At 37.0% G+C, this 272,660-nt stretch overlaps 2 protein-coding genes and 2 long non-coding RNA genes across 6 annotated transcripts; 2 read left to right on the top strand and 2 right to left on the bottom strand.

Annotated features, from left to right (window-relative positions):
• Window positions 1–3,410: 3,410 nt before the first annotated feature.
• Window positions 3,411–242,417, bottom strand: LOC123308343 (cilia- and flagella-associated protein 36). Of its 3 annotated transcripts, XM_044890957.1 has the most exons (8): window positions 242,250–242,414; window positions 127,834–127,901; window positions 127,669–127,779; window positions 84,677–84,924; window positions 84,546–84,628; window positions 84,388–84,483; window positions 47,619–47,746; window positions 3,411–3,892 (listed from the first exon to the last, which is right to left on the bottom strand). In XM_044890957.1, exons 1-8 carry the CDS (start codon window positions 242,353–242,355, stop codon window positions 3,626–3,628), a joined length of 1,107 nt encoding a protein of 368 aa, XP_044746892.1. In that variant the 5' UTR covers window positions 242,356–242,414; the 3' UTR covers window positions 3,411–3,625. The 3 variants fall into 3 exon arrangements, with proteins under 3 accessions (XP_044746892.1, XP_044746893.1, XP_044746894.1); XM_044890958.1 differs by lacking the exon at window positions 242,250–242,414 and having other exon boundaries at window positions 127,669–127,775; window positions 127,834–127,898; XM_044890959.1 differs by lacking the exon at window positions 47,619–47,746 and having other exon boundaries at window positions 3,771–3,892; window positions 242,250–242,417.
• LOC123308344 lies at window positions 174,604–176,026 on the bottom strand. Its single transcript, XR_006537094.1, has 2 exons — window positions 174,797–176,026; window positions 174,604–174,740 (listed from the first exon to the last, which is right to left on the bottom strand). It is a non-coding gene; the product is annotated as an uncharacterized LOC123308344 (long non-coding RNA).
• On the top strand, window positions 187,796–189,203 carry LOC123308345. Its single transcript, XR_006537095.1, has 3 exons — window positions 187,796–187,866; window positions 187,924–188,066; window positions 189,064–189,203. It is a non-coding gene; the product is annotated as an uncharacterized LOC123308345 (long non-coding RNA).
• Window positions 242,418–265,109: 22,692 nt separating the features above from the next.
• Window positions 265,110–266,535, top strand: LOC123307012. The gene is made up of 4 exons (XM_044889214.1): window positions 265,110–265,173; window positions 265,361–265,484; window positions 265,609–265,890; window positions 266,003–266,535. The coding sequence occupies exons 1-4, from the start codon at window positions 265,110–265,112 to the stop codon at window positions 266,163–266,165; spliced, it is 633 nt and encodes a 210-aa protein (XP_044745149.1). The 3' UTR covers window positions 266,166–266,535.
• The last annotated feature ends 6,125 nt before the right edge of the window (window positions 266,536–272,660 follow it).

Consider the following 272,660-nt stretch of genomic DNA (forward strand, 5'->3'; position numbering starts at 1 on the left):
ACATGATCACAATTGAAGAAGTAAAATCAGCTATCAGAGGACTGCACAACTGGAAAGCACCTGGGCCTGATGGATTACAGAACTTCTGGATCAAGAAACTTTGGATCATGCATGACAAATTGACCTCCGCAATAAATGATGTCATTGAAAATCCTGAAAGAATGCCAGCATTCCTTACACATGGCACAACATACCTGTTACCTAAAGACCAAAGGAATACAGAAGACCCATCCAAGTACCGACCAATCACATGTCTTCCAACGATGTACAAATTAATCACATCGTGCATTTCGAACCGAATTCACAACCATTGCGAAAGGAATAACATCATCGCCATGCAACAGAAAGGATGCACCAAAGACAGCCGAGGGTGCAAAGAACAACTAATAATAGATTCAGTTATCTGCAATCAAGCGTTCTCCAAGCGAAGGAATCTTTACGCTGCGTACATAGACTACAAAAAAGCATTCGATTCTATACCTCACGAATGGCTCTTGACGATCTTGAAGATTTACAAGGTGGATCCCAATATTGTTAAGTTCCTTAAAAACGCCTTGTCAACCTGGCGTACTAGTCTTCAAATGAAAGCAGCAGATTGCTCCATTACAACAGGACCTATTCCAATAAGACGCGGAATTTTCCAAGGAGACTCGCTGAGCCCTCTGTGGTTCTGCATGGCCCTGAATCCCTTGTCTCATAGATTGAATTCTACGGAATACGGATTCTCCATCAAGAGCGGCAGTAGAACTATGATGAAACTGAATCATCTCCTTTACATGGATGATTTGAAACTCTTCGCATCTACCAAAAAACAAATGCAACTGATGCTGAAAATGGTGGAAGGATTCTCGGAAGACATCAAAATGAAGTTTGGACTAGAAAAATGTCGACTGCTAAACATAACGAGAGGAAAAATAGAAGATGGTACGTTCAAACTCAAGGAAGGTGCAGAAATTGAAGCATTGAAGGAAGGAGACACATACAAGTATCTAGGCATAAAACAGGCAAGAAAAATCAATCAGACCCAGATGAAGAAAGAATTAACGGAGGAGTTTACCCGAAGATTGAGAAGGATAATGAGAACTGGTCTTAACAGCAAGAACCTGATAAAAGCGATTAACACCTACGCTTGCTCGGCGCTGAGCTACTCATTTGGTATTATCTCTTGGACGACCACCGATTTAGCAGCTTTACAGAGAAAAATACGGACGATGCTGACTAAACACAATAAACATCACCCCAAAAGCTCAATAGAACGGACAGAGCTGCCACGACATCTTGGGGGTAGAGGAATTGTTGATTTGTCCAACCGTATGACCCAGGAAATTGAAGGACTTCGAAAATATTTCTTGAGCAGGGCAGCTTCGTCAGAACTCCATCGAGTAGTTTGTGTTGCTGATACTTCCACACCGTTAAAGCTACACCAGGATCACTTGGAAACCGTCGAACACTCTGCAGAAAGTAAAATGCAGAAACTGATTGGCAAACCTCTGCATGGGAGGCACCAGAATGAGGTCAACCATGATTACGTCGACATATCTGCGTCGAACTACTGGTTGACTTCCGGAAGGTTGTTTCCTGAGACAGAGAGCTTCATGCTCGCCATCCAGGATCAGGTGATTCCAACAAGAAATTACATGAAATACATCGCCAAGGATGCCTCAGTGGCGGACGATAGCTGTCGTTATGGCTGTGCGACACATGAAACTATCCAGCACATCACCGGGGGATGTCAGAAGTTCGCGGGCACGGAGTACAAAAATAGACATGATGCTGTTGCCAAGATTCTTCACCAAGAATTGGCACTAAATCACCAACTTCTAAGTTCGAAAAAGGTTCCTTATTACAATTACCATCCAGATGCTGTGCTGGAAAACGATCATCACAAGCTCTACTGGGATCGCACTGTTCTCACAGACCGGAAAATAACCCACAATAGACCAGACCTCATATTGCTCAATAAGGATGAGGACACAGCACTATTCATCGACGTGGCAATTCCAAATAATAACAATCTTCTAGATAGGCACACTGAGAAAATTTCAAAATACAGAGATCTCGAGGAACAGACCAGAAGACAGTGGAAGCTGAAAGATATCAAGACCATCCCTATTGTCATTTCATCTACAGGCCTGATACCGAAGAAACTACTAGAGAACTTGAGGAATCTTCAGTTGGACGAAAATATCTATAGAGTCATGCAGAAGGCGGTACTGCTCGGAACGGCGAGAACTGTACGCAAGTACATGGGGAATGCAGAGGAACACCGTCTGCTCCGACAGGAAGTGCGGGTGGAGCAGGAATCCAGCCTACAGCAGGGAGGCGAGGAGCGACCCGGACCCGACCACCACCACGAGCCCGAAAACCTGGAAAGGGCTCCAACAGAGCTTAATCCTTTTGATATCTGAGATATCTGGGATAAGTGAATTTTCCTCTGGAGAGGAGTGTGAAAGCCGCAAGGCTAAAGTCATAATAATATATCGCCAAGGAGGCCTCAGTGGCGGATGATAGCTGTCGTTATGGCTGTGCGACACATGAAACTATCCAGCACATCACCGGGGGATGTCAGAAGTTCGCGGGCACGGAGTACAAAAATAGACATGATTATGTTGCCAAGATTCTTCACCAAGAATTGGCACTAAAACACCAACTTCTAACTTCGAAAAAGGTTCCTCATTACAATTACCATCCGGATGCTGTGTTGGAAAATGAACATCAAGCTCTACTGGGATCGCACGGTTCTCACAGACCGGAAAATAACACACAATAGACCAGACCTCATATTGCTCAATAAGGATGAGGACACAGCACTATTCATCGACGTGGCAATTCCAAATAATAACAATTTTCCAGATAGGCACACTGAAAACATTTCAAAATACAGAGATCTCGAGGAACAAACCAGAAGACAGTGGAAGCTGAAAGATATCAAGACCATCCCTATTATCATTTCATCTACAGGCCTGATACCGAAGAAACTACTAGAGAACTTAAGGAAACTTCAGTTGGACGATAATATTTATAAAGTCATGCAGAAGGCGGTACTGCTCGGAACGGCGAGAACTGTACGCAAGTACATGGGGAATGCAGAGGAACAGCGTCTGCTCCGACAGGAAGTGCGGGTGGAGCATGAATCCAACCTACAGCAGGGAGCCGAGGAGCGACTCGGACCCGACCACCACCACGATCCCGAAAACGTGGAAAGGGCTCCAAAAGAGCTTAATCCTTTTGATATCTGAGATATCTGGGATAAGTGAATTTTCCTCTGGAGAGGAGTGTGAAAGCCGCAAGGCTAAAGTCATAATAATAATACCAATCAGCAAATTATGATATAGGTACTTAAATGTTGAATGATATAATACTCAGAATAGGGATTTTACTCTGGGAAAATAAAAGCACAAGGAAGTCAATCTATTAATGAAGTTAGGAATGAACATATGTGATTTTTATTCATAAAACAACAACGAACTTCAGGTTTAATAGTATCTAATGTATAATCTGATTCATTTCAATATTTCAAAGTGAATAAGCAATATAATTCAATTAAAGTTTGATGAAACTTGTTGAGTAATAAGTTACCTAATCGATATTTGTTTATTTTATGCGGAAAATAACTTCAATCAATTTATTTTCTGTTTTTATCAACAACTTCCAATTTGAGTCGTTCGGCTAGAGCTTTACGTAGCTGCAGCTCTTGTGAAGGAATGACAGATTGCTCTCCAGTTAACACTGCTTCCGCTGCCTTTGCCGACTTTGGCCTCGTTTTTTTCATAGCATGTTCATCATCTGTTCTGTCGAATTGCTTTCGCCGTTCTTCTTTTTTTAAAGCAACCAATTTATCACGCTGTTTCCGTAGATATTCTTGTCTTCTCTTCATCTCAAGATGATCAATCTGAAATTTAAAAAAAAATCTCAGTTTGCAGTTACATAACCTAATAATGAAACCAAAATGAGGATTATGCATCTGAATTAATTTCGTTTATTATTCACCTGCCTTACTTTCGAAAGAGCGATTCATTCAGCATTCAAAATAAGGAAGTTCATTTAGAAGCTTTTCATTTGACATGTGGCCATAGAAAATATAAGGCGCGGTTCTCACTGGAGCGATACGATAAACGATGCGACAGGTGATTCGATAAGCAACCCGACCCTGATTCGAAACCGATCTCTTATAACCGTGCAAACGTAATGGAAGCAACTAATTCAGTGCACACTGAAGCGATCGCGATACTACATCGATAAATATCGAAATCGCGTCGGCTTGAGGGATACAGATGCCGGGTCGCTTCAGCGACAGAAAGGTGATTGAGAATCAAATCGGAAAAAGTAGCATAGAATTTCGTAATTGATTGACAATTAAGCGCTTGATTTGGCTATCGTATCGCTTCAGTGTGCACTGGTGTGTTGCGAAGATAAAACTTGCATCGGGCGATAAAAGCTAACCGCGCCTAAGGCGCGGTTCTCACTGGAGCGATACGATAAGCGATGCAACATGAGCAATCTTTTATCGCCCGATGCAACTTTTATCTTCGCAACACCTCAGTGCACACTGAAGCGATACGATAGCCAAATCAAGCGCTAAATTGTCAATCAATTACGAAATTCTATAGTTACGTATAGATTTTGATTTACGGATAATTTTATCGAAAACAGTAACACAAATTAAATTGGCTGGGCTCGCGACTTAGCTCTGAGTGGAGAAGGGGGTGGGTTTCTTGAAAAATAGAGGGCGCCAGATAGTTTTAAAATTTACTTTCGAATAGGTTACTTTCACTTAAGATCAAAACTAACAAAATAGAAAAAGCTGTTCAATGAAAGTCTTTTTTTCTTCCTAAATTAGATCTTTGGTATTTATTCAAAAGTTTATGATTGAAATAATATTTATCAAGAAACGAATCTCATAATCAAGTTAAACCATTAGTTATTACTAGTCAACCTGACAACTTCAGCTGAGGAGATGAAGGCCGGCTTTCATTTACAGGTATTGAGTACAATGAATGAAAATAATCAGGTGAAATTATTTCAAGGTGATAATAATCCAATATTTGCTACTTGAATTGAAAATAATGAATTTGATAGATTTTACTAATAGGTGGTCCAGTTCTTAATATATCAATTATAAGTGTTCTTGAAATTTGGTAACTGTAATTTAAGAAAAATGTCTGGAGAGAATGAAAAGAAATTTGTACTCATCCAGTGTCAATTCTTGCCCTGAAGAGGCCTCAAGGTCAATTCCAAGGGGTGATCTCCCAAACGAAGGCAAGGGTTGTTCAAATTCTTGAAGTCACTGGATTTTCGAAGATGTTGAAAAATGGTTGTTGTTCGTGTCCTTGTTTTCCGTTAATTGTTCTCGTTGCATATACCAAACGCCCAAATGTTGAAGGTCTATATTAATAAAAGCCTAAAATCGAGTCAGTTGAACGATTTTGAATATAATCGATAACTTTCATAACGTTACCTAAGATGGTGGTCGGCTTTCTAGAATGTTCTTCAGTAAGTGAATATCTATCCCGTATGAAACGGAAATTCTGTTTGATTCCCAAAAAATCCAAATAAATCAACAGAATTCAATGAATTCAACAATTCAAAATATCCGAAAGAATCGTGTGATTATAATTTCACAAACTTGAATGTCAAATTTCAAACACTTGTTTCAGAAGAAGACGTGAATACAATTGAAAATTCTCGAACTCATATGGCGCACGGAAGTGAGGACTTGAGGACAACTTTTTTGTTAGATTGAAGATGTTTTATTAATTGCCTAGTTTCGAAGCCTACAGGGGCGTTCAATTACCACCTGGAATTCATGATATTTAACGTTACAAATCCCCCCCTTACTAGAAAAAAAAAAGTTGGCTGATCTTATGCAAGTGACCCTAACTCTGGAATATAAATTTCAATAATACAAGAAAAGTGAAAAAGCATTCGGTTACTGAAGGCCACTTCAATAAAAGCAGAAGTGGGGCGAGGATACCATCTCTTTGATAAATATCATCACCCAACCGAAGCCCAAGTCATGCCCAAAGACTCTAAATACAAAAAAAAAATCGTCTCAAAAAAAAAACTAACAAAGTAAACTAACATCTTGCATCCGAGACGATGATACAAGACGAGGGCATGGAGTCTTATAGTTCAAGTCGAAAGTCCCTAAATGACCCCATCATCCTATTCTCAAAATAGAACGATGTCCTATCCAATATAAAAGATATTTTACGCCTAATCCGTTCAGAAACCAAAACTAACAACGTCAAAGTGGACCAAAGCCGAGAAATGAAAGGAAACGTAACGTCACACATTACATAATCGACCTCATCGTTACCAATAGAAAATTAATAACAAATAGCAACGTAACTATCGTGGAGCGGAAAATGCAAAAGATGTTCAATGTATTTTCGACCACTGAATGGGGGTGGTGATCACCCTAGTCGATTTATGCACAAGGCAAGGGACAGCCATCCTCTGCCCCAAAATCCAAGGATTCGAACCCTTCATCAAATCCTTCTTTCAAGTCATTAACGTGCCATACTCCAACCGAATTTCCAAAATTATTCTCTAATTCATATGTACAGGTACCAGTTTTCTTCCTAACCCTGAAAGGTCCGACATATTTCGCACTTAACTTGTGAGAGAAAAATTTAGCCTTATTAGAAAGGGCATGATTCTTGTGCCACACTATATCACCAACAGTATAAGTAACTGGTCGTCGTCTGAGATTATACCTTTTGCTAGCTTTGGCGTAGGCATTTTCGAGTCTTTTTTTAACTGTTGTATAAACTTTATCAAGACCTACACTTCGCAATGGGTCAATAGGTGGTCGGTCAACGCTTATACTCTTTTCTTCCAATTCGAGTTCTCCATGTTGATCACCCGAGATAATAGGATCTCTACCAAACAATAAAAAATATGGAGTAAATCCCGTAACTTCATGTACTAAGGTACGAATAGCACAACTCACTGAAGGCAAGTAAAGGTCCCATTTTCGATGGTTATCTTGTACATAACATGACAACATAGTCTTCACAACACGGTTACATCGCTCCGTAGGATTGTTCTGAGGATGATATAGAGCGTTAAAAAAAATTTTTGTTCTATATTTCCTACACAAATCAGTAAATTTCTTACTCCTGAACTGAGGTCCGTTATCGGTGATTAAATATTGAGGCACTCCGAACAACAAGAATACTTCATTTTCCAAATACTCGCATATTTTAGGAACGGTAGCATTGCGTAAAGGAACTGAAAGAACGAATTTTGTAAAATAGTCGCAGACCATTAAAATGTATTTATATCCCTTCGTGGATTTGGGATGTGGACCCATAATATCGATACTTATCATCTGAAAAGGACGAGATAAACGAGGACGTTCACCCAAAAATCCAGCTGGAGGTTTCTGAACTGGTTTGTGTCCAATACAGACATTACATTTTTTGATGAAATTAGATATATCACATTTCATTTTTGGCCAATAAAATCTTTCACAAATCTTATGATAAGTTTTAAAAACTCCAGGATGACCGGACGTAGGCATAGAATGCATTTGCAGAATAAGTTTCGGACGGAATTCTTTCGGAACTAGTAATTTCCAATAATCATTTTCTTCTCGTAACATCTGGGGTATATTGCTTTTCACGTATTTATAGATATCACCGTTTTCAAGGCGCCATTTAGGATACTTCAAGGGTTTTTCCGCTATAGACGTTTTCAAGTTTAAGTAAAATTTATCGTTAGTTTTAGAAAAATCTTCCAAATCTAAATCTGCAAATACTTCAACCGAGTCACAATCAACTTTAGGAACTGAACGCGAAAGGTAATCAGGGACGACATGATTTTTCCCCTTTCGATGTATAATCGTAAAATCAAACTGTTGCAGCCTGACCGCCCATCTACTCAATCTACCATTAGGATATTTGAGGTTGTGTAACCATATTAAAGAATGATGATCAGTAATTACAGTGAAGTGTGATCCCTCAATATATGGTCTTAATTTTTCTAGTGCCCAGACTACACACAAAAGCTCTTTTTCTGTAGTCGAATATTTGCGTTCAGACTTGCTTAATGATCGACTGAGATAGCAGATTACTTTCTCACCCTCTGGAGTTTGTTGACTAAGCACAGCCCCTAAACCAAAATCACTGCTATCAGTTTGAACAGTAAATGGTAACGAGAAATCAGGGCAACTTAATAACGGCGCAGTAACTAAATATTCCTTTATAGTTTTAAAGGCATGATCGTATTCTGAACTCCAAACGAATTTCGCGTTCTTCCGTAAAAGTTGACTCAAAGGAAAAACAGTACTCGAAAAATTCGGTATAAAACGTCGGTACCACGAAGCCATCCCAAGAAATGATCTCATTTCTTTCACCGTTTTTGGTACAGAAATCTTCATAATAGCTGTAACCTTATCCGGATCAACTCGCAAACCGTGTTTGTCGACAATATAACCCAAATATCGTAATTCGGGTTTACAAAAATGACTCTTTTCTCGACTGATAGTCAACCCAGCATCACGAAGCCGTTGAAAAAGGATATTCAATATCTCTAAGTGTTTTTCGAAAGGTTTCGTTACTATAATTATATCGTCTAAGTAAACGAAAACGAAAGGTTCTAAATCAGCTCCAATCACTTTGTCCATAAGGCGTTGCCAAACTGCAGGTGCGTTTTTTAGACCGAATGGCATTCTAACGAAATGAAAAAGTCCACGATTCGGAACTGTGAATGCTGTATATTCCTTACTTGAATCTTTCATGGGTATTTGCCAATATGCGGAATTAATATCCATAGATGATAAGTATTTAGCTCCTTTTAGACGATCTAAAATTCTCGAAATGTAAGGTAATGGATAAGCATCGCTTTTCGTTACATTATTTAATTTACGATAGTCTACGCAAAACCTATAACTCCCGTCTTTCTTTTTCACTAATATGATCGGTGATGACCACGAACTATTCGATTTCTCGACAATTCCTAACTCGAGCATTTTATTTACCTCCTCGTCAATATGCCGTTGTACTACAGGAGATACCGGGTAATAACGCTGTTTTATGGGAGGTGAATCTGTGTGAATTTCGAACTCTACTTGTTTAGTACAGCCTACTCTGTCTCCCATCTCAAAAAAATATTTCTCAATGAACTCTTCCAAGATCTTTTGTTGTGAATCACTCAAATCTGTTCTACAATGTAATGCACCAGTTTCTGTTTGCTTTAGATCAACTTCCGAACAAGAAAAATTCCAAACATCCTCGTTAAGATTCGGTATTATTCCCATCGCTCTCCAAAAATCTAAACCCAAAATAAATTTATCCCTCAAGGAAGGAACAACCAATACGTCAATTACTTTCACCTTGCTCATGAGCTGAATAGGAATTTGAATCATCCCGAGAATTGAACAAGACACGCCGTCTGCAACAGTAACTTCCGTGGAATCACATTTATTCACAACAATATTGAAATTACGAAGTCTCTCGTAAACATCTTCTCCAATGATGGTTCGCGAAGCCCCAGAGTCCAAAAGACCGAAAAATTGGAGACCAAAAATATTTACTTTCAAGTAAGGCCTCTGATCTTTATCTAAATGTGAAATTATGTAATTTAAAACTATTTTCTGCTTTTCTACGTCAGCTTTATTTGTCTCGGTAGCACGGAGATGGGATTTCGATTTGCTACCCAAAATCGACTCCCTGTTTAGTTTCCTGAAACATTAGAACCTCTACAGTTTTGACAGGTATGAACAGTTACGTTTGGCTCTCCCCACTTAAAACAATGCTTTCTCGGTGGTTTTCTACAATATTTAGATTTATGACCGCTCTGCTGACAGTTCCAACATTTTACAACATTGATTGAAGCACATCTCTCATCTCGCGAACTACATGGAACACTCGAACTTACATTGACATAAGCCAAATCGGGTTCTGAATCACCTCTTTTACGCAAAGGTTTACTGAAATTTTCGATATTTTGCTTTTTTATCTCCAATTTCGTGCATAACTCTACAAGATGATCGATTGAATCAACGTCGACTAAACCGAGATGAAGTTGATAATATGGATTAAGATTTTTCATGATTATTTTCAACTGAGTTGATTCCGGAACAATACAAGTTAGTCTGGAGAAGAAATTTTTCATGTTAGCAACAAAAATTCCTATATTCTCGTCATCGCCCTGTGTACGTCTCTTAATTTCTTCAAATAAACGATCGTCATAATCTGGCGGCTGAAATTGTTTCTTCAGTCCGAGAGCCAATTCATCCCAACTATTAAATCGAGAGCAATTCGCGCTAAACCACTTTTCGGCGGTACCATTAAACAAATCGAAAGCCGACTGAAACAACTCATCTTTATCTACATGTCTAGCCTTTCGACTTTCTCCAAAAAAGAAGCAACTGAACATTTCCTATCATCCCCTGAAAATTTCAAGTTCCATTTATAAACTGGAACAGATTTAACAGATGTATTTGCGGTCTTAACCGGTAAAATAGATTTCTGTCTCGAAGTTCCGGGGGTAGCAGTAACATCGGCGCCACTCTCATCCGAATCATCGTCGGTCAGTTCCAAATTCAAAAGACTCGAATCCAAAACGCTGACTTCCCGATTTTGAATGATACGAAGACGATTCTTCAATTTAGGCATCAACGTCAAACTTTTGCTTAGAAGTTTACTACGGGTTTTACGTGTATTATCATCCTCATAGGGTATTCTATCAACACGCTTTACGATATGAGCAATCTTAGAAATAATTTTCCTATAAGGTCCACTATTAACATCATCAGAAAAATTATCTATCAAACTCTGTATCTCATCAATTTTAACTTCAACTATTTTAAATTCATCATCGGATTTCAAAGCATACACGAAGGATATGTAAGTTTTTGTCCCGATTTTTCTAGTTTTAAAACATTTCTTAAACAAGTTCGCATTTCCCCGACCGTACCGACATCCTCAAACCCCCTTATGCTCAATTCATATACAAGCTCGTCTTTGGCTAAACGATTACATTCGAAATTCAATTCCATATTGAAAGAAATGAATCTCTAAAAGTATGAAAATATGCTATATTATATTTAAGAACAATAACAATTCGAATGAAAAAGATCGAAATCGAAAAAAGAACTACAGCAATTTATTTCCGACTAAAGGTGAAATTCTCCGAAATAATTTAAAAATCTGTTGAATTCTACGAAGAATTATTCAGCAAAAGTATTCAATTATATCCAAGTTAAGTATGAAAACCGCAAGACAAACAACGAGATCAACATAAGAAACACCAACATATGCTAGTTTTTGTACGAGCCGACAAGGTAAATGAAAGAATTTCCAATACGCAATATTTCCTGAAAATTTAGAACTATGATCAATACAGAAATGATGACAATTTTAGTGGAAATAACATCGATCAAACAAAACATTCAAAATCAAGAGCAAATCAGAAAGTTGTGGCCAGAAAGGGAGGGCCCCACGCTGGGCGCCAATTATATATGTTACGTATAGATTTTGATTTACGGATAATTTTATCGAAAACAGTAACACAAATTAAATTGGCTGGGCTCGCGACTTAGCTCTGAGTGGAGAAGGGGGTGGGTTTCTTGAAAAATAGAGGGCGCCAGATAGTTTTAAAATTTACTTTCGAATTGGTTACTTTCACTTAAGATCAAAACTAACAAAATAGAAAAAGCTGTTCAATGAAAGTCTTTTTTTCTTCCTAAATTAGATCTTTGGTATTTATTCAAAAGTTTATGATTGAAATAATATTTATCAAGAAACGAATCTCATAATCAAGTTAAACCATTAGTTATTACTAGTCAACCTGACAACTTCAGCTGAGGAGATGAAGGCCGGCTTTCATTTACAGGTATTGAGTACAATGAATGAAAATAATCAGGTGAAATTATTTCAAGGTGATAATAATCCAATATTTGCTACTTGAATTGAAAATAATGAATTTGATAGATTTTACTAATAGGTGGTCCAGTTCTTAATATATCAATTATAAGTGTTCTTGAAATTTGGTAACTGTAATTTAAGAAAAATGTCTGGAGAGAATGAAAAGAAATTTGTACTCATCCAGTGTCAATTCTTGCCCTGAAGAGGCCTCAAGGTCAATTCCAAGGGGTGATCTCCCAAACGAAGGCAAGGGTTGTTCAAATTCTTGAAGTCACTGGATTTTCGAAGATGTTGAAAAATGGTTGTTGTTCGTGTCCTTGTTTTCCGTTAATTGTTCTCGTTGCATATACCAAACGCCCAAATGTTGAAGGTCTATATTAATAAAAGCCTAAAATCGAGTCAGTTGAACGATTTTGAATATAATCGATAACTTTCATAACGTTACCTAAGATGGTGGTCGGCTTTCTAGAATGTTCTTCAGTAAGTGAATATCTATCCCGTATGAAACGGAAATTCTGTTTGATTCCCAAAAAATCCAAATAAATCAACAGAATTCAATGAATTCAACAATTCAAAATATCCGAAAGAATCGTGTGATTATAATTTCACAAACTTGAATGTCAAATTTCAAACACTTGTTTCAGAAGAAGACGTGAATACAATTGAAAATTCTCGAACTCATATGGCGCACGGAAGTGAGGACTTGAGGACAACTTTTTTTGTTAGATTGAAGATGTTTTATTAATTGCCTAGTTTCGAAGCCTACAGGGGCGTTCAATTACCGCCTGGAATTCATGATATTTAACGTTACACTATGCTACTTTTTCCGATTTGATTCTCAATCACCTTTCTGTCGCTGAAGCGACCCGGCATCTGTATCCCTCAAGCCGACGCGATTTCGATATTTATCGGTGTAGTATCGCGATCGCTTCAGTGTGCACTGAATTTGTTGCTTCCATTAGGTTTGCACGGTTATAAGAGATCGGTGTCGAATCAGGGTCGGGTTGCTTATCGAATCACCTGTCGCATCGTTTATCGTATCGCTCCAGTGAGAACCGCGCCTAATGATAACAAATAACAACTCATAATCGTCATATTACAGATTTCCATTGAAATTGGTTATAAAGGGTTTTCCAATAAGAGGTGTTATTTTGAATAGACCGCTATTTCGGTAGCTATCACTTTTGAAGCTATTATTTTTTGATATTGGACAAGTAGAAACTTCGCCATTACTAAAAATGGAACGATACACACTTCAACAACGCATTGAAATTATTAAAATTCACTACAAAAATTGTGAAAAATTTGCAGTCACAGTTCGCAAAACTAGAGCATTTTTGGGACGTCGGCGTCGTGAAGCACCTTGTCGGACCGCAATACAGAAATTGGTGGAAAAATTCGAGCTGTTGGGAAAAGTTAGTGATGTGAAGAATAAAACCCGTGCACGTCGCTCAAGAACAACTGAGAATATTGTTGCTGTAACCCAAAGTGTTGAAGAAAACCCAGGTTTGTCCATTCCTCGTCGTTCTTTGGAATTGGGCATTCCACAAACGTCATTACACCGTATTTTGCATAAAGACTTGAGTCTTAAGGCTTATAAAGTTCAGTTAACACAAGAACTCATGCCGGCCGATCATCAACAACGTCGTATTTTTGCTGATTGGGTACTTGAAATGCATGAAAATGATCCGGAATTCCATCGAAAAATCATCTTGACTGATGAGGCCCATTTCCACCTCGGTGGCTACGTCAACAAGCAAAATTGTCGCATCTGGAGCTCGGAAAACCCAAGAGTTATTGTTGAGAAGCCTCTCCATTCTCGAAGTGAGGCTATGGAGGACATAGGGCAGCCACTTTGCGATTTGGTTATGGAAAATTTCATGAGAAGGATATGGTCCTGTAAGCGTAGTCGTGGTGGCCCTTTGGCTGATGTTGTTTTTCATTATTAACGGCATACTTTCCTCTTTATTATGAAATAAATATCCGATCATTTATCTCGAAAAATGGCATTTTTCTTTCAATATCAAAATAACACCTCTCATTGGGAAAACCTTTACATGGTGTTTCTTAATCGATGCGAAAGATTTCAAAGGGCGATTCTTTAAAAAAAATTTGTCTTTCAAATAACTTTTTGTTATACACCCTTCTCCTCCAATTAACAGCCATTGAACTGGACTGAACTTGACTTACTCAGACAAAAAATTCGTAATGATTTCACCGACTTACTACAACAGAAAACTTCTAAAGCTGTCACGAGCTGAGCTTCGGGTGATGGTGGGACTGCTGACAGAGTTTAAATGTTATTTGTACCGTATGGGTAAGTCAGCAGATGAGATTTGTAGGCTCTGTGGATCAGAAGCAGAAACAGGTGAACACATGGTATGTAAGTGTCCAGAGCGGGCGGATCTAAGAACCACTCATATGGGGAAACCGGTTCTGGTTATTCACAAGGTAACGGCCAAGGATATTGTCGGTTTTATTAACACCATTGACGACCTCCTTGGGTTCCTATGAATGAATATGGTAGAGAACAAAAGATCTACATGGTCGCAGTTTCCGAAAGGCTAATCGAGCCACAACGATCCCGGTTCAAATAATAATAATAATAATGCACAAGAAGTTATAATTCAGGCCATGACTTCAAGTATTTATGTCGATGGTAAAATTTATGGGCTTACGGTTAAGATGTTAGTCGACCCAGGCTCAACCAGGACTATAGTAAGGCCGGATAATGACGACGGAATTTAAAAAACCCTACCAACGATGCAACGGGAGGGGACGTACCAACACACGAAAATAACAGGATCGTCATGGACATCAGGTACATGTCTCTCGAATGTGAAGTGTTGGTGGCATAGAGGAAGTTTACGGTGATACACTCTTGTCCAATAAGAACACGGTCAGATTTCTTGGAGTTGAATTCGATGAACACGTCAACTGGGTATAGCCAAAGAGGAACAAGAGATTTCACTCGTCCAATTTAGTTCCTGAGTCTGTGTAAAAGGTGGGGAGACCTTCAAATCATTCTACACTCCAAACTAACGCTCATTGGTTTCAAGTTCGGGGTGCTCCAATCACATCGCAGATATATTGAATAGGCCAATCAGCTTGAAGAATGAAATCGGCTCTCGTTTTGACGTTAATGTCAAGTCGATTGTCAATCGTATTCTGTAATTTGTTTGATATTTTTGTGAAGTATACAAAAGCTTTTGATGAATTCAGTTTTTGTTAATTCTAATTATCCATTCGAATAAATGCTTGTTTGGAGCAACCGATATTCCATCTTCATGGTTAAATAACACGTAGTCATTCTGAAGTGAAGTGGTATGCCTTTTAAGGCCTGATTTTCCAATAATTGTATTTTATAAAGAGATGTCAAGAATGAAACTCCAAAATAAAAATGGGTTTTAGTTAAGGTAAAATGGTTGGACACTATTGAAAGAACTGCTTATATTGGATATATTTTTATTCCGATTATACTAATTATGTTCATTTATTTCGGCTAGTTATACTTTGATAATGTTCATATATTTGTACCGATTATATTTTAATACTGTTTCCTTTTCATAATAAAGCAAATACACCTTTTCAATGAAGCGTTGCATCTTTTCGAGAAAATTCAATACAAATTAAGTTACATTATATTATGTATTTAGATACTTATTCCATCCCCAAATTACCGCTGCATAGCCATCGGTCAGGAGCACTAGTCAGCCGAACAAATTCGGTATATCACCAATGCATTTCATAATATTGTAGCATATTATTAAAGGTTACTCATTATTTCTTTTCTTTCTCTACATATTGCACTCCAATTCAACCGTGCAGACCTTTTGTGAAATACCAGAATATTTTAAAGCGAATACACCACAGTGTAACCCAGATAAAAAGCCTGCTTTAAAGTATTGGTAGATTGATGAGCTCTTGAAGGTTTTCATTCGCTGATTCGTTTAAGAACTGGTTATTGAAACAAGAGCAACCACAATATCTCCATATTCCACAAGTGGAAACTTATCGGGACTGTAACTTATATCTCTTTCTTGAATTATGTAAGCATAAAAACCCCCAATCTTGTTTATCCTCTAGGCATCATTAATAAACTTGAATACCACTCTTCCGTAGCTGGTAACAACGAAAATATTCTTTGAAATATCACTTGTAACAACACGGAATGACGTTTGTTTGTACTTTTTGAGGTTATAAGGATCCATTTGCCTGTTCGTTTGAGAAAGAACCGTTTCAATCAATTCAGTATGTGAATATTTCTACAAGATAATTCGAAATACTTGTGACTTATTTTTAATAAAATAATCAAATATTGGTTAGGTGTACTAGGTTAGAAAAATTCAAATTTGATATTTGTTCTTTCTAACTCCGCCCATTTCGAGATGCGAGCTGCTCAAGGTCAACGAAACTCGCTTGGTCAAAATAGTGGAGTGGTACATCTTGTTAATCTTTGGTATAGCACTGTGGAGGTCTGGTTTCAGGGTTGCACTCTTGTTATTACATGTTCAAGAACTTGAAGGCGGTACTTGATGTTGGCCAGCTTATGAGTATCTATTATGCACAAGTAGAATCTCGTCTTCGACATGGAATCTGCTTATGGGGCATCTCAACCAGAGCAAAAGATGTATTTATTGCACAGAAGGCAATTTTGAGGTGCATTTTCAACATCCCTAAGAGAGAAACCTGCAGGCTGGCTTTTAGGTCCGGCAATATTTTAACGCTTGCCAGTTTATATATCTTTGAAATTGCATGTTATATTCATTCCAACATAACCTCTTTCAAATTTAACGAAGAAATTCATAACATGAATACACGCTGAAAATGCTTGATTCATACGCAGGTTGCAAAATACAAAATAGCACAAAATGCACCAACTATACAGGGTCTTTCACGAGGAACCTCACCCATATTTATACGGGAAACTACTGCATGTATTTTCATGAAATTCAGCACTTATAAGTATTTCACGATGCTGATAAAATCTAAAATATTTTCAAGGCATGAGCACCTCCGGTTTTTCCGGAAATGGCGTCAACTTTCGCTTTTCAAATTAGAACACCATTTGTTTATTGCAGAAATAGATTCCTTAGAAAATTTCAAGTTATTTTGATGTAACATTTTTCAGTTTCGGTTGGAAAATTCTCTCTGAGCGGGAAAATTCGAAAAAAAAATCGAAAATAGAGCTCCGCTGAAACAAGAATAACTTCGAGGTTTTTGGATGGAAAATTTTCATTTTTGGGATTTTTCAAGATGTAAGATTGATGTATCCACTTTAAAAATCGAAATCGCGATTCATGATACAGGGGGTGAAAAAATCGCTTTCAAAGTTAGGGATGACAAAATCGTGAAAAGTCAATTTTTTCAAATTAGAACCCCATTTTTTTATGGCAGATATTGAATCTACGTTAAAAAATAATGTGAGTGTATGCATCACACCCTTGCCCTAAAGTGGATATTTTCTGAGTTATTCACAAAAAACTGTTTTTCGTCTTGAATTTTCCGCTATTTCTTTTCCCTTCACGCCAAAAAGATGAAATTTTCAGGAACTGTTACTTAAACCATGTCTTAGATTTTACTACCCTAATATGCAAGAGAAAAAAGTTACAGGTTGTTCCTAAATAGATGGCGAATTTTGATTCGAATTTGTATCGGAAACCTCTTTATTTCAACTAATCGGCCATCGGTTTTCTCTTCAGTGATAAATAAATAATTCCTTATGAACCATATGCAAAAACTTACCATGTCTTACATTCTTTTTTTTAATGATAGATATCATTAATTACATCTGCCAAATTCCTCTTTATTCAGTAGCATTTTGTGTTTACTATTAATTTGGTGATAATTCGTATTAAGTTATAAAATCGATCACTATGCCTAATTTTACCAATGAAGAAATTAACGGTCAAAACTTTGAGCATCTTCTCTAGTTATATCTGCGAGAGTTTGCCATGGTTCTCCTAATAGTAACTTGAAGTCGGTTTCAAGAAGGGGTGAAAAATCTACAGCATGGTTCAAATAACAGTTCCTGCAAATTTCATCTTTTTGGCGTGAAGGGAAAAGAAATAGCTGAAAATTCATGACGAAAAACAGTTTTTTGTGAATCACTCAGAAAATATCCATTTTAGGGCAAGGGTGTGATGCATACACTCACATTATTTTTTAACGTAGATCCAATATCTGCCATAAAAAAATGGGGTTCTAATTTGAAAAAATTGATTTTTCACGATTTTGTCATCCCTAACTTTGAAAGCGATTTTTTCACCATCTGTATCATGAATCGCGATTTCGATTTTCAAAGTGGATACATCAATCTTACATCTTGAAAAATCCCAAAAATGAAAATTTTCCATCCAAAAACCTCGAAGTTATTCTTGTTTCAGCGGAGCTCTATTTTCGATTTTTTTTTCGAATTTTCCCGCTCAGAGGGAATTTTCCAACCAAAACTGAAAAATGTTACATCAAAATAACTTGAAATTTTCTAAGGAATCTATTTCTGCAATAAAAAAATGGTGTTCTAATTTGAAAAACGGAAGTTGACGTCATTTCCGGAAAAACCGGAGGTGCTCATGCCTTGAAAATATTTTAGGTTTCATCAGCATCGTGAAATACTTATAAGTGCTGAATTTCATGAAAATACGTTCAGTAGTTTCCCGTATAAATATGGGTGAGGTTCCTCGTGAAAGACCCTGTATAGGACCACGTATTTTTAATCACTTGTCTGAACATATTAGATCAAGTTTCACGCTCAAGATGTTCAACACGCGTCTTGAAACATTTTTGATGCAAAATAGTTTATATACTGTGCAAGATTTTTTTAACTATCCTGCAAAGTAGCTAATATAATTTTTTATGTTGTTTTTGGTTTTCTGTATTGAAGTTTGTCACATATTTTCTGTATTGAAGTCTGTTACATATTATATAAATATTTTAATAATTTTGACGTTTCCGATACAATGTAATTATTGTCTTATGGAAAATAAAGGTTGATTGATTGATCTTATCAAGGATAATGGTTTCCAGATGGATTTGAAAAACGACGTCTTTTGAGAATTTGAGGCGCGGTTCTCACTGGAGCGATACGATAAACGATGCGACAGGTGATTCGATAAGCAACCCGACCCTGATTCGACACCGATCTCTTATAACCGTGCAAACGTAATGGAAGCAACTAATTCAGTGCACACTGAAGCGATCGCGATACTTCACCGATAAATATCGAAATCGCGTCGGTTTGGGGGACACAGCTGCCAGGTCGCTTTAGCCACAGAAAGGTGATTGGGAATCAAATCTGAAAAAGTACCATAGAATTTCGTAATTGAGTGACGATTAAGCGCTTGATTTGGCTATCGTATCGCTTCAGTGTGCACTGGAGTGTTGCGAAGATAAAAGTTGCATCGGGCGATAAAAGATTGCTCATGTTGCATCACTTATCGTATCGCTCCAGTGAGAACCGCGCCTGAAGATGCCATGATTCCAGTCTTGCTCAACGAAAATGTTGATCTACTTAGGCAGGCAGAAACCATAGTGAATGGGCACTTAGACAGATATATTCGGGATGATTGTATGAGGCTCATCGAACCAGCTAGTGAGAATAACCTCGAGAAAGGACTGCTAAACAGAAAAAACTCAATGAGAGGCAGAAAAGAAGTCCCTGTAAGGATATTGAACACAAACATGTACCCATTTACGTTGAAGAAAGGCACGATTCTGGGTGAAAGCTGTTGCGTATTTTGTGTGACAGGAGGCATCCGGAATGAGAACAACTGTCTACCTAGGAGGGCGGAGTGTTCGAAAAAATTTCTCGAGATGTTAACTTCTTCCTGCACAGATCTTGAACCGTAACACAAAAACGAGGTGTCGGAATTGAATAAAATGAATACAGCGATGTTTTTGTTATGGGCGATTCTCAAATGGAAATTAATGTTGTGAAACATCAATACTGGAAATTGCGGCCTCATTTGCCAACATCCTCAAAGAAGTCCAATAGCAAGGGAAGAAGCAGAAAAGATTATTTCAGAAATGATGGAGCTATTTTCCAGATATTCAGCAAGTTGATCAGTCACTATTTTTCAGAGCAGTTTGGATGTAACCGATAGAAAACTGATAGATCGCAGATCTGACAGCTAATGAGGATTGTTGGTTTTGGGAATAGGTGTATTATTATGACTTTAGTCTTCGGCTTTCACACTCCTCTCCAGAGGAACATTCACTTATCCCAGATATCAAAAGGATTAAGCTCTGTTGGAGCCCTTTCCAGGTATTCGGGCTCGTGGTGGTGGTCGAGTTCGGGCCGCTCATCGGCTTCTTGCTGTCGGTTCGATCCACCTGCAGTTCCTTTCGAAGCAGACGGTGTTCCTCTGCATTCCCCATGTACTTGCGTACAGTTCTCGCCGTTTCCAGATGTACCGCCTTCTGCATGACTCTATAGATATTTTGTCCAACAGAAGTTTCCTCGAGTTCTCTGGTAGTTTCTTTGGTATCAGGCCTGTAGATGATATGATAATAGGGATGGTCTTTATATCTTTCAGCTTTCACTGTCTCCTGGTTTGTTCCTCTAGATCTCTGTATTTTGAAATATTTTCGGTGTGTCTTTCTAGAAGATTGTTATTATTTGGAATCGCCACGTCTATGAAAAGTACTGTGTCCTCATCCTTATTGCGCAATATGAGGTCTGGTCTATTGTGAGTTATTTTCTGGTCTGTGAGAGCCGTGCGATCCCAGTAGAGCTTGTGATGTTCATTTTCCAATACAGCATCCGGATGGTAATTGTAAAGGAACCTTTTTCGAACTTGTTGGTGTTTTAATGCCAATTCTTGGTAAAGAACCTTGGCAACAGCATCATGTCTACCCTTGTACTCCGTGCCCGCGAACTTCTGACATCCCCTGGTGATGTCCTGGATAGTTTCATGTGTCGCAAAGCCATAACGAAAGCTATCGTCCTTCACTGAGGGATCTTTGGCGATATATTTCATGTAGTTCCTTGTCGGGATCACCTGATCCTGGATGGCGAGGATGAAGCCCTCTATTTCGGGAAAAAACCTTACGGAAGTCAACCAGTAGTTCGACGCAGATATGTCGACGTTAACATGGTTGAGCTCGTTCTGGTGCCTTCCATGCAAAAGTTTGCCAATCAGTTTTTACATTTTACTTTCCGCGGAATGTCCTGTTGTAGCTTTAACGGTGTAGAACTATCAGCAATAAAAATTACTCGATGGAGTTCTGACGAATCAGCCTTGCTCAAATCTTCAATTCCCTGGGTTATCGGTTGAACAATTCCTCTACCACTGAGGTTTCGTGGCAGCTCTGTTCTATTGAGCTTTTGGGGTGATGTTTATTATGTTTAGTCAGCATCGTCCTATTTTTTCTCTGTAGGGCTGCTAAATCCGCGGTGGTCCAAGAGATGATACCAAATGAGTAGCTCACCGCCGAGCAAGCGTAAAGAACGCTTTTATCAGATTCTTGCTGTTAAGACCAGTTCTCATTATCTTCCTCAATCTTCAGGTGAACTCCTCCGTTAATTCTTTCTTCATCTGGCTCTGATTGATTTTTCTTGCCTGTTTGATGCCTATATACTTGTATGTGTCTCCTTCCTTTAATGCTTCAATTTCTGCACCTTCCTTGTTATGAACGTACAATCTTCTATTTTCCCTCTCGTTATGTTCAGCAGTCGAATTACACATTGATTGCCTAGTATGTGTGTTGAATTGTTGGGTTCATTTTATCCGAGTTTTCAGCGTTTTCTGAGTAGATAATTGATGAAAATTATATCAGGAAGTGTAAAAAAACCTGAATTTTGCAGTGAGACATTTATTGTGGACTATATTCCACCGGAAAGTAAATACTGGAAAACGAGTTATCAGTCCGGACATAAATTTAGTCGGTGAAATATCTGTGAACATCTGTGGAAATTCCCAAACAAAACTCATATCGGTGTAGATAATATCGAAGAGACGAAGTACTGTTGCTGTCGAATATTTTGAACTGTTGTTTTAGTTGTCGTGTTCGTTTGTATTATGCCACGTTCGGAACCAACATTGGATACTTTGTGTGAAGAATCAATTAGCCGAATTCCGAAGTGAGTTGAAGTACTTGTTCTCTGCGGCGGAAGCACGTCTTTCATTGAAGATCGAGGATCTGGATCACAGACTGCGGAATCTTGAGATAGAAAACAGGAAATTGAGTAAGAGGGTTGATTTTCTGGAAAGGAAGGAAAGAAAGAGAAACCTTGTCTTTTTGGATTACCGGATTAGGGACCGTTGGAGGTTGGCTTCATTTCTGGGGAGGTAAAGCGTTTGTTGGGTGTGGATCTTGAGAGGTCTGATATTGCTGATGTATATAAGTTGGGAAATGGAGCTAATGCACCAATCAAGGTAGAATTGAATTCATTTTTGCAGAGAAAAGAGTCGACCACACGAAAGCTGAAAGACCTCAATATTTGGGTGTCCCCGGATTATACACCTAGCCAACTAAGGGAACGTAAAGCTCTTATATCATATATAAAAGAGATGCGGAAGAAGGACAATGTGGCCTTTAGCCCACATAATGTTTATAGCATTCAGAGATGGGGTTTTTCCAAACCCCCTCAAAATTGCGATTGACACGACCAGTCTTCAAAAAAGGGAACAAAGACGATCTCGGAAACTACCGACCTATCAGTATACTCACTTCGTTCTCCAAACTGTTTGAAAAGATTCTGGTGAATAGGCTCCTCAGCTTTTTTCATAAATTTAACGTTTTCTCCAATTCTCAGCATGGATTTCTCAAGTCAAGGAACACTGAAACTGCGATATTTGAACTGACCAGATCGATTCTGCGGGCGCTGGAGGGCAATCTCATTCCTATGGGGCTCTTCCTTGACTTCTCCAAGGCTTTCGTGATCGGTTGAGTGAAAAACTATGGACCTACCGGATTAGGGATAACCAGCTTAATCTGGTGCGGAGCTATTTGAGAGGTCGAGTTCAAAGAGTTTCCGTTGAGATCGATGGTGTTGTCTACACTTCACTTGATGAAGTACTGAATGCAGGTGTCTCTCAGGGTGGCATTGCTGCACCCTTATTTTTTTTTGGCTTACGTTAATGACTTGCCTGACCATATTCTGTTCGAGGAGACTATGAATTGCGCTGATCTGATGCTGGCCGCGGGGCTCAATGATGAGACGAATGTGGACGTGGTAATGTACGCAGATGATACCAATATTTTAAATAAGGCTTCCAAAGTGTCTGTGGTGGTTGAGCTAGCTCGGAAAAAATTCTCAACAGTCTCTGAATGGTGTCAAATTAACCAAATTACCCCAAATTTGAATAAAACGGAATGTGTGAGGTTTGGAACCTCTCAAACCAAAACCATCACGCCTGATACAATTGACCTGCAGGGACACTGTTTAAAACTTAGTATATATATATAAAACTTAGTATATATTATTATATATATATATATATATATATATATATATATATATATATATATATATATATATATATATATATATATATATATATATATATATATATATATAGAACGGTTTAGAACGTCCTCCGACGTTGTCCGACACCTAATCGCCACTTCTCTCTGTCTCTACAATCTTGGTTGTTCAAGTGTCTTCCACTCATGGATTTATTCACCGTCTTCTGCCATTCTTGTTTGGGTCGCCCCTTTTCCTTCTTGTAGCGGGTTGCCATTCTAGAATTTGTCTAGGCAATCTTGTTTCAGGCATTCGTTGTATATATCCATACCATATAAGTTGTTTTGATTCTATTTCATCTGTTATGCTGCCCTCAAGACCCATCTGCTGCTTTATAATCTCGTTCCTTATATGATCTTTCCTTGAAATACATAAAGATCTCCTCACCGCATCCATTTCGACCGCTTCTATTCTCTCCCTATACCTTTTCGTGATTCGCCATGTTTCTGCTCCGTATAGCAAGGTACTCTTCACCATTGTGTCATATATTCTAAATTTCTGGTTTTTCCCTATTTCTTTGCTCCAAAATACCCCATTCAGACAACCAATGATCTTTTTTGCCTGAACAATACGTTTTTCGATCTCTTTCGTATCCGTTCCGGTCTCGTCAAATGTTACACCCAAATATACATATTCCTGACATTGGGATATCGTCTGTCCATCCTCAAGATCCAAGCTTGCACCTTCGCCTCCAACACAGAGGTATTGGGTTTTATTGATGTTGACTGTCAGTCCCCAATTGTTGTATTCTTCCACCAGTTTCCGCATCATGTACTCCATATCTTCTCTATCATTAGCTAAAACTACCTGGTCATCAGCAAATTGGAGCGTGTAAATATATCCATCCTTGAGTTCTATGCCCATCTTTTGAACTTTTCTTTTCCATCTATTCAAAGCTTTGGATATGTATATTTTGAAGAGGGTTGGTGAAATGCAACATCCCTGTCTTAAGCCTTTTGTTACTGGAAACGCCTTGGTATCTTGGAGAAGACCTTCTGGATTTTCCTTTTTGTTGGAGAAAGAATCAATTTTAGCAGTGCGAGATGCCCTTCAATATGGAATATTTCAGCTTATTTCGTGAACAATTACAATCCACTACACTCACGGGGAGAAAGGGTTTTTTTACTGAGGTTTTTCCCTAAGCTCTTGTATCATACACCAATTTGTATGGTACCCCGTTACGCTAACCTCTGCTAAAACTGTATCTCATACACATGCTATAATTATTGTTTGGTGTTCAAGATTGTAATGCTCTATATCAAAAGAATATATATAACATACCTGCCCAATTTTACTCTAGATTTTGAGTCTTTATAAAGTTCTTTTAATGCCCTTATACAGGCTGTCCCGTAAAGACCACGTCAAACGAAAACGGAAAGTAGATCAGAATGTGCTCTACCTGATGTGGAAAAATCGTTCATATGAAAGTCTCACAGTTTTCGAGATATTTGATGTTTTATGAAAATGTTGAATTTTTTCACTTGAACTGCTTTCTCTCTTGCGGAAGCTACAATTAAATACTTTTCGAATCAGTTTTTTTCCGTAAATTTTGTTGAATGATTACTCCAATTCATGCAATGAAAAATACCACAAAATATTTTACAGGGATTCTGAAAAAAAAATTGAAATTCATGTTCTGAAGGAAGTGTTTTTTTGTGCTGAATTCTATCTGACGTGGTATAAAAAAAAGACACTAGACCTTTTCTGCATATTACGTTTAAAAGTTGCCCATTTTGTGAGGATTCCGAAATGGTAAAACACAGGTGAAAAACTTCTTCACGAAAATAGATATTTGAATGTTTATCGAAAATAGAACATTTCTATGAAAAACTGATTTTTTCACCTTTTCCATAAATACTTTCATTTTGCACTTCCTGCTGAAAATAATTAATCAACAAATCAACAAAATGTTATTAAGATGCTAATTCACTGACTGAGTTTTTTTATTTCTTTTTCTTTACCTAAAGAACTCTCGAACATCGATATGATGTGATGCGATACAATGATTCACCAGACTCAAATCCTCTGGATTTTTTTACTGGGGTTTTTTAAAAAAGGGAAATTTATTCGAATCCTATAAGAGATGAAGCACACCGCATTCGTATTTCAGCAGCCAAAATAGCGGGGAGAAGTTTGTATGGTTTGAAAAAGGCATTTCTCAATAGATGATGGGCATGTATTAGCGAAGTGGGTGGTCATTTTGAGCGTTTGCTCTAATAAGAATCCTGAATTTATATTATTGATATTTTTATAAAGTTTCTTCACAATAGATTTGTTGATGTTGAAGGTTCTGTGCGTTATTACATTATATCATTGCAATTAAAGAAAAAAAAAGAATAATTTCATTTTATAAGTAATTTAAGGACTAACTGACATTTTTCAAGAGAATTATTCAATATGTTACAGCAGAATCTGCAAAATGAAAGAATTTGTGGAAAAGGTGACAAAATCAGTTTTTCACAGAAATGCTCCATTCTCGATAAACATTCAAATATCTTTTTTCGTGACGAAGGTTATCACCTGTATTTTACCTTTTCGGAATCCTCACAAAATGGGCAACTTTTCAACGTAATATGCAGAAAAGGTCTAGTGTCTTTTTTTATACCACGTCAGATAGAATTCAGCACAAAAAAACACTTCCTTCAGAACATGAATATTAATTTTTTTTTCAGAATCCCTGTATAATATTTTGTGGTATTTTTCACTGCATGAATTGAGGTAATCATTCAAAAAAATTTACGGAAAAAAAACTGATTCGAAAAGTATTTAATTGTAGCTTCCGCAAGAGAGAAAGCATTTTAAGTGAAAAAATTCAACATTTTCATAAAACATCAAATATCTCGAAAACTGTGAGACTTTCATATGAACGATTTTTTCACATCAGGTAGAGCACATTCTGATCTACTTTCCGTTTTCGTTTGACGTGGTCTTTACGGGACACCCTGTATATGTATGATTTATATTAGACTGTTCTAGCACTTCCCACAGTTTCGAAATTGGAATCGTATCATAAGCTTTTTGAAGGTCGACAAACGTTATATGAGTTTCCATGTTTCTTTCTTAGTCACAGTACTAATTTTTTGGGAGTTATGATGGATCAACACTTAAACTGGTTTGACCATGTTGACAGACTGCAGAAAAAACTGAATTCGGTTCTCTACACCATTCGGGTACTGTCACAGGTGGCCAATTACGAGTTGCTAAGAACTGTATACTTTGCGAGTTTTCAATCTACGATGGGATATGGTATATTGGCGTGGGGGAACAGTTCGGCTATTGGAAGATTATTTGTTGTTCAAAAAAGAACATTAAGGGCCATGCTTCACTTATCCTCCAAAACAACCTGTCGAGGATTATTTAGAAAGGAAGGTATTCTCACAATATCTGCATTATATATCCACAGATGCCTAGTATTCGTACATAAGAACCAGATCTACTTTGAGAAATACCGTAATGTGAACATGACTAGGCGCGTTCATTCATTTCACCTTCCGAAATGCTCTCTCACACTGTCTCAAAAAAATGTAGAATATATGTGCCTCTCACTCTTCAATAAGCTTCCAAAAGAACTCCAGATTCTAACAGATAGTAGTAAATTCAAGAGAGAAACTCGGAAACTCCTAATTGACTTGGAACCTTACAACATAGCAGACTATTTCGGATGCAATTCTTATCTGGGTGTATGAGATCCTATTGCAGTATTTTTATTTTGTCATTTCTTTTTTCTTATGTTTGACCTATTTTCTTTTCGTAATGTAATTCGATTATGAAAATAAATATTATTATTATGACTTTAGCCTTGCGGCTTTCACACTCCTCTCCAGAGGAGAATTCACTTATCCCAGATATCTCAGATATCAAAAGGATTAAGCTCTGTTGGAGCCCTTTCCAGGTTTTCGGGCTCGTGGTGGTGGTCGGGTCCGGGTCGCTCCTCGCCTCCCTGCTGTAGGTTGGATTCCTGCTCCACCCGCACTTCCTGTCGAAGCAGACGGTGTTCCTCTGCATTCCCCATGTACTTGCGTACAGTTCTCGCCGTTCCGAGCAGTACCGCCTTCTGCATGACTCTATAGATATTTTCGTCCAACTGAAGTTTCCTCAAGTTCTCTAGTAGTTTCTTCGGTATCAGGCCTGTAGATGAAATGACAATAGGGATGGTCTTGATATCTTTCAGCTTCCACTGTCTTCTGGTTTGTTCCTCGAGATCTCTGTATTTTGAAATTTTTTCAGTGTGCCTATCTAGAAGATTGGTATTATTTGGAATTGCCACGTCTATGAATAGTGCTCTGTCCTCATCCTTATTGAGCAATATGAGGTCTGGTCTATTGTGGGTTATTTTTCGGTCTGTGAGAACCGTGCGATCCCAGTAGAGCTTGTGATGTTCGTTTTCCAGCACAGCATCCGGATGGTAATTGTAATAAGGAACCTTTTTCGAAGTTAGAAGTTGGTGTTTTAGTGCCAATTCTTGGTGAAGAATCTTGGCAACAGCATCATGTCTATTTTTGTACTCCGTGCCCGCGAACTTCTGACATCCGCCGGTGATGTGCTGGATAGTTTCATGTGTCGCACAGCCATAACGACAGCTATCGTCCGCCACTGAGGCATCCTTGGCGATGTACTTCATGTAATTTCTTGTTGGAATCACCTGATCCTGGATGGCGAGCATGAAGCCCTCTGTCTCAGGAAACAACCTTCCGGAAGTCAACCAGTAGTTCGACGCAGATATGTCGACGTAATCATGGTTGACCTCGTTCTGGTGCCTCCCATGCAAAGGTTTGCCAATCAGTTTCTGCATTTTACTTTCTGCAGAGTGTTCGACGGTTTCCAAGTGATCCTGTTGTAGCTTTAATGGTGTAGAACTATCAGCAACACAAACTACTCGATGGAGTTCTGACGAAGCTGCCTTGCTCAAGAAATATTTTCGAAGTCCTTCAATTTCCTGGGACATACGGTTGGACAAATCAACAATTCCTCTACCCCCAAGATGTCGTGGCAGCTCTGTCCGTTCTATTGAGCTTTTGGGGTGATGTTTATTGTGTTTAGTCAGCATCGTCCTTATTTTTCTCTGTAAAGCTGCTAAATCGGTGGTCGTCCAAGAGATAATACCAAATGAATAGCTCAGCGCCGAGCAAGCGTAGGTGTTAATCGCTTTTATCAGATTCTTGCTGTTAAGACCAGTTCTCATTATCCTCCTCAATCTTCGGGTGAACTCCTCCGTTAATTCTTTCTTCATCTGGGTCTGATTGATTTTTCTTGCCTGTTTTATGCCTAGATACTTGTATGTGTCTCCTTCCTTTAATGCTTCAATTTCTGCACCTTCCTTGAGTTTGAACGTACCATCTTCTATTTTCCCTCTCGTTATGTTGAGCAGTCGACATTTTTCTAGTCCAAACTTCATTTTGATGTCTTCCGAGAATCCTTCCACCATTTTCAGCATCAGTTGCATTTGTTTTTTGGTAGATGCGAAGAGTTTCAAGTCGTCCATGTAAAGGAGATGATTCAGTTTCATCATAGTTCTACTGCCGCTCTTGATGGAAAATCCGTTGTCGGTAGAATTCAATCTATGAGACAAGGGATTCAGGGCCATGCAGAACCACAGAGGGCTCAGCGAGTCTCCTTGGAAAATTCCGCGTCTTATTGGAATAGCTCCTGTTGTAATGGAGCAATCTGCTGCTTTCATTTGAAGACTAGTACGCCAGGTTGACATGGCGTTTTTCAGGAACTTAACAATATTGGGATCCACCTTGTAAATCTTCAAGATCGTCAAGAGCCATTCGTGAGGTATAGAATCGAATGCTTTTTTGTAGTCTATGTACGCAGCGTAAAGATTCCTTCGCTTGGAGAACGCTTGATTGCAGATAACTGAATCTATTATTAGTTGTTCTTTGCACCCTCGGCTGTCTTTGGTGCATCCTTTCTGTTGCATGGCGATGATGTTATTCCTTTCGCAATGGTTGTGAATTCGGTTTGAAATGCACGATGTGATTAATTTGTACATCGTTGGAAGACATGTAATTGGTCGGTACTTGGATGGGTCTTCTGTATTCCTTTGGTCTTTAGGTAACAAGTATGTTGTGCCATGTGTAAGAAATACTGGCATTCTTTCAGGATTTTCAATGACATCATTTATTGCGGAGGTCAATTTGTCATGCATGATCCAAAATTTCTTGATCCAGAAGTTCTGTAATCCATCAGGCCCAGGTGCTTTCCAGTTGTGCAGTCCTCTGATAGCTGATTTCACTTCTTCAATTGTGATCATGTCATGCTGCATCGGCTCATATTTTATAGCTTCAGATTTTTCATCTTCAATCCATCCGGTATCTCCATTGAAGTGAGGTTTCGTTGATAATTGTTCGGTCCAGAATTGTTCAATGGCTTCCTTTGGTGGTAACTTTCCATTTTCTCCATCCGACGATGTGAGTGACCGGTAGAAAGATTCTTCCGACTTTTCGAATGAATTATTGTCTCTTTTCCGGCTATAATTGCTTTTATATCTCCTCAGGCGTTCTGCATACAGACTTAATTTTTGCTTCAGAGTGTCGAGGCAATGGTGAGCTGTAGCATTCTCCGTCTCTCGTTCTGTATGTGTCCTGTTTCTATCCATGATCTCTTTGGCAGCTTTCACAACCTTTCTTCCTCGATTCCCGTTCAAGTACTCCGTCAGTCGTCCAATGTCTCTTCTTAACCTTTCTGTTTTGTGTTGAAGACGTTTCTGCCATGCTGGAGCGTGTAATTTGTGTAATTTTGGACCATTGTTGTTCGTTCCGCGAATTTTTGCCCCTATGGTTTTGGCTGTCGTCAGCGCTGCACAGTAAAAAACTAGATGCAGATATTCCAATGAACTTCCGTTCTGTAGGTATTCAGGTAAAACGTCCTTATTCAAGATGTCGATTATAAGTGACAGCTTCTTGGATGTATTGAGTCGGGGAGGTGTTATTCGATGAAGAGGGTCTGTCCCTTCCAGTTCGGCGAAGTATCTCCTCATGTCAGAGATAACTTGTCGGTGGAGCTCTTCCCTATCGTCCTTGAGTTCAGGCTCACTTGGGTTGCAAGATGGACTTTCAGTATCAATGTCTTCTAGGTGTTGTTGCCCAGGCATGTGAATTTCATCAGAGGTGTTGGTGTTATTCTCTATTGCTAGCGGACGCTGAAGTTCCCGTTTAATTGCGTCGATTCGGGCCGTTAGTATTAGTTTATTTCTCAGAATTACGCGGTACTGGTCTGCCACTCGTTGTTCAGTGACATTGAGATTTGGGTAGGCGTTGCAGAATTCCTCATGGAGCCTTTTCCTATAGTTGTTCGTGTTCTGCCCTAGTCCCGTGATGGAGTTATATATGCGCACAATAGTTTCATTCATGGACGTTGTCCACTTCATGCGCTTTCTAACTAACCCCGCTTGGGTGAGCACTGGCTGAATATCCTGCGCAGCACCTTTAGCGGTTCGAGTCGGCAATTGAATTGGACTCTTTGGTTGCCGTTGTTGCTTTGGAGCTGTAGCTTCTTTTGCAGCAGGAGCCCGCTTCCTCAACATCCTGCCACCGACGTCCCGCATGCTGTCATGTCCAGCGCCGGCTCCAGACATGCCCTGACGATCCCCAGGCAGCGACTTGTTTCCGAGGCTTCTCGTAATCACCATTTCCATGGGTTTGTGCTCCCCTTTCTCGGTTTGGGTGAGGGGTAGAGAAATGGGAGCAGAAAGAGCACCCCCATAAAGGATGTGAAAGAGAGAGGAAAAAGGGATGGGACTGCGGACAGCAGGCGTGGCTGGCTGCACCGTCTACGTCGTTACGATGGCTACCCGGCAGGCCATCTACCAGATAGCTGCCAGGCAGGCCAGACATTATTATTATTATTATTATTATTATTAAAATATGTTTCAAGAGGATATAGATTGGTTGTGGAGGGCATCCCTTATTGGCTTTCCCAATTGGAGAGTCTGAATGCTCTTGACACATTGGAGAAGAGACGTAGTGAACCGTCCACACTTATTACTTCGAGGTTGATGGATTACCGGGGAGTTGCTGGGGAGCCCAGGGGATCGGGACGAGAATCGGAGAAGGCTGAAAGTACTGCTGGTAATGAGAACGATCAACTTCCACTTGTTACCGGAAAGGTAGAGCAGGATCCTTGAAACCCACCCAGGAGGGCGAAGCTTCGGTCTAACTGAATATAGATTATCTATTCTATTCGTGTTTATTGCGGACCCATTGTAGCATTTTCCAATTTTGTTCTGTTTGTTTACTTCGACGGATGTTATTGCCATTGAGATAATGGATCCATACATACGTGACTTCTCGGTGCAGCGTATTGAGTCATATACTTTGGAGGATAATGTCGTGAGGTGTTGAATGTAAACGGGAAAAACGGTTATTTCAAGGTTGTGCACGGTAATATACGCAGTATGAGAAGGAATATTGATGCAATGAGGATTTTTTTTGGATGATTTGGATTTGGGTGTCGACTGCATAGTTCTGTCGGAGACGTGGAGGATTGCGGATGAAAGACTATATGGCATGGAGGGGTACGCATCGGACTACAATGAGGGCGATTTCAATCGAAATGATGGAGTTGTTGCATGCGTCAGTAACAGGTATCAGTTCAATCATCAGATCTCAACGATAGGTGGTATGAAAATCTTAGAAATAAAAATTGAGCTTGAGCATGGGAGAAACGTGGTCCTGTTGGCATTCTATCGATCGCCTTCATAAGATATTACAGTTTTTAATAGGGAGCTTCAAAATTATTTGATAACTTGTGATGGAAAATGTGGCGAAAATACTTATATATTTGCAGGAGATATAAACATTGCAATCCTGGTTGATAATGAGTGCAGCCTTGAATACGTTAGTGTACTTAGCGACTCTGGGTTTGTTTCTGCCATAAATTGTCCGACTAGGGTGCAGCGGGAACATGAATCTTGCTTAGACCATACCTTCGTAAAGGCGAAAGAGGAAGTTATCGAGAACATGTTGCCTCTCGTTGTTCGTACTGACATAACAGATCACTACAGACCTGTTTTACAATTGAACAGGGGGTCGTCCTCATAAAATCTTAGAGCATAGATGCATGGAATAGAAAATAAACATTCCAAAGACTGGAGTGAGATAGTTGCTCAGTGTCGCCAATCACAATTGAGACATTTGTTTGGGAGATCAGTGTCACATCAATTTTCAGTAAGAATAGATAGGAAGTATATAAATTTTTCAATATAACGCCACTGCCTTAGTATCGCGCTAGACAGAGAAACATCGAATGTGTGTACTACGAAACATTCATTTGTAGCACTGAATGTCCATTCCATGTATCTATGTTCTAAACATCGAATGAAAACGCCCATTTCAGTTGTTTTAGTCACAGTCAACTTCGATCGATCTTGGAGGATGTTTCCTGGTTCTCTGTTTATTCTGAGTCGGAGCTTGATTTGGCCGTGGACAATTTCTTCAACGTACTATAGGTAGCAATAGGCAAAAGCACATTCTTCAGGAAGAAACTTCAAAGAAATACTAAAATTGCACTCTGGATAACCGATGGTCTTCTTAAGTCGATAAGGGATCCGAACAATCCTGATCTCAGGTCGCACTACAATAGGTACAGGAATAGACTCAATTCAATGATAAAGAAGATGAAATATATTTATTACTCTGAGAGAATCTAATCGAATTGTGCTAAGAATAGGAAATTGTGGGGAGTAGTCGAGGAGCTCACAGGCACCAAGAGAGTTAATTGAGGGGTCACTTCGTTGATGAATGAGGCAGGTGAAATTTTGGCCGAGAAAAATGATATAGCTGATGAGTTCGCAAAGAGGTTTACTAATTTGGGAAGAAATCTCGCTCAAAAAAATCGAGCAATCCTTGGAATATGAATCGGACCGTCCATCTGTTTCCAATACTTTTGTTCTGTTATCAACTGATGAGGTCGAGGTTGAGGGCCCTATAAGGGGCCTGAAGGAGAGGAAGTCGGTTGGCCCAGACGGGATTCCATCGGAGACACTAAAGTGTATGTCTGACTGTATAGCAAAGCCTCTGACTCACATTTTGAATTTGTGCTTGAGAAATGGTTTGTGGCCGACAGCCTTCAAGGATTCCATAATCATACCTTTGTACAAGGGGGGTGATTAAAATGATGTCGGCAACTATAGGCTAGGCTGACCAGATTATCCAATGTTCAATGACGGCCACACCTGATTTATATATACAGGACGAGTCTTTGAATCGGAAAAATATTTCAGCAGTAGATTTTTGAGATCCAAAGAAACACTTTTATCCTGTACCATTTTTTCCGATTCAGCCCTGATAAGAAGATATAGCCATTTTAAGTTTTCATAATGAGCTGTGCCACCCCTGAAAAAGCAAAATAACCTTCAGAATAACTAAATGAATCTGTGACATCTGTGGATCTTTCAAAAAGAGTTGCATTCGGTCGAAAGAACCCAATTTTTCGAATTTCACACATATCTTTTATTTTTGAGCGTCAAATTACTATATTCCGAAATTCACTTCATTCGATAAAACCGTTAGTGAGAACTAGAAATAACATTTTTTTATATTTTTCAACAACCTGTATCTTTTGAACCGAGCCGATTTGGAAAAAATGGTAAAGGAAAAAAGTGTTTCTTTTGACCTCAAGAATCTACTGTAAAATATTTGTAAGAGTCTGAGACTCACCCTGTATATGATTCCAGCTACTCAGTTTCCTACAACGTATGGCGATAAAAAAAATTTATTGAAAATGGAGAAATAATAAAAGTTTATCACAACACAAAAACGAAAATTTAATAATGTTAATATAATGGTTGTGCATTATACTGTGGAATGAGAGAAGGGCTTCAGGCGTTGCTAGAGAAGCTTCTTCATAACCCAAAATTTGAATGTCTCAAATATTTGGTCAGGGAGGAAGATGCTGCTGCATTAAACATTTTTTTTTATGTTCGTAACGTGAAACATGTCGTACAATATATCTTCTTCCTCCAAATGCAATATGAATTGACCCAAACACTTCGTACATTGGATTTCAGAAACAAGTTTTGTGTTTTAAAAAATGGAAATTCTTTCGAAAGATCTCCCATAAATTTGCACTTTCTTCTTTTAATATCCATCACAAATAATCTTGAGAAAAATACTGAATTAAATTTAAGATTTTGACGGACATTTTGACGGACGTTTTCCAGTGACGGACTTCTTGGACGATTGACGGACTGTCCGTCACAATGACGGACGTCTGGTCACCCTACTATAGGCCGATCTCACTGGTAACCAATTTGTCCAAGATCTTCGAGCAGCTTCTCAAACGTAGAATATCATCATATGTCACCAGTTACGGGATGCTATCTGACCAGCAATTTGGTTTCAGAGAGAAAACCTCAACTGAGGATGCAATATTGGCCCTAACAAAAAAGATTAACGAATGTCCTTGAACCTGTCGAAGGGCTTTGACACGATCAGTCATCGTTTGCTTCTACAGACATTGGAGGATATGGGCTTTAGAGAAGAACCACTTAAACTCCTGGAAAGCTATCTTTCGGGTAGTCATCAGAGTGTTAGGGTGAACGATGTGCTCAGTGAGTCTTAAGATATTGAGTATGGTGTACCTCAGGGCAGTGTTCTTGGTCTCCTATTATTTGTCATACACTTGAATGGATTGTTCTCACTGAGGGGTTGCGAAGATATTGTGGGTTTCGCTGATGACGTAGCCATATTTGTCGTGGATGAAAGCTGGACTTCTCTCGGTGAAAAAACACAAGAGTGCTTCTAAGTCGTAAAATGGTGGTTGAATGAGAGACTACTGACGGTGAACCTGGAGAAGACTAAATATGTTACTTTTACGGCTGATAGATCTCTCACCCCTCCCTTTCAAACCCTAGAAATTGTTGATGAGGACCAACCCTGTACTATTCAGCCAGTGGATGCAATGAAATATCTGGGCGTCTACATCGACCGTCATTTGAGATAGGAATTCCACAGTTTTTACATTGTCAAGAAGCTGCAAACACTTCTATACAGGTTCAGATGTATTAAGGAGGTACTTCCGTCTCATCTTCTGAGAACCTTGTACCTGGCTCTGGTGGAACCTCATCTACGATATGGTATCCTGGGATCATTGTCCATTGGTTTAGACACATCTTCACCCAGTGGAGGTAATGCAGAGGAAATTTTTAAGACTGATCTATTCGAGGGGCCATATTTACCCCTTCGACCTGTTGTATGCTGAAACCCGGATTCTTGACGTGAGACAGCTGTATTTTCTCAAGGTTCCTTTGAGGTTCTTTTCCTCTATATCCCAAGCTGAGTTGCCCCCATATAACTATAACACCCGTCAGGCTGGAAACTATGTTGCGCCCTTCAGGTCTAAGTCATTCGGACAGAGATCCTTCTGTTATGTTGCACCAATGGTAATGAATTCCATCCCTGCTTATATCAGGGATTTGAACAACTTCAACCGATCTACTCGTGTATATTCGAAATTCGCCTCGTAGAATGTGCCGAAAAATTACGGAGAGAGGTGCAGAGTTATAGTTGAAGGAACTTTTTATGAGAGCTGTTTTCCGGGATGCAGTGTTTTGTTTCATGTTTGTTTTCATTTTGAGTTAATTTCCTTTTTGTCTTCATTTTTTTGTTTTATTAATATTGTTGTTAACGTCATCTCGAAACAATTATTTCTTTACTTATCTTAGTATTTAATTATTCACTTGTATTAATAATGTTGTTTAGATTATGATTGTAGAAATAGTGAATAAATTATTATGACTTTCACACTCCTCTCCAGAGGAAAATTCACTTACCCCAGATATCTCAGATATCAAAAGGATTAAGCTCTGTTGGAGCCCTTTCCACGTTTTCGGGCTCGTGGTGGTGGTCGGGTCCGGGTCGCTCCTCGGCTCCCTGCTGTAGGTTGGATTCATGCTCCACCCGCACTTCCTGTCGGAGCAGACGCTGTTCCTCTGTATTCCCCATGTACTTGCGTACAGTTTCCGCCGTTCCGAGCAGTACCGCCTTCTGCATGACTTCATAAATAATTTCGTCCAACTGAAATTTCCTTAAGTTCTCTAGTAGTTTCTTCGGTACAGGCGGTACATGAAATGACAATAGGGATGGTCTTGATATCTTTCAGCTTCCACTGTCTTCTGGTTTGTTCCTCGAGATCTCTGTATTTTGAAATTTTTTCAGTGTGCCTATCTAAAAGATTTGTTATTATTTGGGATTGCCACGTCGATGAATAGTGCTGTGTCCTCATCCTTATTGAGCAAAATGAGGTCTGGTCTATTGTGGGTTATTTTCCAGTCTGTGAGAAACGTGCGATCCCAGTAGAGCTTGTGATGTTCATTTACCAACACAGCATCCGGATGGTCATAGTAATAAGGAACCTTTTTCGAAGTTAGAAGTTGGTGTTTTAGTGCCAATTCTTGGTGAAGAATCTTGGCAACAGCATCATGTCTTGTTTTTCACCACCTGTCCTAGCTGCAGTCAAAATACACAGCATGAACAACTAAGGACGTGATTTTCATTTCATTCATTCAAGACATAGTACACTTCACGAGATCTAGAGGACGATATTGGAGTATTGGAGAGACCACGTCGACAGAATGATGGAAGACCAATGGGCGAAATGGGCAAAAGATGGAAAACCAAATTCACGGAGACCTCCCGGCCGACCTTGCAAGAGACGGCACGAAAGCTGGACATCTACTTCCCAAGAGGCTGAATGGTAGAAAAAACAAGAGTAAGTCTTAAGAAAATAAGAAGAAGAATGCCGCATCTGTCTCCGATCTAACGAAAACAGCCCCATTTAACGTCCCAACAATCTTGAACCTATACCGATGAAATGAATCTCTAACAATTTTTCATCTGTCATACCTTAGGTCTTCCTTCATAACAACGTTCGATCCTTTGAAAAGATTCTACTGTAACATATTCTCATATTCTGAATCTGCGGAGACAACGATGAGATGCCGGTGTTATTTCTTATTAGTACACCTGATCTGTAAGCAGAGGTGATCTCGTCGGCAATCGGTATGTAAAGTTAATCGCGAAATAATTTCTTGACCTGAGTCAACACAATTTTCTCCCTTTTATTCCCTTATCCTGATAAGGCGAATGTTTTTATTTTTCCTCCTCTGCTACACTTTTTGTTCGAGTTTCTTACGTGTGTCACGTGTTAAGTTGTTCTCATCTTTATCAGTTTCAATAATTGAATTTAAGCTTTCAAAGTAGCCTTAGCCTCATGAACCTGGAATTTTTCAGCGTGTAGACGATGGCATTAGGAATCTCATTGATCCCTTTGTCAGACTTCGAAGCCACAATTAAGGATATTTTAAATTCATTCTTTGTGTAGTATCATTACTACTGTTGCTTCTATGTTTGAAACAACACTTGAGGCATATGTGGAGTTTGTTCCTTTTCTTCTATGAGATTTTTCGTTAAGTTCGCAGAGATGTCATCCATTGCTGTCTCGAGTTCGATGAGGTTTTCTTCAGAAATGTTTGGAAATGTTTCAGCTGTCCTTGCCATAAGTTCAATGGGATCGGCTTGCTGAATGTAGTTGTTGATTTCATCTTATCCATGAACTTTGCACGAAGAATTATATTTTGCGTTTTGAGAAGACAGTCTGATCCGATGTGAATTGTGCCAGTTCCATTGAATTTTAATTCTTCTCGTTTTCCTGCACATAGTTTCGATATAGTGGAGGGTTGGTTGGAGATGAACATCCACGTGTTTGGTTTGAGTAGTTCTTTTCATGATACGTCTTGGACTCGAATGCTGGAGAGATCACAGTCAAACTTCCCATTTTTCTGGTAAATGCTTTGGATAACGTAATTCGGATGCTGCTCCATGTTTTTGACCATTCCAGGATTATAAATATAAAGGCACTCTCGTAATTCGACAGCTTCCTTGATTTCCTGTTCATATTTTTCGAAATATTTTTGGCTGTTTTACTCCACTGCTAGTAGGTCATTGGATACTTTTGGTACTATAAATGTGTTTTCTGCGTTCTTTATCGGAACTGGAGTCACCTTGATTACGTCGTAACTCTGTCTTTGAATGATGAAGAAGAAGGTGACAATTCTTAGTTCATTCGCATCATAGAATACTTCCATTCTGCTCACAGGTTTGAGTAGTATGTGCATGTCTGATGGAATGGTTGTTTCAGCCTTCTGGATAAGTTTTGCTAGTTCACTTGGAGAAAGTAAATCCGAGATGTGGCCCTGACCATGACATATGTTTATGATCTTTGTGTATTTGTTGTTGACTTCTTTCAAATAGTTCGCAGCTAATTGATAATTCTGAATGATTTGAAGACTTATGGTGTTTTCGTATATTTATGTATGTATGTGCCACAAATGAATTTCATTGATGATCGCTATGCCCTTGTTATATTTTACACGAAAATGTTTTAACTTTTGGTTTATTTTTTGTTCAATCTGCTGCACATCGTTCATTGTGGATATCATTAGTTTTCTCTGGTGATTGGTGACGTCTTTGATGTGTTGCTGGTTTTGTTGAAGGTCATCTATATCGTGATAGACTCCGTCGTTAACGCCGAAGATGGATGTCATTAATTGTCCAATATTCCTCTTCTGGATCTGGAAGATAGGTGTTGGATGCTGTCGATAAGCAGGTTCGTTTCATATTTCATTACTGAGATGTGGTGTTGGAATTCGTGACAGTGATTTATCTGCGATAGTTTTGAAGCTGTTTTGCATAGTCCTTGAAATTCTTCAACCGTTCTGTTAAGATTGATCCGGTCTAATTTTAGTTGATCGAGATAAAAGGGTGTCGATAAATTGATAAACTCGCCTCCACTTATGTATGCCTTTCCCAAATGTTCTACGTAGAATCCAGGAGGTAGATTGTGAATTTGATGATGTGCTGTTACGTTTTCAACTTTGGCTAGGCCTATGCCTAGCATAATCATCATTTAGGATTGTATTATTACCTTTTTCCAAAAAGTTTCAAGTTTGATTGGTTGCTCGTTCGTTTTTTCGACAGGTAGTTTACAAATCTTGGTTATGGGTCGCCTGATTTCTTTCCCATCTTTACATCGTATCGTCACCACTCTTTCAAATCCGTCATTTCCTGGGTGACTTCGTGTCTCTAAGGGCCAACTGTTATGATTGATGTCTTGTTTGATTAGGAAAATGTCTCCCTTTTCGATATTTTCTTTTTTGTCTGTCTTGCAATCTGGACAGGTATTCTGAGGTCCATTTCGTCCAGAAATTTTGTTTCAGCTTTTGTATGAGCCTCCATCTATTTTGCAATGTGATATTGTCTCCATTGTTCTCTGGATCCGGTATTGATTTGAGAAAATTTCCAATGAGAAATGTCCTGGGGTCGGTACGTCCAATTCTTGTAGACATCAGTGAGTGGCGTGAGAGGACGAGAGTTGAGGCATGCTTCTATTTGACATAGTAATGTGCTCATTTCTTGGAAAGTCAGTTTGTGATCTCCAACTACCCTTCGTAGGTAAAACTTCATAGACTTCACCCCTGCTTCCCATAGTCCGCCAAAATGAGGACTGCCTCTGTACCACTTTACCGACTCTTAGCTAATGCCTTCTGTATTGAATTTTCATCAATGTATTGTTGAAATTCCCTGTCAAGGACTTGTTGAGCTCCGACGAAATTGGTTCCATTGTCACTGAATATTGCAGAGCATAATCCACGTCGTGATGTGAATCTTCTGAAGCCAGCTATGAATGCGTCCGTTGAAAGGTCATTTACTGCCTTTAGATGTATCGCCTTAGTTGCGATACAGATGAAGATGGAGATGTATCCTTTATAACATTTAGATCCTCTACCTCTTGATAATCTCATCTGTATCGGGCCAGCGTAATCTACTCCTACATTCGTGAATGGGTGGGATGGTATCACCCTTTCCCTTGGTAGATTTCCCATTTTCTGTGAGCATGTAGTTGAATGAAATCGTATGCAGACGACGCAGTGTCTCATAATAATAATATAATAATAATAAATACCTACCCTTTATTTTCACATTAATTATACAAAGAATTTTAACTTGAAGGGTGGTTACCGGTAGGGAAATGAATTTTCTGTTTCGGTTTCTAGACATGAGAATACATAAATTACAACAAAAAATTTTAATGCATTCACAACAATAGCACAATATTATTGCACCTCTTTAATCCCACACTCAGTGGGGGTTTGGCATCAAGCGCAGGCTGGTCTGTATAAACTTTTTCAGATGTTTCTTGAATCGATACAATGGGCGTATGTTTTTGATCTCTTCTGGTATTCCATTATAAAACTTTGGTGCCATATATCTACAACTTTTTGGGGTGATGGTCTTCTTCATCAGAGGGATAACCTGTAAACATTTTTGCCGTGTATCATATTCGTGCTTAGGTAGTGAAGCCCTGTTCGATGCTTTGTGGTATCTAATGCAGGACTGTAGGTTAAACAACTCCCGAATACTGAGTACCTGTGGCTCGGAATAAAGTGCCTCTATTGGATATCTGGAAGATTTTTTATAAATGATCCTAAGGAATCTCCTTTGGATCACCTGGAGGATGGAGATGCGATATCGATGCTGCTCCCCATGTCGTCACTGAGTGTCTTAGATGGCTTTCAACAAGAGCATGATACAAGGTTCTTAGATGTGGAAGGGGTAGAACATTTCTGAATACTCTAAATTTTTACAGGACCGATCTAAGCCTCTTGAAAAATGCTAAATATGGACGTCCCAACTCGAATGTGTGTCAATAATTACGCCCAAATAATGGACTTCCGTGCAGGGACGAAGGGAGATTTTTTCTTTTCCAGTATTCACGGTGATCTCGTCAAACGGTAGAGTACCAGCAGAATTACAGCTGAAGGGTAAATATAGAGTTTTTTCTATGTTTATACTCAGTATTTTTTTGTCAAACCACTTGACTATAGTTTTCAATTCTTCCTCAACTTTCTCCCTCAGTTATCTCCAGCTTTCGGCTCTATAAAAAATGCTGTATCGTCCGCAAAGGCAATGATTTTTCCTACACTCCCCAATGAGACTAAGCCTTCAAGATATATATTGAAGAGTGTCGGTCCCAGAACGGAACTCTGTGTTCTTATTATTTATTTATTTTAGTAAACCTTTCGTCATCCAAGGTGCTAGCTCGTGTTTTCTCCTCAGTTCTCGAGTCTCTGTAGATTCTCGAATAGTGTTCCTCAAAATACCCAGAAATTTATTCATCGCTTCATTTGGATCCTCTTCTGGGAAAACTGGTCCCAACCCACCTTTCGAAGCACAGAAATAACCTTGGATTCATTTATATATTCAATAGTCCTTCTGCTTTTGGCACCAGAAATGACCGAATCGAAAACAATTTGAAGTATCAGTGTATTGTGATCCGTTATCCGTGTCCGCAGAACAATTGGTATAATATTATTGGGAACATTATCATTTTATTATGAAAAATATTAAGAAAAATATGGTCATCGCACGTTTCGCTGTCTCCGAAAAGTCTCGTTGCCACATTATTTATGACAGGATAGTACCCATTCTCACTCAGAGTGTTCAAGTATTCAGCTCCTTTCTATCGACAGGCTCCAAGGTATCAATATTAATGTCACCAGTGAAGAAACGAATTTCCTCTGGTTCAGTTTGCAATCGACTCAGATATTGGTCCAATCCGGCGATGAAGTCCCACACATACGTACTTGGGGATCTATGTATAAAAGGCTGTAACATTCACAGTTTCATCGAAACTCAGATGAAGTTTTATTTGAAGACACTTTATCTAGCAAAATATTTCCTCCACATGGAATTCAAATCTTATGGAAGACTTGATGTATGCAACGACCCCATCATTCTTATTATAACGCCCCTCATTATAAATTAGGTCTTATCCTGCAACACTAAACAACCCCAAATCATCGATTTGATGAGTTTCAGTTAGTATTAGTCAGTCCAGGTCAGAATCCAGAGCGCGCAGCTAAACCACAAATTCATCTATGTTTTTACTTATACTTCATATGTAAAATTTTGAAGTTTTGACTACCCTGATGGACATGGAGTACCTCAGAACATTCCTTCACCGTATCCAGTCCAAACGGTTTCACGTGATTGATCTTGAAATCACGCAAGTATTGATTCATATCGAGCTACTGTGGGAAAAAAAGCACAAAAAACAAAGAAAACGAAAGAACGAGAAGAAAAAAGAGAGAAAAAAAAAACAAAAGCAGAAGTGACTCTAGTTGGCCCCACCTGTTTTGGCTGTTCTATGCCGGGTTGGTCTATCACGAGATTGAACCTGCGTTTGTCCTTGATGTGTCCCTTTTCGGGATGCCCGCGGTATTCAAGAATGTTTCCCGTTGATCCTTGTTTGTAGTCGGGTCTGTATCTATATGGTTCTTGCTCACTTGCACGAGTGGTGTCCTGATCTTTTCAGCGTGCTCAGTTACTGGAGTTCCAGGGGCGCTATTAGGTCCTACTGGGACGCAGGGGTCATTCGCGCCTTCCAGACTCTGAAGATCACTCGCAGCAAAGATTCCTTTGTTTAGATGCAGTCTATTGTTCTTAATAAATGCAACATTATCCTTGTCCTGTCTAGCGGCGAGAAGGTGTTTCCTCAGGAGTTTAGCTTCCTGAATCTGCTGCTTTGTTAGATCTTGTGCAATGCCTATCGAAGTCCCCTTAAGGTTCCTGGTGTGGTGTAAAACAGCTCTCTTCTTAATGTATGAGCTTTCACGGGGCTCTCGAGTGACCTTCCCATCGTGTAAATATCATCGATGTCGTTTCGGGTGACTTCAATTGTCAGTAGGTTTTTGAAAAAATCAATGATATAATCCACAGTTACGTATTCCACTTGACTATTTAGTCCGAAGATGACAATGCTGTTTTTTCTCTGTGAACTTTCGAGTGATTCAACTCTCCCTCTCCTCACACAATTTTCTTTTTCCACTTCAGTGGATGGTGGTTTTAACCTTGTTTTTCCCATGAGGTATCCAGAATTCCTGTCTGATGTGAGTCAATGTCATCTGTGTTCCTCTATGCAATTTTTCATGTAGTGCGTGCCTTATTATGATATCAGTCAGATGGCATTTTGTTGGCAGGAATATTGGATGCTACTGGTTGCAGCTCATAGATGAGTTTTTCAAGCGGCCTCTTACACGAAGGACTCCGAGTTCATCTACAGATGGATCTAAGTCCTTCAGTTGACTGGTTTTGCCAACAGTGAGGTTGTTATTTCTTCAAGGCCTTCCATATTTCTTGCATTATTAGTTTAGCTTTGATGACAACTGGTGCCATAAGGCCTAGTGGATCGAATATCTAAGCAATTTCAGACAGCACTTGTCTTTTGGTGTTCGTTTGTATTTCATTGAATATTGAAAGTTGTCACTTTGTGGTAGCCAGCCAATTCCTAGGATCTTGGTAATATCTGCATGACTTCCAATTTCTTGAAAGAACGTATCTTCAATCAATGACAGATTGCATTTCCACTTTCTAATGTTGAATCCTCCTTTACTTAAAAGTTTCTGAACCTCTTGTTTGATTCTTTGTGCATCCTCTTTGTTGTGGGCTCCGGACAGAAAATCGTCAACGTAGAAGTCTTCAAGGATTAGCTTTGCTGCTTCTGGGAATTCTTTACTTTCGTCTTTTGCTAACTGATGCTAGTCTTTATGGCTAGGTAAGCTGCTAGAGCAGTCCCGTATGTTACCGTGGTCAACTGATATTCTTGAATTGGATCATTTCTGTATGATCTCCATAAGATGGTATGGAATCGTTAGTCATCGTCTTGTAGTTTGACTTGTCTATACATTTTTCCACATCTGCAGTTATTCCAATTTTGTACTTCCTCCATCTCAATAATATGTCAATCAAATCTTGTTGAAGCTTGGGGCCTGCGTGAAGTATGTCATTTAAACTGATTCCGGTACTGGTTTTCTGGCTGGCATCGAAAACGACAAGTAGTTTGGTTGTTTCCCGATCTTCTTTGATTACGGCCTGATGAAGAATGTAGTATCTTGTTTTGTTTGTAATTCGATCCGATGATATCATATGGTTCAGTTGAATGTACTCCTCCATGAACTCTCTATACATTGTCTCCAATGTTTCGTCTTTCATGAACTTCTTCTCTATCTGCAGAAGACGAGCGAAGGCTGTTTTTTTTTGGATCTTCCTAAGGATTGTTCCTGAATGGTAGGCGTACCGTATATGTGCCATCTTGATTTCTTGTGTGAGATTTTGCAAAGAATTCATCGCAGATGTTATTTTGATTATTATTGTTCCTTTGAGCATCCGCTTCTTCTATCTCCCAGAACTTGGTAATTTGATTTTCTTGCTCCGCAGTAGTGATCATACTGGTAATCTGGAGTTGTGGTCCAGGACATGTGCTACCAGATAAGATCCATCCAAGATCTGTTTTGTGCGAGAAGACCAGTTTTGGAATCTTTTATTCCGTTCAATAAAATGTCCTTGTATAGGTCGATTCCTAAGAGGATGTCGACTTTTCCAGGCTTATAGTATGTAGGATCTGCTAGGATTTTACTGTCCCAGTGTTCATCAACTTCGTTGGGGGATGGGGGCATGGAGCCGGTCAACTTTGGTAAGACATATAACTCTGCCTGTGCTTTAAAGTTTAAAGTGCTTGAGAATCTTGGCTTCATTTGAGTGTATATTTTCCATAAAACGTTCAGGCATCACATGATTCTAATCCTGTGATAGTCGCTTGATGTTTCACTTTTGGAACTCCTAGAGTGTTTGCGGCTTCCTCAGTTATAAATGATACTTGAGAGCCTGGGTCAATCAGAACTCTCACAATTTCGTTATATCCCCTGTTGTTGGATACGTTGACGAACGCCGTGGCCAAGAGAGGAATGGATGATCGTTCATCATTGTTTGAAGTTTTTCCTAGGTGTGACTCGATTTCGTTTGCCTGTTTTGGTTGATTTCTTGTAATATTGTGTTTTGTTTCACTGTGTTCTTGCTGGTCAGTGTTTGTCTTCCTACTTTGATTGTAATCCCAATGTAAGGATGTATGGTGAGGTTTATTGCATTTGAAACAAAGACTTTTGCTCTGGCATTTTGTATTGCTCGAATGTCGCATACAATTCTTGCAGAGGTGGCTTTTCTTTATGAAGGCGTTGCGTTCTTTGACGGACATTTCCTTGAAATTTTGGCATCGGTAGATTTCATGATAACTGCCACATACTTTACAGGTTCGGACGTCGCTATAATAATTTTGTATCCTAGGTCTTTGTCCTGCTTGTTGGTGGTCCGACTTCTTGATCGTGCCTCGTAATGCTTCGAGTGATTGGAATCTGTATTCTAGAAATTCTGGAAGGTCTGGTAGTTCTTGAACGTCCTTGTGAGTTAAAGTGGCTTGTTCGTAGAGTTTTCGTTGTCCTACTTTTTCAGCAGCATGTGCACAATTATCTTGTTACCCAATTGCTCTGCTGTGATTCCCATATTTTCTATTGCTCTGAGATTTTCTTGCATGGTGTCATGAAGTCTCTTGATCGACCCAGCGGAATCTTGTTGCAGGCATGGTAGATTTAAGATGTTGTCAGCGTATTTGTTGAAAAGAAGTCTATTGTTATTGTATCTTCTCTTCATAAATTCCCATGCTATAGGGTAATTCCTTTCAGATATTTCAAGATGTTAGATAAGCCTTGCGGCCTCACCCCTGGCTTGGCTTTTCAGGTACTGCATTCTTTCAGTTCATGATTGTGGTGGTTGGTTTTTGTGGAAATGTCTCTGAATGTAATACAAGTTTCGAAGTCCCTGTTGAAGATTGGAATACTGATCCTTGGTAGATTTATCGACAGTGTTTTAGTTTGGGATGGATTATCCAATGGTGAAGTGGTGATTATATCTTCTATGATATCGTGGTATCACGTACTTTGTGACTTCTTCGTGATTGTCGGCTAAAAGTTGTTCGTGAAGTGTTTCTATGTCTCTCCATATTCTTAATAGATTTTCCTCAAGGAAACTGTATATTTTTGGATGCTGTTTGGTCTTGATTTTCTGCTTAGCTCGTTGCATTTCCTGATTGAACGAAGTTAGTTTTATAATAAGCTGCAGGAGGGCAGGGTGTTGAAAACTTTCTTCTTTGGATATGATGGTCGGAGTGGAAGGTGGGTGTCCATCAATGTAATCTGTGATTTCCTGGTAGCATCTGGAAATCTGCCCCGGTAAGTCCTTTTGGAAATATTCATGGTCGACAGAAAGTGTTTTATGTATTGCTTCGTGTATCTCTTTGAATTTGTCGAAGAGATCGGAGGCCGTTTTGGATTTCTTTCTGTAATACTTTTCGGTTTTTCTGGCTGAACCATCTTTTTAAAGAGATTATAGAATTCGTTTAACTTCTTGACCAATTGTTATTTGTTCTTCTACTTCTCTCTCCATGGCGATGGCTTGTAGCTCTAGAAGATTTCTTCTCTGGCGTTCGTTTTCCTAATAGATTCGTTCTGTTCCCTGGGATTCTGTAAATGTGGGGACGGAAGGCTTGTTCGCTGGCAAGGATTTGGCGCTTGATGGCTTGTTCACGTATTTTTTCGTTGGCTCTGGGGGGCTTCTGCTCGCGCTGGCGTTGGCTCTGGAAGGCTTCCCCACAGACGGCGGTGTGATCGAGATTAGGGTCGTGAATCTATTTTCTCGATCCGGCTCGAAGGACCTTAAAATGTTGCTTCTATGTTTGAAACAACACTTGAGGCAACTGAACGACCAGACTCAGAACGTTCAAGGAAAGTCTTAACTCCACAGTTGCCGGTGAGGTAAATTGATCAAACTATAAGTGAATGATGATATATTAATTAGAATCTATGCTTATATACTAAATCTAACCATAACAATAAAAATAACGTTTCCTTATTTGGTCACAAATGGATTCGCGAAGTCCCCGATTGTTGCATTGTGTTCCTTCCAGTCAGCAGATTTCGGTAGGTGACGTGATCCACTTCGATTGTTCATCGATTTGAATTCTAATGGAATTTTCCATCGGAAATGAATATCGGAATGAATAATTTGAAATAATGTTCGAATTTCGAACAACTACTCTCAATGAATTTGGGAAACGTGAATGAAAAAACAGGTGGTGTTCAAATAAGACTAAATATCACAAGACGCATCTCGAAAGAACAACTACACGCGGCAGCGTATCCGCTTTCAGCATACATAATGAACGACGAGACTACCGAGACTAGGGCCCAAGAGAGGAGACTTTATTAGTGACTACAATAAAGTCTCGCGTCGTTTGTCGCGTGGACATCACTAAATACCTGGTATCGAAACACGAAAGTACATTATTCGAAAGAAAATAAAAAAATTTAAGAAAAATTTACTCACTTGTTGTAGACGTGATGGTTGGATTTCTTTATTGGTCTTCTGAATACTTTTTGTAGCAAGTGGGGTTACACCCTTTTCTTCAGATTTAAAACCAAGTGCTTCTTTATTTGTTCTTTCAAGAAGTTCAACTACAAAAATAATAGAAATCAATATTGTTGTCGTAACATGAAGCAATTATTTTTGAGTTTGAATTTTTGGTATCTCAGTGCACTAGACATCTCCCAAGATCGATTGTTACAAGGCATGTCAGAAACATCTTGTACGCACAATGATTTTGCTTTCCTTGAAATCTGAATAAACGCTGTTATGCTGAAACTAGAACTCCATATGCTTTCAACTATGTTGAACGCCGCTATCAACGGGTCGATTATTATTTTGGAAAAAACTTTCCGAGTGTTTTTCCACCCAACCAAGGAAAAAAAAGATTTCGTCAGCTGGAGAATTTCCATTTAAACCAGAACTCCAATGTGCGTGGTAAAAGATCGCCCGCTGGTGACTTGTCTAGTGCATTTTCTATTCCTTATTATTTTTTTTCAATTTACAGTTCATTTTGATCATCTGGTCATTCGATGAAGCCGGATTTCGAATCGATTTCTTTGTAAGGAATTTGATTGTCATTTCCTTCTCAAGCTTTGCAGATTTTTTCAGAGGAACTTTTGAGAAACGAAATTATAGAATTCATAATTTCGCTACTCATTATACCAACACCATATGTTCTTATCATCGAAGTCTTTTTATTCGACCTGATAATTATTTCAAACATACGCTCATCTCTTTAAGCTGGCCATTCAGGAAGAAGCCGAACGCATCGCACCAAACCCAGCAAGCCAAGTTTCCACATGTCCAAAATAGAGTGTCATACACGATCAAGCCATCTACAGTGACAGTAGCGGCAACTTTTGCAGAAACATGGCAAATTTGGTCACATAACGTGATGTGACCTAATCCGCTTTCCGAATTTAGGCCAGGCGCAAATAGAAACGCAGGTTAGTGAGGTTACACAGCGCGAGTTTTTGTAAAACATAGAAAAGAACAAGACCGCGCAAATAAAGCGTGACAGTGACCTTTCGGATAGTACGTGCAGCGCAGGAAAAAGCTGCGTCAACTCACCTGCGTTTCTATTTGCTCCTGGCCTAAGGATAGCATTGTAATAGCATTGTAATATGTGCTTCTAAGCCGCCATATTCTTGCAAAATTTCCAATTGTCACCACTGTCTTGTTAGAGTCACTGTAAAGCCATCGATTCCGTCGAGCTCCATACTACATAATTTCACTCGTATATAAGTGCCGTGTAAATATTTATCTTCACCGTGATTTGATCTGGATCAACATTATGAATGAGGAACTTGCGAACTCAGCATCCATTGCAGTTTGTATTTATGTGAAGAAAATGAAGAAGTGGCAGAAAGAACGGTTCGTCAATCGAAATGAATTAACGCATCTTCGGTTAATTAAACACCTCAAGTTAGAACCTACCGACTGGCGTAACTACTACGTATAGATGAAGCAATATATTATATTTTACTAGGAATGTTGACACGTATCATGAAAAATGATTGTTGTTGGGGATCAAGAGTTCGAAATTAGATCGCCTTCCTCTTCTTCACTCTTGGTCCTAGTGGACTGTATATTTGTCTTGTATTGTTTGAAGAAAAAACTTGTTTCACTGCATATAATATTTCACTTGCTTATACAGCAAAAACTTGTATCTGAACGTAAGAATTGTACATTGACTATTTGGCTTGTGGCCATTTCGGCGTCTGTGGCGAGAATGAGAATGAAATGTGCGCGGCAAACATCTGCGCTTAGGTAATCGCCTGCCAGCGTTGCCATGTTATACTGAAATCCTTGAAAATAAGAAAATGTCTTTAACAATTGTAATAAAACCCACACCAAGAACTATGTTTTGGTCTTTTTCAAAGAATTTCCAAAGTAAAAACAAATTAATGATAAGCGGACTGAAAATGTGGCTTTCGGATTAGATATACCTTCCTACTCTCACAGCATCAATAAAATTAACCGATATCCACTTCCTCTACTTTCAAATCCATCCAAAGGTCAAATCCTTACAAGTACGGGGTGGGCAAAATTCGTTGTCTACTGAAGGGATCTCGAGAACTATAGCAGCTAGAAGAAAACGGATGACACATTCTCGAGCTCTTTCCTTACTATTCCAAATCTGAAAACAGATTCAGCCTAATGGTCACAGATTTTGAGTTATGAACGAATATTGAGAAATTGTCATTTTCAATGAAGCTGAATAACTCGCTCATTTGAACTCGTATTCGAAATCCGTTATTCTACAGGCACTTTTTTATGAGGATGCGCTTTTGCGCTCGAAAGATGTCTTATTATTATGATAAAATCGAATTCTCTATCTACAGGTAGCCCACAACAACTGATCATGTGATCCTTTCTCATCGGATCATCCACTCCAGTACAAGCTTGCCGCCTTCCGTTCCTTCTTCTATAGACTGTTGACAACTCCATTGTCCGCTGAAGATTACGAAACGGAAATCAACAATATACTACAGATAGCACACAACAATGGCTTCCCTATGGACTAAGTACAAAACACTTTTCGCAGGATTTCCCATAAGATCATGATTAGACATAACACCCATTTAACCCCTATATTAGATGAAAACATTATTTTCAGGAGCATCCCTTATGTTCCTGGGGTTTCTGAGAGAATCCAAAAATACCTAAAATAGTTCAACATTCGGATATCCTTCAAAGTTGAAAACTCCCTTAAATCGATCCTGTCCAGAGGTAAGGATAAAGTCGACCTGGTCGAGAGAATGGGAGTCTATCGGCTGGAATGTTCTTGTGGTAATTTCTACATAGGCCGATCCTTTAGAAGCATCAAAACAAGGATCGATGAACACTTCAGAGCCATTAGGACCAACAACCCCAACAAGTCTACTTTCGCGGAATACATCCTCCCGAACCTTTGTTGATTCCTGATAATGTGACATATTTGCTTTCATCTTTTCTTGACAGATAGTTTCGGTTATAATTCTAAACATATAAGTTATTTTTCCTCAAATTCTTTTCACAATTCGACTCTCAATATATGTTGATTTTTGTTTTGTTTTGTCTTTGTACTGTTGTTTTCTCTTTCCATGTATTTTTCTGTTGCTATCTTTTATTTTATTTCTCTTTTCGTACGTCTTTGTATTTGTCTGCAGATGCCTGAAGATGGCCCTAATTTTGTAAGGGTCGAAACATATGTGGCAATTTTCAATAAAGAATTTGGAGCAGACACGAAAATTTCTTGTTTTTCTTACTTAATCCTTTTGATATCTGAGATATCTGGGATAAGTGAATTTTCCTCTGGAGAGGAGTGTGAAAGCCGCAAGGCTAAAGTCATAATAGTGTCCATAGCTTGGTGGTTAGAAGCGTCGGCTCAGTATTCGCAACTGCAAGGTACTGAGTTCGATCCCGGACAAGAGAAGGAATTTTCTAGTTCATAGGGGTATGGGTTCAAATTAACAGTGCTGTGCCTCAGGTGGCGTAAGGACACAGTAACAAAGCCTACACAGAACACAACTGATTCTCCGAACTCGTACAAGCCACAGAGCTTCTGAAGGGTACTTCGGTACCTATGGAGAATCAGGATAATATGAATATGAATAATAAGAAACTAAGCAAGTAGGGTGTCGCACGAATATTCCTGTACAGAGTATTAGCCTTTTTGTCATAAGAGGGTTTTTGATTTTTTCTTGAACATTTTTGAGTTTAATCAGAAGGCAGATGATTAAAAACTTTAATACTCTTGTACGAAGGATTGTATTCATATCTGTAAGCTCTATGCTTCGAAAAGGAAAATGTCTCAGAGCCCCTTGTTTCATAGTTGTGATGATCTGACAACTTCAAACAACTAGATTCATTTTCCTTATTATAGAGCAAACATGTGAAAATAAATATACAAGGTAAGTTCAAGATTTTCCTCCCAACAAATACAGGCTTACAAGAAGTCGATGGGTGGAGATTGAGCATTGCACGTACGATTCGCTTCTGCGCTATGAATACTCAGGAGAAGTCAGAACAACTTCCCGACTCGACAGTGTCGAAGTGAAAGTGCCCACTAGCAAAGCTACGGAATTTTTGATTCCGTCTGTGAAGTTTGTGTAGGTTATATACGTGTATGTGTTATCGGAATTTTAATTCGTTAAAATTTTCAAAGTTGGTGTTCATCTGCCAGAGTCCAGGTCTAGATCGTTGGTTCTGCAGAAAGCATCAGGTGAGTTTATTTTTCGTATCTGTTATCTGATTTTTCTCATAGAGTAGAAAATTCGAGTCGTTTTGTTTTTATGCATGAGATATATTTTTCTTTTTTGTCTTGAAAAATTTCATTTCAAATTGCTTTGAGTAGTATAGTAATTATAAAGTAGATTTTGAAATGTCTGACCATTCGGACTGCGATTCCGTAATATAATATATAATAATAATAATAATAAGCCCTTATTTTCCAACAGGAACAATGTCCCAATTACAGGAAAATAAAATTCAAGTAGAGGAAACAAATTTACAACTCAAACATTCCAATTTCATAAAAAGACCTTAAAATTATTTTTCGAATATGGTCAATGGAAACAATAACTAAAGAAACAGTAATAATGATCAAACCCTGCCCATGACTTCCGAAAATGCTGACATTATACAGCGGGGAGAATCATGAAAAATATCGCATCTGTTAGCAATGGAGTTGAACAATTTGCACATATAGGTAATTGGCGATCTCAAACTGGCAATAGTTCTTCCCGCTCTACAGTAGAATACAATACCGCTCCTAGAACCGGAGCGCGGCACCAAAAAATACATTAGCAAGCAGTTCCGGACAGTCAACAATACCATTCACAATTTTATAAATAAATAAAATTGCAACCACTCGGATCCTATGATCTTTTGACTGAGCCTCAAACCGTCTAAGCAGCGCCACATTATCATAACCGGGCGGAGGATAGATGCCATCTTCCTTCCAAACTAGATATTTATAAAATCTTCTCTGCACCGACTCAATACGCTTTCTATGATAACTATAAATTGGTCTCCAAATTATACTACAATATTCTAACCTGCTACGAATGAAACTATTGAATATAGCAATTAATGTGGAAGTATTCTGAAATCGCCTTCCACTACGAATAATGAACCCATAAGTTTTACTGATGGAAGAAATAAGGCTATTCAGGTGTGGCACAAAGGAACACTGGCTGTCGCACAAAACACCCAAATCCCTGTACTCAGTCACACGAGACAACGTATGACCTTCCATGCAATAATCATACAAAACCATATTTTTTTTCCTTGAATATGACATCGCTAAGCATTTAGACACATTTAGAGGCAGTCCATTCAATCTACACCAAAATTCAAGTGCATTCTGCAATCTGACAGTCCAAAACTGAAAATATCCTGCAAAAAAGCTTAAGGTCATCAGCAAACATAAAAGTCGAAATGTATATCTCTATATCATCGGTGACATCATTTATAAATAGAAGGAACAATAAAGGTCCCAAGTTAGAATCCTGAGCACTGCCAGATGTAGCACAGAATTGAAAGTATCTTGAATGTTCAACCTCCACAAAGCATTTTCTCTCATCCAAATAAGATTCGATTAGAAGTGCCAACCTACTCCCAAATCCAAATTGAGATCTTAATTTATTCAACAAAATTCTATGATCGATCCTATAGAACGCCTTCTGGAAATCCGTATATACTACGTCTACCTGATCGGATGAATCCAATGAATCAATTACTTGTTGGAAAAAACATACAAGGTTGGTACATGTTGATTTTCCTGGCATGAAACCATGTTGAGTAGGCTTAATACTTTGTTTAACATAAGGAAATATTGAATTGAATATAATTATCTCAAATAACTTAGAGAAATTAGACAGAATAGCTATTGGTCGGTAGTTTTTTATATCGGATTTCTCACCCTTTTTGAAAACTGCGACATTCTTCGACAATTTCCACAGAGAAGGATATTCTCCCATGACAGTAGACATATTAAAAATATGTGCCAGGGGAGCAGCCAACACAGCAATACAGCCCCTGACCAAGAAACCAGGAACATCGGGTCCAGCTGTACGCTTATTAGAAAGCTTTTTGGAAGCTTTAACAACATCATCCTCGGTAATGTTTCCGATTTCGATGAAAGTGCCATCAATTACCTGACCCACAGCTGATGTTTCAATAGGACTCTCATACACACTGGAAAAATAGTCAGCAAACGCATCAACAATCTGCTGAGGTTTCGAAAAAGTCTTACCATCTAAAGTCATAACACCAGGTTGTATACGAGAAGACCCCCTATTCTCGCGTATTAATGACCAAAAAGCTGCAGGTTCGCTCCGTATTAATTCCTCGGAAGAGTTGATGAAACTTTTATGCGCCACACTGATCTTTGATTTAAGCAACTTACGCAGAGACCTATACTTCAGGATATTGGTACTACTTTTATATTTTCTACAATTTCTCAATGCCCTATGCTTGCAGCGGATCAACCAAATTATCTCGGAGGTGTACCAAGATGGAAAACGACGTTTTCTGCTGATCTTTACCGGAACAGTTTGATCAAATATATGTATCACCAAGGATGTTATAAAACTCAGAATATGCCACCTCAGGATCACAACTACTCATAACACTCGACCAGTCAACATTGAGAAAACGTTCATACATAACAAAATAATCAGCTTCTCGAAAATTATATGATGAAAGCACTGAAACACTCCTATCAATACCAAGATCGCAAACCCCCCTGGACTGCCTGGAACATAACAAAATCTCCATGGGTGGATGATGAGAGTCAGCCGGGACTAGTGGAAGGTCCGAACCAGCTACTCTACACCCCACATTGGAAAACACAAGATCCAACATTCTTCCACCAGAATTCACCAAGTTATTGAACTGATACAGCTTCAGTGATTGTTTGAACATATCGATTGAAATAGTGCGCCGCGCCGATCAGTCAATATATAGTGGAGAATTGAAATCCCCAATTATGACAACTTGACCATTCAATAAGCAATCCAGTGTGGACAGTGTTTCAAAAAATAATTCGTACAGTTCATCAGTAATATGAAGTGGAATATAGAGCACAATTACAATTATTGATCTGAAATTGCACATAATTCTAACAGCCACAGTATCAACAGAGGGCACCATATTCAATAAAATCGATAGATCGAGTTTAACCGCACAATATTCACTCTGGATCACAAACAGTACTCATCCGCCCTTAGAGGAATTAGTTCTCAATAGATCTCTGTCACACCGAAACACATCGTACTCCGGGGGAAACAACTCACTGTCAAGCAGCCAATCCTGTTTCCAAGTTTCAGACGAACACAAAAAATCAAAGTCACTACTCAGAACCAAATTTTTAAATTTTTGCGACTTAGTATTGAGTCCACGAACATTCTGATAGTATCCTACGGACTCTTTCACACTGTAATTGGGTTGGTTAAGTTTAAAGACCTGATAACTGGAAAACCTCGCTCGAATCTCAGCTCAACATTCTCACCTTGTTCCTTTCGTTGATTCAGTTCCGTCTTGATCCTATTGAAATGTTTCCTCTGTCTGGGAGTTCCATCTGATGAAATAAATACATAAAAGTTCCTCTTGGAAATCTTAGACTGCCTGAGCACCCTTCTAACATCACTCACATTGCCCATAATCACCTTGAGAGGTCGCGGTCTCCCATTGGCAGGAGGAAATCTGCCCAAGCGCTTAAATTTCGTCCTTTCAAGAGTTGGAAGATCGGATATGGTGGATTGGAGCATATTATTGACGAAGTCACAGTCCTTGGTCATTCGCTCACTTCCAGATAGATCTGCCTCACCCTCCGGGAGTCCATGAATTATAAGGTTGAATTTACGCTCATTGCGAGCTCTAGCTCATGTAGAAGTTCCTCAAAACATTAATCATTTATCGAGTTGTCCAATGAACGGGACGGAAGTCCCAAAGCAGAAGCTTTTAATTCATTAACTTCTTTTTGCAAGGAGACAATAACCGTTTTCAAAGCGGCGATATCATTTTCCATACGTTCACAAGAGGGGCAATTCCATGCAATGGATTTCCTCGAGTTGATGACACGTATTTCAGATTGGCTCATTCCAACACATGCATTACCGAAATCATGTTTACAAATAACGTATGTTATTATGAAATGACTCACGTACTGTTTATTACAACAATGACATGTGATTTTATTATTTGCCATATTGAGAAGTAGGCGACACGTGAAATTTATGAATATCAATGCAAATTCTACCAATTTCAATGAAAAGATTAACTAATGTAAAATTGCAGAATTTTTCACCATACAAATAAACAGCCTTCAATGGAAAGAAATGTTATCCTCCACGAATTGAAAGATGTACAGTCTGCGACCGCGAAACACACATGTAGACCATTCAACCGTTCATAATGGAATTGTGGTAATGTAAGAAAACGCGTTAGAAATTGCTTATGTCGTGTCCGAACACGATATTTTGAGAGAGGAGAATGCAAGTTTAAAAGCGAGGGTGAATGAGCTAGATAGATGCGTATCTAGCTTAGTGGCTAAGATTAAAAATCTCAGGGAGAGGCTCGAGTTGCAGGAGGGAAATAAGGAAAGTCCTTACTCCAAAGCACTCAAACAGAACATTTTGTTTCCAAAAATGTGCGGGAAGTGACCTTGCCGGTTGTTTAGTTTGTGACACCCTGTGCGCGGTTTGTACATTGCATGTGAACGCCTTTATATTATAAACATGTGTAATATGACTTCTGTGCGGAAGATAACGCATATTGAATTAATTGCGCTGTACGACATCGAATGTAACACATTAGATTAAGCCAAGAGATTGTAATTACGAATATACATTTTAAAACCAAGAAATTTTCAATTATCTGTATATCCAACGGCGCATACAGTTTTGGTGACCCCGACGTGATTTGAAATCAGTGGAAAAACATCGAAATTCAAGAATAACGACAGATTTTCTGGAGGATCCACCTTGGGAAATCGCGAGCCACATTGCTGCAATTCATCGTTTCCGAAGCAGAGGGAAGTGCATTGTTTATTCCTTTGTAATTTTTCCTTCACATGATTCAGTTTGCGTAATTCATTACATTCTATTTTTCAACTAACAACTAACTCAAATTATTGACCGATTTAATTCAAATACTATATCATTTCAGGTGAAGTTGACCTCTGAAAGCTGCATAACAGTTATTTGAAAATCCAGTAACGGTTAATCTCGATTAATAACCATTTGAAGTCGCTTCGTTGCTGCGGAACCGTTTTCGTTATCAGCCCAGCTGCGTTATCAGGAATAACCGTAACGTATTCATTGTTTTGATTATTTGATTCCGTTGTTTTTTTGTTCCATCATTATTTGAGTGAAACGTTTTCTGCGTCGACAAGATGAGTGATTTAAAGGACTTAATAAAACAAAGAGGCAGTTTAAGAGCACGTATAACACTTTTTGAAAAATATTTAACGCCTTTAATGAATCGCAAGGATTTATCAAATTTGATTTTAAATGAGGTCAATATCAGATTGAATAAAATGCGTGAATTGTCGTGTAGTTTTGAAGATATTCAATCAAAAATAGAACTGTTGGATGAAGATATATCTAAACAAATGGAAGAGCGTGAAATCACTGAGAATATTTGTTTTAAGTTAATGGCTCAAGCTCAATCACTATTAGATTCTTTTCAAAATAATGCTATCGATGAATCTTCATCTAACATAAGTAATAAGTCGAATAATTACAATAGTCTTAAATTACCACCTTTGAAAATTCCACCCTTTAATGGTGATCAAAACAAATGGATATCATTTAGAGATACATTTACGTCATTAATTCACGATAATAACAGTATTGACAATGTCAGTAAATTCCATTATCTCTTATCCTTCTTAGAAGGTTCAGCATCGTCTATACTCAGTTCTATTACAGTATCACATGATAATTATGCTGTTGCTTGGGATTTACTGAGCCAACGTTATAACAATAAACGTCTTCTTATTAATGAACACTTAAGGTGTCTCTTTGCTATTGAACCACTACAGCGAGAAACTGACAGTGGATTGCGGTATATTATGGATTCATTAAATAAAAATTTGAGTGCTTTAAAGTCTTTGGGAGAACCTACTGATCAGTGGGATACTATAATCATTTATTTTGCATCTTCAAGGTTAGACACCGTAACCTCGAGAAAATGGGAGGAGTTTAGGAGTGATATAGACTCAGTTACTTTAGAAGAATTTTATTCATTTCTTCGTCAGAGATCTGTTGTCTTAGAAACTATGAATGCTTGTAAATCTGTTAAGAACAATGAGAAACGTCATAGCTTACCAAAAATTAATAACAAATCCTTCATTGCGTCCTCACATGATCTTTCACCTTCTAAAGGGTGTCTTATATGTAAACTAGAACATAAAATTCATGAGTGCTCTAAATTTAAATCATTGCCTATAGAAGAGCGAATCGCTAAAATCTCTTCATTAAAACTGTGCACTAACTGTCTTCGAGGCGGCCACCAATCCTATCAATGTAAGTTGGGCGGTTGTAGAATATGCCATCGAAGACATATTACATTGTTACATAAGCAATTACCTTTACAACAATCAATACAACAAATAAAAAATGAACAATCTGCAGTTAATACTAATAACAATAGTTTAAATACAAGTGAAAATTCGAATTTTTCAAATCCTGCAGTCGAGTCCACGGTAGCAAGCTCATCTGGCACTTCTATTGCTATGTCTGCTGTCTCCACCAATCAAGCTCTTCTTTCCACGGCGTTGGTCAGGGTGACAAACAAGGACAAAACATTTATTCTCAGGGCTTTGCTGGACTGCGGCAGTCAATCATCTTTTATTAGCTATAAGGCTCAACAAAATTTAGGTATCTACAAAATAAAAAAATATCATCAATATATTTCTGGTTTGGGAAATATGCTACTAAATGTCAATGAACATTGCAACATAAATATACAATCGCTTCACAACAACTTTAATATGAACATAAATTGCTTTATTCTACCTAAAATTACTGATAATGTGCCCCATTGTACTTTGCGTATCGAGAATCTAGGAGTCCCTAGCTCTTTGCACCTAGCCGATCCAGGGTTTCATCAACCTTCAGTAATAGATTTACTGTTAGGTGCTGATATCTTTTGGGATCTGCTTAAGCCAAATAGGCTTATCCTGGGACATCAGGGTCCTATATTACAGGAAACCTACCTGGGTTGGATAGTAGCTGGCCCCATGAGGGGGAATACTCACGATAAAGACAAAAATACTAAAATATATTGCCACTTCTCAAAGGAAATAAGTAAACAATTAGCAAAATTTTGGGAACTGGAGGAAATTCCTAGAGATAATAAAAATCTCAAAAACAACTACTGCGAGAACTTATTCAGTCGAACTACTCATCGTGAACATGATGGTAGATTTTGTGTTCGAATACCACTAAAAGAGAGCTCATCAGTTCTAGGTGATTCATATAAAATTGCCGAAAAAAGGTTAATGCAATTGGAAGAAAAATTTAAGCGCAAACCTGTTTTCAAAGAGGAGTATCGTAAATTTATTAGAGAATATGAACAATTGGGACACATGACTGAAATTCCTAAACCTATATTTGGTTGCTACCTTCCACATCATGCAGTATTGAAGGAAACTAGTGAAACAACAAAACTACGAGTTGTTTTTGATGCTTCTGCAAAAACCTCTACGGGTATATCGTTGAACGATATACAATATATCGGACCAGTAGTACAAAACGACTTGTTCTCAATTTTACTGAGGTATAGACAGCACAAGTTTGTGGTGTCAGCTGATGTGGAAAAAATGTACCGTCAGATCCTCGTTGAGCCCGAGCAACGAATACTACAATTAATTTTGTGGCACGATGATCCGACCCAGACCATTAGGGTATTTCGTTTGAATACAGTAACGTATGGTACTGCATCAGCACCATTTTTGAGTACGAGATGTCTTCACCAACTTGGATTGGATTGTAGTGATGAAGTAGTCTCAAAATGTATAAAGGACGATTTTTACATCGATGATTTACTTTCTGGTACTGATGACCCAGCTGAGTTGATCCATATAATTCAATCAATCACTGAAATTTTAAGATCGGCTGGTCTTCCGTTACGAAGGTGGCGTACAAACTGCCCATCTATCTTTCAATTCCAGTCAAATATCTCTACACCTAAGGACTTAGATGTTTCTTCACCATCCAGTGTCTTGGGATTGAAATGGGATCCATTAAATGACATTCTGCAATTTTCAGTTGAAAACATCAACTTAAACAAAAATGTAACTAAACGTACTATTTTGTCCAATTCTGCTAAACTCTTTGATCCATTGGGTTTGCTAAGCCCTTGTACTATCGTGCCGAAGATAATACTACAAAAATTATGGCAATCCAAACTGGGATGGGACGACCCAGTAGATGATAAATTAGAATCAGAGTGGCGGAATTTTACAATTAATTTGAACACAGCATCAAAGGTCGGAATTGGTAGACATATACTCATCAATCAGCCCGTTATTATAGAATTACATTCATTCTCAGATGCTTCACAGGCAGCATATGCTGCAGCTATTTACCTCAGGTCGATAGATAGCTCAGGCAACATTTTCGTCAAATTAGTCTGCGCCAAAACCAGAGTCGCTCCAGTAAAACCTACGACAATACCACGCCTTGAGCTGTGCGGGGCATTACTGTCAGCACGACTGAGCTCAAAGGTTGCGAAATCACTCCGTTGTGATATAACTTCTTCCTATCATTGGACTGATTCAACGATTGTTTTAGGTTGGTTGTCCTCTGAAGCTTGTAACTTGCAACCCTTTGTCGCCAACCGTGTCAGTGAAGTACAAGAATTGACTGCATCTGGTACCTGGAGGCATGTGCCAGGCGATAAAAATCCAGCGGATATGGCCTCTAGAGGTGTAAATCCTAAGTGTATGCAGTCAGCTACACTTTGGTGGGAAGGTCCACCATTTTTATTTGAGGATCCTTGTAGCTGGCCTCAAACAATGAACACAAAAAATATTCTCGATTTACCCGAGAAGAAAACTACTGCTAAATGTTTACACGCTACGACTACACTCAATTCTACTATTCATGTTAACTCTTTGATAAACTTCGATAAATATTCAAGATTTTCAACTTTACAGAGGTCTGTAGCCTACGTTTTACGTTTCATCTCAAATTCGCGCAATAAAGTCGATAAATTTTCAAGTTCATTGTCCACTGTTGAGTTACATTCTTCACTCCAATTGTTGATAAAACTGCACCAGAGAGATTGCTTCTTAAATGAAATCAGAATTTTAAGTAATAAGCAGAACTTACCCTCTTATTCTCGTATGTTGTCGCTCAGTCCGTTCCTTGATGAGAATGGCATACTTCGTGTTGGTGGCCGCATACAGAAGTCGAAGGTTAGCTATGATAGAAAACATCCTGCTTTGTTAGATATAAATCATAACTTCACAAAATTGCTATTTTCCTATCATCACATCAAACTTATGCATTGTGGACCTCAGCTTTTGTTGAGTGATTTAAGAAATGAATTTTGGCCTTTAAGAGGTAGAATCTTAGCTAGAAGCACCATAAATAATTGCAAGATATGTAGAATAATGAAAGCTAAATGTTTAAATCCACTAATGGGCAACTTACCTGCTTCTAGAGTCATCCCAAGTTCTCCATTTCAGGTTAGCGGTGTCGATTTTGGCGGTCCATTTTACATCACAGACCGAAAGGGTCGCGGTTGCAAAATAACAAAATGTTATTTATGTCTATTTGTATGTTTTGCCACTAAGGCTTTACATTTAGAGGTAGCAAGCGACCTTACGTCTGATGTTTTCATTTTATGCTTGCGACGGTTTATATCTCGAAGAGGAAAGCCTCTTCAATTGTTATGTGATAATGGCACAAATTTTGTCGGCGCAGGCAACGAAATCGCGAGATTCTTAAAAACAAATAACGAAGAAATCTCAGGTTTTGCAGCAAATGAGGGCATTAATTTCAAGTTTTCACCAGCATACTCCCCTCACTTCGGTGGGCTTTGGGAAGCGGGCATTAAATCCGCCAAATACCATATCACTAGAATCTTAGGAGACAAACATTTGACATTTGAAGAACTAACAACATTATTTACGCAAATTGAAGCAATCCTTAATTCCAGACCATTGACCCCACTTTCTTCTGATCCTACAGACCTTAATCCTTTAACTCCAGCACATTTCCTCATAGGCAGGCCACTCACTTCATTGCCAGTAGAAAATCTCTTACAAGCAAATCCTAACAGGCTCAGCAGATTTCAGAACCTCGAGAGCATGCGTCAACATTTTTGGCATCGTTGGAAGAATGAATATCTCAGCGAATTACAACAAAGGTCCAAATGGCGCATCAAGCAAGAAGGGCTAAAGGAAGGCGATCTGGTTGTCATCAAGGAAGCCAACGTTCCTCCTTTGAAATGGCGTATGGCCCGAGTTTCGAAACTGTTTCCCGGATCGGATGGAGTTTCAAGAGTGGCTGAGCTTTACACATCCAAGGGTATCATCCGAAGAGCTGTGCACAATCTTTGCTCCCTGCCGGTACCACCAACAGCGGAAGTTCCTCGAAGTCCAAAGGGATTCGAGGGGGGGGAAGATGTTTAGTTTGTGACACCCTGTGCGCGGTTTGTACATTGCATGTGAACGCCTTTATATTATAAACATGTGTAATATGACTTCTGTGCGGAAGATAACGCATATTGAATTAATTGCGCTGTACGACATCGAATGTAACACATTAGATTAAGCCAAGAGATTGTGATTACGAATATACATTTTAAAACCAAGAAATTTTCAATTATCTGTATATCCAACGGCGCATACACCGGTTCAAAAACAGAAGATGGAGGTGGTAAAAACCCCTCAAAACAAAATTTCCCCACCCGCCGAAAGAGTGAGAAAAGACAGCTTTTCGTCCAATGAAGACTTAAACAACAGAAGAGTCTTGGAAACCCCAGCCCCACAAAAAAGGAGAGAAAAGAAAAAATCCCCCCAGTCACCCTGAGAGGTACATCCGAACCGAATGGACTTACATCACAAACGCCTTAATTCGGAACGACATTAAATAGCAAAGAACGACGACGGTAAAAGACGGTATTAGGATCGTCCCACAAACCGCCGAAGATCACAGAAGGATGACGGACTTCCTTCAAAAAATAAATAGGGAGTTTCACACTCTTCAACGAGAGGAGGAGAAGAAAATCTACGCGGTAGTGAGATATCTACCGCTGGATGTAGATATCCCGACGATCCTTGACGACCTCAAGGATCAAGGGATCATCGATGCTGAGGTCATAAGGATGACCTCAAATATAACAAAGAGGCCGATGACCTCATTACTGGTTAAAACCCAGAATAAGGGTATCTTCGAGGTGAGAGGGCTCTACAACATGAACTGTGTTGTAGAACCTAAGAAAAGGACGACCACTGCAGGATATTCGACCAAGCTGTGCAAGATTATAACTATCTGAGGAATAGAAACTTTTATGTGAAGATAGATGGAGCAACCTCTCAAACCAGACAATTGGAAGCGGGAGTGTCTCAAGGAACGGTACTCGGACCTCTGCTTTACGTAATATACGTTCATGATATCGCGAAGAATGCTAGAAATATGCTCACCTTGTACGCAGATGACACAGAAATAGCGTTCAGACATCGACGCCCAGAGATCATACACCAGAAACTGCAGGAAACCATAGATGAATTCCTCAAATAGTGCATCAAATGGAAAATCCAAATCAATGGAAGAAAGACTCAAGCAATATTACTGCAAAAGAGAAGAATGAGCATGGAAGAAAACCTTGAAGTTGATGGAGAAGAGGTTGAATGAGAAAATGAAGCAACAGGAGTGAAGTTTGACAGAGGACTAACATGGAAAAATCACATCAAATGTGCAGTTGATAAAACAAAAGCCGCAATGAGTAGACTTTATCCACTCATAGGCAGAAGAAGTCATATGAATAAGAACATCAAGTTGACGATGACTATCGCGCGAACGAAACTCACAATTGAATCGGCGGCATGGGGCTTCGCAGCCAAGACACACATCAAGAGAATACAGGCCACTGAGAATAAACTCCTTAGAATGGCGATGGATGTACCCTGGTTTGTTAGGAACAAACAAATCTACAAGGACTTGGAATGGGACTAGTTGCAGAATTTATGAAGAGAAAGGCGGAAGGGATATTCGACAAAGCCAAACAACATCCAAATGAGGAACTACGAAGATTAGTCGACTACGATCCAATAGAAGAAGCTAGAAGGTCAAGAACCTACCACCGCAGACCGAGAGATTAGTTGAGGATTTAAATGTAACCAAAGAAGAGCTTAACCCATAAAAGATATAGGCAGCATACAACTATCAACACGACTATGATCGTGTGAGAGTCCAGAAACCATAAGAGTCAACTGGTTAATAGGCAAAATGCTCGGAACCTATGAAGAAGCTCTTTAGGGTTTTTAGTGGGTCTCGAGCTCAGGAGAGTGAGAATCCCCACACTTGTTCCCCTCAGGAGAGGGTGTGTTCGTCTGTCTTACAGATGTTCCCCTTCTACATAAAAAAAAAACAAATTCCCCAGAGCAGGATATTATAAGTGGCTAGAATATACAAGGTCCTTTCGTTTGCATAAGAAGTGTAGCACTTTTCTACACTCGATTTGATTTACACCAGTGTAGAGGAAGTGTAGTTTATCTACACATAGTCAAAAGTAGATGTAGATAAACTACACCTCCTCTACACTAGTGTATATTCAATCAGCAAACGAATACTAAAATCGAGTGTAGAAAAGTGCTACACTATTTATGCAAACGAAAGGACCTACATTAAACATTTCAAGGGGAAGTCATCTTTTATTCTATAGATCGCAAAAAAAGAGCTCTTCAGTTTTTTACATAAGGCGTCGATGTGAGTCGTCCATCTTATAGAAACCGAAAGACTTTGTTGAATTAGACGTCATGATTGAGTTGCTACCGTAGTTTACTGTGAAACTTGTTATTTCATTATTCTTCAAATAGACATTGATGCAAACGGTTTTATCAACGTTAACCATAGGGCGGTTGGAGTGACACCAGTTCAAAAATTACTCAACAATATATTCGCATGTTCTTTGGAGCTCCTCAAGACTGTTGGCAGAAACAACACATAAAAATTCCACCATTTTAGAAGATAATATTACCGTGGAAAATAATCGAAAAAGTATTGAAAAATTGACCACCAATATAACATAGTTGAGCATATAATAATAATAATAATGTTTATTCAATTCCTACAGTTATTGTGATACAACAATAGGGAATAAGTCAATGAATCTCAATGATGATTACTCGTTACAAGATTGTTGTGAGTTTATGTGTGTATGTATGGTTCAATGTTCAGCAAAAATTTCTTCAATTGGTTTTTCAATATATTATAATTTTTTATCAAATGAACCTGCATGTTTGGGTAACGCATTGTAAATCTTCATGCACATGTATTTTGCATTGTTCAGTACTAGTGTCAGTTGTTGCCTGGGGTATATATAATTCTCCTAGTATGGTTGTTGTTCTCAAACTGTTTAAACAGTTTAATGCGTCTTTGTAGGAAGATAACACACTTTAACACATATATTGCTGTCAACGTCAATATTTTTTATCTTCTGAAAACACCTCTGCAACTCTCTCTGTATTTCATTCTATACATAACCCTGATAGCTCGCTTTTGTGTTTGAAATATTCTGTTCAGAGATGTACTGTTTCCCCAGTAAAAAATGACATATGATAGGGTTGACTGAAAGTTGAAGTTGCATAGGAGCTTCAGTGTATCCTGTTGGATGTGGTATTTCATTACATTGAGGTTATAGATTATGGTGTTGAGTGTTGAGTTTACTGTTCAAGTTTTCTATTTGGGCGTTCCACTTCATATTTGAGTCCAGCCAGATTCCTAAAAATTTGACTTTTTCTGAAGTCTTTACGGTAGCGTTATTCAGGGATATGTGTTCAGGTATAGTATATTTACTTCTGTCAGTGGGGAATATGGCAAACTCTGTTTTGTTGGTATTAAGTTTGAGTTTGTTTGAGATGCGCCATTTCTCTGCTTCTTTCATAATTGATTCACAATTATATGCCACGCTTTGAATGCTGCTTTCGATTGTAATCATCAGCATAAATGGTAGTGTTAAAATTGAAGGGTCTGTTGCAATAACCGTCTATGTGCGAAATCTCAAATATTCAGTATTCACAAAAAACGTTTCACAAGGATATCTCACGAAGAATTGTTATAAAAATATGTGAGTGCATCTTTGGAGTGACAGTCAACATGCCTAAATATATTTCTTTTCAAATGTTGAATTCTGAATAGGAAGGAGGAAAAATAAATGTTGCACATAGCCGGTTATTGTACCCAAAAGAAATATTTTCTTTGAAGCATAAAAAATTACCTCAAATGTAAGGAGAAAATTCATTCAATAATAAGGAAAATGAACGAATATTATCAATTTTACAATTTTTCAAAAAGCGAGTGTGTAGGAGACAAAAATAGGTATATATTGCATATTATACGTATGCATGTATGAGATATTTCAGTCAGAATCATTGTCTTCGTCTATCTGCTTTTTTAAGTTAGGTAGTAACTACACCTACTCACTGGCTTTCTCACAGGACATTGTCGCCTAAGGAAGCATCTGTTGAGAATGGGTTTGTCGGACACTGACGAGTGTAGATTCTGTGAGGAGGAGGAAGAAACTCCTATTCACCTGGTTACGGAATGCTTTGCCATTGCAAGCCAAAGGAAAGAGTGCTTTGGATAAGAAACTTGTAGGAGTGGGGAATTATCCTCGTTGAAGCCGTCCCAGATATTGGATTTCATCAGATCTCTGGATCTGGAAGGCGAGCTGTAAAGGGCGCGATGAAAACAGCTCTGTTAGGGGGCACAATTGACCTTAAGGTCGCAGTGAACTGTAACCCCTTCTCACTATAACTATAACTATAAGGAAAATGAACAAATATTATCAATTCTACAATTTTTCAAAAAGCGAGTGTGTAGGAGACAAAAATAGGTATATATTGCATATTATACGTATGCATGTATGAGATATTTCAGTCAGAATCACTGTCTTCGTCTATCTGCTTTTTTAAGTTAGGTAGTAAGGCATGTATGCATCTGGAACATATTTCTGGACTTTTGGGATTATACTATCATATTTTTTACTTTTTATAGGTAAAGCCGCTGTATACGCTTGAGGAGCGTTCAAATCAATGACGCTATTGGTGAATTCTTTTCTCACTAATGTATATGCTGTAACATTATCATGCGAATGACTCTCTCTGACGGGCACCTCGTTAGAATGGTCCTTATTGTATTCAAAAAGTTGATACTTGGAAATGGTGATCGGCTTTTTCTTGATGACGGAAGACTTTGAAATGAGGTTTTAAGTGTGTCTTGTAGTCGAAAATATTATCTTGGGTAACCCTTTTCACCTTGAATTTTTTACTGCAAGAGTCTACCAAAGTGGACCAATCACTAGGCCGGTAAACGATTTCTTTTTTCCTTTTTTTCTTTTCAGTTTGGGCAAAGTCTCTGTCGCAAGGAAGAAAACTGTGCCCAGGTTTTGGTAAATGATGAAGAACTATTTTCTCAAGAATTCCGTTTTTGATAAGACCATAGAAATCATATTATATATTATTACTCTAGAATGCTAATCCAGAAGTAGGAAATTCGGCTAAAAATTGACAGTGGTCATTAATGCGAATGCGCATCATTAGTTTATTTTCCAGTAGAACGTTGCCGAGTTCCTGAATATTCTGTCGATCGAATCTTATAAAGAGGGGACAATTCCAATTGACAACCTCAAAACCAGCTAAGCTCATTGTTCCTTTTACTTTTTCAATTATTTCTATAGCTTCTGTCTCTGTATCTTTCGACTCAACAAAGTCATCTACATAAAATTTTTGTATTATTGTATCTTGGACCTCTTGTTCAGCGTATCTCTGTGCATTGTAATTTTTTACAAATTGAGCACAAGCTGGTGAGCATTTCGCTCCGAAAGTCATAACATTGAGTTCAAACACTTCAGGATTTTTGCTTGTTTCTAAATTTCTCCATAATATTCTCTGAGAACTTCTATCTTGCTCTCGAACCATTATTCTGTGGAACATCTCACGAACATCACCACAAAAGGCAATTCTTCTCTGTCGAAAGGTCCACAAAATCTTCACTAGCGATTGTAGTTGGTCAGGGCCTGCTATAAGTACGTCGTTCAGACTCAATCCATGCGATTTAGATGCAGCATCAAACACAATTCTGACCTTTTTCTTCATAGGATTTACTACTGAAAAATGAGGTAAATACCAAGTTTTAGGTCCTTCTACTTCAGCTTCCTCTGGCGATAATTTTCGTAGATAACCCTTTTTAATAGAATAGAATAGAATAGAATAGAATATCTTTATTCACCAATAATAATAGTTAACAAAACAATGAAGATGGGAAACGTCATACAGGAAAAAAATAAACAAAAACAGAGAAGATCAACATTCAATGTTACTCTCCAGGAATTCACTAACAGTGTATGGCTCTAGTCGTAACAATAGGCTGTAGACCTCTTTTCGAAAACATTTGAAGTTATCAATTTGACGTATTTTGGATAGTAGTTTGTTATATAGTTTTAGGCACATATATGTACAATTTCTTTCCGTCAGGGACAACGTATGTAGAGGGTACAGAAAAAATTGGTTTCGGGTCCTGTATAAATCACTTTTCCTAAATTTGTCGAAAAGGTTCCTATTTTGGAACAGGAACTGCAGACATCTATAGATGTAGATGCCAGAAAGTGTGAGAATGTTATTCTTCCTGAATACGCCACGGCAGGATTCCCGGTACCTCAGGCCAAAAAGAACCCTAACGACCATCTTCTGGATGTAAAAAACCATTTTCACATGCCGACTATTCCCCCAAAAAATGACACCATAGCTCATCACGGACTGAAAGTTGGAGAAATAAATTGCCTTCAAAAATTCCAAGCTTAGCTCCGATCTCAACACCCGCAAAACAAACACTGTCTGGCTTAATCTTCTGCACAATTTATCAACATGCTCTGTCCACTCAAGGTGTTCATCAATGTCGATACCCAGAAACTTGGTTGTTGTTCGAGGAGATATTATTTCTCCTGATAATGTGAGCTGATGTTCTGCTTCAACACTTCCTAGTTTATGGGAAAAGAAAACAAATTCCGTCTTATCCACATTGAGATGTAAGTTATTTAATGTGCACCATGATTGTACAGATTGGTGAGTACACTCAAGGAGGCCCTGAAGATCTTCACGGTTTTTGCCGCGTATTAGTATGTTTGAGTCGTCAGCAAAGTTGATGAATGCTATTGATGGTAGAGATGTCATTCTATATATATCATTTCCTTCCCTGAAGGCGGAGAGTATATTTCTATCTATATTAGAAATGTCATTTATGTATACAACAAATAGCAGCGGACCCAGCACACTGCCCTGTATCACACCTTGCTCAATAAATGAGTCTACGGATGTATAATCAACTCCATCTATCCTAAGAGATACATGCTGAGAGCGTCCGCTGAGATAGCTCTTAAAGAACTTGAGTTGAGCATCTCGTATGCCATATGCCTCAAGTTTCTGTAGTAAAATTGCATGATTTACTGAATCGAATGCCTTCGAGAAATCTAAGAAGAATACGAGTATCTGCTCATTCATCTCCAAGCCCTCAGTTATCATCTCCACTAGTTCGTAAATCGCTGTCTCAGTGCTTTTTCCTTTCATGAAACCATGTTGTTGTGGATTTAAAACCTTGAATTTCCTGAAGAAGCTGAGAAGTCTATTAACTATAATTTTCTCGAAAATTTTGGAGAAGTTACTTAAGAGACTTATAGGTCTGTAGTTATTTATATCATTTGGATCATTCTTCTTGTAAACAGGTTTTATCACAGCTATTTTGAGTATATCCGGAAATACTCCATACTGAAAACTGTTATTCAGGATATGTCGTAATGGTTGAGTAATGCAAGAGATACTTCTTTTTATTACTCTCGTGGGTATACCATCATGACCGACGCTTTTTTCATTCGCCAAGTTATTGACTACATGTTCGATTTCTCTATCAGTTACGTCGAACATAAAAAAAGAATGATCCAGCCGAGTAACAGCATTCAATGTCTGTGACACATTGCAGTGTTGATGTTGGTTTGCCGAGTTTCCAAATAGAAAGCCAAAATCCTCCACTAGTTGCTGGGGCTCGTTAATATTGTCAAATTTAGGTTTTCCTTGTGCTCTACCTGTTTCCTCATTGATAATGTTCCAAATTGTTTTCGATTTGTTTGTTGAATTTTCATATTTTTGACGATAGAAATTCTGCTTACTCTCTCTAAGTGCAATATCGTATAAGTTTTTCAGTTTTTTGTATAAATCAAGAAATGCTGGATTCGCACTGGCCACAGTGAAAACTAAATCAAGTTGTTTTTTGATATTTTCTACCTTAGAATTATATGGGATAATAGTTTTATGACTTTTTTTATTATCTTTACTGGAAAACATTCTTCGAACTCTTTTTTATAAATACGGAAAAACAATATCCACTGTGAGTTAACATCTTCTAATGGCAGTTCGAATAACTCCTTCCAATCGTGATCTGATAATTTGTTACAAAATTCTGAAATTTTTGTTTCATCGATGGGACGAGTTGTCATTGTTTCCGTTTTATCATATTTGGTCGAATGTTTGAATAGAACCACTTGGGCTGAATGATCAGAAAGATGAGGATTTTCGCAATGACCCGAAGCGCAAACAATATTAGTAATCACGTTATCAATACATGCTTCTTTACGTGTTGGCTCATCTATAATCAATCGTGAATTAAAAGATTCGATGATTGAGGTCAGGGTTCTCTTATTCACATCCCTGGAAGTTTCCTCAAAATGAATATTAAAATCACCAGCAATCAAGAAGGGGATGTTTTTGTTTATTAGGACTTGCATCATTATAATGAATTTCTCGATAAAGTGGTCCACATCACTGAATGCTGACGATGATCTATAAATCGAAATAACTGCGATCGGCTTATTGTTGATATTTATCATTACAGCAGAACATTCGAAAGAAATCGGTATGCTCATATTTACAAAGTCCGGTATTTCCCTAGAAAAACCTGCCAGACAGTCACTGACATAAACAGCAGTACCACCATGCTTGCCACTACCTCGACAGAAATATGACATTAATTGAAAGTTACTAATACAATATGCTGGTAGTTCAATGTTTGATTTCCAGTGCTCCGTGACAGCAAGGATGTGACAATTTTGTTTGTTCACAAAATATTCTAATCGATTCCAACTATTTCCGATGGACTGAAGATTTATATGAATCAATTTGAGGGTGGTTTCTTGATTAGATGGAATAAAAAATTGTTTATTCTTGTCCCCTCCGGCCATAAATCAGGATTTTTTACCTTGTCGAAGTCTGCAGACATCACTGACACTTTGAACGATGAATATTCTTCAGGTCGGTTTGATCGAAGTTTGGAACACTTAACATCTTTGAAATTTTTATCACTGAGATACTTTATGATCTTTTCAGGAGCAACATTTGGATCGATATTACTGACGTGTATATGTGAGAAAGGTGTCACTGCTTTGAATTCTTCAGTTTTTCCTGTGCCTAGTATACTTTGTCTACGTCTTTTCAACTTCTTTTTCGGGATGACAGGAGTGAATTCATCGTTTTTAGCTAGTTGAGGTTATGTTGGGTATCGTACATAATTTGCACTTCCATGATTTATATTCACCGGATGTTTTCATTTTATCAAAATCAGAAGAACTGATTCCCATACAATTGACATGATTTAGGTGTAAACTGTTACTTGAACAAGTCAAATACTCAGAATTTCGGCTAATGGGATTAAGACATACGCTACACACGGGCGCCATTTTGTGAATATATATGGTCGTCGATTTTCCTACAATATTCAGTAGCCAAACAATGATCTTTCAAACATTTTTTCTCCATATATATTAGTCTTTGAAATGCTCTTCGTTTACTTTCAGGTAATGTTACTTCAGGTGTCTTCCACAATAATCCAATCTCATATCTATTTCCAATTTTCTTGATAGTATTGTTCATTATGTCTAGTGCCTTTTTATTATCTTCAGAGTCTTGTTTCTTTGTCTCTATTGTTGTAGTACCAAATGCTTCTATAGATGAAAAGTCTCGCATTAGTTTTAAAATTTCAGTTTCTGTATCGTCTGCTATATGTAAATCTTGAAATTATATTCTTGTGGCATCTTTCTCGCAACAGGACCATGTACAGACCATCCCAACTTACATTTCGAAGCTATTGGTGTGTTTTCAAGTCCATAACTCACTTTTTCAGGAATGATCAACTTTATATTGTCTTGGCCAATTATCATAGATGGTTTTTGATTTTGATAATTATGAATTGGTAATCCATTTAAATGAGGATATTCTTCTAATTTCAGGGATTGCGATGGAAGTGAGAGAATCGTTCGCACTCCATAAACCGGGAATTTATTTTCTCCTGAATCAATCTTGGAAATGTTGAAGTCGAGCTTTGTAGAATCTTCTTCTGTTATGACATCATCATTAGTCCACTGCAAATGAAGTGTTTCAGACTCTCCACTTAAGCCAGCCTTTTCAGCTATTTCCGAATGTAACAGTGTAACTGTAGATCCCTCATCACAAAGTGCAAAAATATTCAATTTTCTTATTGGTCCATAGATCGTAATGGGTACTATACGAAGTAATATAGTTGGAGAGCTTCGAATTGTACAATTTCGAGCCCTGATTTGAGATTCTTCGTGATTTTCTTCCTGATTTTTCTAATTTTTCAGAATTGTTTGTTGTTCCATGAAGAAGCGAATGATGAAATAGCTTACATCCATTAATACCACATTGTTTTTTATTTCTACATTTAAACTTCTGATGATTCTTTCTCAAACAGCAGAAGCACAACTTTTTCGACGTCACAGTTTTCCATCTTATTTCCAGAGAGTCCTTTTCCATTTTAGAACAGTTGCCATCGTGTCTCTCGTTTCCACAATAATTACATGATGATTTTCCTGGAACTGATATGTTGAAAAGACGTTCTGGTTTTTTCTCTTGATTATTATATTATTTCGGTTGTCTTTCCCACTTATTTTCTGGAAACACAGACGTGCTGATCTGGCTAGCTGCATAGGAATAATTTGCCAACCATTTCGAAAAATCTTCTAGGTCCACCTCATAATTATCTTTCCTTTTTTCTACTAAATATTCTCCCCACTTCAACTTGAGATAGTCTGGTATTTTCTCTAACAAATCACGTTGTAGATGAGGATTTTTTAAATGTCCAGTTGATTCCAAGCATTTCATAATAGCAACGACATTAGATATTTCAGTAGACAGGTTGATCAATTTTCCCAAATGAATTTCCTTGATTGGTAATATTGTCTTTATTTTATTCAGTATCATTTCAATGATTTGATCAGGGCGTCCAAATCTAGTTTCTAAAGTATGCATTATCTTTTCCACATTATTTGTCAGCATGAGACCAGATACAGCATGCTTAGCAGCTCCCTTGAGACAGTTTCTTAATTTGAGAACTATTTCCACATCTGTATATTTGCACAATGATATAACATTTCGAAAATGTCTAATGAAAATGGGCCAGTCTTGGGGATTTCCATCAAAGTATGGAAAATCTCTGTCAGAGATATTTTTATGTGTAAGAACATCACCACAACAATTTTCTTTACGTTGGTTATTAGATATTCCAACCGATTGTAATACATCTGTTAAGGTTTGACAAAGTAATTTTATGTCTTCACTAGGTTTTCCATAACCTTGTGATATTACTGATAAGTTTTCTATTTCATCGAATTTTTCTGGCAAATTATCAACCCATTGAGCAGTTGATTTTTTAACGGATTTCTCATATTTTTCTTCTATTTCCTTTCCACTGTGGATAATTCCAGAAATTGTTGACTTTTCAGTTAATGATTTCATTTCATCTCGTCTCAAATCTTCTTCCATATTTATCAATTTAATCTCATTTTCTTTTCGCTTCATTTCAGACTTCATTTGATCAATTTCCATCTCTAACTGATGGCGCTTTTTTTCTGCTTCTATTGCCAATCTCCTAGAAGTTAAACTCGTCCTAGTTTTCTTAGAAATGTTCGATGAACATGCTTTTTCCGAAGAGGGTGACATTTCTTTCTTCTCTTCTTGTCTGTCATGAGTGACACTTGTTACAAGCCGATTTTCTGAATACTTATTTTCATTTAAAGACTTTCCATTCATGGGCTTACTGAAACAATTATCGTCGACTGATTTTGCTGCCTGTTCCTGCAGAGGCACCTTTTTCTTTCCAAATTTCTTGGGCCATACAAAATCTTGCGATAAACTTTCATTTAAACCAGCACTACTTCTCTGGATTCTTTTCTTGGTATCCATAATAGTCGGGGTCACCAAATGTTCACATCAAAATACTTATACTGAACTTATCGTTTTATTATTTCAAAATATTATGACAAATTGATAAATTATTAATTGACAACTATATATTGTTTTCATATGCTACTATTTCCTAGTTCCGACCACAACAATAACTCCAGATATGTTTGATAATACTTGACTTATTGTATTGTTACGCATTGAATATAAGTTGCCATGACTGTCAAGGAGACAGTTCTAAAAAAAGTGTGACATAGGAAAATAGACGAATTAGTATTGTAGTGTTTTGTATAAATAAAGGATCGTTTGGAATATTTGATTAACATTTTTAACTGAAAATGAACCCCAGTTTCGTAACAGTTGGTTTCAGAAGTGGGATTTCAGTGAATATTTCAAATAATTGATGGTAAATACACGGAGTACAAACAACGATCACATGAAGGCCCTAATGGAAATGTCGTCAGAAAGAAAAACAAGAGGAAGAGGATCGTCGACAGAAAGATGAAGAACAACGGCAGAAAGAAGAGGAACGAAATAGAAAAACAAGAGGAGAAAGAACAAAGAGAACAACAACAAATATTTCTTGAACAGATTTTTCAGAAAACCGAAAGACGAATCGTATACCTTAAGGAAGAAATCAGTGCGGTACGAGAAGATGTGAAGGAAGAAATCGATAAAGTTTGGAAAACGGTGAAAGGAATGTAGGGACAAATAACACAAGAAGTTAGTGCGGTGCGAGAAGAATTAGACAAGAAAATCGCGCATCATTGAAAATACAAGATCAGCGGATCAGGGTTGTCACATCACATAATTACCTGAAACCACCATTTATGATGGTCAATCACCATGGTCCCTGTACAATAAACAGTTCGAAGCGGCGGCAGCAGCCAATGGATGGAGCGATCAGGAAAAGACTACTGCACTCATAGTGGCTTTGAGGGGACCTTCACTTGCAATACTGCAGACTATCTCAGATAACCAGCATCGCAAGTATGGTGATCTCATCGCGGCTTTGGAGTTGAGGTATGGTAATCAACATCGGGAACAACTCTATAGGGCACAGAGTACAGAAATCTAATGAGAGCCTGGAGGAATTTGAAGCCGACGTTCAATGTCTGATCCAGCCCGCCTATCCAGAGGCCCCGGAGGGTTTCAAAAAACAATTGGCGGTGCAAACATTCATTGATGGCTTGAAAGACATCGAAACACAGAGGACTTTGAAACTGACAAGTTTCAAAAGATGCAGTGAAGCTCTAGTTCGCTCATTGGAAGTGGTCTTCAATATCTCCGCAAGGCCCAAAATGAGAACGGTATCAATCGAAGAGCCGCCTCAAGAAGATAATCTGCGCAGGAGTATATCGCAGGTGCTCAAAATATTAGAGAAAATGGAATCCAGATATAGTAGTGTCGCCAGCCAACCAAGAAGAAATTGCTTCAGATGTGGGAGGAGCGGACATTTCAATAGGGACTGCAGAGTGAGGGTACCACCTCGATCGTCATCACCTACCAGAACACCTCCACGATCATACTCACCTGCGAGGAAAGGAACATCTAGTCTTCAAACAGATACCAGGAAAACTTAAATTTGCCAGCATATCGGGGCGCATGCTAGCTAGTGATAACGAAGCCCCCAGGATCATCCAAGTCAATAGGATTAGAAGAACTACCGAGAGTCTGACCATCAGAGGAAAAGTGAACCAAAAAGACGTAATATACACTGTAGACACTGGTGCATCTGTATCCCTGGTCCGCAGCGGTATCCTTGAACCAAGCACAGTAAGACCACTCACATCCAATTTCATTCTACGAACAGTCACCGGAGAGAATGCACCGATTCGAGGTGAGGCTGATATCACATTAACACTCGGAGGACTAAGAATTATGAAGACAGTCTTTGTAGCAGATATAGAAGACGAATTCATTCTTGGGGTGGATTTGATAAGTGATTATGGATTTTCTTTCAGTGGTGAACAGAGAACAATGAAATTATTTGGAGGTGAAGAATTCATTTTGACAAGATCATGTTCAGAAGCCTGTAAACATTGCCAGCGTATTGAACGTCATGAGGGAGTTGCCGATGTAAGACGAACGACAGTAATACCTGAAGATAACTGGACTACCGAACACATGAGACAGGACCAAGAAACCGATCAAAGCATCAAGGACACTATACATTGGAAAGAGAACGGATCTGACAGATCCTCCTGGAGGAATATTTCGCATAGAGATCCTATACTCGAGGCAACGTGGGCACAATGGTATTCCCTGGTTGTGGAAAATGGATTACTCAAACGGATATGGGAATCAGCTGATGGGAGGTCGTCAATTTCCCAATTGGTTTTGCCCAGGAAGAAGATTGGTGAAGTTTTGAAAGAAATTCATGAGGAAAAATCAGGAGGATTCAAAGAAGGAAACCAGGTTTGGCTATATAACCCACGTAGAAAGAGTGGTGTGTCTCCAAAGCTGGCACCGTTTTGGGAAGGACCGTACAAAATTAAGAAGAGAATCAACGACGTGGTTTACAGAGTGCAACGTAGTCCTAAGACCAAGATGGGAGGTTGTTCATTTGGAAAGACTGAAGCCGTATCATGGTGAAACCATGGTTTTTGATCGGGACGATCAAATTTAGAGGGAGGGCAGTGTTACGAATTGAATATAAGTTGCCATGACTGTCAAGGAGACAGTTCTAAAAAAAGTGTGACATAGGAAAATAGACGAATTAGTATTGTAGTGTTTTGTATAAATGAAGGACCGTTTGGAATTGTTGATTAACATTTTTAACTGAAAACGAACCCCAGTTTCGTAACAGTATTTTGAAATATTTCGTAAGCAGAGTTGATGCGAAAACTTTAACGTTTATAACGGTCCAATATGTGTAGAAAATGTGGTTATAAATCTTGATTCTTCTGAAAGACTGAGTTGGTGGTATCCATCTTTTAAGTCGATTTTTGAAAACATTATCGATCCATTTATCTGTGCTATTAATTCATCGATTGTGGGTGTTAGATGGCGTTCTCTCAATATTGCTTTGTTTGGATTTCTCATGTCCACACATAATCTGATCGCATTAGAATCTTGTTTGGGAACCACAACAATTGGTGACACCCAGGGAGTAGAACCATTAGCTTTTTCAATAATATCTTGTTGTTCAAGCCTGTTTAACTCTTTTTCAACTTGTGTTCTCACATGGAATGGCACTCTTCTATGTTTATGTGCTACAGCAGGAACATTTGGGTTTATATGAAGTTTGATTTTAAGATTCTTTAAATTTCCTACGCCTTTTGTTAATTCAGGATAGAACTTATTCACATATTCTACGTCTATGTTGCTCTTCAGAAAATTTGTGTTAACATAAACGATATTCAAATCCGTGGAAGTTTAATAATAAGATAGAAGTGACTCACTGTCTCCTGTTACTACATGTATATCTGAAATGATTGTGGGGTCTTTGTATTTAATTGATGCTTTAAATTTTCCCAGCACCATCAGATGTTCAGACTGGTTGTATGGGAAGATTTTGCTTGTATCTGGTTGTAGTGGTGATAAGAAGTTTTCTCGATAGGTACTCTCACTTATCAAGTTTACGGATGTACCTGTATCGACAACGAATCTAATATTCTTATTGTTTATAGATAAAGTAATGTATGGTAAGCATGGTTTTCTGTTGGTAGTTAGGTTGAATGAGCACTCTGACAATGACTCTTCATTCTGTTGGTTGTAGTTCACTGTTGGTTCATTCTTTTCAACATTACTCTTCATTGAAGTACCATTACTCAGTGTTGTTTGATTTGATTTTTGTTGGTTGGTTAGACTTGATTGTTTTTGTTGTCCGGTTCTTAGACATACCTTAACAAAATGTTCCTTTTTTGAAAACTTGAAACATGTTACATTCAGAGCTGGACAGTTTTTGCTACCATTTACATGCCATGTGTTGCCAAAGTTTTTACAAATGTTTTCTTGATTGAACTTTTTAAATTGATTATTGCCTTTTGTTTGATTGTTGTTTACATGTTGGGTTGAATTTTCCATCTCATTTATCTGTGTTTCAGTTGCTTCATACGCTTTGCCTTGAGCGATTGATTGATCAAGTGATGGGTTTTCTACTAGACCATACCTTCTTAATTTTGTTGAGGATGTTCCTTGAATGATTTGAGACTAAATCTCCTGGTCTTTGTTTGAAAAATTACAGTTTAAGCTTAGTTTGAGAAGACGAGCATAAAATTCATCAATTGATTCATTATCTAGTTGTTTTGCTTGGCGGAAGTTGAATATTTCGAATTCCGTGTTGATCCTTGGGAAGAAGTAGTTGTCCAATTTCAGTTTTGCTTTGTCATATTTTGATATAGTTGTTTGGTTGGTTGTGCCTCCGGCTATTTGAGTTCAGGCAATGACAAAAAAATATCGAAAACTTCTTCTCCGACACAGTGTAACAGCAAAGCTTCTTTTCGTTCATAGCTGTCTCGATAATTGTTGACATGAGTATGCATGTAAGAGGTGTTGAAATAAGGTTCAGATTTGATGGAGGACTATTTAACCAGAAGCGTCCAAAGCAGAAACCCGTTCAAAGTTTATCACGGAACTTCAATATGCAGACGACTGCGCACTTATAGCTAGTAGCCCAGAGGATCTACAGATATTGCTGGACACCTATAAACATATAACGAAGCTTTGGGCTTTAGACTCAATATCGACAAAGCCAAAATCCTGGTAAGTCCGCCAGAAAGTCTTCAAACACATAATAGCCAGGAGAATGAAAATCTAGAAGAGGTCGAGCAGTTCAAATACTTGGGAAGCTTCATAAATACTAGGGCTAATCTAGACACGGAAATACACAACCTTATCAATTCTGCATCAAGGGCATTCTGGAAGCTAAAGGTCAGAGTGTTTCAAAATCCCGACCACAATCTGAACAACAAGACAAAGCAGTCGTCCTCCCAACGCTTCTTTACGGAAGCGAAATCTTGACGCCCTACAGGCAACATATTAAACAGCTTGAACAAACGCAACAACGTCATCTAAGACAAATAATGCACATCAGATGGTTCCACAAAGTTTCGTTGCAGAAGTCTTGCAACGCGCGAGTTGTACAACAATTGAGACTCAGGTAACGAGGGCCCGACTCAGATGGAGCGGCCACATTCTAAAGATGCAGCTGTATGGCGAATTCACAGAGGGGGTGTAAGGATATACTACATCAATCCCTAAAATCAGTTAATGCAAATCATAACTGGGAACAACTAGCGTTGGACAGGTCACCCAGCGAGCACAAACATCCCTGGGATGTTTTGGGATGTTTCGAAAATGTTGGCATGAGGATGTTTCTTTGAAACGTAATATGCACTTCCCAAAGAGGTCTCCAAAGGCTATTGGAAATCTTTATTTGTTCTGATCTGTGCCATCTGTGGCATTTCTTCGTCTACCTACTGAGAGGTACTGTCTTGTTGAAAATAATGTAAACGTGTGGATATCTTCTCTTGGCGTCGCATAGTTTGCCTTGGGAGGTTTATTCCAAATAAACAATATACAATTCACCTATTTCATTTTGCCGCCATTTCCACTTTCTTTTTTTCGTAGTTTGGACTGTGGACTGTTCGGAGTTGAAAGTTGATTGGTGATTTGTATAATATTAACTACTTCTGTGTTGGTTTTGATTGTGAATTTAGGATCGATCTCTTCATAGTAACCAAATACAATTAATAAGTAAATATTACATGAATTAAATGTAGGTATAGTATAATGTCCAGAAACATACATATAACCTCAAAAGAATCCACGCTGCGTGGTTAATATTATTTGTGTATTTGGGACTAGGTATAAGAGATCATTGTATTTTGGTTGGAAAAATCGATTGGTATATGGAAGGTTATTATAATTATTCAAGAAATAACTTTATAAAGTTTAAAGCCATATCATTGAGGATTTCAACATATTTCGATAATCTATCTCTGCCGTTGATAATTCCCAGAATATTTTGTAAGATTACTCTTCCGACGATGATAATAATCATTCATCACTTGTGAATCACAAAATAATTCAAATTGTCCCAGAAAAGTTCTTGTTTTTGAAAACTCCTTTAAATTGTTGTATTGTATCTTTAAATACCAGTACAAATAATTAAATAAATAAAATCGTTTCGCAAATTAACCTGGTCAGGAGCTATACAACTCAAATCTTCCAGATCCTTTCATGCAGCTATTTTCTCTGTTATTTTAATTGGAAAAAATCATCTGAACCTTCATATATTTTGTGAATTAATTGTTTGAATTGTTTTTATTTTGTAGATGTGATCCATAAAAAATTCCAAATCACTAGGAAAGTATTCGAACTCTATGCAAAAGATTGGTTAAGGCATATTAGGCAGAGGAGAAGGGACGATAAAATGAAGGGAAAATAAATTTTTCATAAATTTTTTTTCATTTTCCCTTTCGGTACATCTAAAATTATAATCAGTTTGTTTTCTATTATTTCTGTTTTTTTATGTCAAATGTGATATTTCTTTTTGGTTATTTATGTTTGTTTTATTGAATGTGATATATTTTTGGTTTATTCTCCCTTTCTGTAGTATAATATTTATCAATTGTTTTTTGTTGTTCAATTCTTATGTGAAATGTGATTTCTTTTCCTTTTGTACCTGTTGAAGTATCATTAAAATATTTTTATTCTTATATAGTATTCGGTATTTCATTTAAAAACTTTGTAGTTCATTTAAAATTGAATGTGGTATCCTCAAACATTCAAATGAAAGAAAAAAAGCCTCACAAAAGAATTTCATATAAAGTCTTACAAACAGCGATTTCGTGTGCGCAAAGCGCTTTAGAAATGTTCTATTGTGTACATGAAAAGGCTATCAAAAAAACTTCTGAGTAGTTCTTTTTGTGACATCCCAGGGACATCCATATAATAGCCGCCTGCGGCGGACATTGGCTGTTCTATAAAAGTTCTATTCATGTATAAACAGAACATCGCAGTGGATGTTCAATGTCTCGAAATCTCTTACTTTTAACATCTCTGAGATGTTTTTGTGCTCGCTGGGCACAGTGGAGGTCTTTGCTACACAGTTATAATGAAGACTGGAGAAGGATTCAGCGGCGGCCAGATCTGGTTGGTGACTATACATGCCCTGAGTGAGGAAGTATCTGCAGGTCACGGTTGGGTCTCTTCAGTCACAGGAAGGTACACAGTCGCAACTAGCCATAAGAAATTACAAGTCTGTTCCCACCTTTAATTTTTTTGTCTTTTCGTAGATTTATTCTCGGTAACGGGATACAGCAATGAATAAATCTCGGAATGAATGAATTAATGACTATCACCATCCAGGTATTTATTGGTGATGCTTGGAGCTACACTGAGAAAATGTTTATTAAAATCGTTCGCCAGCTGTTTGGGATTAATCCCAATCCATGAGGTGAGAGTTGAGGCATTATTAGTGTATTTGCTGAGTTCCTTGATAATTTGTCAGGTTGCTTTAGATTTGTTATGAGATTTTTCGATTCTTGCTACAGAGTGCTTGAGTTTGAACTTGGAAATGGTTTCATCATATTAATTCCTTCTTAACTTTCTTGTACTCTCAGTAGTTTTGGTCGACTTAAGGAAGCTGTGTACAGAATGTCCAACTTCCTTTTTATACTCTGAACACTGGAATCAGATGTATATATTTTTCGTGATTTATTAATTTTTACTTCAACATAGGGAGAGTGTTTTTCGAATAGTTCAGAGTGTATATGAGAAGAATTTCCACATACCGTTGATATCCTTGTCGTCTAGTTCAAATATTACATTACTGTCTACACAGCTTAGATCTTCAATGAATTTCAAAATTTTGCCTTCGCTGAATTTACGCATCTTCTTGATCTTACGCCTTTGGACTTAATTGTCTTGATTTTCAAATTCATACTCTATTGTACGGTGGTCACATAAGTGTGGTTGTATTACAAATGGTTGTCCTACATTGATGTTGGTAAGAATGTTGTCTATACATGTTTTGGAAGATGATGATATTCTTGTTGGTTGTTTAACTAGTGGGTTGATGTTGTATGTTTGCAATATAGACGTTAAAGTGTCTGTATTCTTATCTGATTCATTCAGTGTATCTATGTATATTGTAATCTCCTACCATAATGAAATCCGCACTATTATCTTTATTCAGAAACTTGAGAATCTTCGTAAGCTACTCAAAGAAAATTTTCATTTGGTGGTGTATTCGGTCTGTATAAGCATATGGTGTTTAATTTTTTGTGTAGAGACATTTCATATTCTAGAAATGAGAAATCAATTACACGGAGAGCACTTAGTGCATTGATGTCTTTTCTTTTCTTGAATTTATTTCTGAGGTTAATTTTTACATACATATATGGCACTCCCTTCATGCTCATTTAGATTTCTGCAGAAACTTGAGACTAGTTGATACTCTTATAGTTTGTAAGCTGCTAGTTGCTGATATGTTCGCCAATGCTCAGTTAGTGCAGTAAGATCGACTGCTGTGTTATTTAAAAGTTGTAGGATGTGGATCATGATTGAATATTTGAGTACAATAGTTTGATTTTTACGTTTTTTGTGTTTTGCGACGGTTTACTTGTTGATTCTTTCTGTAGTGCTTCTGGTTTTTCGAAATAAGTTTCGGAAGGAGAAATACCTTATAACAACTCCCTCTGGCCAGATTTCAAGACTGCAGATTATACGATTCCTCTGTGTGAACTCCGACACTAAAAGTTGAATTGTTGCCTTGTGTGCTGAGCTTTTTGACCTCTGTTTTTTCATTTTTGATTATTTCACCAAGGTTTTCTTCGATTTGTTGTTCCATTATGCCCTTTCCTTGTATTCTGCCCACGTATATCCATCAACGTTTGGCTGCTCCTTTTTTTATTAAGTTATTTGTTTTATTTGTACCTGCGCAGTTTACGCTATTTTTCGTTTTGTTCCTATTCTTGTATTGAATTGTTTTCCATCCCATGTTTACCTGTGCTGATGTTTGTTCCTTGTTTTGAATGATTTGACCTTCGACGTCTGCGTATCCTATTTGACTGTTAGCTAATTTATGACTTGTGTAGTCAACTTTAGAAGTTGGTAGTTCCAGTGTTCCTAGGGTTGTCATTTCTGCGTACGATATTTTACTGTCAACTCTATGTTCTGTCTTTGTATTCTGTACTTGTTAAGGTTGTTTATTATCTTCTCTTTGTTCTTGACCCATGCTTCTTTCTCTTTTGTTTACGTCTTTACCTTTGCTTGAATTTTCGATTTCCACATCCTGACTTTTTAATTTATCCATCAGTAGAGCGTTATTTTCCATCATTATTTTGTTCTTTTCTTGGGATTCTTATAGCAACTCTTTGAGGTATGTTATTTCGATGTTGATGATGTTATTCTCGTTTTGAGAGAGTTCACTAATTTCTTTCGCCATTGTGATGACATTAGCTTCTTCACGTCTGCAAATTGGAAATTCTTGATTTGCAGCCTGTTCCATACACATTCGGTGGAAGATATCCCAACACCTATAGCACTTTACAGATTCCACGACTTTTTTCTTGCATTGGGTGCATTTATATTCAGTTTCTCTGTAATTTTTAACAGACTCGCTTTCACTCTCGTCTTCTTCGCCTGCCACCTTTCAATGATACAAACAATTTCATTTCTTACAATCCACTACACTCACGGGGAGAAAGGGTTATTTTACTGAGGTTAATTGCCCCTGGTTAATTGCATAGAAGATTTAAATTCTCATTTTCTATTACTTTTTAATACTAAAGGTATTATATTTGTATGTATATATACAATTGTTAAAAGCAATGGCCTGGTGTGGTTTTTCTGGGTTTCCCACCAGATTACGAATGAAGGATCTTGCTATACTCAGGAATATTTTATTTTGCATGCAATTCTGGTATATAATGATATGTATAGGTAATTGAGCATTGTGTTATAAGAGATTCGATTTTGAAGCGGCGTTGAGATAAATTCACCAGAGTAAAGCAATTGACAAAAATTATGTCAATTGTAATTGGTTTATTAGTTAACAAAATTAGCGCTGGCGGTCTGAGTGTGGAATGACAATCCCCAGCAATGTTCGAGTGTGTGAACCATATATTTTGCTATTCATTTGTTAATTTATTTATTTATATAAGCGTTAAATCCATTGAATCACTGTATATTTTGGTTTGAATCATGAGTAGGTTTAAAAACATCTCATGGAAAATTCGAAAATCTCATTCTAGTTTTCGAGGGTTCATCACCACCGTTGGTTCAAGAAAAAAAGTCAGTTAAGCTCACCTTTATTAAATCCACCAGGTACCAACTGCCCATCCGATATTTCATGAGCTATGCTAAGTTCTGTCCCAGATGTAGGCATTTCCGATGTAATTTCATCTTAAATGAAAATTAATGTAAATACAAAATCCTTCTGATACAAAACTCAATATTTAACAAACCTCTTGTACTTTCCAGAACTTGCTTTTCTTCTAGAAGTGATTCAATCTCAGGGGTATCTGAGGGTTCTTCTTCGATAAATTTCCTGCAACATTTCGATAAATTCTCGACAAATATTAGAACATTTCCTTACTTGGCAACTTCATCCAGTATAACTTTTTCGATATCTTCCGTTTCTCCGGATTTGGGACAAATTTCCTTATGCTGACTCTCTACACGAACGTCCGTTTCTTTTTGCGAGAGAATCAAGGATTGTGGTAATTTTCCATATTTTCTCTCTATCAATTCCAAAGCTTGAAGTTGAAGATCAATATTCCTGCGAGTCATCATGCGTTTAAACATCTCATAGTTATTCGCAGCCCAAATCTGTTCGAACGTACTCTGAAATATTAACAATTACATTATTTACTGACTGACTGACTAAGGCCCGGTACTTTCACCTTCGAATAAATTTTATTCAACGAATAATGACGTACCGACATTCGATCTATGACAAATAAACTCTTCTAATTAAGTTTCAATGACAGATTTATTCGATGAATAACACTATCTGAAAGTGATAAGACTGGATTTTTACTAATCTTACGAATAAGACTTAATAAATGCGAATAAATTTATTTATTCGCACGTGAAAGTACCGGGCCTAAGTTAATTTACTATTTACTCTTATAAAAGCAGTCGGTAAGCCATCAAATAATTTTCTAGAGTTTTTGTAAAGGTGCATTTACACCAAACGAGCATTGTTTTCGAACGTTTCAAAACGTTTCGAAACGTTTTGAAATGTTTTCAAACGTTCGAGAACTCAGAATGGAAGGTGTTCACACAGACCGCGCCTGTCCGAACGAGCAGTTGTTCTTGATAATTCAACGAGGTCTCTCTAAAGTGCACCGACATGGAACCCTCATTATATATAATGCAATCAGGCCCGCCGCCAGCTGTCTGAGCGCCCGCGTGCAAATACTGTTATGCCGCCCCCAATAGGGCGCTACATCAGGGGTGTATCCAGAGAGCAATTCGGGGGGGGGGGGGGGGGGGGGAAGGGGTAGTGTCAAGTTTTAGGCAGGGGCCTGAACTGATAATTGGAATTTAATTTTTGATCGTTACTGTTCATACATACACCACGAAACTGTTCGAATCGAATCATAGACAAGAGACAAGTTTCAATTTCGAATGCAAAATGCAACTGATCCTAGGGGGTGCATATTTCGACAAAGACCCTCATTCTGTTTTTATCTTTATTTTCGTAATTCTCTCTTCGAAGTTCCGGGAGGGCAATTTATCGGATTATGTGAATTTTTCGATCTTGAAGTTTAGCGCCATAACTGGATCTAGGCGCTCTCAGTATTTCGCCGGGGGGGAGGGGGGTGGTGGCGGCACCTGCGGAACTTTGGGGGTCGGCAGTGCCCCTCCCGGAAATATACCTTGGCCGCCTGTCCTTCCGATCCTTCAGAGAAAAAGTCTCTCTAAGGGAGATGGGGAGACCTTACCGCCCCCAATGTTGAACGGAGTTGGAGAAATCTCAAAGCAGTTGGCAAAGTTTCGATCGCATATGGCAAAATTTCTATGTTTCTATGACAGTTGGTAAAATTTTAAAGCAGTTGGAGTTGGACAACCGCCCCCCCTTTTTTCCCCCCCCTCCAAATAAAATTTCAATTTCACTGGATTTGCCGCCCCCCTGGACGTGCCGCCCTTGTGCCGGGCACGCCTTGCACGCCCGCTTACGGCGGTCCTGAATGCAATTAGTAAAAATTGCAATATATTGCAATTTCTACTGAATCTATAGTACTCAGAGTCTCTGATAGTAATAATCTCTCAAATGAACTACGCCAAAGGAGGAGACGAACAACCTGGGTGAATTCTTTTCTGAAAGGAAGAAATTATACCCAGCTGCTAGATGACTTGAGAGCGGACGAAACTGAACTTTTTAGAAATTTCGGCCGCATGTCATTATCGGACAAAATTGAGGAAAAAGTGTCAAGAAAGACACCAATCATCGAGAGAGCATTCCAGCGTCGGTTAGACTGGCACTAACGATTTTTAGCTACGGTAGGGTGACCAGACGTCCGTCATTGTGACGGACAGTCCGTCAATCGTCCAAGAAGTCCGTCACTGGAAAACGTCCGTCAAAATTGTTCTTAGGTTATCGTCCATTTAGTTAGATGAAATGAAATGAAAGAAGAACAATAAAGAAAATTAGTCCAAGAATCCCAATATTCTTTCATTTCGTCCGTCAAAATGTCCGTCAAAATCTTAAATTTAATTCAGTATTTTTCTCAAGATTATTTGAGATGGATAAAAAAAAGAAAGTGCAAATTTATGGAAGATCTTTCGAAAGAATTTCCATTTTTTAAAACACAAAACTTGATTCTGAAGTCCAATGTACGAAATGTTTGGGCCAATTCAGATTGCATTTGGAGGAAGAAGAGATAATGTACGGCATGTTTCAAGTTACGAACATAAAAAAAAATTTAATGCAGCAGCGTCTTCCTCCCTGACCAAATATTTGAGGCATTCAAATTTTGGGGATGAAGAAGCTTCTCTAGAAACGCCTGAAGCACTCTTCTCATTCCACAGTGTAATGCACAACCATTATATTAATATTATTAAATTTTCGTTTTTGTGTTGTAATAGACTTTTATTATTTCTCTATTTTCAATAAATAGATTTTTTTTATCGCCATACCTTGTAGGAAACTGAGTAACTGGAATCATATACAGGGTGAGTCTTATAGACTCGTACAAATATTTCACAGTAGAATCTTGAGGTCAAAAGAAACACTTTTTCCTATACCGTTTTTTCCGAATCGGCTCGGTTTAAAAGATACAAGTTGTTAAAAAATATAAAAAAAATGTTATTTCTAGGCTTTATCGAATGAAATGAATTTGGAAATATAGTTTTCGAGTAATTTGAAGTTCAAAATAAAAGATATCTGTGAAATTCGAAAAATTGGGTAATTTTGACCGAATGCAACTCTTTTTGAAAGATCCACAGACGTCACAGATTCATTTAGTTATTTTGAAGGTATTTTGTTTTTCCAGGGGTGGCACAGCTCATTATGAAAACCTAAAATGGCTATATCTTCTTATCAGGGCTGAATTGGGAAAAATAGTTTAAAAAAAATATTTTCTTTTGATCAGGTCCGTCCGTCATTGAACATTGGATAATCTGGTCAGCCTAGGCTACGGGAGATTCTTATGGTGTCATGTACCTTTACCGAATTTCAAAACCATCAATATCGAAAATTATTATCGTCTGTCTGTGAAGCCATCGTAAATGGACTCCATTTCAAATGGATTGATTAATTAGGAAATCACGATTCAAGAGATCTCACCAAAATTCAAAATAAATTAAATACCAAGACCCAATAACTTATCACGGTCCACCGGTGATTTCGATGATATGACGCCAGATGTGCAAAAAAATCTGAATCCCTTTGATGATTCGTCGGTTTACCGACATGAGACGGAACGGGATCGAGCATTTTGAAACGTTTTGAAACAGGATTCGTAAACTTTATTCGGCGTCGATGAGTGTTTACACCGCCTGTGCATATTGCGTGCATTGTTCGCAAACAGTGCCTTATAATGAAACATTACTTTACCGGCATGTGGCGAAATGAGCTCGAACTCTCTGAAACGTTCGAAAACAGGGTTTGCGAACTCTGTTCGGCGCCGATGACTGTTTACACCGCCCGTACTACTGTTTGCAAACAGTGTTCGCGAATAATGCTCGTTTGGTATAAATGCGCCTTAACTAGAACGGAGTAAGGCCGCCGTGAAATTTTGTTTAGAAACGACGTTGCCTCAACCATTTACGAAGTCATATTCTTTACGCTGCAAAAGTGCTGAAAGTGCTAACCAAGAGGCACTGAACTCTAAAAGAACTTTTCTTTCAGAGTTCGCCACTCGTTCTGCAGGCAAGACTCCAAATGAAAAAAAATTTTCAAACTGTTTTTTGGATAGTATTCCTAGATAGATGATCTATCGAATGTAATTCATTATTTTTTAGGCGAATGAATAGTTCTTCATGAAAAGAAGATCTAACCCAAATTTTCCGTTTTGCTTATTTTTTTTTCATAAGTTCAACATAGCGCGGTGTAAAAAATAATATGGTTACCTGAGAGCCAACGCAAGAAAAAACATGCCCGCTTCATTGAGATTCCGAAATGGTACAACTCTCTGTATTTTCAACATTTAATACAAAATTAATTTCTATTGCAATCAGTTGAGGTGTAGTTTAATGTAAACACTGTTTCTAAAATTTTTAGCAGCCAAAATGAGAAATGCAAGCAGAATAAAGCAATCATCTATAAGAAGGCATAGAGCATGTACTGGTGGCCTCTTAGAGCATCTTTTGTGAAATTTATTTCAATGAAACGATACTCATTTTAAAATTGTTGATATGCAATAAAGCTATGATTCATTACAAAGTGTAGACTATGGAGCATACAAGGTGGGCTTTTTAAAACGAAACAGACGAGATAACAGGCGAAATAAATTTATTTCGATAAAATGCTCGGACACGTCGATTTTTGTTTCTAGGGGGACAACTTTTGAGGTCAAATTCACAACTATATCGCTTCAACCCTTAGTGTTAGAACAACAACCCCTAAATTTTGAATAGGAAAGATAGAGTGAGTGATACCTCATTTGAAAGGCCTTTTTATTCTTAATTCAGCGTATTAATGTATTTATTTGTTTCTCATTTATTGCATTCGTTTTCGAGATATTTAATTTTGAATTTCGTACAGTACCAATCATTCCGCTAACCATGCTATGTGAAATCATCAATTATTTGACTGTGGTTGTTCTGTGGTTACGATAGTAACCGTCAATTGTTAACGTTAGACAACGAAATAATTATTAATGGTAATTACTTTCTTCAACAATTAAGGTGGTTGTCTCGTCTGTTTCGTTTTAAAAAGCCCATCCTGTATATCAGAACCACGGCCTTCTAAACCCCCTTTAGAAGGCCGTGTCAGAACTCATGGTTGCCAATTTAAACATCATTTGTGAAACTTTATTCAATGAAACGATATTTTAAAATTGTTATTCTATAATAGAAATTAATTTTTAGCCTTTTTTTTAATTACGAAAGTGCTAAAATTCACTTCGTTACTCAAAATTCGCTCAAAAACTATCAACTTTATAACTATAGGGCTTAATGATGCAAGAATTCTAGAGAAAAAAACCAATTTTAAAATATCGTTTGATTGAATCGAGTTTTACAATTGTGTTCAAAGTGGGTATCAGGAGCTCTACTAGATGCTTAACAACTTCTCATGAATAATTGCTTTATTCGGCTTGGAAGTCTCATTTCCGTTGATAAAAATTAGAGAAAAAGGCTTACATCAAACTCCGCCTCGACTCATTGTAATAAAAATTTATTTTGTATTTAATGCTGGAAATAGAGTGTTATACCATTTCAGAATCTCAGTAAAACAGGCATGTTTTCTCTTGCTTTGGCACTGAGGTAACCATATTATTTTTTACACCACCCTGGTTCGAACTTCCATCCAGGAATAATACCAAAAAAAATTTTGAAAAAATTCCTTTTGCCTGCAAAACGAGTAGGAAGGGTGTGATTCTCTTGAATTTTCGAAAATCTCCAATATCTCGAAAACCAAGGGATTTTTACTGAACATGAAATATATTTTCTGAACCGCCATAAGGTCCTCTACCCACAGGCACCATATTATCCATTCATCACGCCACACCCTGTATGTTACGGCTGAAGATAGGTGTGAGCATAAACTTTAGATTAGCCGGCTAAACTTAGGTTTATATTCGAGGACCGGCTGAAGTTAGATAATGTATTCATCTGCGTCAGGGAATTTCATCTTTAGCCGGCTAATGTGCACATTACTCAAAACGGAACGGCTAAAAAATGTATTCAATGGACACGCGGAGGGGTGATGTCTTTTGAATGGTCGGATATGAGAAGAAGAACGCACGCGGCCACGTTTTTGTTTTAATTATAGAATTGAAATATGCAAAATAGCATCGAATACCTACTATTGTATTGGGGTTTCTTGAGATAACGTCCATTGGTGTTCAATTCAACATTTAATGAGTTATTTTCATCTGTTTAGGAAATTAATGCTCTTCAAATAGAGCCTGAATTTTTAAAATCAATTTACATACAGAAGTTAGATATAGTTTTCCACAGGACAATAGGAACGTCAATTTTGTCCTGTTAAAAACCAGAATACGACCTCACAAGGAAATGTAATATTAGACATTAGATATGGACTATTTTTTCAGTAGACAAAAACTATATTTTCCTTACCATAAAATAATTGGGTTCATGGAAAAATTTTCTACGAAATATAGATACGGTAGTTTCTATAATGGTGTAATATTTTTCTCAATACTCAATACAAAAAAATGAAATGAAAATAGTTGAAAACACTTTTTCTAGCTGTTAAATATTTCTTCCCAAGTCATTGAGTATATATATATATTATATATATATTTATTTTTTTTTTTTATTTCACACAGTTGTGGGATTCACCAGGTTACCCGGACCCGTGAGCCAAGGGCAACCTTGCTAGCATAGATTAAGGTAGTGTAGATAGGAAACTCTCACAATATTTTGAAACATTGTTCACCGCGACCTCTGGTGGACTGGGGTGAAGCTTGAGTAGATCTGGTTTTGAAAAAAAAGCTGTGTGTTGTCAAACAAAAAGAACGAGTATAATTTCTGTGTTTTCAGTATATTCTCCATACATTTCAGGAAATTCGAGTTGTCCATGTGAACGCAAGAAAACTACTTGACAATTTATTAGTATCAAATAATATAAACACCGATGTACTGGTATTTAGTTCAGATGAAATATCAGTAGTTTAGTATTTTTATGATACGAATAAATCACCGCAGTAGTATTCTTTCATTCGCATAATTTTCAAAGTGAAAAACCGATTAATGCAAAGGAAAAAATAAGGATAATATGGCATTCTTTATTGTATTATTTTATTAATTGCATGGATCAACAAGCAATAAAATATACTCTATAAAGGTTTATTTTTTCGTTTATACCAGGACTCCAGTCTTAAATTCGAACCATTTTAGTAGGTATAGGAAAGTTTTTCCTGATAAGCTATTTCACAGTCGCCACAATCGTAACTTTCACGTAGAATTACTCCTTCTCCAGCACGGGAATGAATTTTTTTTTCTAATCGGATATCCGGAAATATAGTTTGATATTTTCCCTTTTGATATTTACTCTTTCCGATACCTTATTGATCAATAGTTGAAAAATATTAAAATTAAGTCATTTCATAAGTGAGTAAAATTGGTAGTATCGTTCGTTACAACTCCAATGTATCGAATGTTAACAAGTCCATTTGAAAATGCATAATTCAATAGGTAAAAATAAAACAGTTGACTAAAAATGTTCTTCGCATTACCTGAAGGGGATGAAAAAACCTCACAAAATCATGGGAATAATAACTCGCTGCCTAAACTAGGATATATAAAATATTTTCAAACATTTCAATTCAAAAAGATTAATCTTCAAAATTTCAAATGACAGAACACAAATCTCTCCTTGTCCTGTGAACGAAGTTGAAGGTTGAAGGAAATCTACTTTTTCCAGCGTCATCTATTAATTGTATATTGAAAGAAACACCCATTAATTCACCCCAGGTTAAGAGAGGGCGCAAAAAAACGGTTTCGTCTCGTAGTATGGAAGTTTCCAATCTACATAACTCTAATCTATGCTTGCTAGTTACTAATAAGAATATATAACCTGTCGGATTATGTCAACCGTTCCCAGTATTACGGCCTTCTGCATCCATGCTATGGTGTTTGGAGGCAGGTTAAGTTCTTCTATATGTGCGGAACTTTTTCGGTGGACCAGCCCATTGGCGCTTATGATCAAGGGAAGTATTGTGACCGACTTCAACTTCCACATGTCTCTGATCTGACGAGCGAGGACGTTATATTTGGTGATCTTCTCCCCATATGCCTTTGACAAATTGTTATCCAGGGGTACCGAAAAATCGATGATATGTGCGATTTTCTTGGTCTTATTCCACACCACCATGTCCGGCCTGTTGTGTTCCGCACCCCTGTCAGTCACCACGGTCAGATCCCAGTAGATCTTCGTTTGGTCATTCTCTAGTACCGCCTGTGGGCTATACAAGTGGTGAGGGGTGAAGTGCGATAGTAGTTCTTCTCGGAGACATATAAGTTGGTGCAGTACCTTCCTATATATATATAAATATATATATATATATATATATATATACATACATATATATATATATATATATATATATATATATATATATATATACAGGGTGTGGCGTAATGAATGGATAATATGGAGCCTGCAGGTAGAGGACTCTATGGCGGTTCAGAAAAATATATTTTACGTTTAGTAAAAGTGCCTTGGTTTTCGAGATATTCGAGATTTTCGAAAATTCAAGAAAATCACACCCTTCGCCACTCTTTTTGCAGGCAAGACTCCAAATGAAGGAATTTTTTCCAACTGTTTTTTGGATAGTATTCCTGGATAGATGCGCTATCAAATGTAAATTATTATTTTTGAGGCGCATAAATAGTTTTTCATGAATAAAAGAATTAACTCAAATTTTCCGTTTTGCTTATTTTTTTTCCTAAGTTCAACCCAGCCTGGTGTGAAAAATAATATAGTTACCTGAGTGCCAAAGCAAGAGAAAACATGCCTGTTTCACTGAGATTCTGAAATGGTATAACTCACTCTATTTTCAGCATTAAATACAAAATAAATTTCTATTACAATGAGTCAAGGCATCAGAGTTTGACGTGAGCCTTTTTCTTTAATTTTTAGCAACTGAAATGAGACTTGCAAGCAGAATAAAGCAATTATTCATAAGAAGTTGTAGAGCATCTAGTACAGCTCCTGATTCACACCTTGAACACTTTTTGTAAAACTCGATTCAATTAAACAATATTTTAAAATTGGTTTTTTTCCCTCGTATTCTTTCATTATTAAGCCCTATAGTTATAAAGTTGATAGTTGTTAAGCGAATTTCAAGTAACGAAGTGAATTTCAGCACTTATGTAATTAAGAAAAAAAGCTGAAAATTAGGTAATTTTCATTACATTGAGTCAAGACCCTTGTTACAAAAATGCTGAAATTTATTGCATAACTTGGAAATATTGATTTCCCAACGTTGGGGTTCAATAATAAAAGAAAACGAGAAAAAATATCAATTTAAAAAAATCTTTTCATTGAATAAAGTTTCACAAATCAATGATGCTTAAATTGGCCACCATGAGTTTTGATACATGCTCTATAGTCTACACTTTCTAATGAATCATAGCTTTATTGCATAGATATCATTTTAAAATGAGTATCGTTTCATTGAATTAAATATTACAAAAGATTCTCTAAGAGGCCACCATGAGCTTCAGTAAATGCTCAATACCTTTTTATAGACGATTGCTTCATTCTGTTTGCATTTCCCAGTTTAGCTAATAAAAATTTTAGAAACACTGTTCACATTAAACTAGGCCTCAACTGATTGTAATAGGAATTTATTTTGTATTTAATGCTGAGAATACAGAGAGTTATACCATTTCGGAATCTCAATGAAACTGGCATGTTTTTTCTTGCATTGGCTCTCAGGTAACCATATTATTTTTTACACCGCGCTGGGTTGAACTTATGAAAAAAAATTAGCAAAACGGAAAAGTTGAGTTAGATCTTTTTTTCATGAAGAACTATTCATGCGCCTCAAAAATAATGAATTACATTCGATAGATCATCTATCCAGGAATACTATCCAAAAAACAGTTTGAAAAAATTCCCTCATTTGTAGTCTTGCCAGCAAAACGAGTGGCGAAGTGTGTAATTCTCTTGAATTTTCGAAAATCTCGAATATCTCGAAAACCAAGGCACTTTTACTAAACGTAAAATATATTTTTCTGAACCGCCATAGAGTCCTCTACCCCCAGGCTCAATATTATCCATTCATTACGCCACACCCTGTATATATATATATATATATATATATATATATATATATATATATATATATATATATATATATATATATATATATATATATATATATATATATATATATATATATATATATATATATATATATATATATATATATATATATATATATATATATATATATATATATGTTACATGTTACGGCTAAAGATAAATATGAGCATAAACTTAACATTAGCCGGCTAAACTTAGGTTTATATTCGAGGACCGGCTAACGTTCGATAAAATGTTTATCTGTGTCTGGGAATTTCATCTTTAGCCGGCTAATGTACACATTACCCAAAACGAAACGGCTAAAAATATATTCGATGGATACGCGGAGGGGGTGATGTCTTTTGAATGATCGGATGACTGAAGACTAGACGAACGCACGAGGCCACTTTTTTGTTTTAATTTTTAGAACTGAAATATGCAAAATGCCATTCAATTTAACATTTAATGAGTTATTTTCATCTGTTAAGGAGATTATAGTTTTTTATAATCAATTGACAAACAGAAATTAGATAACAGATTTCCACAGAACAATAGGAACGTGGATAGTCAATTGTACTGTGAAAAACCAGAATATGACCTCACAAGGAAATCAAGTATGAGACATTGAGATATAGAGTATTTGTTCTGTGAACAAAAGTATATTTTCCTTATCATTCAATAATTGAGTTTCTGGAAAAATTCTCTACGAAATAGAAACGATAGTTTCTAATTTTGCAATTTCTTTCCAGCCTTAATATGTTTGCAAAAAAAAACAAAAAGAACAAAAAAAAACTATCAACATGAAAATAGTTGAAAACACTTCTACTCGCTGATTTTGTCGAAAGTTTCTTCCCAAGTCATTGAACATACGGATTCTAAAATACGGTCTGTCGCCCCACCCTTGACTAATCATCCTGGAGAATTCAAGTGCAGTCATCGTAAAGCTTATGCTTATCATCCAAATACTCCGGTTAGTTACAAACAATAATGGGTACTGGTTGTCCAGAATTTGACCTTTGGTATTTTGATGAAGAAGTTCGCTGCATCATTCTTGTCTTCATTCTACCCTTTTGCTCGTTCAATTCCCTTGGAAATTATGAAGATGAAAGATAACCATTTAAGGCAGGTTTCATAATCAAACCTAAAGTCGCTTTAATTTTAAAGCTTCCTTTAACCCTACTGAAAATGATAGTGAAGGAAGCTTTGAACTTAAAGTGATTTCAAAAATTCGATTATGAAACTGGACCTCACTCTACAGTTTTCCCTCACACTCAAAATAGCTTGTTCGTCTCAAATTTTGTCATCAGGCATTTAGATTTTTAGATTCGCTAATGAGAATACGTTGAGGCGCAGTAGAAAAAAATATATGTTCATTCTCAATTTCTCAACTGCTTAACAGATTGCTTTTCTGCTATTAAAAATATCTGAAATTCATTCAAAAAATGCATTGCATTAATATTTGCTATTTCTTTACATTTTTCAATTGCCGAAAATTTGCTTGCCAATACTTTTCTTCTTTTCTATTAGCTTCTACATTTTTAGCCGATGGGATGTAGTTACACTTAAGTTTAGCCGGCTAAAGATAGAAGAAACTGACATTAGCAAATACCCGAAGCTAAACCTAAGTTTAGCCGGCTAATCTTAAGTTTATGTTCACACCTATCTTTAGCCGTAACATATATATGTAAAGAAAATTTATTTCTTCAGTTTGATTGTTATGACTTGAGTCAGTTCAGTTCATTAGTAGATGATGGTGTATTTTTTTGTTCTGATTTTTATCACCTCGTTCTGTACTATCCCTGTCGTTATAGAAACTTTAAGACCGTAAGAGATTGATGACATTGTAATCAAAGATTATAGAGTAGAAAGATAGGAAACGAAGCGACTAGAGTGATGCGAGCGCCATCTGTGTTTCAAATGTGTTTTTAAGGCCCTAAGACTGGTTAAAATTTTAATTCGAGGGACATGAAATTTTGCGAGATGTCAGAGTCATATGGCCATTTTGATCAAACAGGTTTTGAATGTTTTGATTCTCGTATCCATAGACAACCTCGTATCGCCTTTTGTTCTTCAAGTCCGTTCTAGTTGCTGATTATTGAAATTTGTGTCTAATTTCTTGGCGAAAACCTCAGAATATCGTTAGAAAATTATTGTATGGTGAAGAACTGTTGATAAAATAAAACGAATTTTACTAAGGAAAATGGGTATGTAAGTATTAAAACTGGTAACATGTGACTCGGTCATTCATTAATTTTTATTTTCAGTGCTACGAAGTGGATAAAATTTTCAGGGCGTAGAGGCCTGCAAACCCTACTGACTACACCATTACAATGAACATTTTACTGCAAGTCGATTGAGAACTGTTCATCCATGTAAATTGTTGTATGCAGGAAGCATCCCTTGCATGCCCATTTAGGGGAAATTATGACTATTATACGTCCATTCAAAGATTGTCAATTGCCTTTGTGGCACTGTACAGACTGAAGTATGAGTGGAACGTGTCAGCAGCAATGTTTCTATGGTCGACAGGAATGTTAATGAAGGAGATTTGAGTTTTTATAGTTGTTATAGTTCCCGTGTTTTTGAGATTTAGATATGAAGTGTTGGTTTGAATTAATGGAGAAAATAAATAAAACTATTTTGTGCTAAGACGTGTGATTATTGACTTATATTTGGAGTAGCACAATTGGCGACGAGAAGTGGTAATTTTACCCGCAGGACGTTGATTTCTGAACAATGTGAGTCGGATACTGACATTCGTGACATTTAATCCTTCCCAAGTGCTAACAATTCTATCGATACGATTTTATAATGCATTATAAAATTAGTCTTGACTAATAAAGAAATAACTGTTACCCTTTTGGAGGGCAGTTCAACAGAAATAACTGTTACCCTTTCGAAGGGCAGTTCAACAAAAATAACTGTTACCCTTTCGAAGGGCAGTTCAGAAAAGAAACTGTTACCCTATCACAGGGTAGTTGACAAAAATGTGAACTGTTACCTGTTTCTACAGGCAGTCCATAAATAACTGTTACCCTGGTTTACAGGGCAGTTTAAGAAAATAACAGAATTAATCAAACTGTTACCCTATTTCAGGGCAGTCCAAGACAACGAGCTCAGAAGAGTCGAAAAAGTTTACTGATCATGACAGACAGCAATATAAAACCCTTCCTCTGCGATAACCTCGACAAGGCTTTGATCAGGGGAGAATGGGAAAAATGGTTACATTCTTTGGAATTATATCTAGCTTCGGAGGATATAACAAATATTGTTAAGAAAAGGAACAAACTTCTACATCTTGGAGGATCGCAGCTCCAAGAAGTAGCATATAATCTTCCAGGAGCATTAGAAATCTTCGATAAAGACATAAATAACGACGTTTTCAAAACCCTTGTTGAAAAACTGACGGATTATTTTTCACCAGAACAGAACTCAACTTTCGAACGGCACATATTCAGAAACATCAAACCTGAACAAAATGAAAACTTTAGTGAATTTGTTTTTAAAATCAGGAACCAAGCGAGCAAGTGTTCATTTGGAAATTCGGCACAAGAATCGAATGAAATAAATATTAAAGACAAGATAATTGATTGTTGGGCACCTCTAGATTTGAAGAAGAAACTGCTGGAAAAAGAAAGATCACTAGATGAAGTACTCAACCTATGCCAAATTCACGAACAAATTGGTAGTCAGTCTAAAGCTATGGATATATGTAGCTGACACTGGACCTAGTACATCATTCGGTATCAACAAAATTGAACCCTCCAACAACGAACATGGTACCCACTGTACAAGATGTGGAAAACGCAACCATTCTGTACCTTCAAAAGTTTGTGGTTTGTGGGCCACTATGAATTTCTATGCAGCACCGACCTACAAAGGAAACGATTTTCTTATAACAGAAATTCTTCACATGAACCTCAAAACAAACGTAGGAGGACGAGTTCTAGGGTTAACCGTATAGAGGAAGAAGAAACAGAAATGGAAGGGACAGTGGGCATTAGAAATTTCCAATGCATCAAGGTGTCAGGTATATGTCCAGAAGACCAGAATGATGACCTTATAGAATGCAACATAGGAGGTGTACCTATCACCGTATTGATAGATTCAGGCTCGAAAGTGAATATAATAAACGGTGGTGACTGGGAATCGTTAAAGAAAATGAAAGCTGTAACATGGGACATCAACCCTCAATCCCAACATTCCCTCAGAGGATACGCAGCGGGAGAAACTCTGGACGTCAGTCACAGTGAGTTTACAGGGTCAGCCCGAAATAATTACAAACTTTTATGTTGTAGAACAGGGAGACATCTCGATTCTAGGTAAAGATGTCGCAAAACGATTAGGTATCCTGAAATTAGGCTTGAACATTAACCACATCGAGGAAATAAAATCGTTCCCTAAGATTAAAAATATCAAAGACAAATTGACAATCAATTCTCAAATCAAACCCAAGAAGAGTCCCAATTACTTTAGAGGCTAAAGTAGAGAGAAAACTAAAAGAAGCACTTCTGTCTGATATCATAGAGAAAGTTACTGAACCAAGTGCATGGATCTCACCCATAGTAGTGGTTTGAAACCCAACGATGACATCCGCATTTGTGTGGATATGCGCCGTGCCAATGAAGCAATTCTGAGGGAGAATTACCCCATTTCAACTTTCGACTCTTTCATGACTAAACTCCGGGTAGCAAAGTTTTTCTCTCGACTTGATTTAACCAACGCATACCACCAACTTGAACTTGATGAGGAAAGCCGCCCTATTACTACTTTCATTACCCACAAAGGTATGTTTCGCTACAAACGATTAATGTTTGGAGTCAACTCGGCACCGGAAATTTTTCAGAGAGTTTTTGAAGAAATGCTTGCATCGTGCAATAACTGTTTAAAGTATATTGATGATGTAATTATTTATGGAAAAACAGAAAAAGAACATGATTACTGCCTGAATAACGTAATAGAGGTATTCAAGGTAAACAATGTTCTCCTAAACGAAGAGAAATGTATAAAAAAGGTCAAGGAGCTTTATTTTCTCGGCCACAAGCTCTCCGACAAAGGAATCGAAGCAGACCATGCGAAAATAAAAACAATATTGCAGTTCCGACCACCGACTACAAAAGAAGAAACAAGAAGCTTTCTTGGACTCGTCACCTATCTAGGGAAGTTCACACCAGAGATCTGGAACCACAACGGAATCACTTCGGAGTCTGATTAGAGAAAACCAGAAGTTTGAATGGTGTCAAGTCCAGCAAAAAAGTTTTAACAAACTAAAAAAATCGCTGGCGACTCTACCGATATTATCATACTTTGATCCTCAGCTGAGAACCCGTCTAGTAGCAGATGCTAGCCCTGTGGCACTGGGAGCTGTACTGCTACAGTTTAATGAACAAAGAACACCACAAGTTATATCGTTCGCTAGTAAAAGTATTTCGGCTACAGAAAAACGCTATTCGCAAACAGAAAAGGAAAGCTTAGCTCTCGTCTGGGCCGTGGAGCGTTTCCATTATTATCTAGCGGATTTGGAATTTGAATTAGTTCCGGACCACAAGCCTTTAGAGGCAATTTTCAAACCATCGTCGAAGCCACCAGCTCGAATCGAAAGATGGGTTCTCAGGCTACAGGCTTACAAATTCAAAGTTATCTACCAATCGGGGAAACTAAATATAGCCGATTCATTATCAAGACTATGCCAACTAGATGAAGAGTCATCGTTCGACAAGGAAAACGAATATCACGTCTGTGCCCTGCTTGAAATTGACTCACCAGCAGCTATGAATATTAGCAAAATTATAAGTGAGAGTCAACATGATCGGAAAATATCTGATGCAGTAAAGAAGATCAAGGATGATTGTTGGGAAATTGCAGACAAAAATGCTCTTTACCCCTTTCGCCAAGAGCTGATGACAATAGGATCAGTAATTCTGCGAGGAAGTAGACTAGTTATACCTGATTCGTTGAAAGCCGAGGTATTACAATTAGCCCACGAGGGGCATCCGGGAGAGATGGTGATGAAAAGGAGACTGAGAGCCAAGGTTTGGAGGCCATTTATGGACAGAGAAGTCGAGAAATTTGTAAAAAATTGTAGAGGCTGCTTATTAGTTACAATTCCGGATAAACCACCACCGATGAAAAATCATAAATTCCCGGAAGGGCCGTGGCAATGTGTAGCAATAGATCTTATGGGACCCTTGCCAAATCAAGATCAACTCTTGGTCATAATAGACTACTATTCAAGGTACCAAGAAATAAAATTTCTCAGAACGACTACCTCCGCTGTCATTATAAATCACTTGTCAGAGATATTTTGTCGCCTAAGAATACCAAGATCTATTAGAGCGGACAACGGACCCCAATTTGCCAGTCAAGAGTTCAAGAATTATTGTCCACACAATAATATTGAATTGATCCATACACCACCATATTGGCTTCAAGCAAACGGCGAGGTAGAAAACATGAATAGGGCTATATTAAAGAGATTACAAATAGCTCAGGCAAATAAACAAAATTTTAAAACGGAACTTCAAAAATTTACAATGATGTATAATGTAACGCCACATGGAACCACCGGTAAATCACCATCAGAACTGATGTTCAACAGAACCATTCGTGACAAAATCCCATCTATGGCAGATCTAGTTGTTGAGCCGGTAGACGAAGAAGCGCGCGAAAATGACATGGTGAATAAACAAAAAGGAAAACCCATAATATTGGAGTGCAACTCTATAACCTACTGCCAGAGCAGATGCGGAACCTCCAATATACAACATTTGAGAGGAAACTAAGAACATTGCTATCTGGACATAGTATATACACGGAATTCGAGTCCATCATTAGAAATCATAAGTCATTCTAATGATGGTTGTCTAATTTGAAACTTCATTCATTTACTTACAATCTTTTTTTGACTGTACCTATACAATTTATATTTGTCAATGAGGAAATAAAGACTATTATTATTATAGTTTCGAGGTGGGCACGACACAATCTACATTTTGGGTCGGTCTTCATTATCTTAGCCTTCATATAATTGGTTGCTTCGTCTTGTTCTTCACAGGCTGAGATCACAGCTTCAGTTTCCACTTTTGGGTTTGCGTGGGTGAACACTTCCAAGATTCGGTTGTATTGATTGTTACTATTTGAACTGCTTTAGCTATCTGTCCTTGCATTGCTGTGTATCGACAATTTTCTGTAAGCTTTTCTCTTTTTTTCTGTTTTAATTTTTGTTTGATTATTGGTACCATCTTTGTTTCAGGTTCCTCCGAGTGTGCTGGGATTGATCCTTCTTCTCTATTGTTATTTTTCTTCTCCACCATTAGAATAAAATTGTTTGTCCTTGTTGTTTTTCTTTCAGCTCGATGTAGGTGCCGATTCCCTTCATAGTTATGGTGTGCATGATCTCTAAGCTCTGCATTTCTCGTCCTTATTTCCTTCTCGGGAGATATAGACGGTCTATGTCGTCCCTAGGATGGAGTGCGCCGTACATCATCATACGGTGCTCTCGGGTGTGAGGTGTTTATAATCCTGGTTAAGATTTGTTGAAATTTCTTCGAATGTCTTTGACTTCCGAGGTCGTTACGTGAGTAGAACCGTCATGGTTAAAATAATATAAAAATAATAAAAATTCCATAAATAAAAAAGTTTGAATGAACGAAATTGTTTATATTTTGTATGAGCATATACGGTGAAAATCGGAATTCCACTTCTCACTTATCTGACATTTGTGCTGTTCTGCTCTAGAAGGTAAATAGGTTGCATTTTAGGTGTACCATACACTACACGTTTTTACGGATCGAAGTTTACCACTGTTTTCTTGTCCTTTGTCATTTTGCCTTACTTAGCCTAGACCTCCCTGTCTATGTTTACAAATCAAGTCTCCCTGGTCGGTCTCAGTGGAGTGAAGCTTGTGTCCTTTGTTCTCTCCTTGAAATAAAAGAGCCGAGTGAAATTTGGAACAATTCATTTTTACCTGATCGAAAAACTCAAAACAGGCAATAGCCCAAAATAGGGCAAACAACCCAAGAGTATTGGGAAAGAGCACTAACTGGATAGAAGGTTAAACATTGAGGAGTGCCACACCAAAACGTACTTGTACGCTTACAACCCACAAAGAAGATCTATTATGTCAAACCAAGAAGTGGAAGATGTAACACTCAAACAACTTTTAGAAGAGATCAGAGACACCAAAAAAGAGGTCAAAAACTGCATATCCGCATCAGAGGCGAGATTGCCATGGAAATTGAGTCCCTGAAAAGCAGAAATGAGGCACAGCAGAAAAAGAAAATAAGGATCTGAAGGATAGAGTGGGGAGGACAGAACGTTGGAGCAACAAAAACAACATAGTGATTTTTGGCCCGGAGAGAGATTCTGAACTGACGGCAGAGTTTCTTTGTCGAGAAATAAATCGACTATTGAATATTCGGATCGAAACATCAGAAATTAGCGACTTCTATACTCTGGGCAAAAAAGTAAATAGTCCAATAAAATTTGAGTTTGTTTCGCATCAAACTAAGAAAACAGCATTCAAGAACTTTAAAAACCTCAAAGGTTCCCCGGTCTCTATTGCGAATGACCTAACACTCCAACAACGCCAGGACTACAGCCGACTTAAATTCTTTTTGTTGAAAGTCAGAGCAAATTCCACAGAGAAATCCTTCATAAAAGGAGGTAGGCTGGTGGTTGGACGGAAAACATATGAATTGGAGGACCTTGAAAATTCTGAAGAAGAGGATAGGGCAAACAGCGCCCCAAATACTCCTTCATCTAGAAATCCCAACAATGCTGAGTTGGAAAAAAATTATGTCATGACGAATTTGGGACCTGGACCATCGAATGTGAAGGAAACTAGCCGAGAGGGAAAACTATTAACACCACACTTAGCAACACATAAAAAAAAATCATTAACAAAAAGAAGTCGCCGTCAAAGGGAAGCATAAATAGTATGAAGCTGCGACATAAGTCCACAACGGACAAGAATAATTAACAAAAAGAACATAAAAAAAACACATACCTAAAATATAACAAGTTTAAGTATAAACAATAAATATAATCTAACAAATATGGATGCATATATAAAACAATATCAAAACGAAGACTACAGCACTATAATCGTGGAGAATATCAAAGATCTAGACGCAGTGAACATTTGCAAGGATTTCAAGATTGTTCAAATGAATATAAGGAGTATGCAAATGAATTTTAGCGAGTTCGAACTATTTCTGGAAACAACATCAACTAAGTTATTATATTGACTGAGACGTTCAAGGTGGAAGATGCGAAGTTGTACAGCTTAAGCAGATATGAACAAGTATATAATGAAGGAAATTTTAATAAGAACGACGGAACAATAGTATACATAAAAAGAGGTATTGACTTCAACCACTCCACTATTAAAATTGGCGAAACTACAGCATTGGAAATAAATATTTACAGTCAGGAAAAAACAATCAAACTTACTGCGATGTATAAATCGCCACAATATTCGATCACGGATTTCAACCAAGAATTGTTACTCTACCTAGAGAAAGAAAAACACTGTGTTGAACATATTATCTGTGGTGATATGAACATCAATTTATTATCTCGTGAATACTGCATAGAAGAATATAAAAATATATTGTGTTCCTTTGGATTCACATCACTAATCAATAACTATACACGACCAGAAAGTCGAACATGCCTGCATCATTTCTTTGTGAAAGGTATGCATCCTGAAAATTTAAATATCAATGGCATCATCTTGCGCAATCTGATAACTGATCATAATCCCGTGTTTTTGTACACTGACCTCAAAATGAAGAGTAACACTTTGAAAAAAGAACACAAAAAAATATATAAATTATTGCGAATTGAAGAAGTTACTCAGAAATGAGAATTGGAAACAAGTCTACGATTATGATGATACTGATAAGATGACGGAAAACTTCATCAACATATTTAAACGACATATAGAAAATAGTACTACTACAGTAAACGTAACAAGAAGTAAACGGAACAGAAAAGAATGGGTCACGCCAATGATAATGGACGAAATAAAAAAAAAGCAAGATATGTATAACAAAATGAAAAAAGAACCGAATAATACAAAATTAAAAACTGATTATTCTAAATCCAAAAACAACTTACGCAAACTAATAAAAGAAGCCAAGGAAAAGTACTTCCAAAAATGTATAAAAGACAATCAAAATAAATCTAAAGCTTTATGGGGCTGCGTTAAATATTTAACAAACACCACGAGACCAGAAACTCACGTAAAATATATCAAAAATAAAGATGATGTGAAAATTGAAAACGAACAAGAAATGTGTAATCTCTTCAATGACTACTTCAGTCAACTGGGTGAAAGTTATGCCAGAGAAATCGTAACACCAGAGGATTTCAAGGAGGAAAATATTCAACAGACTCAGTGTAAATACAGAAAACGATCAACACTCTCAAATCAAAGAAGTCTGCTGGATAGGATGAAATACGCGCGGAAACACTGAAGGAAGTGAAACAAGAGATTTCGGAACCTCTTACTTATATAATAAATAACTGCTTCGAAAAAGCCTGTTTCCCAGAGATTCTTAAATTGGGTTTAGTGAAGCCCTTGTATAAGGGAGGTGATAAAGGTTGGATGAACAACTATAGACCAATTACACTAATATCAAATGTAGCCAAAATCATAGAAAAGCTCATTAAAGTACGCAAGGAAAGCTTCATAAATAAACATAATATTCTGTCCAAAAATCAGTTTGGATTTCGAAAGAGTATGTCGACTGAAGACGCAATAAGGAAAGTTAAAGATATTATATACAGCAATATGGACAAAAATATTCCATCTCTAGCAGTAATTATTGATTTGTCAAAAGCGTTCGATACTGTCTGCCATAAAAAACTGTTAGAAAAACTTGCGAAATATGGATTCCGTGGAAAAATATATGACCTAATACGAAGCTATCTTTCGAATAGAACTCAAATTTTAAAAATCAATGGAAAACACAGTAGAAAAAACCGACTTACCTATGGTGTACCACAAGGCACGGTACTCGGACCTCCCTTGTTCAATTTGTACATAAATAGCCTATTTGAGCTGAACATAAAAGGTGAAGTCATAGGTTTCGCGGACGACACTATAGTTCTATATAAAGACGAAACATGGGAAAACCTTAAACAAAAAAAAAATGAGGAGATCGTCACATTGTCAAAATGGCTTAAATTGAATAAACTCACTATGAATTCGGAGAAAACAAAGTACATAACCTTTAGTTCGAACAAGACAGGAATCCCAGAATTGAATGATCTACAAATTGGTGACCAACGATATATTCCTAGAACGCATGTGATTAAATACCTTGGTATTATCATTGATCAGCACCTAAGATGGGATGAACATATGTTTTACCTCACTAGAAAGCTCAGAGGAATCCTATATAGATTTCGACACTTAAAAAAAAGCATAAGTTCCATAAAACACCTGCACATATTTTATGACGCATTGGTTCAGTCTCAGCTTCTCAAACGGAATAATAGGATGGGGGGGGAATTTTGGACATTCATAAAAGAAGCATTGACGTTCTCCAAAAATGTGCTCTAAAAATAATTTATGGAAAAAAAAATCACATTTTCAACTAACAGTATATACGAGTATATACAGTATATACTTATTTAGCTTCAAGATTATACCCCAGTGTACCACTAGAAATAAGAGAGATTAGAAATGCAAAGAAGTTCAAAAAAGAAATCAATAAATGGCTAATTGAAGGAGATCGATCTTTGATACACAAGCTAATAAATTCCACATATTAAACGAAATTAATGAAACTAGGACTCTGAACGTTTCAAAAATATTAATCAAGACTTCCAGATCACGAGAGATACCAACAAGGACTGCAATTCACCACTGTTGACGTAAAGATCCGACAGGAAAAACAACACCGATAAAGACAAGAACTCACGAACATCGACAAATTAATAACAACATTTTGAGATATTTTATAATGTATTGGGAATAATGTGTACTTTTTAGTTTGTTTCGCTGTTAAATAGGGACTTTTAAGTTATTATAGCTGTACACAGTTATTATCTCTCTGAGAATTAATAACTCACAGTTTTTTTCAGAGTTTTTTCTGTAGTTCAACTATGTAATGAACTCTATATGACTTTAGCCTAGCGGCTTTCACACTCCACTCCAGAGGAAAATTCACTTATCCCAGATATCTCAGATATCAAAAGGATTAAGCTCTGTTGGAGCCCTTTCCAGGTTTTCGGGCTCGTGGTGGTGGTCGGGTTCGGGTCGCTCCTCGGCTCCCTGCTGTAGGTTGGATTCCTGCTCCACCCGCACTTCCTGTTGGAGCAGACGGTGTTCCTCTGAATTTCCCATGTACTTGCGTACAGTTCTCGCCGTTCCCAGCAGTACCGCCTTCTGCATGACTCTATAGATATTTTCGTCCAGCTGAAGTTTCCTCAAGTTCTCTAGTAGTTTCTTCGGTATCAGGCCTGTAGATGATATGACAATAGGGATGGTCTTGACATTTTTCAGCTTCCACTGTCTCCTGGTTTGCTCCTCGAGATCTCTGTACTTTGAAATTTTTTCAGTGTGCCTATCTAGAAGATTGTTATGTCGATGAATAGTGCTCTGTCCTCATCCTTATTGAGCAATATTAGGTCTGGTCTATTGTGGGTTATTTTTCGGTCTGTGAGAACCGTGTGATCCCAGTATAGCTTGTGATGTTCATTTTCCAATACAGCATCCGGATGGTAATTGTAATAAGGAACCTTTTTCGAACTTAGAAGTTGGTGTTTTAGTGCCAATTCTTGGTGAAGAATCTTGGCAACGGCATCATGTCTATTTTTGTACTCCGTGCCAACGAACTTCTGACATCCCCCGGTGATGTGCTGGATAGTTTCATGTGTCGCACAGCCATAACGACAGCTATCATCCGCCACTGAGGCATCCTTGGCGATATATTTCATGTAGTTCCCTGTTGGAATCACCTGATCCTGGATGGCGAGCATGAAGCCCTCTGTCTCAGGAAACAACCTTCCGGAAGTCAACCAGTAGTTCGACGCAGATATGTCGACGTAATCATGGTTGACCTCATTCTGGTGCCTCCCATGCAAAGGTTTGCCAATCAGTTTCTGCATTTTACTTTCTGCAGAGTGTTCGACGGTTTCTAAGTGGTCCTGCTGTAGCTTTAACGGTGTAGAAGTACCAGCAACACAAACTACTCGATGGAGTTCTGACGAAGCTGCCTTGCTCAAGAAATATTTTCGAAGTCCTTCAATTTCCTGGGACACACGGTTGGACAAATCAACAATTCCTCTACCCCCAAGATGTCTTGGCAGCTCTGTCCGTTCTATTGAGCTTTTGGGGTGATGTTTATTGTGTTTAGTCAGCATCGTCCTTATTTTTCTCTGTAAAGCTGCTAAATCGGTGGTCGTCCAAGACATGATACCGAATGAATAGCTCACCGCCGAGCAAGCGTAGGTGTTAATCGCTTTTATCAGATTCTTGCTGTTGAGACCAGTTCTCATTATCCTTCTCAATCTTCGGGTGAACTCCTCCGTTAATTCTTTCTTCATCTGGGTCTGATTGATTTTTCTTGCCTGTTTTATGCCTAGATACTTGTATGTGTCTCCTTCCTTTAATGCTTCAATTTCTGCACCTTCCTTGAGTTTGAACGTACCATCTTCTATTTTTCCTCTCGTTATGTTGAGCAGTCGACATTTTTCTAATCCAAACTTCATTTTGATGTCTTCCGAAAATCCTTCCACCATTTTCAGCATCTGTTGCATTTGTTTTTTGGTAGATGCGAAGAGTTTCAAATCGTCCATGTAAAGTAGATGATTCAGTTTCATCATAGTTCTACTGCCGCTTTTGATGGAAAATCCGTAGTCCGTAGAATTCAATCTATGAGACAAGGGATTCAGGGCCATGCAGAACCACAGAGGGCTCAGCGAGTCTCCTTGGAAAATTCCGCGTCTTATTGGAATAGGTCCTGTTGTAATGGAGCAATCTGTTGCTTTCATTTGAAGACTAGTACGCCAGGTTGACATGGCGTTTTTCAGGAACTTAACAATATTGGGATCCACCTTGTAAATCTTCAAGATCGTCAAGAGCCATTCGTGGGGTATAGAATCGAATGCTTTTTTGTAGTCTATGTACGCAGCGTAAAGATTCCTCCGCTTGGAGAACGCTTGATTGCAGATAACTGAATCAATTATTAGCTGTTCTTTGCACCCTCGGCTGTCTTTGGTGCATCCTATCTGTTGCATGGCGATGATGTTATTCCTTTCGCAATGGTTGTGAATTCGATTTGAAATGCACGATGTGATTAATTTGTACATCGTTGGAAGACATGTGATTGGTCGGTATTTGGATGGGTCTTCTGTATTCCTTTGGTCTTTTGATAACAGGTACGTTGTGCCATGTGTAAGGAATATTGGCATTCTTTCAGGATTTTCAATGACATCATTTATTGCGGAGGTCAATTTGTCATGCATGATCCAAAGTTTCTTGATCCAGAAGTTCTGTAATCCATCAGGCCCAGGTGCTTTCCAGTTGTGTAGTCCTCTGATAGCTGATTTTACTACTTCTTGTCATGCTGCATCGGCTCATATTTTATAGCTTCAGATTTTTCATCTTCAATCCATCCGGTATCTCCATTGAACTGAGGTTTCGTTGATAATTGTTCGGTCCAGAATTGTTCTATGGCTTCCTTTGGTGGTAACTTTCCATTTTCTACATCAGACGATGTAAGTGACCGGTAGAAAGTCTCTTCCGACTTTTCGAATGAATTATTGTCTCTTTTTCGGCTATAATTGCTTTTATATCTCCTCAGGCGTTCTGCATACAGACTTAACTTTTGCTTCAGAGTGTCGAGGCAGTGGTGAGCTGTAGCATTCTCCGTCTCTCGTTCTGTGTGTGTTTTTTTTCTATCCATGATTTCTTTGGCAGCTGACACAACCTTACTTCCGCGATTCCCGTTCAAGTACTCCGTCAGTCGTCCAATGTCTCTTCTTCTTCTCTCTGTTTTGTGTTGATTTTATTATTATTATTATTATTATTACATGGTCAGATGCTTGCGCAAGTTTTCCTGTCCATCCTTCGGAGTTCCGCTGGATTATGCCAAAGCTCAATTGCAAGACTCAAACTGCGACAGATGTGATTTTAAGTATTTAGTTCACTCTTGAGTCTTCCTCTACTCCTTCTGTAGTATTCTATTTCGAGCTTTATTTTCGATTCGAAGCTTCCCTTCGCATCCCTAGTATGGTGTCCTCTTTATGGAACTTACATTGACAGGTTAGAGAGGGTACAGGCTAGATTTCTCCGATTTATCGGTTTCAGGACTGGATTTTGGTTGGCTCCTGGCGATACAGATAATTATTTAATTCATATAAGACACTTCGGGATAATAAGTCTGGAGAATAGGAGGCAGATCAACGATATCTCGTTTATTCTTAAATTAATGTCACACCGTTTAGATTTTCCCGAGATTCTACAGTCGATCGATTTTCACGTCCCATCGAGTCATCTTAGACAGCATTCCCTTTTTTACTTGCCGCCGAGGAGAACCAACTCCGCTAAGAATTCTCATCTGTCTAGAATGTTGGACCTATGTAATGCTTATGGAACCAGATTAGATTTATTTTCAGACATGAGCTTGCGTTGTTTCAAGAAGAACCTGAAGTCAATTTTCACTTAAGTATTTGTATCCACATTTTTGGTTTGTTTTTGTTGCTGATTGAATATTTGAATTTGATTTTTGTTGTTCTAAATTAGTAGATATATAGATTGAACGTATTTATTATGTACAGGGTGGGCAAAGTTGGTGATACCTGAATTACAACTTTTTCAACCCAACGAGATAGAGGCAAATGCATGGCACATTACGGTCGTCTTTTTTCGAGAAACTGATAATGCCATCAACTGCATTACGATATCTCCTCTTGTTTTCGAGTTATAGGTCAAAATTAAAATTTCAACTTTGGTCATTATCTCCGTTTCTGTTTAAGCTAGGATGTTGAAATGAAAACATTATACAGACACTTTTTTGATAGCAATCCAGTGGCGTACTATGGTTTTTTCCAACAGGTATATTTGCTGAGCTATATCATAAGGATGTATTTTTTCTTATGAAAACAGTAGTTTAAATGACTTAGAAAGACTGAGGGTGATGTATAATATATTTCTGCAACGGTAAAAAAATGGCTATTTTTTCTCTTATTATCTTAAACTACTGTTTTCATAAGAAAAAACACAACTTTATGTTATACCTCCAGCAGATAAACCTGTAGGAAAAAATCATAGTACGCCACTGGATTTCTTTCAAAAAAGTGTCTGTATTGTGTGATCATTTCAACATCCCAGCACAAACAGAAACGGAGATAATGACCAGAGTTGAAATCGCCCAAATTTAAATTTTTGCCTATAACCCAAAAACAAAAGTAGATAAAGGAATGCAGTTGATGGCATTATGTATTAGTTTCTCCAAAAAAGACGACATGTATGGTACATTCATTTTTCTCTATCCCGTTGGGTTAAAAAGTTGTAGTTCAGGTATCACCAATTTTTCCCACCCTGTACATAATAAATACGTTCAATCTATATATCTACTAATTTAGAACAACAAAAATCAAATTCAAATATCCAATCAGCAACAAAAACAAACCAAAAATGTGGATATAAATACTTGAGTGAAAATTGACTCACCAATTTTGCCCACCCTGTACACTATCTGTTTTTGCTTTGTGAGTGCTGTTTTGGGTGTTTTTTCACCTGTGTGCATTCATTTTGTAAATGAATAAATAAATCTGTTTATGCTGAATTCCATCATTTTCACCTACCCTTAGTATGTACTTGTAAACTTCATGTTGCTCTAGTGATTTGATGCTGGTGGACTTATCTAGTACAATGCTTTCTTTGGTTGTAAAGGTACCTTTGACGAGATTCAGCAATGATGATGATGATGATAATGACCCTTGACGAATATTTGTCTGGACCGAATTACATTTTTATGTCATTGCCGAATTCTTGAACTTTCTTCAGTTGTTTTCTCAGTTCCTCATCATACTTAGCAATTTATTTTAGGTCGTCCACATACAGCATATGGTTGATTTTCTCTGTTTCGTTTCTGCATATGTAGCAGGTGTTGGTGCTGTTTAGGATTGAGCTTGAGGGAATCAAGGATATTCAAAACAGGAACGGACAGAACCTCCCTGGTATATGTCCGTTTTGATCTTAATATCTTTTACGGAGATAGTTGAAGTTCTAGTTGACATATGTAAGTCAGTTTTCCACAAGGTGATGGTTTTTGTGAGGAAAGAGAGCAGTACCAGGGATGTTCAGTATATGTTTAATGTTTCGATTAACCAGCTTCAAGATCGTTAAAAGCCATTCGTGAGATATGGAATCGAATAATAATAATATAATAATAATAATAATAATAAGTAGTTTATTTCCTACAGGATACATTCCCAATTACAGGAAAACACAAAAGAGAAAAAATTGAGAATACAGATACATATTGAAATGGTGCACAAAGTAATATAATACAAAACAAATTAACAATCCTCACAAAATCCAGGTGTGGCGCGATAAATAGGTCTGCACTACGGCCCGAGGAGAGTCGAAAAAAATGTCACATACATTGGCGAGCGAATTGATTATTCCACAAGCATAATTTATAGGAGATCGAGAACTGGCGTTTGTTCTCCCCGTCCCACAGTAAAAGACCATGTACCTTCTAGAACCCAAACGGGGAACCAGAAACGGAAGACAAGACAAAAGCTCTGGACAATCGATTTTTCGACTAATAATTTTGCATATAAATAATAGTGCACATATATTCACCCTATCCGTAGTGGATACGGTACCGAACCTAGAGAGTAAGAGATTATTGTCATAGCCTATGGGAGGATACACACCGTCCTGCCTCCACATTAAAAACTTGTAAAATTTTCGCTGCACCGACTCAATGCTCTTCCTATGGCAGTCATATATGGGTCTCCAAACGATGCTACAGTATTCCATTCGACTTCTTATTAAACAATTAAATAGGGCTATCAAAGTATTTGAGTTCTGAAAGTTTCTAGTGTTTCGAACTATAAATCCATAGGTTTTATTGGATGAGAGTATCAACTGTCTCATATGCGGCACAAATGAACAACCACTGTCACACACAATCCCCAGATCCCTTATCTCGGTTATTCGAGATAGCATTGTACCATTGATGCAATAATCGAAATTGACTACCATTCTCTTCCTTGTGTATGTCATAGCATAGCATTTAGATATATTCAAACTCAATCTATTGTCTTCGCACCATGTTGATAGGCTATCAAGTGCTGCCTGTATCTTAGCACAATCAGTGAGACTGAGTGTTTGGAGAAAGATTTTAAGGTCGTCCGCGAATAACAATACTGATACATCAATTACATCCACTACATCGTTTACAAACAGGAGAAAAAGTAATAGTCCAAGGTTGGAACCCTGCGGGACTCCAGATGTCGCACAAAACTCCACAGAACAGTAACCCTCAATCTCAACACGACATAGCCTGCCAGACAGATATGACCTGATCAAATTGATCAATTTAGGGCTGAAGCCAAATTTATTCTTCAACTTATCAATCAAAATACTATGATCTATCCTGTCGAAAGCCCTCTTGAAGTCCGTATATATAACGTCTACCTGACCTGATTTATCCAATGAACCCAGCACCCTCTCGAAAAAATGAAACAAGGTTAGTTGTCGTCGATCTTTTGGACACAAATCCATGCTGGCTGTCAGTAATTTTGTTGCGGACAGAGGGAAAAATAGAATTGTAAAGGATGATCTCGAAAACCTTCGAAAAATTCGACAAAATGGAAATTGGCCGGTAATTCGAGATCATGGATTTTTCACCCTTTTTAAGAACGGGAATTATTTTGGACCGTTTCCAAACTGAGGGATATATGCCTGTGGATGTGGAAAGATTGAATATGCATGCCAGAGGGGCAGAAAGTGCTCCTATGCAGTCCTTCACCATGAAACTAGGGATCTCATCAAGCCCAGCAGTGCGTTTATTTGAGAGTTTCTTCGACGCCCTCACTATATCGTCCTCCGTGATTTCACCAATACTAATGAACTGACAAAAATCATCCTCAACATCGCCAAAATCATAAGTGTCACAAGGCGTATCGTACACACCACCAAAGTGCTGCGTTGACGATATCCTGCGGCTTATCTATACTTCTTTGACAATCGCTCATAACTCCGGGTATGCGAGAATGACCCCTGCTATCCCTCACAAATGACCAAAAATCCGAAGGATCTGTCATTAATCTCTGTTCGGAAGCTATAACATAATCTCTATAAGCGCTGTTGATTTTAGACTTGAGCAAACTTCTAAGTTTGTTATATTGGTCGCGATTGAAGTCATTATTGAATTTTTTATAGCTTCTTAGGGCAGCTTCTTTGCGATAAATGATACTGATGATTTCGGATGAATACCATGAGGGAAATCGTCTTTTTCTACAGACTTTTATAGGCACCGTTCGCTCAAATATTGCGTTTACAATTGAATAAAATCGGTCACACGCCAAGTTCGGATCATTTTCATTCGTAACAGCAGACCAATCTGTTTCCCAAATGTATCGGTACATATCGATATATAATTCGCTCTCAAGAAGTTGTATCTACGTGGAGAATAACAGGGACTCGAGCTTGAAAATTCAAAGTTCTTTTTACACTGTTCGGGAAGATACGATATTTCCACTGGAGGATGATATGCATCCACCGCCACGAGCGAGCAAAGTGAGTCAACGACATCACACCTAAAATTTGAGAATACTATATCCAACAATGTATTTCTAGAATTGCATATCTCGTTGAATTGCTTCACCTGCGATGATTCAGAAAACATATTGAGTACTAATGAGCGACCATCAAAACAAGATTTCTCAACATATTTCGGACAATTAAAGTCCCCTAACACAATTAAACTATTATTTTGAAATACACCGAATGTCGACAACGAATCAAAAAATTGTTCATAACTTGCCACATCAGTCCTTGGTGGAATATACAGGGTGATTCCGGAGGAGACCGTCAGATTTTAGGTGAAGTATACACTAGTTAAGGCAGTTTCGAAACAATGTTTGGTCTATGGTTGGGGGCCTTTAATGAAAGTCTACAGGGTGATTTGTCCGATTCGACCGATTTTTCTTTTATTCATAACTTTGGTGTGACTCGATCAATCTTGATGAAATTTTCAGTGTAGAACAATATGATTGTCTTCTTTCAATAATTCCAACACTTTCTCAAAAATACAGGGTGAGAATTATGATAAGTTCAGATTAATTTTGCAGGTTGAAAAAACACCCTGAACATTCCGTTTTCAAAAATTTTCTACATGCTTCAGATTCTATCATAAGTTTACATTACTGAAGCGTTTTTAATTTTTTTGGCACACATCCAGTTTTCCTAGAAAAATTTTTCAAGAATGAACAATATCGTTATTTCGCTCCAAGGCATTGAGAATATTCTGAACTAGAATGTAAACCGATGTCGTCCAATGATACAAAGCTCTTCCTGAGTCCTAAAGTAGTTCTTTCAAATTCGAAATTCATATTTAATCACTCATATTCTGATGTATAAAATCATTTAATCCAGAAAATATCTGTATACCTACCTACTTAAACCAAAAAATCTACAACTTATACAGAATAAACATTCGAAACATATCATGAACGGCAAAACTAAGGATTAACACAAAATTTACATAGAATGTTCGAAATGATTCCCCCTTTTTTGAATAGGTATTCGAGACCTTTTTATTAAATTTCCAGTTGACCTTCTAATGAGGGATTGATTTTGCTTCAAGATATTACATTCCTCGAAAATCCTTTCAACTAGGTGTTCTCTACTTCTAATTTCAACCATATAAACTCTTGTTTTCAGATATCCCCACACAAAATAGTCTAAAGGGTTCAAATCAGGCGATCTTTGTGGCCAAGCAATAGGGCCTCCACGACCAATCCATCTGTTCGGATAATTTACATCCAGCTGATTTCTCACATTCAATGCAAAGTGAGGTTGTGCTCCGTCATGCTGAAAGTACATAGAGCGGATATGTACATTTTCCAATAAATTTGGTAAAATATTTTCAAAAAATTTAGGTAAATTTCACCATTTAATCTTTCCGCAAAAATGTGAGGGCCAACTGAATTTCCGTCTATTGTTCCATGCCAAATATTGGCAGAAAATCTGTGTTGTGTATTATGACTCTTCTTCAAATGCGGGTTGTCTCTTGCCCATTCGTGGGAATTGTGGATATTAAAAATTCCATTCTTAGTGAACATAGCCTCGTCGCTGAATAGAATACGAAAAATAGTTCGTTGGTGACTAATAACCCAGCGACAAAATTGTAATCGTTGGGGCAGATCTTGTGGCAACAGTTCTTGCACCTTTTGGTAGTGGTATGGGTGGAATTGTTCTTTCTTCAAAGTCTTGCTCACTTTGCTCTGCGAAATTCCTAATTCGGTACTAATTTGACATACGTATAAAGAAATTTTTTGAATTAAATGATTTTATACATCTGAATAAGAGCGATCAAAAATGAATTTCGAATTTGGAAAATTTATTTTAGGACTCAGGAAGAGCTTTGTATTATTGGACGATACAGCTTTACCATCTAGTTCAGAATATTCCCAATGCCTTGGAGTGAAAAAACGATATTGTTCATCTTTGAAAAATTTTTCTAGGAAAAATGGACGTGTGCCAAAAAAAATAAAAACGCTCCAGTAATGTAAACTTATGGTAGAATCTGAAGCAAGTAGAAATTTCTGAAAACGGAATGTACAGGGTGTTTTTTCAACCTGCATACTTAATCTGAACTTATCATAATTCCCACCCTGTATTTTTGAACAAGTGTTGGAATTATTGAAAGAAGATAATCATATTGTTCTACTCTGAAAATTTCATCATGATTGATCAAGCCATACCAAAGTTATGAATAAAAGAAAAATCGGTCGAATCGGACAAATCACCCTGTAGACTCTCAATGAAGGCCCCCAACCATAAACCAAACATTGTTTCGAAACTGCCTTAACTAGTGTATACTTCACCTAAAATCTGACGGTCTCCTCCGGAATCACCCTGTATAACAACAAAATAATGATATAATGAGTTCTATACATAATCTTACAAGCCACAGCATCTATGGAAGGAACAAGAGCAATGAGCTCTGAAATGTCAACCCGCACTGCACACAAATCTCTGCGTACGGCCACCAGAACGCCACCACCAGCTGACATACCCGTTGTAACCAGGTTCCTATCACATCGGAAAACATCATAGTTGGAAGGAAACAACTCAGAATCGTACACGCCATCTTGCCACCAAGTCTCACTCAGACACACGACATCGTAATCTTCACTTGATACATTAGATTTTAGTTCTAATGCTTTTTTGTAGGCTATGTACGCAGCGTAATGATTCCATCGCTTAAAGAACTCTTGATTGTAGATAACTAAATCTATTACTTGTTGTTCTTTGCAATCCGGCTGTCTTTGGTGCATCCTTTCTGTTGCATGGTGATGATGTTAGTTCTTCCAAGATGGTTATGAATTCGGTTTGAAATGCACGATATGATTAATTTATACATCGTTGGAAGGCATGTGATTGGTCGGTACTTGGTTGGGTCTTCTGTATTTCATTGGTGTTTAGGTAACAGAAATTTTGTGTATGTATTAGGAATATTCGCATTCTTTCAGGTTTTTCAATGACATCATTTATGGCGGAGGTTAATTTGTCATGGATGATCCAAAGTTCCAATATGTTTTTTATTTGTGTAGTACTCTGATAGCTGATTTTACTTATCTAATTGTGATCATATCATGCTTTCTCGGTTCATATTTCAGAGCTTCATATTTTTCAACTTCATTCCATCTGGTCCAAAATTGCTCAATGGTTTCCTTCGGTATTAACTTTCCATTTTCGCCATTAGACGATGTGAGTGACCGATAGAAAGTTTCGTCCGAATTTTCGAATGAATTATTGTTATTATATTATTATTTGGCTTACAACGCATCTCAGTTCGAAAACTATATGAGATTCCAAGGTTTGGTTCGAATTGATCCAACAGGTTTTGAGGACTTGAACTTATACTTAGTCGAATCGATCAGTGAAATCTCCAATTTTATCAAAAATATCAAACTGAAATTCAACAGAAGCATCTCAATTCGAAAACTATAGATATTTCAAGGTTTGGTTCGAATTAATGCAATAATTTTCGAGAAATTGATCTCTTACTTAATCGAATTGACCACTTGAATCTTCATTTCTCTAGAAAGTATCGAACTGAAATTCAACAGGCGCATCTCAATTCGAAAACTATATGAGATTTGAAGGTTTGGTGTGAATTGATCCAATAATTTTCGAGAAATTGATCTCGTACTTCGAGACCACTTAAATTTCCATTTCTATCGGAAGTATCGAACTAAATTCAACAAACGCATCTCAATTCGAGGACTAAATGAGATTCCAAGGTTTGGTTCGAATTGATCCCACAGTTTTAGAAATTGAATTAATACTTCGTCAAATTTATCAATGAAATCTACATTTCTATCAAAAGCATCAAACTGAAATTCAACAGACGCATTTCAATTCGATAACTATATGAGATGCGTTCGTCTTGGTATGATTATTGCAGTATAATGAAGAATATCTCCTGTAGATCATTGTGAATTTTCGATGAAAACCACTTATTTTTTCGTGCTTTTGAAATCTTCTACCTATTGAAATAAATTCGGAAAAAGTGATATGCACACGAAGAAATGATTCCAAACTTTTCAAATTCATAGGCAAAACTCATCCATTGAGCAAAATATTCACGAGACGAGACGAGACGAAACGGGACTCTCCGAAACGCGACTCTCGTGGGCATTACTAATATTCACTTTATATTTTGTATATACAGGGTGTTGCACGAGTCGTTGGCCATAGCCCAATGGTGAATGCAGGTCATCCCGGCCTTTCAGAAAACTTGCTTGTTTTGTATCCTAAGGCTATTAGTTTCGGAGATACGGGGTGATTCATCAACATTGGCCTAAATCTGCGATACCCATAACTCTGGAATGTCCGATTTCGAACAAATTTTGTGGGTTTGTTCACATCAGAAAGCTCTTCCAAACGGTTCATGAAATATCAATATATTCAGGGCAGTACTCAGAATATCATGATTTTTCATTCAAGCCCCAAAAATCTATATTTTTTACATCCCCTATAGAAATTTCGTTATTGCCATAAAAAACTACGAAATGGTTTATACCATTCTAACGAATTCAGTTTTCACTTTGCATGGCACACTTGTCACAAGGGAATAGGAACCGGACGAATTCATATTTTATGTCATTTTTTCGAAATGCGATCCTGTTTTCATTCTTTCGGTGATAATATCTATTGTCCTTTGCCGAGATTCTGATTTTTTATTTAATTCTGTTCAATTCTTTTTCATTTTTATCCCGAAGCACATACTGAGTGTTCGTAAAAAAGTGTTTAAAAGTATGCAAAGTCGAGCTGTGAATTCTTTTGAAATTACATATTGTATTTAGATACAAATGATTGAAACCCTCTTGGAAAATGGAATCCGTAAGTGTATTTGCTTCATAACACACATAACTATTGAAATTTATTTTTCCGAAAAACCTTAATCTTTTTATTTCCTTTCATAAAACAACAATGAAACCTGAACCGGACGAATTCATGTTTTATGACATTTATTCGAAATGCTGTCTGTCCTGTTTTTATTCATTTGGTGATATTATTCATTGTTTTCGAACGAGATTTTCAATTTTTTTTTAAATTCTGTTCAAATCTTTTTCATTTTAAAGCCTCAGTTCCCACTGAGTGTGCGTGAAAAAGTGACAGACACTTTTGACTTCACGAGAGCATTTGCGGCAGAGGATAGAAGAAGCCTGTGCAGAAGTTAAACAAAATCACGATATGATAAGCAGGGCAATATTTATTGTCCTTAAAATCCGATTATTCAATCTGATTTTAAGCGCTAGAAAATGTGTCGAGAAGGAAGAACTCCATTTAGGACATCTCTTATGATAGTACATTTTCATCGTTGAAGAATGAATTTCAATAGGTACTTATGTGTGTTTTGAAGCAAATACACTTACGATTTACACTTTCCAAGATGGTTTACATCATTTGTATCTAAATATGTAATTTCAAAAGAATTCATAGCTCGACATTGTATACTCTTAAACACTTTTTTACGAACATTCAGTATGTGCTGAGGATTTAAAATGAAGAAGAATAAAATATTACAGGACCGCATATCGAAAAAATGATATAAAATATGAATTCGTCCGGTTCCTATTCCATGCAAAATGAAAATTGAACAAATTATGTAGTTTTTCATGGCAATAACGAAATTTCTGTAGGGGATGTAAGAAATATAGATTTTGGGGCTTGAATGAAAAATCATGATATTCTGAGTACTGCCCTGAAAATATTGATATTTCGTGAAGCGTTTGGACGAGCTTTCTGAAGTGAACAAATCCATAAAATTTGATGGAAATCAAACCTTGCATTATACAGTTATGGCTATCGCAATTTAGGTCAATATTCATGAATCACCCCGTATCTCCGAAACTGATATCCTTAGGATACAAAACAAGCAAGTTTTCTGAAAGGCCTGGATGACCTGCATTCAGCATTAGGCTATATGGCCAACGACTCATGAAACACCCTGTATGAGAAAACAATACCCAGCAAACCAACATGTTACATGCATAAGGGTGCCACATAACATAAACAGAACATTTGAAACACAACTGTGGATTTATAAATAAATATTCCATATACATAACGTTCTCATTTCACGTGATACATATCAAACATAATATAATATTTATGTATCATATACATTAATTTGTTATGTTTTTCATGAAAAGTATATGGTATATCAATTTTATATTATCTATGATATGTATCATTTTGAATGAGAATGTTATGTATATGGTATATTAATTTATAAATGCACAATTTTCATTCAAATGTTCTGTTAATTTTATGTAGCAATCAGAGCATTAAATCCATATTATTACGATATGAGAGTATACACATAACATATACTTATAAGTATTAATTTTTCAGCAGTCATCCCGACAATGAAACTTACGGCAAGGGCGTCGCCAGCTTTTGACTAAGGGGGGGGGCAATGGGGCAATATTATGGAGGATAAAAAATATGAACGCCTGGTAAATTCGAAAGCATGAAGCATTACATTTTGGAAGTCATTGCCTCGATGACTATTGTGATAAAAACGGTTCTAATATCAATAATCGATGTATAAAACTTCCCAAGCCCTCGACAGCACAAGAACTAAATCAAACTTTCAAACACAGTTATAATTATTTATTTCAACAAAAATAATATTTAATTAAAACATAAGCTGCGGGGATTTTTTGCAAAACTTTCAATCACTTTATCATAAAAATTATTTAGGTTTTTATTTATTATAGCTCTGTGTACGCTCATCATGGCCAGACCATTAAGACGATCTTCTGCCATGGTGCTTCTTAGCCATGTTTTTAGTCTTCTGAGGCTACGAAAGGATCGCTCTACTGTACAGGTCGTGCATGGTAAAGCGATCAAAATTTTTAATGCTCTTTCCGTTTCGGGAAAAAAGGATTTTGTTTCTTTTAGGACATCAACAACTGTTAGATCTGTCAGATTGAGCCTGTCGTGCCACAATTGCTGCCAAAGTTCGATTTCATTCTTTATGTTCGGTAAATCATAAAACTGGGCAATAGATTCACAAGTTCGTTTCAAATTTTCAGTTGTCATCTTTTGCATCTGCGCCGGGTGTAACTTAGATAATGCGAATGATGGCGTGTTTTCTTCAGCAAAACGTACTTCAAGGGAGGTGATGATTGAATCTAAGTATGGTATTACCAAAGACCTCTTCCAGTGTTCTGAAGGGCTTTCTGCTGGATGATTGCTTCTATGACGTTGTTTCCCAGTAATACGCGGCACTGATGTAATGTCCTCCTCCAGTCCGACTTTCTCCGCAACAGCAGTAGCTTCCTTTATAATTTCGTTTGTCACTTTTTCCGGATTTTCACGATGGTTTTTAATTAAAAGTAAAATCCTTTTAATGTGTTCCGAGGCTTTGACCACGTCCAAAGCTACAGATTGGAGTACGTTGACAACGGGTTCCATCAAAGCCGAGTATTTGGCTACCAACATAATCCCGAGAATAAAAGAAATTCTGGAAGTAGCCGCATGCAGTTGGAATGCACTTTTCCGAGTTGCACTATTTCCTTCCTGTGATGATGTTTGTAAGGCTTCCAGAATTACTGGAAGATTTTCTTTAAAAACTCTGATGGTTTTGTGTTTCTCACTCCATCTTGTCTCACAAAGTCTGGAAATATTAGGTATTAACTTCCTTCTCAAAACTGATTCTCGAAAAAAGTTAATAGTATCTTTGGTGGTTCCCATGGCAATTCTAATTTCAGGAAGTGAATTTAGATCATTGATCACTAGATTCAGTTTGTGGGATGAGTAATGAAAGTAGAGGGCTTTGGTGTACTTTTTGCGTAAGATCGCTTGTACCCCTCCTTCTTTTCCTGACATCGTTGAGCATCCATCAAAACCAAAACCAACGCATTTATTTATATTCAGATCTTCTTTTGTCAAAAACTCATCTATGCTATGTGCAATCGATTTCGCATCCAAATCTTTCAGCTCAATGAATCCGATAAACATTTCTTGGACTTTTTCATCAAAATATCGCATCCCAATCGATAGTTGTTCAGTGCCAGAAATATCAGCTGTTTCGTCTACTAGCACACTATATGATGCTGCTTCTTTCACTTTTTCCATAATATCAGCCTTAATAACGCTTCCACAAATACCAATTATTTCATTTTGAATTTCCACTGAACGGTAGCTTGCATTCTTTTTGCCTTGCTCATTGTGTTTCTTTAAAATCAAATCTCCCGCGTCAATTCGCAGCCTGTATAAATCCTCGAGAATACCTTCACCATAATGTTTACCTCTCAGTGCTAAGTCGTGTGACCCGCAGAACGTAATGCAGGAAATAATAGATTTTATAATTTTGCGATTTTCTTCAATTATTGTCTGGGAATATTTGTTCAGTTGCACATCGACAGGCACACCTTCGAGAAAAGATTTAGCAGCTTTCAATGCCTCCTTATGGAATTTTGTTTCAATGTGCTTTTTGCACTGCTCGTGAATATCTTTGAACTTACAAAAGGGCCTTATAATAAAAGATCCCAATATGCCTCTAAATGAATTTGGATTTGGTGGGAACAACGTACAATATTTACAAAATGCTCCTTTTTGGCGCCTGGAATATACCAACTATGGAGAGTATGTTTCCAACCAAGAATAATTAAATTTTCTCTTTAAATGTTTTGCATCTTTCGCAAAGTCATAGGTCGCGGAAGGAGACCAACAGTTTTCAATCAATTCCTTCTTCTTTTCTGGTGATAACATGTTTGCCCGTCCAACATATCGCCCGATATCATTTTCATTGCAGTCATCCTCATCCATCAATGAATCAGGATTCGGCGCCAGAGCCAGATATCTAGAGGAACTAATCTAGAGTTCCTGCGACTGAATATAACCTGTTGTGGTTGTGGTGATCGATGAAGACACATGCGATATTGTCGTTACTTTGTCCTGTTCATCGCTGTCGCTACTTGATCCATCAGTTTTTTTTCGTTTCAAACTTCCTGCAAAACAAAACACTTTTTTAGCAGTATTTATATCAAGGATCTGTTCATCTGTTTTAATTTGTATTTAATTAAACCACAAATATAATATATGTTTTTTTCATAATTATTTACTGAAAACGAAACCATTGTTTAGTTAACGTTGAATGTACAGAGATTGAATCGATAAACTCGTTTTTAATAAAATAATAGTATTTTTTAACATTTCCCTTCCACATAAACGATCCTTTCTTTTCACATCAAGAATATGCCAGATAAAATCAAAAATTATATTCTTAACGATTATTATACGTCTCTATCTAGCTGTGTATCCGTTGCCAAAGCTATTAGCTAAAAGAAATAAAATAAAAATACTAGCTCTAAGTCCAAGATTAAAGCAGTACATAACTTACCAAAATACTTTCTGATGTCCATTTTGATAAGACGATGAATGGAGACACACTCAGAAACTTCACAACTCAACACTGAGATGATGAGATATTATTATTTAACAAATATAAATCAATATTGACTAACACAGGCAAGCCTAAGTCTTATAATTGATTTCCAATTCGCTTATTCAGCTTGCTCACGTCTTTATATACCCAAACGAACATCACACTAGAATGTACGGTAACATTGTATCTGGTCTAGTAAATGCTACCAAATTCTAGAGTTCATTGAACAAGCGCTATCTAGCATCGAGTAGCAATACTAGGTTTTACAAAGATTGTCGATTTATTCAACGGTAGGTGTTTCTTATGAACATTTATAGATGACATTGTCCACAAAACCAATTAAAGTTGTATGTTCGTAACAATAACTTCTACTTAAGGTATGCCGCATACAAATTATACAAAACTAACGTGAATGCTACTGAACGGTTTTCGTAGAAAGAAATGCAATGCACACACACACACACACCATACCTACCATCTACCTTCATGTTTTTACACTGTTTAATATTAATGGCCTTGCGTTTTGGCAAATCTGATATAGTCGTAATGAAAATGGCGGCGATTTTGAAAACGGATGTCAAAATCTAAATGTTGAATATTTCAATACTTTGTACAATATACATTAAACTTTGTGAATTTATTTACGTTTTGTCATGCGATGCGAAATTTATTAATAGGTAAGGAAGTCAATTGCTCGCACTTTGGTCGCTTTGCGGCTAGCTACATTTGATCTCTAGCCCCCCCCCTGGCGACGCCCTTGACTTACGGTATGATTTATTGAATCGTAAAAAAGTACAAACATCAGTACTGAAAGTAGCTGTTATCGAAACTGTTTTATTCAATTTCTTACTATTAGCGGATAGAATCCGCCAAAATAGGTGAATCATAAATGAACTTTGATAACTTTCATAACCTCAATTATTGACGTTCGGAGGAAAAAGAAGGGTTGTGTGATTATGCTGAATGTTCACATTCATGCATCAGTATGACAAATTTATTATATATATTATTATATTTGCAAGGATAGTAAACCTGATTCCATTCGTCAGAGATACAATTTTGTGTATATCTGATTTTGTGTGACAAATGAAAAGCAAATACTCGAGTTATTTTTTAAAACATAAAGAATGCGATTTTAGTTCGAGTTTTGGGAATTATTTGGTTTCCGCATTGATATAAGACATAAGAAGCAATTTTTATTCCATACAGTTAATATGGTGCACTTATATGAATAGTCACATGTTTCCATAGCTAGATAGGTTGAAGGGACCACTCAGGAACACAAGATGTCAAAAAGTAAGCAGGTTCGAGCCCGGAATGAGAAGGAATTTTAGGTCGGAGCGGGAGACGGAGACAGCAACGGATCGTAGACATAGGTCATTATAGTATATCCAAATCCAAGAGGCCAGCGGTAAACATTGCAGCATGCAGTGATCACGCGTCAAGAACGTGATAACGCAGAGGTGTACTAATAAATTGAATTCCGAGAGCGTTATATTTTAAAACTTTTTGAGTGTTCCAGTTCCGGTGAAAAATATGTATGCTTATCTACGAGTCTCAGTAATGAACAATAAGGCCCGGTACTTTCACGTGCGAATAAATAAATTTATTCGCATTTATTAAGTCTTATTCGTAAGATTAGTAAAAATGCAGTCTTTTCACTTTCAGATAGTGTTATTCATCGAATAAATCTGTCATTGAAACTTAATTAGAAGAGTTTATTTGTCATAGATCGAATGTCGGTATGTCATTATTGGTTGAATAAAATTTATTCGAAGGTGAAAGTACCGGGCCTTAATCTAAAGTTCCCACTTTAATACATACTACGTATATAAATGTGTAACAATATTTTTTGAAGAGTGACTAGTCCGTAGTGTCGTCAGAAGATGCAGAACTTTCTTCTAAGTTGACGATGACTGGTGTTATATCATCCATAATATTATCCAATTTCCACATGTCCACCTCAACTTTTTGTTTATTTTTCTCCCTCAACCATTGTTGGATATCACTCTTTCTGAATTGTGAATTAGGAATTTTTTCCATTTTCCTTGAATGGTAAGGAGCATTATCTAAAACTACTATAAAATTTTCCTCCAATTTAGGAAGTATACCCTCGAACCACTTTTCGAAGGACTGACCATCCATTTCTTCATGGTAGTCACCAGTTTTTTTGGATTGGAAAGTACAGAGTCCTCCAGTTAAAATACCAGTGTCACTGCCAATATGAGACACTATAATTCTTTACCCTTTGCCTGGAAAAATATATTCACTTCATTTGAAAAAGAATGTTAAAATTGTTTTCCACAAAAAAGGTACTTACATCAAGTTTCACAAAACTTTGATTGCTCGATCAACGATTTGGCATTCGATTTCCCGAAGGAAATCATTGAAACTTTCATTTTCCGAATATATTGGAGGAGTAGCAGTTGAGAATATTCAGAATGCTTATGACCAACTTATCGACTGAAAACTAATTGACGTTCATCTGTCAATCGATCGTTGATTCTCTGATCAAGCTTTATGAAACCGAGGGTTAAACTCAAAATTCAAGACCTTACCAGACGGATTTTTTTATCCAGTAGATAGTCCAGCAACTAACGTTTGTCGAGAAGACGTAACTGTTTCATCGGTCCACACTTTGGATTTAGTATGACCGGCATTTACCCAAGTTTCATCCAAGTAGTAAATCTTCCTGTTTTCATCACGGAAGGCCCTAATTTTCGTGAGATAGTTTCTTCTCCAACATTTAATGTCGTCACGGTCCATTAAAAAACCGTTGCGTGGGCGACGTCCATATTTGAAATTAAGTTTTTTCAATATTATAGAGAAGGTACTCTTCTTAAAATTTGGCAAGTTCGAGTCTTCGTTAACTATTTTTAATACTTTCTCTATAGTCGGGTGTTCATTTCTGAAGAAAAACTCGTGAACTTTTCGCCGTATTACATTTTTATCGAAATCTGATAAGGACTCCCATTTGGTGGTCCGATTTTGATTTGTTGCCGGCTGTGATAGAACACCGGAATTTATGTATTCGGAAATAATTCTCCTAACACTTCGAGCTCCAATGCCAAGTCTCTCAGCAACTCGGAGTTCTACGTCCTTCAAACACATTCCTGCATTTTGAATAATCTCAATTTTATAAGTATTCAAAATCATTTCTTTTATCTCGGCACTGAAGTGTCGTTTCAGACGTCTCTTTTTTGGAGGACTTAAGTCAACACGCGATTCCTCAGCAGTATCAGTACTTGACATTATCTTAAATGCTTGTAACTTGAATAACTTGCTACAACTATAAACCAATTTACGAAAGAAAAAGCAATGAATGACCTCTGCAGTTCTGCACAACAATTCGCATACAATCAATGAATTAAACGTAATGCGGTTCTGCATTACTCCCACCTGCAAACATGGCGTTCCTGAAGCTTTGACCAATAAGAGGAGTACCTCAAATAAGATCACGCGTTAGTCAGTTGGATTACGCTGGCCTCTCGGATTTGGATAGACTATAAAGAAGTCTCAAGTATGAATACTGACAATCAATCAGGTGTAACAATAAATTATCGTTTTGGTACAGTTTTTGCCCAAAATAAGTACGTATTTCATCAAACATGGCCATCCATTGAATTTTGGATGTCCTTGTATTTATTGAGGTTATATTTCAAATTGGTAGCAGATGTTCTGTACCAGAGCTATCATCCTTTGCACATAGCATGTAAGGTACAAAGTACCTATATGTGTACCGAACATGTAATATTGCAGTTTCGTTACAGTATACATAGCGAAAGGCGGACTTAGAGCTCTCGTTGGACAGATAACGGATAGATCGTGTACGGAACTTTGCTATGTAACACGGAACGTTGCAATATGTATGATACGTTGATGTTATGCAATTGTGTTTGCTGGGTAGATGTTCTCTTTTAATTTTTATTCAATCCATACCTTCACTTTCTATCCTGGCACATTACTTACTTGATCGAATCGTAATGAGTGATGATGTTGGCGAGTTTTGAAAGAAGCATATTCGAACTGGGCCGGTGTTATTCCAACATCTTCCATGAAATTTCCCAGCATGAAGTCTACCTACATGGTAAACTCGTAATTTTTTTTTACACAAAAATTGATCCTTATACTCACCAGATTTTTGTATTCGTCGAATATCTTCTGATAATCGTCCTCATTCTCGGCATTATTTGGTTCAAAAACTGAAAATTGAGAAATACTTCAATAATGAAACTGGTAACGCCTCAACAGGAAGCCGACGAATAGAATAATATCAATTAATTCAGATGCATCATTATTACAACAATCTGAACTAAAAAATGACATTTCGGATATAAGATATTGATGAAATAAACTGAGATTTCGAAGAAATACAATGATTTTATTCACTGTAGTTTTACATACAAGTCAATTTTTGAATGCAATGACATTAGCCCAAATCGAAAATAAGAGATTTGTTTCGTGGCGGCGCCACCATGTTCTATCCTTGTTCTATCAGAGAAAGTCTAATGATACTCTCTCGTTTTATTTTGTTCTGCGTTGATCGATTACAAATTACACTAATCTGTGATTCCGAGCGATCAACGAATCCACAAAAAATGAACTGGACTATTTCGTCAAATGTTAACAAATATTTGAGATTTTCACTTAAATTTTCGTCATAAAAACGAATCTACAGATATTGCAACACTATCGAAGGATTCGCAGGAGTACTTACCATTTTTCTTCAAGATAATTTCTGTTTGACAAATTGTATTCATGAGGAGGGTAACTCAACATGATTTCAATAAAACACAGTTAATTGGCTAAATATCCAATATATTCAGTTGACGAAAACGGAATTTTCACTATACTCGTGAAGAATATTTGAAGAACAGACACGAATAGGTTCATGTTTCTCTGTTTCTTAATACATGCTCACTGTATTACGTATTTTCAATACAGTTTCTTTGATTAAATATCGCTGAAGTTGCCATAAAACTTAGCTGTATCTGTCCCGAATGTTCGTTCATCTGGTTTGGTTCTGCCTCAAATTCTAACAACAAAGGGTGTTAGTCCCACAACACCAAATTCTCAGCTGTAGTTCTTGATTGTCTATACAGAAAACTGATAGACATGTTGAATAAATGAATGTTGTACACCCTTACTCGAAACTAATACATTTTCACACATATCAATTGACAACAGCTAAATAGCGCTACCTACGGTGGAAAAAACGAAACTTAACTCTTAATTTCAAAGTTGGAAAAACCTAATCTAATCAGTGCATACACCATGTTTTTGGACATCTTAACAAACACTTACTTATTTGAGGTTATATTTGATTTCATAGAATATCAACAAAACATATACATACATTGATACTTCACTGACATGAAGTTTGATGATACAAGGCACCAAATTTGAACTTGTAACAGATATATTAATGAAATTTTCTGTTGTAGGTTTCCTTGTACAGGTCTGGGATACCACTTGCTTGCTGGTTGACAGTCGGGAGTGGGGTATTTTTCGTATGGAAGAAATAGTATACTATGATAAAGCAGCATCCCGAACACCATACGACTTTTAGGCCAGGCGCAAATTGAAACGCAGGTTGGTAAGGTGACGCAGCTTTTTCCTGCACATACTATCTGACAAGTCACCGCCGCGCTTTATTTGCGCGGTCTTGATCTTTTCTATATTTTACAAAAACTCACGATGCGTCACCTCACTAACCTGCGCTTCTATTTGCGCCTGGCCTTATATTCGAATACGTAAATTTTGAGCGTATGAAAATATGAAAACATGGTGTAATTGGCACTATATCCAACATGATAAAATGAAAATCTCATAGTTTTCCGAAATGTCATGAAATATAGGGAACTCTAACGATTTGTCAAAATCAGCTGGGGGTTCGCTGTCGTGGGGCACACAAGCTTTTCTCTCCATTGATTCACATGCTGTTTTGGTCGAGTATTGTGTTATGTGCATGTTTTTGGAAAAAATGTTTTTCCCTACGTTAGGTTAGAGTGATTAGACTATAACTTTCTAAGAAATGCCTCTTTACACTGATAATAAAAAGCTTTGTGTGCCCCACGGTAATGAAGGGTCAGCTGATTTTGACAAATCGTTAAGGCGCGTATACATCTGAGCAAAATAGCCGAATGAGCACGCCTCACCGAATGAGCGTTTATGCGGAAAATTTTTCTTTCCGACGCATGAACAGCATGAGCATGTATTCGTAGCCGCTCCAACGGATGTGTCAGTTCAGTGCTTACGAACGTAAACGATGGAAACTTAGAAAAAAAGAATCATTCTATGTATTCTATGTTCTAAGGACAGAAAACTTGGGTTGTGCTAGTGCCTCTTCCATAATTCTGTACGAGTTGCTAAAGAAGAAGAGACGACGGCCTACTAGATGGTCTTCACAATTATATCTACAAAGAAGTCGAGACCGTAGCCTCAACAGCACTTTTTTTTGCACGACATGAATGTCGTGTCACTCTGAAAAGTGAGGGCGACAAAATTGGCCGGTTTTCATACTATTTTATTAAATTCAAACACGTTTCTTGCGAGAAATCCATATTTGAATGTGTGCGTTCGGTTCGAGAAAATAAGTCAACTAAACCCGTCCACACTGAGCACGAATTTTCTTTGATGGACCGACAAATTGCGGATCGGCTCCGCGCAACATGAGCGCGTTCGGTGCGGATCTGTTTTGTCCGTCCACATCTGAATGCTCATTCGGCGCGATGTGCTCATTCGGCTGTTTTGCTCAGATGTGTACGCGGCTTTAGAGTACTCTATAATCAAAGATGAACCTCTTTAGCCGCGTACACATCTGAGCAAAACAGCCGAATGAGCACATCGCGCCGAATGAGCATTCAGATGTGGACGGACCAAACATACCGCACCGAACGCGCTCATGTGGCGCGGATCCGATCCGCAATTTGTCGGTCCATCAAAGAGAATTCGTGCTCAGTGTGGACGGGTTTAGTTGACATCTTTGCCTCGAAACGAACGCACACGTTCCAATATGGATTTCTCGCAAGAAACGTGTTTAAATTTAATAAAAGAATATGCAAACCGCCCAATTTTGTGGAGAGTAACCCACGAAAATTATTACAACAAAATTAAAAAAGAAGACGCATGGCGCGAAATCTCACAAATTTTTCAAAAGGACGTAGCTGAAATACAAAAAAAAATAGACAGTCTAAAGGGATCGTACCGGCGCGAAAAAGCGAAAGTAAAGAAAAATATTGGGACGGGAAAAGGTGAGTCTGAAATTATTCGAAAAATAACTTTTTAGAAAATGGGTGTTTTTACTCGCAGGTACCGATGAAGTTTACATTTCAAAATGGTTCGCTTACGACAGCTTCCGGTTTCTAGGCGAAAGGGATGAACCCCGAAGAACAGTGAATGTAAGTATGCTATTAAATTTATTTAAATGTGTGATCCTTAACAAATACGAGTACATACATGCTATACATGATTACATATATTTATTTTGCCATGTTAGTGCTCCCGATTCTTTGAAGTATTTGGCAAATTCGTTCCTTATTGCGGCTACACTTTCTTTGTTTCTGCGAGGTATGTTCTTGAGTGGTGGCAGAGATGTGAGTTCCTTTTCTTCAGCTCGCCACGTTCCTAGAATTAGTTCTCCTTCTTTTTCGATATCCAGAGAACCAACTGAAGAGTATAAATGTTTTGAAGTTTTACTTCTACGCAAAAAATTATGAAGACACACAACCGTCATAACTATCAGTGTGGCTTTCTCTGGTTTTAAAAGAAGAGGTTTTCTCAAAACGCGAAACACACTGGAAGCGATTCCAAACGCATTTTCCACTATGCGGCGTGCTCTGCTAAGCCGATAATTATAAGCTCTTTCTGCTGAATCTTTAGGATGATAGCCGCTGTATGGTTTCATAATATTTTCTGTTAATGGAAATGCTGCATCTGCGACAAACACGTATGGCAATTTCAGGAATCTTCCAGGAAGGGGTTTAGGTGCAGGAATATTCAAGGAACCGTCTTCAATTTTGTGATACAGTTTGCAGTTGTTAAAAACACCTCCATCTGAGATTCGTCCTTGACAACCAATATCCACGAAGGTGAAATTGTACTCAGCATCTACCAGTGCCATTAGTACAATACTGAATTGCGATTTGTAGTTTATGTATTCACTGCCGCTTTTTATTGGCGCTTGTATAACGATATGTTTACCGTCGATAGCGCCTAAACAGTTTATTAGGAAAATTCCATACATTTTCGAATTGTTGGGCGATCTCTTCCCACTCTGCAGGTGATGATGGCAGCTAAAAAGAGAAGAAAATTGTTGTCATACATTGCATAACGTTTTATTTTTCGTATTTATTCAGCCACTCGTTCCAATATTATCATTACATTATATGTATGTTTTGTTATTTAGAGTCTGCGGGCGGAGAACAGTCCGTACTGCTAGAAGACATCGAAGCCCAACCTGAAGTTTTTTTTTTGGTGTAGCAGGGGGAAAATCTGCAAACAGACGAACACACCCTCTGCTGAGGGGGAACAGTGTGGGGATTCTCACTCTCTGAGCTCGAGACCCACTAAAAACCCTTAACTGCTTCTTCATAGGTTCCGGGCATTTTGCCTATTAACCAGTTGACTCTTATGGTTTCTGGACTCTCACACGATCATAGTCGTGTTGATAGTTGTATGCTGCCTATAGCTTTTATAGGTTAAGCTCTTCTTTGGTTACATTTAAATCCTTAACTGATCTCTCGGTCTTCGGTGGTAGGTTCTTGACCTTCTAGCTTCTTCTGTTGGATCGTAGTCGACTAATCTTCGTAGTTCCTCATTTGGATGTTGTTTGGCTTTGTCGAATATCCTTTCCGCCTTTCTCTTCATAAATTCTGTAACTGGTTCCCATTCCAAGTCCTTGTAGATTTGTTTGTTCCTAACAAACCAGGGTACGTCCATCGCCATTCTAAGGAGTTTATTCTCAGTGGCCTGTATTCTCTTGATGTGGGTCTTGGCTGCGAAGCCCCATGCCGCCGATCCATATGTGAGTTGTGGTCGCGCAATAGTTTTAATCATCGTCAACTTGATGTTCTTATTCATATGACTTCTTCTGCCTATGAGTGGATAAAGTTTACTCATTGCGGCTTTTGTTTTATCAACAGCACATTTGATGTGGTTTTTCCATGTAAGTCCTCTGTCAAGCGTCACTCCTAAGTATGTTGCTTCATTTTTCCATTCAACCTCTTGTCCATCAACTTCAAGGTTTTCTTCCATCCTCAATCTTCTCTTTTGCAGTAATATTGCTTGAGTCTTTCTTCCATTGATTTGGATTTTCCATTTGATGCACCATTTGAGTAATTCATCTATGGCTTCCTGCAGTCTCCGGTGTATGATCTCTGGGCGTCGATGTCTGAACGCTATTCCTGTGTCATCTGCGTACAAGGTGAGCATATTCCTAGCATTCTTCGGGATATCATAAACGTATATTACGTAAAGCAGAGGTCCAAGTACCGATCCTTGTGGCACTCCCGCTTCCAATTGTCTGGTTTGAGAGGTTGCTCCATCTATCTTCACATAAAAGTTTCTATTCCTCAGATAGTTCCTTATAATCTTGCATAGCTTGGTCGAATATCCTGCTTTTTTCATCTTGTAGATTAGGCCTTCGTGCCATACTCTATCAAAAGCTCTCTCGATATCCATCAGAACTAATCCTGTGGCCTGTTTTGTCTGCATTCCTTCGGTGACGTATTCTATGAGCCGTAGTAATTGGAGTTCAGTCGAGTGTTCTCGTCGGAATCCAAATTGTTCGGGTGGGATTATCTTCAACATTTCTGTTTTCTCATTCAGCCTTTTGGCGATAACCCTCTCGACGACTTTTCCTAGTGCTGATAGTAGGCTGATCGGTCTATAATTTTGAGGAAATTTCCGTTCCTTTCCAGGCTTGTTGAAAACTATCATTTCTGCAGTTTTCCATCTCTTTGGGTAGTATTCGGTCCTCATCATTCCGTTTGTTATATTCGTCAAGGCTGCTATTCCTTTTCTAGGCAATTTCTTCAACATATAATTCGTTATCCTATCTTCTCCCGGTGCTTTCCGGTTTTTCAGTTTCATTATGATCTCTTTGATTTCTGTTGGTGAAGCCGGTTTTGGAATGATTTCGGTTTCCGGTGGTTCCATCATCAGTTCTTCGTTTGCCTCCACTTCTTCTTCTAGATCTTCATTGTCATCATCATTTCTGTAATTTATTCTGGCTTCTCTCTCAATTGTGTCGGCAAGTGCTTCGGCTTTTTCAAGTCTCGTATATACCATTCCGTTTGCTCCATGCAGTGGAGGTATAACTGTCTGTTCTCGTCGTAAGCGTTTTTGCATTTTCCAAGCCGAGTGATCTATTGTATTCAGTTCCCTTAATCTCTGGTGCCATCTGTTATTACGCAGTTCTGTTAAAGCATTTTTCAATATCTGACTATGTTTATTCAGTTTCTTCTTGTCTTCTTCTCTTTTTGTTGTTCTGTAGATTTTCCTGAGTCTTCTGTTCTTTTTTATAAGTTCCTTTATATCCCTTGGCGTATCTCCATGTGAATGTTTCGGAATTGGTTTCCTTATTCTCTTGGTGCTTTCTTCATAGGCTTCTTTTATATGATTTTCCAATTTTTCAACTGCTTCATCTTATTCATCCTGGGTGTTTATTTGGGGAATTTCCCTGATTTTCTCCTGAAGTAAATTCTTATATTTCTCCCAGTCTGTGCGATCCTTGGTTTGTGTCTCTTCTTCGTTTCTTGGGCCATGTCCCACTATGAATTCTATGGGATTGTGGTCTGAAGTTCCGTCTTCTATTGTATCAATGTTGATTTCTTCAGTGATGTCTTTCATTACGACAATGTCCAGTACATCGGGTAGTCCATTTACTCTTGGTATGTAGGTCGGTATATCAGGTCCTATCACAACTGCATTAAGTTTTTCAGCATAAATCTTCAGTCTTCTCCCGTTTGTATTTTCCACCCTACTGTTCCATTCCTGCGATTTGCAGTTAAGATCACCAATTATGATTTTCGGGTGTCTTCCTTCTAGTAGCATTTTTAGATCCTCTTCCAGCATGTCCTTATCCGGTGATTTATAAGTTGAAATAATCTTCACTTGCCCTCGATTAGTATTCACAATAATCGATATTGCTTCTACTTCTTGTCCATTGAATATTTGGTCGAAATGGTGATCCATATTCCTTCTAGCCAGTATAGCAACGCCACCTGTGCTGTTAGGTCTATCATTTCTGTAAATATCGTAATTGGGAAATGCTATCCGAACGTTGGGGTTAAGTCTCGTTTCTTGGAGAGCTATGACATCCGGTCTCTTCTCTTCAATCAGTTCTTCGAATTCTGATCTGCGGGCTCTCAATCCTTCGACGTTCCAAGAGACGATTATGAGATTGTTCTTTATCGTCGTGTCAGCCATTAAATATTCTTAATAATTTGCTGAATCTTCTTCTCAATCTCTTTCTCCAGATTCTGCATCATCGTGCTGAGGAGGTTTTTCGTGAACTTATCCAGTTCCTCAGTGATTCCAGAAATTCCTTTTCTGGTTTCGGCTTTTTTGACGGTTTTTGTCTTTTCCGTCTTTTTCTCTGGTTTCTTCGCCTCTTTGACTGCTTTGGTTGCAGTTTCCTGGGGTTTCTTCACTTCCGAAGAGTTTGGGGATGGCCTCGGTGTATTTTCTGTTGGCCTCGAGCTGGTCTGGTTCGATCTTGGCGATCTCTTGGTCTTTTTAGTGACCAATTTCCATTCGCTACATCCCTTGTAGCTGGCTGGATGTCCTTGCTCTCCACAGAGAACACAAGAGGCATTTCGCTCCTCGTTCTCCCTGGTAAGCGTACACTCCTTGGAGCTGTGATTACCGGAGCATTTCACGCACCTCCATGGAAAAGTGCACTTACTTTGGGCATGTCCATATCGCTGACAGCGGTAACATTGTCCAGGCCCGGTCGTCCTTCTCTTAGGTTCAACAACACTGTTCATGTTGTAGAGCCTTCTCACCTCGAAGATACCCTTATTCTGGGTTTTAACCAGCAATAAGGGCATCTGATTTTTTGTTTTATTTGAGGTCATCCTTATGACCTCAGCATCGACGATCCCTTGATCCTTGAGGTCGTCAAGGATCGTCGGGATATCTGCATCCAGCGGTAGGTATCTCACTACCGCATAAATTTTCTTTTCCTCCTCTCGTTGGAGAGTGTAAAACTCTCTGTTGATTTTGTGGAGGAATTCAGTCATCCTTCGATGATCTTGTGGGGTTTGTGGGACGACCCTAATTCCGTCCTTCACAGTAGTCGCTCTGCTGTAATTTATTCCGTTTCGCATTAACGCGTTGGAAATTGACGTCCATTCGGACGTACCTCTCAGGGTAACTGGGGGGATTTTTTCTTTTCTCTCCACTGGAGTGGTTTTCTCTTGGGCTGGGGTTTCCAAGACTCTTTTCTTGTTTGTATCTTCATTGGACGAGGAGCTATCCTTTCTCACTCTTTTGGCGGGTGGGGAAATTTTGGTTTGAGGGGTTTTGACCACCTCCATCTTCTGTTTTTGAACCGGTAAGTTCACTTCTTGGACATTTTTTAAAATAATGTTCTTCTTGAGTGCTTTGGAGTAAGGACTTTCCTTATTTCCCTCCTGCAACTCGAGCCTCTGCCTGAGATTTTTAATCTCAGCAACTAAGCTAGATACGCATCTATCTAACTCATTCACCCTCGCTTTCAAACTTGCGTTCTCCTCTCTCAAAATATCGTGTTCGGACACGACATTAGCGATTTCTGGCGCGTCTTCTTCCATTACGGAATCGCAGTCCGAATGGTCAGACATTTTAGAATCTAATTAATAATTACTTTGCTACTCAAAGAAATTGGAAATAAAATTTTTCAAGACAAAAGAAAAATGTATCTCATGCATAAAAACAAAACGGCTCATCAAAAATTTTCTACGCTATGAGAAAAATCAGAAAGAAAGATACGAAAAATAAGCTCACCTGATGTTTTCTGCAGTACCAACGAGAAAAAAATCCCTGGACACTTAGGATGAACACCAACTTTGAAAATTTTAACGAATTAAAATTCCGATAACAAATATAGAACCTACAAAAACTCCACAGACGGAATCAAATATTCCGTAGCTTTGTTAGTGGGCACTTTCACCTCCGCTTTCACTTTTACGGCACTGTGACTTTCTCGTCCGCTTTCTCTTTTATAGCACTAGGAGCACTGTAGCACGTCTTCTCCTGTCAAGCGATTGACTCGGAATGAATATAGTGTTCTCTTACCGATACAAATTATGAGATGAACCTGAAGTCATACGCAGGTCACGACAAACTAAAGTTTTCAAATCACCGAAACATCTCCACCCCGTCAAACGGAAAAGAAATGAGACAGATTCCAGGGTTGCACTCGCTTTCGATTACCTGCAAACAGCTGCAGCGGCATCTTCAGGGGCTTGACACTTCCTTACCCCCACCCCAAATACGGTTTTTAGTTCTGCAATCAATCGCTATGTGGCACTGCATACGAAAATATATATCATATTTTCCACAGATTACTGTATTCTGACATATTGGATTTGTGAACGCCAACAGTGTCAATGTCAATATGCTTTAATGCAAATTCTTGTTTACAAACGAGATCTTATACGAGTGTAAATTAAAAATACCCATTTATTGAACTCGACAGTTTTATCAGGAAATCAATTTTCTTGTAAGAAATATTTGAGTCAAAGAACCACGTAATTATAACATTAATCGTTTATACTTAAACCAATCCAACCAAACCCTTTAAAAATTGTGTTAATGGAAATGAAAGTCAAACTGTGTAGTCAGTTATTAAGCCACTCCGTGGGGTCAATGATGAAGCTCATTTCTCAATGGGCTAAGTATTTTTTTCAAACATAATAATACAAAAATTTACTATTTTCCTTTTTAGAAATCAAGCATCCGCTTCAGCTTCACAGAGAGGCTATCGACACTGATGACTTTATACTATTCTTGGATGAGTTATTCGATTCGTTGAATGTATCCAGAGCTTGGACATCCACTGCGAAACTCTTAAAGAAGACGGTTAGTATTCAAACAGAACACATTGTTTGTTGGGAGCAGGCGATACAAATTTTCAACAGTATTTCATTTTATTGCCCTCGAAAGAAAAGATCCATTGTGGTACCCACTTTGAAGAATATAGTGACAACATTGAACGCATTCCTTTACCTTACTCAAAAACTGTTCAATGATTATCACTTTAAATATATTCTCACTGGGGCTTTCAATCAAGATTGTTTAGTAAACTTTTTTGGGTACATTAGAGCATATGGAGTAAGGAATACTAACCCAAATGTTGAACACTTTATTTCATCATTCAAAACTTCAGTTATTAATAATTTCATGTCGGTGCATTCCTGGTGATCTAACTGTGAGGAAGATAAAACAGGGAGTCGTTGTTTAGAGACTTTGAAATCTTTCCTGCAGGAAAATATAAAATCCACATAGGTCTTTGGGCAACTAATTTTTTCTTTTCCAAATTATTCATGCATTCTAAGCTTTGGCATGCTGTTTTTGATTTCTATTGCCGACTCCCAACAAACATTGTGTCCTTTTTGGATAATGTTGAAGATTTCTGAACATATAATAATTTCAACCTCATTTCCTATGAACAATATTATTACTGTTTATTATAATTATTGTCTTACGAAGATATGTGACCCTATTGACATTTAACCTCTGCTCATATATTCATTGCCATAATTATAGCTTATGTATTTCCATATTTTTTTTCCTGTGCTGAGTATATCAATATATGTATATTTTTCATGACAAGTTTTATTTCTCCTTAAAATTCGCCCTAACAATCCGTATTATACTATCGACGTCTAAAATACCAGTGAATGGGCTAATTTAAATTTCGCGCCATGCGATTGCAGTTTCCAGTTATACCGACATTTCTCCCGGTTAGTTGGGTGGCAACCGCATGGGGGCGCTGAGGGCGGGATAAACTGTATTTTGCATCGTAGAACGTGAGTGTCAGATCTATTCTACTCTGTAATCTGTGGGCATCTTCTAAACCGAAAGAACCGAAGGATGAGTGCACTACGTTTGGAGATTATGTTGCGACTGAGATTCGTAAATTGGATCACCAACTTCGTGCAGTTGCAAAACATAGAATAAGTTCTGTGATATTTGAAATAGAAATGATGCGCTACAATGACCGTGGTCCTGGAGATAATTTCGCCCTAATCGCACAGTCTCCACATAGTGCTGCAACTGAATTCACCCCGTCCCCACAGTTTTTCCCACATTTTTCATATTTCCCAATTGAACCCGCTCAACCCTCGCAACACACACACACACACACACACCCATGCGACGAGCGTCATACTCAACTTTTTCTGCTCTCTCCCCAGTCGAACTCTCTCAGCCCTCACAACTTACTTCCATGCGCATCGCCTCACAACCACAGTCATTTACTTCTTTATGTGAACCCTCTCAACCATCCCAGCTTACTCACACGAGACTCTCGTCATACCAAAAATTTTCTGCTCGTTCCCCAACTGAAACAGCTCAATCCCCACAGCGTAATCCCACTCTATCCAGAGCATCAACTCCTCAGAGCTCCCGATATGATTCAGATTCCAACCTAACATCATACTTTGAAAACTATGATTGTGAAACTGGTCCTAGTAAGTAATATTTTCGTTGTAGGATTTTGTATTTTGTTTCCGTTTCCCATTTTGTATCCTTTTATTATCTAGAGTTATGTTTATTTTGGAGAATTTATTTTCATTCACCTAAGAGTTTATTTTTATTTAACTAAGAGTTCATTTTTATTTAATATAATTATAATAAAGAAAAGTTCTGTAAGGCTTTTTACTTTTTTAATAAAATATTTGATATAAACTTACCTTAATATATTCCATTAAAACGTCAACAAGAGCCTCGCATACTTCTGGAACAATTCTGGATATCAATTGTTTGGATATTTTCCACATATACTGGAGACTTGTAAATGAATCGCCACTTGCAAGGAACCGCAGTGTTAGCGCTAAACGTTCTTCCGTAAGGATTGCCATTCGGAACTCAGTATCTCGTCTGGATATCTTGTCTTTAATCGCATCCAGGAGAAATGAAAAATCTGCTTCTGGCATTCTTGTAAAATTTTTGAATCGTCTGCCGTCTCCCTCACTTTGAATGTAGCGCAATAAAAAAGTGCTGTTGAGGCTACGGTCTCGACTTCTTTGTAAATATAATTGTGAAGACCATCTAGAACGCCGTCGTCTCTTTTTCTTCAGCAACTCGTATAGAATAATGGAAGAGGCACTAGCACAACCCAAGTTTTCCATCGTTCGTAAGCACGGAACTGACACATCCGTTGGAGCGGCTCCGAACACATGCTCATGCTGTTCGTGCGTCGGAAAGAAAAATTGTCCGCATAAACGCTCATTCGGTGCGGCGTGCTCATTCGGCTATTTTGCTCAGATGTATACGCGCCTTTTGATATAACCTATAATTATCTTCGTGTTGTTTGACACCTTCAAATAAAGAAAGATTCAGCGTTTGACACAAAATGTATTTCATTCGAATTGAAAAAGCCAGAAAAAGCCATATGAATTGAAACCATGATGGAGTTTCGTATTCGCTTTAGAATTTTCGCAAAGTGTAAAGTCGTATGTTTAGTATACGTCTTTTTCGTATACGCGATAACGCCAATTTTTCGAGAATACCAATTTGTCTGAGTCATACGCATATTGTCGCTGACGATCAATTTTCGTATACGCGTTCAACTGGAGAAAAGCACCCCTGGTTGGCGGTAACAAAAACTGTACGGAACAAACAAAATTGTAACAGATACCTGAATTATCCAACACTGGCACTAGCCAAGTTAGATCCAACGTTTACAACGATGTACAAATCAAACAAACGGCAACAATAAAGACAAGAATAACAGGATAATAACAGACCACCCTGTTATTATTGTTTATATTGTTGCCGTTTGTTCGATTTGTAAATCCATAATAGTTTCCTCCCACAGCGGCCAGATGACGTTGTTTATTCATAGTCCTCTCATTTGACAATTTAAATCCCCTCTACATTCTCCCGAACGCACTCGTTCGACGCTGAAGACATATTACATTCGAGTCATTCGCTTGACAAGAGAAGACGTGCTACAGTGCTCCTAGTGCTATAAAAGAGAAAGCGGACGAGAAAGTCGAAGTGTCACAGTGCCGTAAAAGAGAAAGCGGAGGTGAAAGTGCCCACTAACCAAGCTACAGAATATTTGATTCCGTCTGTGAAGTTGTGTAGGTTCTATATTTGTTATCGGAATTTTAATTCGTTAAAATTTTCAAAGTTGGTGTTCATCCTAAGTGTCCAGAGAATTTTTTTATTTTCTCGTTGGTACTGCAGAAAACATCAGGTGAGCTTATTTTTTGTATCTCTTTTCTGATTTTTATCATAGCGTATAAAACGTTCGGCTTTATACCATAGTTTTATATTAGACTATTTTAGTGAAGATTTCTGAATATTTTATTATTTTCAAATTATTTGATATTTTGAGATTTTTGATTATAAAACCATGTCGGAAACCTCAGATAATGAGGGCTCCTACATGGAAGCGACCGATGCTGAAGAGTTCAGCGAAGGCGAACACGAGGAGCTTGTAAAGCTCAGAGAAGAAAATGGGCAGTTGAAAGCTCAAATAGTCAAACTGACTGAAACTGTGTCACAGTTGGTCGGTGAGATGCGCCTCTTGAGGGAGGAAATGACCCGCAATAATATGACGAAATCTCCCACTTACGCCGCAATCACAAAGCCGGTAGCGGGTTCCAAAAATAATTCCCTTAATGGAATTATTTCACAACCCGAAACAAGGAAAAATGATTCAACGCAGGTCGCGAAGGCCCCAAACGCGCCCCCAACTAAACGCGCGCGAAAAGAAAGCTCCTCTTCTGATGAGGAGACTGTCAAGAAGGCAACGGAAGTGCCTAAAAGAGATAAAATTCCACCCATCACGATGATGGGCACCTCAGATTGGGTAGAGATATCTAAAGCTCTCTACACAAAAAGGATAAATTACAACCGTGCAACTACAGTTAAAGACGGTATAAAAATCATCGCGTCAACCGTAGATGATTTTAGAAAAATCACTACATTCTTCGAGCAGCATGGTAAAGAATTTTTTACCTACCAAATAGAGGAGGAGAAGAAGATATATGCCGTTATTAGGCATTTACCAATCGATGCTGATCTTGCGTTGATTAAGGACGACCTGATATTCCAGGGAATAACAGACGCTGAGGTGTCCAGAATGACATCGAACAAGACAAAGAAACAAATACCTCTCTACCTGGTTAAAACCCAGAAAAAGGAAATATTCGAAGTGAAGCGACTCTACAACCTCTGTATTGTGGTTGAGCATAAAAAGAGGCCTGAAAGTCCAAGCCAGTGCTTTAGGTGCCAAAGGTACGGGCATGCACAAAACAAATGCTCCTTCCCGTGGAGATGCGTGAAGTGCTCAGGAAGCCACAGCAGCAATGACTGCACACTCACCAGAAGAGGTGAAGAGAGAAATGCCACATGCGTCTTATGTGGAGAAGAGGGCCATCCAGCTAGCTACAAAGGATGTAGCGAGTTCAAGTTGGTGACCAGAAAGAAAAATTCCCGAAAATCAGTTGAACAGAAAAAGAAGGTAACAAAAACAACAACTTCTGAACAAAAAATTCAGGAAGCAGCGAAGACCCAACCTACAGAGCAGGAAAAGAAGAGGGAGACTCCAAAACCCGTCCAGAAAAAAGAAGGACAGAAAAAGCTTACAATGAAACAAGCTGTGAACAGTCAACAGGAGAAGAAAAAGATATCTGAATCAGCCGATGATTTAGATTTCTTCACGGAAAAAAATTTTCAACAAGATAATGTTGAAAATTGAGAGGGAAATGGAGAAAAAACTCCAAGCATTATTCAGTAAACTGAATTAATGGACCTTACGGATATTAGGAAGAAATCCCTCAAGATAATCTCGTGGAACATAAACGGGATCAACACTCGGAAAGCCGAGATAGAACAAATGATATCAGAAAGACAACCGGATATTATAGCCCTACAGGAAACAAGAATAAACCGGAACAGAAGACTGAATTTCATGAATTATGAAACATATAGATGTGACAGAATTACAAACACCGGAGGAGGAGTAGCAATATTGGTGAGAACAGATCTGAAACACTACTTTAAAAGTAGATCCGACGAAACACAAGGAAAAACAGAAAAAGTGACGATTGTTGCCGAATTAAATCGGCAAAGAGTCGAAATAACCTCGGCGTATAAGCCACCACAAAACAATCTATTGGAAGAAGAGATAAACAACATGTTGGAAGGATCAAACCCGAAAATCTCCATCGGAGATTTCAACTGTAAATCCCCATTATGGAATAGCATAACAGAGAATAGAAATGGCAAAAAACTCAAGGATTTCGCCGAAAAACAAAATGCCATAGTTATTGGACCAGAGCTACCGACATATCTTGCTTTTGGAAGAGGAATACCAGATGTAATAGATATCGCGATATTGAAAAATATAACTCAAGAATTCTCGATTGAAACTTTGGAAGATGGAACCTCAAACCACAATCCCGTGGAATTGACAATTGGAGAAGAACCAAGAGAAAAACTGCTGGAAATGAGAGAATATACCAATTGGACTAAATACAGCCATTTAATACAATCGGAAATAACAGAAATTCCAACAATAAACACTCCAGACGATCTGGAATGTGCGGTTGATAAACTGGAAGAGATTATATTGAAAGCTTACGAAAAAAGCACGAGAAGAGTGAAGAGACCAGCTCCACGTCATCCGCATGGCGATACGCCTAAAGAAGTAAAAGATCTTATACAAGAAAATCGAAGACTCAGAAGAATATATAGGATGAACAAAAATGATCTAAATAGAAGGAACCTCAACCGACATAGCCAAGTTCTGAAAAATGCCCTGAAAGATCTAAGAACAAGCAGATGGAACAAAAGGGTTCAAGAACTGAATACAATCGATCATTCTGCATGGAGAATGCAAAAAAGCCTACGAGGAGAAAAGACTAAAATTCCACCCCTACACGGAGAAAGGGGAATGGCTTATACCAATACTGATAAGGCAGATGCATTGGCGGACTCGATCGAACGAGAATCGAGAATAAATTACAGGATAAACGACGATAATGAAGATTTGGAAGAACTGGTTGAAGAAAATGATGAAGAAATGGATGAATTACCAGCGACTGCTGAAATAGACAAGCCAACATCGCCAAATGAAATCAGGGAAATAATTAGAAGTTTGAAGAAGAGGAAAGCTCCCGGAAGCGATAAAATAACGAATGTTATGTTGAAGAAATTACCTAGAAAAGGTATAGCCGCTCTAACTAATATCGCGAATGGAATTATGAGGACAGAATACTACCCAGAAAAATGGAAAACAGCAGAAGTCATAGTATTCAATAAACCATTCAAAGAGAAGAAGTTTCCACAAAACTACAGACCGATAAGTCTACTGTCGGCTTTAGGAAAAGTAGTAGAAAGAATTATCGCCACGAGGCTAAATGAGGAAACCGAAAACCTGAAACTAATTCCACCAGAACAGTTCGGATTCAGAAGAGAGCATTCAACAGAACAACAATTATTAAGGCTCACAGAGTACATAACAGAGGGATTCCAAAATAAACAAGCTACAGGTCTTGTTTTACTAGACGTCGCCAGAGCATTCGACAGAGTATGGCATGAAGGATTAATATATAAGATGAGATGTGCTGGATATTCGATCAAAATATGCAAGTTGATACGGAATTATCTCAAAAATAGAAGATTTTACGTGAAAGTGGGAGGAGAATGCTCCTCAACAAGAGATATAGAGGCTGGAGTACCCCAAGGATCAGTACTTGGGCCACTTCTGTACAACATATACATCCACGATATTCCGAAAAATCCAAGAACCATGCTAACGTTATATGCTGACGACACAGGCATAGCAACTCGACACCGAAATCCTGAAATAATAGAATGAGTTCTACAAGAGTCGATTGACGAAACAAATGACTGGTGCATAAAGTGGAAAATCAAGCTCAATGGACAAAAGAGCCAAGCAATATTACTACAGAAGAGAAGACTGCGACCCACAACGAAACTGGATGTTGACGGCGAAGAAATCGACTGGAAAAATGAAGCCAAATATTTAGGAATAACACTTGACAAAGGACTTACTTGGAAAAGTCATATCAAACAAGCAATCGACAAAACGAAAGCAGCGATGAATAGACTCTATCCTCTGATAGGAAGAAGAAGCCACATGTCGAAAGAGACAAAATTGAAGATAATCAAAGCCGTTGCTAGGCCTCAACTGACTTATGGATCAGTTGCCTGGGGTTTCGCGGCAAAGAGCCATATCAAAAGAATTCAGGCCACTGAAAACAAGCTGCTACGATGTGCAATAGATGCACCTTGGTTTGTCAGGAATAGACAGATTTATAAGGACCTGAAATGGGAAACCATAACGGAATTCATGAACAGAAAAGCAGAGAAATTATTCGAAACAGCGAAAAACCATCCGAATCAAGAACTCAGGAGACTAGTGGACTACGACCCAGAGGAAGACAAAAGGAGAATGCGAATTTACCGAAGGAGACCAAGAGATCAATTAAAAAGAGATTAAAATAACAACTTATTGAAAAATTCAATAAAGTGTTAATCCAATAGAGGATAAACACATAAATCCCAGCACGATAGTGTGCGAGAAGAAAACCGACCAAGAGATGAACGGTTTATAGGCAAATGCCCGGAACCAAAATTCAAGAAGCAGTAGGGTTTTTAGTGGGTCTCGAGCTCAGGAGAGTGAGAAACCCCACACTGTTCCCCCTCAGGAGATGAGGGTGGTTCGTCTGTCTTGCAGATTTTCCCCCTGCTACACCAAAAAAAAAAAAAAAAAAAAAAAAAAAAAAAAAAAAAAAAAAAAAAAAAAAAAAAAATATTACGAAGTTCTCTGCCCGTAATGATCATTTTCTAACCTCTCTAGCGTCGTTACATCGATGAGAATAATTGTTGCATTTACTGCATATTTTGCGTTGATCTACACCTCAGGAAGTTTTTAGTCCTGATCGATAATATCAACATCGACGAATTCTCTGTTGTGGGAGGAAAATCTCTGTTTCTCGTTTCTTTTCTTGTTTTCACCCTGACTCACTACTCACATGCATCGCATGACCGTAGTTTCTAGAAGTTTCCATCCCAGGTACTGTGCCTAGTTACTCTTTTATATTTTTCACGACTTGTAACCGTTTTTTAGCCCTTGAAGAGTTATTTTCTTTCATCAATGATCATGGATGTTACACCAGTTCACACGCCCAAATAAATTGTTAATATTTCATGAATTATGGGAAATATTTTTGAAAGATTAGTAAATGTATCTATATTTAATAATCCAGAAGAACATTTCATGTGTTTTTTCATTTTGATGCAACAATCACCGATATTTCAGAATTAATTGATATTTTAATTTCACCGAAACGTTTTCATATAAGAATGCATATATTTAAATAAATATATAAGAAATACTGCAGGAATATTTCAACGCATCCTTGTCCTCATCTTGATTTTTTAATTTTTAGTAATAGATCTTGTAATTAGCTATTGTTATCTGAGAGGAATAGATCTCACTATTCAAGTTTTTACTATCATTAGCCAGAGTAGAAGCATATTATCTCATTTTATCTCACTAGCCGGGGCATTTAATATTAACGAATAACCTTACATGTTAACAGTAGACAGTTCATTTTATGGCATTGAAGCCGTAATTTCACATCGCTACGGTCCTAATGATGAGCGCCTAAGAGAGCGCCTACAAATCTCCAAACTGCAAAATCCTTCTACAACAGAAAGATTCACAGCTGCCGTCAAAGATAGTCTAACACCACCGGATCATAAAGACGACATTGAAAGTCATTGGCTGCGCTTCAAATCATCTCTGTCAAATACAGCCAAAAAAATACTTGGGCACAGAACGCTCCCGAAAATCCCCAGACCGGTTCGCCGACAACGAAACTCATATCCACCCCTTTTATAATTAAAACACAAAGCAATGAAAACAGCACTTAACAAGCCGGACGATATTGCAGTCCAAAACAGTCTTTTAAACATAAAACGCAAGGTCATTCAAAAAAATAAGAAAAATCAGGGATAGCTGGAGAGAAAAAGCTAGGGAAATACGAGCTTACGCAGATAACCATGACTGCAGGCGTTTTTTCGCAGCTATTAAAACTGTTTATAGCCCAAGCGGAAAAGCTAACTTCCCTATAAGAGATGCTTATAGAGTTATCCTATCTGATGATCTCGTAATGCTGTTGCATTACTGTCAGTTGCTGAATCAAAATAGCGACTCGGATTTATCTATTTTAGACCGGCTTCCTGCGTATAGTCCGATGACATCGCTTGATGACGAAATTCCAATGTCGGAAATCATAAGTGCGATAAAAAATTTGAAAAATAATAAGTCACCAGGTCTAGACGGCGTTCCAGCATAGATTTTCGAAGCCCTGGAAGAAGACATTCTCAATAGTCTCCTTACACTATTCCGCAAGATCTGGGAACAAGGAGATGTGCCACAAGACTTCAGAAACGTTTTAGTAATCAACCTCTATAAGAACAAAGGTGATACGTCAAATTGCAACAATTACAACGGCATATCGTTGCGTAGTGTGGCCGGCAAAAGTCTCTCGAAGATTATGGCTAATCGTCTGTGTTCGGAATTGAATCAACAATAATGTTTTCTGCCTCCTAACATCACCGAGAAGAAGAAGAAGAGAACCCCTTGCGATTCTGTGACCGAAGCCTTCACCACCACGATCACCAGATCCAAAAAAACGAGGGTGAGACTTACCCTTAAATGCCCGACAGTGACCGATTGTCATCTCCAAGTTACCCGCAATTGAGACTGGCCCTCTCGATCCTAGAGAGTAGGTAGACTGCTCAAGCCTCCTTTTTGAGTAGACTTGCCAGTGTTTGCTGAACCTATATTTCCGATTCAAACCACGTTGAGTCGCCACGGTTACAACTACCCCGAGTCGCGACTACCCGTAAAGTCCCTCGGTCCCTCAACACATCATCTCCAGGTGGAGGAAGAAGTTTTAACCCGGTCGGACACAATCCAGGAAAATCCAGGAATTCTTCCAAATCAAGCTCGTGTGCCGAATTATCAAAGGTAGGTGATTGTATTTAGTAATTTTAACACCATGCATAAAGAGCCTCCTTTTTTTGTGCAATTTCCTTCAACGCGACCTGTTTTGGATTACTAAATTTCCATGGCGTACGTCCAGCGCCTCCAGTCTGATTCCACTCTTAGGAAAGCTATAACCTGAATCCCAGTGCGGTTTTCGAACCGATCGAGGTATGGTGGATCTAACTTTACACTGCGACAGCTGCAAGAGAAGGCCCGTGAACAAGAATCACGGATCTATACAGCCTATATGGATTTAAGTAAGGCCTTCGACTCGATGAATTGGAGAGCACTATGGAAAATCATGGGACGCCTTGGAGTAAACAAAAAATTCTTAGTAGTGTGTAACAGCTTCCATGCCAACAACGTCGCTAGAATACAGCACTCATTCATTCATTCATTCATTGCTGTATCCCTTTACCGGAAATAAATCTACAAAAAGAACAGAGACTTATAATTCCCGTGAGTGAAGAGACCCAACTGTGACCTACAAATCCTTCCACATTCCGGGCAGAATACAGCATAATGGCTCTACAATCGATCATTTCTTAACCAACTCTGGAATAAAACGAGGCTACGTGTTAGCGCCTTTACTGTTCAATATTTTCGCCATAGCTGTCTCGATGATTGCTGACATGAGTATGCCTGCAAGAGGTGTTGGAATAAGATTCAGATTTGATGCAGGCCTGTTTAACCTGAAGCGCCTCAGAGCAAAACCCGTACAAATGCAGACGACTTTGCACTTATCGCTAGCCGCCCAAAGGATCTACAGAAAATTTTGGACATCTATAAACATATATACGAAGTTTTAGGCCTTAGACTCAATATTGATAAATCCAAAATCCTGGTAAGCCCGCCAGAAAACCTTCAAACAGATATCAGCCTGGAGGATGAAACTCTAGAACAGGTCGAGCAGTTCAAATACTTGGGAAGCTTCATGAATACTAGGGCTAACCTGGACACGGAAATACACAACCGTATAAATTCAGCATCACGGGCATTCTGAAAGCTAAAGGACGCAGTGTTTCAAGATCACGACCTCAATCTGAAGACCAAGACAGCTGTTTACAAAGCAGTAGTCCCCCCAACGCTTCTTTACGGAAGCGAAAGCTGGACTCCCTACAGGCGACATATTAAAGAGCTTGAACAAACGCAACAACTTCATCTAAGACAAATAATGCACATCAGATGGTTCCACAAAGTTTCAAATGTAGTCTTGCAGCGCGGAGTTGTTTAACAATTGGGACTCAAGTAACAAGGGCCCGACTAAGATGGAGCGGCCCCATTCTGAGGATGCAAGACACAAGACTCCCCAAAATAGTTCTTTATGGCGAATTCCCAGAGGGGGCTCATAAACCAGGAGGCCAGTATAAGCGGTTTAAGGATTCACTGCATCAATCCCTGAAATCAGTCCATGCCAATCATAACTGGGAACAACTAGCGTTAGACAGATCAGAGATGTCTTTGGTCCACAGCTATATTGGAGACTCGAGAAGAATACAGCGGCGGCCAGATCTGGTTGGTGACTATCCATGCCCAGAGTGTGGAAGGATCTGTAGGTCACTGTTACTCTTTAGTCACAGGGGGGCACACAGTCACAAGTAGCCCTAAGAAATTATAAGTTTGATCGCACCTATAGTCGTTTAGTAGATTTATGCCCGTTTTCACCAACGACCCTTAAACAAGTCTCTATCTGAATATTCCTTAGCGTAAGGGATTCCCTAATCGTACCCTTAACTTAAATTCGTTTTCACCATACAAAGTTATTGCTAGCTAACCGTTTCCTAGTAAAGTGTCGAATAAGGAGGTGGTAGGAACGGAATTTTGCTATGAAGTAACAGACGTTATGGTTTATAGAAACAGACGTTTTTTGATTATTTGCTAAAATATATTTTTACGAAATATTCTATAATATTTCCATATTTTGTATGCTATATCCTTGGTTTTCTTGTAACATATTAAGAAGAAGTGTGTTGCATTAAATTATTACCGAATTTTCAACTGAAATTTGAAATCATTAATTCAAGACCGTAAAAAAAAACTTGTGTATTGACTGTGTGTGTATTGACAGTGACATCTCGTCTTAGTTTGAATTTGGAATTTTCTGCTTTTGCATTGTGAAATGGCTGAAAAAAGGAAACGCGGGCAGAATTTTACATTAGATGAGAAAGAAAAACTCGTGAAGTTACTAATGGGGCATAGCAAAACCATTTTGAATAAAAAAACTGATGGCAGCACCAATGAGGCCAATACTGCTGCATGGAATGACCTAGTTGCATCGTTCAATGCTTCAGGTTCTAATAACAGGTTAGTTATTCTGTATATATCGTAGTCCAAACAGCGCCTACATTCTTTTGATCATTGTTTTGTATGAATTCAATACTTTTTGCCTACAAAAGTATTGAATTCATACAAACAATGAGAGAATCTTTACTCCTAAGTAAAGATTCTTTCATGAAATTGTTGGACAAAATGAAGACTGAGGCTACAATTTATCACAATAGATCACGGCAAGAAACTCCACGAACAGGAGGTGGACCATCAGTCTTAAAAGTAGATCCGATATTGGAGCAGGTGTGCAGGCTTGTGAGAAGAGGTTGCTCAGGTGTTGCTGATGTTAATGACTCCGATAGCAATGTAGACATTTCTATTCCAAGTGGACGATGAACGTCAAATTATTTTCCCTATCGATTATGAATTCACTGATAACAGATTTGCTGCTGAATCAATCAGTAACATTAAGGTTATTAAGGGTAATAATTCATACTGCTATCTTCTCAACTTCCTTCAACATGCAACTTTGGTCTCCCAATTAACTTCAATTTAGGTGACTAATGAGAGATCAACAGCCATAAATGAAGTTTGTTCCATATATGCGAGTGTGAGCCGAAAAAAAGAACATGCTACATACATACTACTTCGAAATAAAGTACCGGCAAAGAGCCCAAAACCGTGTGGCATATTCTGTCAAGAACACAATACCAACCACCGGGACTATATGTCTGACCGAGGACAATATGCAAGGTGCTCATGGAACAGGAGAAAGGTGGCTTAGGTAAGAGCAAACCCCATAGCATTCTCCAAATTACAGTATTGTATCCGAAAAATTGTATCCCACTTTTGGGATTATGATGATTTAACTGAGCCAAAATTCGGTTCCAAAGGATGACCGAATATATATTTCACAGGAAAACCACGACCGTCTGGCCACTGGACACTTGGGGGTTGCGAAAACCATATCTCGTATAGTCCGGAACTACCATTGGCCAGGAATGTTGCGAGAAATCGCCCCTTACCTCGTTTGAGGAGAGGAAATTGTTCCTATGTTGTGATGCAGGACAAGGTTTTCGAAGCCAGGCCCATGAGAAGAGAAACCGCAAAAGGTGTGTACCAGGCTTTGTATGAGGATGTGATCCTGAAGTTTGGATGCCCGAAAACCGTCATCAGTGGATCACAGTATGATAGTCGATTATTCAAGGAAATCTACGAGATCTAGGAATCCGACTCCGATTCGCACCCGTCTATTCTTGTGAACAACTTTGTCTTTCTAGCTATTTATTCAATAAAACATTGTATCAAAACTAAGGGCAACATGAAATTAATGTATTTCTCCATCAGTGTGTATAGTAGTATAATTAAAGGAGAGGATTTTAAGGACAACATCACCATCAGCTCGTTCAAGGAATGTGAAAATTCAAGGAATGCCCGAAAAATCCAACGAGAATTTAATCGAAGTTGTGAAAAAGATTGCAGAATACATTGACATCGATATAAGGCCGAATGAAATGTACATCGTGTTGAACCCAAACACTCCGACAGCACTAAAATAAAGAAAATTATAGTGGAGTTTCGTAGAAGAAAAATAAAGGAGGATTTTTTGGCAAAAGCTAAACAGGGAAAAATGCAGAGAAATAATGGTTCTTCAAAAATGAATACCAGGTCCATCTGATTGCTTCTTCGTCAATGAACATCTTACTTCAGCAGATGAAATTCTCTATAAAGAAGCAAGATCTGTAGCTAAGTCGAAACACTTTGAATATGTTTTGGCCAAAAATGGCATGATATTCCTGCGTCAGGATGACTCATCTCGTATTATTCACGTAAAATCCTTAGCTTAGCTAAGCTTTGATCTTCTGATCATCTTATAAACAAAAAAGAAAGATGAATTAACCTATAATTATTATGTCTCAAGGTCAGCAAATCTACTATCAGAATACGCAGGGCCTCCGACCTAAAACTCGAACCATTTATGAGAACCTACTGTCCAGTAACTACGAAGTCATCTTCCCCAGCGAAACTTGGCTCAATGGAAATATATTCTCCAGTGAGCTCCTCGGAGATGGTTATGTGGTCTATCGCAAGGACAGAGAATCTTCTTTATCTTCCAAATCTGACGTCGGTGAAATCTTCGCTTCGCTCGACTAGGTGTATCGAATTGGAAATTGATGCTGATGATATCTGGTTATCCATCGACTCGAATGGAAAGGGGTCGTTTTCTGCTTTGTTGTGCGTACATTCCTCCGAGTTCCGATAGTTCGCTATACGCATTCATGGACGGTTTGTGTAGAAGTAAAAAAATCTTCCAGGAGGTTGCTGTACTGTTGGTAGGAGACTTTTATCTTAGTTGAGTTAGTTGGCTACCTGTTGAAGGAAAGTGTACTACACGGTTCTTCCCAATAACCAGGGTGGAAAACTATGAAATATCAGAAATCGGTAAGGCCCCCCTTCAACCTTTCATTTGAACACCGGTCTTATTTCACTTTCTATGACAATATTATGGTTTACCCTAAATATACCTCGGTTCTCAGAGCCATATACAAGTATTAAGGTTGAAAAAACTGGAAAGGTATGGAATTGCTGGTGCTTTACTCGCATGGTTGGAATCATACCTTTCGGGGAGATTTCAGCAGACGATCATTACAAAGGAAGGAATCTCCTATAGATCTAATCCAGAACATGTTGAAATAGGTATTCAATATGGAAGCATAGTAGGACTAATCTTTTTCATTATTTATATAAATGATGCTCCCATATACGTTGCCAGTTTAAATTGTTTTTTTTTGTGATTATGCAGATGATAAAAATATTTTAGTAGCTGCGAAAGACCTTAATACCTTAGTTGCAAGATTAAATGAAATATATGAAGCTTTATCAGACTGGATTTCGAATGAGGGACTTCTATTGAATCACAGAAAAACTTATTGTGTTTTTTAGAAACTAAGAGAAGCAACGTTGACTATCCCGACCAGGTAAGCCTAAATGGAGTAGATGTTGGTGTGAGCACTGATGCGAGATTACTGGGATTGATAGTTGATGAAACCATTTCATGGTAGGTTCATATTGACAAACTCAAAAAGAAATTAAATTCAGTATGCTACATTTTAAGGATGATGTCGCAGTATTTGGGCGGATGTGGTTTGAAGATGATTTATTTCTCGTGTTTCGAATCACTCCTCAGGTATGGAGTTATTTTTTATGGAAGTGTCAAAGCTTCAGATGAAATATTCCGAACTCAAAAGAGGACCGTAAGAATTATCAATAAACTGAGCTATAGAGCAACTTGTAGGGGTTTCTTTAGGAGTTGTGGTTTGTTGACATTTGCTGCACTACATATTGAGGAATATCTTATGTTTCTTTTCAAGAATCGAGAATATTTCAGGGAAAATTTACCATTTCATTCTTACAATAGTAGAAGCTCCGATTTTTTGTACCCTATCCATACACTTTCAGCTACAGAGGGGGGTGCCAAGTACGTTTGCATGAAGCTGTTTAATAAGCTTCCTCGAAGATTCAAACAAATGGACAACAGATATGTTTTCAAAGGGGAATTGCATAAACTTTTAATTCACCTAGAGCTCTACACAGTGCTGGAGTACCTAAATGCCTCTTTGTAATTACCGAATGTAACTTTTGTTTGACTACATTTCGATTCTGATGGTGTATATGGTACATTCGTATATGTTGGATTTTTCGAAATAAACATTTTTTTATTATTATTATTGAGGTGAAGAAAGGACCCCGCACACTTACTTAGGAAAAGCGGGTCCAGTGAATTTTCCCCATTTCTACATATTATATTTATATCAACCTTAAGAACAATATATCAGATTTTCACGAAGGTCTTACATCATGGTATCATATTTTGAAAAACTCAGGGTGGTCCCAAAGTTACTAACAAAGTTACATTCAGTTATTTATACAGCTTCATAGAACAGCCTGTATAACGAAACTGAACGTTGTGGGCGGTGTTTGGATATCTGTGATATCTTGTTATTCAGAACCCAGGCATCGTGATGAAATTCTGAAAATTAGAAGAATTATCATCAAAATTTAAAGATTCATTTTTCCGTAGCTGCAATTTTGGAACGCCCTATAGAACAAACCGGATGTAAGACCTTCGTGAGAATCTGATATATTGTTCTTAAGGTTGATATAAATATAATATGTAAAAATGGGGAAAATTCACTGGACCCGCTTTTCCTAAGTAAGTGTGCGGGGTCCTTTCCTTCTTAAATGGAGTGAAAATCCACTTCATATAGACGTGGAGATCACTGGTCCCCACGATTTGGGTGTTCGTTGTCGGTCATCGTGCCGCCGTCGATCATCTCCACCTCGGCCGAGATATCCGCCCATAGACTAAGTGCCACAGACCCACTAATGGGCTACGAAGATTCGCTAAGCTCGAGGTGGACACAAACGGAAGAGGTCTCTCCTAGCTATAACGCTTCATTCTGCAAATGCCACACTTTAATCGAACAGTAAATAACAGTAACCTCCAAGACCATGAGTTTTTCCTACACTCAACCAACCTTAGCTTCCATCTGTGAGGCAGTTTGCGAAGCAGGTAGTGGGATATTGAAGATTATATCTATTTGATCAACTTTTTTGGAAAGATCAGCAAAATCAGAGTGTAAATCATCGCTATGTGCTACCAATCCTTCGAGCTTAGATTTGCATGAGTTTATCTCAGTTTAGTTTTGCCCAAGCAAATCCGAACGTTTCTCAACAATGGAGACACAGACATCTTTATATGAAATCAGACCAGTCTGTTTCGTTTCATGGATTTTACCCCGTTCAATACAGTCACGAGCTGATAGGACATGATTGTTATTTTTTCTATAAGAAGACCGAAGCTCTCATTGCTTATCACCTATGCTGAATTTGATTGAGAGGTGCCAGGGGAAGATGATGTTGAATTACTCCGCAGTATTCTAGAAAGCGAGTAACACGCTGACAGAATCCATTTCTGTTTATTTTCTAAGATGAATGACATCCTTTTTTTCCGGGGAAAGTATCCTTTATTTTTGTTCTCTACATGCTTCCACTTCATCGAAAATTTTATTTGGTGAATATTTCTGCGACTGGGTATCGAATAAATTAGTCTTACAAAAATAATCACAGCAACATACCAAATCTTCAAAATGTGCCTACAAAATATTTTCGTCAACACCGTTCACCAAATTTTGTATTCTCCAATCATGAAAATCTTCATAGTCTTTACTATAGGGAACCAAAGATTTACGGGCTTTTGTGGCTTGAGTTTCCACGTAATTGGACATTTTATCAATTAATGACATTTCATATTTCCAAAGATTATAGAGTAGAAAGATAGGAAACGCCCTATATATTTTGGCCAGTGAAAACACGCGTGATAATGAGATGGCGCTAAAAACGCACTGTCAATACAGGAAAAATTTTTGATAACAGTTTTCTGTTTTTTAATTGAGGGGCGCGAAATTCGAATTCTATTTCTCATATTGCATTCCAATATTGACTTTGTTTCTATCAGAAAACAAACATCCTGAGCGACAAAACAAAAGTATGGTTTTGTTTTATGATCAGGATGTTAGTTTTCATCTAAACATTGTTTGGAATCAATTGATATCAACGAAAAACGCTATTGGATGTGCTATATGTTTATTTGCAATTCATAAAAAATTTACAAAAATTGAAATAGTGGGCAATAAATGAAGCTTTAACTAGGACACTAAAGTATATGGTGATCTGCTATACGTCGAAGGTGTTTGTTCTGTACAATAGGTTGTTCTGAATTAATGAACTTAGTTGAATTTGTAAAATATACATATATCAGAAATTAATATGAACCAATATTCAACATACCATCATAGCATTCATATTCCAGTTACTTACATATGTAGGTATTATTTAAAGAATTTTCAGAACCAATCATAAAAAAACCTTACAGACATATGAAAGACCTGTATGTCAGTATAGTTTCTTGGTGCTTTTTTTATGATTTCCTTATGATATGGTCTCTTCATGACACAATATACAAATGGATTAATGAATGAACAAAACACTCACAGCAGGTTTCATAAAACTTTGACTTTCTAAACAACAATTTGACAGTCACTTGGTTCCCAAATGGAAATCAATAAAACCTCTGCATTTCTGAATATATTGAAATTTCCCTCAATAGGCCGTTCATGCAAGGGATGCTTTCTGCATACAACAATTTACGTCGATGAACAGTTCTCAATTGACCTGCAGTAAAATGTTCATTGCACATGGTGTAGTTAGTAGTATTTGCTTAATTAATTGTCTTCAAGCTCACATGTTACGACTTTTAATACTTACGCTTCCATTTTTCTTAGTTGAGTGAAAAACTTAAATCACGTAATATACATTTTATTATTTGATCCACCGTTCTTCACCATCCAATAATTTTCGAACAATATTTTGATGTTTCCACCAAGAAATAAGACAAAAAATTCAAAAATCAGCAACTAGAACGAGCCAGATAAACAAAAAGCGGAATGAGAATCAAAACATTCAAAACCTCTTCGATCAAAATTGACGTCTGAAAAAATTTCATATATTTCTGCAAATGGCACTCAAATTAATATTTTAACCAGTCCTAGCGTCTTAAAAACACGCGTGACACACAGATGGCGCTCAAATCGTTTTAGTCGCCTCGTTTCCCATCTTTCTACTCTATAATCTTTGCATATTTCCTTTGGGAAATATAGGTGTGTTATGACATATGATAACTAAGGCGATAATACTCAATACCGTTTCAATCAAAAAAAAATTTCCCACATATGACAGTCATTACACAAGGGAGATGTCACAAAGGAAGTACTTTAGGGAATCACTTAAATATCAACAAAATGTATAACATGTAGGTTGAAGAGTGCAAAAATGGTGGTATCAAACCAGAAAAAAAAAATTAATATTGTCTAAGGTACTCAATGAAGAATTCAATTACTCTTTCCATTTGCCGGATAACGATACTTGTGATACGTGTGACAAGGATTGACTGTAGCGAAAAATGAAAAGTCTGTTGAAAAACTGAAAATGCTTAAGCAGCAAAAAAAGATCATTTAGAGGAAGCATCTCTCAGATATGCCCTAAATAGGGAGAACTAACTCAATGCGAAGGAAATTGAAAACATCAAAGTTATCACAGCAGATCTGCAAAAGAGCCTCTCCTCACCATCATTAACAAATTAACAAAGCTTTTATTTGCAAAAACTGTGGACCCTAAACTATACAATATACGAAGCAACAGAAAACAAAACTCATTGCATGATTTGGGATGAGACTACTGGAGGAAGGGAAGGAGTGAAACGGCTTCCTGCTTGTTTGCTTGGGCATGTGAAGAATTGACAAACATTAAGAACCTCACAGTGTTGGACGGATAAATGCAGTGGACAAAACGGAAACCTTAATATGGTCTTCATGTACATGTGGTTAATGCATGAAGGAGTCCCCATATTTAGATACGTATAAATGAATCAAAAGTTCCTTCTTGCTGGTCACACACACATGGAGGTTGATGGGAAGCACAATATTATTGATTGAGAGGGCAAGGAAAAAAGTTCAGAGAAACACTATTGATACAACCAATGAATTCAATTTGGACCTATGAGTCGAGGAATCCCTTTGTTACTAAAAGAATGGCTTTGGATAACTTTCTTAAATTTTCACATCTGAAGGAGATAAATTGAGTGGAATCAAGAAAAAGGAACACAGATGAAGGACCATTTTGGATATCTGAGGCTTTTTGGCTTCAGTATTGCGAAAAAAGGATGAGGGTGTTGTTTACTCTAAAACCAATTTCAGTGAAGACTATTTCAAAAAACTAAATTTGAAGAGGAATAAACGGGTAGGCTTGACAATGCCTGAGATTCTACGACCATTAAGAACAACCAGAAAAAAAAATAAGTAATGAAAAGTTTAGGGACATACAGGCTCTCATGGAGTGGGTTCCTAATGAGTGTGAGGCATATTTTGAAAGCATTCCACATGGAGCTTGTGTTGGAGATTTCCCTGAAGAGGATACAACGGAACTGGAATGAAACAGGATATCGCCAATCTGATTATAAATGTGTTTCTTTTGCCGAGTGAATTTTATTCAATATATGTTAGCAAGAATAAGAGTATAGACCCCATGCTCTGTGCATTCTGTGCTCTAATGTAACCTGCTCTCTTTGCATAGGCCAAAGACAGAGACAACAGACAAAAGAGACAGACGAAAGAGACAAAAGAGGGACAACAGAGAGTTGTTGTCTCTGGCCGAAGATAATTACTCGAACTACCTTGTCGAGCGGTACGCTTTTTACTTGACCCTTTTTTAGAGCACCTCCACGTCAAGGGGGGGGGAGGGGCCATCAGAAAGCCTTCAACGTCGACATACGTGTTCCACTTTTTAATGGCGGCTGAAATTGTCAGAATCGTATGTATTTGATACGTTTGACTGCCCAAGTGGAGAATGAAATGACATAACAGACGGGTGACATGACAAGTAAAAAAATATAGGTGGTAAACGTCAGTTGAATATGGAATATAAATGATTTGAAAAAAGTAGGGATTGGGATTAGTAAATTTTTCTCATTTATGGCTAATGAAACCGATGGAAATGGAGGATTTAAATATGTACATGATTGTGCTAGGTAAGGAATGCATTTATAATTGCCGATACATTTTTTTATGCTTTTCCGAAATTGAATTCTGAAAGTGTTTCAAATACGAGTAGGTATGTTTTTCTATTATCTAGAATTTGTGAATATATGGAAATATAAAAATGACCGTCAGCTGCGTGTCTAGCGGGGAAAAGACCGTCAGTCAGATCATTGAAAATTCCGCGCGCCGTATAAATGCATGAGCGCGTTCATATATTTTTGCTCTGACTGACGGTCTTTCCCCCGCTAGACACGCAGCTGATGGTCATTTTTATATTTCCATATATGTAGAAAATCATATTGAGGTGTTTCCATTCGGGATGAAATCACTTGATTTTCAAATTTTTTTCCCAAGTTCACGCGCTCGACTGTCGTATTTTCCACCATCCGCCGATCGGCTGACTTCACTATTATGTTTCCCATTAACATCAATATTACATATAGAAAATTCCAGCCCTGATAAAATCACTTGAAATTTTTCATTTTTTCCCAAGTTCCGCCGCCTCCCACGCCCGCACCCACCGCCCTTATTTCAAAGAAGCGCTCGTTGAATTTTTAATAGACGATTGGTTAAAGGATCACATGGCATCGTGGATTGGGAATAAAACAGTTTTCGTAAACTACATATGTATATGAAATGCCACAAACATGAATTTGAACAAGGTAAAGTTCAACGATCATCGGATCCATTGTTAAGGTGTCCAGGTCACGAAGAAGCAGCACATTATATGGTTTTCCATGTCTGTCACTTGAAATCTGATGTTCATGTAACAATGCAATATTCTGATACAGATATTTTGATCATTATGTTGGGAAATATGAATTTTATCGAGAAGAACGTCCAAATCTCGATGCATGTTGGACCGGCAATAATAAGACATTTATTGATGTCACCAAATTGTTTGCATCATTGGGTCCAAATTTGTGCTCTGTATTGCCAGGATTTCATGCCTTTAGTGAATGCAATTTCAACTCAGCATTTCACCGTAAAGGAAAAAAAAATCGTTTGAAATTCTCCGGAAGTCTCCAACGTAGATCCAAGCAGTGAGTGACATTTCACAAATTCCCAATTGCAACCTCGATCAATTGTTCACATACTTAGAATGCTATGTTTGTAGAATATATGGATTTACAGAATTTGATGATATTAATACTGCTCGTGTGTTAACATTCAATAGAGCATACGGCAGTTAAGATTATTGCAATCCACTTAACTTGGAAAAAAAACTGACGGATTGTTATTCCCGCCCTGTAAGGCTGAACTGAACCAACATTTCTTCCGAACGGCATACATCATCCACCTTTGGAGCCATGCACATCTACCTGTGCCTACCGATTTTTTTGAATGTTGATTATGTTGATAACGAATTAATAAAAATATGAATGACCTATTGCATATATGTGAAATAAGATCTATACTATCACTTGGACATAGAGAATCGTCTCGGGGTCACTTTAGAAAAAACAACATTCTGACAGTCTATGGTCTCTACATGTATGGACTACTTCTATTTCTCCACAATCACCAGTACCTTTTACTTTGAGGACTGTAAGAATGGTAATAACACAAGAAGAACTGAACCCTACTTTTATCCCATACACTCCTCAACTTTAAGGGAGAGAAGTGTCCATTATGCAGCGATGAAATTATTTAATGGCTTACCAGCGAATTTGCAAGGCATCGATCAGTTTGACCTTTTTCGGAGAAGGATTCACAGCTACAGCTACATACTTCAGTGTGAACCTTATAACTTGGAACAATTTAGAGAATTTTGTAAAAAGAAAAATTGCTCCTGAGATATTTTTTGTTGTTGTTGTTGCTTTGACATGTTTCTATTTCATTTTGACATATCTGTGATATGTAGATTAATTGTAGAAATGAAATAAATATACTATACTATACTATACTATACTATACTATACTATACTATACTATACTATACTATACTATACTATACTATACTATACTATACTATAATTAAGTATGTTATATGATGTTGCTGCTTTACCTACATGTATCACGGGTGAATCGCAACAAACCCGTTCGATATTGATCGAAATCATATTTTTAATAAATATTGATGTTAAAATATCCGTAGGCTGATTAACTAATGAGAAAAAAGTCATCAGTCAGATCATTGAAAATTCCGCGCGCCGTATAAATGCATGAGCGCGCTCATACATTGTTGCTCTGACAGTCTTTCCCCCGCTAGACACGCAGGTGACGGTCATTTTTATATTTACATATATGTAAGAAATCATATGGAGGTATTTTCATTTGGGATGAAATCACTTGATTTTCAAATTTTTTTCCCCAGTTCTCGCGCTCGACTGACGTATTTTCTACCCTCCGCCTATCGGCTGACTTCAATATGTTGTTTCCAATCGACATTAATATTATATATAAAAAGTTTCGCATGAGCGCGCTCATACATTTTTGCTCTGACAGTCTTTCCCCCGCTAGACACGCAGGTGACGGTCATTTTTATATTTACATATATGTAAGAAATCATATGGAGGTGTTTTCATTTGGGATGAAATCACTTGATTTTCAAATTTTTTTCCCCAGTTCTCGCGCTCGACTGACGTATTTTCCACCCTCCGCCTATCGGCTGACTTCAATATGTTGTTTCCAATCGACATTAATATTATATATAAAAAGTTTCAGCCGGGATAAAATCACTTGAAATTTTGCATTTTTTCCGCCGTTCCGCCGCTTCCCACGCCCGCACCCACCGATGGTATTGAAGCTGACGGTCGGTTTCGTCACTTGCGATGTGACTACAACCTACAGTATTAAATTCAACCGGGATGAAATTCCTTGAAAAAAAAGCCCCTGCCTCCCGGACTATTATTGGACCTTTCAAAGTGCAAGCAGTCCTACCAAACGATCTATATACCTTGAGAAGAGTAGGAGGCCAGAATAGAACTATATCCGGCCAAGAACCAATGAGACCTTGGTCTAAAAAAAAGCAAATAGTGATTAGTGGGTGCTAGTTTCAATGATGTGCCATGGTGAAGTGAAATATTCTCATGTCCATCAGATGTTCTATACTGTTCCTTATGAGATTCTTATTGTTATGTTATAATTCATTGTATCGTCTCATGTTGAATGTTTTCAAAAGCACTTGAAACTTCATGATAAGTTTTCGGTACTTTAAATACGAATATGTAAAATTGACAAGTTGTCCTGGACGGAAGTCGCTAGTTGAGGCTAACCTCTGTGTAATTTGACATTGACAAGTAAGGCCCGGACGGGACGAGGAGCTAAATGCTCATACCCGTACCGACGTTGCCACGTCTACTTCTCATTCCTTAATTGTCAAATGTCAACTGTCCATTTCTGACAGCCTGTGAGCAGCCTGACTGAGTTTGTCTATGCAGACTGAGCAGAGACTTGTGAGCTTCTGGTGCTTTTTTTATTTTCATTTGAATATAAGAATCAGAGATCCTTTTTTGTACTTTTCGTACACGTTATTGATTAATATAATATGTCTCTAGTTTGTGATCATTGTGGTAATAATTACGTCTCACAGTCTTCTTTGAATAGGCATGTAAGAGAAAAATATGGGATAGATCAAAAGATTATGAAAAGTCACGATGCAAATGTGCATCTATTCAATTGTTTAGAAGGCTGCAACATTTCGTTTAGATTTAACTATGAGCTTCGATCACATTTAAAAAATAATCATCTCTTCGACATGCAAGAAGGAATGTTGAACTTTGATTCTTTTAATGGTAAGATGTTATCTCTGCATTTCACGAATATATGAAATAACAATTTTTCAGAGTTCAAGATATGGTTGAAAGAATTTGAAGCAAAATCTGCTACTAAGTATTTGAAAAAGTTCGTGAAAAGTAATAATGCGACGATTATCACATATTTTAATTGTCATTGAAGTGGTAAGTAATATGAATATCGTTCACATCATTGAACTAAAGAAAGAAATGGAAGGGACCCGCAGTTCAGCAAATCGGCAGAAAGTGTGTCCAAAAGTGTGGGAGTGAGAAAGACTATTGGTGGGTATCCCTTCTCTCTCTTTTAGATGTTTTGTTTACATCAATCAGCTGACGGTTTTGTTGATTACTCAGTTTAAATTAGTTTTTGGGATGATTTCTGTTGTGTTCAATTGGAAACGAGAACTAAAAGTGTTCAGAATGCTAAAACTCACGATTAATATTCGCTTGAAACTTGAAAAAACTCAAATGAATCGGGGAATCCCACTCGAAAACCTTTAAGTATCTGGATTTTCGGTTTCTGAGAAATATGGATCTAGTGAAGAGACAGATTACCTTTACCTGGCCACCCGAAGAAATTAAAAGGGTTGAAACTGTCTGAAGAGACCTCTTTCGATTTTAACTGTCCTCTGAGTAAGTAATCTTCAGAATTGAAGTTGTTTGTGAATTTGTGGTATAAAGTTTTAGAGAAAGTATTTTATAGGTTTTTGTGTTTCTCACATCATTGTTGTCCCCATCAACATCAGTACTGTTTGCAGTCACGCAAAATTGGTAAATTTCAGAATCTTGTTACAACGATGGTTGTAACAAGTTGCTAAAGGATGCTCCAATGAGCAAAACAAAAATGAGACAAAGAGTTTCCACAGGTAGGTCTATTTTAAATATTTTCATTATGAGATCCTTTTTTGTGACTTCAAAAGCATTATATATTACTTTATTTTAGGTTTCCTTTTAAACGCCCAGATATTTTGGTACTTTGGATTACTGCCGTAGGAAGGGAAAATTGGTATCCCTCAAAGTATAGTAGAATATGTGAAGACCTTCATTATACAAGAAAAATATTGAAACTTGATGCTGTACCAAGTGTATTCAATAATATCCCAAGACATTCAAGGATCATGGAATACTTACAGTTCCATCACTCTTCATATACAACTCACTGTGTTATGTGCATCAGAAGTGGAAGAACTTTCCGACCAATTCTATAAATCATGCATATGAAACAAGAAATAAAGACTCCTTGCAGATTCCAGTGCACCATCTGAAGCGCATAGACCAGGCATGGACTTCTGGGGCCCCAAACTATATAATAAACTTCCTTCTGAGTTTCATGACAAGTCATTGATGAACTTTAAGAGAGAAGTGAAAAGGTTGCTTTTAAATGAAACTATATATTCTATAGAAGAGTTCTTATCCAGAGAGAATATGTGATGAGGATTTTTTTTTATTTTTATTGTGTTTGTATGCATGTTGTTACCACTGTGATATTTTATATTTGTTTATTACTGTCGACACCATTTGTAATATTAATTGCAAACGAAGATCCATCTAATCTAATCTAATCCGATGAGAAGCAGAGCGCATGTAAGTTTTCGAGTGAATTTAAATTATTTGAAATCAATAATTTTTTTTTTCATTGTAGACTATTACTGAAGATATATGTAAACTATTATATATATTGTATATAATAAAAATATAGAAAGAATTGACACTTGTTTTTTTTTGGACAACGCTCCTTAATTAACTTAAAATTCAGTATAGTAGAAGGAAAATATGTATGTTCAACATGTAGATTAGAACCTTGATGAATTTCACATGATTATATTCTTTCACAATATACTAATCTAGTTAAAATGAACAAATTTCTGTTCTTTTCATACAAAAAAAGACTTATTAAATTCCGTCTGAACCGTTCTGAAAAATATGATCAACATCGCAAAATTGACTCGGAAAACGTCTTGAATTGATGAAAAATATGATTCCAATCATCACAGTTCGAGAAACGAGTCCAAAATTTCAGATATCCCCATCTCATTGGTGCAGGTATTTGGCAAAAAAAATATTAAATTCCTTCTACACTACTATGAAAAATATAATTCACATCGCATATAGGTTATCTATGATCGCATAATCAACTCAGAAAACGTCCTGATTTGATAAAAAATACGATTCAAATCAGAAAAACGAAACGTCAAAAATTTAAATTCAAACTTTAATAGGTTATCTCTCCTTGCGCAAGTACAGAGAGAGAAAGATATACATCCAATTGTCTATTTCAGTCGGCCTCACTTTTGCTGACCCGAGAGTCCCTTCCATTTCCTTCTTTAGTTCAATGGTTCTTAGTTCAATGGTTCACATACAGCAGGACCCCTCTAATCCGAACGGACCACACGCGTTTTTTGTCGTTTGTCGCTTGTTGCGCACTGAACCTCGAGTGAGTAGAAATTCTTTTATGTAAGTCGCAGTTGCGAGACAAGGCTTTTATTTGTCATTAAATACCTTCCGACAAACTAAAATTTTGGAATTCTTTGAAAAAGTTTAATGAATGTAGTGTTTATAGATGAAAATACATCTGAAATTCCATAAGAGTCATAAAAAATGCCTTATAAATCCTATATACTGTAATCTGAACGCTCCACTAATCCGAACAGGGGGTAAATTTTTGGAGTTCGGAATAAAGAGGTCCTGCTGAATTTTCTATTTTCTAATTGATTTTTCAGGAAAGCTGCGTCGAATAAATTGTGTAAGAAAAAGACAACTGAAGAGTCAAGGATACTGTAAAATGAATACAGCTTGTACTAGCTATATTAAATTAATACAATTTGAAGATGGTAAATGTTCAATGACTCATTCTAAATTTCATTATGGTCACACAATAGAAGTGAAACATCTGAGATTAACCCAAAATTTTCGGTCTAATATTGCAAAGAAGTTGGCCATTGGTGTCAATAAATCAAGGTTTGTAATGAGTATCTAATATTCTGATTTTGTATAACTGTTCTGAATTATTTTGCAGAATAATTGATGAAAATAGAGATGAAATTGAAGGTCAATTAAGCCACCAGAAAAGATATTAATAATATAAAAACATCTTTCAATATACAAATTCAAGAAGGGGTTCGTCATAAAAATGACGCCATAAGTGTTGAAATATTTGTAAAAGAATGTCAAGCTGATGAAAACAACCCAATTTTATTTTACAAGCCACAAGGTGAAAGTGATGAAATTTTGAGTATCAATGATTTTTGCCTAATAATGATGAATAATTCCCAAAAGGAAATGTTGATAGAATATGGCAAAAACATCATTGAAATATTAATGGAATCAACAATTCCGAAGGAATTGTCGTTCCAATAACGTGAGTTAGTCATGAACTATCAGGAAATCCCAGAGAAGTCGAAAAAATTCAAGTGCAACTGTAGACCGGTTTCGGGATCATTTTCCCTCGTCAGTACAGTATAGCACTGAATCTCTCGATCGGAGGATGGTGGTCTTATGCGATCTTGGGACGCCGCTTTGAGATATCTCATCACGATACGCCACCTGTCACGCAAAGACTGAACCAAACCTCACTTTCTCTGCAGACTCCTACAACAGTTCATGGCTCCCAAGTTCATTAATATTTCATTCTTCCGATGCGTCCGGTTAGGCGCTTGGAGTACTGTATATCTTTTTATACAGTATTCCTTCTTTTTGTATTTTTGTAAAAACATCATTGCCATAGATAGTACCCATGGCTTAAATGGCTATGATTTTGAATTAACTACTGTAATGGTTGTAGACAATTTTGGTGAAGGTTTTCCAGGGGCTTGCATGCTAACTAACCGCAAAGAAACTTTGGTGTTTGAAATTTTTTTCAAAAGTATCAAGTCTAAAATTGGTGCACTTGAAGCTAACACATTTATGACTGACATAACTAATGTTTTTTATAATGCATGGAAAGCTGTCATGGGTTCTGTGAAGAGACGATTACTGTGTTCATGGCATGTAGATCAGGCTTGGAGAAAAAATTTGAACAAAATTGGTGATGTGGAAAAAAAACAAGTTGTTTATAGAAATCTTAAGGTATATATAAATTCCATTCAACTGAATGAATCAGTTAAATCATACAATTAATATATGTGATGGATCAGTTGAACAGTTGTTCTGTGAAGCCAAATTAAACATTTATATATATATATATATATATATATATATATATATATATATGAACCCGTAGTTCGTTGTTACCTCCGTTAAGTTGGGCGACCTGACCTCCGGGTGAAGGAGTTTTTTAATTGGAATAATTTTTGCTTATATATGTAGAGGGGAAGGTAAATAACAGGGGTACCTAAAGAGGGGAAAAGATTTTCATTGAAAAATTTTTCTTTAAACGAATCAGACCTTACTACCTCCGCATATATTTTTTATTAGTAGTGCGCTCTCACCTCCCGCAACGTTGTCAGATTTGAGGAGGACAGAAAGTAGGGCAGCTTGAATTCTACTCATATACAGCTGCTCTTCCGATTCATTCACACATACTGAAACCTGTAAATAGTTCGAGAACGATACTGATATTAATAAACTTCATACGCTAATAATTGATTGATAAGGATTCGGAGTAAATGAATTTGGACAGAAATTATTATCTTTTCTTCATGAATATCAACAGTTTTGAATAAGTATGCTATGTCTACGATACTTCGTCCGATAGGGGAGTTTAATACCGTATAGGTCCTAAAATGAATGATAAATGACAATGAAATTTTTCGTTACATATGAGATTAATTCCAAAGACAATTTTACCGAATTTGTTCTGGTATGAAATAGTTATCTAAATTTTGGGCATTATATTCACGACATGAGGAACTCCATTGAAATGTTTTTCCCGAATGAATCAACAAAGATATACGTTTCACTTTCAGCTTCTATACTTCATTCACTTTCATTTTAGCACAGGAGTGGCCATGGAAATTGAATACCTTTCACTCTGTATGGTACGAAAATGTTGGGTTAAGACGCTTGTCAAAACATTTTTGAGTTTTAAATAAATGCTACGTAGTCCGTTCTACGTGAGACTCTCAGTAATTACGTATTTCATCACAATGTCAAATCACTTCGGAAAATATTGCGTCGAAAATATGTAACGAACATAATTGACATTTATACAAACTGATTGAAGACATACCAAATCTATTTATTTACATGGAAAATAGAAGTAATCAGTAGCTTGAGGAGAGTTACTGTTGTTTATTTTCTTTGGCTGGGGGCTGAAGACGTTACATCAGTTGTAGAATTCAAAAAAATCAACCCGAGGATGAAATGCATTTGATGCAGTGTTAGCATTGAATTGAATACTCATAGGTGGTAGGGAATGGGTATCTCTTGAAGAAATGAACGGATAATTACGAGAATGTTGAATTCCTCAACAAAAATCATCTTGCGTGAATGGTAGTCAAAATAATTGAAAGAAGTTTGAAGCAACAGGAGCTTCACCTTCAAACAAAACAACTGCCTAGTATTCATGTCTGTTTATTTTCAGTACATTGATATAATAATAATAATTATACAGGGTGTGGCGTAATGAATGGATAATATGGAGCCTGCGGGTAGAGTACTCTATGGGGGTTCAAATAAATATATTTTACGTTTGGCAAAAGTGCCTTGGTTTTCGAGATATTGGGGATTTTCGATGAATCACCCCAAATAATAATAATAACTGGATATTGACATTTTTCATCATAGCGGTTCAAAAGAAACTCCTTGATTTAATGGCATTTCTTAATTGCTCGAGGAGTCTTTTGAAATTTTTCAGTACACAGGGTGTTTCACAAGTAAACGGACAAACGAAAACCGTGAATAGAGGGCATTGAGCTCAGTTCAAAAACACCTCATATGTGTGTCTTAGGCATTCCGTTTCCGATATAGAGAGGAGTTTATTCAAATTTCCCTAATTTTTGTTCGGCCATAACTCCAAATATTTTAGTTGGATTCGGCTAAAAATTCATTATCCGCTTAAGCTTGTAAGTTTCAATAAAACAGAACATTAAAAGTTGACGAACACAGGACCGGACTCATTGAGGATATATTCAAATTTAAACTCATGCAAAACACTCTGTTTGTAGTTTTTCTCGTCATAATTTTGAATTTTTCAGGTATCTTCATTGATTTTCTCAAAATCAATGAAACTTTGGTATGCCTTTTCAGATTATTTCTAATGAATAATTGTTTGATCGTTAAATGTCTGGAAAAAACAGCTCTGCATATTGACTTTTACTTCACATTAATTAATGGGATGAATATGATCGCCAATCAACTGAGGAAATCTAAAAATGGAATTGGAAATGTTCAACTGAATTTTTTCGTTCTCAATATATGTCTTGCATTTGTTTTTGATATTTATAGCATATCTGGTTATTCAGATAAGTGATTAACAGTGATAATAAGCTTTATTATTGATAATAAACAAAAATAGAAAAAACTACCCTATCATGATCATGAAAATAATAATTATAATTCGATATCTTCCGAATATGAATCGCTTTTTATGGACAACGTGGAACTGAAGTAATTTTCCGAACTGATTTTCACCTCATTTGGTCTTTTAGTGAAGGTAATGATTGGCACTTCGAATAAGTGTGATAAATGCACTTTCGAATACTTTACTGATTCCGTTATAGTCATTATTGGATCTATGGAAATCTATGGATTGTTCTGGTCTTATTACAATTTGTTATTGAAACATTGATGATATTCATGCACCAGCAAAAGTATTTATCAGTATTTCAGGTCATTTTATTAGAAGGGTAGGACCACAATATTGGACTGCTAGATCTCCAGATCTGACACCCCGCGATTTCTTTCTTTGTTTTTATTCACACAACTAGTTGTCCATAGAAAAATAGATTCATTCTGAAGATCAAGTTTTAATTTTTAGTTTCAAGATAGCGTAGTTTTTCGATCCATATTTGGGTATCATCAATTTTGAAACATTTTATCCTTGTGAAAGAGTATTTTGAAGACCGAATATGGTATAATTGTTGAACACATTCAACAGAATATTCTTCGAAAAAAAATCAATTAAGGATTTCTAAATACATTTTCATGAAGTGCTCTATTCCTTAGAGGCGTCTGACCAAAACAATTATTTCTAGAACATGATCAACAGGTGGGGCAACCCAAAAATCAATTCATTTTGAGACAATAATAATGCAGATAACAAAAAAGTTGAAATTATGATTAAAAAACTACATACACGGTGTTTTTATGAGTTTGAAGTTAAGTAAAGCCTCATCGAGCCCGGTCCAGATTTTTGTCGAATTTTAATGCTCTGTTTCAATGAAATTAACAACTCAAAGCTAATTATAAATTTTCAGTCGACTTGATCAGAATTTCAGGAGTTATAGCCAAACGGAAATTCGAGAAATTTCAAAAAACCCCGAAGAAACCTATATATAGGGTGCCCCAAAACTATTGAATCAAACGTCACACCACGATAGAGTAGATCAAATACTATCGAATGACACCAACATTAGTTGAGCGAAAATGTACCGTTTCTAAAAAAACCTAACCTAAAGTTGCCGATTTTCGAACTATTTTTTCAGTCACAAGGCCAATTTGTTATTAAGGATAGCGTTTTTCTCCCATATTATCACCCCTGTTTATTCTGAGTATTAAAAATCATGTAGAAAAAACAATTGTTTTAATTTACATTTACTTAGGTTATGGTTATCGATTAACTACTTAAAATAATTTCAATTAGGGGAGATGAAACAATAATATTACTTCAATATAATTTAAAATCGATATCCTTTTTCACAAACTGGCCCTGTTATTAAGAAAAATAGTTCGAAAATCGGCAACTTTATGTATTTTAATAAAATTCTGATTATTTTGGAAACGGTACATTTTCGTCGAACTAATGTTGGTGTCATTCGATAATATTTGGTTTACTCTATCGTGGTGTGACGTTTGATTCACTAGTTTGGAACACCTTGTATATGGTATGATTCTGAACTCAGCTCAATGCCCTCTATTCGCGGTTTTCATTTGTCTGTTTACTCGTGAAACACCCTGTATACTCCTTGTACTCTGAAAATTTTAAAACGAATGCCCTCACCGTCATATGAAAATTCAAATTCTTCTTGTTGTAAGAACCGTTCATCCTTTCACCCAACGCCGACCCTAGTTACATGGCCCGTTGAAAACGAAATCGGCATCTGTTTACTGCAAAACACGTGTTCGCTGATATGAAGGGTTCAAAATTTTCTACCTGATTCGGGCTTTTTAGGAACGAATTGCTCAAGATGCCGAGTTCGAATAACATTTCGTTTTGCGTGTTATATTGGATAAAATTGAATTTATTGCATGGATGATTCGAGAATTATTGATGTCCAGAATGCTCCAGAATGATGAAAATTTTCAGATTTCATTGAAATTCTTGCGAAAATTATCTCGTATATTTTCAAGTTTAGATTTTAATTCATTCAGAACTTTGAAGTTCGGCAAATAATGATGTAAATGATATAGATAACAGTCAATCACATTTCCTTCAGCGCAGTTGTTGTTTTGAAGAAAAAGCAGTAGATTCTCGCAAAATCCGAAACTCTACATGTATAGCAGTTGTTCAGTTCGGGATTAAAGTTTATCCTAGATTGATTTTGACATTTCAGTTCAGTTCTGTCAGATTATCTAGGATCATCTTAAATCTCTGCCTCATCCTGAACTGAACAACCGGGCCTTATAGTAATAGCAACGTAGCATTCATTAAGTCGGTATATTATTGGAATAATACTAATTTTTTATAGCGGAGAATAGTGGTTTTCAGCCTCGGTAGGTATTCACGAAATTCATTTTATTATGTTTTTTCAAGGTGAATCGGCCCGAAATCTTGGATCCCCCGACCTGCTAGTTTCGTATACTTCTATGACAATAGCATAATAACTCAAATTTCAACATTTTCACAGGAATTTTTGAATTTAAGGGAGAGACACATTGAAAAAATCGATAGCAATTTACCGCCTAAACTACGAGCTTGCCGAAGTTGAAACTGGTAACAATCTACTCAGTGCTTCATAATATGTATAGTTTTATGACTCAGTGTTTTTTAGAACCTGTGAAAAAAATTAAAAACTGTAAACTCGTCATCGCCTTCCAAAGGCTGTATCTTGGAAGGTCTGTCGATTTGGAAAATTTACAGGAAATACCCCCGCTTATTTTCATTAAGGAATCATCTCCCTTATTCCTTCGCATTTGTTTACAGATATCCTGTATATAGCTATATTTTATCTATGTACCTTTTTATTCTAGATAGTAGAAGTTAATCAATCATCTGTATCTCAATCATATGTATCCGAGTATGTATCTATATTATTAACTTCATTATGAAGATTCATTATATCTTGACAAAAATATGGTTGCAATTTCAAAATATGTTGACTCGAGGCCTTCCAAAGACTTCAATATTGTTTATTTTTTCCCTTACACCCTGTATGATCTATCGAAAAATGCAAATCTGTTTTGGCGAATTCTTCATTAAATCTTACTTGTTTCGATATAATTGGTAATTTTCTTTATGATACATCACTGAAATATTTAAACCAGAGAGATGCTACAAGCTCTTAAAATTTTTGGGAAAATCCAATATTTAAACATAATCGATAATAAAGGAGATGTTTCTGAGCAAAGGATTCCTCAAAATCTTTGAGAAATCTGATTCAAGAAAAATATAAAGAGCGTTTCATTTGAAATAACACAATGTCAAACATTCGATTTAGCCGACGTTGTTCATTTGTGTGATATTGTGAAATTTGTAGCATTTTTTTCTCCTGATTCTGAAATGAAAATTTTCGGATTGGCTCATTGTCCTTGAATATTCATCACCATTAACATCTGAATTTTCTTATCCAAAAAATGTTTCTCTCTGAACAGGTTATTTTATTATATGCAATGATACAATACTGATTATTCGTTATACTAATAGGTAGTATTATCTATATGGATCATTTCCATAGAGAGAAGAAATATCATTATGGACAAGATTCAAATCGATTCGTTTTCAGATAGGTAATGAAATAGTTCGCCAAATTCAGAATTATAGTGTAAGCTTGAGATGAAAGAAGTTCAACGGATTCATAGATATACGCACGATGAAATATAAACAGTCATAATCCCATTCGAGAGAGCCAAGATTGGTTCTCTTTCACGTGATTCTTTCCCCTACAAAGGAATGCGATAAAAAATCGTTGAGATATGCCGCCTGGCTTGCAATAATGGAGGAGAAAACGCGCTGCGCCTCTCATTACTTAATTCCTCCGTATACTGATATTCCGCCTGTCTACATCTGCTTGCACAGTACAACGTTGCCATTTTCGGAGGTGCAAACGAGCAAAGAGTCTTTCAGAGTAATTCTCCGATATACAGCTCAGCACACTAGCGCCAGTGATATACACTCGAACTAAAAGATTGTTCAGTACATAAAGGGGGTGCGTTGTGACCTCAAAACGATTTTTTGATATGTTGGTCCCTGAAGCCTCCTGAATCTAACAAGCTAAAAAACAAGGCAAAACGTTGTCACCTCCGATTTCGGAGGTGACATCGATATATATGAGGTGAGAGCGTTAAACGAGTTACTATTTTGGAGGTGGTATTAACACTTTATAACTATATATATATATATATATATATATATATATATATAGTTATAAAGTGTTAATACCACCTCCAAAATAGTAACTCGTTTAACGCTCTCACCTCATATATATATATATATATATATATATATATATATATATATATATATATATATATATATATATATATATATATATATATATATATATATATATATATATATGTTAGAATAAAGTAAAACACGTGGTTGGTACTTTTTATTCACAAAGTAAGATGGCGGTCGGTTATCTAGCACGTGGAGGTGCTCTAACACAGGGTCAGGTACAAAGCGTATCGCCCGACAAGATAGTTCAAGTAATAGTCTGTTCGGCCTGTGCCAAAGAGAGAGCAGGTAACATTGGAGCACAGAGTTCACAGAGCATAGGTTCTATACTCTTATTCTTCCTTCGACATTCGTCGTCGGACATTATCAGTATATTTTAAGGGGGGTCAAATTAACATTTGCTAACACGGCCATACTGACCACTGAAACGTCCTCGTTTCACTTAGTAGGCATAAACAATATCTTAATATCAAACAACATTGTTAAAGGGAGCTTGTAAACATAAAACAGTTGAATCTTTGTGTACATGGCTCTGTTTGATGCGCTGGCTCGCGCTGCGGCATTATTATAGGTGGAAAAAAGAGCCAAGCGAGAAAAAAACCACCACCGCTTACTGTTTACAGATCAGGTCAGCAAAACACTTGGAATTTCAAAAGTTGATAAAATTGTCATTTACAACATATAAACTGTTAAATTAGGTTTGTGACATTGCACAGAAGTTATCCTCTACTAGGGACTCCCGTCCGGGCCTTACTTGTCAATTGCACAGAGTTAGCCTCACTAGCGACATCCCGTCTGGGCCTTACTTGTCAATATCAATACTGTAAAATTACACAGAAGTTAGCCTCTACTAGGGACTCCCGTCCGGACCTTACTTGTCAATTGCACAGAAGTTAGCCTCACTAGCGACCTCCCGTCTAGGCCTTACTTGTCAATATCACAACTGTGAAATTGAACAGAGGTTAGCCTCAACTAGGGACTCCCGTCCGGACCTTACTTCTCAATTGCACAGAGTTAGGGGCACTAGCGACATCCCGTCTGGGCCTTACTAGTCAATTTTACATATTCGTATTTAAAGTACCGAAAACTTATCATGGAATTTCAAGTGCTTTGGAAAACATTCAACATAAAATGAACATGAGACAATACAATGGATCATAACATAACAATAAGAATCTCATAGGGAACAGTATAGAACATAAAATCTGATGGACATGAGAATTTTTCACTTCATCATGGCGCATCATTGAAACTAGCACTCACTCATCACTATTTGCTTTCTTTAGGCCAAGATCTCATTGGTTCTATTCTGGACTCCTACTCTTCTCAAGGCATATAGATCGTTTGGTAGGACTGCTTGCACTTCGAAAGGTCCAATAAATGTTGGCTTCAGTTTTTCTTCATTCGATAGATGTCACCTTCATGGAAATTTTCTGATTAACATCAATCGGTAACCTAACCTGATGTTCGAGACCTGCCAGCGTTATACTATACTCCTGGATTGCTCAACGGGAACATTTTACATTCTTGAGAGCGCTTGTCTTGTGTAAATCTTCATAAGAATTCACGTACAAAACAGATCAAACTTTTGCAATTGATTTTGATTTTCCTGAAACATAACAAAGCGCCAGTATCTTATTTCCACTAGGTATGTTTCGACTAAGTTAGTCGACATGCTTGATATTTTTGTTATTTGACAACATTCGATTTATTCAATACTTCACTAATCGCTCGTCCAATCCTGACAAGTCTAGATTCAAATCTAATGTGCTAATTGATTGTTACGAACAATGGGTAACTAAAGTTTAACTGAACTTGTTTCTCTCTTTTTCTTAACAAAATAAAAATCTTCAGTATGTCCCTTTCTATCACAGAAATTACATTCAAGACTGGAATTTTCTGGATTAGAATTAAAACAACGTTTCTTTACAATAATCTAACTTTCTATGCCTAAATTTTCCACAGTTCCTACAATTCCCATGAAAGGTTTTGTCTGATTCTGTTTTCAGTAGCTGCTTCATTTTTCTAGTTTTCTACTATTATCCACTAATATGGAGCGTCGAAATCCTATGAAGAAGGCAATTTCAGCTGCTGCATTTCATTCTTAGATTCTTGCACTAATAATCTATTCTAAACTTCTACATTTGTGATATCATGTGCTATCAAGCTCAACACTATTTCCCACGGAAACTTTTCACAAAGTTTCCTGATCAAATTCAACTTGGCATGAGCATACTCTACTAACGAACTAAAATTTGCACTACTTATCAACATGCTAGCTTTAAGCCTCGTGGCCTGAGTTCCTTTCTCAGGGAACGCTATCTCTAAATTCCTAGAAAATGTTGACCAATTTCTAACTATCGGTTTCCAATTTTGATAAATTTTGGCTGCACGGCCTTTCAGGGCTTGCCCACAACAGTATCAGACGTACCTGTTTACGAATTTAATTTGATCAACTTCCTCACTCCACTCCTTGGTTGAAAAGGATGTATCGTCGGGGTCAAACTGGGCTAACGATAATTATGCGGTCACCACGTGGTCGGTGTCGTTCCTTAAACTAAACATGTTGGCTAGCAACTCCATCATCTTCATTTGAAGTTGGGCCTGGTTCTCCATTATCCGCATTACCGAAATGGCTTCACTTTCTTCGGGAGCTTTGTTGAGATTTTGCTGGTCCATTTTTTCTTATTCTTGTAGATTCTCACAAAACACAAACAATTTTCACTCACAAAATAGGATCCTCAATTTCTTGTCTCGAAAGAAGAAATTTAATCCCACTTCTGATGTTAGAATAAAGTAAAACACGTGGTTGGTACTTTTTATTCACAAAGTAAGATGGCGGTCGGTTATCTAGCACGTGGAGGTGCTCTAACACAGGGTCAGGTACAAAGCGTATCGCCCGACAAGATAGTTCAAGTAATAGTCTGTTCGGCCTGTGCCAAAGAGAGAGCAGGTAACATTGGAGCACAGAGTTCACAGAGCATAGGTTCTATACTCTTATTCTTCCTTCGACATTCGTCGTCGGACATTATCAGTATATTTTAAGGGGGGTCAAATTAACATTTGCTAACATATATATATATATATATATATATATATATATATATATATATATATATATATATATATATATATATATATATATATATATATATATATATATAATATATAATTAAAATATATATATTAGACTGATTCAAAAAAATCAACTTTCTTTTTTTTCGAGAAACACACCCCTAATTATCTTCGGGGCATTGAAAAATGACGTCTGTGAAAATATTAGCCGAAAATATTATTATTTAGAGGTCGCTCATCGCTCATTTCTATTTTCCCTACTAATAGCAGGTGAAAAAAATTCATTTCTGGTTAAAAAATTCCAGTTCGCAAACCAATGGACGGATTCTATTGAGCTATATATTTTTATGTAGGGAATTAGGTACTCTACAAAAACTCATATATATATATATATATATATATATATATATATATATATATATATATATATATATATATATATATATATATATATATATATATATATATATATATATATATATATATATATATATATATGAACCCGTAGTGCGTTGTTACCTCCGTTAAGTTCATTGGGCGACCTGACCTCCGGGTGAAGGAGTAATATAATTGGAATAATTTTTGTTTATATATGTAGAGGGGAAGGTAAATAACAGGGGTACCTAAAGAGGGGAAAAGATTTTTATCGAAAAATTTTTCTCCAAACGAATCAGACCTTACTACCTCCGCATATATTTCTTATTAGTAGTGCGCTCTCACCTCCCGCAACGTTGCCAGATTTTAGGAGGACAGAAAGTAAGACAGCTCGAATTCTACTCATATATAGAATACAGCTGCTCTTCCGATTCCTTCACACATATTGAAACCTGTAAATAGTTCGAGAACGATACTTATATTAATAAACTTCATACGCTGATAATTGATTGATAAGGTTCGTGATCTCATTGTAAATGAATTTGGACAGTTTTGAATAAATATGCTTATGTCTACGATACTTCGTTCGATAGGGGAGTTTAATAACATATAGGTCCCAAAATGAATGGTGCATGAAAATAAAATTTTTCGTGACATATAAGATTAATTCAAAAGACAATTTTACCGAATTTGTTCTGGTATGAAATAGTAGTCTAATTTTTGGGCATTATATTCACGACATTAGGAACTCCATATAAATATTTTTCCCGAATGAATCAATAAAGATATACGTTTTACTTTCAGCTTCTATACTTCATTCACTTTCATTTTAGCACTGGATTGGCCGTGGAAATTGGATACCTTTCACACTGTATGGTACTAAATGTTGCGTTAAGACGCTTGTCAAAACATTTTTGAGTTTTAAATCAGTGCTACGTAGTCCGTTCTACGTGAGACTTTCAGTAATTACGTATTTCATCACAATGTCAAATCACTTGGGTAAATATTAAGTCGAAAATATGTAACGAACATAATTGACGTTTATACAAACTGATTGAAGACATACCAAATCTATTTATTTATATGGAAAATACCAGTGATCAGTAGCTTGAGGAGAGTTACTGTTGTTTATCTTCTTTGGCTGGAGGGTGAAGACGTTACATCAATTGTAGAATTCAAAAAAATCAACCCGAAGATGAAATGCATCTGATGCAGTGATAGCATGGAGTTGAATAATCAAAGGTGGTAGGGAATGGGTATCTCTTGAAGAAATGAACGGATAATTACAAGAATGTTGAATTCTTCAACAAAAATCATCTTGCGTGAATGGTAGTCAAAATAATTAGAAGAAGTTTGAAGCAAGAGGAGCTTCACCTCACAAAACAACTGGCTCGTATTCATGTCTGTTTATTTTCAATACATTGATATAATGATAATAATTATACAGGGTGTGGCGTAATGAATGGATAATATGGATCCTGCGGGTAGAGGACTCTATGGCGCTTCAGATAAATATATTTTACGTTTGGTAAAAGTGCCTTGGTTTTCGAGATATAATTATATAAATAATAATAATAACTGGATATTGACATTTTCCATCATAGCGCATCAAAAGAAACTCCTTGATTTAATGGCATTTCTTAATTGCTCGAGGAGTCTTTTGCGATTTTTCAGTACACAGGGTGTTTCACAAGTAAACGGACAAACGAAAACCGTGAATAGAGGGCATTGAGCTGAGTTCAAAAACACCTCATATGTGTGTCTTGGGCATTCCGTTTCCGATAGACAGAGGAGTTTATTCAAATTTCCCGAATTTTCGTTCAGCTATAACTCCAAATAATTTAGTTGTATTCGGCTAAAAACTCATTATCCGCTTAAGCTTGTAAGTTTCAATAAAACAGAACATTAAAAGTTGACGAACACAGGACCGGACTCATTGAGGCTATATATATTCAAACTTAAACTCATGCAAAACACTCTGTTTGTAGTTTTTTTCGTCATAATTTTCAATTTTTCAGGTATCTGCATTTATTTTCTCAAAATCAATGAAAGTTTGGTATGCTTTATCAGTGGATAATTTTTAATGAATAATTGTTTGGTGGTGAAATGCCTCTAGAAAAAACCAGCGCAGCATATTGACTTTTACTTCATAATAATTAATGGTATGAATATGATCGCCAATCAGATGTGGAAATCTAAAAATGGAATTGGAAATGTTCAACTGAATTTTTTCGTTTTTGATATTTTAGCATATCTGGTTATTCAGATAAATCATTCACAGTGATAATAAGCTTTATTATTGATAATGAACAAAAATAGCAATAAAAAACTACGCTATCATGAAAATAATAATTATAACTTGATATCTTCCGAATGAATCGCTTTTTATGGACAACGTGGACCTGAAGTAATTTTCCGAATTGATATTCACCTCATTTGGTCTTTTAGTGAAGGTAATGATTGGCACTTCGAATAAGTATGATAAATGCACTTTCGAGTTCTTCACTTATTCCGTTATATTCATTATTGGATCTATGGAAATCTATGGATTGGTCTGGTCTTATTACAATTTGTTATTGAAACATTGATGAGATTCATGCACTAGCAAAAGTATTTATCAGTATTTCAGGTCATTTCATTAGAAGGGTAGGACCCCAACATTGGACTGCTAGATCTCCAGATCTGACACCCCGCGATTTCTTTCTTTGTTTTCATTCACACAACTAGTTGTCCAAAGAAAAATAGATTAATTCTGAAGATCAAGTTTTAATATTTAGTTTGAAGATAGCGTAGTTTTTCCATCCATATTTGTGCATTATCAATTTTGAAACATTTTATCATTGTGAATGACTATTTTGAAGACCGAATATGGTATAATTGTTGAACACATTCATTTCATTTCTTTGAAAAAAAAATCAATTAAGAATTTCTATTTTTCATGAAGTGCTCTAATCCTTAAAGGCGTCTGACCAAAACAATTACTTCTAAAACATGATCAACAGGTGGCGCAACCCAAAAATCAATTCATTTTGAGACAATAATAATGCAGATAACAAAAAAGTTTAAATTATGATTAAAAAACTACATACACGTTGTTTTTATGAGTTTGAAGTTAAGTAAAGCCTCACTGAGCCCGGTCCTGATTTTTGTCGAATTTAAATGCTCTGTTTCAATGAAGTTAACGACTCAAGGCTAAATATAAATTTTCAGTCGAATTGATCGAGAATTTCAGGAGTTATAGCCAAACGGAAATTCGAGAAATTTCAAAAAACCCCGAAGAAACCTATATATAGGGTGCCCCAAAACTATTGAATCAAACGTCACACCACGATAGAGTAGATCAAATACTATCGAATGACACCAACATTAGTTGAGCGAAAATGTACGGTTTCTGAGAAAACCTAACCTAAAGTTGCCGATTTTCGAACTATTTTTTCAATCACAAGGCAAATTTGTGATTAAGGATAGCGTTTTTCTCCCATATTATCACCCCTGTTTAATCTGAGTATTGAAAATCATATAGAAAAAACAATTGTTTCAATTACCATCAACTTAGGTCGAGACTTAGGTTATGGTTATCGATTAACTACTTAAAATAATTTCAATTAGGGGAGATAAAACAATAATCTTAGTTCAATATAATTTAGAATCGATATCCTTCTTCACAAACTGGCCCTGTTATTAAGAAAAATAGTTCGAAAATCGGGAACTTTAGGTGTTTTAATAAAATTCTGATTATTTTGGAAACGGTACGTTTTCGTTGAACTAATGTTGGTGTCATTCGATAATATTTGGTTTACTCTATCGTGGTGTGACGTTTGATTCACTAGTTTTGGGACACCCTGTATATGGGGTGATTTGGAACTCCGCGCAATGCCCTCAATTCACGGTTTTCATTTGTCTGTTTACTCGTGAAACACCCTGTATACTCCTTGTACTCTGAAAATTTTGAAACAAATGCCTCACCCTCATATGAAAATTCAAATTCTTCTTGTTGTGAGAAACGTTCATCCAGAGACTCTGGTTCATCCCCCCGACCCTGGTTACATTGCCCGTTGAAAATGAAATCGGCATCTGTTTACTGCAAAACACGTGTTAATGCTGATACGAAGGGTTCAAACTTTTCTACCTGATTCGAGCTTTTTAGGAACGAATTGCTCAAGATGAGTTCGAGTAACATTTCGTTTTGCGTGTTATATTGGATAAAATTGAATTTATGCCATGGATGATTCGAGAATTATTGATGTCCAGAATGCTCCAGAATGATGAAAATTTTCAATTTCATTGAAACTCTTGCGAAAACTGTCTCGTATATTGTCAAGTTTAGATTTTAATTCATTCAGAACTTTGAAATTCGTCAAATAATGATGTAAATAATTCAATATTATATTTGCCTCAAGACTCGAAACTTTTCGAGAAACGATTTATTTAATTATTTGATGACGAATAAATCAATTATGTGTGTTGATATTATATTTTCATTCATTGAAGAATATTTAGAATAATGAAGTTCAACAAATGATACGAACAAGATACTTATTCAATTAACCTCATGATCCGAAACATTTCAGAATTAATTTCGAATTAAGAATTTAAATTCTTAAATCTCGGCCTAATCCTGAAGTGATCAACCGGGCCTTATAGTAATAGCAACGTAGCATTCATTAAGTCGGTATATTATTGAAATAATACTAATTTTTTATAGTGGAGAATAGTGGATTCTCCTCGGTAGTTATTCACGAAATTCATTTTATTATGTTTTTTTAAGGTGAATCGGCCCGAAATCTTGGATCCCCCCGACCTGCTAGTTTCGTATACTTCTATGACAATAGCATAAAAACTCAAATTTCAACATTTTCACAGAAATTTTTGAATTTAAGGGAGAGACACATTGAAAAAATCGATAGCAATTTACCGCCTAAACTACGAGCTTGCCGAAGTTGAAACTGGTAACAATCTACTCAGTGCTTCTGTAAAAAAAATTAAAACCTGTTAACTCGTCATCGCCTTCCAAAGGCTGTATTTTGGAAGGGCTGTCGATTTGGAAAAAAATTTATAGGAACTACCCCCGCTTATTTTCATTAAGGAATCATCTTCCTTAGTTCTTCGCATTTGTTCACAGATATCCTGTATATAGATATATTTTATCTATGTACCTACTTATTTTGGATAGTAGAAGTTTAGTTTCGAAGACCAAAACAAAAATGTCAATTGCACTTGATTTGTTGATTATAAGAATCATTTATTTTGAATAATAAAACAGCATGCGAAAATACTTAAATTAACTTTTGTCTTTCTCCTTTCATCATGCCTCCATCATAGTGTCCGCTGTTCATCATAGCTTTTGGGAATTTACCAACCAATCATCTGTATATCAATCATATGTATCCGAGTATGTATTTATATTATTAACTTCATTTTGTAGATTCATCATGTCTTGACAAAAACATGGTTGCAATTTCAAAATATGTTGACTCGAGGCCTTCTAAAGACTTCAATTTTGTTTAATTTTTCCCTTACATCCTTTATGATCTATCGAAAAATGAAATCTGTTTTGAATAATTCTTCATAAAATCTTACTTGTTTCGATATAATTGGTAATTTTCTTTATGATACATCACTAAAAAATTCAAACCAGAGAGATGGTACAAGTTCTTTAAATTTTCGGGAAAATCCAATATTTAAACATAATCTATAATAAAATAGATGCTTCTGAGCAAAGGAATCCTCAAAATCATTGAGCAATGCGATTCAAAGAAAATATACAGAGCGTTCGATCTGGAATAACACATCAATGACCAACATTGGGTTCAGCCGACGTTCATTTCTTTTATATTGTAAAATTTATCGCATTTTTTCTCTCGATTCTGAAATAATTTGAATTTTTCTGAAAATGTTCGGAATCGCTTATTCTCATTGAATATTCATCACTATCTATTACGGTAGTGCCGATCCTAGCAGGTATGCAGCGCTTGTCCGGCACGCGGTCGCCCAAATAAAAGGGATGGCCTCAGACAGCCACCTTCATTTGTCAGTCAGTGTCAATTATTGAGTATTACTTTCTAACTCCAATTATCCAAATTTTGAATGAGACTACGAAAAATATTAAATGAAACTGAATTTTTCAATCTTGTCAAATCGAATATTCCTTGTTCCCTTTCACCGAAAAAAGAAAAACAAAAGAATGCTTGCTTCAGAAGAACGTGATGTAAAGATCGAACAAACCACCATCTGAGAGCAATTATCGTTATCGATAGGGACTCGAGATAGGAATGTCTAGGGTTTGTAAAAATTACCAGATTTTGAAATAGAATCGCGTGGTCGTGAAAACAAAAACGGCTAGGGTTCAATTATGATGCTTCCTACAGTTACTGCATGCGTGTACTTAAAAATGTAAATTGCATTTTTATTGTGTAGATTAGATAACATAAAAATCTGTAGAGAAGATGTCGGAGGGCAGGGACATCATCATCCAAATGGGAGATTATAGATTCTTATTTACAGGGTGTTTTTAAAGTTTGAGTGGAGTGGAAATTAAAACAACTCTATCTCCTGAACGGAATCGCCTATTCATCCGAAATTTGGAATGGAGATAGTTTCCATGAGGTTCCAGAAAACTGCAATCAATATCATTCTATTTGCAGGACAGTAAATTTGGACAGTCGTTGTCGTTAAAATTTCGCGAAATCACCCAATGAATTTCATGATTTCTTGATATCTGCGTAAACTGTAAATTTTATTTATTCAATTTCTTGATAGTGACAATAAGTTTTTTCTCGTGTTGATATTTAACATTCTATTCTTCTCATACCGAAGTGAATTTTGAATCTTTACGAATTCAATCAATAAAATATACATTATTGAACGTTTATTCCAATTTTCATTTGATCCAATACAAAAAAAAATCAAAGGTGCGGTGCGTTCCATAAAATAACATCAAATAAAATCATCTCTGCAACCAAAGATGTAGGAACAATTAATTCTTTAATGCAATTCATTAAGATATAAAATTCACTTCATCATGGGATGAAAACGATCACTTTATATTTTATTTTTACCAATTAAATTACTTAAAAATAAATAATTGTTGAAGAACCATCCTCGAGTTACTCTTCAGAAAACTGATCTAAGTAGTCGATCAAATGAAAACTAAAATTAACATTCAATAGTGATTCAATTGATTAAATCCATAAAAATTCAAAATTCACTTCGTTATGAGATCAATAGGATGTTGAATATCGACACGATAGAAAAAATTATTGTCGCTATCAAGACGAAAAATTTCAATTTCCATTTAAATTTGAAAAACACCCTGTAAATCAGAATCTAGAACTCTTAGATACTACATGTGGGGGTTCTTCGTAATCCTCGAGGTGTTCTCTATCTCACATTAAAATGTTTTTCATCTTATCTGGGACACCGTATATATGTAAAAAAAAAGTATATTTTTTGTCTTTGGAGCGGGCGGAGCGGCACATAAGGAATTCGGCACGCCTTAGGATCGGCCTGTACTTCTGAATATTCTTTTCCAAAAAGTATTCTCCTTTCTCTGAACAGCTCATTTTTTTATATGCAATGTAACATTTCTGATTATTCGTTATTCTAATAGAAAGTATTATCTATATAAATAATTTTTATAGAAAGAATCAATATTATTATGGTTTTATTTCAGGTAGGTAATGAATTATTTCGCCAAATTCAGAATTATAGAGATATATTGAATTGATGTGACTGATACTGGATGAAGATCCATAATTGAACTCAAAATAGATAATACGAATTTACAAAATTAGTTTCGAACCACGACACAATAACATCTTCAGGTGGGTGAAGGTAAGCTCAGTTTACCCAGTAGTGGAATTAATAGTATTCCAAATCTTGCTTATGACCATGAAGGTCTTTCGACTAGGTTCGGCCTTCCAAGTGAAGATTTTTCTGTTCTTCAGTTGTTTGAGGAACCCTCATGTTGGGGAATCATCTCCCATAGATATATCAGTGGTTATTCATTAAAAAATAGGAAAAAGAAATTCAAAAATTTCTCACACTTCATTGAAAATTCGTCAATATTTCCTATCAGTGGTTATCAAACCGGCCGAAACAAGGCAACATTTGGCCCGATAAAATCATGCAGAAACCAGAGACGGAATAACTTGAAATATCTCCAATTGTACAAATTCGTGATTCGTGTTGGCGTAGATTCAGGGTTTTTAGCCCGATATGTATTTTAACAAGTGTTTGAAACAATGAATAATTTTTCTCCTGTTGTGTTATCTTGCAGGTAGTTGTACATTCTTAACAAAAAACTATCTGGTATCATCCATTTAAGCCGTTTCTCTACATAGAGCATTACGCTCTTGTGAGTGATACACTTTTTGTAGTGCTATCGATGTTGATATAAATGAATATTGAAAGTTCGAGCTGAAAGAAAGTTCTTCATAGTATATATGGATATATTTTACCTCTAGGTGTACCTAGAAAAGCTCCTTCCTGTTATTCTATGTTCTAAGAACATTACTGATTTATTCGTTATTCTAATGAGTGGTATTATCTATATAGATCATTTTCATAGAAAGAATCACTATTATGTACAAGATTCAAATCGATTTGTTTTCAAGTAAGTAATTAAATCGCCAAATTCAGAATTATGGTGTTAGCTTGAGATGAAAGAAGTTCAACGGATGCATAGATACACACGATGAAATGTATACAGTCATAATCCCATTCGAGAGAGCTAAGATTGGTTTTCTTTCTCGTGATTCTTTCCCCTACAAAAGAATGCGATAAAAATTGTTGAGATATGCCGCCTGGATTGCAATTATGGAGGAGATAGCGCGCTGCGCCTCTCTTTACTTAATTCCTCCGTATACTGATATTCCGCCTGTCTACATCTGCTTGTACGGTACAACGTTGCCATTTTCGGAGGTGCTAACCAGCAAAGAGTCCCGCAGAGCAATTCTTCTATATACAGCTCGGCACACTAGCGCCAGTGATATACACTCGAACTAAAAGATTGTTCAGTACATAAACGGGGTGCGTTGTGACCTCAAAACGATTTTTTGATATGTTGATCCCTGAAGCCTCCTGAATCTAACAAGCTAAAAAACAAGGCAAAACGTTGTCACCTCCGATTTCGGAGGTGACATCGATATATATGAGGTGAGAGCGTTAAACGAGTTACTATTTTGGAGGTGGTATTAACACTTTATAACTATATATATATATATATAATATATAATTAAAATATATATATTAGACTGATTCAAAAAAATCAACTTTCTTTTTTTTCGAGAAACACACCCCTAATTATCTTCGGGGCATTGAAAAATGACGTCTGTGAAAATATTAGCCGAAAATATTATTATTTAGAGGTCGCTCATCGCTCATTTCTATTTTCCCTACTAATAGCAGGTGAAAAAAATTCATTTCTGGTTAAAAAATTCCAGTTCGCAAACCAATGGACGGATTCTATTGAGCTATATATTTTTATGTAGGGAATTAGGTACTCTACAAAAACTCATATAATTTTTCCATGAAACGGCTTTTCGAAAAGTTATTAGAGCTTGAAATGAAATTTTTGTCGGAGTAGCTGTTTTTACTCGGATATTGGGGAGAAATTATTGGAATTTACTTTGAAAATCAGGAAATCGTTCTCGAAAGTTACAATTGATATATATATATATATATATATATATATATATATATATATAATATATATATATATATATATATATATATATATATATATATATATATATATATATATATATATATATATATATATATATATCAATTGTAACTTTCGAGAACGATTTCCTGATTTTCAAAGTAAATTCCAATAATTTCTCCCCAATATCCGAGTAAAAACAGCTACTCCGACAAAAATTTCATTTCAAGCTCTAATAACTTTTCGAAAAGCCGTTTCATGGAAAAATTATATGAGTTTTTGTAGAGTACCTAATTCCCTACATAAAAATATATAGCTCAATAGAATCCGTCCATTGGTTTGCGAACTGGAATTTTTCAACCAGAAATGAATTTTTTTCACCTATATATATATATATATATATATATATATATATATATTTTTTTTTTTTTTTTTTTTTTTTTTTTTTTTTTTTTTTTTTTTTTTTTTTTCCACACTAGTAGTGGTGTTTACATCTATGATGGCCCGAGCTGTATCAGCTAAGAGCCAGCAGAGTTTTCACTGCGGAAAGACAATTTGCCTAATAATTGCCACAGTTCCCAACACTACAGCCTTCTGCATCCATTGTAATGTGTTGTCTGGAAGTTGGAGCTCGGCCAGGTGTTTCGTGGTGTTAACGTGCACGAGTCCATTACCGCTGATGACCAGAGGAAGTATCCTCACCTGCCTCTCAAGTTTCCACAATGTTTTGAGTTCTCTTGCTAATTCTGTGTATTTGACGATTTTGCTGTCATAAGCTTGTGCTATGTTGTGGTCGAGTGGCACTGAGAAGTCTACTATAACAGCCATCCCCTCCCGTTTCATCCATAGTACAAGATCTGGACGGTTGTGTTCTAGAGGTCTGTCCGTCACGAAGGGAAAGTCCCAGAAGATTTTGGCCTGTTCATTTTCTGCTACCGCTACCGGTGTGTATTTATACTGGGGTGTGAAGTTCCCAATTAATCCCCATCGCAATCCGAGCAACTGGTGGACCACCTTGCCCATATTGTTGTGCCTCCCTAAGTATTTGGTGGATGCAAGTGGTGTACAACCCCCCGACAAGTGCTGTACGGTTTCCTCCACTTGGTTGCAGATCCTACATTTCGTGTTTTCTACTTGCTGTTTCATAATGTATTTTGAGTAGTTCCTAGTTGGAACTACTTGATCTTGAATAGCGTGTAGTGCTGCTTCAGTGCTTGCGTATAGGTAACCTGCAACGAGGTAAGTATGAGACCGTGTTTTATCCACTTCTGGCTGATTAATGCTAGCGTGAAATCTCCCATGAAGTACTTTGCTACGCCATCTTTCTCTCATATTTTCTAGTTGATCTACATCTGTTTCAGGTTCTGCTGGGCTGGCTAAATTGAGGGCAGTATATTTTTTGTCCCATAACACCACTCTTTTGTGAACCGGTAAGTTGCTCGAGAGGAAGTAGTTTCTTAGGGATTTAATTTCTTTCTCGGTTGCAGCTTCCAAGCTGGACAATCCACGACCTCCCTCCGATCGAGGGAGATATAGTCGCTCGATTGCTGAATTGGGATGCAGTATGCCATGCCTCGTGAAACTGACGCGAACCCACTGATCCAATCGGCGCAGTTCCGTAGCTGACCAGGTAAGTATTCCGGAGGTGTATGTTAAAACCGGTATTGCCCACATGTTTATGGCAGTAATCTTGTTCTTAGCATTGAGCTCAGTTTTGAGAACTTGGTTGATTCGTTTTTTGAATTCCTCTTCAGCTACCTCCATACTGCGTTTCTGTCTGATCTCAAATGACTGTTGAATTCCCAGGTATTTGTAGGTGTTCTCAAGACCCAGACTACGTATGCTTGTACCGTTAATCAGTTCCATGTCACCCTCCTCCGCCATTTTCCCTCTCTTCACGTGCACAACCGAGCATTTCTCGAGGCCAAATTTCATTTTTATATCCGCGCTGAAATTTCTCACCAGTTCAAGTTCACCTTGTAGTTGTGCAGTTCCTCTAGCATAGAGCTTCAAGTCGTCCACATAAAACAGGTGAGTGAGCTTAGCATAATCGTCTATTCTGTATCCATAATTGCTGCGATTGAGTATGTTACTTAGTGGGTTTAGTGCAAGACAAAACCACTCCGTGCTCCAGTTGTCTCCCTGGAAGATGCCTCGTTTTATACTTATCTCCTTCGTTCGATATGACTTCGTTCCTTTTACTGACAGGGTGGTTCGCCAGGTTCCCATGAGATGTTCCCAAAGGTGTATTATGTCAGGACTGATTTTGTATATGCGAAGAATCTCAACAAGCCAGGAGTGCGGCACGGAATCATAAGCTTTCTGGTAGTCAATCCAGCACATCGATATATTTTTGAGTCTTCTTCTGGCCTGCTTCGTGACGACATTATCAATCACCAATAGTTCTTTACAACCTCGGGCTTTCTTCTTGCAGCCATTCTGCTCCCAGGCTAAAATTCTGTTATTACGAATATGAGTGCTTATTTTAAACCCGATAACGGAGGTCAGGATCTTGTACACAGACGGCAGGCACGTGATAGGTCTATAATTCTGTGGTTGAGTTAAATCACCTTTCTTGGGCAGCATGTAAGTTATGCCCATTGTAAAATATTTTGGTGCTTTTTCAGGATTTTGGATGATTTCCTGTATATGTAGTGCCAATTGATTATGAGCTGTTGACATAGCCTTCCACCAGTAATTGCAAATTCCATCAACGCCAGGGGCAGTCCAGTTTCTAAGGCGTTTAACCGTTTCGTCTATGTCTCCTCTTGTGATGGACACATCGGGCATCTGTGTTCTATATATATATATATATATATATATATATATATATATATATATATATATATATATATATATATATATATATATATATATATATATATATATATATATATATATATATATATAGGTGAAAAAAATTCATTTCTGGTTGAAAAATTCCAGTTCGCAAACCAATGGACGGATTCTATTGAGCTATATATTTTTATGTAGGGAATTAGGTACTCTACAAAAACTCATATAATTTTTCCATGAAACGGCTTTTCGAAAAGTTATTAGAGCTTGAAATGAAATTTTTGTCGGAGTAGCTGTTTTTACTCGGATATTGGGGAGAAATTATTGGAATTTACTTTGAAAATCAGGAAATCGTTCTCGAAAGTTACAATTGATATATATATATATATATATATATATATATATATATATATATATATATAGTTATAAAGTGTTAATACCACCTCCAAAATAGTAACTCGTTTAACGCTCTCACCTCATATATATCGATGTCACCTCCGAAATCGGAGGTGACAACGTTTTGCCTTGTTTTTTAGCTTGTTAGATTCAGGAGGCTTCAGGGACCAACATATCAAAAAATCGTTTTGAGGTCACAACGCACCCCCTTTATGTACTGAACAATCTTTTAGTTCGAGTGTATATCACTGGCGCTAGTGTGCTGAGCTGTATATCGGAGAATTACTCTGAAAGACTCTTTGCTCGTTTGCACCTCCGAAAATGGCAACGTTGTACTGTGCAAGGAGATGTAGACAGGCGGAATATCAGTATACGGAGGAATTAAGTAATGAGAGGCGCAGCGCGTTTTCTCCTCCATTATTGCAAGCCAGGCGGCATATCTCAACGATTTTTTATCGCATTCCTTTGTAGGGGAAAGAATCACGTGAAAGAGAACCAATCTTGGCTCTCTCGAATGGGATTATGACTGTTTATATTTCATCGTGCGTATATCTATGAATCCGTTGAACTTCTTTCATCTCAAGCTTACACTATAATTCTGAATTTGGCGAACTATTTCATTACCTATCTGAAAACGAATCGATTTGAGTCTTGTCCATAATAATATTTCTTCTCTCTATGGAAATGATCCATATAGATAATACTACCTATTAGTATAACGAATAATCAGTATTGTATCATTGCATATAATAAAATAACCTGTTCAGAGAGAAACATTTTTTTGGATAAGAAAATTCAGATGTTAATGGTGATGAATATTCAAGGACAATGAGCCAATCCGAAAATTTTCATTTCAGAATCAGGAGAAAAAAATGCTACAAATTTCACAATATCACAGAAATGAACAACGTCGGCTAAACCGAATGTTTGACATTGTGTTATTTCAAATGCAACGCTATTTATATTTTTCTTGAATCAGATTTCTCAAAGATTTTGAGGAATCCTTTGCTCAGAAACATCTCTTTTATTATCGATTATGTTTAAATATTGGATTTTCCCAAAAATTTTAAGAGCTTGTAGCATCTCTCTGGTTTAAATATTTCAGTGATGTATCATAAAGAAAATTACCAATTATATCGAAACAAGTAAGATTTTATGAAGAATTCGCCAAAACAGATTTGCATTTTTCGATAGATCATACAGGGTGTAAGGGAAAAAATAAACAATATTGAAGTCTTTGGAAGGCCTCGAGTCAACATATTTTGAAATTGCAACCATATTTTTGTCAAGATATAATGAATCTTCATAATGAAGTTAATAATATAGATACATACTCGGATACATATGATTGAGATACAGATGATTGATTAACTTCTACTATCTAGAATAAAAAGGTACATAGATAAAATATAGCTATATACAGGATATCTGTAAACAAATGCGAAGGAATAAGGGAGATGATTCCTTAATGAAAATAAGCGCGGGTATTTCCTGTAAATTTTCCAAATCGACAGACCTTCCAAGATACAGAATTTGGAAGGCGATGACGAGTTTACAGTTTTTAATTTTTTTCACAGGTTCTAAAAAACACTGAGTCATAAAACTATACATATTATGAAGCACTGAGTAGATTGTTACCAGTTTCAACTTCGGCAAGCTCGTAGTTTAGGCGGTAAATTGCTATCGATTTTTTCAATGTGTCTCTCCCTTAAATTCAAAAATTTCTGTGAAAATGTTGAAATTTGAGTTATTATGCTATTGTCATAGAAGTATACGAAACTAGCAGGTCGGGGGATTCACCTTAAAAAAACATAATAAAATGAATTTCGTGAATACCTACCGAGGCTGAAAACCACTATTCTCCGCTATAAAAAATTAGTATTATTCCAATAATATACCGACTTAATGAATGCTACGTTGCTATTACTATAAGGCCCGGTTGTTCAGTTCAGGATGAGGCAGAGATTTAAGATGATCCTAGATAATCTGACAGAACTGAACTGAAATGTCAAAATCAATCTAGGATTAACTTTAATCCCGAACTGAACAACTGCTATACATGTAGAGTTTCGGATTTTGCGAGAATCTACTGCTTTTTCTTCAAAACAACAACTGCGCTGAAGGAAATGTGATTGACAGTTATCTATATCATTTACATCATTATTTGCCGAACTTCAAAGTTCTGAATGAATTAAAATCTAAACTTGAAAATATACGAGATAATTTTCGCAAGAATTTCAATGAAATCTGAAAATTTTCATCATTCTGGAGCATTCTGGACATCAATAATTCTCGAATCATCCATGCAATAAATTCAATTTTATCCAATATAACACGCAAAACGAAATGTTATTCGAACTCGGCATCTTGAGCAATTCGTTCCTAAAAAGCCCGAATCAGGTAGAAAATTTTGAACCCTTCATATCAGCGAACACGTGTTTTGCAGTAAACAGATGCCGATTTCGTTTTCAACGGGCCATGTAACTAGGGTCGGCGTTGGGTGAAAGGATGAACGGTTCTTACAACAAGAAGAATTTGAATTTTCATATGACGGTGAGGGCATTCGTTTTAAAATTTTCAGAGTACAAGGAGTATACAGGGTGTTTCACGAGTAAACAGACAAATGAAAACCGCGAATAGAGGGCATTGAGCTGAGTTCAGAATCATACCATATACAAGGTGTTCCAAAACTAGTGAATCAAACGTCACACCACGATAGAGTAAACCAAATATTATCGAATGACACCAACATTAGTTGGACGAAAATGTACCGTTTCCAAAATAATCAGAATTTTATTAAAATACATAAAGTTGCCGATTTTCGAACTATTTTTCTTAATAACAGGGCCAGTTTGTGAAAAAGGATATCGATTTTAAATTATATTGAAGTAATATTATTGTTTCATCTCCCCTAATTGAAATTATTTTAAGTAGTTAATCGATAACCATAACCTAAGTAAATGTAAATTAAAACAATTGTTTTTTCTACATGATTTTTAATACTCAGAATAAACAGGGGTGATAATATGGGAGAAAAACGCTATCCTTAATAACAAATTGGCCTTGTGACTGAAAAAATAGTTCGAAAATCGGCAACTTTAGGTTAGGTTTTTTTAGAAACGGTACATTTTCGCTCAACTAATGTTGGTGTCATTCGATAGTATTTGATCTACTCTATCGTGGTGTGACGTTTGATTCAATAGTTTTGGGGCACCCTATATATAGGTTTCTTCGGGGTTTTTTGAAATTTCTCGAATTTCCGTTTGGCTATAACTCCTGAAATTCTGATCAAGTCGACTGAAAATTTATAATTAGCTTTGAGTTGTTAATTTCATTGAAACAGAGCATTGAAATTCGACAAAAATCTGGACCGGGCTCAGTGAGGCTTTACTTAACTTCAAACTCATAAAAACACCGTGTATGTAGTTTTTTAATCATAATTTCAACTTTTTTGTTATCTGCATTATTATTGTCTCAAAATGAATTGATTTTTGGGTTGCCCCACCTGTTGATCATGTTCTAGAAATAATTGTTTTGGTCAGACGCCTCTAAGGAATAGAGCACTTCATGAAAATGTATTTAGAAATCCTTAATTGATTTTTTTTCGAAGAATATTCTGTTGAATGTGTTCAACAATTATACCATATTCGGTCTTCAAAATACTCTTTCACAAGGATAAAATGTTTCAAAATTGATGATACCCAAATATGGATCGAAAAACTACGCTATCTTGAAACTAAAAATTAAAACTTGATCTTCAGAATGAATCTATTTTTCTATGGACAACTAGTTGTGTGAATAAAAACAAAGAAAGAAATCGCGGGTTGTCAGATCTGGAGATCTAGCAGTCCAATATTGTGGTCCTACCCTTCCAATAAAATGACCTGAAATACTGATAAATACTTTTGCTGGTGCATGAATATCATCAATGTTTCAATAACAAATTGTAATAAGACCAGAACAATCCATAGATTTCCATAGATCCAATAATGACTATAACGGAATCAGTAAAGAATTCGAAAGTGCATTTATCACACTTATTCGAAGTGCCAATCATTACCTTCACTAAAAGACCAAATGAGGTGAAAATCAGTTCGGAAAATTACTTCAGTTCCACGTTGTCCATAAAAAGCGATTCATTCGGAAGATATCGAATTATAATTATTATTTTCATGATCATGATAGGGTAGTTTTTTCTATTTTTGTTTATTATCAATAATAAAGCTTATAATCACTGTCAATCACTTATCTGAATAACCAGATATGCTATAAATATCAAAAACAAATGCAAGACATATATTGAGAACGAAAAAATTCAGTTGAACATTTCCAATTCCATTTTTAGATTTCCTCAGTTGATTGGCGATCATATTCATCCCATTAATTAATGTGAAGTGAAAGTCAATATGCAGCGCTGTTTTTTCCAGACATTTCACGATCAAACAATTATTCATTAGAAATAATCTGAAAAGGCATACCAAAGTTTCATTGATTTTGAGAAAATCAATGAAGATACCTGAAAAATTCAAAATTATGACGAGAAAAACTACAAACAGAGTGTTTTGCATGAGTTTAAATTTGAATATATCCTCAATGAGTCCGGTCCTGTGTTCGTCAACTTTTAATGTTCTGTTTTATTGAAACTTAGAAGTTTAAGCGGATAATGAATTTTTAGCCGAATCCAACTAAAATATTTGGAGTTATGGCCGAACAAAAATTAGGGAAATTTGAATAAACTCCTCTCTATATCGGAAACGGAATGCCTAAGACACACATATGAGGTGTTTTTGAACTGAGCTCAATGCCCTCTATTCACGGTTTTCGTTTGTCCGTTTACTTGTGAAACACCCTGTGTACTGAAAAATTTCAAAAGACTCCTCGAGCAATTAAGAAATGCCATTAAATCAAGGAGTTTCTTTTGAACCGCTATGATGAAAAATGTCAATATCCAGTTATTATTATTATTTGGGGTGATTCATCGAAAATCCCCAATATCTCGAAAACCAAGGCACTTTTGCCAAACGTAAAATATATTTATTTGAACCCCCATAGAGTACTCTACCCGCAGGCTCCATATTATCCATTCATTACGCCACACCCTGTATAATTATTATTATTATATCAATGTACTGAAAATAAACAGACATGAATACTAGGCAGTTGTTTTGTTTGAAGGTGAAGCTCCTGTTGCTTCAAACTTCTTTCAATTATTTTGACTACCATTCACGCAAGATGATTTTTGTTGAGGAATTCAACATTCTCGTAATTATCCGTTCATTTCTTCAAGAGATACCCATTCCCTACCACCTATGAGTATTCAATTCAATGCTAACACTGCATCAAATGCATTTCATCCTCGGGTTGATTTTTTTGAATTCTACAACTGATGTAACGTCTTCAGCCCCCAGCCAAAGAAAATAAACAACAGTAACTCTCCTCAAGCTACTGATTACTTCTATTTTCCATGTAAATAAATAGATTTGGTATGTCTTCAATCAGTTTGTATAAATGTCAATTATGTTCGTTACATATTTTCGACGCAATATTTTCCGAAGTGATTTGACATTGTGATGAAATACGTAATTACTGAGAGTCTCACGTAGAACGGACTACGTAGCATTTATTTAAAACTCAAAAATGGTTTGACAAGCGTCTTAACCCAACATTTTCGTACCATACAGAGTGAAAGGTATTCAATTTCCATGGCCACTCCTGTGCTAAAATGAAAGTGAATGAAGTATAGAAGCTGAAAGTGAAACGTATATCTTTGTTGATTCATTCGGGAAAAACATTTCAATGGAGTTCCTCATGTCGTGAATATAATGCCCAAAATTTAGATAACTATTTCATACCAGAACAAATTCGGTAAAATTGTCTTTGGAATTAATCTCATATGTAACGAAAAATTTCATTGTCATTTATCATTCATTTTAGGACCTATATGGTATTAAACTCCCCTATCGGACGAAGTATCGTAGACATAGCATACTTATTCAAAACTGTTGATATTCATGAAGAAAAGATAATAATTTCTGTCCAAATTCATTTACTCCGAATCCTTATCAATCAATTATTAGCGTATGAAGTTTATTAATATCAGTATCGTTCTCGAACTATTTACAGGTTTCAGTATGTGTGAATGAATCGGAAGAGCAGCTGTATATGAGTAGAATTCAAGCTGCCCTACTTTCTGTCCTCCTCAAATCTGACAACGTTGCGGGAGGTGAGAGCGCACTACTAATAAAAAATATATGCGGAGGTAGTAAGGTCTGATTCGTTTAAAGAAAAATTTTTCAATGAAAATCTTTTCCCCTCTTTAGGTACCCCTGTTATTTACCTTCCCCTCTACATATATAAGCAAAAATTATTCCAATTAAAAAACTCCTTCACCCGGAGGTCAGGTCGCCCAATGAACTTAACGGAGGTAACAACGAACTACGGGTTCATATATATATATATATATATATATATATATATATATATATATATATATATATATATATATATATATATATATATATATATATATATATATATATATATATATATATATATATATATATATATATATATATAATATATATATATTATATATTATATATATATATATATATATATATATAATATATATATATATATATATATATATATAATATATATATATATATATATATATCCTCCTATCATTATGGCTTCATGTAACATGCAAGGACCATTCATTGTGGCTTCAGGCGAATTATGACTTCAGCATATGTGAAGCCATAATGTAATTCACGTTTTCCGCTCAATGAAGCTACCGATTTGACTCTGGTTTACGTTATTCGAAGCACTGAGTGATGTGGAAGAACCTTGAATACAGATATCTGCTTAAATTGTAAAGATGACATCACTATTACGAAATGAAAATTTCTTCTCGTGAAGCCCTAATGGTCGGAGAATGGTAAATATTGTATATTTTAGTTTGAGACATTGCCACCGGGGGCGTGACTGTAATATACATGTCCTGTATATTGTAAACTACCACTTGTACTTTATGGACTCAGAGATGTGGCAACATCTCCTTCCCGTTTTTATCTATCGTGAATAGAGAGAATTCTCATCCAGCGGTTGAATTTCGTGGGGATGCAGAATTCTTATTGCGCGTCAGAGTTAAGTACTCATCTTGTGGTCTTTCAAAGCTTCTATGAAGGAAAACGTCATATATGGATGTTAATATTCTAATCAGTGATGAAAATTCGTGGTTCAATTTTTATCAGTCAAACGCATATTCTAGTTGAATACTGAAGAATAACTGATATGTTAATTCAGCCCAAATGCTATCTCAAGCCGAAACCATATGATAGGCCAAAATATAATGGCTTCCAGAAATTTTTTTAGGTGTTCTGATGATTCGAAGAATTATGTAACTTCTTTACATTAACTGAAAAAAAAATGAAATGCTTGAATTGCAAACTTATTTCCAAAATTAATGAAATTGTTTTTCGCTTCATATAAAAAATTTTAATCTGATGGAAAAAACAACTTTCCATAAAAAACAAAAAACCTGTTCTTTTCATTTCATAATGAACTTGCAGTTCAGATGTCGTCGAAGTTAGTAAGAAGACCTTCGAAATAAAAGAATTTTACCAACGACATAGAGCTCAGGAAGATATTCCTAAACAATGTTGCAATGAAATGAGTTTAATATAACAAATACCTAGTTGGTTTAGTTGGTTTTAGTAAAACACAACTACATAATAATTTTCCCACATTTGATCCCGACCTCGAATGATATAAAATTATTTATTAGCATAGTAGTCTATCAGCATACTGCAAAAGAATTATCATTTTGTGGGTAAATATTGAAAAAAAATCCAAATGAAGATTCAGTTCATTATTTAAACAATAATATGAAGTCAAGGACAACAGAACAAAAGTAGGTTATACAAAGTGTTTGTTCATGAAAATTTTGAGTCAGTATAAAAACCAACATATTCTGAACCTTAGGAAGTCTTTATTTACAGCTGATGAGAATAAACGTTGAGTTATCGTCACAAACTCGATTATCTGCTAAATTACATCAAAAGTCAACAAGTTGAAAATGTTTACAGTCGAATTTCAGTTATGATTGTATCAATATTCTCTAAAAGCCCTTATTATAATTCGATATTCAATCTTAATCTTACTCTATATCAGTATTATTATTTGGTAATGAAAAATAGTAGGTAAAGCTAGGGTTTTTAGCGTATATGGAAAACTCGGTCAACCGTTTTCAATATCTTTTCACTTAATTTGATGAAAAATAGTAAGTTTGATCAATATTGATATTATTGATGATAATTGATAAAAATGAAGGCTTTTAGTGTAATGGAAAACTCTGTCATATTGGAATACTTGTGGCGTTTTTGCACTCCTGATGAGAGTCTTCAATTCTCTTATTTTTTTTTCGTGTTGAGTAATACTGAATAATGATTCTACTATGGCCTTAAATTTAGAGCCAGCTTGTCCAGCATGGAAGAAAATGAAAATAAAATACATACTGTGCGAGTTTGGTAAATCAGAAACGGTATGAGATTTTCTGAATTATTATTCTTTAAATGGTGTAAAATTTCATATTCTGCAAAAAACAGGCTCCTTCAAGGTTGATTCGTGTTTGACTGAGGTAGGAAGAATCACTTCACGATGTGGGAGCGAGACCGATGATGACACTATTATAAAATTCATTTAATATGTTTCATTTAGATAATGAGGTTTATAACAGATGTTCGAATTGTTTTCCTCAACCGCAATGCAAGCTTGATATCTCCTTAAGAGGGGTCTACACCGTTCTAGTGGTCAGTTCAAAAAAAAAAATGAATATCTCACGTCAGAAACTGCTAATTTATATGGGGTATTCATTATAATTCAATTCAATCAGTTCGTCATCTAGAAAATTCAGAAATTTTTTTATTCGTCGAACGGAAATTTTTTTTTTTTTTATTGAAGAACAAATATTCATTCATGTTATTAACTTTCCGATGTGGAATTATCTCTTCTATGAAATTCCACATGAAAAAATTTCTCCAAAAGTCTCGCCATTGGTTACAATTCGTATCCTGATGAAATTGAAAAAAGACGGTCTTCTTTTCGACGAAAGTGGAAACTATTGTAATATTCGTAACTTCTGCTGATCGTTTAAATGTTCTGGAAAGACCCCACATTCTGGTAGTCTTTTCCCCTTTACGCCTTATACGGATGGCGAGGAATTCCCGTGGTATAAACTCCTCTATAAGATCGTGTTATCAAACGTTTGTTTCTTCCATTGTTAACAAATTCAGCTGCCTCCATTTATCTGTGCAGTAACTCAGATATTTTCGATTGGCTAAACAAACCTTTACTTTCTCCGCTCCCAATAAGATGAATCTTGCAGATTTGAATCTGGTGAACGAGATAGTAACCAATCGCTAGAGTATACCTCATCAAGATACTTTCTAACTGCCACTCGTGCAAGTTATGCGTGCTCAGGTAACCATATTTTTCCAATGTGGACTCATCTGTCCATAAATTTCTCTCTGCGAATCACGGATTTTCCTGATGTTGTTTTTCGACGAAAGCTACACTGGGTTGATGGTTCCGGGACCGCAAACATTTGTACTTGCGCGCGTACTCGAGTCTAATTTAATTGCGTCATTCTCAGTCTCGCTCCCACATCGTAAAATACTTCTTTCTGTTCAACTCAAACTACAATAAGCCCCAAAGAAGGCCTTGGGCACACAAGAATTATTTTCAAATAACTAAGAAAAATGTCTTGGATACTATTTTTTGCAAAGAATCAAATCGTCCACTATTCAAGGAATGCTCTAGTATATTTTCAAGAAGAGTCAGATGGTCCATGAATCGATCTCCCGGTTACAGCTTGCCGTCGACATCTGAGACACCCTGTATATATAGTGCTTACTTTATTATGACTATCATTTTTAACAAAAACCGTCCAAAATTGAATTAACAACCCCTTCATGGTGGAAGCTATGCCAGAATTTGATTTCGTTGAATTTGCAGCCCTTGCAAAACTCTTTAGATACAATCAAACTTCAAATCACAAAAGCAACATGGATCCGAATAAGAAGAAGAAACCACATATAATACCTACCACCCTCACTAGCATTTGGAGATATCGATAATCGTTTGTGGATGAAAACAGTTAAAACAGATGATTCAAAGAAAAACGCCAGCCTAGCAAACCTTCCCTGACATTCTGATCTACCAAAAATAAATTTTCAGTGTGAAATTTCTAAAGAGAAAAAAAGAGACCTCCAACAAATGCTCATATATCTCGGGAATGAATACTGCTGATTTCATGAGAATCTTCTCACTGTTCCAAGAAACGCAGGGAATAAGCAGTTGATGTTGATATCGCAGGTTGAGAATATGAATAACTATTCATGGTTAGGTACAGTTTTCCCATTCGACTTTCAGAATTGAGTTTACTCATTGAAACTTCTTTCTTATTATTCAGTATATTTTCTTATCGGGCTGTTGACTGAGCATATTCTCGTTGTTTTAGTTAACATTGTTTCTCCAGGGACAGATGTCCCTGCAGTTAAAACAAATTTCCGATACTTCTTGTTGTGTTAATATTCATTACACAAATTTTGAATATTAAGTCAACAGTAGTTTGAATCGTGACAGCATAGTAAACACGCAAAATTCAAAAATAGTAAATTTTCTTGTGCAGATAAAAATATTCACACGGTGCATGAATTTCTGGGTTCATGGGTTGAAGCTTGCATAGGTATATTATATTGCCATCACAATGAAAAAATTGATCAGATACGTTTCGGTATATTGAATTCTCACTGAAATAACCTAATGTGATTTGGTTGACAACGAGAGGTTATAATTGTTTCGATTCAATTCCATATACAATTCGAGTATTTCCGACATCTCACTTGGTAGACACACAGCCCTCTTAACACATAGCCGTGATGAGGGGAAGTTTGGCAACACAGGGAAAGGCCTAGAATTTTTAGTTCTCGTATCGTGCTTGCCGGCGTCGTGTTGTTTGTAGGTTATGTGTAGTTTTTGGTTTTTTGTTTTTAGTGCTTGAAAGTGCTGTGAATTGTGTGCTGAAGGAGAAAAAAAGGCTATGAGTGAAGTAAATTGTATGCTGAGTAAAAAATTCTATGAGTGAAGTGAATTGTTTGATAAAAAGATTGAAAAGAAAATGATTATGTTAGTATATTTTCCTTCTCCAAAAATTCCAAAATAAATAAATACATACATACAGTGCAGTTTGCGAAAATCATTTTGATACTAACGTACTAACGATATTGTGAATTGTGAAATTTTATCAAATTTAATATTATAAGCTGATAGCATTTCGAGACAGTCACCACTGAAACATTTATCTATGCCAAAGAAATGTCCACAATTGAAAGAATGTGGAGTTTTTGAAAAAGTCATCAAATGTATCCAAATTTTTCTTGCTACATATCAAAAACAGACTTGGTAGAATTAAAAGTCGTAGTATTGAATTAGAATTTAATATTGGTGATTTTTCACGGACTTGCAGTTGTGAAAGTGATTTGAAAAAGTGTTTTGTATCCACTTCGCTCAACTTTTGTTTACATATTCAATTGAATAATCATGTGAAAAATATAAACTGTCAAACCCTTTCCAACTCTCTAGAAAAAAGAAAGCAACAGTTCTCGATCGGGATAATTTATTGAGATTACCTAAAAAATAGAGAATTGGATAAAATGGGAATACGATAGTTCTTCAAGATTCACCTCTGTCGATTGTGATTATTTATGTAGGAATTTGAATTTCATATTTATATTTTGAGTCAAATATTGGTATGGACAATTCTATTTCAGTTTTGTTTTTTTTGTGAGAAAATTTATTCAACGTACAGTTCTTCTCAGTTTTTGCTCAAACCTCCTTAACTGTTAACTCATTTATAATATTTGGACTCATGAGTTCATTTACACAATTTTGTGGGAAGAGATGACACCACACCTTTTTGTTGGTTCTTGATGAACGATAAATAGGGTTTAAAATATGGAATATTGCCACAATAATTGTATTTTTCATTCATTCTTGGTGCTATTATAAAGATCAAATTATTTTCATTAACTGGTTCTCGAATCATAATACCCAGCGAGCACAAACATCCCTGGGATGTTTTGGGATGTTTCGAAAATGTTGGCATGAGGATGTTTCTTTGAAACGTAATATGCACTTCCCAAAGAGGTCTCCAAAGGCTATTGGAAATCTTTATTTGTTCTGATCTGTGCCATCTGTGGCATTTCTTCGTCTACCTACTGAGAGGTACTGTCGTGTTGAAAATAATGTAAACGTATCTTCTCTTGGCGTCGCATAGTTTGCCTTGGGAGGTTTATTCCAAATAAAAAATATACAATTCACCTATTTCATTTTGCCGCCATTTCCACTTTCTTCGTAGTTTGGACTGTGGACTGTTCGGAGTTGAAAGTTGATTGGTGATTTGTATAATATTAACTACTTCTGTGTTGGTTTTGATTGCGAATTTAGGATCGATCTCTTCATAGTAACCAAATACAATTAATAAGTAAGTATTACATGAATTAAATGTATAGTATAATGTCCAGAAACATACATATAACCTCAAAAGAATCCACGCTGCGTGGTTAATATTATTTGTGTATTTGGGAGTAGGTATAAGAGATCATTGTATTTTGGTTGAAATAATCGAATGGTATATGGAAGGTTATTATAATTATTCAAGAAATAACTTTATAAAGTTTAAAGCCATATCATCGAGGATTTCAACATATTTCGATAATCTATCTCTGCCGGTGATAATTCCCAGAATATTTTGTAAGATTACTCTTCCGACGATGATAATAATTATTCATCACTTGTGAATCACAAAATAATTCAAATTGTCCCAGAAAAGTTCTTGTTTTTGAAAACTCCTTTAAATTGTTGTATTGTATCTTTGAATACCAGTACAAATAATTAAATAAATAAAATCGTTTCGCAAATCAACCTGGTCAGGAGCTATACAACTCAAATCTTCCAGATCCTTTCATGCATCTATTTTCTCTGTTATTTTATCTGGAAAAATCATCTTAACTATAAGTTGAGTTTTTTAATGGGTTTAAGGTCTGAAGATGACAAAAACCAATTTATTTAGTTGCCGACAGTTTCGATAACTTTTATTATCATCATCAGGGCTCTGAAATGAGATGTACAAATCATTGAAAATCTTGACATCATCCACACAAATACTTAAAAAAAACACATTTACACTGATTCAAATGCACAAAGGTGAAAGTACACTGAACAAGTACAAGATAACGAAAAACAACCAGTAGGTAATTGGAAATTCAAGGGTCCATCTTTCTGTATGTGGTACTTACAGCTAAGTTTTTGGTTTTCCAAGTCTAATCATTAAAATATTAGGAAATGAACAGCAATAATCAAATAATCATCTTAACCTTAATATATTTTGTGAATTAATTGTTTGAATTGTTTTTATTTTGTAATGTGATCCATAAAAAATTCCAAATCACTAGGAAAGTATTCGAACTCTACGCCAAAGATTGGTAAAGGCATATTAGGCAAAGAAGGAGGGACGATAAAATGAAGGGAAAATAAATTTTTCATAAATTTTTTTTCATTTTCCCTTTCGGTACATCTAAAATTATAATCAGTTTGTTTTCTATTATTTCTGTTTTTTTATGTTAAATGTGATATTTCTTTTTGGTTATTATTGTTTGTTTTATTGAATGTGATATATTTTTTTGTTTATTCTCCCTTTCTGTAGTATAATATTTATCAATTGTTTTTTGTTGTTCAATTCTTTATGTGAAATGTAATTTCTTTTCCTTTTGTACCTGTTGAAGTATCATTAAAATATTTTTATTCTTATATAGTATTCTGTATTTCATTTAAAAACTTTGTAGTTCATTTAAAATTGAATGTGGTATCCTCAAACATTCAAATGAAAGAAAAAAGGCCTCACAAAAGAATTTCATATAAAGTCTTACAAACAGCGATTTCGTGTGCGCAAAGCGCTTTAGAAATGTTCTATTGTGTACATGAAAAGGCTATCAAAAAAACTTCTGAGTAGTTCTTTTTGTGACATCCCAGGGACATCCATATAATAGCCGCCTGCGGCGGACATTGGCTGTTCTATAAAAGTTCTATTCATGTATAAACAGAACATCGCAGTGGATGTTCAATGTCTCGAAATCTCTTACTTTTAACATCTCTGAGATGTTTTTGTGCTCGCTGGGTATGATCAGTCAATCCAATTCTTTGACCAAGTATGGCTTAGGATAGTGTCTTATAGATATTTTATTAAATTTGAGACATCCCATGTCGATTTTTAGAGTACTAATTGAAATGTATTCGAAAATCGCGCTCCTATAGCGCACTAACTGCGGCCTTCCGCACCAAGCTATTTGCGGTGTTGCGACATAGTGTTCATGGCTCTGTGTTTAAGAGGGCTGTGGTAGACAGTTGAATAGAGTAGAAATTGGAACAAAACTGTCATCAGCAGTACCTACTAGCCACTTAATCTTCATAAACAAAAATGTGGGTTTATCAAGAGATCGAAATTTAAGTTATGCATAAGCGATCTTGAATAAAGAAAGTGTGAAATTTTTAGAGAGAACTGTATCGAAAGCATATGAAAATAAACAACAAAAAGCAGCGATATCGGCACCAGTGGTTCAAAATTAAATAAATAAACTCAGTAAGTATTCAAAATAATACATTTCAATATTCAACTCATAATACTGAAAAACAAGGAACCAAAGATAGAACTCACTCACTATCGAAACGAGATAGCTGTTGCGATATATCAAAATCTATAATTGAAAAACAAAACTGTATAAAATTTTGTCAGTATTTTCTCTGAGCGTGCTAAGTAAAGGTATTTTTCACTAAATCTTTCAGACGAAACAGTCAAATTCCATTAGATGGGTCTTTCCTCTGATTGAACTATCGTATACTAGTTGTAGGAAACTAACGGCCGTTTTCGATAAAACTATTTATCCATCGTTTCACTTACTGACGATTAGTAACCATTGGTAACCATTCAAAAAATATCTACAGATAGATCATAGTAACGAAATCAGATGTATTGTCTATCTTCAGTAGCTGAGACAATGGATATACGTTTATTGAAAACGGCCGTTAGTATATCGAGCACAAATAAAAAGCACACTTCATATTTCAAAAACTTATGGCTTTGAAAAAATCAGAACGAATTTTGGATGTGGACAAATCATGAATATCCTCAAAGAAATCTCTTTTATCTTGAATCTTCATAAAAACGCACTTTCGAGTTTTTACATACAGTGTTTTTCATATCCGGTACATTCATACATACGACACGAAAACTGTGAAAATGGACTTTTAAGAAAATAAATCTGCAGAAATATGCTTATCTCATACCGAAAATATTCCTACTAATTAAGAACTGAATTTAAACTCAGATTTTGTTTGCTTTTTATCGAAATCATTTATCTAGCAGCTTTTTCCATTTACATTCCAGAATAGTTGTATTATGCAAACTTCATAGGTATTTTAAGTAGATAATTTTTTCATAAAATGATCAGCACCGGCTTTCGAAAAAATATCAGTTGAATATTTCAGGTCGAGTAGTTTTCACACAATTAATTATTTTGTATAACAAAGTAGAAAAAGTTCAAAAATTCGATTCTATATTCCAGTAACCATAGATTTTTATACTGAAGTACTAGAGGATTCTTTCTGATCCATTTTTATAATGGATAAGATCGCGATCCTGACCAGATGGATAACGAACTCAACTAGACACGTGAATATTCAATTCGAACTGGAAACGAAGCTGTAAAATCTACCTCATAATTGTCGGAATAGCAATCTCTCTGGCAACGCTGTGAGGGAATTAAACGCCATTTACATGAGTCCGTAATGTTATCTTCTTGTACAAAAATCGTATATTTGACCCCACAATGTTATGAACTTATACTGAAGCCATAACATACGCCAGATGTTGAAAATTCGTATATTCATTTTTCATCGTACGCTATTCTTCGTAGACAGGGAGTATAATTGGTCGTTTTGGTTGAATATACACGAATCAAAACCGACATAGGTCGTCTCTTTCTAGGTGACGCCATAATGGTTGGTCTATGGTCTGAAGCCATAATGTTCGGAGATGTAAATATATATATATATATATATATATATTATATATATATATATATATAGTTAGTCAGATTACATTATATATATATATATATATATATATATATATATATATATATATATATATATATATATATATATATATATAGTTATAAAGTGTTAATACCACCTCCAAAATAGTAACTCGTTTAACGCTCTCACCTCATATATATCGATGTCACCTCCGAAATCGGAGGTGACAACGTTTTGCCTTGTTTTTTAGCTTGTTAGATTCAGGAGGCTTCAGGGATCAACATATCAAAAAATCGTTTTGAGGTCACAACGCACCCCGTTTATGTACTGAACAATCTTTTAGTTCGAGTGTATATCACTGGCGCTAGTGTGCCGAGCTGTATATAGAAGAATTGCTCTGCGGGACTCTTTGCTGGTTAGCACCTCCGAAAATGGCAACGTTGTACCGTACAAGCAGATGTAGACAGGCGGAATATCAGTATACGGAGGAATTAAGTAAAGAGAGGCGCAGCGCGCTATCTCCTCCATAATTGCAATCCAGGCGGCATATCTCAACAATTTTTATCGCATTCTTTTGTAGGGGAAAGAATCACGAGAAAGAAAACCAATCTTAGCTCTCTCGAATGGGATTATGACTGTATACATTTCATCGTGTGTATCTATGCATCCGTTGAACTTCTTTCATCTCAAGCTAACACCATAATTCTGAATTTGGCGATTTAATTACTTACTTGAAAACAAATCGATTTGAATCTTGTACATAATAGTGATTCTTTCTATGAAAATGATCTATATAGATAATACCACTCATTAGAATAACGAATAAATCAGTAATGTTCTTAGAACATAGAATAACAGGAAGGAGCTTTTCTAGGTACACCTAGAGGTAAAATATATCCATATATACTATGAAGAACTTTCTTTCAGCTCGAACTTTCAATATTCATTTATATCAACATCGATAGCACTACAAAAAGTGTATCACTCACAAGAGCGTAATGCTCTATGTAGAGAAACGGCTTAAATGGATGATACCAGATAGTTTTTTGTTAAGAATGTACAACTACCTGCAAGATAACACAACAGGAGAAAAATTATTCATTGTTTCAAACACTTGTTAAAATACATATCGGGCTAAAAACCCTGAATCTACGCCAACACGAATCACGAATTTGTACAATTGGAGATATTTCAAGTTATTCCGTCTCTGGTTTCTGCATGATTTTATCGGGCCAAATGTTGCCTTGTTTCGGCCGGTTTGATAACCACTGATAGGAAATATTGACGAATTTTCAATGAAGTGTGAGAAATTTTTGAATTTCTTTTTCCTATTTTTTAATGAATAACCACTGATATATCTATGGGAGATGATTCCCCAACATGAGGGTTCCTCAAACAACTGAAGAACAGAAAAATCTTCACTTGGAAGGCCGAACCTAGTCGAAAGACCTTCATGGTCATAAGCAAGATTTGGAATACTATTAATTCCACTACTGGGTAAACTGAGCTTACCTTCACCCACCTGAAGATGTTATTGTGTCGTGGTTCGAAACTAATTTTGTAAATTCGTATTATCTATTTTGAGTTCAATTATGGATCTTCATCCAGTATCAGTCACATCAATTCAATATATCTCTATAATTCTGAATTTGGCGAAATAATTCATTACCTACCTGAAATAAAACCATAATAATATTGATTCTTTCTATAAAAATTATTTATATAGATAATACTTTCTATTAGAATAACGAATAATCAGAAATGTTACATTGCATATAAAAAAATGAGCTGTTCAGAGAAAGGAGAATACTTTTTGGAAAAGAATATTCAGAAGTACAGGCCGATCCTAAGGCGTGCCGAATTCCTTATGTGCCGCTCCGCCCGCTCCAAAGACAAAAAATATACTTTTTTTTTACATATATACGGTGTCCCAGATAAGATGAAAAACATTTTAATGTGAGATAGAGAACACCTCGAGGATTACGAAGAACCCCCACATGTAGTATCTAAGAGTTCTAGATTCTGATTTACAGGGTGTTTTTCAAATTTAAATGGAAATTGAAATTTTTCGTCTTGATAGCGACAATAATTTTTTCTATCGTGTCGATATTCAACATCCTATTGATCTCATAACGAAGTGAATTTTGAATTTTTATGGATTTAATCAATTGAATCACTATTGAATGTTAATTTTAGTTTTCATTTGATCGACTACTTAGATCAGTTTTCTGAAGAGTAACTCGAGGATGGTTCTTCAACAATTATTTATTTTTAAGTAATTTAATTGGTAAAAATAAAATATAAAGTGATCGTTTTCATCCCATGATGAAGTGAATTTTATATCTTAATGAATTGCATTAAAGAATTAATTGTTCCTACATCTTTGGTTGCAGAGATGATTTTATTTGATGTTATTTTATGGAACGCACCGCACCTTTGATTTTTTTTTGTATTGGATCAAATGAAAATTGGAATAAACGTTCAATAATGTATATTTTATTGATTGAATTCGTAAAGATTCAAAATTCACTTCGGTATGAGAAGAATAGAATGTTAAATATCAACACGAGAAAAAACTTATTGTCACTATCAAGAAATTGAATAAATAAAATTTACAGTTTACGCAGATATCAAGAAATCATGAAATTCATTGGGTGATTTCGCGAAATTTTAACGACAACGACTGTCCAAATTTACTGTCCTGCAAATAGAATGATATTGATTGCAGTTTTCTGGAACCTCATGGAAACTATCTCCATTCCAAATTTCGGATGAATAGGCGATTCCGTTCAGGAGATAGAGTTGTTTTAATTTCCACTCCACTCAAACTTTAAAAACACCCTGTAAATAAGAATCTATAATCTCCCATTTGGATGATGATGTCCCTGCCCTCCGACATCTTCTCTACAGATTTTTATGTTATCTAATCTACACAATAAAAATGCAATTTACATTTTTAAGTACACGCATGCAGTAACTGTAGGAAGCATCATAATTGAACCCTAGCCGTTTTTGTTTTCACGACCACGCGATTCTATTTCAAAATCTGGTAATTTTTACAAACCCTAGACATTCCTATCTCGAGTCCCTATCGATAACGATAATTGCTCTCAGATGGTGGTTTGTTCGATCTTTACATCACGTTCTTCTGAAGCAAGCATTCTTTTGTTTTTCTTTTTTCGGTGAAAGGGAACAAGGAATATTCGATTTGACAAGATTGAAAAATTCAGTTTCATTTAATATTTTTCGTAGTCTCATTCAAAATTTGGATAATTGGAGTTAGAAAGTAATACTCAATAATTGACACTGACTGACAAATGAAGGTGGCTGTCTGAGGCCATCCCTTTTATTTGGGCGACCGCGTGCCGGACAAGCGCTGCATACCTGCTAGGATCGGCACTACCGTAATAGATAGTGATGAATATTCAATGAGAATAAGCGATTCCGAACATTTTCAGAAAAATTCAAATTATTTCAGAATCGAGAGAAAAAATGCGATAAATTTTACAATATAAAAGAAATGAACGTCGGCTGAACCCAATGTTGGTCATTGATGTGTTATTCCAGATCGAACGCTCTGTATATTTTCTTTGAATCGCATTGCTCAATGATTTTGAGGATTCCTTTGCTCAGAAGCATCTATTTTATTATAGATTATGTTTAAATATTGGATTTTCCCGAAAATTTAAAGAACTTGTACCATCTCTCTGGTTTGAATTTTTTAGTGATGTATCATAAAGAAAATTACCAATTATATCGAAACAAGTAAGATTTTATGAAGAATTATTCAAAACAGATTTCATTTTTCGATAGATCATAAAGGATGTAAGGGAAAAATTAAACAAAATTGAAGTCTTTAGAAGGCCTCGAGTCAACATATTTTGAAATTGCAACCATGTTTTTGTCAAGACATGATGAATCTACAAAATGAAGTTAATAATATAAATACATACTCGGATACATATGATTGATATACAGATGATTGGTTGGTAAATTCCCAAAAGCTATGATGAACAGCGGACACTATGATGGAGGCATGATGAAAGGAGAAAGACAAAAGTTAATTTAAGTATTTTCGCATGCTGTTTTATTATTCAAAATAAATGATTCTTATAATCAACAAATCAAGTGCAATTGACATTTTTGTTTTGGTCTTCGAAACTAAACTTCTACTATCCAAAATAAGTAGGTACATAGATAAAATATATCTATATACAGGATATCTGTGAACAAATGCGAAGAACTAAGGAAGATGATTCCTTAATGAAAATAAGCGGGGGTAGTTCCTATAAATTTTTTTCCAAATCGACAGCCCTTCCAAAATACAGCCTTTGGAAGGCGATGACGAGTTAACAGGTTTTAATTTTTTTTACAGAAGCACTGAGTAGATTGTTACCAGTTTCAACTTCGGCAAGCTCGTAGTTTAGGCGGTAAATTGCTATCGATTTTTTCAATGTGTCTCTCCCTTAAATTCAAAAATTTCTGTGAAAATGTTGAAATTTGAGTTTTTATGCTATTGTCATAGAAGTATACGAAACTAGCAGGTCGGGGGGATCCAAGATTTCGGGCCGATTCACCTTAAAAAAACATAATAAAATGAATTTCGTGAATAACTACCGAGGAGAATCCACTATTCTCCACTATAAAAAATTAGTATTATTTCAATAATATACCGACTTAATGAATGCTACGTTGCTATTACTATAAGGCCCGGTTGATCACTTCAGGATTAGGCCGAGATTTAAGAATTTAAATTCTTAATTCGAAATTAATTCTGAAATGTTTCGGATCATGAGGTTAATTGAATAAGTATCTTGTTCGTATCATTTGTTGAACTTCATTATTCTAAATATTCTTCAATGAATGAAAATATAATATCAACACACATAATTGATTTATTCGTCATCAAATAATTAAATAAATCGTTTCTCGAAAAGTTTCGAGTCTTGAGGCAAATATAATATTGAATTATTTACATCATTATTTGACGAATTTCAAAGTTCTGAATGAATTAAAATCTAAACTTGACAATATACGAGACAGTTTTCGCAAGAGTTTCAATGAAATTGAAAATTTTCATCATTCTGGAGCATTCTGGACATCAATAATTCTCGAATCATCCATGGCATAAATTCAATTTTATCCAATATAACACGCAAAACGAAATGTTACTCGAACTCATCTTGAGCAATTCGTTCCTAAAAAGCTCGAATCAGGTAGAAAAGTTTGAACCCTTCGTATCAGCATTAACACGTGTTTTGCAGTAAACAGATGCCGATTTCATTTTCAACGGGCAATGTAACCAGGGTCGGGGGGATGAACCAGAGTCTCTGGATGAACGTTTCTCACAACAAGAAGAATTTGAATTTTCATATGAGGGTGAGGCATTTGTTTCAAAATTTTCAGAGTACAAGGAGTATACAGGGTGTTTCACGAGTAAACAGACAAATGAAAACCGTGAATTGAGGGCATTGCGCGGAGTTCCAAATCACCCCATATACAGGGTGTCCCAAAACTAGTGAATCAAACGTCACACCACGATAGAGTAAACCAAATATTATCGAATGACACCAACATTAGTTCAACGAAAACGTACCGTTTCCAAAATAATCAGAATTTTATTAAAACACCTAAAGTTCCCGATTTTCGAACTATTTTTCTTAATAACAGGGCCAGTTTGTGAAGAAGGATATCGATTCTAAATTATATTGAACTAAGATTATTGTTTTATCTCCCCTAATTGAAATTATTTTAAGTAGTTAATCGATAACCATAACCTAAGTCTCGACCTAAGTTGATGGTAATTGAAACAATTGTTTTTTCTATATGATTTTCAATACTCAGATTAAACAGGGGTGATAATATGGGAGAAAAACGCTATCCTTAATCACAAATTTGCCTTGTGATTGAAAAAATAGTTCGAAAATCGGCAACTTTAGGTTAGGTTTTCTCAGAAACCGTACATTTTCGCTCAACTAATGTTGGTGTCATTCGATAGTATTTGATCTACTCTATCGTGGTGTGACGTTTGATTCAATAGTTTTGGGGCACCCTATATATAGGTTTCTTCGGGGTTTTTTGAAATTTCTCGAATTTCCGTTTGGCTATAACTCCTGAAATTCTCGATCAATTCGACTGAAAATTTATATTTAGCCTTGAGTCGTTAACTTCATTGAAACAGAGCATTTAAATTCGACAAAAATCAGGACCGGGCTCAGTGAGGCTTTACTTAACTTCAAACTCATAAAAACAACGTGTATGTAGTTTTTTAATCATAATTTAAACTTTTTTGTTATCTGCATTATTATTGTCTCAAAATGAATTGATTTTTGGGTTGCGCCACCTGTTGATCATGTTTTAGAAGTAATTGTTTTGGTCAGACGCCTTTAAGGATTAGAGCACTTCATGAAAAATAGAAATTCTTAATTGATTTTTTTTTCAAAGAAATGAAATGAATGTGTTCAACAATTATACCATATTCGGTCTTCAAAATAGTCATTCACAATGATAAAATGTTTCAAAATTGATAATGCACAAATATGGATGGAAAAACTACGCTATCTTCAAACTAAATATTAAAACTTGATCTTCAGAATTAATCTATTTTTCTTTGGACAACTAGTTGTGTGAATGAAAACAAAGAAAGAAATCGCGGGGTGTCAGATCTGGAGATCTAGCAGTCCAATGTTGGGGTCCTACCCTTCTAATGAAATGACCTGAAATACTGATAAATACTTTTGCTAGTGCATGAATCTCATCAATGTTTCAATAACAAATTGTAATAAGACCAGACCAATCCATAGATTTCCATAGATCCAATAATGAATATAACGGAATAAGTGAAGAACTCGAAAGTGCATTTATCATACTTATTCGAAGTGCCAATCATTACCTTCACTAAAAGACCAAATGAGGTGAATATCAATTCGGAAAATTACTTCAGGTCCACGTTGTCCATAAAAAGCGATTCATTCGGAAGATATCAAGTTATAATTATTATTTTCATGATAGCGTAGTTTTTTATTGCTATTTTTGTTCATTATCAATAATAAAGCTTATTATCACTGTGAATGATTTATCTGAATAACCAGATATGCTAAAATATCAAAAACGAAAAAATTCAGTTGAACATTTCCAATTCCATTTTTAGATTTCCACATCTGATTGGCGATCATATTCATACCATTAATTATTATGAAGTAAAAGTCAATATGCTGCGCTGGTTTTTTCTAGAGGCATTTCACCACCAAACAATTATTCATTAAAAATTATCCACTGATAAAGCATACCAAACTTTCATTGATTTTGAGAAAATAAATGCAGATACCTGAAAAATTGAAAATTATGACGAAAAAAACTACAAACAGAGTGTTTTGCATGAGTTTAAGTTTGAATATATATAGCCTCAATGAGTCCGGTCCTGTGTTCGTCAACTTTTAATGTTCTGTTTTATTGAAACTTACAAGCTTAAGCGGATAATGAGTTTTTAGCCGAATACAACTAAATTATTTGGAGTTATAGCTGAACGAAAATTCGGGAAATTTGAATAAACTCCTCTGTCTATCGGAAACGGAATGCCCAAGACACACATATGAGGTGTTTTTGAACTCAGCTCAATGCCCTCTATTCACGGTTTTCGTTTGTCCGTTTACTTGTGAAACACCCTGTGTACTGAAAAATCGCAAAAGACTCCTCGAGCAATTAAGAAATGCCATTAAATCAAGGAGTTTCTTTTGATGCGCTATGATGGAAAATGTCAATATCCAGTTATTATTATTATTTATATAATTATATCTCGAAAACCAAGGCACTTTTACCAAACGTAAAATATATTTATCTGAAGCGCCATAGAGTCCTCTACCCGCAGGATCCATATTATCCATTCATTACGCCACACCCTGTATAATTATTATCATTATATCAATGTATTGAAAATAAACAGACATGAATACGAGCCAGTTGTTTTGTGAGGTGAAGCTCCTCTTGCTTCAAACTTCTTCTAATTATTTTGACTACCATTCACGCAAGATGATTTTTGTTGAAGAATTCAACATTCTTGTAATTATCCGTTCATTTCTTCAAGAGATACCCATTCCCTACCACCTTTGATTATTCAACTCCATGCTATCACTGCATCAGATGCATTTCATCTTCGGGTTGATTTTTTTGAATTCTACAATTGATGTAACGTCTTCACCCTCCAGCCAAAGAAGATAAACAACAGTAACTCTCCTCAAGCTACTGATCACTGGTATTTTCCATATAAATAAATAGATTTGGTATGTCTTCAATCAGTTTGTATAAACGTCAATTATGTTCGTTACATATTTTCGACTTAATATTTACCCAAGTGATTTGACATTGTGATGAAATACGTAATTACTGAAAGTCTCACGTAGAACGGACTACGTAGCACTGATTTAAAACTCAAAAATGTTTTGACAAGCGTCTTAACGCAACATTTAGTACCATACAGTGTGAAAGGTATCCAATTTCCACGGCCAATCCAGTGCTAAAATGAAAGTGAATGAAGTATAGAAGCTGAAAGTAAAACGTATATCTTTATTGATTCATTCGGGAAAAATATTTATATGGAGTTCCTAATGTCGTGAATATAATGCCCAAAAATTAGACTACTATTTCATACCAGAACAAATTCGGTAAAATTGTCTTTTGAATTAATCTTATATGTCACGAAAAATTTTATTTTCATGCACCATTCATTTTGGGACCTATATGTTATTAAACTCCCCTATCGAACGAAGTATCGTAGACATAAGCATATTTATTCAAAACTGTCCAAATTCATTTACAATGAGATCACGAACCTTATCAATCAATTATCAGCGTATGAAGTTTATTAATATAAGTATCGTTCTCGAACTATTTACAGGTTTCAATATGTGTGAAGGAATCGGAAGAGCAGCTGTATTCTATATATGAGTAGAATTCGAGCTGTCTTACTTTCTGTCCTCCTAAAATCTGGCAACGTTGCGGGAGGTGAGAGCGCACTACTAATAAGAAATATATGCGGAGGTAGTAAGGTCTGATTCGTTTGGAGAAAAATTTTTCGATAAAAATCTTTTCCCCTCTTTAGGTACCCCTGTTATTTACCTTCCCCTCTACATATATAAACAAAAATTATTCCAATTATATTACTCCTTCACCCGGAGGTCAGGTCGCCCAATGAACTTAACGGAGGTAACAACGCACTACGGGTTCATATATATATATATATAAAATATATATATATATATTATATATATATATATATATATATATATATATATATTATATATATATATATATATATATATATATATATAATGTAATCTGACTAACGTTAGTCAGATTACATCATTATAGTTTGGAGTGAATTTTGATATTTATATATATATATATATATATATATATATATATATATATATATATATATATATATATATATATATATATATATATATATATAATGTAAATATATATATATATATTTTTTTTTTGTTTTCTTCACCACTATGGGGTTGGTTCACGGAGTACACCGGTCCGCTTTTCGGACAAGGTGGACTCAGGAGGTGGTAAGGAACTTTCGCACTATCCTTGTGGTTGCAAGAATAACCTGTTTCTGTTCAGTACTTATTAATTCTTTTTGTAGACCCAGCATGACAGTGTACTCCTCCAAGTGTGCCTCGACCAGTCCATTGGTGGAAATTATGAGTGGGAGAATCACCACCGACCTGAGAGCGTAAGTGTTCTTCAATTCGAAGGCAAGCTCTTGATACTTCGTAAGCTTCTCCGTGAATGCTTTGGATATATTATCATCAGCTGGAACCGTGACATCCATGATTTTGGCAGATCTTTGCCCCTTGTCGAAAAGCACTATATCGGGCCTATTATGCGGTATTGGTTTGTCCGTTGTTATGACCATATCCCAATAAATTGGCTTGAGCAGGAAATGGCTCTCTGCGTTGCTCAAGTTACGTCTCAGATAATCTAGTCGTAGCCGCAACCAAAGTTGCACTGACAGCGTTACCAGTGCAGCTTTTGAACACCTTCTAACGCAGCTCCTACAAAAAGATGGATCAGTCGAACAGGACAAAATTCGTATCCGGAGGTAAAATACCCTCCCATTCGGATCTCCGGGGGAGGGTGCCTGAGCGAGTGAATCATCGAACAAACACCAATGAAAAGCACATAGCTTTTGCAGCATGGAACGTCAGAACCTTGCTAGACAACCCCAAGGCCGACCGACCAGAGAGGCGTACTGCCCTAATCGATAAGGAACTGCAACGAACATCCATTGCAATAGTTGCTTTAAGCGAAACACGCTTTTCGGACGAAGGTAGCTTGGTAGAACAAGCGTATACTTTTTTCTGGAAAGGCTTGCCGGAAGGCGAAATCAGACAACATGGCGTAGGCTTTGCCATTAGAAACGACCTGGCCGCCAAACTTACCGAAAATCCAGTTTGTATCTCAGAACGTTTAATGACCCTACGTTTTCCTGCAGCGAATAACACGTTTGTGAACATCATTGCAGTATACGCACCCACTTTGAACTCCTCTGACAACTTGAAGGACACTTTTTACGAAACACTCGTTGCTACATTAAGAAAAATCCCAAAACGGGAACGAATTATTCTCCTTGGAGACTTCAACGCCAGAGTGGGCAGATGTCAAGACTCAGAACTATGGCCGGGAATAATAGGGAAACACGGCACAGACAGCATTAATTCGAATGGAGAACGTCTGCTGGCTCTTTGTGCAGAACACAATCTGTGCATAACGAACACCTATTTTATTACGAGACCCAATTCAAGGGGGACCTGGCGCCACCCGCGCTCAGGGCATTGGCATACCCTCGACTATGTGATCGTGAGAAGGAAAGATCTGAAAGAGGTGTTGGTCACTAAACCCAGAGCAGATCTGGAGTGCTGGACTGATCATAGGCTGGTAATCTCGAGAATGAAAATCTCAATGCGCCCAAAATACCAACGCAAGCCGAAGTATCTAAGAGAGCGCCTTCAAATATCCAAACTACAAAACCCTTCTACAAAGGACAGATTCACAGCTGCCGTCAAAGATAGCCTAACACCACCGGATTATAACGACGACATTGAGACTCATTGGCTCCGTTTCAAGTCATCCCTCACAAATACAGCGAAAGAAATACTGGGCACAGAACGCTCCCGAAAATCCCCAGACTGGTTTGCCGACAGCGAAACTCATATCGCACCCCTTTTGGACGCAAAACACAAAGCGATGAAAACCGCAATTAACAAGCCTGGCGATGTTGCAGCCCAAATAAGTTTCATAAACATAAAACGCGAGGTCCGTCAAGAAATAAGAAAAATCAAGGACAGCTGGTGGAAAGAAAAAGCTAGGGAAATACAAGCTTACGCCGATAACCATGACTACAGGCGTTTTTTCGAAGCTATCAAAACTGTTTACGGTCCAAGCAGAAAAGCTAGCTTTCCTATAAGAGATGCTCATGGAGCTATTCTAACTGATGATAGAAAAATTCTCGAAAGATGGAAGGAGCACTACTCACAGGTCTTGAATCAAAATAACGACTCGGATTTATCCATTTTAGACCTGCTCCCCGCGTATAGTCCGATGACATCGCTTGATGACGAAATCTCAATGTCGGAAATCATAAGTGCGATTAAAAATATGAAAAATGATAAGTCACCTGGTCTAGACGGCATTCCGGCGGAGATATTCAAAGCCTTGGATGAGGACATTGTCAATAGTCTCCTAATACTATTCCGCAAAATTTGGGAACAGGGAGATGTGCCACAAGACTTCAGAGACGCTTTAGTTATCAACCTCTATAAGAACAAAGGCGATACGTCGAATTGCAACAATTACAGAGGCATATCGTTGCTTAGCGTGGCCGGTAAAATTCTCTCGAATATTATGGCTAATCGTCTGGTTCCACTCTTAGAGAGGCTTTTACCTGAATCCCAGTGCGGCTTTCGACCAAATCGAGGTACGGTGGACCTAATTTTTACACTGCGACAGCTACAAGAAAAGGCCCGTGAACAACAATCAAGGATTTATACAGCCTTCATCGATTTAAGCAAGGCATTCGACTCGGTAAATCGGAAAGCGCTATGGAAAATCATGGCACGTCTAGGAGTACCCGAAAAATTCCTAGCAGTGTGTAAAAGCCTTCATACCAACAACACCGCTAGAATACAGCATAATGGCTCTACAACCGACCATTTCTCAACCAACTCTGGAATAAAACAAGGCTGCGTATTAGCGCCTTTACTGTTCAATATTTTCGCCATAGCTGTATCGATAATTGCTGACATGAGCATGCCCGTAAGAGGTGTTGGGATAAGATTCAGATTTGATGGAGTCCTGTTTAACCTGAAGCGCCTCAGAGCAAAAACCCGTACCAAGTTTATCACGGAACTTCAATATGCAGACGACTGTTCACTCATCGCTAGCAGCTCAGAGGATCTACAGATAATGATGGACACCTATAAACATATATACGAAGCTTTAGGCCTTAGACTCAATATTGACAAGACCAAAATCCTGGTGAGTCCGCCAGAAAGCCTTCAAACAGATATCAGCCTGGACAATGAAACTCTAGAACAGGTCGAGCAGTTCAAATACTTGGGAAGCTTCATAAATACTAGGGCTAACCTTGACACGGAAATACACAACCGTATCAATTCGGCATCACGGGCATTCTGGAAGCTGAAGGACAGAGTATTTCAAAATCACGACCTCAACCTGAAGACCAAGACAGCTGTTTACAGAGCAGTGGTCCTCCCAACGCTTCTTTACGGAAGCGAAAGCTGGACTCCCTACAGGCGACATATTAAACAGCTTGAACAGACGCAGCAACGTCATCTAAGACAGATAATGCACATCAGATGGTTCCACAAAGTTTCGAATGCAGAAGTCTTGCAGCGCGCGAGTTGTACAACAGTTGAGACTCAAGTAACGAGGGCCCGACTCAGATGGAGCGGCCACATTCTGAGGATGCAAGACACAAGACTCCCCAAGATAGCTCTATACGGCGAACTCACTGAGGGAGCCCGGAAACCAGGAGGCCAGTATAAGCGGTTTAAGGATACACTACATCAATCCCTAAAATCAGTTAATGCCAATCATAACTGGGAACAACTAGCGTTAGACAGGTCACAGTGGAGGTCTTTGGTACACAGTTATAATGGAGAATCGAGAAGGATACAGCGGCGGCCAGATCTGGTTGGTGACTATCCATGCCCTGAGTGTGGAAGGATCTGCAGGTCACGGTTGGGTCTCTTTAGTCACAGGAGGGCACACAGTCGCAACTAGCACTAAGAAATTACTTATAATAATAATAATATAATAAGTCTGTTCGAATTTTTTTTTTTTTTTCTTCTTCTTTTTGTAGATTTATTCCCGGTAACGGGATACAGCAATGATGATGATGATCCCAATAAAGTTTATATGCGCCGTTTTCCAAAACTGTGCTCGGACGATACTCATATGGCTTTTTTGATCTTTTCACCAATCCGGTTTCTTCGGCAATGGCACGATGGAAAATTCTAGCCATGGCATTATGTCTCTCCGTGTAGTCTGTCGGCGCCAAGACAGAACACGAGGACACGACGTGTTGTATAGATTCCGGCGCCTGCAAGCATCTACGGCATCTATCAGTTGGTATGTTTCTTGCCGTTATGTTTTTTATGTAGGATCTCGTTGGGACCACCTGATCTTGGATGGCAACGAGTCTGCCTTCCGTTTCTGGGTACAGGTATCCAGCCCTAAGGTAAGTTAGTGACTCCTTTTTATTGATGTTATTTTTTTCCAGGTTACCAGGATACCTCCCATGGAGCGCCTTGCTATGCCACTCCCGAATGAGTTGTGCCTCTGTTATACCACCAACTGGTCCCTCCTGGCTGCTCAGATTTAATGGAGTCAAGTTCTCGTCACTCCGACATATAGCCTGCAAAAGAGGTGAGTTCTTTGCATGAAAATATTCTCGCATGCTTACGACTGTTTCGTTGTACGTTTTCTCAATATTCTGCAGACCTCTCCCTCCTTCCTGTCTTCTAATATATAGTCGATTAGACGAAGCGTGTGGGTGGTGAACTCCGTGCCTGGTTAGTAGCGCGCGCGTTTTAATATCGAGTTCTTTTAATTCTGCAGCAGTCCACTTGATAATTCCAAATGAGTATGACAAACACGGGAGAGCCCACATGTTCATCGACGTGAACGTCGCTTTAGCATTCAGCTTGGACTGCAGTATTTTTTTCACTCTCGAGAAGTATTTTTCCCGAAAAATGTTCTTCATTTCGGCCTTCTTTATGTCCAAGGCTTGTTGTATTCCTAGGTATTTATAATGACCTTGCGCGCTGAGCCTAGGTATTGTTACGTCCTCCATGACTGCGAGTCCCTCGCCATCCCGTATTTGCCCCCTTCCTACGTGAACCACCGCGCACTTATCCACCCCAATTTCCATCCCTATGATCTTCGTGAAGGACGCGACTATTTTTAAAAGTTTTTTCATTTCTTCTTCATTAGCAGCATATAATTTAAGATCATCGATATACATTTGGTGGCTTATTTTGATGTTCCGAGATCTCTCCACAATATATCCATATTTCTGTCTGTTTATGAGCTGACTGAGGAGGTTCATCGCCAGGCAGAACCAGAGGGGACTAAGAGTATCCCCCTGAAATATGCCACTTTTTATATTTATTGTTCCTGTTTTGTAGTGATGGTTTTTAGTGTTGACGACCAGGTTCGTACGCCAAGTCTTCATCAGGTATTTCAGAAGATCAATAATTGCTTCAGGGACCCCGTATATCTTTAGAACTTTAATGAGCCAGGTGTGCGGCACAGAATCAAAGGCCTTTTTGTAGTCCACCCAGGCGACTGATATACTCCTTTGTTTCTTTTTTACCTGTTTAGCGATGACGTAATCTGTTATTAGTAGCTCCTTACATCCTCGGGTGTCCCCACGACATCCACCCTGTTCTTTAGCAAGTATGTTATTTTTGTTAACGTGTCGCCATATGTGTCTTGTTAAAACTCCTGTAAGTAATTTATAGATATATATATATATATATATATATATATATATATATATATATATATATATATATATATATATATATATATATATATATATATATATATATATATATATATATATATATATATATATATATATATATATATATATATATATATATATATATATATATATATATATATATATATATATATATATATATATATATATATTATCGCAGGGTGGTACGATGTGCCATCGGGGAGTGACGTCCCCGCGGACCCGAGTCAACCGGATCCTGAGGCTAGCAACCCCAGGATCTGAAGGATTAATTCGCTCCTGTTGATGGAAGTAGAAATCAGGGCGGTAGGGAACAGCGGGCTGGTTCCCTTCGGAGCCGTCTGGAGGAAGAGCCTGTTGGGGTGAGCTGTGGGGCGAGCGGCGCAGCCCCCCGAGATGGCACCGCAAGCCAGGCACTCGTCACCTCGAAAGAGGATGGAGCCTCCGTTATGGATGGGGCACAAACTCATTCCACGGATGTTACAGCAAGAAGAGACAGGAGGACGCGATGGACGGAGGAGGATAACATCCTGATTTTACGCGTCCATTTCATTGCGAAAGACCTGCAACAAAGAGAGGGAAGGAACTACCGGGAACAGCTGACAGAAACTTGGAATGACATCAACCCACACAGACAATCATATCCGAACCTCCTAGCAAATAGAGTAAGATGGCTTCTAGAAAACAACAAGTTTTCCAATGCTGAATTGGACACCATAAAGAACAGCTTCATACCAAGGGGAGCTACGAACAACCAACAAAATGAAGCAGAAGATGATGACGGGGAGAGAACTTGTAGCCGAATTAGTATAAGAACGACAAAACTAGAACGTAACCTCCTCAAAAATATTCATAAGTACTATGGTCTTTCACCGGAAAATAGACCGATAATCCCGAGGATCAAGGGCTCGAAGAAACTGCTGGAGTGTGTACAAAGAATGGACTTGTTATTAGAAAGCCATATCAAAACAAACACAACCCTAGAAGCGATGGTAGACTACGTTTATGCTGGGGCGCTGACGATCTGCGAAGAGCTCGGGAAAAAAATAAATGAACCCCACACGGATACTCACCAAGTCGGCTCGACGCCACCGTGGAAGGCTAGACTGGAAAGAAAAATAAAGGTTATGCGAAAGAAAATTGGTACACTACATACTTACCTCAATACCGATACAAGAACAAATAGAGTTATTAAAGGCATAAACCAGATCACCAAAGAATTCAGCATCAACACAAACTGCTCAAACGAGACCTTCCAACTGGCACTTGTAGCTGTAGGCGATAGGCTGAAACAAAAAATTAAATCACTTGGCAATCGTATTAAACGGTACAACGATAGAGTGAAAAGATTCAAGAACAACCAGTTATACTACAAAAACCAGAAAGAATTCTTTCGATCTCTCGAACCAGCTGAAAACCTAGAAGGGGAGTATCCAACAGAAAAGGAGATGCACGAAGCATGGAAGGGAATATGGGAGCATGATGAAAAACATGAGGATGAGGCGTATTGGATAAAGGATGCTGAGAAGGAGATGGGACAGTATACAATGGACGATGTTGCAATAACGGTGGAAGACATCTGGGAGGTTATGAGAAAATCGAACAATTGGTCGGCACCAGGATCAGACAAAATACATAATTACTGGTGGAAGAACTTTAAATCGACGCATCAACAACTGGCATTGTTATTTCAGGGAGCTCTTAATGATCCAACAACAGTACCGGAGACCTTTACTTCGGGAGTGACGCACATGATACCCAAAGATAACAACATAAGTAATCCAAACAAATACCGTCCGATCACATGTTTACCAACAATTTACAAATTTCTAACTGGAGTACTAACAAAATATATCTGGAAACATGTGAATAAACATAAAATATTGTCGCGTGAACAGAATGGCTGCAGAAGAGACGCTCAAGGATGCAAAGAACTGCTAACCATCGACTGTCTAATAACAAAACAAGCGAAGAAGAAACTGAGAAATATATCGATTGCTTGGGTTGATTATAAGAAAGCTTTCGACTCGGTGCCGCACTCTTGGCTGTTGAAAATCCTCAAACTCTATGGCGTATCAGAAAACATAGTAAACTTGCTAGAATCTCTAATGAGAACATGGAGAACACAACTAAGTTTTGGAAATAAACAGAAGAATTTTAGAACATCCGTAATAAAAATTATGCGTGGAATATTTCAAGGTGATAAACTCAGTGCACTCTGGTTCTGCCTGGCACTGAACTTCATGAGCAAATTACTTAACGAAGGCAACTATGGATATGTCATAGATAAAATAAAAAACATTCGAATTACTCATCAATTATACGTAGATGATTTGAAACTCTATGCTGCCAATGAGGAACAGCTGATGAGACTGCTAAGAATTGTAACCTCATTCTCGCAGACAATAAAAATGGAAATGGGTTTGGATAAATGCGCCGTGATACATGTAAAGAGGGGTAAACTAGTGAGTGGAGAAGAGATGCTCATACAGAACGGAATAACGATTCAAAGACTTGCATCAGATGAAACTTATAAATATCTTGGGGTCCAACAAGCTTTGGAAATAAAAACATCTGATGCAAAAGCTTCATTCCAACAGAAATTCTTCGACAGAGTTAAAAAAATTCTGAAAAGCAAACTAAGCTCCAAGGCTATGTTCACGGCAATAAATATATGGGCGGTTCCTAGTCTTGCCTACTCCTTCGGTGTTATAAAGTGGTCCAATACAGAACTAAAAGCGATCGACACAAAAGTAAGAGTTCTCATGAGCAAATACGGTATTCACCATCCCCACGCATCTATCAATAGATTGTACATGCCTAGACACTCTGGCGGCAGAGGTCTACAGAACATCGAGATCACTCATCAGAAAGCAGTGACAGAACTTAGAAAATATTTTCAATCAAGAAACTCACCTTTTTTTAATATCATATGCAGAGAAGACCATAACATCACGGCCCTAAATCTAGGATGTACGACGGATCCACCTCAGATGTTGACACTTGCAGCATTGTCCGAAGAATGGTACAGCAAGCCCCTTCACGGAAAATATCCAGCAGCACTGAAAGAAAAGAAAGTCAATCAACAACATTCACTCACTTACCTTACATCGGGTTACCTATTTCCGGAAACGGAGGGACGCATTGCTGCTATACAGGATCAGGTCGTGCCAACGAGAGCGTATATGAAACACATAGCTGGAAAAAATATACCTACCGATAGATGCCGTAAATGTGGCCAAGCTCGCGAGACAATCCAGCATATCACCTCGTCCTGCTCCATTCTGGCGCCCAAAGAATACACGAACCGCCATGATGCAATGGCGAAGGTATATCACCAAGCCATTGCTATTAAAACTGGCCTCATAACCGCCATGAAGAAAACTCATGAGTACAAACCTGCAACCGTACTAGAAAACCGAAGCTTCAAAATATACTGGGACAACACAGTTGAGACAGATAGGAGAATACCACACAACAGACCGGACATCGTACTGTTTGACAAAGAAAACCGAAAAGTCATCATAATAGACATAACTGTACCAGCCGACGATAACATCAGTAGAGCGTACTCTGAAAAAGTAAACAAATACCACGATCTTGCCTTTGAAATGAAAGAAATATATGCACTGAAAACGGTCTCAGTTCTCCCCTTGATAATCAGCACCAACGGACTTGTTGAAAGCCATTTAGTTGATAACACCAAATCCCTAGAACTTGATTTGAACATCATTAGCACAGCGCAGAAGGAAGTACTGCTGTGGACAGCTAGGATAGTGAGAATGTTCCTGACAACGACCTAGGTGAATTTTGGTCAATTTTGACCCGGTTCATCTTAGAAGCCAAAACCCAAGATGGTGATTAAAAAAAAAAAAAAAAAAAAAAAAATATATATATATATATATATATATATATATCTATAAATTACTTACAGGAGTTTTAACAAGACACATATGGCGACACGTTAACAAAAATAACATACTTGCTAAAGAACAGAACAGAAATATATATATATATATATATATATATATATATATATATATATATATATATATATATATATATATATATATATATATATATATATATATATATATATATATATATATATATATATATATATATATATATATATATATATATATATATATATATATATGCAGCGGGACATATGGGGACCGGATGTATATAACGTATGGACCGTATATATTGATATACATTTTGATTTGGAGGTGTACATTACTATTCATTTGTCTATGTATATTGTGGAAAAGAAAATATATCGATATTTCTGTTCTGTATATGTTGCGTAACATATGGGGACCGACAGAAGTATATGCAGCGATACTTATTGGGACCGTATTGTGGGGAATGGCGTAGTAAAATAAACATAGCCCAAAAGATAATTACTGGGACCTAGTTGTGACCCTGTCATTATCGATTAAAATTCTGCAGTTTTATTAATGTTGAATTCAAGTTTTTATTGAACCAGAGAAAACTTGGATGTAGAATATCAGTTCAGATTGCAATTTAAAATTTCCTCAAGACAATTTGATTGACATAAATGAAGAACTTATATATGTATATTAGAATTTCAAATGATCGAGCGTATGGACAAAAATTGTTTTTGTTTTAATGAATGACAAAAATTTCACCGCCTCCGAGATAACCCAAATGGTCTCAATACCATTTGTTTCGAAAAAGGAATGTAAAACACAGAATGTATTTCTTGTTGAAAAATGCTCTTTCGTAGTGATAACTTTATATCCATATTCAATAATATTTTGGAGAGAATATTCGAATGTATGCTATACATTACCATTTATTTGACTATGTATATTGTTGAAACGAAATTATATCGATATTTCTGTTTTGTATATGTTGCGTAACATATGGGGATCGACAGAAGTATATGCAGCGATACTTATTGGGACCGTATTGTGGAGAATGGCGTAGTAAAATAAACATAGCCCAAAAGATAATTACTGGGACCTAGTTGTGACCTTGTCATTATCGATTAAAATTATGCAGTTGTATCCATGTTGACTTCAAGTTTTTATTGCACCAGAGACAACTTGGATATAGATCAGTTCGGATTCCAATTTGAAATTTCCTCAAGACAATTTGATTGACATAAATGAAGAACTTATATCTAAATATTTGAATTTCAAATGATCGGGCATATGATGGAAAAAAAATTTGATTTGTTTTAATGAATGAAAAAAATTTCACCGCCTCCGAGATTACCGAAATGATCTCCATACCATTTGTTTCGGAAAACGAATGTAAAATTCAGAATGTATGTGTTGTCGATCAGCATAATGAGAAAGCCGTATTCCAGGTCTGGCCTCAAAAAAATTGATAATTACATTCATAGTCTGAAGACCCAGTATGTCAATATTTTATAATTTCATTTACAAAATTGGAAAGAGCCGAAAAAATGGGTAAAACTCAATTTGAATTCCCGAATACAACTTTCCCACTAGTTAGCTTCAGTCGAATGAAGAAGTTTCGAAAATATGGTAGCATAAAATTTAAAACAATATTTTTTTTCTCATATAGTTCTTCTCCAGGTTGAACCAATAATCTTATTCACCTAATTTCTGGACCTCTTAAAAAAAAAGAGAGGGCATGTTGTTCGGTATTCACGTAAGTGGTTCAATTAATTTTCGAACGACCCACGTACTTGCACCGTTCTTTACGTGAAACCGCATATTCTCGGAACATTTATTATAAAAAATAGACTAAAAAGACATTTCCATAAACAGTATGATTTTGGATGCCAAAGAGTGAATTTAGTAGTTGCCGCCGTCGCATTATTAATCGTTCTCATTCGGAAGATAAATCAAACTCAGTGTCTCAGTCACCATAAAATTATAGACGAATTTTCTCGTACTTTAACAACCATCAATTGGTATTTACATTAAGTGCTTAGTGTTAGTTTTGGACTCTTCGGAGCATCCCTTCAACGTGGCCAGCAGCTGTCATCTTCAAAGGGGCCCCTTCAGCAGTCCACCACAGTCACCTCGTCGAGAAAGAAAGCATCAGAAAAGTAAGTCTGGTGCAAGTACCTCATTCAACGACTCAAATAAAGTCGTCTTTCTCATATACATATACAGTCCAACTAGTGAACCACTCACGAACTATCGTTCATTGCTTGAGGATTTTCCTCCGGTAAAAGACATTGTTCCTTCGGAGCCGGATACTTCCGGTGTTTTTCTCAGAGTTAGCAAAATCAAGATTTTTTTTCTTTTTTTTTTTCATTCATAAATTTGCACGAACTTCAATGCTTCATCAGATCACATTATATAACGGTTTCAATAATTGATCGCTTTAATAAAGGCGTTAGGTATTACTTTCAAAGGAATTTTTTTTTAAAAGATTCCTCTGAAATTCAAATTCATTCCGAAGTCCTTAAAAATTAATCGCTTCTTTGTCGGCCATTTTCTGAATTTCCTCTCCTTGCGCTTTTACGCAAATTAATCTTTGCACGCAAGTGGGCGTTCCTCAAAATCTGCGTGGTCATCAACCAAGACTTTTCCTCGTCAATTGTCAAATTTGTCGCTACATTGTCAAATTCTTTGTTTACAAGAATGGACAGTAAACTGAAAAAACTTCAAGCACTCAGAAATGTTTGTCTTTCTGACATAAATGTAATCAAAGGTCTAGCTGAAAGAGCTATCAAAGAAAAAAGTGTTCAAACGTTGTTCAAAGTTAGATTCGCGCAACTTGAAGAGGTAAAAGAGGAATTTCTCCGAATTCACACAAACATCATAACTCATCTTTCCGCAGATTCCGATGATGATATTAATAATGCCAATATAATTCGGGAAGGCTTTCTAAGTGATTATTACGATATAACTAGTATTCATGTCGACCTTTTCGAGGCAATAAATTCATCAAACAGAAATTCAAATGATTCACAAGTTGATAATTCTTCCAATTCTTCGAGTTCCAATCCACATATAAAATTGCCAAGAATTGAGTTACCTAAATTTAGTGGTGATTACAAATCATTTCCATCATACATCGATTTATTTGATGCTTTGGTTCACCGTAACACATCTTTGAGTGCTGTAGAGAAATTCAATTACTTGTTATCGTCATTGCAAGGCGCACCATCATCTTTAGTGCGGACACTTTCATTGACCGGTGATAACTATATTGTAGCTTATGAAGCTTTAGTGAAACGATACTCAAGCCTTCGTCTTCGAGCTCAAGCTCATTGGGTAGAATTAGAAAACGCACCGAAGGTTAGTTCGGATAATATCAGTCAACTCAGAAAGTTATTGGATACTTTTTCAGAAAATTTAGCAGCCCTTCATCAAATGAAATTTCCCACTGAAAGTTGGGACTTCGTTTTATTGATGATGTTGCTCAAACGTCTTGATCACGCAATTGTTACGCGATTTGAATTGGAACATGGTTCCTCTGCCATTCCGACTTATAAACAATTAATACATTTTCTTGAAAAACATTGTTTAGCGTTGGACACGCTAAGTTTTTCACCTTCGCTCGGCTCAACTAAAGCTAACCGTTTCAGTAATAGTCATAATGTTGATAAGTCCAATAACAAAGCATCTAGTTCGCGAACTACTGCCCTCTTTGTTAATGACTCCTCATCCAAAAACTGCGCATTTTGTAATGGGGAACATTCAATTTATCGTTGTCATTCGTTTGCTGCGAAATCGCCGAATGAGAAGTATAATTTTTGCCGCTCGTCGCATTTATGCTTCAATTGTCTGAGCACCGCTCATGACGTCCGTTCTTGTCAATCAGTTCACAAATGTAAAAAATGTCAGTCGAAAACCCATCACACGTTATTACACGTTGATAAACCCAAGAATTCCCCCACTCAAGTCAGTAATTCGAGAACTAATTCGGAAAACAATAATTCCGACGCCAAACCCAGTCAACCTATTATATCTGCTGTTTCCACAAATTCACACACGTCTCTTAATTCATCGAATAACTCTAAAAGTGTACTGTTGTCTACGGCTATGATCGAACTTTCAGATAATCGTGGTAACTTCAAGCCTTTTCGCTGTCTTCTTGATTCTGGAAGCATGACCTCATTTATAACACAGAAAGCTGTTAATAAATTAGGTTTATCGAAATCTCATTTTTCAGTTGAAATACAGGGCGTAAATTCGATGAAATCAAGCCACAGTGCCGGTCGAGTTGTAATATCAATGAGACCTATCGCGAAAGAATCGCCAGTTTTCTATACAGATGCGATAATTCTAACTAAAATTTGCGATAGTTTACCTACATGTAATGTCAACTGCGATTCTTGGTCTCATATAACCAATCTTCAATTGGCTGATCCTCATTTCAATATTCCGGGTAATATCGATGTGCTGCTCGGCGCTGATATCTTCCCAAAAATTTTATTGAATGGTAAAATATCAGGTAACATGAATGAACCAGATGCTGTAAATACAGTGCTCGGTTATATTTTAATGGGAACCCTGCAGACAGCGTCACCGTCTGTTTCGTCGTTCTTCATTCAATCTTCGGAACCAATAAATGTTGAAAATACCTTGAAGGCTTTTTGGGAAGTAGAGGAGGTTCCGGTTATCAACAAACCCACTCCTGATGAAGTTTTTTGCGAGAATCATTTCAAAAATTCTCATTTTCGGGACGAAAGCGGTAGATATACAGTATCCCTTCCGTTTCGGGATGTGAATCCGGTGTTTCCTGGTATACGCGATCTGGCTCTCAGTCATTTTTATTCGCTAGAGCGGCGTCTGTCTAGAAATCCCGATGTTCGTGCTCAGTATTTGGATTTCATGCGGGAATATCTCGATCAAAATCATATGGGTTTAGTACCGGACAATGAAATCAATGATGACGCATATTATATTCCGCATCATTGCGTTTTAAAACCGTCAAGTTTAACGACTAAGTTGAGAGTCGTCTTCAACGCCTCAGCTAAGCTGCCCGGTCAAAAATCTTTGAACGATTGTCTTCATACCGGACCGAAGTTGCAACAGGACATTGTTGAAATTTTGATGAATTTCCGTTGCCATTTCTTTGTGATATGCTCCGATATTAAAAGCATGTATCGGATGATTTTGGTTAATTCAAATGATATAAAATATCAGAGAATTTTGTGGCGATTTTCACCTGATGAACCCGTTCGTGATTATAATTTGTTAACTGTCGTTTATGGAATATCCAGTTCGCCATATTTAGCTTTAAAAGTTCTTTTGCAATTGGCGGAAGACGAAGGAGAATCGTTTCCTTTGGCCGCCGAACAGATTCGTAAAGCATCTTACGTGGACGATTTTGTCGGAGGTGCTTCTACGATTGAAGAAGCACGCACTTTAGTCAAGGAATTAATTGCTCTAATGCGTCGTGGAGGTTTCGAGCTTAGAAAGTGGTCCAGTAATGAGCCATCTCTCATTTCAGATTTACCAGAATCCCATCTTTCCACACAACCTCGATCGTTCAATGAAATTCACGAAGCTACTCCACTCAAAGTCTTAGGACTTCATTGGGATCCAACTTCGGATCATTTTTATTTCGAATCCAAATTTATCGCGCATAAATCGTGTACCAAGAGAATCCTTCTATCGGAGCTCGCAAAAACTTATGATCCTCTAGGATTTCTAACCCCGGTAACTTTTTTCACCAAATATTTGATTCAAAGATTGTGGGTCTCAGGAATAGGATGGGATGACGAACCCAGTCCTGAGATCATTCGAATTTGGTCCCGGTATTGCTCAGAATTACCTAGCCTTTCAAAATTTAAAATTCAACGGAATTTGTTTCCGTTAAGATCAGCCCACTATGAACTTCATGGGTTTTGCGATGCAAGTGAAAAGGGTTATGCTTGTGTTGTTTTTGTACGTTCTGTTGATTCTGGACAGAACATAAATGTACAGTTTGTATGCGGAAAATCCAAAGTCGCTCCATTGAAACGAATTTCAATTCCTAGACTCGAACTGTGTGGCGCGGTTTTGTTGTCTAAATTGTTGGAGTTCGCACGTCGTTCGCTGGGCCATCGGGTTGAATTCGATAAAATTTGTGCCTGGTGTGATTCAAAGATTGTTCTACAATGGATAAAAAATTCCCCTCATCAATTCAAAACTTTTGTCTCAAACAGAATTGCGTATATACAAGACAGAGTACCTCCCGATTCATGGTTTTATGTGGAATCTAAACATAATGCCGCCGATGTAGGTTCGAGGGGTATTTTTCCTGCCGAATTGTCTAACGACAGTGTGTGGTTTCGAGGATCAGATATTTTATATGCATCTTTGACCCCCTGGTTGAATGTTGAATCGAAGATTACCGATCGCTTAACACCCTCTGAAGAAGACAGAAAATTTGCATTTCATTCTGATATTCAATCTGGTTCGTTCATCGATGATTTAGTGGATAAAGTCTCGTCACTAGCAACTCTACAAAGAATTACTTCTTTTATTTCAAGGTTTACATTTAATTGTCAACACCCGACGCGAAAACGAACTGGACCCCTATCCGCCTCCGAACTTTATGATTCTCTAATCATATTATCGAGGAGAACGCAACAAATATATTTCGAAAATGAACTTCAATCTAAAAAATTTTCGAAACCTTTAAGAAAACTGAACGTTTTTCTTGATTCGAATAGCGTATTGCGTGTAGGAGGGAGACTTGAATATTCCTCATTACCTCACGATATGAAATACCCCATTTTATTGCCAAATAAAAGCCGATTTACCACTTTAGTAATCGATCATTTTCATCGAAAATATCTTCATTGTGGTTTTCGTACCACCCAGTTTCTGATATCTCAGCAATTTTGGGTTTTATCCCCTAAACGAGCTGTTAATGCAGTTCTGAGTAAATGTCATAAGTGTTGGCGCACCAATCCGAAGCCATTCCAACCCCCCATGGGAAATTTACCTGTTTCCAGGATTTCTCAAGTGAAACCCTTTAGTCACGTAGGTGTGGATTTTGGTGGTCCATTCACCTTAACTATGACGCGACATCGAGGTGTCAAAACTTGTAAAGGATACCTCTGCTTATTTGTTTGTTTTACCACAAAAGCGCTTCATTTAGAATTAGCGAGTGACCTTTCGTCAGAAACCTTTTTAGCCGCGTTTCAACGATTCATGGCTCGTCGCGGTCGTGTAGATACTTTGTACAGCGACCATGGTACTAATTTCGTAGGTGCCACCCGGGAATTATCATCTCTTCTTAAGAGCGCCGCAGAAAAAGAAGGTATAAAACATTCTTTGATTCCCCCTGCCTCTCCCCATTTTGGTGGTTTATGGGAAAGTGGAATTAAATCCGTGAAAACCCACTTAGCTCGTGTAATAGGACAACAAATATTAACGTACGAGGAATTCTATACAATCCTAACGTTAGTTGAATCTGTATTGAATTCTCGCCCTATCGGCTCTCTCAGCAATGATATTCAGGATATCAATGCTTTAACGCCTAATCATTTTTTAATGTTGGAACCTGTGTCAGTTTTGTCATTACCTGACTTCTCAAATTTAAAAATGAATAGCCTGTCTCGGTGGCAATTGTTGCAAAAAATTCAGACTGACTTGTGGAAAAGATGGCACTCTGAATACCTACATACACTGCAACAACGAAGTAAATGGTTCGATTCTAATTCTCAAGCTTCTAAAATCGGCTCACTTGTCGTGATCAAGGATGAAAACACGCCTCCTTGCAAATGGATTTTAGCTCGTATCATAGAGCTTCATCCTGGACGTGACGGGATACCTAGGGTAGCCACTGTTAAAACTCCTTCGGGAGAATTGAAACGCCCTCTGGTCAAACTTTGCCCGCTACCATGTAATGATCAAATTAGTGAAGTGTGATAGATGAAGCATTGACGTTACATATTTAAATCTTTTTTTTTTGTTTTCCTATTCTTAAAATGCATTGCTGCATTTTCCCGGGCCAGAATGTTCGGTATTCACGTAAGTGGTTCAATTAATTTTCGAACGACCCACGTACTTGCACCGTTCTTTACGTGAAACCGCATATTCTCGGAACATTTATTATAAAAAATAGACTAAAAAGACATTTCCATAAACAGTATGATTTTGGATGCCAAAGAGTGAATTTAGTAGTTGCCGCCGTCGCATTATTAATCGTTCTCATTCGGAAGATAAATCAAACTCAGTGTCTCAGTCACCATAAAATTATAGACGAATTTTCTCGTACTTTAACAACCATCAATTGGTATTTACATTAAGTGCTTAGTGTTAGTTTTGGACTCTTCGGAGCATCCCTTCAACGTGGCCAGCAGCTGTCATCTTCAAAGGGGCCCCTTCAGCAGTCCACCACAGTCACCTCGTCGAGAAAGAAAGCATCAGAAAAGTAAGTCTGGTGCAAGTACCTCATTCAACGACTCAAATAAAGTCGTCTTTCTCATATACATATACAGTCCAACTAGTGAACCACTCACGAACTATCGTTCATTGCTTGAGGATTTTCCTCCGGTAAAAGACACATGTATTTGGGACAAATTTATTAATATCAATGGCTAAAGTTTCAAACACTTTGTGTATTGTGTATTGATGTGAATTAATTTGCACATCAGGCCACTTTTGAAGATAAATATAAAATTGAGGAAAATTGCTCAGTCACAGTAGTATAACATCCTTAAAAAAAATAACGTCGCTGCAACAAATCTACATTTCAAAATTTGGAGGTTAAATATGATAATTTCTCAAGCCTTCTGATGTTTTCTTGATGATAGAAATAAAATAAAGCAGTGTATACATACTGTTTTATTCAGTTAATAATTCTTACAAGGTTCAATATCCAATACTGTAATAATAATAAACCTCAAGTTATTATGCAGTAAATGGATCAATACGAACGGAATGCTGTATTTTATTATTACTTTTAGCGAGACGAAAATTAAAAAAAATCTGATTTCCTGTTTTGTTCATCCTTCAAATGCAGATTCATATTTTAGTGTGAACTATGTGGGTATATTTCGTACGGATTGAACATAATTCTTATTTTCTATTTTTTTCGATGTAGTGCAATGAACAAAAATGTGTCAAATTAGGGACGTATGGAATAGTTTTTATCTTGGTAATTTTCCATTTCGAGTTCATTCAGAACATCTGGTCTACCGAAATCGGCAGGGATACCAAGGCGGCAAACACAAAAGATAGAGGTGGAGAGTTAGAGCAATAAACTAGAAAGGGAAGCGGATATCGACCCATTAGAGATGAGGGAAGAGAATAATTATATTGCTCCTCCCTCAATGTTCCAATATGCTTGTCGAAATATGCATTTCGACGACACTTTTTCCGATTCACAAATAACGAAGGAATAAAATTATTAGTAGAATCATATTTTTCAAATTTTATCATATAATTGACATCTGAATCAATTCTGATTTTGAAGAAGTATAATTGAGATCCCCACAGCGTTCTGAATTTTGCAAACACAAAAAATATCGAACAAATACATATTAACTTTGAGTATTCAACACAATGAATTGATGTTACTCAAACTGCAAATTGAATACCTCAATAATAAGGGCGAATATTCTGGATTTTTTTTATCGTTTGCAATAAGAAACGATGCCAAGAATCATGATGTACCTACACTAACGTGATTTTTCTTCAGTGAATCAATTGAACACATGAATTTCTTCAATATTCAGCTCAATTTTCATCACAGTACATCTAGGAGAAAAATGAAAATAAAATTGAATTAAGAGTTATCAATCAATTAATCCACAATTAATGTTCAGTTGTGCATAAAAAATTAAAAATGGTACTGAAAATAATGTTGAAAATAATTGAATACAATAACTTGATATCTTTGGCAGGCAGACATTTTTGAAAAACCGGTAACGGGATGCTTTCCGACACATCTGCGACTAAAAAAAAAACTGCGTTGAAAAATACAAGGTGTCCCAGTTTATAAAGAAGACTCTCCTCTATATCTTTGAAATTTTAAGGATCCGTTACGAAAAATAAAAGTTACTGAAAAAAACGTATTGGAGTTTTTCGAATATCTCCAACAAAAACCAAAATATGGCGAAATATTTGAAACGGTGAAATATATTTTCCAGAAACGCCTTGTACCTCGAGCACGAATCGATATATCTATGATCTGCTTTCTGATATCTAATTATCTCGATGAAAGAGATCGGGGATACTTGGAGATTTTTCCTCTAGGCCTTATAGTTCTTGAGATGCTCTCCAGTTAACCTCGAATTTGGGAAACCCTGTACTTATACTGTGAACTGAAAATGAGTTGAAAAGTGCAGAAAATTTTCCTTAGCAACTTTGTAAATACAATATGTGATACTGTATATCAATTTTCATTACGAATTAGGATCATCATATGTTATGATATATGACTTCAAAGCCATTTGAGGCAAAATTCATTAATCTGTAGGGAAATTACTGCCTTCTCATTAGGCATTCTTTGCATTCGTTCGTAGCCATAATCACCAAAAACCATTGATCTAGGGTACCCATAGATGTGCGAGCAATATAAAATCTGTGATACTCCATTGAATTCCTATAGAGAATAAAAAGGCACATTGATGAGTCAGGAACCATAATGATTAAAATGCTACAGATATACAGATTTTCGACAAAATGTGGATACAATTCATGGATAAGACGAAAAAATATTTGTCATTTCGACAACCTGATATAGAAAATAATTTTGATTTCGATATTTCATTCGATATAATTAAATTTTTATTTCTACTTAAGACTGGAACACATGTATATTCTTCAAGAATTCCTCGAGGAATTCCATATAGAACAAACGAATGGAGTAATTGATTCATCGAAATCATTTGAGAAATGAGTTTTAAATATCAAATTCATCTGAATTTTCTTGAAATTTATTTTTCCAAATTTCAGTTTTCGAAAAATATTTAAAATTCGGTTTGTCAAACAATGCAACGCCTTTCTGTTCACAAGGATCTTACTTATGGGTCTTTTATGGTATATAATCTTTATGATGTTTTGAAATATGGCATGCAAAAAAAACGTGTTTGCCATTTAGGTACTACTTACAGCCAAATTCAGTAGGAGGGGTGAGGGATGGTCCTCGAGCTGTTTGATATTTTTGAAAAAGTATTTGAAGAGTTTTCACGCCTGCGACAGTACAGTTCTAGTATTTTTTCGGTGACGGTTAAATATTCTTGCAACGACAAAAAGAGATAATCATCATGTTCGCCTTAGTGCTGTTTTTAGATGGTGTTTATCACATTTGTAAACAGAAATAAGTGAAAAAATTGGTTGGGAAGAAAAATTTGAGTGCTCCTTATAAAAGCTGTGGTCGTTTTGAGGCGGAACTAATTGCGGAAACCAGTGAGTATATAATTTTCATAATTTTTAATTCTTGATTATACTTGAGATAATTTCAGATAATAGGAAGGAGCTTTTAACTCTGAAGCAGAAGTTAGAGGCTGAAGAAAAAAATTCATCTGAATCTACATCAGGTAGGTTCACTGCTGAAATCAAACATTATACCGATTTTTCTTCTTAATCATCGAGATGAATAATTTCTTTTTTTCGTTGTTGTATAAATAAAATGAAATTGAATATTTTTTTATTTTTCAGAAACGACTGTGAATAGTGAAATCACAGTCATTTCAAGCAAAGATGATGAAAAATCCAATCAAAGACAAGGTAATTATGAAAAACTCATATCCTATGTTTGTAACTTGATGTTTATATAAAATTCGTTATTATTTACAAAAGACGATTTGGAAATCTTCAATGATGAGAATTCAATCAGGAATCCCGGGACAGCCATTGTATTTGAAGGTAGGAATTGAATATTAATCCATCATTGATTTTAAATAGATGCAATTGCAGTAATGCAACAAAAATCAAGAATCTTTCAACCGAATATATTGAAAAATTTATTTTTTACCGCTCACCGATGATATAGATATAGCAGACATAATTTTTTTTCACTTGCAGAAAATATTGAATATTGGTGATACCAGAACTACAACTTTTTTACCCAACGAGATAGAGGAAAATGAATGTGCCATTCATGTCGTCTTTTTTCGAGAAACTAATAATGCCATCAACTGCATTCCTCCATCTTCTTTTGTTTTCCAATACATTTTTATCGGAACGGTACACCCGACGGAAAAAAATAGTATGTTTTTGTGTACGGGGTGGGCAAAATTGGTGATACCTGAACTACAACTTTTTTACCCAACGAAATAGAAGAAGATGAATGTGCCATTCATGACGTCTTTTTTCGAGAAACTAATAATGCCATCGACTGCATTCCTCTATATTCTTTTGTTTTAGACTTATAGGGCAAAATTAAAATTTGTTCGATTTTAACTTTGATCATTATCTCCGTTCCTGTTTGTGCTAGGATGTTGAAATGAAAACATCATACAGACACTTTTTTGATAGCAATCCAGTGGCGTTCTTTGATTTTTTCCAACAGGTATATCTGCTGAGCTATAATATCGTTGTGTTGTTTCTTATGGAAACAGTCGTTTAAAGTGAACCAGAAAGAATCGCTATTTCTTTTTTCGTTTCAGAAATATATCATACATCGCCCTTAGATTCGTTCAGAATTCATGAAAAATATATTATGTGAATTTTAAATGATTGAGTATTAAGTAGGCTGAATCACAGAATAATATGTCTCTACGCATGGTCCAATTATTACTTTGCGTTTGAATACTAGATTCAATCCTCCATGGTTTGATCTCGGTTTAAAACATTTAGTCATTACTGGCGGCATGACGGAAATATTCGAAAATTACGAGAACGTAATCAACCGAATGTTAGGTATTTCAAACAGTTGGCAGATAAGTTCGCTGTGTTTGGTTCTTTCAAAAGCCACGTTCGAGGAAATATTCGTTTAGATATTATAAAAAATAGAGTTTGTATCTATGTTAAATTTAAAATGAAGAGTATTATGTAGGCTGAATTATAGATAGAGATCAAACCATGGAGGATTGAATCAAGTATTCAATCGTAAAATAATAATTAAACCATGCCTAGAGACATATTATTCTGCGATTCAGCCTACTCAATCATTTACAATTCACATACAAACTATATTTTTCATAATATCTGAACGAATCTGAGGGCGATGTTTGATGTATGATATATTCCTGAAACGGGAAAGAAACGGCGATTCTTTCTAGATCATTTTAAACGACTATTTCCATAAGAAAAAACACAACTTGATGTTATAGCTAGGCAAATATACCTTTCGGAAAAAATCATAGTACGCCACTGGATTGCTATGAAAAAGTGTCTGTATAATGTTTTCATTTCAACATCCTAGTACAAACAGGAACGGAGATAATGACCAAAGTTGAAATCGGCCAAATTTCAATTTTGGCCTATAAATCTAAAACAAAAGGAGATAGAGGAATGCAGTTGATGGCATTATTAGTTTCTCGAAAAAAGACGACATGAATGGCACATTTATTTTTATAGATTGGAACTATTTATTCCGGACAATATTATTCAGACTTAGAAACTCACATACGATAAAAATGACCTCATTTTTTTAGCTTAATAGTCTGCATATCTCAAAAACAATAATGTATGAATATAACTGGTATTTTGTTTAAATTCCTGAAAATAATATTTTACAGCTCCGTCTCCTAATGTCAAATGCCGTAGGATTCGTTGGTCTGAAGAAGAGAAACGAATAGCTTCAGAAGGCTTCAAAGAATACATTATGAATAATACATTGCCATCATTCCAAAAAATGCACGAGGTCATGAATACAAATCCAGGTGTATTTCAAAGAAGTGTAGCCACTATTAAAACCTGGGTCAAAAATGAAAAGCTGAAAAAATCAAGAGAGGGAATTAAATAATGGGATATCTAATATTTTGACTATATATGTATGATATCAAATTATGTTTTTATTTTTTCTCTATATATGTTATTATTCTAACGTATTTCGTATTAATAGGTATGTATTATGTATATTCTTTTAAATATATATTCAAAATTATTTCACCAACTCCTGAATTTTCATTCACATAATTTTTTCAATAAATTTGAGTATTTTTCTTATATGCTGTATAAGTTTTCCTATATTCTCATGTGAATTGAATTGAATTCGTTGAAACATGGTAAATTAGAATTATTTTCAATTGCTCATAAACTAATATGATGAGTTTCATTTCAGTTTTGCATTTTTACCATATTTTCACACTTTTTGTAAGAATATGTAGCTATAAAATACAACTTATCAGTCGTCCAAATCAATGAGCTATCCACAATTATATCATAGAGGAGTTCATAATGAAATGGAACATTCAAATTTATATACACTGGTCCCAATAATTACCGTTGTATCTATTTTTGAAACGGTCCTGATATGTACCGATGGACTAACGAAAACTTATGGGGACCGGTCCCAATAAGTACCGCTGCATCTAAAAACATATGTTGACCGGTCTAATAAGTACCGAAGGTCCCCATATGTACCGCGCGATCTCCGAAACGGTCCCCATATGTACCGCTGTACATAGATATATATATATATATAATATATATATATATATATATATATATATATATATATATATATATATATATATATATATATATATATATATATATATATATATATATATATATATATATATATATATATATATATATATATATAATATATATATATATATATATAGGGTAAATTTGAAGGTGATGCTTTTTTTTTCAACAGAAGGTAGAACTGGTCAAAATGAAGTGTTTCACCAAAAATCACCTATACAAAACTTTAGTTAACTCACTCGATTTTATGAAATGGCTCCATTTCGATACCAACTGACAGAAGAGACTTAGGACACAAGTGTAAGAAATAGAATAATACTCCAAAATCTCACCAATAAAATTCTTCTAAATTATTCACGAATCTAATCCGATAAACTTGGTACTGAACGATTCATTGTCCAGCCATATGTTTATTATGTTTCGTTCCTTTTTTGCGTTGCCGGAGTCACCTTTCACAGTCCCGTACTTGAAATCCAATGAAATTAGGTCCTTTCGTTTGCATAAAAAGGGTGGTACTTTTCTACTATTCTATCTTAAATATTAAAAAGCAGCTTACTGAACATCTATAACATGTTCAAATTCTTCAATAAGTAATTCGTTTTTTTCTGGAAGCTATTTTCATTCTATGCTTGTAGTTGCAGAGAATATTTGCATGAGCTTTAAGTAATCGTAAATTGTTATGAATATTTGCAAGCATTTGTTCAATCAATTCATTGTGATTAACTGTTGAAAATGCAATTCCCTAGCTAAATATACACTGGATATGAATTACATTGAAAACTGTTGAATATGTAGACTAATTTTTCGCTATGCATTTGTATATTTATTTCTCCTCATAGGTAATTCAGCAGGCTACCGATCAAAAAGAATTTCATGTTATGTTAAATACATACATTACATCTTTATTATCAGATAAAAAAATCTGTCGATTTGGAGAGTACTTCAAAGAATATTATGGAAGTAATTATGAGAATTGGGCGTATTGTTGCCGGAATTAATACAAACATGCGTCTTGAAAGTATGCCAAAATCTTGAAACATTTTTATCTTAAAGGGAAAAAAATAAAAAGATTGGATAAAGGTATACATGCTCTAAACAAATATATAAGAGATAAAATTGTTGATCGATTAATAAAAAATATTAAAGGCAAGTCATCATCTCATATAAAAGCTATCAATTCTGACATGAATCTGCTCAAAGTAGTGTTTTTTCAATCACCCAGGAAAACTCAAACTGGCTGGTGAAATCAGCAGATAATGTACATGAGGTATCGAAGAATATTAATGGCATATGCTGCAATATTATATGCAGTCAATGTGATATATGTATACACAGTTACAATTGTACTTGTGTTGATTTTTTCATTAAAAGTACCATTTGCAAACATATTCACAAAGTTAATATGAGTCTAGATAAGAAAACCAACATAATGAAACAAGAAGTTGATAATGAATCAGAAAATCAAATCCATATAAATACATTCTAATCGAAATCGAATGAAGAGCGTGAGGCATATGGATGTAGTTCAAAACAATCGGAACTAATGGAGAAGCTTAGAGCAGAAACTAAAAATTTCGACGAAATCCTCATTCATAAATTTGATGATAGTGTTATAGCACAGGCTTTAAAAACAGTTAAGAACACTAATAACCTATTGAAAGTTTCTATTGAAAATGAACATGAAAAAAGTGATTTCACTGCTATTCAACCGAAAGAACCTGGTAATAAAAAAATTATTCAACAAAGAAAATTGTTTTCAACTCAAAAGAAACAGGCGATTAGGAAAAAGGTATTATCAAGACCATCCCAGAAAAGTATTTCACTAATGAAGAGCAACCTCATTAGGATAGGTTGTTTATTGAAAAATATCGATCATGATCATAATTATGCCATGAGGGTTTGAGTTTATTTGATTGAAGGCAATGTGAATTTGTGAATAAAAATTAATTTTTTTTTCAGTAGTTGTATTATTTCTTTTGAAACCCAAAAATAAAAGTGAAAAGGTTCTATTAGTTACTACGAAAATTATATAAATCCCTTCTGATTCTACTATGACTAATAGTTGAAAATACGATAAAATAAGTACATTGGGTATATCCCGTTAATACCCAATGATAGCACATACTCTTTATAATCTTCAAGTGTTCGTTTAGTTCATAGAAATTGAAACAAATGAATAATTCTTTAATGAATGCACTCATTAATATACATACTTCAGTTTGATTGAATGTGTTTATATGCGAACATTTTGCGTGTACTATTTCACTAACATATATTTTCATTATTATTTATAACTATGTACCCTGACTATTTTTTAGAAATTTCTAATAAATAATGACCAACTTTTTCATCATCTCTATAAATACTTGAGTGCTTTCGTGAGGTAAGTTTCCAGAACTAAATTTTTTGGTGAGATTATTATCAGAAAAACTGCAATTTTATAATGGAAATATGTGTGAGAGTTCATAATAGAGATAAGTACTAAGTTTTTTCTTGAAATTTTGAAAATCATTTGGTCGAATACTAGGATTCGAACAGAAATATATTCAGAACTAAATACCTACTCTATCATATCATAAACGAAAAAATGTAAAAAAAAAAATTTAACAAATTTTTCTTCACTCCCTGTATAACTGGAAGTGCTCTTTCTTCAAAAATATTTGAGCTCAGTAGAAAATTCCCAACAATATCATAGCCTCAAATTTCAGATTTCAAATATGTTCAGTTCTCCAGAAACGTCCAATAGGCACTCGAACTTGGGACACCCTGTATTGGACACAATTTTCTTGCATTTTCCTTTACGATCAACATGAAAACTTAATAATGATGACCTCTGAACTAACGAACCAGATCAACTTATACTGAGGTAATAAATAACACTTACTCAAGGACTTTTCCTCTATGAAATTTTGAATGGGTGCGTCCCATATGGGACCTCTGAGAAAACACACAAGAGAATCAAAAACCCATGAATTCTCATCTTCAGCCATTTGTAGCGTACCAAATGAAAAATTAAACTGCTAAACTGAAAGTGTTAATGTATAAAGGTTGAAGCTGGGTCATGTTTGTATCGAGAACAATGCCTTGGAAACGTGTTTCACATTTATATCAATAACCTCCGTTGAAGTCTAATTTATATTATACCAGAAAGGAAAGGGTCAGTAGGACTTCGAGAAAAATGCTGAAGCAGAAATGAATATTTTTACCTAATACAAAGGGAAGGTTGAAGATTTCAAAAATATATTCTATATATATTCTTCCGAGTATATTGATTGTCCTGTATCTTCTTCTGATGTTGATTTTTTATTCAGGGCTAACAACACTACTCTTGTTGGCAAACCGAAACCAATCATTGTTAAATTCAGTCGGAAATTCAAGAGAGATGAATTTTTGGCAGCATCCAGGATTAAGCGGAAATCAATCGGATCGTCATCTCCCGGACTTAAGGTAGATGACGTTTCCAACCAGTTGTTTATAAATGAACACCTCACCTGATCTAATAAAATCCTATTGAAAAAACTAAGGAATTATCCAGAGCACGCAATTACAAATTCATCTGGGTGAAAGAAGGTTTTATTTATGCTAGAAAAGATGATAAAGCCAAAGTGTTGAAAATATTAACTGAAGGAGACTTGGAGAGGATGGTTTGATTCAGTATTTGAGACATTTCAGGGTGATCTTTGCATGTTATGGGTGTTTCTTTTCTGTATCAAAATGTGCGAGGATTAAAATCCAAACTATCCGGTGTTTATAAGAGTTCCCTGAGTTGTGACCATGATATTGTGTGTCTTACAGAAACCTGGCTCAACAGCTCTATATCTAATGCTGAAGTTTTTTGTGATTCCTTCGAGTTATTTCGTCGTGATCGTGATCAGAGTAACTCTACTGAGCGTGATGGTGGCGGTGTTTTGATAGCAGTCAACAAAAAGTTGTGTGCTATTTTGAGGTCCGAATGGTTGTCTGACGCTGAAGATATATGGCTCACCATAACAGGCGGTTCGTTCGGGTTCCATTTGTGCTGTGTTTATCTCCCCCCAGGTGACTACCAAAGTTTGCAGACTTTTTGTTCAGGATTAGATAATATAATTGATAACCATCCGAATGATACTTTTGTAATTTGTGGTGATTTCAATTTGCCTTCTATTGAATGGCAATATGATGATGTTAACAGTAGTTGTATACCACTTAATTTTACTGATATTCATACTAATCTTTTCGTAGACACCATTTCGTACTGTGGCCTCTCACAATTCAATCACTATAAGAATGTATCACGCAATACGTTAGATTTGATCTTGAACAATGATTATTCTATTCGAGAGGTTAAGATTTCTAATGAACCTTTGGTGAATGAGGATAAATTTCACAGTACTTTGGAGTTTGAATATGTTGGTGGAACAGGGATCGCTTCTGGTGGGAAAAGGCTACTCAGGACTGGTTTGAATTATTCAAGGGCAAATTATATGCAAATTTCCAACGGTTTGAACGAAATTGAATGGGATGAAAAATTTGGGAATCTGGATACTGAGCGGAGTGTTGATTTGTTCTATGGTGAGATTAATAAATTAATTGAACTTCACGTGCCGAAATCGTCATTTTACTCTTTAAGTTTTCCAAGTTGGTTCAGTTTCTCAACTATATATATAGTGGTAAAAGAGAAAAAGAGAGCTCATAGAAAGTGGAAAATGTTCTCGACTATCAAGAATTCAAAATTTTGAGGAGTCGTTCAAAATATCTGATTGATTCTGACTACAGAAAATACTTGAACTCTGTTGAGGCCTCGGTCAGTTCCAATCCAAAATCTTTGTGGCAATTCGCAAAAAATAAAAGAGGCGCTTCAGTTCAGATTACCGCAATAAGAGAAAAGAACACGGGAAAAGTAATTACTGATCATCAGAACATCGCGGAGGAGTTTTCTGATCATTTTGCTTCCGTTTTTAATCCATCTAATGTAATTAATCCTCCCAAATGCGCTCAAAATGTCAAAATGTCGAATCCTGTAGTATACCGCCTGAAGCTACATATTTAAAAAAAAAATTAAAGATTTACCAAATAAACCTGCAGGACCGGATAATCTGCCAACATGCTTACTGAAGAATTGCGCTACTGCTTTCGTTACTCCTCTTCCCAGGCTGTCAGGGGCGGATGGGACCACCGGGAAACCGGGAAGATTCCCGGTGGGCCGGTCGATTGTTGGGCCAGAGGGCTGGTCAGTTCGTACCATTTTTTTGTCTTCGGCGGAACATATTTGACGTCGATATTTTTATTTTTACAAATATTGAAATCTACCAATAAATATATACAACTCAATTTTCTTGTTTCTACAGTCAAAATTATCATTATTATAAATTTTTGTGTTTTCCACATCACGAAACTAGCAACATTAGGCGTGTTTAGCTTGTTTAGCGTGTTTAGATTTTATTTAAGTTTTGAATAATATGAGTGTTTCTTCAAAATTTATCAAGGTACAGTGGGTGTCTTACGTAAGAGGGTCACTGGATTGCACCTTATTCGTTTAGCAAAATCTTGAAATGAATAATTAATATGATGATATTTCAAGGTATATAAAAGTATGATATCGAAAAAACTATCTAACATAATCATGGAAAGGTATTATGGTAAAAAACTAAAAAACCATTTTTCAAATTAGTAGAAATTCTTCAGTGTCGACTGGCTTAAAAATTAATGGTACATAGAGACTATTTCTAACCTTTTTTTTCATTTAAGATTCTACCAATTTCATTCAAAATTACCCTAAGGAAATTTGAAATCGAAATTTGGAAACTATGCATCCATGTTGTGTACGGTTCAAAAAATACTTGATGTCAAATGTGAGAAAATTTGAATATTTTCATTTTTTCAACCATACCTATAGACAACATATATAGATACATTTTCCGTTGATTCTATTTACTCAAAGTTGTTTTGAATAAAATGGATTGAAATACATAAATATAAAACTAATATAATGCAGATTGTAAAGGACCAGTTAATTTAAGGGTCGATTCATAGTTGAAAAACAGTGGGTCTTTCATATAATTTTTTTTTTTGAGCAGCCCATGTTTATATACAGCTTCCTGAAGAAAGCATATGAAAAGAAATGTTTAATTTTTTTCTTAGAAACCAGAAAGCGGACAAAAATCAAATTGAGTAGTTGTTCTATATAGGCAATAAAAAATTTCTTGGTGCCAACTAGGTGAAAACTTTCACTTTAAGCAGGAAATCAAAAATTAATTTCTCGAAAGTAATATATGAATAAGAAAACAAAATTCTGGCGAAACGATTTTAGAGGTGTTTTTTAATATTTTATTTTTAACATGTCCCAATTTTTTCATCGCCTTCTCCCACAAAATGTCTGCTCAATTTTTTGACAATTTTCTGAATTGTAAAAAAACCTTTGATAATTGCTTTTAAGGTGCCATCTTTAGGGGCTGCTCATCAAAAATTTTTTTTTTCATGGCAACTCATGCTAGCTATTTCACTGAACCCCCACTTTAAAAGTACTTTTTCCGTTCTTGAAGTGGGCCGATCTGGAAGAAAATTCCCGGGCCGGTTCGAGGTAGCCCATCCGCCCCTGCAGGCTGTTCAATAAGTCTCTGAGTGAAGGTTGCTTTGCGACAATCTGGAAGACAGCCTTAATTGTGCCAATTCATAAATCGGGAAATGAACAACTTTTAGAGAATTATAGGCCAATATCTAAATTGTGCATCATAGCTAAAATTTTTGAATCACTTATATACGACCATTTATATAGCGAAGTTAAGAACATCATTAACGTTGAGCAGCATGGGTTTATGGTTAGTGTAAAGTTATCCACACTTTCGCAGCCACGGTTTATGACGTGTAGACTGTCGAAGTTGGGATACGGACAAATCTAGGTGCGCTGTTGCCAGATCTCCAAATATTTCGTATCCACGCTTATTGCCCGTTACTCATAGTTCTTCGTTATGATTGCAATATCGTGGACGATTGATAATGGTGTAGCCATTACTAAGAGTCAAACAAAAATTTAGTAATGAGTAGTATTGATGTTGATATAGTATTTCATCAATATTTCCATACAGAAATACTAGAAAAATTGATGATATATATTTCCGTTGTGGGACACAACAGAATTCGATTTGGAAAACCGTTGCTGGAAATCTGTTCAAGACACAATACATATCACAATAATTTTCACCGCCATTGGTGACATTCGGGGAATTGAATCGTGCGAAATCATTACATTTTAGACCGTATTTCGCGAGATGTTGCGCGATAAGTAGTGGTTTGAAAGTATATAAGAATGTGTACCACCCTAAGTGGGTAAGGAAAAACAAGTTATCCTACTTTTTTACATTTCAGGCTGTATCGAGGAGGGGGTCCCGTGTTCGTTTTTTCCGTTGAAATATTGAGGAACACGATACATTCGAGAAAATCATATTTCATAATTTGTACCACCGTAGGGGAGACGGGGGACACCAAATTATGGAATTTTTTTACATTTCAGGCTGTAACGAGGAGGGGGTTCCGTGTCGTTCATGATTTTTTCGTTGAAATATTGGGAAACACGAGTGCTTTCGAAAAAACAATATTTCATAATTTGTACCACCGTAGGGGAGTCGGGGGACACCAAATTATGGAATTTTTTTACATTTCAGGCTGTATCTAGAAGGGGGTTCCGTGTTCGTTCATTATTTTTTCGTTGAAATATTGGGAAACACGAGTGCAATCGAAAAAACAATATTTCATAATTTGTACCACCGTAGGGGAGTCGGGGGACACCAAATTATCGAATTTTTTTACATTTCAGGCTGTATCGAGAAGGGGGTTCCGTGTTCGTTCATGATTTTTTCGTTGAAATATTGGGAAACACGAGTGCTTTCGAAAAAACCATATTTCGTAATTTGTACCACCGTAGGGGAGACGGGGGACACCAAATTATGGAATTTTTTTACATTTCAGGCTGTATCGAGGAAGGGGTTCCGTGTTCGTTCATGATTTTTTCGTTGAAATATTGGGAAACACGAGTGCTTTCGAAAAAACAGTATTTCATAATTTGTACCACCGTAGGGGAGTCGGGGGACACCAAAGAATAGAAATTTTTGACATTTCAGGCTGTATTGAGAAGGGGGTTCCGTGTTCGTTCATGATTTTTTCGTTGAAATATTGGGAAACACGAGTGCAATCGAAAAAACAATAGTTCATAATTTGTACCACCGTAGGGGAGTCGGGGGACACCAAATTATCGAATTTTTTTACATTTCAGGCTGTATCGAGAAGAGGGTTCCGTGTTCGTTCATGATTTTTTCGTTGAAATATTGGGAAACACGAGTGCTTTCGAAAAAACCATATTTCGTAATTTGTACCACCGTAGGGGAGACGGGGGACACCAAATTATGGAATTTTTTTACATTTCGGGCTGTATCGAGGAAGGGGTTCCGTGTTCGTTCATGATTTTTTCGTTGAAATATTGGGAAACACGAGTGCTTTCGAAAAAACAATATTTCATAATTTGTACCACCGTAGGGGGGTCGAAGGACACCAAATTATCGTAATTTTTTACATTTCAGGCTATATCGAGGAGGGGGTTCCGTGTTCGTTCATGATTTTTTCGTTGAAATATTGGAAAACACGAGTGCTTTCGAAAAAACAATATTTCATAATTTGTACCACCGTAGGGGGGTCGGGGGACACCAAAGAATAGAAATTTTTGACATTTCAGGCTGTATTGAGAAGGAGGTTCCGTGTTCGTTCATGATTTTTCCGTTGAAATATTGGGAAACACGAGTGCAATCGAAAAAACAATATTTCATAATTTGTACCACCGTAGGGGAGTCGGGGGACACCAAATTATGGAATTTTTTTACATTTCGGGCTGTATCGAGGAAGGGGTTCCGTGTTCGTTCATGATTTTTTCGTTGAAATATTGGGAAACACGAGTGCTTTCGAAAAAACAATATTTCATAATTTGTACCACCGTAGGGGGGTCGAAGGACACCAAATTATCGAAATTTTTTACATTTCAGGCTATATCGAGGAGGGGGTTCCGTGTTCGTTCATGATTTTTTCGTTGAAATATTGGAAAACACGAGTGCTTTCGAAAAAACAATATTTCATAATTTGTACCACCGTAGGGGGGTCGGGGGACACCAAAGAATAGAAATTTTTGACATTTCAGGCTGTATTGAGAAGGAGGTTCCGTGTTCGTTCATGATTTTTCCGTTGAAATATTGGGAAACACGAGTGCAATCGAAAAAACAATATTTCATAATTTGTACCACCGTAGGGGAGTCGGGGGACACCAAATTATGGAATTTTTTTACATTTCAGGCTGTATCGAGAAGAGGGTTCCGTGTTCGTTCATGATTTTTTCGTTGAAATATTGGGAAACACGAGTGTTTTCGAAAAAACAATATTTCATAATTTGTACCACCGTAGGGGGGTCGGGGGACACCAAAGAATAGAAAATTTTGACATTTCAGGCTGTATTGAGAAGGGGGTTCCGTGTTCGTTCATGATTTTTCCGTTGAAATATTGGGAAACACGAGTGCAATCAAAAAAACAATATTTCATAATTTGTACCACCGTAGGGGAGTCGGGGGACACCAAAGAATAGAAATTTTTGACATTTCATGCTGTATTGAGAAGGGGGTTCCGTGTTCGTTCATGATTTTTTCGTTGAAATATTGGGAAACACGAGTGCAATCGAAAAAACAATAGTTCATAATTTGTACCACCGTAGGGGGGTCGAAGGACACCAAATTATCGAAATTTTTTACATTTCAGGCTGTATCGAGGAGGGGGTTCCGTGTTCGTTCATGATTTTTTCCTTGAAATATTGGGAAACACGAGTGCTTTCGAAAAAACAATATTTCATAATTTTTACCACCGTAGGGGAGACGGGGGACATCAAATTATGGAATTTTTTTACATTTCAGGCTGTATCGAGGAGGGGGTTCCGTGTTCGTTCATGATTTTTTCGTTGAAATATTGGAAAACACGAGTGCTTTCGAAAAAACAATATTTCATAATTTGTACCACCGTAGGGGGGTCGGGGGACACCAAAGAATAAAATTTTTGACATTTCAGGCTGTATTGAGAAGGGGGTTCCGTGTTCGTTCATGATTTTTCCGTTGAAATATTGGGAAACACGAGTGCAATCGAAAAAATAATATTTCATAATTTGTACCACCGTAGGGGGGTCGAAGGACACCAAATTATGGAATTTTTTTACATTTCAGGCTGTATCGAGGAGGGGGTTCCGTGTTCGTTCATGATTTTTTCGTTGAAATATTGGGAAACACGAGTGCTTTCGAAGAAACAATATTTCATAATTTTCATAATCATGAACGAACACGGAACCCCCTTCTCAATACAGCCTGAAATGTCAAAAATTTCTATTCTTTGGTGTCCCCCGACCCCCCTACGGTGGTACAAATTATGAAATATTGTTTTTTCGAAAGCACTCGTGTTTTCCAATATTTCAACGAAAAAATCATGAACGAACACGGAACCCCCTCCTCGATATAGCCTGAAATGTAAAAAATTTCGATAATTTGGTGTCCTTCGACCCCCCTACGGTGGTAAAAATTATGAAATATTGTTTTTTCGAAAGCACTCGTGTTTCCCAATATTTCAACGAAAAAATCATGAACGAACACGGAACCCCTTCCTCGATACAGCCCGAAATGTAAAAAAATTCCATAATTTGGTGTCCCCCGTCTCCCCTACGGTGGTACAAATTATGAAATATTGTTTTTTCGAAAGCACTCATGTTTTACAATATGTCAACGAAAAAATCATGAACGAACACGGAACCCCCTTCTCAATACAGCCTGAAATGTCAAAAATTTCTATTCTTTGGTGTCCCCCGACTCCCCTACGGTGGTACAAATTATGAAATATTGTTTTTTCGATTGCACTCGTGTTTCCCAATATTTCAACGGAAAAATCATGAACGAACACGGAACCCCCTTCTCAATACAGCCTGAAATGTCAAAAATTTCTATTCTTTGGTGTCCCCCGACCCCCCTACGGTGGTACAAATTATGAAATTTTTTTTTTCGAAAGCACTCGTGTTTCCCAATATTTCAACGAAAAAATCATGAACGAACACGGAACCCCCTCCTCGATACAGCCTGAAATGTAAAAAAATTCCATAATTTGGTGTCTCCCGACCCCCCTACGGTGGTACAAATTATGAAATATTGTTTTTTCGAAAACACTCGTGTTTCCCAATATTTCAACGAAAAAATCATGAACGAACACGGAACCCTCTTCTCGATACAGCCTGAAATGTAAAAAAATTCCATAATTTGGTGTCCCCCGACCCCCCTACGGTGGTACAAATTATGAAATATTGTTTTTTCGAAAACACTCGTGTTTCCCAATATTTCAACGAAAAAATCATGAACGAACACGGAACCCTCTTCTCGATACAGCCTGAAATGTAAAAAAATTCCATAATTTGGTGTCCCCCGACTCCCCTACGGTGGTACAAATTATGAAATATTGTTTTTTCGAAAGCACTCGTGTTTCCCAATATTTCAACGAAAAAATCATGAACGAACACGGAACCCCCTTCTCAATACAGCCTGAAATGTCAAAAATTTCTATTCTTTGGTGTCCCCCGACTCCCCTACGGTGGTACAAATTATGAAATATTGTTTTTTCGAAAACACTCGTGTTTCCCAATATTTCAACGAAAAAATCATGAACGAACACGGAACCCCCTTCTCGATACAGCCTGAAATGTAAAAAAATTCCATAATTTGGTGTCCCCCGTCCCCCCTACGGTGGTACAAATTATGAAATATTGTTTTTTCGAAAACACTCGTGTTTCCCAATATTTCAACGAAAAAATCATGAACGAACACGGAACCCTCTTCTCGATACAGCCTGAAATGTAAAAAAATTCCATAATTTGGTGTCCCCCGACTCCCCTACGGTGGTACAAATTATGAAATATTGTTTTTTCGAAAGCACTCGTGTTTCCCAATATTTCAACGAAAAAATCATGAACGAACACGGAACCCCCTTCTCAATACAGCCTGAAATGTCAAAAATTTCTATTCTTTGGTGTCCCCCGACCCCCCTACGGTGGTACAAATTATGAAATATTGTTTTTTCGAAAGCACTCGTGTTTTCCAATATTTCAACGAAAAAATCATGAACGAACACGGAACCCCCTCCTCGATATAGCCTGAAATGTAAAAAATTACGATAATTTGGTGTCCTTCGACCCCCCTACGGTGGTACAAATTATGAAATATTGTTTTTTTCGAAAGCACTCGTGTTTCCCAATATTTCAACGAAAAAATCATGAACGAACACGGAACCCCTTCCTCGATACAGCCCGAAATGTAAAAAAATTCCATAATTTGGTGTCCCCCGTCTCCCCTACGGTGGTACAAATTATGAAATATTGTTTTTTCGAAAGCACTCGTGTTTCCCAATATTTCAACGAAAAAATCATGAACCAACACGGAACCCCCTCCTCGATACAGCCTGAAATTTAAAAAAATTCCATAATTTGGTGTCCCCCGACTCCCCTACGGTGGTACAAATTATGAAATATTATTTTTTCGATTGCACTCGTGTTTCCCAATATTTCAACGAAAAAATCATGAACGAACACGGAACCCCCTTCTCGATACAGCCTGAAATGTAAAAAAATTCCATAATTTGGTGTCCCCCGTCTCCCCTACGGTGGTACAAATTATGAAATATTGTTTTTTCGAAAGCACTCATGTTTCCCAATATTTCAAGGAAAAAATCATGAACGAACACGGAACCCCCTCCTCGATACAGCCTGAAATGTAAAAAATTTCGATAATTTGGTGTCCTTCGACCCCCCTACGGTGGTACAAATTATGAAATATTGTTTTTTCGAAAGCACTCGTGTTTCCCAATATCTCAACGAAAAAATCATGAACGAACACGGAACCCCCTCTTCGATACAGCCTGAAATGTAAAAAAATTTCATAATTTGGTGTCCTCCGACCCCCCTACGGTGGTACAAATTATGAACTATTGTTTTTTCGATTGCACTCGTGTTTCCCAATATTTCAACGAAAAAATCATGAACGAACACGGAACCCCCTTCTCGATACAGCCTGAAATGTAAAAAAATTCCATAATTTGGTGTCCTCCGACCCCCCTACGGTGGTACAAATTATGAACTATTGTTTTTTCGATTGCACTCGTGTTTCCCAATATTTCAACGAAAAAATCATGAACGAACACGGAACCCCCTTCTCAATACAGCCTGAAATGTCAAAAAGTTCTATTCTTTGGTGTCCCCCGACTCCCCTACGGTGGTACAAATTATGAAATATTGTTTTTTCGAAAACACTCGTGTTTCCCAATATTTCAACGAAAAAATCATGAACGAACACGGAACCCTCTTCTCGATACAGCCTGAAATGTAAAAAAATTCCATAATTTGGTGTCCCCCGACCCCCCTACGGTGGTACAAATTATGAAATATTGTTTTTTCGAAAACACTCGTGTTTCCCAATATTTCAACGAAAAAATCATGAACGAACACGGAACCCTCTTCTCGATACAGCCTGAAATGTAAAAAAATTCCATAATTTGGTGTCCCCCGACTCCCCTACGGTGGTACAAATTATGAAATATTGTTTTTTCGAAAGCACTCGTGTTTCCCAATATTTCAACGAAAAAATCATGAACGAACACGGAACCCCCTTCTCAATACAGCCTGAAATGTCAAAAATTTCTATTCTTTGGTGTCCCCCGACCCCCCTACGGTGGTACAAATTATGAAATATTGTTTTTTCGAAAGCACTCGTGTTTTCCAATATTTCAACGAAAAAATCATGAACGAACACGGAACCCCCTCCTCGATATAGCCTGAAATGTAAAAAATTTCGATAATTTGGTGTCCTTCGACCCCCCTACGGTGGTAAAAATTATGAAATATTGTTTTTTCGAAAGCACTCGTGTTTCCCAATATTTCAACGAAAAAATCATGAACGAACACGGAACCCCTTCCTCGATACAGCCCGAAATGTAAAAAAATTCCATAATTTGGTGTCCCCCGTCTCCCCTAGGGTGGTACAAATTACGAAATATGTTTTTTTCGAAAGCACTCGTGTTCCCAATATTTCAACGAAAAAATCATGAACGAACACGGAACCCCCTTCTCGATACAGCCTGAAATGTAAAAAAATTCGATAATTTGGTGTCCCCCGACTCCCCTACGGTGGTACAAATTATGAACTATTGTTTTTTCGATTGCACTCGTGTTTCCCAATATTTCAACGAAAAAATCATGAACGAGCACGGAACCCCCTTCTCAATACAGCCTGAAATGTCAAAAATTTCTATTCTTTGGTGTCCCCCGACTCCCCTACGGTGGTACAAATTATGAAATATTGTTTTTTCGAAAGCACTCGTGTTTCCCAATATTTCAACGAAAAAATCATGAACGAACACGGAACCCCTTCCTCGATACAGCCTGAAATGTAAAAAAATTCCATAATTTGGTGTCCCCCGTCTCCCCTACGGTGGTACAAATTACGAAATATGGTTTTTTCGAAAGCACTCGTGTTTCCCAATATTTCAACGAAAAAATCATGAACGAACACGGAACCCCCTTCTCGATACAGCCTGAAATGTAAAAAAATTCGATAATTTGGTGTCCCCCGACTCCCCTACGGTGGTACAAATTATGAAATATTGTTTTTTCGATTGCACTCGTGTTTCCCAATATTTCAACGAAAAAATCATGAACGAACACGGAACCCCCTTCTAGATACAGCCTGAAATGTAAAAAAATTCCATAATTTGGTGTCCCCCGACTCCCCTACGGTGGTACAAATTATGAAATATTGTTTTTTCGAAAGCACTCGTGTTTTCCAATATTTCAACGAAAAAATCATGAACGACACGGAACCCCCTCCTCGTTACAGCCTGAAATGTAAAAAAATTCCATAATTTGGGGGACACCCCTACGGTGGTACAAATTATGAAATATGATTTTCTCGAATGTATCGTGTTCCTCAATATTTCAACGGAAAAAACGAACACGGGACCCCCTCCTCGATACAGCCTGAAATGTAAAAAAGTAGGATAACTTGTTTTTCCTTACCCACTTAGGGTGGTACACATTCTTATATACTTTCAAACCACTACTTATCGCGCAACATCTCGCGAAATACGGTCTAAAATGTAATGATTTCGCACGATTCAATTCCCCGAATGTCACCAATGGCGGTGAAAATTATTGTGATATGTATTGTGTCTTGAACAGATTTCCAGCAACGGTTTTCCAAATCGAATTCTGTTGTGTCCCACAACGGAAATATATATCATCAATTTTTCTAGTATTTCTGTATGGAAATATTGATGAAATACTATATCAACATCAATACTACTCATTACTAAATTTTTGTTTGACTCTTAGTAATGGCTACACCATTATCAATCGTCCACGATATTGCAATCATAACGAAGAACTATGAGTAACGGGCAATAAGCGTGGATACGAAATATTTGGAGATCTGGCAACAGCGCACCTAGATTTGTCCGTATCCCAACTTCGACAGTCTACACGTCATAAACCGTGTAATGAGAAAATGGGTTTTCCAACCTATTCCCTCATTTTAGAATAATTATTTTAGTTTTCTTTTTAAATAATTTTGTTTCGAATTAATTTCCGAAAAATCTTTTCGAATTTCCAATTCAGGATTTCGACATCGTTCGGAATTGTAAACATACCGTACCGTTTTTATTCCGTTTTTATTTCCTAAAAACGATGTCGCACCGTATAAAACATCCTGAATTGGAAGATAACCGAGTTTTTTTGGTTTGCTAGCACAGATAAGTCGAAATTAAAACGTCTTCATCGACGCAAATTTACCGAATTTCGACTGTCGGGCACATCTGATTTCCGCACCCCCCCTGTGGGTATAAAATCAGATGTTCCCCCGCAGGCCACTTCACTTACGAATTATTTTCAGTGTGTTCACTTACGATTTTAGATTCGAATTACGCTTAACCGCCTTAGCTTCCGCCGCCGAGTTTTACTAGAAGATTTCTTTTTTTTTGAGTTTTGGGTCTCACCGTTCTGAATACAAATTTTTTTAGTTTTTTTTTCTCTCTCTGTAATATTGGGTGATTTTTGAAATTCGGGAGTGCAAGTGGCCAAGCCAAAGGTAAGACGACACGCCGTTATATTTTTTTTTAATATTGGAACTTCAGTTTTCCGTCTCTCATACCCGAGTCTGAGTTCCGCCCCTACTGTCATTAAAGTACCCTGCAGGTGCGGACGCCCAGGGGGTACCGAGGACACTTTGGGGTGGCTCACCCTTTCCCGAAATTTCCCGTCTTATCTAGTTCACCCCTACTGTCATTAAAGTACCCTGCAGGTGCGGACGCCCAGGGGGTACCGAGGACACTTTGGGGTGACGCACCCTTTCCCCAGTTCCCGTCTTTTTACCCCGTTCCGGTGTTCACCTTTACGGTTAGGGAGGCATTCTGCTGGTGCGGACGCCCGGGGAGTGCCGAACGAGCCTGAAGGTGAGCCGTCGTATTTCTGTGCTGTCTTTTATCCCCTAACCCGGCTGAAGTCCAATATCTGTCCGTCAAGTGTACGTCTCAGGTTCTGGCTGGCGAACAACTCCGTTAACCCCCGTATACCGTTGAGATCGGATCCAGTGTTATTCCGTTAGTCTTTGCCCTGTAAATCTCACCGATTTCGAGTCACTGAATTTTGTAATAGTGCTAGTTGTGTTCCCCTTTTTCGAATCGACAAATAAAAGTTGTAAACGTTGATTCTGCCTATCATTGTGCGTCGCTAACACCCTAGACACAAGGGAGCCCTGTCTCCGGCTAGTAGCTGCCAGGGTAGGTTTGCTATTCTCCCTTAAAGAATAGCTGGCGCTCGAGTCCACCGAGGAAAACCCCGTTACAAAAATGGCGCCCGAGCAGGGACCGTTCAGAATCTACCAGGAAACAACTGAGGTGAGAGACATTAACCGGACAGTGAGTGAATTCCCGAAACAGTGAGTAAAACCTCAGAACAGTGAGTAACTATTCCTTGAACGGAAAACTGTGAAAAATAAACTTGAACTGTGTTTTATTCCCTGCCTTTCTGTATTGAACTGTTATACTGTGAATTGAATTGGACTATATTTTGAAAATTTTCCTACTGTTGAACCCCGTTGAAAATAATTTGTGATTATTCTTTTTGCCGATTACTGTATTGAGTTGTTGAACACTGAACTGTTATTCCGCCGTTATATCAGTGAAAACTATTTCCGATTTCTAATTGCATATTTCTGATTTATTGAATTGAACTGTTTTAATTTCACATTGAAGGTGAGTGAATTTCCGGACTCTGAAAAATTGAAAATTTATTGTCGCAATTGGTAAAATTTAATAGGTGTGATTTACCTATCGGTTCAATAGGGAATCACCTATTACCTGTTGATGACCATCTACCTGTTTTCTATTTTCTTTTGACCTGTACTGTTGAAACCTGCCGATTATTTCTGATTTTTCTGAAAACTGAAAGTCAATTGTTGTGATTTATTTTCTGGCTATTGAACTTTGAAAACTTTTTGGAAATTTAACCTGTGCGTTTTGGTGCTATTCGAATTTCAGGAAATTTTTCGGACTATACGAAGTGACTTGCGATTGTGTGCGGCATTTCTCGAATATTTTCGGACTTTAGTGGGACTGAGTGAATATTTTTTTTTCTCGAGTAACGTTGGACTTTAAAAATTTTTGAAATTTTTTTTTTTTGTGATACATCCGGACTTATATTGTTTTGGTGCGCCGGGACTTAGACTTTTTTCTGATACACCGGGACTTAGACCCACTTCGAACTTAAGTGAATACGATTAACTTACCGGGTTGGACTTAGAACTTGAACGGATTGTGAAAGACATACCGGGTGTGAAATATTGGTGCGTTCTGAATCGGACTTAGTTAAATATAATATGTCGAACATGGATGTGAACCGGTTACTCAGTGATGAACTTACATTCGAATTACAACTGAGGGGACAATCGATACCCGGTACTGTGATGACTAAACGGAGTCTGCTACGACGGGTGCTTCAGTCTAATGAACCTCTACTACCCCCAACATCATTGAATCCCGCCTCCGAGATTGAGATCTGTCAAAATAAACTAACCGATTTGGTGGAATCCCTTCAGAACTTCAATCATAGTAATGCGGCTAACGAATTTTCGCGAATTTACACCAGATTAATACACATTCAAGGCAGGCTGAACTTTATTGTCACCGCAGACACAGCACAGTTACAATTGATTGAACAAATGAAGGCGACTACAGATAAAGCATTGGAGGCACTGGAGGAGCTGCGTAGGAGGAGTGATCATGAACAGCCGCAGACATCCAACCGAGGTCAGAGGTCTCTTTTGGATGAGGAGGTGCCCAGTTCACCTGGGATGTCACCGATCCAACCGGAGAGGTTATCAAAGGTTGAACCATCACTTATCGATTTAGGAGATGGTGTTGATCCTCCTGCTGTAGTTAATGTCTCACGTACCGGGACATCTGTAAGAAATCCAACATTAGAACGGGTCATGAATGAGACAAGGCAGACATGTAGAGCATTACTACAACAATTACCAGCGATACCTCTCACACAGTCACAGGACTGTGGGACAACAACACCTGAGGGTCCGACACAAAGTAGATGGGTTAATTCCACACGAAGGGTATCTTTTCCACACTTACCTGCACCGTGGATAAGTTCTGACCGGCCAATTATCACAACACCTGCCAGGTCGGAACCGGAGTCTCGATCAACAGTACCAACTGTTCCGGTACACAAATGGAACATCTCCTTTGATGGCACTGGTAGTGTAACCGGATTTCTTGAAGAGGTGGAGAGGCTGGCTGAATCTCGTAAAGTGTCCCTGGAACAGGTTTTCGAATCAGTGTATGAGTTACTACGAAAGGATGCTAGGGATTGGTTCATTCCCCGGAGAGGTACTTTCGAGGACTGGGAGGATTTTAGCAACCAACTGAAAGAAGCATTTCTGCCAGTTAACTACGAGGAGAATCTGTTGGAGGAAATAAAAAGGCGAACACAGGGCCCTGAAGAAAAGTTGCTTCTATATGTTACCCGGATGCAGAACTTGTTCCAGAAACTCACCTATGCAAAACCATCCGAGGTGGAGCAGATCCGGCTTATCCGACAGAGGTTGATCCCGCCCTTACAGCAAGCCTTGGCTTTCCAGGAGACCAAGACTTATGATGAACTTCTCCGCAAGGGAAAAGTTTTTGAACTGGTCCAGTGGCAGATGAGCCAGTACACCCGGCCACCCTCCAAACCAGGTTTTGTGGAGGAACCTCACCTGACATACAGTCCCCGTCAACTGAACCGATATCAAGCCAGTTTTCCTATGGATACCAGAGAACAGGTTCGCCAAACAGCTGATCACAGGGAATCAGTCCCGCCGACACAAGCCAACCAGACACGACTTTCTCCGCCGAGGGAAAGCCGTCCAGAGCCACCCAAGTCCAGAGAGTCAATAGCCCAGCGACAGGAATCTCACCGTCCGACTTCTGGAGGCAGGTCCGAAGGTCGATCCAGACCTGCAACACCGCCACCCCGCCGTCCAGCCGAAAATAGCCCCGCTGACCGGACGGAACCACCTTCAGGGAGGAGAGTGTCCTTCCAGACACAGTGTTTCCGATGTGGTGGATATGGCCACATGCGTCGAGAATGTCGCAGGCCACCGAAAATCTTCTGTTCCCGATGCCAGAGGGAAAACATTCTCTCACGAGACTGTCCGTGTTCGGGAAACTGAAGGGGAGATTGGAGGCGGAGTCGACCACATCTCCCGGAATCTTGACTCCACTGGCACCGACTACCTGTAATGATAACCGTCCGTTAGTAGAGGTCAGAATAGCCGGCAAACACTTCCGAGCACTGATAGATACCGGAGCGACCAGGAGTTTCTGCAGTCAGGCCGTATCCGATCAGTCTGAAAGTAAAGGAATCACCGGACAAACAATGCACAACAGTTTCGCAGTAATAGCGAACGGACAAACCACCGTCACACCGAAACTGTACACCACCACCGTGCAAATTTCCGACTACACACTGCCTGATTTGAAATTCTTACTGGTACCAAACTTACCGGTTGACATTATTCTGGGGATGGATGTTCTGTCGACTTTCAAGTTTTCCGTAGATCTCAGTACTGCCGAGTGCTTTCTGGAAGGCCGTCTGATCTCGAAACCGATGACTCCTGTCGAAACCACCGCAGTTCACACCGCCGAAGAACACCTATTGGAATTGACGGAGTCTCAGAAACAGGAGCTGGAGGCATTTCTGCAAGAAGAATTAAAGAAGTTTGAAGACCTATATGGTACAACCGACCTGATTGAACATAAGATCAAACTTAAACCGGGCACCGAACCGATAAAACAACGATACCGACCCCTAAACCCGAAAATGCAGGAGATCTTCAATCAGGAAGTAGACCGTATGCTGGCTGAGGGAGTGATTGAACCCTCCAAGTCACCGTGGAGTTCACCAGTAGTGTTGGTCAGGAAGAAAGACGGAAAATACCGTTTTTGCATCGACTTCCGTGCCGTCAATCAAGTGTCTGCAAAAGATGCATACCCGTTACCGTACATTTCTGGGATTCTGGATAAACTGCGTAAGGCCAAGTACATCTCCACACTGGATCTGAAACAAGGATACTGGCAGATACCGTTAGCAAAGGAAAGCCGTCCGATTACTGCCTTCACAGTTCCAGGGAGGGGATTGTTCCAGTTCACCGTCATGCCGTTTGGTCTTCACGCTAGTCCAGCCACATTTCAGAGATTCTTAGATACCGTTATTGGCCCAGAAATGGAACCGGAGGCGTTCGCTTACCTGGACGACATAGTTGTCCTGGGGGAAACTTTCGAGGAGCACCTGGAGAACTTAAGAGAAGTATTCCGGCGGTTGAGAGAAGCCAATCTTCGTCTCAATCCCGAAAAGTGTGACTTTGTGCGAAAATCCCTAAAATACCTAGGACATGTCGTTACCTCCGAAGGAATCCGTACCGACCCGGATAAAGTTTCCTCTATCGTAGCATTCCCAGCGCCGAAAACTATCCGTGAATTGCGCCGTTTTCTGGGAGTTGCTAGCTGGTACCGTCGTTTTATAGAGAACTTTTCCGATGTCGTTGCACCGTTGACCCACCTGTTAAAGAAGAAACCACGTTGGAAGTGGGGTGAGGAACAACAAAAAGCGTTCGACCTCCTGAAACAAAAACTGACCGAATCACCGATACTGGCCTGTCCGGATTTCAATCAACCGTTCGTCCTGCAAACAGACGCCAGTGACGTAGGCCTTGGAGGAGCCCTGACCCAAGTTCTTGATGGAGAGGAAAGGGTGATCGCCTATGTCAGCCGTACCTTGAACACCGCCGAAAGAAATTACTCCGTGTCCGAAAAGGAATGTCTCGCCATTTTTTTCTCGATAGAGAAACTGTGACCATACCTGGAAGGATTTCATTTCACCGTAATTTCCGACCACATGAGTCTGAAATGGCTGAATTCCATCAAGTCACCGTCTGGAAGAATTGCTCGATGGGCCGTTTTCCTTCAGCAATTCGACTTTGAAGTCCAATACCGGAAAGGTGCCCTGAACAAAGTCGCCGACAGTCTGTCCCGAAACCCGTTACCGTCTGTAGATTCCGTATGCCTGGCCGACGTCGAAGTTCGCTGCAGTTGGTACAACAAAAAGCTCCAAGAGGTACAAAGAGACCCAGAAGATTTCCCTGACTACGCCGTTGAGGATGGGAAACTGTATCGTCACTTCTGGGACTCTTCCGACTTTACTGAAGTTGGATCCGGACAACCATGGAAGCTCTGTGTACCCACCGAACAACGACTGGAGGTCCTGAAAGAAAATCACGATTCGGAATTAGCTGGTCACCTGGGAATCTCCAAAACCATCTCTCGGCTAGCCCGGAATTATTACTGGCCAGGGATGTTCAGAGATGTCGCAAAATACGTAAGAAACTGCCCATCCTGTCAAAGGTACAAAGTACCACAACAGAAGACGCCTGGAAAAATGCAACCACATAGAATGACTGATGCACCGTTCCAAGAGGTCTGTACAGATGTGGTTGGGCCACTTCCCCGTTCCAAGAAGGGAAATTCTTACGTAGTGGTGATGCAGGACCGTTTCACGAAATGGGTTGAATGCCGTCCGTTGCGGAAAGCCACCGCCAAAACCGTTTACTCAGCCCTATATGAACAGGTTATACTCCGATATGGCTGTCCGAAACTGGTGATATCTGACAATGGGGTACAGTATGACAGTAGACTGTTCAAAAACAGTCTCCGAGAGCTAAACATTGCTCACCGCTTCACCCCTCCGTATACACCACAGTGCAACGCCGTAGAACGAGCCAATCGTACGTTGAAAACTATGATAGGTCAGTTCTGTGAAGCCGATCACCGTACTTGGGATGAGAAGTTGGGTGAACTAACCCTCGCCCTGAATACCGCAAAACAAGAATCTACAGGATTCACACCGGCATTCCTGAACTATGGAAGGGAACTAACAGTTCCAAAGGCAATCTACTCGTCAAACACCCAAGACGAAGACACCGAGGAGACAAACAGAAGCCCAGAAGAAAGTAGAGTAAATCTTACTCACCGTACAGAACAAATCCGTCATTTTCAGGAGGCCTATGAGTTTGTCAATACCAGGTTGTACCGTGCATTTGAGCAGCAAGCTCACCATTACAACCTCCGTTGAAGAGAAGTTCGTTTCCATGTCGGTGATAGAGTTCTGCGCCGTGCTAATCCGTTGTCATCCGCCGTTGATAGCTTTGCAGCCAAGTTGGCTCCGAAGTTCTCTGGTCCGTATACCGTTGTGAAAGTAATTTCACCCGTTGTTTATGACCTGAAAGATGACAGTGGTAAGAAAATCACCAATATTCATGTGAAGGATTTAAAACCGTTCCATCCGTCTGATCATTAGTAAGTACACTGTATAGCAACCGAAATAAAAACCAACCATACCGTTATATTATAGCATGCACCTATAATAAATGGGATACATCCGTTCCGTCTGACTCTATTTCACTCCTCTATTACCGTTAAAAATAATATTTATCACCGAAATTAGGTTAGTAATGGGGTACTACCGCTGCTTTCACCGAATAAGTGCCCAGGTGAGTGAAATAGAGCCTTATACTTGTATCTCCTTATTAACTGACAGAATGTACATACCTATAATTCCGCGATTCCACCATAACCGATAGATCTAACCTGGTCTGCCAGAGTTGGAAGATTCTGTTCCGTACAGTTTTGTGTGTTCTGTGCAGCTTTTATTACCACCAAACAGGGCCGTCTGACCGTCATTGGGTAGATAAGTGGTATACCAGAACACCTACAACAGAAAATTCCGTTAATTCACTGGAAAAACAGGAACCGTAACAGTTAATTCAATTTTTCTGTATTATTTGTGAGACCGATAATAACAAGTGAGATACACCCGTCCTGTCTGTCTCTATTTCACCCCTGTGTCACTAATAAATACAATAACCGAATAGAAAATAGCAATAGAAGGCTGACACCGCTTACACCGATATTACAAACTGGCCTGAACGGTAAGTGAAATAGAACAGTATATTTGTATCTCCTTATTAAAATTACCGACCGTACTTACCGTTTCTTCCGAAATTCCACCAAACACCCTGTTATCCCTCTGCTCCAGGATATCAGTATGCTAAATGCTTTTTCTCTCATTTTTATGCAACCTCCAACTGCTGCTGACTCCAACACCCTCGGAGAAGCTCACCACCGTCACAGGGGGAGTCAACGACGCTGTCCAGTATTCCAAACTACCCTGGTTGGACGATATTAGTAACTGTTAACCCCCACGACATGTGCCCGGCGCCGGCTTTGCGAAGTCCACCCTAAAATGGTTCAGAAATAACACAACGAATGACAAATCGAAATGGTACTCACTTTGAAGATTCCGTCCTGCACTGTTTCCACTATTTTCCGGCATTTCTTTCACCGATGGAAATGGAAATCGAAATTTGGAACCACCCGGCGAAATTTGACAATTGGACTTTGGAGGTTAGCTGATAGAACACAGAACTTCGACAGATTCATCCAAAGATATTACACACCAAGATAGAGCATAATGAGAGAGAAAACGTCCTCGAAATAAGATAGCTATATGTTTATATTCTGATCAAAACCAAAACAATAAACCACATACAGCGATTGGTTGAAAAGACTCGTGTTTTCCGAAGTTATCCGAAGTGATGATCAAAACCAAAACAATAAACCACATACAACGATTGGTTGAAAGAATCGTGTTTTCCGAAGCTATCCGAATGATGCTGAATTGTCAAGCAGCGTTGGCAATATTTTTGGAAAAGTATATAATCCCAGGTTTTCGCTTCCGTTCGAGAGGAAATATGACATAATTATTTCTATGTAAAATGTATCGGCTATTTAATAAACGATAATACTGACAATACTAATGCTTGATGAATTCAGGATATGTTCTAAGCCAAGTTACATAATGAAATTATGTTCATAAATTTAATATAAAAAAATAAGGAGATGACGAAGAAAGAAGTTTGGCAACGTTGTTTATTCAACAACCCACTTCGAATAGGCGCTTTCTTTTTGGTGCTTCATGCACCGGTACAGCTCCGGGCTTCTCGCCCCTGAGCTGTTCCCAAATAAAACGGTTATTAGTGCGCCAACTGCGCGCAGCGAGTTGGATGATCAGCTGTTGGGCAAAATGACAAGAGACAAGTCCGGATTCGCTTTTCTTTGGATTATTTGTTATAAGTTTGACGTTAAAGTCGTTGATTATTAATAAGTTTCACTATTTTTCCGAAATCTATTGCCATATATTTGGTTGAAAAACTTGATTTACCGGGTAAACATTACCCTTTCTTTGCTATGGAGAGTAAAAATATACGAAATACTGGATATGTCTGTAGATATAAAACTTGAAAAAATTATTTAACAATGATTTAATCTCTTAAAGCTTCGTTTATAATCCTCTTTGGTAAAAGTAGGTAAAGAGTGTTCTGATTTTACGAAAATTGCATTCAAGGACGTGAAATATCAACTTATTTGAAATGAAATGCTACATTTTCACTGATGGGCGCTACTAAACTGAAGCTTGTCGTTTATTCATTTGATCGATCTCTAAAAATTATGCATTCATGAAAAAAATGATTAGTTCACTCTTCAAACCTGAAAGAACGAATCCTATCTTCATTCAAAATCATTCAGTTCTAATTCCATCTAACATTGATTCTTTATTCATTTATTCAATAAAAAAATTAACTGACAGCTTCAATTGACGAAAAAATCAATCTTAGGTGGTCCATAAGGTGTATTACAGCCTTTTTATAGTATTAATCCACAAATTTCAACAATACACGTCTTCTAATATTTGTTGACATGTAAACATAACCAAAAAGTTTGTTTACGGGCTTCAAGCCCTCGACGTGCACCAGCATTTCGGTTGGTGCAAGAGGGGGCAGGGGAAGGGAACGCGAGCTGCTCCGGTGCTTCACGCCCCAATCAAAAAGAACGCGTCGGTGCTCGAGCGAGATGCACCGGAGCTGCCCAGGAGCTGCTCAAACGGTCAAAAAGAAAGCGTAAAATGGCCACATGTTTACATATTCTCGAATCTTGAATGATACAAACGTTATTGTTGGACGATTTACGTGAAAACGGTGTTAGACAATAACTAGAAACTGCAAAAATGGCGAATCTCTGTGTGGTGTGCAAAAAAATCAGCAGTAAAAACAATGGAAATCCATGCACCGGTAAGTAAACAACAACAAACGATATTTTTCCATAGGCGTAACTTGGGATACCTAGCTTTTTTCATTAGTCTCGTACTAATTTCGTATTGTTTAATTCATCACTAAAGAATTTTTCCTCTCATTAGAATGCCTATTGATAGTGCTCGACAGAAATTATGGATGGACCAGTTGAAACTGAAAATTTCAGAATCTTCCAAATGGGTATATGTTTGCTCTGACCATTTCTGTGACGAAGATTTCATCCTTAAATTTGGAAAAAAATGTTTGAAAACGGAAGCTATTCCATCCAGGATTTCATTGCCTGATCCTTGGTGAGTATTCTGAATATTTTGAATGTATCGAGTGAAATCAATCATTTAAATAATTTTACTATAATAAATCAAGGGATTACATAATTCTTATTGAAGAATCCTAATTTTTTATATTTTATTTCAGTTCAAGTAACACATTAGCGGCTTCAGACGAAAGGTATATGACCCAGGACCCATCAGATGTTGGTAAAGTTGGGGAGTCCTCAAAATTGATTGGTTCTGAATTATCAGAAACTTCAGATTTGTCTGCTACCGCAAGTGCTTCAGATTTATCTGCCACATTGACTGCTTCCGATTTATCTGCTACAGACATGTCTGTTGCTTTGGCCGCTTCAGATTTATCAGGCAAAGTGGATTCCTTAGAAGTATTTGATACTGAAAAATTTGCAGCACCACATACAAAAACGTGAGTGTATTGAATATTATTTTGAATGCATCAGGTGAAAACAATCATTTAAAAATTGTTTGTCTTGCGATCATTTCCAACCATAATTTATGTTGATATGTTTTCATTTCAGTTCATGTTGCACATCGACTGCTTCAGATGGAAGGAGTGTGACCCAGACTCTCTCAGATATTGGTAGAGTAGAGGAATTTCCAAAACTGAGTGGTCTGAACTATCTAAAACTTCAACAGCTTCAGATTTGTCTGCTACATGCAATGATTGCACCAGTCTGTTGATACCCCTCATCAAAAAAACTACGTGTATTTCCTTTATTTTCAAATTTGATAGTATCTGTCCATTGTCATGTTGTCACACTTTCAGAATCCTATTGTTTCGTTTATATATTCTATTTTCCAGATCTATATGTACTAAAAATGATGGATAATTTTTATCTTGTAATAGTGTGGTACTCACCACATTTTCAATTGTGCAAAATGGTTGAAAACAAAATAATACTTGATTCAAGTTCAGTAATGAATTCAGTAATCTAATAAAAGAATTATGCTTCCTAATTAGTCCTTCTTATTATAAATGTTGCATATAAATGCTGAGCTACAGGATTATTGTGATATGTTTTTATAAAGGAATTTTTTGTCAGTATTAAGTTTTCAATCATTTAATAAGAACATTCAATCATTTAAATTTTGAGTATAATTTTGATAGACGCATTAACTATTTTGAGAATTGTCTGAGTCTTGTTATTAATTTATGTCATTGTACTGTAATGTTTTTCTGGATGAAGTTGTATAATAATAATTAAGAATTGTTCTTATAAGATTTTGTTCATTTTTTCTATAGGAATATTTCTTCTATTCCTGTTCGACTACAAAAGCAAATTTTAATGAATTATTGCAATTAATTTCTAAATAAAATGTAGAAAACGAAATTTAAGGCTATATCACATATTATTTTCTACTGAAATACTAGCTATCAACATGAACGAATCTGTATTTTTGGAATTATTGAAAAAATAAATTTTTCCTCACATCAGTGGTTTACCATTTTTTTTTTGAAATCTAAATTTATCAAAAAATGTCCCTTGACACAGTAAGCGAACGGCCTAGTGCAAAACCTGAAATTACTTGATGTATGGGCAATGTTATGGATCATACTAAACAAATATTTATTTTTTGGAAGAAACCAATCTTAGTCAGGAAGTTTTTTCACGGAATATGAAGTTTGGATAGTCGACAATCATATGTGTGAATATTTCGTTTTGACTCTCGTTAAAACTTCGGAGATATATCGGCAAAACTTCGTGCTTCAGATTGGTAACCCGAATTGATATCCCAGGGTTGAATAGGAGCGGTCTGCAAGCAGTAAAAGAAATTTTTTTACGGAATATCATAACCATTTGTGCGAAAATTTCTTCTAAAACTTCGGAGTTATATCGAAAACAATTCGTGCCTCAGGTCATTTCAGTTCAATTTAACGAGAAATTATATAAAACAATTTTATTTTCCAAACGAATTGATGTAATTATCAAATTCATATACACCCATCATTACTATTCTTCACACCGCTATATTAAAAGATATTACATATTATTATTCATAACTTTTCAACTACGCCACTGGTTTCTGTTTACTATTGCCGCGTTTGTTTGTAAACATTCAGTGTTTACTTTGCGGACAAAACATTCCATGCATTCAGTATAGGGATGCTCCATCTTGGTGTGTAATATCTTTGGATTCATCGAAAAGCGCCGTCATCGCGGACCATAGAGTGGGAGCATTGGCCGAGTATACGCCACCTGGAGTAGATTAGGTGAACTTGTTTATTGTAAATCCGATCTCAATCGTCTTGCCGTGAATAGTCAAACCGTTAACCGGACTTAGTAGATTTCACCGTGAAAAATTTAATCCCCTATTTCATCGTGGATTCAATTTTTCAACCGGAGACGAGGGGATGTAATGAGAAAATGGGTTTTCCAACCTATTCCCTCATTTTAGAATAATTATTTTAGTTTTCTTTTTAAATAATTTTGTTTCGAATTAATTTCCGAAAAATCTTTTCGAATTTCCAATTCAGGATTTCGACATCGTTCGGAATTGTAAACATACCGTACCGTTTTTATTCCGTTTTTATTTCCTAAAAACGATGTCGCACCGTATAAAACATCCTGAATTGGAAGATAACCGAGTTTTTTTGGTTTGCTAGCACAGATAAGTCGAAATTAAAACGTCTTCATCGACGCAAATTTACCGAATTTCGACTGTCGGGCACATCTGATTTCCGCACCCCCCCTGTGGGTATAAAATCAGATGTTCCCCCGCAGGCCACTTCACTTACGAATTATTTTCAGTGTGTTCACTTACGATTTTAGATTCGAATTACGCTTAACCGCCTTACCTTCCGCCGCCGAGTTTTACTAGAAGATTTCTTTTTTTTTGAGTTTTGGGTCTCACCGTTCTGAATACAAATTTTTTTAGTTTTTTTTTCTCTCTCTGTAATATTGGGTGATTTTTGAAATTCGGGAGTGCAAGTGGCCAAGCCAAAGGTAAGACGACACGCCGTTATATTTTTTTTTAATATTGGAACTTCAGTTTTCCGTCTCTCATACCCGAGTCTGAGTTCCGCCCCTACTGTCATTAAAGTACCCTGCAGGTGCGGACGCCCAGGGGGTACCGAGGACACTTTGGGGTGGCTCACCCTTTCCCGAAATTTCCCGTCTTATCTAGTTCACCCCTACTGTCATTAAAGTATCCTGCAGGTGCGGACGCCTAGGGGGTACCGAGGACACTTTGGGGTGACGCACCCTTTCCCCAGTTCCCGTCTTTTTACCCCGTTCCGGTGTTCACCTTTACGGTTAGGGAGGCATTCTGCTGGTGCGGACGCCCGGGGAGTGCCGAACGAGCCTGAAGGTGAGCCGTCGTATTTCTGTGCTGTCTTTTATCCCCTAACCCGGCTGAAGTCCAATATCTGTCCGTCAAGTGTACGTCTCAGGTTCTGGCTGGCGAACAACTCCGTTAACCCCCGTATACCGTTGAGATCGGATCCAGTGTTATTCCGTTAGTCTTTGCCCTGTAAATCTCACCGATTTCGAGTCACTGAATTTTGTAATAGTGCTAGTTGTGTTCCCCTTTTTCGAATCGACAAATAAAAGTTGTAAACGTTGATTCTGCCTATCATTGTGCGTCGCTAACACCCTAGACACAAGGGAGCCCTGTCTCCGGCTAGTAGCTGCCAGGGTAGGTTTGCTATTCTCCCTTAAAGAATAGCTGGCGCTCGAGTCCACCGAGGAAAACCCCGTTACAACCGTGGCTGCGAAAGTGTGGATAACTTCACACTAACGGATTTATGAGGGGACGTTCTGTAAAAACCAACTTATTTTTATATTCAAATTTTCTTCTCGAGCAGATGAACGCCGGTTTTCAGGTGGATACTATCTATGCTGATTTCAGCAGGGCTTTTGACAAAATTGATCACAGTATCTTAATTCGGAGGCTTGCTGAGGTTGGTGTACATGGTAGTTTGCTGAAATGGATCACTTCTTATGTCAATAACATACGTCAATCAGTAGTTATCGGTGATGGTTGTTCCTCTTACAAGAATCTTACTTCTGGAGTACCACAAGGGTCTCATTTGGGACCTGTGCTCTTCAATATATATGTCAACAACATTGCGGGGTGCTTCAGATTTGCTAGATTTCTAATGTATGCTGATGACCTGAAGATTTTTTGTGCCATATCTACTTTATTAGATTCGGCCAAGCTTCAGGAAGACTTGAACAGACTCTTCAAATATTGCCAAGAAAACTTTCTTTTTCTCAATTTCAGTAAGTGCCATTTCATGACATTTTCACGCAGTAAAAATATTATCAGTGCCCAATATCAAATAAACCACAATATGTTGAATAGAGTCTTTGTAATGAAAGATTTGGGCATTTTATATGACTCTAAGCTTATTTTCGATCACCACATTAATTATATTTCCAAAAAGGCTCATAAGATGCTAGGCTTCATAATAAGAGTTTGTAAAAATTTCCGTCAATACCAGTCTATCCGAGCTCTATATATAGCATATGTGCAGAGTATTCTAACCTTTGGATCTGTTATTTGGAATCCATGCTATAATGTTTATATCAATCGGTTGGAGAATGTTCAGAATAAGCTAGTTGTGAATAAGAAATTTCATCTAAATAGCATTCACAGGGGACGAATCATGAAAAATTTGAAATTGTTAAGCCTTGCTGATCTGCGAATGATGAGAGATGTGAAGTTCATATACAAAATTTTAAATGTCTCTAACTGCAGCGAAATTGTTAATATGCTCACCTTCAACGTCCCATCATATAACTCGCGAAATAAATATTTATTTCATATAGGTCAAAGGTCCACCAATTATCACCTGAATTCGCCTCTGATTAGATGCCTCAAGTCATTCAATTCGATATCCAGTCATGTAAATGTGGATCCTTTTTCAGAGTCATTTGGGAGTTTTTCCCTCACTTCGAGGCGTTTCTTTATTGATAAAATTTGTCATATGTAGTGGTATTGTTTTCTGTTATGTTTCGATGTATATTGAGATGCATTGTTAGATTTCTTCACCCCTATTTGTATTTTTAGTCTTTTAGCACCACTGTAACTATTAGTGAGTACATATTATTGGGTTTGTCCTGTCATGTACTCCATTTAAATAAATAAATAAATAAATAAATAAATAAAATGCGTGGTAGTGAAGGATGTAGTATCTATATTAAGTTCTTGAAATCATCGGAATATTCTAATTTCGTGAGCACCGAGTGGGAGAGGCAAGAGGGGAAAATCAGCTTATTTAGAGGTTTGGGAAATCTCTATTTCTTCGAAAACCGCTGCTCATCTATATCCACGAAAAATGTCAAATGAAAGACTAACAACCGGCGCATAAGCACCACTACTCTCGACTCGGGAAACAGATCGGAAAAAAGAAAAAAAACCTTCAGAAATTCGAGAGTTTGCAACGCTGATGTAATCGCATCCAGCTTCACCTAGGACCTGTTGTCGTTTCTAATATTTTCGGGAGTAGTTTTATAATTCCCTAGAACCTACCTCATACGGAACCAACCTTGAAACGCCTATTAATAGAAAAAAATCATTCTCCATATCCCGTAGCACGATCCATAAGCCACTTTCAGACTCAAACTATCGGTACGAGATCACCTCGTTACGTTTCCCCGAGTCGATAAGGTCGATTTTTGCAAAACAGCCAAGCAAGATCACCCCATCAACTGATGTTGACGTTACCTATGTACCGAACTTCTCTCAAAAAGGTGATCTTTCAAAAGTTTCGTATGATTTCACAGATTCTGTCTTTCTTTCAAGAAACCTCTAGGAAATAATATTAAGATTGAATTAACTAGGTTTGTACGAAGGGGTAGAAGGGCCACATCATATTTTAAAAATATTTTTCCTTAAATTCCGACTTTGAAATCGGTATACACCAACGTAGCCAGATCTAAAATAAACAGAGAAGGTAAAGTAAGTATCCTTAAGGATCGGAAAAATGGTCTGCACCATTCCCTCTGTCTGCTAAACATCCCACCACCCTCTTCTGATTAATAAAATCAAACACATCTTTGGCATCGGAAGATGCACCCCAGACGTCAAAGCCATAGCTCAGAACAAATAAGTTGTTCTCTGGTTAAGATATCTTTGAGGTTTCTGAGCAGAAAGCAGACCGAGCTCAGTCTCCGCCTAAAATTCTCACAGTGACACTTCCAATTAAGATGTTCATCTATACCGGGAAACCGTATATTTCCCACCTTAGTCAGCTTTTGCCATCTAAGTTCAGTTCAACATTGTTGGTCTTATTGTAGTTGTGGAATAATTGAATTAGAGTTTTATCCAGGTTGAAATATCATGCATTTGTGCCGAACCAGTCACACAAAATATTCAGATTTTTCTGCAACCTTTCCAGTAGATTGAGTATATCTTTGTATGATTGCTGCATCATCTGCATATAGAAAAAAGTAACTATCATTATTATCTGCGATAACATGTATATTATTGATATACAGTCCCTGGCCAGTTTATTAGACGCACTGAGAATTTTTTTTATATTTACTGGTATTGCCCGAGGAAAAAGCAGAATATTTGAATTTCATTTCTACAGAATGTCAGTTTTATCTACGACTCTCATTAAATTGTTCTATTTGGCGTTTGTTTTTGATGTTGTAGTATTAATACTTAAGTATGAATCAGTACTATGTCTTCCAGTGGACGTCTTGCATTCTGCAGGTTCGGACGTTATTTTGATAATCCACATACGAAATCATTATCTCTGAATGCAGCAAACCGAACAATTCTGCTTTGATAGTATGAAACTCTCATAGCTACACAGGGTGGCTCAGCAAAATATTAGAATTTCATGTTTAATCATCAATAAATCAATATTTTTTATCCAATATGATATATTATGTGTGAAAACCATTTACAGATGAAGTATATGTAACATATACATTCAATTTAATAATTCAATATTGAGATTTTGCATCGAATCAATGCGTCTAATAATATGGCCAGGGACTGTACATAATAAAAAGTAGCGGACCTAAAATTGAACCTTGTGGACCACCGATTTGAGTGGTGAGTAAGTTCGAATCCATCGACTCCCGTTTTGCGTTTTTTATGGTTGAATATTGTCGTCTGTTTCTGAGATAATTTTTCAACCAGTCTAAAGCTTTACCACGAATTGCCATTTTATCTAGTTTTTGAAGCAGTATTTTGTGATCGAAAGATCAAACGCTTTAC

Source organism: Coccinella septempunctata, chromosome 2, assembly GCF_907165205.1.
Source record: "Coccinella septempunctata chromosome 2, icCocSept1.1, whole genome shotgun sequence".
Lineage (NCBI taxonomy): Eukaryota > Metazoa > Arthropoda > Insecta > Coleoptera > Coccinellidae > Coccinella > Coccinella septempunctata.

What these genes read in the sequence shown, in the direction of transcription:
- LOC123307012 (XM_044889214.1), top strand. Translation starts at nt 265,110, where the DNA reads ATGGCGAATCTCTGTGTGGTGTGCAAAAAAATCAGCAGTAAAAACAAT. An exon ending in CAATGGAAATCCATGCACCG is followed by an intron (nt 265,174 to 265,360) that starts GTAAGTAAACAA and finishes TGAAAATTTCAG; the next exon opens with AATCTTCCAAATGGGTATAT. An exon ending in ATTTCATTGCCTGATCCTTG is followed by an intron (nt 265,485 to 265,608) that starts GTGAGTATTCTG and finishes ATTTTATTTCAG; the next exon opens with TTCAAGTAACACATTAGCGG.
- LOC123308343 (XM_044890957.1), bottom strand. Translation starts at nt 242,355, where the DNA reads ATGGCTGAAGATGAGAATTCATGGGTTTTTGATTCTCTTGTGTGTTTT. An exon ending in TCGACGAATACAAAAATCTG is followed by an intron (nt 127,780 to 127,833) that starts GTGAGTATAAGG and finishes TTTACCATGTAG; the next exon opens with GTAGACTTCATGCTGGGAAA. An exon ending in ACTCATTACGATTCGATCAA is followed by an intron (nt 84,925 to 127,668) that starts GTAAGTAATGTG and finishes TTAATATTTCAG; the next exon opens with AGTACGTTCGAACAGATTTG.